The sequence below is a fragment of the Homo sapiens genome, chromosome 16 (genome assembly GCF_000001405.40).
Source record: "Homo sapiens chromosome 16, GRCh38.p14 Primary Assembly".
In the NCBI taxonomy this organism is placed as follows: domain Eukaryota; kingdom Metazoa; phylum Chordata; class Mammalia; order Primates; family Hominidae; genus Homo; species Homo sapiens.
Window position 1 is genome coordinate 28,791,865 of NC_000016.10, and position 244,617 is coordinate 29,036,481.

Genomic DNA, 244,617 nt, shown 5'->3' on the forward strand with positions numbered 1-244,617 from the left:
CCTGGGTGACAGGGCGAGACTCTGTCTCAAAAATAAATAAATAAATAAATACAAAAATTAGCCGGGTATGATGGCATGTGCCTATAATCCCAGCTACTCTGGAGGCTGAGGCAGGAGAGTCACTTGAACCCAGGAGGCTGAGGCTGCAGTGAGCTGAGATGGCGCCATTGCACTCCAGCCTGGGCAACAAGAGGGAAATTCCAACTCAAAAAGGAAAAGAAAAAAAGAAATATAAAACCTAAATTGATCTATTGTAAAGACTTTTTTTTTTTTTTTTTGAGATGGAGTCTTGCTGTGTCACCCAGGCTGGAGTGCAGTGGCGCAATCTCAGCTCATGGCAACCTCCCCCTCCCGGGTTCAAGCGATTCTCATGCCTCAGTCTCCCAAGTAGCTGGGATTACAGCTGCATGCCACCAGGCTCAGCTCATTTTTTTGTATTTTAGTAGAGATGGGGTTTCACCATGTTGGCCAGGCTGGTCTTGAACTCCTGACCTCAGGTGATCTGCCTGCCTTGGCCTCCCAATGTGCTGGGATTACAGGTGTGAACCACCACACCCGGACTATTCTTTTGTGTATGGATATCCAGTTGTCCCACTGCTATTATCGAAAAGGTTGTTCTTTCCCCCATTAAGTGGTCTTGGAACCCTTGTCAAAAATTAATCTTCCATGTAGAAGGTTTATTTCTGGGCTCTCTAATCTATTCCACTTGTGTCCGGAATTGGTGGGTTCTTGGTCTCACTGACTTCAAGAATGAAGCCGCGTACCCTCGCGGTGAGTGTTACAGCTCTTAAGGTGGCGCGTCTGGAATTTGTTCCTTCTGACGTTCGGATGTGTTTGGAGTTTCTTCTTTCTGGTGGGTTCGTGGTCTCCCTGGTTCAGGAGTGAAGCTGCAGACCTTCGCGGTGAGTGTTACAGCTCTTAAGGTGGCGCGTCTGGAGTTGTTCATTCCTCCCGGTGGGCTCATGGTCTCGCTGGCTTCAGAAGTGAAGTTGCATACCTTCGCGGTGTTACAGCTCATAAAAGCAGCGTGGAGCCAAAGAGTGAGCAGTAGCAACATTTATCGCAAAGAGCGAAAGAACAAAGCTTCCACAGCGTGTAACAAGACCCGAGCCAGTTGCCACTGTGGGCGCGGGCAGCCTGCTTTTATTCTCTTATCTGGCCCCACCCACATCCTGCTGATTGGTAGGGCTGAGTGGTCTGTTTTGACAGGGTGCTGATTGGTGCGTTTACAATCCCTGAGCTAGACACAAAGGTTCTCCACCTCCCCACCAGATTAGCTAGACACAGAGTGTCAGCACAAAGGTTCTCCAAGGCCCCACCAGATAGCTAGATACAGAGTGTCGACTGGTGCATTCACAAACCCTGAGCTAGACACAGGGTGCTGATTGGTGTGTTTACAAACCTTGAGCTAGATACAGAGTGCCCATTGGTGTATTTACAATCCCTGAGCTAGACATAAAGGTTCTCCACGTCCCCACCAGACTCAGGAGCCCAGCTGGCTTCACCCAGTGGATCCCGCACCGGGGCTGCAGGTGGAGCTACCTGCCAGTCCCGCGCTGTCTACCTGCACTCCTCAGCCCTTGGGTGGTCGATGGGACTGGGCGCCGAGGAGCGGGGGACAGTGCTCCTGGGGAGACTCCGGCCTCACAGGAGCCCATGGAGGGGGTGGGAGGCTCAGGCATGGCGGGCTGCAGGTCCGGAGCCCTGCCCGGCGGGAGGGCAGCTAAGACCCCGTGAGAAATCGAGAGCAGCGCCCGTGGGCTGGCATTGCTGGGGGACCCAGTACACCGTCCGCAGCTGCTGGCCCGGGTACTAAGCCCCTCATTGCCCGGGGCTGGCAGGGCCGGCTGGTGGCTCCTAGTGCAGGGCCCGCCAAGCCCACGCCCACTCGGACCTCCAGCTGGCCCGCAAGCGCCGCGCGCAGCCCCGCTTCCCACTCGTGCCTCTCCATCCACACCTCCCCGCAAGCTAAGGCAGCTGGCTCCGGCCTTGGCCAGCCCAGAAAGGGGCTCCCACAGAGCAGTGGTGGGCTGAAGGGCTCCTCAAATGCCGCCAAAGTGGGAGCCCAGGCAGAGGAGGCGCCAAGAGCGAACGAGGGCTGTGAGGACTACCAGCACGCTGTCACCTCTCACACTGGTCTAATATATGTGTCTATTTTTTTCTCTCTTTCTTTATTTTTGAGATGGAGTCTCACTCTGTTGCCCAGGCTGGAGTGCACTGGCATGATCTCAGTTCACTGCAACCTCTGCCTCCTAGGCTTGAGTGATCCTCCCACCTCAGCCTCCTCCTCAGTAGCTGGGACTATAGGCGCAGGCTACCACGCCTAGCTAATTGTATTTTTTGTAAAGACTGGGTTTTGCCATGTTGCCCAGGTTGATTTTGAACTCCTGGGCTCAAGCAATCCACTCACCTCAGTCTCCCAAATTGTTGAGATTACAGGCGGCCTTATATGTTTGTCTTTATGCCAGTACCACACTCTTTTCATTGTGGTAGGCTAGTATTTAAGTTTTGAAATCAGGAAATGAGAGACCTGGTTTCTTCTTTTTCTGCAGACCTTTTTTTCCGTCTTTTTTTGTGTTATTTAGGATGCCTTGTGATTCCACATAAATTTTAGGATGAGTTTTTGTATATCTGTAAAATATTAAAAATACCATTTGGATTTTGATACAAATTGCATTGAATCTGTAGATTGCTCTGGGTAGTACCGTCATCTTAACAATATTAAATCTTACATTCAGGCCGGGCGCAGTGGCTCATGCCTGTAATCTCAGCACTTTGGGAGGCTGAGGCGGGCAGATCACTTGAGGTCAGGAGTTCGAGACCAGCCCTGCCAACATGGTAAAATCCTGTCTCTACTAAAAATGCAAAAAAAAAAAAAATTAGCTGGGCGTGGTGGCACGTGCCTGTAGTTCCCGCCACTCAGGAGGCTGAGGCAGAAGAATCACTTGAACCCAGGAGGCAGAGGTTGCAGTGAGCCAAGATCGCATCACAGCACTCCAGCCTGGGTGACAGAGCAAGACTCTGTCTCAAAAAACAAACAAACAATAAATTTTACATTCTATAAACATAGGATATCTTTTTATTTATGTCTCTTTAATTTTTTGTAGTTTTCAGTTACAAATATTTTGCCTCATTGGTTACATTTCTTCCTATTTGATTCCTTTTCATGGCTTTTTTTTTTCTTGAGATAGAATTTCGCTCTTTTTGCCCAGGCTGGATTGCAGTGGTGTGATCTTGGCTCACTGCAACCTCTGCCTTCTGGGTTCAAGTGATTCTCCTGCCTCAGCCTCCCAAGTAGCTGAGATTACAGGCACCCGCCTCCACGCCCAGCTAATTTTTTGTTTTTGTTTTTGTTTTTTGAGATGTAGTTTTGCTCTTATTGCCCAGGCTGGAGTGCAATGGTGTGACCTCGGCTCACCGCAACCTCTGCCTCCCGGGTTCAAGCAATTCTCCTGCCTCAGCTTTCTGAGTAGCTGGGATTACAGGCATGTGCCACCACGGCCAGCTAATTTTATTTGTATTTTTAGTAGAGACAGAGTTTCTCTGTGTTGGTCAGGCTGGTCTCGAACATCCGACCTCAGGTGATCTGCCCGCCTTGGCCTCCCAAAGTGCTGGGATTATAGGCGTGAGCCACCGCACCCGGCCAGTTTTTTGTATTTTTAGTAGAGACTGGATTTTACCATGTTGGCCAGGCTGGTCTTGAACTCCTGACCTCAGGTGATCCACCCACCTCAGCCTCCCAAAGTGCTGGGATTACAGGTATGAGCCATTGCACCCGGCCGCATGGTAATTTAAATAGAGTTGTTTTCTTAATTTCTCTTTGGGGTTATTCATCGTTAGTGTAAAGAAATGCAACTGATTTTTGTGTGTTGACTTTGTATGCTGCAACTTTGTTGAATTCATTTATTGGCTCTAATAGTTGTGTATGTATGTAAGCTTTAGGGTTTTCCACGTATAAAATCATTTCATCTGCAAGTACAGATAATTTTACTTTTTCCTTTCCAATTCAGGTAACTTTTACTTATTTTTCTTGCTTAATTTCTCTGGCTAGAAATTCCAATACTCTGTTAAATAGAAGTGGCCAAAGTGGTGGTTCTTGTTTTGTTCCTGATCTTATGGGGAAAATTTTCAGTCTTTCATCATTGAATATGATGTTAACTCTGTTTTTCATGTATGGCCTTTACCATGTTGAGGAAAATTCTTCTAGTTCTAGTTTTATTTTATTTTTTCCAGACAGGGCCTTGTTCTCTCACCCAGGCTGGAGTGTAGTGGCCTGATAATGGCTCCCTGCAACCTCCACCTCCTGGGTTCAAGCCGTCCTCCCACCTCAGCCTCCCAAGTAGCTGGGACTACAGGCATGCACCACCATACCCAGCTTAATTTTTGTTTTTGGTAGAGACATGGTTTTGCCATGTTGCCAAGGCTGGTCTTGAACTCCTGAGCTCCAGCGATCCACCTGCCTCGGCCTCCCAAAGTACTAGGGTTACAGGCGTGAGCCACCGTGCCTGGCTGAGTGTTTTTTTTTTAAATCTTGAAAGAGTATTGGATTTTGCCGAATACTTTTTCTGCATCAACTGAGACAATTATAAGATTTTTCCCTTTATTCTATTAATGTGGTATATGACATTGATTAATTTTCATATGTTAAAACATCTTTGCATTCCAGGAATAAATCCAACTTGTTCATGGATAAAATACTTTTTTTTTTTTTCCTGAGACAGTCTTGCTCTGTCGTCCAGGCTGGAGTGCAGTGGCGCAACCTTGGCTCATTGCAACCCCCACCCCCTGGGTTCAAGCAGTTCTCCTGCCTCAGTCTCCTGAGTAGCTGGGATTTACAGGCATGCGCCACCACGCCCGGCTACTTTTTGTATTCTTAATAGAGATGGGGTTTCACCATGTTGGCCAGGCTGGTCTCAAACTCTTGACCTCATGATCCGCCCACCTTGGCATCCCAAAGTGCTGGGATTACAGGCATGAGCCACCATGCCCGGCCCCATAAAATCCTTTTAATATGCTGCTGAAATTGGTCCTCTATTTTATATATATATATATATATATATATATATATATTTTTTTTTTTTTTTTTTGAGATGAAGTCTCACTCTGTTATCAGGCTGGTGTGCAGTGGCACAATCTCAACTCACTGCAACCTCCACCTTTTGGGTTCAGGCGATTCTCCTGCCTCAGCCTCCTGAGTAGCTGAGACTACAGGCACGCACCACCACACCCAGCTAATTTTTGTACTTTTAGTAGAGATGGGGTTTCACCATGTTGGCCAGAATGGTCTCGATCTCTTGACCTTGTGATCTGCCCGCCTCAGCCTCCCAAAGTGCTGGGATTACAGGTGAGAGCCACCGTGCCCGGCCATATATATATATATATATATATTTTTTTTTTTTTTTTTTTGAAACAGAGTCTCACTTGTTAACCCAGGCTGGAGTGCAGTGGCGCAATCTTGGCTCACTGCAACCTCCACCTCCCAGATTCAAGCAATTTTGTATTTTCAGTAGAGATGGAGTTTCACCGTGTTGCCCAGGCTGGTGTCAAACTCCTGACCTCAAGTGATCCACCCGCCTCAGCCTCCCAAAGTGCTGGGGTTACATGCGTGAGCCAGTGCAGATATGTTTTGGTCCCCAGCAGGATATGTTTTGGTCCAATTTATGGAGGAGGAGGAAGGAGGAGAGTGAGGAGGAGGCGGAGAAGGAGAGAGGTCCCAAGGAGGCCTCCCATCAAGTTCCGTTCCCAAGGCAATGCTTCCCTGCTGATGCTCAGCAAGCAGTGAAAGAATGCAGCACGCCCAGCCATAAACACTAATGAAATCATGTTCTTCGCTCTGACATGGATGTAGCTGGCGGTCATTATCCTAAGCAAATTAACCCAGGAACAGAAAACCAAGGACTGCGTGTTCTCACTTATAAATGAGATCTAAACATTGAGTACACATTGCCTGGGTGCGGTGGCTCACACCTGTAATCCCAGCACTTTGGGAGGCTGAGGCAGGTGGATCATCTGAGGTCAGGAGTTCAAGATCAGCCTGGCCAATATGGCGAAACCCTGTCTCTACAAAAATACAAAAATTAGCCAGGCATGATGGCAGGTGCCTTTAATCCCAGCTACTCGAGGGGCTGAAGCAGGAGAATCATTTGAACCCGGGAGGTGGAGGTTGCAGTGAGCCAAGATTGCATGATTGCACTTCAGCCTACGCGACAGAGCGCAACTCCATCTCAAAACAAAACAAAAAAAAAACATTGAGTACACACATGGATGTAAAGATGGGAACAATAGATACTGGGACCTCCTAGAGTGGGGAGGGACAGTGGAGAGTAAGAGTTGAAAAACTGTTGGGTATTATGCTTACTTCCTGGATGACAGGATCATTCATAGCCCAAGCCTCAGCATCATGCAGTATACCCAGGTGACGAACCCACACACGCCTCCCTGAACCTAAAATAAAAGCTGGGAGACCAGGCTCGGTGGCTCAGGTCTGTAATCCGAGCACTTTGGGAGGCCGAGGTGGGAGGATGGCTTGAGCCAAGGAGTTTGAGACCAGCCTTGGCAACATAGAGAGACCCCACCTTTACAAAAAATTAGCAGGGTGTGGTGGAACTTGCTATAGCACCAGCTACTCAGGAGGCTGAGGTGGGAGGATTGCTTGAGCCTGCGGGGGTGAGACTGCAGTGACCTGTGATCGAGCTACTGCACTCCAGCCTGGGCAAAAAAGCAACACCCCATCTCAAAAAATAATAATAATATGGCCGGGCACGGTGGGTGCCTCACGCCTGTAATCTCAGCACTTTGGGAGGCCGAGGCAGGCGAATCACCTGAGGTCAGGAGTTCAAGACCAGCCTGGCCAACACGGTGAAACCCCGTCTCTACTAAAAATACAAAAATTAGCCAGGCATGGCAGCAGGCACCTGTAATCTTAGCTACTTGGGAGGCTGAGGCAGGAAAATCACTTGAACCTGGGAGGCAGAGGTTGCAGTGAGCCAAGACTGCACCACTGCACTCCAGCTTGAGCGACAGAGCAAGACTCCATCTCAAGAAAATAATAAGATAAAGGTTGAAATTATTTAAAAAAAAATGTGGCATGCCCTGCGAAACGCAGAGCAGCACAGTACGACCCTCTTCTGGGTCACAGGTGAGATTTCCTCATGCACCTGTCAGACCTCAGGTTTCTCTCATCACTTTTCCCAAGCTCCCCCGCCGCCATTTTTTTTTTTTTTTTTTTTTTTTTGAGACTGAGTCTGGCTCTGTCACCCAGGCTGGAGTGCAGTGGCGTGATCTTGGCTCACTGCAGCCTCCGTCTCCCAGGTTCAAATGGTTCTCCTGCCTCAGCCTCCCTAGTAGCTTGGATTACAGGCATGCATCACCACAACCAGCTAATTTTTTTTTTCTTTGAGATGGAGTTTTGCTCTTGTTGCCCCATTGGCGCAATCTCGGCTCACCACAACCTCTGCCTCCCAGGTTCAAGCGATTCTCCTGCCTCAGTCCCCCGAGTAGCTGGGATTACAGGCATGAGCCACCATGCCCGGCTAATTTTGTATTTTTAGTAGAGATGGGGTTTCTCCATGTTGGTCAGGCTGGTCTCTAACTCCCAACCTCAGGTGATCCGCCCGCCTTGGCCTCCCAAAGTGCTGGGATTACAGGCATGAGCCACCGCTCCTGGCTCTAATTTTTGTATTTTTAGTAGAGATGATGTTTTGCCATATTGGCCAGGCTGGTCTCGAACTCCTGACCTCAGGTGATTCTCCCACCTCTGCCTCCCAAAGTGCTGGGATTACAGGCATGAGCTACTTTGCTTGGCCTCCCTGAGCCTTTTAAAATAGAATCAAAGGCTCTATTTCTCCAACCCTCCTTGGTCCACAAGATGAGAGTTCTTGGGAATAACCACTCCCAAGCTTTTAGGTTATTCTCACCATTGCCCTCAACTTCCTTGTAACCCCAACCTCTCCTAGAATTGCCTGCATATGAGATAGAAGGTCTCAGACAAATAGATGGAAGTGTTTATTTTATTTTATTTTATTTTATTTTTATTTTTATTTTTTTGAGATGGAGTCTCACTTTGTCGCCAGGCTGGAGTGCAGTGGCGTGATCTCGGCTCACTGCAACCTCCACCTCCCAGGTTCAAGCGATTCTCCTGCCTCAGCCTTCCAAGTAGCTGGGACTACAGGCGCGTGCCACCACGCCCAGCTAATTTTTAGTAGAGACTGGTTTTCACCATGTTGGCCAGGATGGTCTCCATCTCTTGACCTCATGGTCTGCCCGTCTCAGCCTCCCAGAGTGCTGGGATTACAGGCATGAGCCACGGTGCCTGGCCAGGAAGTGTCTATTAATAATTGATAGTCCATCTGGCTGGGAGCAGTAGCTCACGCCTGTAATCCCAGCACTTTGGGAGGCCGAGGCGGGTGAATCACCTGAGGTCGGGAGTTTGAGACTAGCCTAACATGGAGAAACCCCGTCTCTACTAAAAATACAAAATTAGCCGGGCGTTGTGACACATGCTTGTTGTAATCCCAGCTGCTCGGGAGGCTGAGGCAGGAGAATCACTTGAACCCGGGAGGCGGAGGTTGTGGTGAGCCAAGATCACGCCATTGCACTCCAGCCTGGGCAACAAGAGCGAAACTCCATCTCAAAAAACAAAATAAATAAATAAAATAAAATAAAACACATTAAACTGGCTGGGCGCAGTGGCTCACTCCTGTAATCCCAGCACTTTGGGAGGCCGAAGTGAGTGGATCACCTGAGGCCAGGAGTTCAAGACCAGCCTGGCCAACATGGTGAAACCCTGTCTCTACTAAAAATACAAAAATTAGCCAGGCGTGATGGTGGGCACCTGTAATCCCAGCTACTCGGGAGGCTGAAGCAGGAGAACCACTTGAACCCAGGAGGCGGAGGTTGTGAGCTGAGATAGAGCCACTGCACTCCAGCCTGGGCAACAGAGCAAGACTCTGTCTCAAAAAAAAAAAAGGAGGCGGGGTGCGGTGGCTCACACCTGTAATCCCAGGATTTTGGGAGGCCGAGGTGTGTGGATCACAAGGTCAGGAGATCGAGACCATCCTGGCTAACACGGTGAAACCCCATCTCTACTAAAAATACAAAAAATTAGCCAGGCATGGTGGCAGGTGCCTGTAGTCCAAGGTACTCAGGAGACTGAGGCAGGAGAATGGCGTGAACCTGGGAGGTAGAGCTTGCAGTGAGCCGAGATCATGCCACTGCACTCCAGCCTGGGGGGCAGAGCGAGACTCCATCTCTATAATAATAATAATAATAATAATAATAATAATAATAATAATAAAGGAGAGGATAAAATCTGTAAGTGGTAGGCAGCCGCCAGGCTAATGAAAACAGATATTTTTTTTCATTTTTTTAAATTCTAATTTTCACTTAAAAAGTAGAATTTTGGCCAGGCGCAGTGGCTCACGCCTGTAATCCCAGCACTTTGGGAGGCCAAGGTGGGAAGATTACTTGAGGTCAGGAGTTGGAGACCAGCCTGGACAAAATGGTGAAACCCTGTCTCTACTAAAAATACAGAAATTAGCCAAGTGTGGTGGCACGCACCTGTAATCTCAGCTATTTGGGAGGCTGAGGCAGGAGAATCACCTGACCCTTCTAGGAGATGGAGGTTGCAATGAGCCGAGATCTTGGCAATGAGCCGAGATGGTGCCACTGCACTCCAGCCTGGGTGACAGAGCGAGACTGTATCTCAAAAAAAAAAAAAAAAAAAAAAGAATTTCATCATTGGTAGCACTGTCAGTTGTTTTTCTTGATGTGACCGACTCAGTTCATTTTTGAAACAATGTCTGCCAGCTACCCAAGTCTGAATAATAATAATTTGGCTGGGCGTAGTGGCTCACGCCTATAATCCCAGCACAACATGGTGAAACCCCATCTCTGCTAAAGGCACAAAAATTAGCCCAGTGTAGTGGTGTGCACCTGTAATCCCAGCTACTTGGGATGCTGAGGCATGAAAATTGTTTGAATCCAGGAGGCAGAGGTTGCAGTGAGCCAAGATTGCGCCACTGCACTCTATCCTGGGCGACGGAGTGAGACTCAGTCTCAAAATAATAATAAATTGTTCTTGGTTCTTCCATGTATAAATGGTGTTCCATGACAGGTGGTGGTTGGCTCATCCCACAACTCCATCTCTGAGAGCCTTTCCAGAGGTAACCATTGGATTTATGATTAATCTAAACACTTTATCCATTCTTCTCATTTTGACACGCAGAATATTAAGAAGAAATATATTCAACGGTTGAGATTTAATAAAATTGATCATTTTTACTGCTTCAACAAGGACATTCTGAAATGAAACTGTGGCCAGGTGTGGTGGCTCACACCTATAATCTCAACACTTTGAGAGGCCAAGGTGGGAGGATCGCTTGAGCCCAGGAGTTCGAGACAAGCCAGGGCAACATAGTGAGGACCTCATCTTTACAAAAAATAAATAAATAAATAAACATTAGCCGGGCATGGTGGTACACACCTGTAGTCCCAGCTACTTGGGAGGCTGAGGTGGGAGGGTTACTTGAGCCTGGGAGTTCGAGGCTTCAATGAGCCCAGATTGTCACTGCACTCCAGCCTAGGCGACAGAGCAAGAACCTCTCTCAAAATAATAATAGAAAGAAAGAAAGAGAAAGCAAGCAAGCAAGAAGGAAAGAGAAACAAAACTTGCCTTTCCTTTTTTTTTTTTTTTTTTTACCATGAGCACATACTGGTGCCAGTTTTCTATCTGTTGCCTCCCAGTTCCAAATCCATTTATTGCACTGCTTGCTACCAGATGTGGAACTGGCAAACATTTCTTCTTTGCCAGTAGAGGGCGCCGGAGGAACACCACAGGAGGAAGGGGCTTGTCCTGGTTCCTCCTCTGTCCCACCCCCGTGGCAGGCAGCCCTGCACCGGACACACAGTGGCATTCAACTTCCTGCCTGCCAGCCCCAGTGTGTGGTTCCCAGCCTGACAACCTTGGCACCCCAGCACCCCAGCAGGAGGGGTTTCTGCTTGTGGTCCCCTGGCCACCAGCCTCGGCCAGCTGGTTGTGGACCAGCCGTGACCTGGGGCAACCCAGCCAACCTCACCGTCCAATGGGCTGCAGCCACCTCTCTCCAGTGAGGTCTGAGACCCAGCCTTAACGAGGCTACCCCCTTCCAGGTTTGTTCTTTCTCTGGGCTCTCTCCCTCACCCTTTGGGTGTTTTTTGGTTGTTGTTGTTTGCGTGTGTGTGTGTGTGTGTGTGTGTGTGTGTGTGTGTGTTGAGACAGAGTCTCCCTCTGTCACCCAGGCTGGAGTGCACTGGCATGATCTCGGCTGACTGCAACCTCTGCCTCCCGGGTTCAAGCGATTCTCCTGCCTCAGCCTCCCAGGTAGCTGAGACTACAGTTGCGTGCCACCACACCCAGCCAATTTTTATATTTTTAGGAGAGACGGAGTTTCACTATGTTGGCCAGGCTGGTCTCGAACTCCTGACCTCTTGATCTGCCTGCCTCAGCCTCCCAAAGTGCTGGGATTACAGGCGTGAGCCACCACGCCCGGCCCCATGGGTGTTTTTTAGAGTTCTCTTTGATTCACACTTAGTCACAATCCCCTGTAAATAGTTCATTGTTCTGTTAAAACTTCCCTGTTTAAATGACTCTGTGGTTTCCGCCTTGTGAGTGGATCCCGATCGATGTAGCATTATTACAAGAGGGGTGCCTGGAGATAGATCCACAAGGATAGCATTTGGGGACTGGTTTGTCCATGCCCTTGGGTTTGAGCTTTGTCTGAGCTCCAAGGGAATGGGAACTGGACGTTGGTAATCTGTGATGTGCTGTGGCATCGAGTTAATCAGACTGTTGCCTACAGCTTGTCTTTATAAAGTACCAACTCCAGCGCATGCCCCGGGAGCCCAAGTGGCTGCTGTACTTGACTGTGATGTCAATAACGATGACTGTAAGGGCTGTGGCGTGGGACGGATTCTTCTCAGTGCACTGCGTCACTTCCAGAAAGAAAACCACAGGCTTGGCTAGGCATGGTGGCTCACGCCTATAATCCCAGCACTTTGGGAGGTGAAGGTGGGTGGATCACAAGGTCAGGAGAGCGAGACCATCCTGGCCAACACGGTGAAACCCTACCTCTACTAAAAAATTAGCTGGGCGTGGTGGTGCACACCTGTAGTCCCAGCTACTCAGGAGACTGAGGCAGGAGAATTGCTTGAACCTGGGAGGCAGAGGTTGCAGTGAGCCGAGATCGCGCCACTGCACTCCAGCCTGGTGACAGAGCGAGACTCCGTCTCAAAAAAAAAAAAAAAAAAAAAAAAAAAAAATGTTCCAAGAACTGATAAGTGATTTTAGAAAGGGAGTAGAATACAAATCAATGTACTGTTTCTAAAATGCATGTGGGCCGGGCTGGGCACGGTGGCTCACGCCTGTAATCCCAGCATTTTGGGAGGCCAAGGTGGGCAGATCACTTGAGGTCAGGGGTTCGAGACCAGCCTGGCCAATATGGTGAAACCCAGTCTCTACTAAAAAAACAAAAATTAGCTGGGCGTGGTGGCAGGCACCTGTAATCCCAGTTACTCAGGAGGCTGAGGTGGGAAAATCACTTGAACCGTGGAGGCAGAAGTTGCAGTGAGCTGAGATCATACCACTGCACTCCAGCTGGGGCAACACAGCGAGACTTCATCTTGGGGGAAAAAAGGCACTTAATAGAATGAAAAGATAAGCCATAAATTGGGAGAGAGTCTTTGCGATAATAAGAGTAACAAAAACAATAATAATATCTGGGTCAGGCGGAGTGGCTCATGCCTGTAATCCCAGCACTTTGGGAGGCTGAGGCAGGCAGGTCACTGGAGCCCAGGAGTTCAAGACCAGCCCGGCCAACATGGTGAAACTCTGCCTCTACTAAAAATACAAAAAATTAGCCAGTCCTGGTGGCAGGCGCCTGTAATTCCAGCTACTTGGGAGGCTGAGGCAGAATTGCTTGAACCAGGCGGCAGAGGTTGCAGTGAGCCGAGATCTTGTCATTGCACTCCAGCCTGGGCAACAAGAGTGAAAGTCCATCTCAAAAAAAAATAAATAGGCTGGGCGCGGTGGCTCACACCTGTAATCCCAGCACTTTGGGAGGCCGAGGTGGGCAGATCACGAGGTCATGAGATCGAGACCATCCTGGCTAACACGGTGAAACGCTGTCTCTACTAAAAATACAAAAAAATTAGCTGGGTGTGGTGGCGGGTGCCTGTAGTCCCAGCTACTCAGGAGGCTGAGGCAGGAGAATGGTGTGAACCTGGGAGGCAGAGCTTGCAGTGAGCCGAGATCACACCACTGCACTCCAGCCTGGGCAACAGAGTGAGACTCCATCTCAAAAAAAAAAAAAAAAAATTAGCCAGGTGTGGTTGCGGGCGCCTGTAGTCCCAGCTACTTGGGAGGCTGAGGCAGGAGAATGGCGTGAACCCAGGAGACGGAGCTTGCAGTGAGCCGAGATAGTGCCACTGCACTCCAGCCTGGGCAACAGAGCAAGACTCCGTCTCAAAAAAATATATATATATATAATATATATATTATATATATATATGGAGCAGAAAAAGCCTTTGTTGGACGAATTTACAAAGCTTGTGCAAATGTAAGGTGTTTAAAGCCTATGGTTGCTGGGCACGGTGGCTCACGCCTGTAATGCCAGCACTTTGGGAGGCTGAGGCGGGTAGATTGCCTGAGGTCAAGAGTTCAAGACCAGCCTGGCCAACATGATGAAACCCCATCTCTACTAAAAATACAAAATTTAGCCGGACATGGTGGCACATGCCTGTAATCCCAGCTACTCAGGAGGCTGAGGCAGGAGAATCGCTTGTACCCAGGAGGCGGAGGTTGCAGTGAGTGGAGATCGCGCCGCTGCCCTCCAGCCTGAGCGATAAGGGAGACTCCATCTCAAAAAAAAAAAAAAAAAGCCTATGGTTATTAACTGTATGATTCATCAGCAGGTACTTTGCACACATTTTTGAATCTGTCATAAGATATTGAACCAGTACTGTCAATTGTGAACTTCATTTGCTTGTGTGGATTTAACTGTCAGTTCCATAAATTTTTGTTAGAAATACAAGCTGAATATCCTGACTTGCCATGCCATACAGTAGTTTGATGTCTTGGAAGTGCTAAATTTTATGGTTTTGATTTGTTTTGTTTTTTTGAGACAGGGTCTCACTCTGTCACCCAGGTTGGAGTGCAGTGGTGTGATCTTGGCTCACTGCAACCTCTGCCTCTCATGCTCAGGTGACCCTTCCACCTAAGGTTACTTCCCTAAGAAACTGGGACTACACACATATGCCACCACGCCTGGCTAGTTTTTGCATTTTTTGCAGAGACAGGGTTTTGCCATGTTGCCCGGGCTGGTCTTGAACTCCTGGGCTCAAGTAATCTGCCTGTGTCAGCCTCCCAAAGTGCTGGGGTTATACGTATGAGCCACCACACACAGCCATATGGTTTTTAACTCCGGGCTGAGATTGAATTTTTTTTTCTTTTCTTTTCTTTTTTTGTTTGAGACTGAGTCTCACTCTGTCACCCAGGCTGGAGTGCAGTGGTGCTATCTCAGCTCACTGCAATCTCTGCCTCCCGAGTTCAAGGGATTTTCCTGCTTCAGCCTCCCAAGTAGCTGGGATTACAGGTGCCCGCCACCACACCTGGCTAATTTTTTTTTGTATTTTTAGTAAAGACGGGGTTTCACTGTGTTGGCCAGGCTGGTCTCGAACTCCTGACCTCAGGTAATCCACCTGCTTCGGCCTCCCAGATTGCGGGTATTACAGGTGTGAGCCACTGCACCCGGCCTGAAATTTTTCTAAATAAGAACCGGGCCAGGTGCAGTGGCTCACACCTGTGTTACCAGCACTTCAGGAGGCCGAGGTGGGCAGATCACTTGAGGACCATCCTCACTAACATGGTGAAACCCCGTCTCTACTAAAAATACAAAAAATTAGCCAGGCTTGGTGGCGGGCACCTGTAGTCCCAGCTACTCCGGAGGCTGAGGCAGGAGAATCGCTTGAACCTGGGGAGGTGGAGGTTGCAGTGAGCCTAGATCATGCCACTGCACTCTAGTCTGGGCGACAGAGCGAGACTCCGTCTCAACAACAACAACAACAAAGAAGAACCACACATAACCACTGCTATCAAACACTGAGAGGCTTTGTTAGCTAGCTTTTGAAGCAGTTTTGATAATATCTCTTAATAATTCAACCTAAAATTATAAGGCAAAACAGCACGTATATGTTTAACGTATGCTGCTGTAAAGTAACTTCATTGATGGTATATTGTTTGAATCACAAGCGATGTCAAGCTGCCTTATACACAGCCCATAATATCAAAGTTAAAACAAGGAGCAAGATGTCCATTCCCATATAGATTTTTAGGAGCTACATTTCCAATCTCAAACTGCAGTTCCAGTAGCATTTTTAGGACTTCAGTGAAATTGAGACACATCTCAAGTGATTAAACCATAATGTAGTGACATGCTAAAAGGCAGATAGCAAGAGAAAAATCCAATCCAAATAGATTTTTTTTTTTTTTTTTTTTGAGACACGGTCTTGCTCTGGTGCCCAGGCCAGAGTGCAGTGGCACCATCTCAGCTCACTGCAACTTCTACCTCCCAGGTTCAAATGATACTGAGCATCAAGTAGCTGGAATTACAGGCACACGCCACCAGGCCTGGCTGATTTTTTTGTATTTTCAGTAGAGAGGGGGGTTTTGCCGTGTTGCCTAGGCTGGTCTGGGACTCCTGGCCTCGAGTGATCCACCTACCTCGGCCTCCCAAAGTGCTGGGATTAAGTGAGCCACCGCACCTGGCCAGAGTCCAAATAGAATTCTATAAATGCCTTTCAAATGATGAATGTGCTCGTGACATCATATGCTTGTGGATTGCTATCTGTATTTGGCAATACCTATCTTCAGGAAAAACTATTTTTGCCAAATCTCATTACAGATTAGAATTAACAGATAAACATTTGTCATAGACTTTGATGATAGGGAACACTAACTTTGTTCTTTTTTTTTTTTTTTTTTTCTGAGATAGAGTCTCGCTCTGTCACCCAGGGTGGAGTGCAGTGGTGTGATCTCGGCTCACTGCCACCTCTGCCTCCTGAGTTCAGGCAATTCACATGCCTGAGCCTCTCCAGTAGCTGGGATTACAGGCATGCGCCACCATGTCTGGGTAATTTTTGTATTTTTAGTAGAGTCTGGGTTTTGCCATGTTGGTCAGTCTGGTCTCAAACTCCTGGCCTCAAGTGATCTGCCCGCCTCGGCCTCCCAAAGTGCTGGAATTACAGGCGTGAGCCACTGTGCCCTGCCATAATATACTACTTTTTATCTGTTGTCCTACAACACCTAAAATATTTACTATTTGGCCCTTTACAAAAAACATTTGCCAACCCCTGCTCTAGAAAATGCAAATCAGGTCAGGCATGGTGGCTCACACCTATAATCCCAGCACTTTGGGAGTCTGAGGTAGGCAGATCACCTGAGCTCAGGAGTTCGAGACCAGCCTGGCCAATGTGGTGAAACCCCGTTTCTACTAAAAATACAAAAATTACCTGGGTGTGGTAGTGGGTGCCTGTAATCCCAGCCACTTGGGAGGCTGAGGCAGGAGAATTGCTTGAACCTGGGAGGCGGAGGTTGCAGTGAGCTGAGACTGCACCATTGCACTCCAGCCTGGGTGACAAGAGCAAAACTCCATCTCAAAAAGAAAAAAAGAAAATGCAAATCAACCTATCGTGACAGAAAGCAGATCAGTGGTTTCTTGGGTATGAGGGGTCAGAGAGAGGCAGGTGGGAGAGATTACAGTCACAAGGAGACTTCTGCGTGATGCATACCTTCGCTATCATGATTGTGGTAATGACTTCACGGCTATAGATATAAAATATATGTCAAAACATCAAATTCTGGCTGGACACAGTGGCTTATGCCTGTAATCCCAGCACTTTGGGAGGCTGTGGCAGGAAGATTTGCTTGAGGCCAGGTGTTTGAGACTAGCTTGGGCAATATTGTGAGACCATGTCTCCACCAAAAAAAGGTTTTTTTGGTTTTTTTTTTTTAATTAGCTGGGCATGGTTGTGCACACTTGTAGTCCCAGCTACTCTGAAGGCTGAGGTGGGAGGATGGTTTGAGCCCAGGAGTCCGAGGCTGCAGTGAGCTATAATTGCACCAGCGCACTCCAGCCTGAGCAACAGAGCAAGACCTTGTTAAAAATAAATAAATAAATAAGCTGCGCGCAGTGGCTCACACCTGTAATCCCAGCACTTTGGGAGGCTGAGGCAGGTAGATCACCTGAGGTCAGGAGTTCGAGACCAGCCCGGCCAACATGGTGAAACCCCATCTCTACTAAAAATACAAAAATTAGCCAGGTGTGGTGGCGTGCATCTGTAATCCCAGCTACTCGGGAGGCTGAGGGAGGAGAATTGCTTGAGCCCGGGAGGCAGAGGTTGCAGTGAGCCAAGATCACACCACTGTACTTCTGCCTGGTTGACAGAGCAAGACTCCATCTCAAAAAAATAAACAAAAAACTTGCTCTAGTAGCCAAAAACCTAAGTTGAGTTGCCATAGTGAAGAGTTGTAGTCTCTCGCCTGAATTTTAGACCTAAGTCAGCATAGATCCAGAGTCACTTAATTGGAGAGAAGTTTGGTTCTCCCTGAGAGAGGAACATGCCCTGTTTACTAGAGTGTGCATCAGGGAGAAGAAAATACCCAACCTTTTGAGGATTCCTAGACATTGGCTCTGAATTAACGCCAAGTCCTGAGGATCCAAAATGCCACTGTGGCTCATCACTAAAAGTAGGGGCTTAAAGATAGATGGTCAGGTGCTAGATGGAGTCTTAGCTCAGCCCCAGCTCACAGAGGGCTCCGTTGATCTATGGTCCCACCCTGTGGTTATTTCCAAATTCCTGAGAGTATAATAGGAATAGCCATCTATGGCAACTGACAAATCTCCACACTGGCTCTCCCACCCATGGAGTGAGAGAATCATGGTGGAAAGGGCTAAGGGAAAGTCCCTGTAACTTCCACTTCCTGTCAAGACAGTTAACCAGAGGGCTGGGCGCAGTGGCTTACACCTGTAATCCCAGCACTTTGGGAGGCCAAGGCAGGCGGATCACGAGGTCAGGAGATTGAGACCATCCTGGCTAACACGGTGAAACCCCATCTCTACTACAAATACAAAAAATTAGCCAGGTGTGATGGCGGGCACCTGTAGTCCTAGCTACTCAAGAGGCTGAGGCAGGAGAATGGCGTGAACCCAGGAGGCAGAGGTTGCAGTGAGCCAAGATCATCCTACTGCACTCCAGCCTGGGCAACAGAGGGAGACTCTGTCTCAAAGAAAAAAAATTTTAAAAAGACAGTTAACCAGAAGCATTATCACATCCCTGGAGAGTCGCAGAGACTAGTGCCACCCTCAAAGACTTGCAAGGGGCCAGGTGGGGTGGCTCAGGCCTGTAATCCTAGCATTTTGGGAGGCCGAGGCGGGTGGATCACCTGACGTCAGGAGTTCGAGACCAACCTGGGCAACATGGTGAAACCCTATCTCTACTAAAAGTACAAAAATTAGCCGAGTGTGGTGGCAGGTGCCTGTAATCCTGGCTACTCAGGATGCTGAGGCAGAAGAATCGCTTGAACCTGGGAGGCAGAGGCTTCTGAGCTGAGATCATACCACTGTACTCCAGCCTAGGCAAAAGAGCGAAACTGTGTCAAAAAAAAAAGACTTGAATGGGCAGGCGTTTGGCATATGCTGGTTGGATGGATCTTAGAGAATGACTGTGGACTATGGGAAACTCATTTAGATGGTGACTCCAATTGCAGCTGCTGCCTCACATGTGGTATCTTTAGACAGCAGAAGAAATCAACATGACCCCTAGTGTGGTGCAATGATGTATTAAAGACTCAGTTAAGGCAAGATGTGGTGGCTTACACCTGTAATCCCAGCACTTTGGGAGGCCAAATCACTTGAGGTCAGGAGTTTGAGACCAGCCTGGCCAACATGTAAAACCCCATCTCCACTAAAAATACGAAAATTAGCCAGGCGTGGTGGCGCATGCCTGTAATACCAGCTACTCTGGAGGCTGAGGCAGGAGAATCACTTGAATCTGGGAGGTGAAGGTTGCAGTGAGCCGAGATCATGCCACTGCCCTCCAGCCTGGGCAACAGAGCAAGACTCTATCTCAAAAAAATAAAGACTCAGTTAAGGCACCACTTGAGAGACCACACCCCAGAAAGAATGGTTTGGGTTTTTTACCCCGCACAGAGGCTGGGATTCTTTTTTATAGCATGCACACTACTATCTTTTTTTTTTTTTTTTGAGACAGAGTCTCACTCCTGTTGCCCAGTCTAGAGCGCAATGGGGTGATCTCAGCCCACTGCAACCTCCACCTCCTTGGTTCAAGAGATACTGCTGCCTCAGCCTCCTGAGTAGCTAGGATTACAGGCATGCGCCACCACGCCTGGCTAATTTTGTATTTTAATAGAGACAGGATTTCTCCATGTTGGTCAGGCTGGTCTCGAACTCCTGATCGCGGGTGATGCGCCTGCCTTGGCCTCCCAAAGTGCTGGGATTGCAGGCGTGAGCCACCTCGCCCGGCCAACACTGCTGTCTTAATGAGAGACCATTATGTAGTGCTTTTTCTCTCATAGCCAGAATACAAGTCAGAATCAAGGAGAGATATTAGATCTCGTTCTTCTCGCTGTTTTTTTTTCTTTTCTTTTCTTTTTTGAGACAAAGTCTTGCTCTGTCGCCCAGGCTGGAGTGCAGTGGCGCGATCTCGGCTCGCTGCAAGCTCCGCCTCCCAGGTTCACGCCATTCTCCTGCCTCAGCCTCCAGAGTAGCTGGGACTACAGGCGCCCGCCACCACGCCCGGCTAATTTTTTTTGTGTTTTTAGTAGAGACGGGGTTTCACCGTGTTAGCAGGATGGTGTCCATCTCCTGACCTCATGATCCGCCCGCCTTGGCCTCCCAAAGTGCTGGGATTATAGGCGTGAGCCACTGTGCCTGGCCGTTTGTTTTTTTTTTTTTTTTTTTGAGACAAACTCTCACTCTGTCGCCCAGGCTGGAGTGTCATAGCTCACTGCAATCTCCGCCTTCCGGATTCAAGCGATTCTTGTGCCTCAGCCTCCCAAGTAGCTGACCGCCACGCCTAGCTAATTTTTTTTTTTTTTTTTTTTTTTGATGTTGTCTCGCTCTGTCGCCAGGATGGAATGCAGTGGCGCCATCTTGGCTCACTGCAGTCTGCCTCCCGGGTTCAAGCGATTCTCGTGCCTCAGCCTCCCGAGTAGCTGGGTTTACAGGCACGTACCACCACACCCAGCTAATTTTTTTTTTTGTACTTTTATGGGGTTTCACCAGGTTGGCCAGGATGGTCTTGATCTCCTGACCTCGTGATCCACCCATCTCGGCCTCCCAAAGTGCTGGGATTACAGGCGTGAGCCACTGTGCCCAGCTGACGCCTGGCTAATTTTTTTTTTTTTTGAGATGGAGTTTCACTCTTGTCCCCGGGGCTGGAGTGCAATGGCGCTATCTTGGCTCACTGCAACCTCTGCCTCCCGGGTTCAAGTGATTCTCCTGCCTCAGCCTCCTGAGTAGCTGGGATTACAGGCATGCGCCACCACGCCAGGCTAATTTTTGTATTTTTAGTACAGAGAGGATTTCACCATGTTGGTTAGGCTGGTCTTGAACCCCTGACCTCGTGATCCAACCTCCTTGGCCTCCCAAAGTGTTGGGATTACAGGCATGAGCCACCGCGTCTGGCCACCAAGCTAATTTTTGCATTTTTAGTAGAGATGGGGTTTCGCCATGTTGGTCAGGCTGGTCTCAAACTCCTGGCCTCTAGTAATCTGACTGTCTCAGCCTCCCATAGTGCTGGGATTACAGGTGTGAGCCACCACACCTGATCAAAAAATTGTTTGTTAAAGACAAAGTCTTATTCTGTCACCCAGCCTGGAGTACAGTGGTGCAATTATGGCTCACTGCAGCCTTGAACTTCTGGGCTTGAGCAATCCTCCTGCCTCAGCCTCCCAAGTAGCTAGGACTACAGGTGCGTGCCACCACACCTGGCTAATTTTTGTATTTCTTTTTGTTTGGTGGGGGCGTGGACAGGTTCTGGCCATGTTGCCCAGGCTGTTGTCAAACTCCTGCCCTCAAACCATCCTCCCACCTCGCCCAGTCTCACTATTCTACCAAATAACCCACTTGCAGATTTTTTGTTTCCTGTCTTGGTAAGTTTGAGCTCTGCTGACTTGGAAGACTTAGTCCTCAAGGGAGGAATTCTTCCATCAGGGACACAACAATGATACCATTGAATTGGAAAATGAGACTGCCACCTGGTCATGTTGGACTTTTTAGGCCACTGAACCAACCGCAGAAAATGGGGTTACTCTACTGGCTGGAGTTATTGATCCTTATGACCAGGAGGAAACTGGGTTGCTGCCACACCATGGGGGTAAGGATGGTGTGTCTGAATCCCGGGTTTCTCTGGAGTGCCTCTTACTATTTCTATGCCCAATAATACATGTTACTGAAAAACTGTGGTAACTAAAAGAAGGCAGGACAATGCGGACCCTTTAGGAATGAAGCTTTGCCTCATCCTACCAGGTAAAAAGCCCAATTATCGGAGCCCAAGGATTTTTGGATACTTACAGAAGGGAACATAGTTACCAATTATGGGCTCATGACCAATTACAGAACTGAGGATCTTGGAAGCTTGTCATATTTCCTTTTTGCTTTTTTTTTTTTTTTTTTTTGAGATGGACTCTCACTCTGTCGCCCAGGCTGGAGTTCAGTGGCTCAATCTCAGCTCACTACAACCTCTGCCTCCCGGGTTCAAGCAATTCTCCTGCCTCAGCCTCCCGAGTAGCTGGGATTACAGGCATGTGCCACCATGCTTGGCTAATTTCTGTATTTTTTAGTAGAGATGGAGTTTCACCATGTTGGCCAGGCTGGTCTCAAACTCCTGACCTCAAGTGATCCGCCCGTCTTGGCCTCCCAAAGTCCTGAGATTACAGGCGTGAGCCACCGCACCTGGCCCCTTTTTGCATAATATATTCATGTCTTTATTTGTACATGCTAGCCATCTTTTTTTTTTTATTTGGTCCATAGGCATTTTATTTGTAAATATGTGTTACATCTCTAGAAAAAGAGTCCCAGGATTTTCCTTCCTGTGTGTTTTCGTCTTGCTTCTTCATGGTCCATGATGCCAGCTGAGGTGGTCAGTACAATGAAACCAAACTGGCGGGATGGAAGCAGATCATTCTGCTATTTTTCTAGATCTTTGCACATCAAATCTGGGGCTGATCCCACGTTTAGCCTGCCTGTGAGGTTTACAGTAATTTTCCCAGCTGTGTGATCATCAGTGATTTCAAATTCGCCAATGTAACCATGCTTCATCATCACAGTTAGAAACTGGACGATGACTTTGGAGAATGGCCTAATAGGTACCTGGCATTTTGCCTCTCTTTTTGGCATTGTTGATGTTCTATTTTTTTTTTTTTTCTTTTTGAGACGGAGTCTCCCTCTTTCACCAGGCTGGAGCGCAATGGTGCGATCTCGGCTCACTGCAACCTTTGCCTCCCGGGTTCAAGCGATTCTCCTGCCCCTGCCTCCCGCGTAGCTAGGATTACAGGCGTGCGCCACCACGCCCAGCTAAGTTTTGTATTTTTAGTAGAGACAGGATTTCACCATGTTGGCCAGGATGTTCTTGATCTCTTGACCTCATGATCTGCCTGCCTCAGCCTCCCAAAGTGCTGGGATTACAAGCATGAGCCATAGCACCCAGCCTGTCAATGTTCTTGAGAGCATCAGCCGGGACAGTCATATGCGCCATTTTGGTGGCAGGGGAAGATGGAGGAAAGAGCTTTCTTTTTTTTCTCTCCTCGTTCTTATTTTTTATACAAGTTATTGGAGGTTAGCTCTACAATTCGGCCTTTAGGTAGCAGAACATTCAAGACTATGACTTAATTTGAGGAGTAATTAAAATAGCCAGCAACTGGTGCAATGATCATTATGACAGTGAGTCTCATTTTGGAGAAACAGTGAGAACTTTCCTTGTATGAAAGATAACTATCTCTTTTTTTAGTTTTTTATTTTTATTTTTTGTGGGAACGTAGTAAGTGTATATATTTACAAGGTACATGAGATATTTTGATACAGGCACACAATGCATAATAATCACATCAGGGTAAATGTGGTATCCAGCACCTCCTACGTTTATCCTTTGTGTTACAAAGAATCAAATTAAACTATTTTAGTTTAGGGTTTTTTGTTTGTTTGTTTGTTTGTTTTTTGAGACAGAGTTTCACTTTTGTCACCCAGTCTGGGGTGCAATGGCGCGATCTCGGTTCACTGCAATTTCTGCCTCTGGGTTCAAGCGATTCTCCTGCGTCAGGCTCCCAAGTAGCTGGGATTAAAGGCATGCACCACCACACCCAACTAATTTTGTATTTTTAGTAGAGATTTCTCCATGTTGGTTAGGCTGGTCTCAAACTCCCAACCTCAGGTGATGTGCCCACCTCAGCCTCCCAAAGTGCTGGGGTTACAGGCGTGAGCCACCATGATCAGCCTTTTTTTTTTTTTTTTGAGATGGAGTCTCACTCTGTCGCCCAGGCTGGAGTGCAGTGGTGAGATCCTGGCTCACGGCAACCTCTGCCTTCCAGGTTTTTTTGTTTGTTTGTTTGTTTGTTTGTTTTGAGACAGTCTTTCTCTGTTGCCCGGGCTGGAGGGCAATGGTGCAATCTCGGCTCACTGCAACCTCCACCTTGCGTGTTCAAGCGATTCTCCTGCCTCAGCCTCCTGAGTAGATGGGATTACAGTCGTGCACCACCATGCCTGGCTAATTTTTGTATTTTAAGTAGAGACGGGGGTTTCACCATGTTGGTCAGGCTGGTCTCGAACTCCTGACCTCATGATCCACCTGCCTTGGCCTCCCAAAGTGCTGGGATTACAGGCGTGAGCCACCACACCCAGCCTCTGCCTTCCAGGTTTAAGCAATTCTCCTGTCTCAGCCTCCCGAGTAGCTGGGATTACAGGCACCCACCACCACACCTGGCTGAGTTTTGTATTTTTAGTAGAGACGGGGTTTCACCATGTGGGCCAGGCTGGTCTCGAACTCCTGACCTCAAGTGATCCACCTGCCTTGGCCTCCCAAAGTGCTGGGATGACAGGCGTGAGCCACCACGCCTGGCCCTCTTTTAGTTATTTTTAAATGTACAATAAATTATTGTTGACTGTAGTCACCCTGTTGTGCTATCAAGTAATTTTTTTAATCCTTTTCTTTTTTTTTTTGACAGGGTCTCTCTGTGTTACTCAGGCTGGAGTGCAGTGGCGTGATTTCTGCTCACTGCAGCCTTGACCTCCCAGCAGGCTCAAGCAATCCTCCTGCCTCATCCTCCCGAGTAGCTGGGACTACAGGCATGTGCCACCACGCCCAGCTAAGATCTTTTTTAAAATGCTTAATCCAGAAGTCATTACAAACAAATACTAGATCTTATTTATTCTATCTAACTATATCTCTGTACCCATTAACCATTCTGCCTTCCCTGCCTCCATTACCCTTCCCAATCTCTGGTAAACATCCTTCTACTCTCTGTCTCCAGGAGTTCAACTGTTTTTCATTTTTGGCTCCCACAAATAAGTGAAAACTTTTGAAGCTTGTCTCTGTGCCCACCTTATTTCACTTAGCATCATGACCTCGAGTTCCATTCATGTTGTCACATATGACAGGATCTCATTCTTTTTTATGGCTGAATAGTACTCCATTATATATATGTACCACATTTTCTTTATCCATTCATCTGTTTGTTGGGGTTTTTTTCTGTTTTTGTTTTGAGATGGAGTCTCCACCTGTCGCACAGGCTGGAGTGCAGTGGCATGATCTCGGCTCACTGCAACCTCTGTCCACCTCCCAGGGTCAAGCGATTCTCCTGCCTCAGCCTCCCGAGTAGCTGGGATTACAGGCGCCTGCCACCAGGCCCGGCTAATTTTTGTATTTTTAGTAGAGATGGAGTTTCACCATGTTGGCCAGGCTGGTCTCGAACTCCTTACCTCAAGTGATCTGCCTGCCTCAGCCTCCCAAAGTGCTGGGATTACAGGCATGAGCCACTGCGCCTGGACAATTTTTACTTTTTTTTTTGAGACGGAGTCTTGCTCTGTCACCCAGACTGAAGTGCAGTGGCGCCGTCTTGGCTCACTGCAAGCTCCGCTTCCCGGGTTCACGCCATTCTCCTGCCTCAGCCTCCCGAATAGCTGGGACTACAGGCGCCCACCACCATTCCTGGCTAATTTTTTTGTATTTTTAGTAGCGATGGGTTTTCACCATGTTAGCCAGGATGGTCTCGATATCCTGACCTCGTGATCTGCCTGCCTCGGCCTCCCAAAGGGCTGGGATTACAGGCGTGAGCCACTGTGCCCAGCCAATTTTTACTATTTTTATATTTCCAAAAGCTTTGAACTAATTTTACTACTTATGTGCAAATTCTTTTTTTTTTTTGAGACAGAGTTTCACTCTTGTTGCCCAGGCTGGAGTGCAATGGCACGATCTCGGCTCATCGCAACCTCTGTGTCCCAGGTTCAAGCGATTCTCCTGCCTCAGCCTCCCGAGTAGCTGGGATTACAGGCATGCGCCACCATGCCCAGCTAATTTTGTATTTTTAGTAGAGATGGGGTTTATCCATGTTGCTCAGGCTGGTCTTGAACTCCTGACCTCGGGTGATCTGCCCACCTCGGCCTACCAAAGTGCTGGGATTACAGGTGTGAGCCACCATGCCTGGGCTTCAAATTCTTTATTTTGAAACAATTTCAAATGTACAGAGATGTTAAAAGGCTAGCGTTTCCAGGAAAGTCTAGAACGTCAGGATAACATTTACCCAGATTCACCAGTTGTTAATATTTTGCCACATTTGCATTTTCTCTTTCTGTGTGTATATTATACATATATATGTGTGTGTATGTGTATATATATATATATATATATGCTTTTTTTGGAAACCTTGTTTGTGTGTGAGACTCATTCTGTTGCCAGGCTGGAGTGCAGTGGCAAGATCTCGGCTCACTGCAATCTCCACCTCCCGGGTTCAAGCGATTCCCCTGCCTCAGCCTCCCGAGTAGCTGGAACTACAGGCGCGCACCACTACGCCTGGCTAATTTTTTGTATTTTAGTAGAGACAGGGTTTCACCATGTTGGCCAGGCTGGTCTCGAGCTCCTGACCTCAAATGATCCACCCACCTCAGCCTCCCAAAGTGCTGAGATTACAGGCATGAGCCACCACACCTGGCCTTTTGGAAACATTTGAGAGTAGGTTGCATCTATCACACTCTGTTGCCCCATCATACTTCTTTATATATTTACTAAGAATATACCCTGGGCTGGGCTTGGTGGCTCACGCCTGTAATCCCAGCACTTTGGGAGGCCAAGGTGGGCAGATCACTTGAGGTCAGGAGTTCAAGACCAGCCTGGCTAATGTGGTGAAACCCCGTATCTACTAAAAATACAAAAATTAGGCCGGGCGCAGTGGCTCACGCCTGTAATCCCAGCACTTTGGGAGGCCAAGGAGGGTGGATCACCTGAGGTCAGGAGTTCAAGACCAGCCTGACTAACATGGAGAAACCCCCTCTCTACTAAAAATACAAAATTAGCCAGGCGTGGTGGCACACGCCTGTAATCCCAGCTACTCGGGAGGCTGAGGCAGGAGAATCACTTGAACCCAGGAGGCGGAGGTTGCAGTGAGCTGGGATCTCACCACTGCACTGCAGCCTGGGTGACAAGAGGGAGGGAGACTCTGTCTCAAAAAACAAAAAACAAAACAAAACAAAAAAACACCCTGGCCGGACATGGTGGCTCACATCTGTGATCCCAACACTTTGGGAGGCAGAGGCAGGTGGATAGCTTGAGGCCAGCAGTTCAAGACCAGCATGGGCAACACAGCAAAACCCCATCTTTACCAAAAGAAAAAAAAACCAAGAAACAAAAAATTAGCTGGGCGTGGTGGTGCACACCTATAGTTCCAGCCACAACTACTTGGGAGACTGAGGTGGGAGGATCTCTTGAGCCTGGGAGGTGGAGGCTGCATTGAGCCAAGACCCCACTGCTGCACTCCAGCCTGGGTGACAAGAGCGAGACCCTGTCTCAACAACCACAAAAAAGAATACATCCTTCCATATCTCCAGTAGAGTCATAACACATTCAGGAAATTTATCATGGATGCAATACTTTGTAGTCTATATTCCAAATTTATCAATTTTCCCCATACTGTCTGTTTTGTTTTTATTTTGAGATAGGGTCTCGCTCTGTCGCTCAGGCTGGAGTGCAGTGGCGAGATCACGGCTCACTGCAGCCAGGACCTCCTGAGCTCAAGCAATCCTCATTTTCCCCCATCCCCCCATCACAGGTAATCAATTTGATGAGTTTCTGGTTTATACTTTGTTTTTCTTGGCAAAAACCTGCAGATACATTTATGTCTTCATATTTCCCCTTCTTCCTTATACAAAAGGTAGCACAGTATACAAAAGGTAGCACAGTCTTTTGAAGTTTGCTTTCTTTTTCTTTTCTTTTTTTTTTTTTTTTTTTTTTTATGAGATGGAGTCTGGCTCTGTCATCCAGGCTGGAGTGCAGTGGCATGATCTTGGCTCACTGCAACCTCCACCTCCCGGGTTCAAGCGATTCTTCTGCCTCAGGCTCCCGAGTAGCTGGGACTACAGGCGTGAGCCACCACACCCAGCTAATTTTTGTATTATTAGTAGAGACGGGGTTTCACCATATTGGCCAGGCTGGTCTCGAACTCCTGACCTCACGATCCAACCACCTCGGCCTCCCAAAGTGCTGGGATTACAGGCGTGAGCCACTGAGCCTGGCCATAGTGATATAATTTTTAAATTGCACACGATAAGACAACATTCCCATTGTTGGGGCAGGAGTGCTGCCCCAACCCCACCACCAGGAATGTTAGGCAACCATCAGGTGATGGTCAGGTGGTTGTTAAACTTGTCTCTAAAATAGTAATTGGTTGCAGCCAGCACCAGGGAAAGGCAGTCTCCAAATAGATGGAAAACACTTGAAACTGATGATCAGCAGCTTCTCGATAAGATCTCAGAAGTTGGGTAAATGGGCTCAAGCTTATGCACCAAGAGGCAAAATGGCGGAGTTTAATGGTACATGCCCTTCCTCCAGGAATGCTAGATCTGTAAGGGAAGAACGTCTTAAGTGAGCATGTGCACTTCAGTATACTGAACACACTGTGCTTGTGGCCCCTCCAAGTGCTGGCAGGCCACCGTGCATGTGGACAGCCCATGCCAAGGTAGGAATCAGGGGAGAAGAGATGCAAACCGTAAATCCCTGGAAGCATGCCAGCATATGAAACCCCAAGTCAAAGGTCAAACCAGGGACTTGAATCTGTCAAGTCATTCACGCCTGGCCCTCTTCCAAGTGTACTTTACTTCCTTTCATTCCTGCTCTAAAACTTTTTAATAAACGTTCACTCCTGCTCTAAAACTTGCCTCTGTCTCTCCCTCTGCCTTATGCCCCTTGGTGGAATTCTTTCTTCTGAGGAGGCAAGAATTGAGGTTGCTGTAGACCCCATGCAAATTAGCTGCCACTAGCAAGGGCAAGGCAAGCTATGGAGAAAGAAGTTTCATGGGGCTAAAACTCAGAATTTGAGTGTGGAGCAGGATGGGGTAGATGGAAGGGGGTTAGAGTGCTCAGTGCTCACAATCTGTCAATGAGGGTAGAGAGGTGGCATGGCATCAGGTGGTCCAGGTAATGCCAGGAAAAAGCTGGACTGTGTTTGTTAGGGAACCCAGGAGACATGATGACCTTTAAAACACCATTTGGGCTGGGCGTGGTGGCTCATGCCTGTAATCCCAGCACTTTCGGAGGTCGAGGCGGGTGGATCACCTGAGGTCGGGAGTTCAAGATCAGCCTGACCAACATGGAGAAACCCCGTCTCCACTAAAAATACAAAATTAGCCGGGTGTGGTGGTGCATGACTGTAATCCCAGGTACTCAAGAGGCTGAGGCAGGAGAAACGCTTGAACCCGGGAGGCGGAGGTTGTGGTGAGCCGAGATCGCGCCATTGCACTCCAGCCTGGGCAATAAGAACAAAACTCCATCTCAAAAACAAACAAAAAAACATCATTTGGATCCACTCACCTTACAGATATTTCATTGAGTGCCTGCAGTGTGCTAGAGTACTGCAGAGCAAGAAATAAGTCAAGATCCTAACCCTTAGGGAGCTGACATTAGCAGGAAGACAGAATTAAAGGAGCTGTTAGAATACAGTGGGATAAATTGCTCGGCGAGCACACAGGAGGGGAAACTAGCACATCTGAAGGCAGGAGCGAGGCAGGGCGAAGGACTATTACCCAAAAAGTAAGGCAGTGTTGTAGCTAGGTGTGCATGTGTTTGGTGCAGGGGCTGGGAAGAGTTCCAATGCTAACATTTAGAGCGAAGAGATTGAGACATTGAGAGTTTCGCTGGGATTAAGACCACATGGACTTAACAGCTCCACTCCATTCTCCACGTTGCAAAGAGTAAACCTTTAAAAATGCAAATCTGACCTCTTTTCACTTGTTTTTTTGTTTGTTTTGGGGGGAAGGAGTCTTGCTCTGTCACCCAGGCTGGAGTGCAGTGGTGCGATCTGGGCTCACGGCAACCTCCGCCTCCTTGGTTCAAGTGATTCTCCTGCCTCAGCCTCCTGAGTAGCTGGGATTACAGGCATGCACCACCACGCCTAGCTAATTTTTGCATTTTTAGTAGAGACAGGGTTTCACCATGTTGGCCAGGCTGATCTCAAACTCCTGACCTCAAACCTCCCAAAGTACTGGGATTACAGACCATGCCCAGCCTCTTTTCACTTTCTTAAATAAGCTCCCCACTGCTTTGAGGATAATGTCCGTGTCTCTTACAAGACTTGGGAGCCTTTAAAACCTGATCCCAGATTAGCTACCTCTTCCCCCCTTTAATTTTATGCTTAGGACAAGCTGAGTTTTTCTTAGTTTGTCATATCCTATTTCCCTGCCTAGAAACCCATCTCCCCCTGCCCTCTTATCAGTTTTTTTTTATAATTTAAATTTTTTTTTTTTTGTAGAGACAAAGTCTCACTTTGTTGCCTAGGCTGGTCTCAAACTCCTGGCCTTAAACGATCCTTCTGCCTCGGACTCCCAAAATGTTAGGATTACAGGTATGAGCCACTGCGCCCGGCCCTCCTGTCCCTTATCTGGGTCTCCCAAAACTGGATTAAGATTAGGTGTCACTCCCATTTGCTCTTGTAGTCCTCTGTGCTTCACCTACTAGATCTCGTCAAATTCTCTGAATTCACCACTAGCATGAACTCCTCCAGAGCAGGAAGCAGTTTAATTATCCTTGTGTCCAAAACAACTAACTGAATACTCCAATGCCCAACTCATTTTGAATGAATGAAGCTGCCTTCATTGCAGGGTCGGGTGGAGGATTTTGAACTCGGAACTTTGGCCTTCAGTCTTTGTTATTACAGTTTAAAGATTCATTCTCGGGCATGGAGGAACAATTTAGGTCAAAATCACAAAAATCTGAAATAATTTAGGACGAGGCGTAAATTTATCTGCAAAGATCAACACGCTCAAACGAATCACTAATGCTCATCAGTCTTTTACTTAAAGCAAACAAGGTGGAGGGTAGCTCCTTGCGAAACCTACCACCTGCCTAAAAGCGCAGTGGCTCGGGTGGTCCAGTCCCGGAGACTTTCTTGGCACTTAAGGCTCTGCCCACGGGCCGCCAAGTGGCGGAAGAGCCTCACGCACGACGTGCCGCCTCACACTCCCGCGGAGGCATCGCGACGCAGCGACGGCGTGGGCGGAGAGGCCGGCCCTTCCTCTGGCGCCTTCGGCTCCTCCCCCTGCGCCTCACACGCTCATTGTGAAGCGACAGCGGCCGCCGGCTTCTAAGGCGGTTTGAGACCTTAAGACCCTAAATCCTTGGCGCGCGTGAGCGCCCGCGCCGCTCCTTACCCACTCCCAGGGCTAGGGGTGCGAGGTTCACCGACTTGATTCTCTCCCACTTTCCCGCCGGGAGCTAACCGCGCCGGTGTGCGCGGCACCTCGCGCCACTGCTCGCTCCTGGCCCCCCCCCCCCCCCCCCCCCCCCGGGAGCTCCCACCCGCGCGCTCCTCCCTCTCCGCTCCCCGGCGACGCGCACGCGCGCCAGCCCGGCTCGCGCCCTCTCGCTTTCCTCCAGCCGCGAGACCCCCTCCCCTTCCGCCTCGCGGCGCTTCCTCGCGCCGCGGTCTTCTCTCTCCACCCCCGACACCGCGGGGCTCCCCCCGCCCGCCCACGGCGGGCCCCGGCTGCCCGATCCCCCTCGCTTCCCGCGCTCTCCAGCGGGGCCCCAGCCCCGGCCCCCTCTCTCCCTCCCTTCTCTCTAATTCCCCTTCCGGACGCTGCCATCATGTTGAAGCCTCAGCCGCTACAACAGCCCTCCCAGCCCCAGCAGCCGCCCCCCACGCAACAGGCCGTGGCCCGTCGGCCCCCCGGGGGCACCAGCCCTCCCAACGGCGGCCTCCCGGGGCCGCTGGCCACCTCTGCGGCTCCTCCCGGGCCTCCAGCGGCCGCCTCCCCCTGCCTGGGGCCTGTGGCCGCTGCCGGGAGCGGGCTCCGCCGGGGAGCCGAAGGCATCTTGGCGCCGCAGCCGCCGCCGCCGCAGCAACACCAGGAGAGGCCGGGGGCAGCCGCCATCGGCAGCGCCAGGTGAGAAGGGTGGGCTCCGGGCGAGGGAGCCGCGGCCACCCAGAGGCTGTGGCTCGGTTCCGGTGGGGCGGACCCCGACCCGGCACCGTCAGGGGCACCGGCTGGGTGGGGAGTCCCCGTGAAGCTGGGGGAGGGCCCCCTCAGGTCCGAACAGGTCGGACGGAAAGGGTCCCCGGGCGGCCACCGGAGCACTGAGGGGCCGCGCTCGGCTCTCGGGGCCTAGTCAGGGCTCGCAGCCCCGGCCTTCAGGGGAGGCGGGGCGCATCCCGCCGGCGCCGTCGGAACGGGGAGTTGGGGGGGGGCAAGGAGCTGATCGGGGTCCCCGGTTCCATTACCACGAAGGGTCTCGCGGTCCCCGGCTTCAGCCAATGGGGAGTCTGCTGCGGGAAGGGGTCCCCGGCCGTAGCCAATGGAGGGGGGCGCGCGGCCCACAGTTTGGCCAATGGGGAGGGAGGGACTTGGGAGCGGGTTGCTGCCTCCCCCTTCCCGGTCTGGCCAGTAGGAGGGGAGCGAGGTGGGCGGGGGGACGGAAGGAGGGATGACTGGGAGGACTGCGGGCCGGGAGCCTCTGGCGCGCGCGCCCCCTTCCCGTACGTGCGCGTGGATGCTCGGTCTCATGACCCGGGCATTCGCGCGCCCCGGGAACACCTAGGGCAGGGACTAGTTCGTGGAGGGGCTCGTCTGGTGGCAGTGCATGAGTAGTGGAGGCCCTGCTCAGTTTTTCCTGTGCGAGTGTGTGTGTGTTAATGGAATTAAGAGTGGCAGCACACGCAGGCGCAGTGGGCTCTGATCGCTGGAGGTGGGGGTTCGGAAAGTCCCGTGGGTTTTAGTGCGCAGGCGCAGACCGGGCGAGGCCTCCCGGTGGATGGCTTTTGCGGCTGCGCTGTCCCCCAGCCCCGCCAGCGGCCCCCTCTTCGCCCTCAACCGCCGGTTACATCAGCCAGCGACGAGCAGGGTTACCTGGCGATTGGTGATCCCCGCAGAGTGGGTAACGGGCTGAATGAGTCATGAGGTCGAGGGGATGGGGTGTGGAGGGGATACCCCTCCTCCCACAGTTTTGAGGCGTCAGGCTGCTGAAAATGATTGTCTTTTCTGTTTGGGAGGTAATGTACCTGAGCTAGGTAGTTCCAAAGCTGCACTCCTGGAGCTTTTGCCCTCACAGCTGGCGTGGCTTTTTGGTTAATACTGTAGCATTGATCTGTTGGTAGCCTGCAGCCCTAGCCCCTTTCTCGTTGGTTCTTAGAGCAATTGACAACCATTGTTGATTGAGATCTTTTTGCTGGCATTTGGAGGAAATGTGTTTGCTGGCTTATTAATGTCTATTTTTTTCTTCCTCTACAAGGTGACAGTTTGAAAATCTTATTTATTGGCCGGGCGCAGTGGCTCACGCCTGTAATGCCAGCACTTTAGGAGGCAAAGGTGGGAGGATCCCTTGAGCCCAAGGAGATCGATACCAGCCTGGGCAACACAGATGGGAAATCCCATCTCTACTAAAAATTAAAAAAAAAAAAAGCCAGGAGTGGTGGTTCGTACCTATAGTCTCAGCCACTCGGGAGGCTGAGGCAGGAAGATCACTTGAGCCTTGGAGGTTGAGGCTACAGTGAACTGAGATCACGCCACTGCACCCCAGCCTGGGCAACAGAGGGAGACCCTGTCTCAAAAAAAATAGAAAAATCTTACTGATTAACAATTTTGTAGTCTAAATCAGCATCATCAGGTGGTATATACTTCTAGGATTTAACATTAATTTCATAGTGGTCTAAGAGGGCTTGAACAGACTTAAGTAATTTCTTGTTTTCTTTTATAGGGGACAGAGCACAGGAAAGGGACCCCCACAGTCACCTGTGAGTGTCTTCTCCCACCCTGTTTAAGATACATAGACCTAAAAGATGCATAATGTGGGAATATAGGGCACATTAGGTCTAGATAGAGTCTAATGTACTCAGGAGGGCTGTGGGCCCGGCACACACAAGGCAGAATGAGTAGAGTGCGGCGGGCATTTAGAAAAGAAAATGAGGTGTTGACTGATTACTCCTTTAATTCTCCCTCTTATGTTAACTGACAGGTGTTTGAAGGCGTCTACAACAATTCCAGAATGCTGCATTTCCTTACAGCTGTTGTGGTAAGTTGGTACTTAACCCCCGGGTTGTTTAAGGAACGTAATGCATCTACTTTCTGGAGACACTCTTCTTATTTTTCCCACTCTGCCAGGGCTCCACTTGTGATGTAAAGGTGAAAAATGGTACCACTTATGAGGGTATCTTCAAGACGCTAAGCTCAAAGGTCAGTGTACTCAAATTTAATTATTTTTGGAGTTGCAGAGTAGGAGGAGAATGAAATAGGCTCATTGAAGGTGTCAATTGGGTGATGTCAGAGTATGCCTTTAGTTGTTTCTGTAGGCCTGTGCTGAATAGTGCTGCAGGGAAAAAAGACAAATTTGAGGGCTGGGTACTTTAATGTTAAAATATTTAAGTTTAAATTTTTGTGAGACTTTTGCTAAGTCCTGTGGCTGATGTTGAGAAAACAATGCACTTGGTTCCAAGCATGTTGAGGATGTAGTGTTGTGAAAAGTTTGGGAAGGGTAAGAGAAATCCAGTTCTATTTAAGAGAAATCCAGTTCTATTTTTGCCTTCACTTTTCTTGAAACTGACCCATGGGTGTGGGGAATGGGGTGTTTGTAGTTTGAACTAGCCGTGGATGCTGTGCACCGGAAAGCATCTGAGCCAGCAGGTGGCCCTCGTCGGGAGGACATTGTGGACACCATGGTGTTTAAGCCAAGTGATGTCATGCTTGTTCACTTCCGAAATGTTGACTTCAACTATGCTACTAAAGGTATTGTCCTAGGCTGTTACCTCAGACCTGCTCTGTGTGCATAGAGGACAGAGGGTAGTTTGTGTGCAGGTGGAACATGGTGATGTGTTTGGTTTGTTTTTTTGTTTTTGTTTGTTTGTTTTGCTTTAATGCCTTTTTTTTCCTGAGCGAAGTGGGTGGATTTTTCTTCTTAAAAATATGTCTTGATGTCTAATATATAATGCGATGAATTCCTGTCTGTGTTGTGGTTCTTCATATTTTCTTTGCTTGGTTTTTAACTTCTTTTTTCTTTGGAATCATAGTACTGATAGACTTTTTATACTCTTCTTCTCTTGCCTCCCCACCCCCTGGCCATCCTAACACACGGGCACACGTACTCTGGACTTCTTAAACTTTGTTCCTGAACTACTTACGGAGAGTGGGGTTGGGGGATATTGGAAAGAAGTCTGTGAAATATAGCCTGACTCCTGATCTTCACCTCTGCCCCCACAGACAAGTTCACCGATTCAGCCATTGCCATGAACTCGAAAGTGAATGGGGAACACAAAGAGAAGGTGCTTCAGCGCTGGGAGGGGGGTGACAGCAACAGCGACGACTATGACCTCGAGTCTGACATGGTATAGCCTCCTTCCCTGAGAACTTGGGAGCTGGACAGACAGAATGGGTTGTTGACAGTGAGGTTCATTTGAGTGGGGAGGGAAATATTTACTGTTGCCCATTGATGGTAGTCAGATAACAAATAGAAAGGTATAGAAAATAGCAAAGTAAAAATATCTATTCTTAGCTGGGTGCAGTGGCTCATGTTTGTAATCCCAGCACTTTGGGAGGCCAAGGCCGGTGGGTCACTTGAGGCAAGGATTTCGAGACCAGTCTGGGCAACATGGTGAAACCCTGTCTCAACAAGATATATAAAAGCTATCAAGGTTTGGTGGCATGTACCTGTAGTCCCAGCTACTTGGGAGGCTGAAGTGGAAGGATCACTTGAGCCCAGGGAGGTCGAGGCTACAGTGAGCTGTGATCATACCACTGCACTCCAGCCTGGGTGGACCGTGTCACACGCAACAAAACCAAAACATCAACTTACTCTCTTACTATCTATAATTAACCACTCCTAGCATTTGCATCACGTTATTTTTCAACATAACAAAAAGTATAGATTAATGTGTAGGCCCATTTCTCTTCCCAAAATCAGCTACTCTGAGGCATTTAAAATCTCATGAGGCTGAGCGCAGTGGCTCATGCCTGTAGTCCCAGCTACTTGGGAGGCCAAGGCAGGAGCTCCGATCACTTGAGCCCAGGAGTTTGAGGCTGCTGTAAGCTGAGATTGTGCCACTGGACTCCAGTCTGAGCGACAGTGAGGATGTCTCAAAAAAATAAATAAAAACCGCTCATGAATAGAGCTGAGCGTGGTGGTCCCACACCTGTAGTCCCAGCTACTCAGGAGGCTGAGGTAGGAGAATCATTTGAAGCTTTGGTGCACTATGACTCAACTTGTGAATGGCCACTGTGCTCCAGCCTGGGCATCATAGCGAGACTATCTGTTGAGAAACAAATGTCTTGTGAATGAATATATTATTGTTTTGTTATGTTTAGTTTGTACAAGAATTTGCTTTTCTTGCCTTTTCGAACTTCTCATGGTTGTACGTAGATCTAGTTCTTTGCTTCTATTGTTGTGTGCTGTTTTCAAATATACACACACACGTGTACACAGCAAATTGTATTTGTCCTTTTCCTTAATCATCTGCATTTGGTTGCCATTATTTTGCTACTAAAAATAGTACCTTGCTGGACTTTTAGAACATATATTCCCCACGCACATGTGCCAGAATTTTTCTGGGATGTCTTGGAAATAGAATTGTTAGGTCTTATGACTTTTCAGGTTTACTAGTTATTGATAATTTCTGCTGCAGTTGTTAGTAATCATTAACAGTTGCAGGCCGGGCGCGGTGGCTCACACCAGTAATCCCAGCACTTTGGGAGGCCAAGGCGGGCAGATCACCTGAGGTTGGGAGTTTGGAACTAGCCTGACCAACGTGGAGAAGCCCCATCTCTACTAAAAATACAAAATTAGCTGGGCGTGGTGGCACATGCCCGTAATCCCAGCTACTCGTGAGGTTGAGGCAGGAGAATCGCTTGAACCCAAGGAGACGGAGGTTGCGGTGAGCCAAGATCGCACCATTGCACTCCAGCCTGGGCAACAAGAGTGAAACTCTTTGTCTCCAAAAAAAAAAAAAAAATTGCAGTTATTAATTACAATTATTAGTTGATTACTTTTGCCAGCCACGTTCCAATTTTTTTTCCACTCTTGTTTTGTCGTTTATTTTTGAGACGAGCTTGCTCTGTTGCCCGGGTTTTTGTTGTAGTTGTTTGTTTTTGTTTTTGTTTTTGTTTTTTTTGGAGACAGGGTCTCACTCTGTCACTCAGGCTGGAGGCTGGAGTGCAGTGGCTCGATCTCAGCTCACTGCAACCTCTGCCTCCCAGGTTCAAGCGATTCTTCTGCCTCAGCCAGGACTGCAGGCATGCGCCACCACGGATGGCTAATTTTTTATTTTTAGTAGAGACGGGGTTTCACCATGTTGGTCAGGTTGATCTCCTGACCTCAGGTGATCCACCCACCTCCCAAAGTGCTGGGATTACAGGCATGAGCCACCACGCCCAGCTAGTCGCCCAGGCCAGAGCGCAGTGGTGCCATAATAATTCACTGCAGCCTCAAACTCCTGGGCTCAAGTGATCCTCTCTCCTCAATCTCCTGAGTAGCGAGTAGCTAGGACCCCAGGCATGCACCACCACACCCGGCTGTTTCATTATTTTTTTCTAGAGATGAGCTCTTGCTGTGTTGCCCAGTCTGGCCTTAAACTCCTGGCCTCAGGAGAGCCTCCTGCCTCAGCTTCCCAAAGTACTGGGATTACAGGTTTCAGCCACTGTGCCCAGCCAATTTGTTCACATCTTGGAGTTTTTAACCTGATGGAAGGGAAGTGACTTGTCGTTGCTTTTCCTGCTGGGTTTTAAAACCACCTTCCTCCCTCCCCAGTCCAATGGATGGGACCCCAATGAAATGTTCAAGTTCAATGAGGAGAACTACGGTGTGAAGACTACCTATGATAGCAGTCTTTCTTCTTATACGTGAGTATCTTGGTGCTCTCCAGGTGATGTGTTGGTGATATGGGGTCACTAAGTGAAGACAGGTTTCCAGGTAGAACATAGTTTTTGCTCATTTTTCTCTGGGTGTCCAGGGTCGCCATCCCTACTCCTACTCTGCCTTGTGGAATTCTTCCCTCAAAGGTTTTAAGCGTCTTAAGTGCTTCTCACATTCCCAGATAAGCCTTGGTGCTCTACCTGGGATGCAGTCGGTGCCCGTTACCCAGATGTTGAAGGGATTAAATACTTCCATGCCTGAACTGGTGATTGGACTTGTTGAAATGTTTTTCCTTTTTTCCTCTTTTGTCCCCTGGCACTGGGATGGTGGTGGTCTGTGGGTGCTGTCTCAGGGTGCCCTTAGAAAAGGACAACTCAGAAGAGTTTCGTCAGCGAGAGCTGCGTGCGGCCCAGTTGGCTCGAGAGATTGAATCAAGCCCCCAGTACCGCCTACGGATCGCCATGGAGAACGACGATGGGCGCACTGAAGAGGAGAAGCACAGTGCAGTCCAGCGGCAGGGCTCAGGGCGGGAGAGCCCCAGCTTGGCATCCAGGTGACTGTTGCAAACAGCCAGGACTACTTGGGGCTTCTGGGAATATCCTGGGGCCTGGGCCCAGAGTTGATGAGTGCTGTGGTTTAAGCCTTGTGACCATGTAAAATGTCATACACAGGTTTAGGAGGTTGAGGTAAAGCGAGATTATGTAATTTGCCTAAAGTAACAAAGCTGGAGCTTGTAGATCTAAAAAAAAAAAATTCAAAATTTATGTGCTATTTCTTTTTATAAAAGTGAAATATAACTACATTATTTGTGTCTTTTAAAAACTATCCCTGGAACTACGGTGTGATCCTACTTTTGTCATAGGTCAGGAGTTGTAGAATTGTGGAGCACTGGCCAGGTTGGTTGGCTCAGAGTTGATGTCACATGAGGTCATAAGTCCGTAGCCACAGAACGTTAAACTAGGGCAGATCTTCAAGTGGGATGGTGCTGGAGCCAGGCAGTGTGTGTATGTTTGGGGGCAGAAGGGGGAGACTTTAGAAGAAGAAATGGCTTCATCTTTCCAAAACGTGGGTTTTGTGGCTACCTGGCCTTATTTGAACTCTTTCCTCAGGGAGGGGAAGTATATCCCTCTGCCTCAACGAGTCCGGGAAGGTCCCCGGGGAGGAGTTCGATGCAGCAGCTCTCGGGGCGGTCGGCCTGGCCTTAGCTCTTTGCCACCTCGTGGCCCTCACCATCTGGACAACAGCAGCCCTGGCCCAGGTTCTGAGGCCCGTGGTATCAATGGAGGTGAGTTATGAGGTGACTTTGAGGAAGAGGGCAGGGAAGGGGATGCCAAGGAGGTGGGAGGGTAATTGGAGGGGTTTGGGTGTGTTGGAATGACGCTGCATCGGTGGGAATGTAATAGGTCGTCTGCCTCCTGACATTTTCTTCTCAAAAAAAAAAAAAAAAACCAAACAGGCCCTTCCCGCATGTCCCCAAAGGCACAACGGCCTCTGAGAGGTGCCAAGACTCTGTCTTCGCCCAGTAATAGGCCTTCTGGAGAAACTTCTGTTCCACCTCCTCCTGCAGGTAAAGCTTTAGTAGTGTTGGATGAAGAAATGGATGGAAATTTGTAAAGAGATGTAAATATGTCCATTTGTTACAGTGCTGGAATGGGAGATAATTTTAAGATAGATGTTTTGGGCATTTGGGATTTAGTCATATTGGGAAATAGTTCTTCGATTTCCCTAGTGCAGAAATCTCAACCTAGCAATCCATGGGTTGTGTCTGCTTGGCAGACATCTTTTGTTTAGATTTGAATCAGTTGCTAAGTTTTGTTTTGTTTTGTTTTTTTCTTTTTTTGAAACGGAGTCTTGCACTGTTGCCTGGGCCAGAGTACGGTGGCGCCATCTCAGCTCACTGCAGCCTCCACCCCTCAGATTCAAGCCATTCTCCTGTCTCAGCCTCCCAAGTAGCTGGGATTACAGGCACCCACCACCACGGCTGGCTAATTTTTTTGTATTTTTAGTAGAAGCGGGGTTTTATTATGTTGGCCAGGCTGATCTCGAACTCCTGACCTTGTGATCCTCCCACCTTGGTCTCCCAAAGTGCTGGGATTACAGGCGTGAGCCACCACACCCTGCCAGTTGCTAACTTTTTAAAACAGGCCGAGGTAGGCAGATTGCTTGAGCCCAGGAGTTTAAGACCAGCCTGGGCAACACGGCAAAACCCTTCTGCAAAAAATAAAAAGATTAGCTAGGCTTGATGGCGTGCACCTGTACTCCCAGCTACTTGCGAGGCTGAGGTGGGGGGAATCGCTTGAGCCCAGGAGGCTGAGGTTGCAGTGAGATGGCATCACACCATTGCACTCCAGTCTGGGGAACAGAGCGATACCCTGTCTCTAAATAAATAAATCAATAGAAGCCATAGAAAATTTTTAGTTTCTTTTGAATTACAGGAAATTCTGTCAACTGAGCTTGCCTTGCTGCGTAGCTTGAGTTGACTGGAACAGAATCCCTGCCACTCCTTTAAGCATTCCAGTTGTCGATGATGCCCATGAGGCCATTTACCTGCTTGTGTTACCTGCCTTGAGCTTCTAGACATTTAAGTTGGTGACTCTGGTTGTATAGTGTGTAAACTTTCTTGCTGTTTTGAGTAAGGCCCTTGTACTCACTGCTGTTGACCAGCAGTAACCATCCTACAGCTCCCCCTTTTCTTCCAGTGGGCCGGATGTATCCCCCGCGTTCTCCCAAGTCTGCTGCCCCTGCCCCAATCTCAGCTTCCTGTCCAGAGCCTCCCATCGGCTCGGCAGTGCCAACCTCTTCAGCCTCCATCCCTGTGACCTCATCAGTCTCAGATCCTGGAGTGGGCTCCATTTCTCCAGCTTCTCCAAAGATCTCCCTGGCCCCCACAGATGGTAAGAGCTAGGTGTTTGAGTGCTGTGAATGCATATTTAGTGTGATTTGTGGTTCTGGACAGAAGGACCTTTAGGCATTTCTCTTTACTTGAACAGTAAAAGAACTCTCTACCAAGGAACCTGGGAGAACTCTGGAGCCCCAGGAGCTGGCTCGGATAGCTGGGAAAGGTGAGGGTGGTTTTTTTTCTGCTGAGGATTAATGCTCCTTTGTCTGGGGGAGAGTATTTCAGTTAGGAAGTTTGTTGGAATTCAGAGGCAAACAATGTCTATCAGTCCTTGGATTATAATTTCACTTCTGTGATCCTCAAGAGTTTCTCTTTTTTCTTTGCTTTCTTGTCCTCTGTTCTTTTGGCACTGTGTAGCCACCTTAGAGAAAGAATGTTTTGTATTTTCTTCTTTTTGACTGTTTTCTCATAGTCCCTGGTCTTCAGAATGAACAGAAACGATTCCAACTGGAAGAACTGAGAAAGTTTGGGGCCCAGTTTAAGGTGAGAGAAGAGTGAGCTGGGATATTAGCAGGGTAAAGGGGTTGGGAGTGGTTCGTAGATGAGGCAAAGGACTAGATAGGAGTCAAAGAGATGAGATCAAAAAAGGATGAAAGAAGAAAGCCAGGACTAGGGTCTGGGTCAGACTGGACTGTGTGTGTTTCTCTCTTCCAGCTTCAGCCCAGTAGCTCCCCTGAGAACAGCCTGGATCCTTTTCCTCCCCGGATCTTAAAGGAGGAGCCCAAAGGAAAGGAGAAAGAGGTTGATGGTCTGTTGACTTCAGAGCCCATGGGGTCTCCCGTCTCCTCCAAGACAGAGTCCGTATCGGATAAGGAGGACAAACCACCCCTGGCACCATCAGGAGGCACTGAGGGGCCAGAGCAGCCCCCACCACCTTGTCCAAGCCAAACTGGCAGCCCCCCGGTGGGCCTCATCAAGGGAGAAGACAAAGATGAGGGCCCTGTTGCTGAGTGAGTGGAGCGGGGTGGGGCTCTGGGAGGATGGCAGGAGGGATGAGAGCAAGCCGTGAAGATTTACTGTACTTTCTCTCACAGACAAGTAAAGAAATCAACGTTGAACCCTAATGCTAAGGAGTTCAATCCTACAAAGCCTCTGCTGTCTGTGGTGAGCTGGGACAGGAGAATGTGGACTTTGGTTTCTGTGGGGAGACTTGGGCAGTGCTTATAGATGAATAGGGGGAGGAACACTTCACTTCCAGGACCACTTGCCTGGCAGGCAGTGTGAGGAGATGTCATAAAAATGTAAGGATGGCACCTTTGGGGCTGGCTTGGGGAAAATGGACTCAGGTCTCTAGGTTTGGGTGATCAGGGGATCAGGGATCCCAGTGAGTCTGATGAGGGGTTAACAGGCTTTTCTTTGGTTCTTGGCATTTGGCTGAGGGAGTATTGGAGTGGGGTAGTCATGAACAGAGGCCAGCTGACTTGGCTTGAGCCCCTGTATTTGGAAGGTTTGTGATCTTGGACGTCACTTACATTCTCTGCCTCACCTGTAACTTTAGAATACTCATCTCCTCATAGGGTTTAATGTGAGGCTTTATCAAGATAAGTGCAGAATATGTTTGGTATGCAGCATTTCACGAATGTTAATTATTACCACTCTAGGCATGGCCAGGAGTAGAGGGGAAAATACAAAATAAAATTGTCCTCCCTTGTTTTTGCAGAATAAATCCACCAGTACCCCAACTTCTCCGGGGCCCCGGACTCATTCAACTCCCTCCATCCCGGTGCTGACAGCAGGCCAGAGTGGGCTATACAGCCCCCAGTACATCTCCTACATACCTCAGATCCACATGGGACCAGCTGTGCAGGTATGCAGAGAGACTGGCCGGGCCCAGGGTTAGCGGGGTGGGATTTGGTTGCGCTGGTTGAGGGACCAGGTCAGGCCTGTCTGGGCATTCGTGAGCGAGTCATTCAGCCTCATCTGTGTCCTCATCCCCAGGCACCTCAGATGTATCCATATCCTGTATCCAATTCAGTGCCTGGGCAGCAGGGCAAGTACCGGGGAGCAAAAGGTGAGCAGGGCTGGGAGGGGCAGGCGGCGAGGCTGCCAAGGGCCTACTGGCAGGTGGAGCTTGAGCTCTCCTCTCCTCCTCCTCTTCCAGGCTCCCTTCCTCCGCAGCGCTCGGACCAACACCAGCCAGCCTCAGCCCCGCCGATGATGCAGGCCGCCGCGGCTGCTGGCCCGCCTCTGGTGGCTGCCACGCCCTATTCTTCCTACATCCCCTACAACCCTCAGCAGTTCCCAGGCCAGCCAGCCATGATGCAGCCCATGGCCCACTACCCCTCACAGGTGACTGCGGCCCAGGAGGGCAGTGAGGATCCAGGGCCCCTGCTAGGGATCCCATCTTCTCCAGAGACTTGGGAGCTGGCTAGGGGTGGCAGGCAGTGTTGTAGGTGGGATCGGCCCTCTGTGGTATTGGCGGTGTCAGACTTGGGCTTGAGCCCTGGCTCTGGTGGTACCTGTAACAAGGCATTGGACATCTGTATCTCTGAAGTGTAGAGAAAATAGTGTCTGCTGGGTGGGATCGTTATGAATGTTGAATCAATAGGGTGATTGTGAGGAGGCCCAAGCGGTGCTGTGCACGCAGTGACTGGCAGGAGGACACCTTCCCAGCTGGCGGCTGTGCCAACCACTCCTCTCTCTGTCCCGCCAGCCGGTGTTTGCCCCCATGCTTCAGAGCAACCCACGCATGCTGACGTCGGGCAGCCATCCCCAGGCCATCGTGTCATCCTCTACCCCTCAGTACCCTTCTGCAGAGCAGCCTACCCCCCAAGCCCTTTATGGTGAGTCCTGCGCCTGGTCCCTCTGCTCTGGGCTGTGTGCCAGCCCCCTCTGGTGTGCTCAGCACTGGTTCTCCCTCTTTCCTGCTGCAGCCACTGTTCACCAGTCCTACCCACACCATGCCACACAGCTCCATGCCCACCAGCCGCAGCCGGCTACCACGCCTACTGGAAGCCAGCCGCAGTCCCAGCATGCGGCCCCCAGTCCTGTCCAGGTGCCTGCCATGGGGGGTGCTGAGTGGTCCTGGTGCAGGAATGGGTGGCCAGAAGAAGGGATAGAGCTAGGGGTCATTTCTGAGTGGCGAGGACTGGGGGCCAGCGAGTTGCTGGCCTGTGTGGCACTCAACCTTCCCCTCCCCAGCAGCATCAGGCGGGGCAGGCCCCACACTTGGGCAGTGGACAGCCACAGCAGAATCTGTACCACCCAGGGGCCCTGACAGGCACGCCGCCCTCTCTGCCACCGGGACCTTCTGCCCAGTCCCCTCAGAGCAGCTTCCCCCAGCCAGCCGCTGTGTATGCCATCCACCACCAGCAGCTGCCCCACGGCTTCACCAACATGGCCCATGTTACCCAGGTAAGAGCCCAGCTGTCCCACTTCTGGGTCTGTTTGCCAGGGCCCGTCTGCCATGGGGACCATCCCATTGCCAAGTCCCTGGTGCCACCCTTGCCATAGTGCTCCCTAACTCTGGCTCTCAGAGTCTGTTTCAGGATTCTGTGGTCTTCCCGGCTACTTTTTTGTTTTCCACAGGCCCATGTCCAAACTGGAATCACAGCAGCCCCGCCCCCTCACCCTGGGGCTCCCCACCCGCCCCAGGTGATGCTGCTGCACCCACCCCAGAGTCATGGGGGGCCCCCCCAAGGCGCGGTGCCCCAGAGTGGGGTGCCTGCACTCTCAGCTTCCACACCCTCACCCTACCCCTACATCGGACACCCCCAAGGTGAGCAGCCTGGCCAGGCGCCTGGATTTCCAGGAGGAGCCGATGACAGGATTCGTGAGTTCTCATTAGCTGGGGGAATTTGGCATGGAAGAGCTGAGGGGCTGCAGGTGGGGCAGGATGCACGGGTTCTGGGTGGGGAGTGAGGGGTCTTGGAGGCAGGGCTGTCCCACAGGGCGCCCGCCGACCTGCACCTGTCTGTGAAGTATGTAGGGTGGGCAGAAGCCACAGTCGCCGCCGCCAGGGGCTTGCTCCTGGCTCTGTCCTTTGCTTCCCTCCGTCCTCGCTCAGTTGTGATCCAGCAGCCCCCCTCCCCACTGCCTCCCCAGCTCTCAGTGACCCCGACTGTCTCCTGACTTAGCCGAGGTAAGGTCAGTGCAGCAGACAGGGCCAGACTGGGGTGTGGGGGGCTGAGCTGGGCACATGAGTGAGGGCTCTGGCTTACTGGGAAACAGCGATTGACCTGTGCTTCTGACAGCCCCCGAGACACCTTGAGGAGGCCGCTCCTTCCCAGACACACCCCCACGCCCCCACTGGACGGCATTGGAGGAAGGGACAGCTGCTTGGGTTCTAATGCTCCTGCTCTCTTCTCTTTCCCCTCCAACCAGTTCAATCTCATCCCTCCCAGCAGCTCCCCTTCCACCCCCCGGGGAACTGAAGATTGTCCTGGCCGCGACCTGAGACCTCCATGAGTGGAGGGAAGAGTGATCTATGTCTCTTCCCCCAGCAGCTCGGACCACTCCCAGCCCCCCATCCCCCCGTTCCCCAGGGGAGCTGGGGAATTCCTGCCAAGCACCTTGAATGGGAGGGGCCTCACAGAGGGCAGGGCCAGGGTCCAGCAGGGGTGGGGGGTTCCTGCTCTGCCCCTGCCCGTCCCCACCCAGTCTTGCCCTCCCATCCTCTCATCTATTCCCCCGCTGGAGACGGAAGATCTTTTATTTTCTATTATTTATAACTTCAGACTTGGGCCCCCTGTTCTTTCTTTCCCATTAACTTGAGTGACCTGTGTGAGAGACAGACAGATGCCCCACGAGGATGGCTGGACAAGGACTTTTACTTTTTATTACATAAAAATATTAAAAAATAAATAAAAAAAATAAAATTTTAAACTAACTTAACCTGCCTGGAGTTTCCTCCTTGGAGACTAGAGTGGGGTGACAGCTGTCAGTCTTTTGTGGCATTGATAGGTGCTGCATTGTGACCTGTTCCTTCACCTCCATGTAAAAATCGTGTCCAGTGGCCAGCCATGGTGGCTCACGCCTGTAATCCCAGCACTTTGGGAGGCTGAGGTGGGCAGATCACCAGGTCAAGAGATGGAGACCATCCTGGCCAACTTGGTGAAACCCCATCTGTACTAAAAATACAAAAATTAGCCAGATGTGGTGGGACATGCCTGTAATTCCAGCTACTTGGGAGGCTGAGGCAGGAGAATCACTTGAACTCGGGTGAAACCCTGTCTCTACTAAAAATACAAAAATTAGCCTGGCGTGGTGGGACATGCCTGTAATCCCAGCTACCTGGGAGGCTGAGGCAGGAGAATCACTTAAACCCAGGAAGCGGAGGTTGCAGTGAGCTGAGATCACTCCATTGCACACCAATGGTGGCCAGTTTTTGAAATCTAGGATGATGGGGAGCCAGATCGGGATCCTGTGCCATGCATTTGAAGGTGGGTTCCAGACTTCATGTGAAGTTGTGTAGTTGATGACTGAGGTTCTGGATGACCGGATGGCTAAAAGCACGTGAGATGGGAGTCCGCTTCCCAGGATGGGACAGCAGTGGCACAGTTCCCAAGGATGCTGTCCCTGACTGGCTCTGGAACTGCTACATAGATAGCTCACCCAGCTGTCTAGTGACTATTTTCTCATCTTGAACTTGGCTTCATCTCAAGGTGTGATTCAAAGTTTCATTTCTAATATGAGTATCTCATGAATTACATACACCTCTTTATGTTGAAGGGTGAATGTTTATGGTCATTGGAATTAAAATCCTGATGGATGTGCAGCTGACTGTGGATGAGAGCTGTAAAGGTGAAGCTGTTAGTGGGAGAAGAGGGGAGAGGATTGGTTGGGAACTGGGCTTACTGGGGAGCAAGAGCAAAATTAGGCATTATGGGTGGGACAAGAAGATTGAAGCATGGGATGTGGAAATGACAGCAGGCTCCAGAGGAGGTAGTTTTTCAAGGAGGTTGAGAATTCTCTCGGAGACTTGACCTTGGTTTCCTTGCCTAAAATGGAGGTGATTTCACCTTTCCAGGATTTTAAGGAAGTGGCTGGTGCTCAGTGGTAGACGGGTGTTTCAGCTCTCACCAAAGCCAGAGAAAGCTGGCTGAGACCAGGACAGGAAGAGTGAAGGCTACAGTATTGGGGAAGAATCCCAGCATATGCAGATTTGGAACTTGGTAATAGGTGTACATGGTGGGGTGGAGAGAAGGGGTTATTAAAGAGGTTAAAAAAAAAAAAAAAAAAAAGGACTTTATGTGGTAGCCACTTGGATGCTAAAAATGGGCGGGGTTGGAGTCCCAAGAGCACTCAGCAGGTAGATGTGGGGTGGTGCAGGAGCTGCAAGGCTTCAGCTGGGCTCAGGATATTTGAAGTGTAGATGGAGAGACAGGTATCTACTATGAAATATGGCAAGTATTACTGGGTAATCTTTCAATTTTTTTTTTTTTTTTAAGAGACAGAGTCCCATTATGTTGGCCAGGCTGGTCTTGAACTCCTGGGCTCAAGCAGTTCTGCCTTGGCCTCCCAAAGTGCTGGGGATTACAGGTGTGAGCCACCACACCCAGCTGAGTAGTCATTTTGATGCTTTCTGGAAGGACTGCAGATTGTACAGCAGTCCGCCCGCATCTGGGGGGGATGTGATCTGAGATCCCCAGTGGATGCCCATAGTACCAAACCTTATGTATACTATGTTTTTTCCTATAGCTATGATGAGGTTTAGTTTCTAAATTAGGCACAATACTCTTGTGCTTCGGGGCCATCACTGAGTAAATCAGGGCTACTTGAACACAATCATTGGAGTGCTGTAACGGTCAATCTGATAACCAGCACGGCTACTAAAGTGACTAACAGGCAAAGGGATGGTTCACGTCCTGACAGGATGGATGGAGCAGGATGGCAAAAGATTTCATCATACTACTCAGAATGGTGCTCAACTTAAAATCTGAACTGTTAAATAGAAAATTCTAGGCCAGGTGCGGTGGCTCACACCTGTAATCCTAGCACTTTGGGAGGCTGAGGTGGGTGGATCATGAGGTCAAGAGATCGACACCATCCTGGCCAACATGGTGAAACCCTGCCTACTAAAAATACAAAAATTAGCTGGGCATAGTGGCGCATCCCTGTCGGCCCAGCTACTTGGGAGGCTGAGACAGGAGAATGGCTTGAGCCCGGGAGGTGGAGGTTGCAGTGAGCAGAGATCGTGCCACTGCACTCTGGCCTGGCGACAGAGCGAGACTCTGTCTCAGGAAAAAAAAAAAAAAAAAAAGAAAATTCCAGCTGGGTGCGGTGGTTCACGCCTGTAATCCCATACTTTGGGAGGCCGAGGAAGGTGGATTATTTGAGGTCGGGAGTTCGAGATCAGGTTGGCCAACATGGTGAGATGCCATCTCTACTAAAAATACAAGTTAGCCAGGTGTGGTGGTGGGTGCCTGTAATCCCAGCTACTTGAAGGCTGAGGCAGGAGAATCACTTGAACCCGGGATGCAGAGGTTGCAGTGGGCCGAGATCGTGCCACGGTACTCCAGCCTGGGTGACAGACACTGTCTCAAAAAAAAAAAAAAAAAAATTCCAGAAATAATCAGACCAGTGTTGACAGTGGATAACTGAAACCAGGGATAAGGGCAGAGACTACTGTATGTTTACCATCTTTGAGCAGAAATCTCAAAGTTGGAAGGGAACTTAGCCTTCAGCCAGCCAGAAATTCCTCTTGGCAGCCCGTCAGCCTTGCCTTGAGCACTGAGGAGAAGACAAATCTGCCCTGTCATTGGACTTCTTTTTGCAAAGTTCTTCCCTCTTCCTCTTCTCTCACCCACTTCCCTTAGTTTGCCTCTGTTCTGGAGTCAAAAATCAGGTTTTGCATTTTCTCAAAACAGCTCTTAAGTTGGGCCCAAGAGCCCTCCCTTCTGGGAGCTCATCTTAGCCATCCTGGGTGTGTATTCATTTGTCAGGATGCATTTGTGATAGGGGTGCCTGTTAACCTCTGCCGAGCCTTGCTTTGCTTGGTGTCGGCATCCTTGCCAGTCATCACTCCCAAGTTTTTGAAATTCACTCATAGTTTATTCCCTGCATATTAGAGAAGTGGCCTTTTTCTTTCTTTTTTTAAATTTATTTTTTCTTTCCTTTTTTTTTTTTTTTTTTTTGAGAAGGAGTCTCACTGTGTTGCCCAGGCTGGAGTGCATTGGCGCAATCTCGGCTCACTGCAACCTCCGCCTCCCTGGTTCAAGTGATTCTCCTGCCTCAGCCTCCCAAGTAGCTGGGATTACAGGTGCCTGCCACCACGCCCGGCTAATTTTATTTTTAGTAGAGACGGGGTTTCACCATCTTGGCCAGGCTGGTCTTGAACTCTGACCTCATGATCCACCCGCCTCGGCCTCCCGAAATGCTGGGATTACAGGCGTGAGCCACCGCGCCTGGCTATTTTTTCTTTTTTATATAGAAACAGAGTCTCCCTATGTTGCTCAGGCTGCTCTGGAACTCCTGGGCTCAAGGGATCCGCCTGCCTCGGCCTCCCAAAGTGCTGGGATTACAGGCATGAGCCACCACGACCGGCCTTTTTCTTTTCTTTTGAGACAGAGTCTCACTCTGTCGCCCAGGCTGGAGTGCAGTGGCGCAATCTCGGCTCACTGCATCCTCTGCCTCTCGGGTTCAAGTGATTCTTGTGCCTCAGCCTCCTGAGTAGCTGAGACTACAAGCGCAAGCCACCATGCCTGGCTAATTTTTTTTTTTGAGACGGAGTCTTACTCTGTTGCCCAGTCTGGAGTGCAATGGTGTGATCTTGGCTCACTGCAACCTCTGCCTCCCAGGTTCAAGCGATTCTCCTGCCTCAGCCTCCCAAGTAGCTGGAATTACAGGCGCCTGCCACTACGCCTGGCTAATTTTTGTATTTTTAGTAGAGACGGGGTTTCATCATAATGGCCAGGCTGGTCTCGAACTCCTGACCTCAGGTGATCTGCCTGCCTTGGCCTCCCAAAGTGCTGGGATTACAGGCGTGAGCCACCGTGCCTGGCCTCGGCTCAAGTATTTTTAAATCAAGTTTTCTTAGACATTACACACTTAATAAGTTGACCCTTAAGTGATTGGGGTTCAAACTGCACAGATCCACTTACATGTGAATTTTTTCAAATACAAGTTACACCGAGTCTGCCTGTCTCCCCTTTGGCCTCCTCCTAAGAAACGTGAAGACAATGAGGGCCTTTATGATGATCCACTTCCACTTGATAGTGAATATATTTTCCTTATGATTTTCTTAACACCTTCTCTAGTTTTATTGTTTTTTTGTTTTTTTTTGAGATAGAGTCTCGCTCTGTCACCCAGGCTGGAGTGCAGTGGCGCGATCTCAGCTCACCGCAACCTCCGCCTCCTGGATTCAAGCAATTCTCCTGCCTCAGCCTCCTGAGTAGCTGGAATTACAGGCATGTGCCACCACACCCGGCTAATTTTTTTGTATTTTTAGTAGAGACAGGGTTTCACCATGTTGGCCAGGCTGGTCTCGAACTCCTGACCTTGTGATCCACCCACCTCAATCTCCCAAAGTGCTGGGATTACAGGCGTGAGCCACCGCGCCCGGCCACTCTCTAGTTTTAAGAATACAGTATATAATACATATAACACACAAAGTATGTGTTTGTATGCTATCAGCGAGGCTTCTGGCCAGCAGCAGGTTACTAGTTACATTTTGGGGGAGTCAAGTTATATGTGAGGAGCCAGACACGGTAGCTTACACCTCTAATCCCAGCAGTTGGGGAGACCAAGGTTGAGCCCAGGAGTCCAAGGCTGCAGTGAGCTAGGATGGTGCCACCGCACCCAGCCTGGGTGACAGTGAGACCCTATATCTCTTTTTTTCCCTTTGTTCAGCCTCCCCATAGAGACCGTCGAAAATTGCCAATGCTGATTATATTTCAAGTCATCATGGAGTCATTGGCTATGATACTGCCACTGCACAAAGCTGGCCCCATCTCAAAAACAAGTTATATGTGGATTTGTGGCTGCATGGAGGAGGGCTGACACCCCTAACCCCTGCATTGTTCAAGGGTCAACTATAATATAAACATAACTTCACTGAGAAATCAAAAAATTTGTGACCTGCTTTATTGTGGTAGTCTGGAAGCAAACCTACAGCATCTGAGGTATGCCTGTCCAGTCCCTGTTCCCACAGAATGTGAATGGATGCTAGACATTCACTTAGTATTCCGAGGAAACAAGATGGGTTTGGCACCTGAGCTGAAGCCATGCTGGCTCCAGAGCGATAGAACATTCTTTCCCACTATCTCCCAGGAGGCTGAATAACGGCATCCTACTGTGTCTAGGCAATCACTAAGCTCACTGGACTTGATTTATCCGTTAAAACTGCTCTGGGATCTCACAAGCTCCCCATCTGTCTGGGGTTCAACACCCTTTTTGTCCTCCCCTATCCTCTCCAATTTGCACAAAGGACACAGGACACAGGCTGGCTTACTATTCAAAGTTTACTGACCTCCCCAGCCAGGCAGGCCAACCCTTCCGAGCAGGGGAAATGTCCATCTAGCTGCCCTCTGCTGGGTTGCAGCCTATGCCATGAGAGGGTACTGGAAGCAGGAGGGAGCCCTGGCTAGGGCAGGCCTTAAACGCAAGGGAAGCTGAGCAGAGATCTGCACACTCAACCCCATTTGATATTCTTCTCCTCCTCAGTCATGGCCAGCGTGTTGGTGACTAGACCGGTGCCAATAGTCCGGTTGCCATCTCGCAGGGTGAAACGCTGGCCTTTCTCTAAGATCATTGGCTGCCGCAAGATTAGGTTGAACTTCAGGTCCTCCCCGGGCATGGCAAGCTCCTAGAGTAGGAAGAGAAGGATCATGCGTGGCCTCCAGGGTGCCTTCATTCCTTAAGTCTTTTTTGGCTACCTCGGAGGTTAAGAGTCATGGGAGAATGCAGCAGGGGAATGGTTCTGCCTGGGGACAGCTTCATCCATCCCAGGCTGTCAGGCAGATGCAAACAGCATATTGAGACAGGAAAACATAAAAGAGACCAGTGATGAGTGTTCCTAAGGTATGTTCTTGAGAAAAAAATGTCTAGGAAGTTGTGGGTTATGCAGGTTTCTTGGTCACAGAACTTCTTAAGCCTTCATATATAATGAAACGCTCAAAAAGAAGAGACCTTTTCTAGGAAATCTTTCTGTGGGTACATGCTGGCAGAGCTAAACTTTTAACCTGCTTCAGCTTAGGGCACACTGGATGAGGACTCCCGCCCCTAAGTCCATGGGCCATGCCCCTTCTGTTGGCTAGCAGCGGCAAGCAGCCCCTTTCCACCTAAGGAAATAAAGCCACTCGGGTTGTCACAGTGTATCTTTGGAACTATGAGTGAAGCAAAGGTAATATAAAAAGTCCCCCCTCCACCCTACATTCCTCCCACCCACCGTACCTTCTCTGGGGGCAGGATAATCCGACAGGCCATGTCCCAAGTCAGGGAGAACATGACAGGCATGAAGTGGGACACAAAGGGCTTGTGGCGGCCACCTTCCTCCTTGCTGAGGATGTAAACCTGGAGGAGAGCAAGCAATGACGGTGAGCTGGGCTTGGCTGGAGGCTGGGGAGAGCTTGGCTCAACCCTGCCCACCGTCACCTGGAGCCCTCACCTGGGCCTCCACCTTCTGGTGGGGCTTGATGGAACCTGGCTTGACCATGACCAGGCCCCGCCGCAAGTCCTCCCGCTTCAAGCCTCGGACCAGGGCCCCGAGGTTATCTCCGGCCTCGGCCCTCTCCAGGCTCTTGTGGAACATCTCAATGCCTAGGACGGAAAGGGAAAAGGAGCAGGGAGAAGGAAGGCGAATGTGAGACAGAGGGAAGGCACAAGGGATCTGCCGGGGTAAGGCCACCCTTCAGCCAGGCCCTGCTCTCCAGACTGGCTTCCCAAACCTGTCACCACAGTGCGGATGTTCTTGCTATGTCCTAGGAGCTCACACTCGTCTCCCTTCTTTAAAATGCCACGCTCTAGTGTACCTGTCACCACGGTGCCACGGCCTGGGAGGGAATAAGACAGGATATCAGGGACCCCGAGCTAGGCTTCTGCTAGAGAGAGTGCGTGGGAACAGACAGAGTCCTCACCAGGGACGGAGTACACCGCCTCCACAGGCAGCAGGAAAGGCTTCTCCAGGTCCCGGGCGGGCACTGGGATGTAAGTGTCCACAGCATCCAGTAGCTTCTGCACAGACTTCAGGCCTAACTCAGGGTCCCGACCCTGTTGAGGGGAAGTGCCAGGACTCTGAAATCCCCATTCTACTTCCCTCGATTATCAAGAGCCACTTCCCAGACACAAAGCAGAGCTCTGGGTGCCCATCCAGCCCCACCCTCTGCAGCAGCTGCCCTGCCTGACCCCGCGTTCACCTCAAGGGCACAGAGAGCAGAGCCTACGATGACTGGGGTCTCCTCCCCTTTATAGCCAAACTCGGTGAGCAGCTCCCGGATCTCCAGTTCCACCAGTTCCACCATCTCAGAGTCCTGGACAGCGTCAGCCTTGTTCACATACACCACCACATGCTCCACCCCAATCTGTAGATGCCAGAGAGACAGGGACAATATACAGAGGGGCCCAACTCCCCACTCTTCCCTTTTGCATCCTTACCCAGGCTCTGAGTACCTGTCTGGCCAGTAATAAGTGCTCTCGGGTCTGGGGCATGGGGCCGTCATTGGCTGCTACCACCAGGATGCAGCCGTCGAGGGGTGCAGTGCCTGTGATCATATTCTGGAGAGGAGAAGGAAAGGAAACAGCCAAGTTCAACGAGCTCTTCAGTTCACATCCATATAGCCAAGTGTAGCAGTTAGAAACTCAGGCCCACCTTTCTCTACCATCTCCTCACCACCCATTCTGCGTGGCCAAGACCACAAACCTGCCATCTCATACCCAAACACTGAATATCTTAATCTCCTCCCCACAAGCCTAACATTTATCCTGACAAGAGGCAGCTTCTGGCCCTGTCTCCAGTGTCCCAGCAACCCTCACCTTAACATAATCTGCATGACCCGGGCAGTCTGTGTGGGCGTAGTGGCGGGCGGCAGTGCTATACTCCACATGAGCCGCATTGATGGTGATACCCCGAGCTCGCTCCTCCGGGGCATTGTCAATCTCCTCGTACTTCTTGAACTTAGCCCCACCTCCCTCAGCTAGAACTAAAGGAGGAAAAGAACACACCTCTCAGCTAAAGTTCCAGTGCTAGAGGCAGAGCTTAGACCACGCCCCTGAACCCTCCCACCTAAATACATAACCTCCTCCAATCTCTAACTCTTCCAGCAGAGAGAACTGTGGGTCAGAAAGAAATGTTAGAGGGCCTTAAGGGTCTGCCCTGTGACTTCTTTAGGGTACAGCCTCTGCTTGCAGAGCATTCCCCACGACTTTGTGATCCCCAAGCCATTGGTGGATCACAAAGTTCTTCCTGTTCAGGAGAAATTTGTCTCTTGCATCTCCCAATCCACCTGTCGCACAAATTCGGGCTCTTGGGGCCACAGTAAACTCCTCCAGCAGACACTCTGCTGGCCTTGCCTCCCTGGCTCCAGGTCCCATCAGTAGATAGGGCGCTGCTGGACGCCCCAACCCCACTCACTCTTCGTGATGGCTGCAGTCAGCGTGGTCTTCCCGTGGTCCACATGGCCGATGGTACCCACATTCACATGTGGCTTGTCGCGCACGTAAGTCTTCTTGGCCTCCACGGCCAGGCCGCGGCACAAGAGAGGCAATGCCGGGGCTTTCAGCAGCCGCAACAGACCCTGCAGCAGGAAGGTCCGGCCGGCGGCGAGACCTGCCGGGACCGAAGCTTGGAGTCAGGCAGGGAAGGGGTCAGACCGAACCCAGCCACCTACCACTCCCCCAAAGTGTTCCTGGGCCGCCATCGCCCTCCCTGACCACTCACCGCTGAAGTGGGGCGTCGCGCGCAGCAGGGTGGCGGCCGCCATTGTGGTCATACTCGCGCCCCGGTAACCGGGGAGCCGGGACCAGGAGCCCGAGCGCACAGAAGAAGAAGGGCGCCTGCGGCTGGAAGGCACTTCCGGCGGAAGTTAGAGCTGGGAGGGCAAGTCCGGGCCCCTCTAGCCGCCAGTGTCTATGGCCGTCTCAGCCGACGTCGGGCGCGCGGCTGAAGACGTCATGGAGGGGGCTGGTGTCTCGAGGGCGGAGTATGATGGAGAGGTTTTCCACCACTCGCGCCTCTCGGGCTGAGGGGCAACGTAGTTCTCTCTGGCGGTCGCAGGGGGCACTGAGGAGCGTCCCCTAAATCACCGGCGCCGCGAAGGCTCATGGGCGTAGTAGTTCTCAGGTCGGCGGGCTGTGGAGGTGATCAGAGTGGGAGTCAGGCGGGCTAGGCCGGACCCGGAGGGAGGGGCTCGGGCTCCGGGAGGCAGCTGCGGCTCCGACTGCTCAGGAACCTCCTCCTGGGCCCGGCAGAGAGAGACCCCGAGTCCCCCGGAGTCCGACTCGCTACGCGGGTCTTGCGAGATATCTGGCCGCCTCTGCCGCAGCTGGAGGTAGGGGACCAGGTCCTGGACGCCTTTCGGGGATGGGGTGAAGTGTGACCTCCCTCTTCGCTGAGACTTTGTTTTCTAATCTGTAAAATGGGAATAGTAGTATCCACTTCATAGGGAGAGCCTGACATCTAGCCCTGAGAGGAGATGAACTGGGTAGGAGTCAGTGTTGGGCCCTGTGAGGTCAGGCAGCTTGCGGGGACCCTGTACTGCTAGACCTCACAGGGCCAGAGCCCACAAGACAGACAGCTTCGCTGCCCACCCCTGTAGTCCCTCAGCAGCCTAAGGAGCAGTTCCGTTGGGCATCGCCCCACCCATCTAATTTTGCAGATGAGGAGCCAAGGATGAGGAGCCAGCTAGGGGAGCCTTTAAGGGGAGCCTGAGTCTCCTTTAATCTGTCGGTGTCCCCAGCACCTAACAGGGTGGAGCATGCAGTGAATGTTGAATGAATGGGTGCAAGGGTAGTCAATGTCCCTTAACTTTCACATCCATCATCTCATGGCAGCTTCCACAGGGCACTCCAAAGTGTTAATTATGGCTGCTTAACCCTGGCTAATGTTTCGGAACTCATCAGATCCTGAGACTCAGTGGACAGTGTTTGTTTCAAATAGATTCCCTAATTCCTCCCCTGGAGGTTATGATTCCGTGGGGTCTATGCACAGACTGGGAAGCTATATAACAAACACTCTTCTAAAACTGAGAAGAGGCTGGGCACGGTGGCTATAGTGCCAGCCTATAGTCCCAGCAGTTTGGGAGGCTGAGGTGGGAGGACGGTTTGAAGCCAGGAGTTCAAGACCAGCCTGGGCAGATTAGGAGACCCTATCTCTACAAAAAAAAATTTAAAATTAGCCAGGCACAGTAGCATGCAGCTATAGCCCCTCCTACTCAGGAGGCCGAGGCAGGAGGATCGCCTGAGCTCAGGAGTTCAAGGCTGTGGTGAGGTATGATCATGACACTGCACCCCACCGTGAGTGACAGAGAAAGACCCCATCTTTTTTTTTTTTTTTTTTTTTTTTTTGGAGACAGAGTCTCACTCTGTCGCCCAGGCTGGAGTGCAATGGGGCGATCTCGGCTCACTGCAACCTCCACCTCCTGGGTTGAAGCAATTCTCCCACCTCAGCCTCCTGAGTAGCTGGGACTACAGGCATGTGCCACCACGCCTGGCTAATTTTAGTATTTTTAGTACAGATGGGGTTTCACCTCGTTGGCCAGACGGCTCTCGAACTCCAGACCTCAAGTGATCCGCCCATTGTGGCCTCCCAAAGTGCTGGGACTACAGGCGTGAGCTACCACGCTCAGCCAAGAAAGACCCCATCTCTATAAAAATATTTTGGCCAGGCGTGGTGGCTCACACCTGTAATCCTAGCACTTTGGGAGGCCGGGCGGGTGGATTGCTTGAGTTCAGGAGTTCGAGAACAGCCTGGGCAACACGGTGAAACTCTGTCTCTACTAAAATACAAAAAATTAGCTGGGCGTGGCAGTGTGCACCTGTAGTACCAGCTACTCAGGAGGCTGAGGCAGGATAATTGTTTGCACCCGGGAGGCGGAGCTTGCAGTGAGCTGAGATGGTGCCACTGCACTCCACCCTGGGCGACACAGCGAGACTCCGTCTCCAAAAAAAAAAATTTTTTTTCAAATGAAAACTCAGAGGAGTTTAGGAAACTCTGAACTAGAGCTTTATGATGTTCAGGCATTCCTATTGTTTCACAATCAGCGCTCCCAGTGCTACCCTGGGTAGTAGGAACTATTATTTCCTCCATTTTGCAGGTGTGAAAACTGACGGTCAGGGTGATTAAGGAATCCACCACCACTAAACCCCAAAAAGTGTGCACACCGCACTGTCCTTTTTTTTTTTTTTTTTTTTTTGAGACAGAGTCACACTCTGTTGCCCAGCTGGAGTGCAGTGACACGATCTCGGCTCACTGCAACCTCCATCTCCCAGGTTCAAGCGATTCTCCTGCCTCAGCCTCCCGAGTAGCTGGGATTACAGGCGCCTGCCACCACGCCCAGCTAATTTTTGTATTTTTAATAGAGACGGGGTTTCACCATATTGGCCAGGCTGGTCTTGAACTCCTGACCTCAAGTGATCCACCCACCTTGGCCTCCCAAAATGCTGGGATTATAGGTGTGAGCCACCATGCCCAGCCAGACTGTACTATAATTTAACTCTCATTTTACTGCTCAGATAAAGTGAGGAACTTGCTAAGACTTCTCTCTTCCTGGCCCTCCAGTTAATCAGTTCTGCTTAGGAAAGGCTGGTATCATGTGTAGTATAAACAGATTTTGTTTTTGTTTTTTTGACAGAGCCTTGCTGGGTCTCCTAGGCTGGAGCATAGTAGGGCAGTCACAGCTCACTGCAGCTTCAGCCTCCCAAGCTCAATCTACCTCAGCCTCCCAAATAGCTGGGATTACAAGCATACACCACCACACCTGGCTAATTTTTGTATTTTTTGTAGAGATGGGGTTTCGCCATGTTGGCCAGGCTGGTCTCCCAATACCGGGGCCCAAGCCGTCTGCCCACCTTGGCCTCTCAAAATGCTGGGATTACAGGCATGAGCCACTGTGCCCAGCCTAAAAGGGTTTTCTGTTTCTACTCTGTACCTAAGTCACTGTACTCCTAGGAATTTATCCTAAGACACTATTGGCCACTAGCAAGTTATGAGTTTTTGGGGGTGGTATTTGAATTAATGGTTTATATTTTTGTGGTGCTATATTTATTTTAATGTGTATTAGCTTGAAAAAAAACTGGCATAATAATCAAGTTTTTAAAAAAACAGATCAACTTAAAAGAATATTGTTTGGTAGATAATATTATGGATGCACTGGGCACAATGGCTCACACCTATAATCCCAGCACTTTGGGAGGTCGAGGCAGGCGGATCACTTGAGGCCAGGAGTTCGAGACCAGCCTGGCCAACATGGTGAAATCCCGTCTTTACTAAAAATACAAAATTACCTGGGCATGGTGCACGCCTGTAGTCTCAGCTACTCAGGAGGCTGAAGCAGGAGAATCGCTTGAACCCAGGAGGCGGAGGTTGCAGTGAGCCGATATCACGCCATTGTACTCCAGCCTGGGTGACAGAGCGAGACTCTGTCTCAAAAATAAAATAAAAACTATTATGTGTGGTATGAATATATGGCAAATTTTTTGGAAGGTAGTGAATGAATGGCTAGAGTTTGAGAAACACGGTGTTCGGAAAAGAGCCCAGAGAAAATTTTTTCTAGAGCTGTTGACCGTAGCATCCTCTGTATTAGTGAATGGCTCAGTCAGAAGTCTTGACTTACAGATAACAGATTTTACATTGGCTGGCTTAAGCAGAGGAGGGATTTGTTAAGGGTATTAGGCAGCTTACAGAATTGTGGGGCAAACTGGAGAACTAATTCCAAGCCATAGAACTGATTTGACCTGATAAGAAAACTGCTGTTACTGTCACTACCATCAAATGCTACATGCCAGGATATCAACTCGTCTGTTATAGCTACTGCCGGGGGCACTGAAACCACTTCTGCTATTGCTTGAGACCAGGAGTTCGAGACCAGCCTGGGCAAAATAGTGAGACCTTGTCTCTACAAACATAAAAATAAAAAAATTTGCCAGATATGGCAGCACATGCTTGTATAATCCCAGTTACTGGGGAGGCTGAGACAGGAAGATCACTTGAACCCAGGAGTTTGAGGCTGCAGTGAGCAATGATAGCACCACTGCACTCCAGCCTGTGTGACAGTGCCAGACCACGTCTCTAAAACAAAAAGGGCCAGGTGTGGTGGCTCACGCCTGTAATCCCAGAACTTTGGGACGCTAAGGTGGGCGGATCATGAGGTCAGGAGATCAAGACCATCATGGCTAATATGGTGAAACCCCACCTCTACTAAAAATACAAAAAATTAGCCAGGAGTGGTGGCACGTGCCTGTAGTCCCAGCTACTTGGGAGGCTGAAACAGGAGAATCGCTTGAACCCAGGAGGCAGAGGTTGCAGTGAGCCGAGAGTGCGCCACTGCACTCCAGCCTGGGCGACAGAGTGAGCGAGACTCCATCTGAAAAAAAAAAAAAAAAAGGAAATTAAAAAGGGCCGGACGTGGTGGCTCATGCCTGTAATCCCAGCACTTTGGGAGGCCAAGGCAGGTGGGTCACGAGGTCAAGAGATTGAGACCATCCTGGCCAATATGGTGAAACCCGTCTCTACTAAAAAAATACAAAAATTAGCTGGGCATGGTGGCGCTTGCCTGTAGTCCCAGCTACTCGGGAGGCTGAGGTGGGAGACTCGCTCGAACCTGGGAGGTGGAGGTTGCAGTGTGCCGAGATTGCGCCACTGCACTCCAGCCTGCCGACAGAGCAAGACTCTGTCTCAAAAAGAAAAAAAAAAAAACCAACCTATCCAAAACAGGACTCTCCACTTCCTCTCACTCTCCTTATACATCTGAACGTGGGGCACCACTGTTCTCCCCTCCCCTCTCCCCACACCTACGCTCCTCCCCAGTTCTGATTCTCCAAATGGAATCCCCAGTGTGACCCCACGTTTTACTATGTCCTCTGTCAACACTGTGGTTCAATTGGGATCATCTCTCATCCAGGTTACCTCAGGAGCTCTCCAGTGGGTCTCCTGGCTTCTGTTCTCATTCCCAACGCCTTTCTTCTTTTTTTTTTTTTTTTCCAAGATGGAGTCTTGCTCTGTCACCCAGGCTGGAGTGCAATGGCACAATCTTGGCTTACTGTAACCTCCGCCTCCCGGGTTAAAGCGATTCTCCTCCTGCCTCACCCTCCCAAGTAGCTGGGATTCCAGGCGCCTGCCACCACGCCCAGGTAATTTTTTTGTATTTTTAGTAGAGATGGAGTTTCACCATGTTGGCCAGGCTGGTCTCGAACTCCTGACCTTGTGATCCACCCGCCTCAGCCTCCCAAAATGCTGGGATTATAGGCATGAGCCACCGCGCCTGGCCTTTTTTAAAAAAAATACATATATTGGCCAGGCATGGTGCCTCACGCCTGTAATCCCAGCACTTTGGGAGGCCGAGGCAGGTGGATCACGAGGTCAGGAGTTCGAGACCAGTCTGACCAACATGGTGAAACTCCGTCTCTATTAAAAATACAAAAAATAGTTGGGCATGGTGGTGCGCACCTGTGGTCCCAGCTACTCAGGAGGCTGAGGCAGAAGAATCGCTTGAACCCAGGAGGCGGAGGTTGCAGTGAGCCGAGATTGTGCCACTGCACTCCAACCTGGGCGACAGAGTGAGACTCTGTCTCAAAAAAAAGAAAAAAGAAATTTAAAAAAAAGAGTAAAGAAAAAGGCCACTTCTCTAATATGCAGGGAATAAACTATGAGTGAATAAACTATGAGCAAGACTCCGTATCCAAAAATATATATATTTTTATTTATATATTTACATATATATATTTACATATATATTTACATATATATATTTACATATATATATTTACATATATATATTTACATATATATATTTACATATATATATTTACATATATATATTTACATATATATATTTACATATATATTTACATATATATTTATATATATATTTATATATATTTACATATATTTATATATATACATATATATTTACATATATATTTATATATTTACATATATATTTATATATATATTTACATATATATTTATATATATACATATATATTTATATATACATACATATATTTATATATATACACATATATTTATATATATACACATATATTTATATATATACACATATTTATATATATACACATATATATTTATATATATACACATATATATTTATATATATACACATATATATTTATATATATACACATATATATTTATATATATACACATATATATTTATATATATATTTACATATATATTTATATATATACATATATATTTACATATATATTTATATATATACATATATATATTTACATATATATGTATATATATATTTATATATATATTTACATATATATTTACATATATATTTACATATATTTACATATATATTTATATATATATACATATATATATTTTTATATATATTTACATATATATTTTTATATATATTTACATATATTTTTATATATACATGTACATATATATATTTTTATATATATGTACATATATATTTTATATATGTACATATATATGTACATATATATTTTATATGTACATATATATGTACATATATATTTATATATGTACATATATATGTACATATATATTTATATATGTACATATATATGTACATATATATTTATATATATTTATACATATATATTTATATATACATTTATATATATTTATGTATACATTTATATAAATATATATAAATGTATATATAAATATATATATATTTTTTGGGTACGGAGTCTTGCTCATATATATATATAAAAATGTATATATAAATATATATATATATATGCACACACACATACATATATTGGCTGGGCACTGCAACCTGCAACCTCTGCCTGCCAGGTTGAAGCAATTCTGCCTCAGCCTCACAAGTAGCTGGGATTACAGGCGTGTGCCACCATGCCCAGCTAATTTTTTGTAGTTTTAGTGGAGACGAGGTTTCACCATTCTGGCCAGGCTGGTCTCGAACTCCTGACCTCATGATCCGCCCACTTCAGCCTCCCAAAGTGCTGAGATTACAGGCATGAGCCACTACGCCCAGCGCCCACCCACCCCACTTTTTCTTTTTTTTTTTTTTGTAGAGACGGGGTCTCCCTATGTTGCCCAGGCTAGTCTCAAATTTCTGGCTCAAGCAATCCTCCCACTTTAGCTTCCTGAAATGCTGGGATTTCAGGTGTGAACCATCACGCCCAGCCCCCAATACCTTTCACATCCATTCTCCGTGCAGCAGCCAGATCAGTCTTTAAAATGTGCCTCGAAGCTGGGTGCGGTGGCTCATGCCTGTAATCCCAGCACTTTGGGAGGCCAAGGCGGGCGGATCACAAGGTCAGGAGTTTGAGACCATCCTGGCTAACACGGTGAAACCCCATCTCTACTAAAATACAAAAAAAATTAGCCGGGCGTAGGTGGTGCACGCCTGTAGTCCCAGCTACTCGGGAGGCTGAGACAGGAGAATGGCGTAAAACCCGGGAGGTGGAGCTTGCAGTGAGCCAAGATCGCACCACTGCACTCCAGACTGGGAGACAGAGTGAGACTAGGTCTCAAAAAAAAAAAAAAAAAAAAAAAAAAAGTGCATCATCTCAGAACTTTGTGAGGCCAAGGTAGGAAGATAGCTTGAGCCCAGGAGTTTCAAGACTAGCCTGGGCAATGTAGTGAGACTCCATCTCTACAAAAAATTTGAAAAATTAGCAGGGCATGGTGGCAAGCACCTGTAGTTCCAGCTCTGTGGGAGGCTGGGGTGGGAGGATCACTTGATCACTTGAGCCCAGGAGGTCGAGGCTGCAATGAGCCGTGATCACACCACTGCATTTCAGCATGGGTGACAGAGCAAGACCCTGTCTTAACAAAAATAATAATATAAATAAAATATTGACCATAAATGAACCCTCCCTAAATGACTCCTCACTGCACTTGGAATAAAATCCAAATTCCTACTTTAAATGGGCGATTTGTATCTCAATCATGGTAGGTGAATTATATCTCAATAAAGCTGTTATTAAAAAAATAATAAGGCCAAGTATGGTGGCTCATGCCTGTATGTAATCCCAGCACTTTAGGAGGCCGAGGAGGGTGGATTGCTTGAGCCCAAGAGTTTGAGACCAGCCTGGGCAACATGGCAAGAACCCGTCTCTACAAGAAATAGAAAAATTAGCTGGGCATGGTAGTGCACCCCTGGAGTCCCAACTACTTGGAAGGCTGAGGCAGGAGGATCAATTCAGCCTGGGAGTTCAAGGTTGCATTGAGCTGTGCTCAAGCCACTGCACTTTTGCCTGGGTAACAGAACGAGACCCTGTCTCAAAATAATAACGACAATAATAATAAAATTCTCCGTGTGTCCCACAAGGCCTGCATAATCTGGCCAGCTCTTTGAACCCATGTAGTTCATTTTCCTCACTCCCCTGGCTGCACTAGCCCTTCATTTTTGTTTTTGTTTTGAGACAGAGTCTCGTTCTGTCGCCCAGGCTGGAGTGCAGTGGCACAATCTCGGCTCACTGCAACCTCCATCTCCTGGGTTCAAGCGATTCTCCTGCCTCAGCCTCCTGAGTAGCTAGGATTACAGATGACCACTACCACACCCTGCTAATTTTTGTATTTTTAGTAGACAGGGTATCACCATGTTGGCCAGGCTGGTCTCGAACTCCTGACTTCGGGTGATCTGCCCACCTTGGCCTCTGAAGGTGCTGGGTGCCTTACAAGTGTGAGACACCATGCCTTTCCCACACTGGCCCCCCACTTTCGTTTTGCAAACATTCCATGATTGTTTCTTTTTTTAATTGTTGAGACAGAATCTCACTCTATCACCCAGGCTGGAGTGCAATGGTGTGATCTCGGCTCATTGCAACCTCCACCTCCTGGGTTCAAGCAATACTCATGCCTCAGCTTCCCAAGTAGCTGGGATTACAGGCAAGTGCCACCACACCCGACTAATTTTTTATTTTTAGTAAAGACGAGGGGTTTCACCATGTTGGCCAGGCTGGCCTCAAACTCCTGGCCTCGAGTGATCTGCCCGTCTCTGCCTCCCAAATTGCTGGGAGTACAGGCATGAGCCACCGCGCCCGGCCCCCATGATTGTTTCTACCTTGATTTTCTTCATAGCATCTAAATGCCCAAAATTATCTTACTATTTTGCTTGTTTTCTTCCCATCTCACCAGCTCGTGGCACTAAGAACTTATTTATTTATTTATTTATTTTTTTTTTGAGACAGAGTCTTGTTCTGTCGCCCGGGCTGGAGTGCAGTGGAGCGATCTCCGCTCACTGCAAGCTCCGTCTCCTGGGTTCATGCCATTCTCCTGCCTCCGCCTCCGGAGTAGCTGGGACTACAGGCGCCCGCCAGCACGCCCGGCTAATTTTTTTTTTTTTTTTTTTTTTGGATTTTTAGTAGAGATGGGGTTTCACTGTGTTGGCCAGGATGGTCTCGATCTCCTGACCTCGTGATCCGCCGACCTCGTGATCCGCCTGCCTCGGCCTCCCAAAGTGCTGGGATTACAGGTGTGAGCCACCGCGCCCAGCCTTTTTTACTCTTAAGAACAATGCCGGCCAGGCGTGGTGGCTCACACTTGTAATCCCAGCACTTTGGGACACCGAGGTGGATGAATCACGAGGTCAGGAGTTAAAGACCAGCCTGGCCAACCCCATCTGTACTAAAAATACAAAAAAAAAAAAAATAGCTGTGGGGTGGTGGTGGGTGCCTGTAATCCCAGCTACTAGGGAGGCTGAGGCAGGAGAATCACTTGAATCCGGAGGTGGACATTGCAGTGAGCCCAGATCACGCCACTGCACTCCAGCCCAGGGGACCGTGCAAGACTCCATCTCAAAAAAAAAAAAAAAAACCACACACACACAAAAAAGTGCCTAATACTTAAGTGAATCAGTATTTGTTGGAGGATTTATTGAATCATTTCAATTGAGCATTTGCATTGGGCTTAGTAAGTTTCCTGAGGTTTTCAATGGAAAGCAAATTTTATATTCACATTCATTTTTATAAATAAAGATGGGTCACTGTACCTTCTTGGCCCTCAGCTTCATTATCTACAAATTGGGGGTGGAGGTTAAATCATATGATGATCTCTAAGATTTCTTGTAGCTCTAAAACTTCTAAGAGGAGGATGGGGTCTGGTGCAATGGAAATGAGTACTGGGCTAGCCAGGAACTTAGTGGCACATTAAGGACTAGGTCCCAGCGCACTGTCCTTGGTGCCACTCTATAAATCCTTCCTCAGAGGAAGCTCAAGGGCATCCTTCACTCTTCACTCTTCCCACCAGCCAACTTGGCAGGACCTCCTGGGAAGTCTCTCTGGTTAAACCCCTTGGCACCAACCCCATTACATCGCCATAGCCAGGCCAGCATCAGCCCTCTTGTGGACCACTGCACCAACTTCTGCTCTGCCTCCTGCCTCCCCAAGTCCCTGCATGCCAACCCTGAGTGTGCTTCCAAACCCAGGGCTCCCGTCATACCCATGTCACTCTGATGTGATGGGAGACATCACAACTGGAAGCACTTGGTGAATGTCATACAAAAGCTACTAAGTAAAAGGTACTTGAGGCCAGCCCCAGTGGCTCACACCTGTAATCCCATCACTTTGGGAGGCCGAGGTGGGAGGATCACTTGAGGTCAGGAGTTCGAGACCAGCCTGGCCAACGTGGTGGAACCTCATCTGTACTAAAAATACAAAAATTAGCTGGACGCGGTGATGCACACCTGTAATCCCAGCTACTTGGGAGGCTAAGGCAGGAGGATTGCTTGAACCCGGGAGATGGAGGTTGCAGTGAACCGAGATTGCATCACTGCACTCCAGTCTGGGCAACAGAGTGACTCTGTCTCAAAAAAAAAAAAAAAGATAGTTGAGAGGTGGCCTAGGTGGACCAGCCATGCATGGCTTCCCAGAGGAGGCTACACTGTCCCCCATCAGGTTCAGCAGTTCACAAGAATGGCTCATAATGGGGAGTGGGGGCGGGGGGGTGAAAGGGCAAAAAATAATATAAATGTATTTATTACCACTGAACTGTACACTTAAAAATAGTAAAGATGTAAATTATACATGTATATTTTACTTAAATAAAAACAATGACTCATAGAATGCAGGAAAGCACTACACTTGGGATTACAGCTTTACAAAGAATACAAAGCAGGGCCAGCCAATGAAGAGACACACAGGGAGAGCTGGGACAGCAGGCCACCAAGCTCCTGTGCCCTCTCCCCTGTGGAAGCAGGGCACGTCACCTCCCAGCACATCAATGCATTTGCTGACCAGAACACCCACTGAGTTTCAGTGTCCGGAGTTCTTTTTTTTTTTTTTTTGAGACGGAGTCTCGCTCTGTTGCCCAGGCTGGAGTGCAGTGGCGCAATCTCGGCTCACTGCAAGCTCCGCCTCCTGGGTTCACGCCATTCTCCTGCCTCAGACTCCCGAGTAGCTGGGACTACAGGCGCCCACCACCACACCTGGCGAATTTTTGGTATTTTTAGTAGAGAGGGGGTTTCACTGTGTTAGCCAGGATGGTCTCGATCTCCTGACCTCGTGATCCGCCCACCTCAGCCTCCCAAAGTGCTGGGATTACAGGCGTGAGCCACCGCGCCCGGCCAGAGTTCTTATTAGTACATCACTGGCCATGTGATTGGTCTTACCCTTCAGGCCCCCTCCCCTCCCTGGGGGTTGGGCTGGCTCAAAATCCCAACCCTCTAATCACAAGGTTGGTCTTTCTGGTGACCAGGCCCTATCCTGAAGCTACTGAGGGCCTGCCATGAGTCACCTCATTAGCAAAAACTCAGGTGTTGGCTGGGCACAGTGGCTCACGCCTGTAATCCCAGCATTTTGGGAGGCAGGGGTAGGTGGCTCACCTGAGGTCAGGAGTTCGAGAGCAGCCTGGCCAACGTGGTGAAACCCTGTCTCTACTAAAAATACAAAGATTAGCTGGGTGTGGTGGCCCATGCCTGCAATCCCAGCTACTTGGGAAGTTGAGGTGGGAGAATGGCGTGAACCCGGGAGGAGGTGGAGGTTGCAGTAAGCCAAGATCGCGCCACTGCACTCCAGCCTGGGAGACAGTGAGACTCTGTCTCAAACAAAAAAACTCAGGTGTTACATAAGGAACTTCTGAGTAACAGACATTTCTATGACTCAGGAAATTCCAAGTGTTTTGGAAGCTCTATGCCAGGAACCTGGGACAAAGACCAGCCAAATTCTTTTCAAAATTTTATTTATTTGGCTGGGCATAGTGGCTCACACTTGTAATCCCAGCACTCTGGGAGGCCAAGTCGGGCAGATCACTTGAGGCTGGGAGTTCGGGACCAGCTTTGCTAACATGGTGAATCCCCATCTCTGCTAAAAATACAAAAATTAGCCAGGCCTGGTGGCGCACGCCTGTAATCTCAGCTATTCGGGAGGCTGAGGCATGAGAATCACTTGAATCCAGGAGGCAGAGTTTGCAGCTGGTGAGCTGAGATCATACCACTGCACTCCAGCCTGGGTGACACAGCAAGACTGTTTCTCAAAAAAAAAAAAAAAAAATCATTTATTTGGTTTTTTTTAGAGACAGGATCTTGCTGTGCATGATCTTGGCTCACTGCAACCTCTGCCTCCCTGGTTCAAGCCGTTCTCATGCCTTAGCCTCCCGAGTAGCTGGGATTACAGGCATGGACCACCCAACCTGGCTAATTTTTTTGTATTTGTTGTAGAGATGGGGTTTCACCATGTTGCCCAGGCTGGTCTTGAACTCCCAGCCTCGGGTGATTCGCCTGCCTCAGCCTCCTAATGTGTTGGGATTACAGGTGTGAGCCACCATGCCCAGCCTATTTATTTAAGTTTTATTTTAGGTTTGGGGATACATGTGAAGGTTTATCACATAGATAGACACCTGTCATGGGGGTTTGTTATACATGTCATCACTCAGGTATTAAGCCCAGTACCCAACAGATAAATTCCTTATTAAATGACAAAAGATCACTGGGCGATGAAAGCTGAGCTCATCAGACACCCCTGTTTTATTTGCTGTAGCTATTGGGAAAGCTATACTCTTTTTCTGCCAGGGTTGTTTAAGCTGGTAGAATGAGGCTTGGCTATTTTGCTACTTACGAGATGACAACCTCCCTGAGAATGAAGACAGTCCAGGGAGCCAGGCGTGGGTCATGCCTGTGGTCTCAGCTACTGGGGAGGCTGAGGTGAGAGGACTGCCTCAGCCCAGGAGTTCGAAGCTGCAGTAAGCTATGATTGTACCACTGCACTCCAGCCCAGGTGACAGAGCAAGACCCTGTATCAGGAAAAAAAAAAAGAGAGAGAGAAAAAGAAAGAAAGTCCAGGGAAAAGCAGAACTAAAAGAGACTGAGACCAAGTTCAAATCAACATTGTTTGAGCCTCTGGCTCCAGCCATGCCTGAAGTCATCCTATCTCTGATTTTTCAATTATTTAAACCAATAGACCCCCCCCCCCCGGCTGTTTTCATGTTTAAGTTAGCTGGAATTAGGGTTTCTAGTAGTTATAGCGGAAAGCATCCCGAGTTTTACATCCCTGCTTATGAGGAAGAAGGGTTTCTCCCCTTCATATTAATGCCTTGGCTTAACCTGGGCCCTGGATAACGTCCCCACCAACCTTCTCCGCAACCTTGCTCCTTCAGCGACCATCCTCTCTACTGATTCCTTTCCCCTTAATGTTTCCAACAAAATCAGATCTTCCTCAAGATAGAAACAAACAAGCAAACCTTTCTACCTTCTCACACTTACAACCTGCCTTATCTCTGTCCTCCCCTTTTCAGCCAAACTGTGTAGAACATCTCTCCACATTTTTCCTCCCACTTCTTGAATTTTTTTTTTTTTTTTTTTTACGATGGAGTCTTGCTCTGTCACCCAGGCTGGAATGCAGTGGCACGATCTTGGCTCACTGCGACCTCCACCTCCCAGGTTCAAGCGATTCTCCTGCCTCAGCCTCCCAAGTAGCTGGGATTACAGGTGCGTGCCACCACGCCTGGCTAATTTTAGTAGAGACAGGGTTTTGCCATGTTGGCCAGGCGGGTCTCAAACTCCTGACCTCAGGTGATCCGCCTGCCTTGGCCTCCCAAAGTGCTGGAATTACAGGCGGGAGCCACCGTGCCCAGCCTCCTCCCACTTCTTTACCTTCCACTCATTCCTCAAACCACTACCATTTGGCCTCTGCTGAAACTACTCTCACCAAGTCACGCAGCAGTCTCTTAGTTATCAATGCCTTCTAGAGACCATGGCAGCACACCCTGTGATCCCCCACGGATCCCTTTATATCATTTGTGTTTGTGTTTGCCCATTTCCCCCCGACACACACACATCTTATACTCACTCCCACACTCCCTGGTCTCTGGTATGTGATTTCTGTTCCAACAGTTAGGACTCCAGATTTGTTTTTTTTTTAATTTCTTGAGATGGAGTCTCGCTCTGTTGCCCAGTCTGGAGTGCAGTGGCATGATCTTGGCTCACTGCAACCTCCACCTCCCAGGTTCAAGCGATTCTCGTGCCTCAGCCTCCCAAGCAGCTGGGATTACAGGCACGCGCCACCACACGTGGCTAATTTTTTATATTTTTGGTAGAGATGAGGTTTCGCCATGTTGGCTAGGCTGGTCTCAAACTCCTGACCTCAAGTGATCTGCCCACCATAGCCTCCCAAAGTGCTGGGATTGATAACAGTGGGATTGATTACAGGACTGAGCCACCATGCCCAGCACTTTTTTGTTTTTTGAGATGGAGTCTCGCTCTGTTGCCCAGGCTGGAGTGCCGTGGGACGATTTTGGCTCACCACAGCCTCCGCCTCCCAGATTCAAGTGATTCTCCTGCCTCAGCCTCCTGAGTAGCTGAGATTACAGGTATGTGCCACCATGTCCAGCTAATTTTTGTATTTTTAGTAGAGGTGGGGTTTCACTATGTTGGCCAGGATGGTCTTGAACTCCTGAACTCATGATGCGCCCGCCTCAGCCTCCCAGTGTTGGGATTACAGGCGTGAGCCACTGCGCCCGGCCATCTTAGAACATTTTTTTTTTTGAGACGGAGTCTCGCTCTGTCGCCCAGGCTGGAGTGCAGTGGTGCGATCTCGGCTCACTGCAAGCTCTGCCTCCCAGGTTCACGCCATTCTCCTGCCTCAGCCTCCCCAGTAGCTGGGACTACAGGCACCCGCCACCACGCCTGGCTAATTTTTTTTGTATTTTTAGCAGAGATGGGGTTTCACCGTGTTAGCCAGGATGGTCTTGATCTCCTGACCTCATGATCCGCCTGTCTCGGCCTCCCAAAGTGCTGGGATTACAGGCGTGAGCCACTGTGCCCGGCCTTGAACATTCTTAGGTGAGTCAGGATTTATCCGTCTTCCCCTCTTGGGTTATTTATTTGTCTTCGAGTTCCAGGATGGGCACTTGATCCAATCAGCTACTCAGTTCTGGAAATTTCATTGGGAATCTCAGAAAAGAGGCATGCTCCTTCTAGGAGAGTTGCTAAGCTATTAGGGTTTAAGCTTGGAGCTACAAGAAGCTATTTTGCCACTAAGAGAGGAGAGCCTGCCTGAGGGTGAAGCCAAATGCATAGGGAAGGCAGAACCAGAGATGGTGAGCCACAGGTTCCTGATATCTTCTGGCCCCTGTGTTCACCTGTCTGAATCTGTCCGCTCTGGACTTTTCGATTACTTGGGCCATAGCTTCCTTTACTGTTTAGGCCAGCTGGAGCCGGGTCAATCAGACACTGGATGGGTGGAGGATCTCACTGTGCTCATGCTTTCAACTACCCTCCGTACTTTAATTGTTCTCGATTTCTCTAACTGGCCTTGATGTCTCTTCTTAGCTCCAGACTATATGCCCACAGACGTCCCAAAAGCACGTCTGGAATTGACCTCATTATTATTATTGTTATTATTTTTGAGATGGAGTCTCGCTCTTTTGCCCAGGCTGGATTGCAGTGGCGCAGTCTTGGCTCACTGCAACTTCCGACTCTGGGGTTCAAGTGATTCTTCTGCCTCAGCCTCCTCTCAAGTAGCTGGGAGTACAGGCGCCTGCCACCAAGCCCGGCTAAAATTTTTGTATTTTTATTGCAGATGGGGTTTCACCATGTTGGTCAGGCTGGTCTCAAACTCCTGACCTCAAGTGATCCGCCCGCCTCGGCCTCCCAAAGTGCTGGGATTACAGGCGTGAGCCACTGCGTCCGGCCTTGACCTCAATTCTTTTTTTTTTTTTTTTTTTTTGATAGGGAGTCTAGCTCTGTTGCCCGCGCTGGAGTGCCGTGGCGCCATCTCGGCTCACCGCAACCTCTGCCTCCCGGGTTCAAGCTGTTCTCCTGCCTCGGTCTCCCAAGGGGCTGGGATTACAGGCGCCTGCCACCACGCCCGGCTAAATTTTTTGTATTTTTAGTACAGACGGGGTTTCACCATGTTGGTCAGGCTGGTCTCAAACTCCTGACCTCAAGCCATCCGCCCGCCTCGGCCTCCCAAAGGGCTGGGATTACAGGCGTGAGCCAGCGCTCCCGGCCCTGACCTCATTTTTTTTTTTTCTATTTTTAAAATAGGGATTCTAGTTCTGTTGCCTGGGCTGGAGTGCCGTGGCGCCATCTCGGCTCACCGCAATCTCTGCCTTCCGGATTCAAGCTATTCTCTTGCCTCTGCCTCCGGAGGGACTGGGACTACAGGCGCGCGCCACCATGCCCGGCTAATTTTTGTATTTTTAGTAGAGACGGGGTTTCACCATGTTGGCCAGGCTGGTCTCGAACTCCTGACCTCAGGTGATCCACCTGCCTCGGCCTTCCGAAGTGCTGGGATTACAGGCATGAGCCACTGCGCCCGGCCCTGACCTCATTATTTCTACCCACCCCCTCCCCCACCACTACCACCATCTTCATCTCCAGCCTCAGAGATGCAAACTCCTGGACCGCCTGCCCCTTTCCTCAGATAAACCAAGGTCGTAAGTTCAGGCTCCGCCTCCCCGCAGGGCCTCCCCAAGGTCACCCGCTTCTTTCCTCGCTCAGCTCCTTGGTGGCGTTGTCCGCGTGCCCCTCCACAGCGGGGCCGGCGCTCTAGGCTGCAGCGGGCCGTTCACACAGCCTCATCATCTCGCTGGTTTCCGGTGCTCGGCGGCTACTCTAGCCCTCAGCCGGGCCCTGGGACTCTATCCCCTAAGGCCGGTTCTCTATGGTCGACATCGCCCCTTTGTCCCGAATTTCCTCCGGGAGGACGCTCTGGTGGGATCCAAGCACTTCCCCCGCTGCGTCTGTGGTCGCTTTTAGGTGCAACTGGAGAAGGCACTGAAGCCCTACGAGATTCACACCGTCTTCGGTCTCCTGGGGTCGGCGCCGAGTGGGAGGATGGCGGAAGTAAGTATGAAGGTGCCCTTCCCTCCCGCCGCTGTTCTCTATGGTCTCTTCCTTCAGCGACGGGAAAGGGGGTCCTGACGCCTGCGCGGAACCGGGCTGGGCGCTCGTCGCGTAGTGGGTGGGGGCGCAGGGAGCGGGAGCCGCCGCCGCCGCCGCCGCCGCCGGAGCTAACCTCGGGGACCGAGATGCAGGTGGGACCGGAACCGGAACCCCCCTCTTCAAGTACCTTTTCCCTCTCCGCGACCCGGCCCTGGCGCCCGAGAGGATTCCTGGGTGGGGGTGGGCGTGGAGGGCCGGGGGCTGGAGAGGCACTCGGCCCCGGAGAGTGCAGCAGACAGGGCTGGTCCCGAGGTGGATGCGGCCCCGGAAAATGGGCGGCTGGGGGGTGTCCAGGGAGTAGGGTCGGATCGGAGTATATGGACCACCGGGCCCGGAGGGTCCGAGCCGAGAGCGGAGCCTGCACCCTCCACCTCCCGCCCTTCGGGAAATATCAGAACTGAGCCAGGAGGCAGGTGCACCGGGAAAATGTGTCTGAGTCCTGCTTGGCAGAAGAGAAACTGAGTCACCAGCTTAGGAGTCGCAGGGTCAGCGGGCCTGAAGGGGGCTGGGTCTGTCTGCGGTGCGGAGGATTGGGTGGGCCTGTGTGAGCCGAGGTGGCCGCTGGCTGGAGATTGGTTTGCACTTCTTGGCTGGGTTCCCCCGTGCTCCATGACTCCTGCATCTCCTGATTGTTTCTCGTTGGTTTGGAGTTGTCCCTGCGGTTGGAGCCATCTGAGCTTGTAGGGTCGAGGCCCAGGAGGAAGGGGAGGGTTCACCGACTTACAGCCTGGCTGTAGGTTTGAACAGGAGTCTGAGGTCGCTGAGGGTTTGGGGAGGCTTTCCTGAGCTGCTCTGGCCCCAGTCCTGGGGCTGTCACCTTCCAGTATTGCGTGGCGGGAGGAGCGCTAACAAGAGCCAAGGGTTGTAAATTCCACACCCAGCTCTGCCACTTTCTAGTTGTAAGACCTTGAGAGGGCTCCTCCTTTCTCTAATTTCTATTTTAGAAAATTGGAACAATAATATTCTTCTCCCACATGAAGATAGTAACAATGGCAGTCGTTCAGCGGATGCTTACTTTGCGTTCAGCGCTGACATACCCCATTCCATGTAATTCTCTCAACATTTCGAGGGGAGGGATCATTAGCTTTGTTTAACAGATAGAAAAACGGAGGCTCAGAGAGGACGTGGAATTTGTTCAAGATAACATCGCTCATAAGGTGGCTGGACTGGGTGCTCATAAGGTGGTTTGAGCCCTGGTCTGACTCAAGTCCATGGCCTTAACCAGAAGGCTAACCTGCCTTTAGGGCATACTCCCCAGTGGGAGAAGAGGAAGGTGAAAAATCCTAGGGCCCCAGCTCTCCCTGTGATGTTTTGTTTACGTGAGGCCAGCAAAGACTTGACCTGAGCCAACCCAGTTTCTCCTCTGGGGCCCCTGCGGCCTCTGGCCCCAGACTGAAGGGATACCAAAGAAGTGGGCTGTAGCTATTTCACATCTCCTTCACGCAGTGCGTGGGTGCTGGACTCTGGGGTCAGCTTTCAAGACAATTACTGTTTTGGTCCATCATGCATCCATCCTCATTAATGAATCGGCCCCCTCCAAAGAGTTGGACCCTAAGATGCGTGAGGCAGGCTCTCTAAGGTCTAGAATCCCAGCTCCTCTCTAGCCCCCTGCGAGCTGGGGCGGTGAGGTGCTATGGCTGAGGCTGGCCCAGCCGGGCCCTGGGGACAGGGACTATGAAGTGGGGAAAACAGTAGACTTGGAGTTCTGAAACTTTTCTGAGCTTCGGTTTCCTCATCTGTTCGAGAGGTCTTTGAAACCTCTCAGGGAAAGGTAAGATAACCAAGTGGGAGCCTCTAGAATGGCTCATGGGAAGTGTGACATGAATATTGGAGGATCCGATGTAGAGGGGGGGTGATCTGGAAAAGTTCCCTTTTTTAGGGGGAAGGTGCTCCAAAGCCCTCTACTGCTGGATCCAAAGCTAAGGAAAGTGGGGGCAAATGTGGCAGGCTCGGGGCAGGTTAGACGCTGGGGAGCCAGTTGGCTGGGGCCTGCAGGGTGCCAGGATCTGGGAGAGGGAAGGGAGGTGTTGGGCTCCCTTCCCCATTGCTCTCTGCGGAGTCTGAAGTAGGGTCGGACGTCTCTGGCTGGGGGTGGGATGCAGCCTCCGGTGCGCCCTCAGCAGTGACCCTCGTGTGTGCCTCTCTCTTCCTTTCGCAGCTGCTGCCGCCCACCCCTCGTCTTCTGGCTGCCTCCCTCTTTGTGCCCCACAGGCTCCCCCTCTCCACCTCCTGGGGCCCATCATGAATGGTGCCCCTTCCCCAGAGGACGGGGCCTCCCCCTCGTCTCCCCCGCTGCCCCCACCCCCGCCCCCTAGTTGGCGGGAGTTCTGTGAGTCCCACGCCCGGGCTGCGGCTCTGGACTTTGCCCGCCGTTTTCGCCTCTACCTGGCCTCCCACCCCCAATATGCGGGGCCCGGGGCCGAGGCTGCCTTCTCCCGCCGTTTTGCTGAGCTCTTCCTGCAGCACTTTGAAGCCGAGGTGGCCCGGGCCTCTGGCTCCCTGTCGCCACCCATCCTGGCTCCCCTGAGCCCTGGTGCGGAGATTTCGCCACATGACCTGTCCCTTGAGAGCTGCAGGGTGGGTGGGCCCCTGGCTGTGCTGGGCCCTTCTCGATCATCTGAGGACCTGGCCGGCCCCCTCCCTTCCTCAGTCTCTTCCTCCTCTACAACCTCCTCCAAGCCGAAGCTCAAGAAGCGCTTTTCCCTGCGTTCAGTGGGTCGCTCTGTCCGAGGCTCAGTCCGTGGCATCCTGCAGTGGCGGGGGACCGTTGACCCTCCCTCCTCCGCTGGGCCCCTGGAGACCTCGTCAGGCCCCCCAGTCTTAGGTGGAAACAGCAACTCCAACTCCTCTGGCGGGGCTGGGACCGTTGGTAGGGGACTGGTCAGTGATGGAACGTCCCCTGGGGAAAGATGGACTCACCGTTTTGAGAGGCTGAGACTCAGTCGGGGAGGGGGCGCCTTGAAGGATGGAGCAGGGATGGTGCAGAGGGAAGAGCTGCTGAGTTTCATGGGGGCTGAGGAGGCAGCCCCTGACCCAGCCGGAGTGGGCCGGGGAGGAGGGGTGGCTGGGCCTCCTTCAGGGGGAGGAGGGCAGCCTCAGTGGCAGAAGTGTCGCCTGCTGCTTCGAAGTGAAGGAGAAGGAGGAGGAGGAAGTCGCCTGGAGTTCTTTGTACCACCCAAGGTGAGGCCCCTTGGAGGGTGGGTGACTGAGAGCAAGTGAGAGAGTGCTCAGAGTGGTCACAGCCCTGCAGATAAGCTCTGGGGTTTACCAGCCCATGGCCCTGGTGTCGCTCACTTTTTGTTGGTAAAGCTGGCTCTTGGCTCTGTGTTAGCAGCTGCGGGCAGGACTGAGAAAGCAGTGTGACTGCCTTTTGTCTAACTTCCCGAGGATGTAGAAGGAAAGATGAATGTCTGGAGGGAGGGGAAGAGTGGTCTTTGGAAACCAAACACCCAGATCTGTTTCTTTCTCCTGACTTAGGCCTCTCGGCCCCGACTCAGCATCCCCTGCTCTTCTATCACAGACGTCCGGACAACCACAGCCCTGGAGATGCCTGACCGGGAGAACACGTTTGTGGTTAAGGTAGGAATTCAACTTCCCAGCCGCCGGCAGTGCTTGTGTTAAGGAGAAAGCCCTCAGCGCATTTAAGCAAGTGGCGTCGCCGAAAGGAGGTATATATATGTGTCCAGTGCCTTGAGAGTGTGTCCCTGGGGCTGCAGCTTTTCTGGGATAGCGGAAGACAGGGAAATGTTCTTACTCTCAAAAACAATGCCTCCACTTGAAAGAGAACTGTGGAGTTTTTGTTGTTGTGGTTGTTTTAGAGAGACAGGGTCTCCCTCTAAGTCAGGAGTGCAGCAACCTGATCATAGCTCACTGTAGCCTCGTGTAGCCTCGAACTCCTGGGCTCAAGTGATCGTCCTGCCTCAGCCCTCTAAGGAGCTGGGACTACAGGCATGTGACACCATGCCTGGCTAATTTTGTTACTTACTTACATTTGAGATAGAGCCTTGCTCTGCCGCACAGGCTGGAGTGCAGCGGCGCGATCTTGGCTCACTGCAACCTCTGCCTCCCAGGTTCAAGCGATTCTTGTGCCTCAGCCTCCTGAGTAGTTGGGATTACAGGCATGCACCACTATGCCCAGCTAATTTTTTGTATGTTTAGCAGAAATGGGTTTTGCCATGTTCGGCAGGCTGGTCTCAAACTGGCCTCAAGTGATCCACCCCACTTGGCCTCCCAAAGTGTTGGGATCACAGGCGTGAGCCACTGTGCCTGGCCTTATTTTATTTTATTATTTATTTATTTTTTTTGAGACAGAGTCTCGCTCTGTCGCCCAGGCTGGAGTGCAGTGGCGCGATCTCGACTCACTGCAAGCTCCACCTCCCGGGTTCATGCCATTTTCCTGCCTCAGCCTCCCGAGTAGCTGGGACTACTGGCGTCCGCCACCACGCCCGGATAATTTTTTTGTATTTTTAGTAGAGACGGGGTTTCACCAAGTTAGCTAGGATGGTCTCGATCTCCTGACCTCGTGATTTGCCCGCCTCAGCCTCCCAAAGTGCTGGGATTATAGGCGTGAGCCACTGCGCCTGGCCTATTTTATTTTATTTTATTTTTATTTTTTATATTTTTGAGACGGCATTTTACTCTGTCTCCCAGGCTGGAGTTGAAGTGGCATGATCTTGGCTCACTGCAACCTCCGCCTCCCGGGTTCAAGCGATTCTCCTGTCTCAGCCTCTCGAGTAGCTGGGACTACAGGCGCCTGCCACCACGCCTGGCTAATTTTTGTTTTTAGTAGAGACAGGGTTTCACCACATTGGTCATGTTGGTCTCGAACTCTTGACCTTGTGATCCACCCTCCTTGGCCTCTCAAAGTGCTGGGATTACAGGTGTGAGCCATCGTACCCGGCCTCGCCTTATTTTATTTTTCAATTTTTTTAGAGACAGGTTCTCACTATGTTGCCCAGACTGGTCCAACTCCTGGGCTCAAGTGATCCTCCAGAGGTGCTGGGATTACAGGTGTGAGCCTCTGTACCCGGCCTCCAGAGAGAATTCGAATGCATCTTGTTTGTAGACAGCCTGCATACATTGTTCTCATTAGGCATGGATTAAGCCTCCTCCCTGCCCCTGCCCCAGCTGAGGCGTCGTCTCATCTCTGTAGGTGGAAGGTCCATCCGAGTATATCATGGAGACAGTGGATGCCCAGCATGTGAAGGCCTGGGTGTCTGACATCCAAGAATGCCTGAGCCCAGGGTGAGAAGCCTGACTTCTGTCGCTAAGGGACATAGAGTGGGGTTGGGGAGCAGCCTTGCGCCTCTCACCTGGTGACTTTCCTCCCAGCACCATCTTCCCTGTCTCTGCAGACCCTGCCCTGCTACCAGTCCCCGCCCCATGACCCTCCCTCTGGCCCCTGGGACCTCATTCCTTACAAGGGAGAACACAGACAGCCTGGAGCTGTCCTGCCTGAATCACTCGGAGAGTCTACCCAGCCAGGACCTGCTGCTTGGACCCAGCGAGAGCAATGACCGCCTGTCGCAGGGTAAGGGTGGAGCCTTAGAGAGCTCGGAGCCTCGGAACCTGCCATGCGGGGCCCCTGCTGTCAGGCGCCATGCCCTCTCCAGACGCCACTGTGCCCCCATCCCTGTTTTCCAGATGCCCTACCCCAACCCCACCAAATGTTGGTCTTTGATCCCTGAACACAGCCACAGTTTGCTGTTTAGAATAATCATGACCCCACGCAGGCCCCAAGCAAACCTTAGCCAGGCTTCTGCACCCAGCCTCGCCACTTTTTCAGTCAGCGTCCTGCCAGCCACCGCTCTGGCTGGAAATAATGGTGGTTTTCTCCAAGCTTCTGGAACACTTTGTAGAAATCTTTGTTTTGTTCTTACTCTGCATCTCTGTGTCTGTCAGGGGCAATCACGTTTTCTCTTGACTCTGTACTTTTTGGTCTGACCAAACACACATACCCGACCCACACACACAAACACACAAAGATGTGTCACCCAGTCCCAACTCATATTTCTAGATTCGGCCTCCACTATAGCCTTTTCTCCTGACCCTCTGTTCTGAGTTCCAGCTGCACAGTGCCTAGCACACAGGCTGTATTCAGTGAATGAACACATGAATCATGGAATCTTAGATCTAGAGTGGACCTTGCATCTCATCAGATCTTAGTAGCTAAGACCAGGGAGAGGACACCTGAGGGTCACTGAGGAAGACAGGGGCTGCGCCACCCTGTTTCCCAAGCCATGCTGTCTGTGCACCACACGCCTGTCTTCTGAGCACTGCCTGCCTATGACATTTGTGTAGGCAGTGGCCTGCTGTTGGACAGACTTGGAGGATGGCCCTAGTGCATACCTGGCCCTGCTCTGTGTCCCGGGCCAGGATGGGGTAGCTAGGATGCCTGAGATGAGCTCCTTGTTCTCTAGAGGCTTTCAGCTGGGTTGACATCACTCCCTATAGAAAGCTTAGTGTCCCCTGAGCAGCACAAGCAGGAATCACGTTGGGAGCTCAGGAGGAAGAGAGCAGGGGAAGGTGGGAGAGACAGGGACTGCGACGCCGAGGAGAGGAGAGGACATGCCTGGGGACGTGAAGGGCAAGAGCAGAGACCTGCGGGGAGGGCCCAGGATATGGGGACAAATTGGATGGGAAATTGGGTTAAAGTGGAAGAGACATGAATACAAGGTAAGGTAAAGCTCAAGTTGGTGTGGGTTGGGGGAGTAATAGAAGGAGCATCTTTGATGCCTCTTAAGAGTTAGGGGCTTTGTCCTATAGTTCAACAAAGGACACCTTTTTTTTTTTGTTTGTGTGTTTAATTTTTTTATTTTTAAAAAATTATTGTTTGTGTTTTTGTTTTTGAGATAGGGTCTTGTTATGTCTCCCAGGCTGGAGTGCAGTGGTGCAGTCACAGCTTCCTGCAGCCTTGACCTCCCTGGCTCAAGCCATCTTCCTGCGTCAGCGGCTTAAGGTGCTGGGACCACAGGCGTGTGCCACCACCACACCTAGCTAATTTTTTATTTTTTGTAAGAGATGGGGTCTCACCATGTTGCCCAAGTTGGTCTTGAACTCCTGGGCTCAAGTCATTCTCACACCTCAGCCTCCCAAAAGGCTGGGATTACAGGCGTGAGCCACTGTGTGCAGCCAGAATTCCGTGTGTGTGTGTGTGTGTGTGTGTGTGTGTGTGTGTGTTTTGAGACAGAGGCTTGCTCTGTCGCCCAGGCTGCAGTGCAGTGAAACAATCTCGGCTCACTGCAACCTCTGCCTCCCGGGTTCAAGCAATTCTTCTGCCTCAGCCTCCCAGGTAGCTAGGATTACAGGTGTGCACCACTACGTCCAGCTAATTTTTGTATTTTTAGTAGAGATGGTGTTTCACCATGTTGCCCAGGCTGCTCTCGAACTCCTAAGCTCAAGTGATCCTCCTGCCTCAACCTCCCAAAGTGCGGGTATTACAGGTGTGAGCCACTGCGCCTGGCCCAGGACTCCTTTTGAATGTCAAAATATTTGAGGCAGCTGGGCACGGTGGCTCACGCCTGTAATCCCAGAGCTGAGGTGGGCAGATCACTTGAGTCCAGGAACTCAGGGCCAACCTGGGCTATTATATAGCGAGACCCCTTCTCTACAAAAACATGTATATATATATTTAAGGCATTCTGCTCTCCGTTTCTGCAACAGTCTTTCAGCTGTTGATTCAGAAAAAGATGGAGACACATTGGGACTTTAGAACCTCCTTGCAATAACTCTGCAGTCCCTCAGCAGCGCAGGAAGCATCAGTTAGGAGCCATTGGTAAAAGCATCAGGGGTCACTACCCACAGAGCTGTTTGGCATCTTGGCCAGCGACTGCACACAGGGTAGACTGCTGGTGAGGAGATGGGCCCAGGACAGTCCTTTAGAAGAGGAATTTCTTGGGTTCTCAGCTTTGCCCTTTTTTTTTCCAGGGGCATATGGGGGCCTCTCAGACCGCCCCTCGGCATCCATCTCCCCCAGCTCTGCCTCCATTGCCGCCTCCCATTTTGACTCGATGGAACTGCTTCCCCCAGAGTTGCCCCCCCGCATCCCCATTGAAGAGGGACCCCCAACAGGGACAGTTCATCCCCTCTCAGCCCCCTACCCTCCCTTGGACACTCCGGAAACAGCCACAGGTACCGGAGGTGTGAGTGTGCATGTCTCCAGGCCTGGGTGCCTACCTTCCTGACCACCTCTCCTGGGATCCCGAGGGAGCTGGCCCAGGGGAGTTGGGGACGCATGTGGGGAGCAGGCGCCTTGAGGGGAAGGCAAGGCTTTTTTCTCCCAGGATGGGGGAGGCTGCCCTGACACCCCGGTTTCCCTCCCTCTCTCCTTCCTGAAGGGTCCTTCCTGTTCCAGGGGGAGCCAGAGGGCGGTGAGGGGGACCAGCCCCTCTCAGGGTATCCTTGGTTCCACGGGATGCTCTCTCGGCTCAAGGCTGCACAGTTGGTGCTGACTGGCGGCACTGGCTCCCACGGTGTCTTCCTGGTGCGCCAGAGTGAGACAAGGCGGGGTGAATACGTCCTCACCTTCAACTTCCAGGGCAAGGCCAAGGTGAGCCACCCTGTGGGAAAGGCTCTGTTCTGTGCATAGTTGGCAGTGGGGTGGGGGAGCACTGCCGGGGGAGGGGGTTTGTACCTGGCAGGGCCTTTGCCTCCTACCTCACCTCCCCCATCCCGCCCTCAGCACCTGCGTTTGTCGCTGAACGAGGAGGGTCAGTGCCGGGTCCAGCACCTGTGGTTCCAGTCCATTTTCGATATGCTCGAGCACTTCCGGGTGCACCCCATCCCTTTGGAGTCGGGAGGCTCCAGTGATGTTGTCCTTGTCAGCTATGTCCCATCCTCCCAGCGACAGCAGGGTGAGCAGAGCAGGTCTGCAGGGGAGGAGGTGCCCGTGCACCCAAGAAGTGAGGTGTGTGTGCCAGAAAGATGGGGCGGGGAGGGGGGACTATCACAAGGAGAAGCTTTGCTTGGGAGAGCAGGGTAGAGGAGGCTGTTGTGCCTCGGGGTTTGGAAGGGAAAGAAATGCGCTGATAGGACACAGGAAGGCAGAAGGCTCCTGGCCGGAGCCGGGGCGGCAGCTGAGAGGTGGGCGGGCGCATCCCCATTCCATCGGATCCTCTGTTCCATTGTCTGTCTGTCTCCTGGACCCATCCTGGCCTCGTCTTTGCCCTCCGTCGCAGCCTGGCCTTGGGCCTGCCCTTCCCGGGGACACTCGGTCTGATCCCCTTCCCTCCTCCCTCAATGTCTCATGTCCCTGTCTGATCTCTCCCTTTCCCCTGCCCCACCGTCCCATCTGTCCCCACGTTGCCCCTCCCCCCAGGCCGGGAGCAGGCTGGGAGCCATGCGGGGGTGTGCGAGGGAGATGGATGCCACCCCGATGCCTCCTGCACCCTCATGCCCTTCGGAGCGAGTGACTGTGTGTAAGTGTGGTCCTCCTCTCACCACCGCCCATGATCCATCTTCCATGGATGGGGGGTTGCTCAGGAGATGGGATGTGGGGAGACAGCCACGCTCCTGGGGGGCTGAGTGAAGGGGAGGCCACGGCAGGAGCTCACCTGCCTCCACAATCAGTCTGTTTTCTTACCATTCCTATCCAGAACCGACCACCTCCCATGACCCACCCCAGCCCCCTGAACCCCCTTCATGGACAGATCCCCCACAGCCTGGGGCAGAAGAGGCGTCGAGGGCGCCAGAAGTGGCGGCAGCAGCAGCCGCAGCAGCCAAAGAGAGGCAAGAGAAAGAGAAAGCGGGCGGTGGAGGGGTCCCGGAAGAGCTGGTCCCCGTGGTTGAGCTGGTCCCCGTGGTTGAATTGGAAGAGGCCATAGCCCCAGGCTCAGAGGCCCAGGGCGCTGGGTCTGGTGGGGACGCGGGGGTGCCCCCAATGGTGCAGCTGCAGCAGTCACCACTAGGGGGTGATGGAGAGGAAGGGGGCCACCCCAGGGCCATTAACAACCAGTACTCCTTCGTGTGAGCCAACCCCACCCGCTCCACCCTTTTTAAACCCCCCAGCCCTGCTCGTGAGATTGGGCTGGGTAGGGACAGAGGAGGCCGAAATCCCTCCCCCATGCTTCCTGACCCTTGTTGGCCAAGGGCATCTTTGATGGTACAAGCAGAGGCTCGGGAGAGGCTCCCGTCACACACTACAGGTCCCCTCCCCAGGGCAGGGGATTTGGGCTCCATGAGCTCCTTGAGGGGCTCTTCTGGTCAGCCCCACCCTGGGGGCCATTTCCCCATTAACTACCCCCAGCCCGAGGCAGGGTGAGGGGGAAGGGCTGTCAGTTACATTAAGGTGGTTGTTGTTGTTGTTTTAAACAAAATGGAGAAGCATAAATAAATAAAAAGGTTTATCTCGGTTCTATCGTGATGGCTATGGCCATTGTTTGCTGTGGGGACTGGGGACAGTTGGGTTGGGAAGGCAGCCCACTCAGTGCCCACAGGCCAGAGGGCTGGCCCAGGCCAGTCCCCATCATTCTGCAGTGCTGTGCTTTCGGAGCCATCCCTGTGTCTGACAGCCTTGTTCGTGGAGCACTAAATGATGCTCTTGGGGTCTCCTGCGAGTTTTTGTCATGGGACAGTGCTGTGAATGGCAGGCATGGTGATCTCCAGCGGCCCTTCCTGAGTTATGGCTTTGTACCCTAGAGAGAGCTGGCAGTGAGAGATGGGAGGCACGGTGGCTGTGCTGGAAGAGATTGAACGTGGCAGTCACAGGGTAGCCGCAGAGGGGCCCAATGGCCCCCTTCTCAAAGCCAGGCTGGAGGGATGGCAGAGGGCACTAGCTTCTGTCCTGGCCTTGCCACTCACTGGCCTGGGCAAGGTGTAGCCACGCCGGGCCTGAGCATCCTCATCTGTGACATGTGAAGTTTCATCTTGAGTCAGAGCTGCTGACATGGTTTGCTTGGCCTGGACATGGTGTCCATTTGAGTTTCACATTAAAAATTCAGATCACAGGCCAGGTGTGGTGGCTCACGCCTGTAATCCCAGCACTTTGGGAGGCCGACGTGGGTGGATCACCTGAGGTCAGGAGTTTGAGACCAGGCTGACCAATGTGGAGAAACCCCGTCTCTACTAAAAATACAAAAAATTAGCCGGGTGTGGTGGTGCGCGCCTGTAATACCAGCTACTCAGGAGGCTAAGGTAGGAGAATTGCTTGAGCCCAGGAGGTGGAGGTTGCTGTGAGCCAAGATCGCACCATTGCACTCCAACCTGGGCAACAGAGCGAGACTCTGTCTAAAAAAAAAAAAAAAAAAAAAAAAATCACTGGCTTCTCTTAAAAATCAGAAGATCCAGTGATGTGGGTCCACTTCCACATCTGCCCCATCCCCACCAGCTCACTTTGCTCCCTGGGAGGGCCTGGCCCTGTGGGCATTTGAGTTTATAACACCACCCCCATTGTGGCACACCCCTCCACCCCGTAAAACACAGGCTCTGCTCTTGGAATCAGTCTTCCTGATCTGTGGCTGTGCCCTCCAACAGAGGGCACCCCTGGGCTTCCCAGCTCTGGGGGTAGTGGGTGCCAACAAGGAGGGGCCTGGGGCTGAAGAATCCCACCCGCTGAGCTCGGCCTTCTCCCTTCCCCACTGTCCAGCTCCGCCTTTCAGCATCCTGCCTCACTCCCCGCCCAGGCAGCAAGGAGCCCACACCCTCATGCCCCTCAGCTTCAGCCCCCACCTCCAGGAGGCCCTACCCACGCTCATGACCTTGCTATTCTGGGCCTTGTGTCCTGTAGGGAGATGGACAGGAGACAGCTGGGCTTCCAGGCCACCCAGGCGGGGGGCTAGCCGAGGGAAGCCTGCTGGCTCTCCTGCTTGCTCTAATTTCTGGGGCTCCCCAAACCTTGGCCTCAGGAGACTGGGGATAGGACCGGCCTTGAAAGTGGGGGAAGCTTTGGAGAGCCGGGTGCTGGGTTCTTAGTGAGATGGCCAGTGAAGGCTGTGGTGCCCCGAGGTAAGCAGGGCCTGATCCCCTCCTAATCTTCCAGCAGCAACTGGTGCTCTGAGGCTCCCCCTCCCCCAGCCCTGCCAGCCTTCAGGGACCTGCCTTCCAAAGATGGGCAGGGGAGGGGGACGAGGACACCCACCCACTCCTCAGACCAGCATGTCTTGGCTGTTGGGGCCTGAGAGACTTTCCCTCTAAGCCTTTCTTTACAGATGGTTAAACCGAAGTTCTGCACTCATCAGGGACTGGCCAGGGTGTCTCTGTGTCCCATGCTTTTAGCTCCAGCCCTCAGGTGTGACAGGAGGATCACTTTCCATCCCTGGGCGTGGAGACCCCTGTGGGAAGGGATCCCCGAGGGCGCCTCTGGCTCAGCCTCCCTCCATGGCAGTTCACACCCACAGCCTTCCCTAGAGCAGCCCTTCTGCAGCTCCTGGCGGGTGGCTTTCCCTCCCTGGCTTGTTTCCCCCTCTGGGAAGCCGGGGGAGGTAGAAATGAATAACCTTAAAGGCCTGTTGGCAGGAATGTGCTGCCAAGCCTGCCCCCTGCCCTCTGTCTCAGGCTCTCGACTCCCTCGAAGCTGCCCATCTCTCCGTCTGCCCCTCTCCATGTTTGGGCATTCCCACTGCTGTAAGACAGTAGCCCCTGTCACTCCTCCAGGTGCCGGTGGGGAGACGCCGGCCAGCGCCAAAAGCCTTGGCGGGTGTGAGCCTGAGTCCAGCGGAGACGGTGGGTGCTGGGCCGGGTGGAGGTGCCGGGGGCTGTGTCTCTTGGAAGAGAGGCTGCTAATGCTCTCCTGCACCCCCAATTCAGCCCACTGTCCCCCACTCCCCTCAGGTCACAGCAGGATTCTGCTTCAGGGGAGGGGTTTGTTGGAACTGTGAAAAGGAGGCAGGAAGGAGCACCTTGTCCTCAACTCACCCAGGAGGCCGCGCCTCACCCAAGTCCAGGCAGAAGGGATGCATCTGGGAGGCTGAACCCTCAAGTTCCATCCACCCCTGCTGCCATCCCCCTCCCCAAAAGTGGGGGCCTCCCTTTTCTTTGCTCTGCTGTCTCCTATTCTGTCCTCTGCTTCGGAGTTTGAGCCCCAGAATGGAAAGCAGCCTTAAGAAGCCACACTTAGGAAGTCCACATGCCTCTGCTCATTTCAGGAAACAGGCCTAGACAGAGGACGGACTTGAGCCCAGGGCACCAGGCCCCTTCCCCTCACTGACCTTTCACCCTGACTCTCATCCAGCCTTTCTGCCTGCCTGTCCTCCCCTTCCTGCACCCCTGGTACCCTCCCTCGGCTCCTCCAGCAGCTGCCCTGGTGGTAACCAAGAGACGCCCCCATCCTGGAGCAGGGGTGGGGAGGGGCAGCTCAGAGCAGCTGCTTCTCTGAGGAAGCTGACACCAAGGCCAGCATTCAGCAACAACTTGTGGCTTTGCACCCAGCGCCGGGGTCCCCGCCCACCTGGCTCCCTGCTGTCCCTCTTCCCCACTGCTGCTCGGACTTCCCTCTGACCCTGGTGGCTCTGTGTCTCTGCTCCCTTTCCCCCTAGGTCTAGACATCTGTCCTTATTTCCCCCAGACCTGTCCCCAGAAGTCCACCCTTCCCCATTCCTTTGGTCTGGAGCCCCTGCTTGGTCCAGCTTCCCCAGGCCCCGACACCTTTCTGTGGGGTCTGCCTAGCTCCTGCACGCACACAGCATGGGCCTGATCCTGTTCCCCTCGTGGACAGATGCAGCAGGGCAGAGTGCAGCGCAGACCACAGGCCTCTGGGGCTGGCCACAGAAACCCCGTTGGTTAGAGCACAGTGTGGGATGAGGTGACCCTCAGTGCACGACTTGGGGTGACCCCTGCCCCCATCCTGAGACAGTTACCCCTCCCCCTCTGCCATCAGCACATTCTGTAGCCTCTTGGGTTACTTGGCTGCCTTGGTGTCCCATTTTCTTGGGGGTGGGGTGGGGATTCCCTATCCAGGATGGGGGGGCCCTCAGGGCTCTGTTCCCAGAGGCTGAGTTAGAGCGATGGGGAAGGGGGGGGGCAGTTTTGGGGAGAGACAGGCAGTGCTGGCTTTGCTCACCAGGGCCTGGACACTAAATCCCTTGTTGATGGCTGTGGCAACCCCTCCCTAGGGTAGGGTTACCATCTTCGGCCCTGTCCCCTTGACTCTCTCCCCTCACTTCCCCTTGTCCCTCTAGGAGCCACTCACTTCCTCTAGCCCCCAAAAGATGTTCTCCCTTCATCAGTCCCCCAAAGGCTTGGGGTATCTCTGCCACTGCTTCAGCAAATGGGGTGAGGAGGAAGGAGACTGCGGCAATGGAAACAGGCTCCGGGCAGATGAGGCAGGAAGGGGGGTGTGAGGAAAGGGACAGGTGAGGCCGGGGATGGAAGAGGGCTCCGGGAAGAACTGGGGGGATGAGTTTGGAATGGGAAATTCAATGCAGCTGGGGAAGTCGAGGCAATGGGGGGGCAGGGTCAGTAGCAGATGACAGAAAGTGAAGTCTCTCCCTACCCCACTTCCCTGGGGCTGGGGCTACCTTTGCGTCCCTCATGAGTGACATCTCAGGCTGCAGCCCCACTGTTCCCCCTCTGTCAGCAGAAATATCTCTCTTTTCTGACCACCTCCTGCTGGAGTCTCAGCCAGCCAATCCCTGATCTGGTGGAGGGGGGAGCCCGGCCTCCCCCTGCTCCCTCATAAGGACCAGCTGGGGGCCGGGGGGTGGCCGGCTGCTCAAGTGGGACGGGGGTCAGAGCTTTGTGGAGGGAAGAAAAACCTGGAGGGGGCAGGAGAGTAAAAAGAAGAAACCCAGGCAGACAGGCAGTTGGACACACTGAGGAAGACCCCCCACGAGTGGGAACCCCCTGGAAGGAACACACCGGCCCCGGCCCCCAGGAAGGGAGCACAATGGAGGCCGCTCATGCTAAAACCACGGAGGAATGTTTGGCCTATTTTGGGGTGAGTGAGACCACGGGCCTCACCCCGGACCAAGTTAAGCGGAATCTGGAGAAATACGGCCTCAATGGTAAGTGTCCCTTGGAAGAGCGGCTGGTAATTAATGCCCTCCTGCACCCCCAAAACACACGCACACGCATGCACGCGTTTCTCCCTTCAGGGTTTCTTAAGGAAGAGCTGGGCCGTTGTCCAATGCTCGCAGGGGGAAGAAGATACTGAGAAAACAGAGTCCCGAGATCCAGAGTTTTGGGAGGTTTTAATGGGATGAACTTGATGAACCTCAAGGTGGCCTGATTCTCTTAGCCACAAAGTCTTGGGTGTGGGGGGCATGAGGCTGAACCCCAAATGAATCTGTCCTTTTCTTCTTTTTCCTGGGTAGAGCTCCCTGCTGAGGAAGGTAAGTTACTGGAATCCCTGAACTCTCATAAATGACCACCCCCCACCCCGCCCTGTCCCACTCCCTCCTCCCTGCCTCTTTAGATTCTTTGAGCAAATATCCCTTCCCAAAAGGCAAATCTCCCTCCCTAAAGGTTAGAGTCCTGTCCGGGGCAGAAGTCTCCCAGGCGCTTTCTCCTTGAAGCAGCCAACCCTTGAACTGCCCCCCACTTTGCCGAGTCTGTTTCTGGACTCCAGGCGAGCTTCTTAGCCCTTCTCTGGGCACCAAGCTGTCTGCCCACCACCCTAGAGCCTCCCCACTGCAGGCCGGAGTCCAGGGCGCTCCATCCCAGACCTTCACCCACTAGACCTTAACCCGGGGCCCTCCCCTTGCCTCCTCCCCCAGGGAAGACCCTGTGGGAGCTGGTGATAGAGCAGTTTGAAGACCTCCTGGTGCGGATTCTCCTCCTGGCCGCATGCATTTCCTTCGTAAGTGTGGGAGGGTCTCTGGGGGCTGGCTGGGGGTGTGAGGCTGGGATCGGGCGAATGCGGGGCTCGCAGTCACTGGATCCTCCCGTCCGAGTCCCGAGCATCCCATTGTACAGACGGGGCGGGCTGGCGCGCAGCAGCGGGTGTGATTCGCGTCCTCCTCTCTCCTCCCCTGCACCCCAGAGGCAGGTTTTATTTTAAGCTTTAAGGGTGTTCTCAGCCAAAACACCGAAGCTAAGCCACCCTCGCGGCTTCAAGAGCTTGGAGAGCTCGGGTTACCCACCCGAACTCCGGGCTCCGGGTCCCGCCGCGATGCCGGCTGCGGCGCGGGGGGCCACTGCCACTCCCGGCATGCGCCGGGCGGACGGCCGCTCCACCAATCCCCGCGCCCGTCGGCGCCCCTGCCCCGCCCTCCCCAGCCTCCTGACGCTGATTGGTCGAGGGGAGGACTCGCTCCTAGTGGCGGGAAAGCGCGGCGGTGTGATGATGACTCCAAGGAGCCCGGCGCCCGGTCAGGGAGGGCACTGGCATCCCTCATTACCCGCCCAGCCTGGCCTTAGCCCTTCCCCGCGCTCCCTAGGCACCCCCACCCCCGCAGGGCATCTCCAGGGCTCTGCCTCCTCTCCCGCCCTGGGGGCTACTCCCCATCCCGCGGTCCATCTGCATGTCGCGGGTTCTTCCGCAGCATGTGAGCCTCGCTGGGGACTCTGGAGGCAACGAAAGCCTCCCTGTGCCTTGGTCTCCGAACGCAGGCCCCGTCGCGTTAAGCACAAGCTGGCAGGGCCTCTCCTCTCCCTTCTCAGATTTGCTCCTTGACATTTGCCTGCTGCCTGGCGGTGGCAACAGCTGGGGCGGGGCGCGCGCAGGAGGCCCCGTAACCCTATCCCCGCTCCGGCTCCCTCGTGAAACCGGAGCTTCCCTGCCTTGGCCGAGGGGGAGGGCTGCGGGGGCCAGACCGCCTGCGAAGACCACAGGGTTTTTCCTCTCGGGTTTTGGCTCCCGTGGGATGGATGTGGCTGTGCGGGGGGTTGGCCTGAGCTTCGCTTCTAAGCCAGCAGCTTGGTCAGGGAAACCTGAAAGCATTCCCAGCTAATCCCCCAAGTGGTGCAAGTCTGTGCGCGCCCATCCCGCTGAGTAAGGCGGTGGCAGGACCTGCAGTGGATGGACAGACCCTCAGACGGATGTGGGGCCACAGCGCCCCGACGGTGCCCGGCCCTCCTGCTGGCTCCTGCACTCTCCTGCACAGTTCTCCCCTTTGCAGTGGTCCACTTCCTTTCTCCATCTGTTTTGGGGCCTCATTACCTGTCATTCTCCTTTCCCCTGCTCCCCAGGTGCTGGCCTGGTTTGAGGAAGGTGAAGAGACCATCACTGCCTTTGTTGAACCCTTTGTCATCCTCTTGATCCTCATTGCCAATGCCATCGTGGGGGTTTGGCAGGTTAGCGTTGACCCTTCCTTACCCCTTCATGTCCCAACAGTGAAGAAGAGGCCAACCCTCCCTCCAGTCTCCTCCTCCTCCATCACCTCCCCCATACTTGCCTCTTCCTCTGGTCCTATCCCCTGGTCTGGAATGGGATGGAGTGTGGGGAAGAGGTGGGAGACTGTGACCCACTGTCACTTCCTGGCTATGTGACCCTGAGCAAGTTCCTTCATCCCTCTGAGCCTCAGTTTCTTCATCCATAAAATGGGGCTAGCAATCCAGTGTGAAATCGACTAAGATGATGCATGTTCCTGGCACACAGTAGGAATTCAATAGACGCTAGCTTGATTTCCTTCTTCCACTGACCTGACCACCCCCTACATGTCCTGTCCTCTGCTTCCTGGTTTGTTTTGTTTTGTTTTGTTTTTAGGTCATTTCCAAAGTGAAAACCCAAATGCTACCTTGCTTTGGTTTTAAGAAATGTCAGGCTATAAGCCATTTTTTGGTGCTCACTGGTTTCTGAACACTGAGGATAGAAATAGCCACTTTCATACTTTGGGAGGCCGAGGCGGGTGGATCAGTTGAGGTCAGGAGTTCAAGAGTAGCCTGGCCAACATGGTAAAACCCCATCTCTACTAAAAATACAAAAAAATTAGCTGGGCATGGTGGCAGGTGCCTGTAATCCCAGCTACTCAGGAGGCTGAGGCAGGAGAATCACTTGAATGGGGAGGCGGAGGTTGCAGTGAGCCAAGATTGCACAATTGCACTCCAGCATGGGCAACAGAGTGAGACCCAGTCTCAAAAAAAAAAAAAAGAGAGAAATAGCACTTTCTCTTTGCCCCAGTGTTACAGGCGCAGCAGAGCCACCTGTGTCTGTGGTGCTGACAGGTCCAGGACAGCATCTGCAGGGCAGCCTCTGATTTTCTTTGATTTTTTATTTAGATTTTTCTTTTTGAGACAGGGTCTCGTTCTCTTGCCCAGGCTGGAGTGCAGTGGCGTAATCTCATCTCACTGCAATCTCTGCCTCCAGGTTCTGGTGATTCTCGTGCCTCAGCCTCCCAAGTAGCTGGGATTACAGGCGCGTGCTACTACGCCCGGCTTTTTTTTTTTTTTTTTTTTTTTTTTGTACTTTTCGTAGAGACGGACGGGGTTTCACCATGTTGTCCAGGCTGGTCTCGAACTCCTGACTTCAAGTGATCCGCCTGCCTCAGCCTCCCAGAGTGCTGGGATTACAGGCGTGAGTCACCATGCCCGGCCTGATTTTCTTTGATTCTTCTTTGTTCCCTCCCCAAAACCCTCTCACCTGTTTTCACCTGTAGGTGACAGTTTCCTCAACATACACACACCCCTGCCTGTGTGGGGTTTTGTTGCCTCCCCCGTGCCAGGAGCCACAACTCCATAACTCTGCCTCCTGTGTATAACCCTGCCTCCTCCACCCTGTCTCCTCAGGAGCGGAACGCAGAGAACGCCATCGAGGCCCTGAAGGAGTATGAGCCAGAGATGGGGAAGGTCTACCGGGCTGACCGCAAGTCAGTGCAAAGGATCAAGGCTCGGGACATCGTCCCTGGGGACATCGTGGAGGTGGCTGGTGAGTGACAGGGACGGCTGGTCCAGGATGGGAGGCCTTGGGGCTGAGGCCTAGGAGATGCCGGGGGCTGGTCAGGCTCGGATCCAGGTGTCCAGGAGGATGACGGAGTCTGCTTCTCTTTCCGACTCCTCAGAAGGTCATCCCAGGCCACTCCGGCCACATCCCCCCCTCCCCAGCGGAGTCTCAGCAGGAACAGCCAGTCCTGTCCCTGAGGCTGCAGGCAGACCCCCTGCTCCCCATCCTCTCACCCTGCACTTGCACTCGCAGGCAACAGGTGGAACCCGGTCCCTGCCAATGGCCCCGTCTCCACCCCCTCCCGGGCCTGGCTTCCCCCTCCTTCCACCCACCCCAAGCTTGGTCAGCTTTCAGTCTTGACCTCTCTGTGCCCTTGAGGCCTCTCAAAGGGGAAGGAGCGAGGGCAGAAGGGAGGAGGGAGGCCGAAGGCTCGAGCCCCCGACCATGTAAGGGAAACTCAGGCCTGGCACAGAGCACGCGACCGGGGAGGAGGGAGCTCAAGGAGGGCCCCGCCCGCGGCAAGGGACACTTAATGCCTGGCCAGGGAGGGGTGGGGGCCGGGTGGCTAAGATTACTGGGATTCTGCCCCCTTCAGCGGTTTTTATGTTTGCCCTGAGCAGGCCTTCCCGAAGCTCCAGGCCCCTGCCAGGGGGAATGGCTCTTCAGAGGCCTCCTTCCCTGTAGCAGACATCCGAATCACCACCCCAGGGAGCTTGGGCAGAGGGAGTGAGGGCAGGCTGAAGACCCCAGCGCCCCATCACAGGGCAGCCTTGCCGCCGTGACAGCATGGAGTCAGCGCCATGAATGTCTATAAATATCACGCGGGCTTGGGTGACAGGGTGTCCCGCCCGACTCTATCCCGACCTCCCTCCTCCCTCCTCGGTCCATTTCCTCTGGCACAGGAGGGATCCTTAGAAACAGAGGGAAAGGAAAGCGATTGGACCCTGTCCCCAGTACCATCCGTGGGACCAGTGCGGAATTAGGCAGCGGCCCTGGGAGATTCTTAGCCTCCTCCTAAGGTCTCTGAGTCTGGCTGGGCATCCACCTCTCCAGCCCCCCGACAAGGTGGTTTCCATGGCCTGCCAGCCCACCTGTGCGTCTCCCTGGCCTCACCTCCACCCATTCACTCTCCAGCCTGTGCTGCCCGCCCCACTCTTCCACACCTGTTTCCTGCCCAACCCCCGCTTCTCTCCTGTCCCATCCCATCCTGTCTTGTCCATGTCCCCAGCTCACTCTCCCTGGCTCCCCGCCTCCCTGCCTCCCTGAGATGCTCAGACCGGGCTGTCAGGTTCCCGATATGTGGTCCTCTCCATGACCACCCTGTGCCCCCCGCTGCCTTGAGTCCTGCCCACTCATACCTTCCGCTCACTCCTCTCCTGCCTTGCCCTCCACTGTTCCTCTTGGTTGCCCTCGATTTTCTCAATTTCCATATTTTCCCGTTTCTCCTTGCCTTCCCTGGCTGTCCACTTCATTCTCTCACCCCGACACCCCTTCTCTCTAATGCACCCTGTTTTCCCTGAGTTCTTTCCTTGCCTTTCCTCCTTGCCTTTCTCACTCCTGTCTCCCAATCTCAATTATAGCTTCTTGTCCTACAGCTGGACTGTCCCTAATTTCCCCTCCAGTCATTCAGTGGGCATTTATTGAGCATGTACTATGTGCTGAGCAGTACACCTGCCCATCCCTTCTCAGGGCTCACAGCCAGTGGGAAGAGATGTGGGAGTTCAAGACCAGCCTGAGCAACAGAGCGAGACTCCATCTCGCCGTGGACACGGGGGCAGAAGGGATGGGTGTCACGATGAGGGGTTGCCAGCTTCAGGAGCTCAAGCCAAGGGCCTGATGCAAGCCCTGGGAGCCTCCCTGAGACCTGAAGGATGGATGAGGAGAACGAGTCAGACACAGATTGGGTTTTTCTTTGGAAGGAAGAAAATTCCATTCCCAAGTGACCTCCCTCTTCCCTACTCTCTCCACAGTGGGGGACAAAGTCCCTGCAGACATCCGAATCCTCGCCATCAAATCCACCACGCTGCGGGTTGACCAGTCCATCCTGACAGGTCTGCTGGCCTGGGTGGGAAGATGCATGGGGGTGGGACGTGGGGAGGAAGAGGCAACAAGGGGGAGGTGAGTGGAAAGACAGAGAACCCTCACTGTCTGAGCAACATAAAGAGACCCTGTCTCTACAAAAAAATTTTAAAAACTAGCTGAGCATGTTGTTGAGTGCCTGTAGTCCTGACTACTCAGGATGCTGAGGCAGGAGGATCGCCTGGGTACAGGAGGTCAAGGCAGCAGTGAGCTGTGATCACACCACTGCACTCCATCCTGGGCCACCCTGTCTCTGTCAAAATAAAAACAAAAGGCTGTGCGAGGTGGCTCATGCCTGTAATCCCAGCACTTTGGGAGGCCGAGGTGGGTGGATCACCTGAGGTCAGGAGTTAGAGACCAGCCTGGCCAACATGGTGAAACCCCATCTCTACCAAAAAATACAAAAAACACAAAAATTAGCCAGGCGTGGTGGCAGGCACCTGTAGTCCCAGCTACTCAGGAGGCTGATACAGTAGAACTGCATGAACCCAGGAGGCTGAGGCTGCAGTGAGCCAAGATCATGTCACTGCACTCCAGCATGGGCAACAAGAGCAAGACCCCATCTCAAAAAAAAAAAAAAAAGACAAAACAAAACAAAACCCAGCACTGGGGCCTCCCCCTGGCTCGCTAGTAGTGGCTGTGGCAGTGGCAGCACTGCTTGACATTTTCTTTTTTTTTTGAGATGGAGTCTTGCTCTGTCACCCAGGCTGGAATGCAGTGGCGCGATTTCAGCTCACTGCAACCTCTGCCTCCTGGCTTCAAGCAATTCCCTGCTTCAGCCTCCAGAGTAGCTGGGATTACAGACGTCCACCATCACACCCGGCTAATTTTTGTATTTTTAGTAGAGACAGGGTTTTACCGTCTTGGCCAGGCTGGTCTTGAACTCCTGACCTCGTGATCCACCCACCTCAGCCTCCCAAAGTGCTGGGATTACAGGTGTGAGCCACCCACTGCACCTGACCTGCTTGACGTTTCCATTCTGTCCCAAGCCTGAAACGGGACGGGTAGTGGGAGAAGGCTGGATGTTGTTGCCTACTCTCTAGATAGCCACCAGCCCACCCCTTCCACATGGACATAGGGCCACAGACACCTCGAGAACTGTCCTGTCTCCTTCAGCCTCCTCAAAAATCCTCCAGGGAGGAGCCATGAGATTCTAGGACAAGATAGGGGGTTCAGATACACTGAAAACCATGGCTGCTAGGCTGGGCGTGGTGGCTCATACCTGTAATCCCAGTGCTTTGGGAGGCTGAGGCAGGAGAATTACTTGAGGTCAGGAGTTTCAGACCAGCCTCGGCAACACAGCGAGACCCCATCTCTATAAAAAAAAAATTTTTTTAACTAGCTGGGTGTGGTGGTGTGCACCTGTAGTCCCAGCTACTTGGGAGGCTGAGGTGGGAGGATTGCCTAAGCCCAGAAGCTTGAGGCCACAGTGAGCTATGATTACCACGGCAGTCCAGCATGGACAACAGAGCAAGACCCCATCTCTATAAAATTTTTTTAAAAATTAGCTGGGCATTGTACTGCACACCTGTAGTCCCAGTTGTTTGGGAGGCTGAGGTGGGAGGATCACTTGAACCCAAGAGTTTGAGGCTGCAATGAGCTATGATCACACCACTGCGTTCCAGCCTGGGCAACAGAGCAAGACCCTGTCTCTGTAAAACCACCATAGCTGCTTCTGTTTCCGCACTGGCAGGGAGAAGCGAAGAAGAGGCAGAAAACATTCCCCATGGTCCCAGGGGGCAAGGGCTAGGCTGGCCCAGGCTTGCTGCTGAGCCCCTGCTCTTAGGGTGAGGGAGGCATGGTCGTAAGTGTAGGTCCCCCTTCCTCCCAGAAACATGCTTGACAGTTAAAAGTGTGGCTCCAAATATGTCCACTTATTTGATTTTCACCCAAGACATTGTTTTGCAGTGTACATGTCCTTGTCCCCATTTTACAGAGGAGCACATGGAAGTTAGGTGATCAAACACAGCTTGTTAGTGGTCAAGCTGGGGCTTGGGTCGAGGTCTTTTTAAGAGCCGTGGACTTCTGGCTGGGCACGGTGGCCTGTAATCCCAGCACTTTGGGAGGCTGAGGTGGGCGGATCACTTGAGGTCAGGAGTTCGAGACCAGCCTGGCCAACATGGTGAGACCCCGTCTCTACTAAAAATACAAAAAAAAAAAAAAAATTAGCCAGGTGTGACAGCATGTGCCTGTAATCCCAGCTACTTGGGAGGCTGAGGCAGGAGTATTGCCTGAACCCGGGAGGTTGCAGTGAGCTGAGATCTTGACACTGCACTCTAGCCTGGGTGACAAGACTGCAACTCTGTCTCAAAAAAAAAAAAAAAAAAAGGAGCAATGGACTTCCTAGCTGCCTTCAGTGGCTTCTTCCAGAGTCCAGACATCCCCCAGGATGGCTACTTGGTCCTTACCAGGAGCTGTCCTGCTGAGCAGGGAGAGAGTTAGGCACGGGAAGCCTGGGAGAAGGACATGATGTCATCCGAAAACCCCTTGGCCCCTTCTCCACAGGCGAGTCTGTATCTGTCATCAAACACACGGAGCCCGTTCCTGACCCCCGAGCTGTCAACCAGGACAAGAAGAACATGCTTTTCTCGGTGAGCAATCCGGGACCAGCCATCACACACTCAGTCAAGCCAGGTGCCCGGGTTGGAGAGAAACATGGCGTGTGAGAAGAGATGGCGTGGGGAGATGCGGCATGAGGGTCACCTCTTGCCTGATTCCCTGCCTCCTCTTTCCCTTCCCAGGGCACCAACATTGCAGCCGGCAAGGCCTTGGGCATCGTGGCCACCACTGGTGTGGGCACCGAGATTGGGAAGATCCGAGACCAAATGGCTGCCACAGAACAGGACAAGACCCCCTTGCAGCAGAAGCTGGATGAGTTTGGGGAGCAGCTCTCCAAGGTCATCTCCCTCATCTGTGTGGCTGTCTGGCTTATCAACATTGGCCACTTCAACGACCCCGTCCATGGGGGCTCCTGGTTCCGCGGGGCCATCTACTACTTTAAGATTGCCGTGGCCTTGGCTGTGGCTGCCATCCCCGAAGGTATGAAAGCCTTTCTTTTCTCCTCCCATTTGCTAATCCCATCTGCAAAGACCCCTTTTCTTTTCTTTTCTTTTCTTTTTTTCTTTTTTGTTTTTTGAGATGGAGTCTTGCTCTGTCACCCAGGCTGGAGTGCAGTGGCGTGATCTCGGCTCACTGCAAGCTCCGCCTCGCGGGTTCACGCCATTCTCCTGCCTCAGCCTCCCTAGCAGCTGGGACTACAGGTGCACGCCGCCATGCCTGGCTAATTTTTTTATATTTTTAGTAGATACGGGGTTTCACCGTGTTAGCCAGGATGGTCTCGATCTCCTGACCTCCTGATCTGCCCGCCTTGGCCTCCCAAAGTGCTGGGATTACAGGCGTGAGCCACCGCACCCGGCCTTGCTCAGTGCAACCTCTGCCTCCTGGGTTCAAGTGATTCTTCTGCCTCTGCCTCCCAAGTAGCTGGGATTACAGGTGCACGCCACCATGCCTGGCTAATTTTTGTGTTTTCAGTAGAGATGGGGTTTCACCATGTTGGCCAGGCTGGTCTCGAACTCCTGGGCTCAAGCAATCCACCCGCCTCGGCCTCCCAAAGTGCTGGGGTTACAGGTGTGAGCCACCACGCCTGGCCCAAAGACCCCTTTTCCAAGTAAGGTAACATTTACAGGCTCCAGGGATTAGGATCTGGTATCTTTGCGGACCATTATTGTTTGTTTGTTTAATAGAGACAGAGTCTCACTCTTGTTGCCCAGGCTGGAGTGTGGTAGCACAATCATAACTCACTGTAATCTCGAACTCCTGGATTCAAACAATCCTCTTGTCCCAGCCTCCTGGGTAACTGGTACCACAGGCAATCACCACCACACCCAGCTAATTTTTAAATATTTTCAGAGGAGTCTCACTGTGTTTTCCAGGCTGGTCTCAAACTCCTGGCCTCAAGTGATCCTCCCGCCTCAGCCTCCCAAAGTGCTAGGATTATAGGTGTGCACCAACGTGCCCAGCTGGGGGCTACTATTTAGCCCCTTGCAGGTTCCCTCACACCCTCCCCTTGCAGGTTCCCTCACACCCTCCCTCCCTCCCCACAGGTCTTCCTGCAGTCATCACCACCTGCCTGGCCCTGGGTACCCGTCGGATGGCAAAGAAGAATGCCATTGTAAGAAGCTTGCCCTCCGTAGAGACCCTGGGCTGCACCTCTGTCATCTGTTCCGACAAGACAGGCACCCTCACCACCAACCAGATGTCTGTCTGCAAGGTCAGGAGCAGTGTGGGCAGCGCGCTCAGTCAGAAGGCTGCCTGTGGGGGTTAAATGGGCCCTCCAAAGATAGAGGTCTCCCTTCATCACTGCTGGCTTCTCATCTGGGCCTGCAAAATGCTCAAAGGGCAGTAGAACGCCATCCTGTCTGCCATGAACGGGATCAGAGAGGACCCTTGTGCCCCAGCCAGACAGCTCACTCTGACCACCATCCACGCACCAGGCACTGCCACACATCGTCTCTCATCCCTCACAATAGCCCATTCAGAGGATGGTCTCATTATCTTCATTTTTTTAATTAAAAAAAATTATTATTATTTTGAGACAGAGTCTCACTCTGTCGCCCAGGCTGGAGTGCAGTGGTGTGATCTTGGCTCACTGCAACCTCTGCCTCCCGGGTTCAAGCGATTCATCTGCCTCAGCCTCCCTAGTAGCTGGGACTACAGGTGCCTGCCACCACGCCTGGCTAATTTTTTTGCATTTGTAATAGAGACAGGGTTCGCCATGTTGGCCAGGCTGGTCTTGAACTCCTGGCCTCAAGTGATGTGCCCCTGTTCGCTTCCCAAAGTGCTGGGATGATAGGTGTGAGCCACGGCACCCAGCCTAACTTCCTTTTTTAGAGGAGGAAAAAGCCTCTGAGAGATTAAATGACTTCCCCCAAGATGCACAGTTAATAAATAACAGAGTTGAGCTTCAAACCCGAGTCTGTGTGGCCCCAGAGCTTCTGCCTGTGAAGTAGATGGCTCTCCAGAATGGTCACTCATGACAGGGCCCGGCCAGACTGCCAACACTGACCGTGAACAGCATTTCCTAAAGCAGGGCTCTTAATCTTTTCTGTGCCTCACACCCCTTTGCAGTTGAGCTCTTGTCAGGATAATATTTCAAATGTATATTAATAAAATAAAACAGGCCAGGTGCAATGGCTAACGCCTGTAATCCCAACACTTTGGGAGGCCAAGATAGGCAGATCACGAGGTCAGGAGTTCGAGATGAGCCTGGCCAACATGGTGAAACCCCATCTCTACTAAAAATACAAAAATTAGCCGGGCATGGTGGTGCGTGCCAGTAATCCCAGCTACTGGGGAGGCTGAGGCAGGAAAATTGCTTCAACCCGGGAGGCAGAGGTTGCAGTGAGCCGAGATCGCGCCACTGCACTCCAGTGTGGGCGACGGAGTAAGACTGTCTTAAATAATAAAATGAAATGAAATGAAATAAAATAAAATAAGCCAGGGGTGGTGGCTCACGTCTGTAATCTCTTCAGGAGGCCAAGGTGGAAGGATCACTTGAGCCCAGGAATTCGAGACCAGCCTAAGCAACATAGTGAGAGTCCGTCTCTACCAAAAAAAAAAAAAAAAAAAAAAAATTAGCCTGATGTGGTGGTGCACACTTGTAGTCCCAGCTACTCAGGTGGCTGAGGCAGGAGAATCACTTGAACCCAGAGATTGCTTGAGCCAGGAAGTCAAAGCTACAGTGAGCTGTGATCACACCACTGCACTCCAGCCTGCATGACAGAGCGAGACCCTGTCTCACGCACAAAAAAATAAAATAAAATAGGGCTAGGTACGGTGGCTCACGCCTGTAATCCTAGCACTTTGGGAGGCTGAGGCGGAAGGATCACTTGAGCCCAGGAGTTTTAGACTAGCCTGGGCAACACAGTGAGACCCCACCTTTTAAAAGATAAAATAGAAAGTAAAAAATAAATAAACAAAACAGGATTCTGGGTTTTTTTGTTTGTTTTTTTTTGTTTTTTGAGATGGAGTCTCACTCTGTTACCCAGGCTGGAGTGCAGTGGCCCAGTCTCGGCTCACTACAACCTTCACCTCCCAGGTTCAAGTGATTCTCCTTCCTCAGCCTCCTGAGTAGCTGGGACTACAGGCACGCACCATCACACCCAGCTAATTTTTGTATTTTTAGTACAGATGGGGTTTCGCCATGTTGACCAGGCTGGTCTCTTAACTCCTGACCTCAAGTGATCTGCCCACCTCGGCCTCCCAAAGTACTGGGATTACAGGAGTGAGCCACTGCGCCCGGCCAGGATTCTGTTTTAAAAATACATAGGAAGCTGGGCACGGTGGCTCATGCCTGTAATCTCAGCACTTTGGGAGACCGAGGTGGGTGGATCACCTGAGGTCAGGATTTCGAGAATAGCTTGTCCAACATGGAGAAACCCCGTCTCTACTAAAAATACAAAAATTAGTTGGGCGTGTTGGCAGATGCCTGTAGTCCTAGCTACTAAGGAGGCTGAGGCAGGAGAATCACTTGAACCCAGGAGGTGGAGGTTGCAGTGAGCTGAGATTGCGCCATTGCACCCCAGCCTAGGCGACAAAAGCAAAACTCCATCTCGAAAAAAAATATAAAAGACCTGACGCAGTGGCTCACGACTGTAATCCCAGCACTTTGGGAGGCCGAGGTGAGCAGATCACCTGAGGTCAGGAGTTCGAGACCAGCCTGACCAACATGGAGAAACCCTGTCTCTACTAAAATACAAAATTAGCTGGGCGTGGTGGCACATGCCTGTAGTCCCAGCTACTTGGGAGGCTGAGGCAGGAGAATTGCTTGAACCTGGAAGGCAGAGGCGGTGAGCTGAGATCGTGCCATTGCACTCCAGCCTGGGCGACAGAGCGAGACTCCGTCTCAAAAAAAAAAAAAAAAAAGTAGCCAGATGCGGTGGCTCACACCTGTAATCCTAGCACTTTGGGAGGCCAAGGCGGACGGATTACCTGAGGTCAGCTTGGCCAACATGGTGAAAACCAGTCTCTACTAAAAATACAAAAAATTAGCCAGGCGTTGTGGTGGGCACCTGTAATCCCAGCTACTTGGGAGGCTGAGGCAGGAGAATCGCTTGAACCCAGGAGGCGGAGGTTGCGGTGAGATTGCACCACTGCACTCCAGCCTGGGCGACAGAGTGAGACTTTGTCTCAAAAAATAATAATAATAAAATAAAACAAAAATAAAAAAGTAAAAAAAAAATACATAGGAAAGATACATAGGGTTACAGAGGAAACCAATGATTGTGAAATACAGTTCTATCAAAATTTTTAAAAACAACTTTGTAATTTGGCAACACACATGCTTCTTTATTAAGGCATTAATTAGGGAGTTCTCGCAGTGGGTCTAAGCACTATCATAATGTTGAAGCAGTGGTGAGCATAAATTATGCTATTTTGAGAGATCTGCAACAGTGGTAATGTGATAGGAGGAAAGTATCTGTGATTAAATTGGTGACAGTCACAGGTTTTGCTAATACTAATGTGGTCTGTTGACAACATGCATAACTGGAAGGAAATGTCAAACGTCAGCTTGAGAACAAGAAAAGCTGTCGTTTTTTTCTTGGCTATCTCAGTTCTTGGGCTCCTTGCAGGGTCTTCCACTGACCTCAGGCCAAGAACCCCTGCCCTTCACAGAGTTTTGTGGAAGACTACACCCATGAACTAGAAATTGCTGTTCTGAGAAGCAAGGGCTGTGTGGTCAGATCAGGGTGAGAAAGGCTGTAACCTTGGCTCCTGGGCGAGACCCACAACATCTGCTGCTATTTGAAAGCCTTAGAGGAGGCTGACTGTGTAAAGAAGACGGATTCTGCTTTGCCCCAGAGGTTCCCAAGTTTTTTTTCTGACCACAGAACTTTTTTGTCTTGGAACCCATCTTAACCATCTCTCTTCTCGGGAATGAAAAGCCCAGTCTCTGTTGCGTTTGCCCAGGATTCAGGGTAGGCCACTCCTCCTGGGCACTGCGTTCTCCACATCCCTCTAACGCACAGGCCACAAAGCCAGACCACAGGCTCGTGTGACTTGGCTCCTGTCATGTTTCATAAAAATGAATTAATTCTCACGCCTGTAATCCCAGCACTTTGGGAGGCCAAGGTGAGTGGATCACCTGAGGTCAGGAGTTCGGGACCAGCCTGGCCAACATGGCGAAATTCCGTCTCTACTAAAAATACAAAATTAGCTGGGCGTGGTGGCGTATGCCTGTACTCCCAGCTACTCTGGAGGCTGAGGCAGGAGAATCACTTGAACCCAGGAGGCGGAGGTTGCAGTTAGCCGAGATTGCACCAGCCTGGGCAACAAGAGTGAAACTGCATCTCCAAAAAAAAAAAAAAGAATTGCCCATATATTTGAAAGTCAAGAGGCTGGGCATGGTAGTTGCCTGTACTCCCAGCATCATGGTGGGTGCCTGTACTCCCAGCACTTTGGGAGGCCAAGGCAGGAAGATCACTTGAGCCCAGGAGTTCAAAACCAGCCTGGGCAACATAGTGAGACCCAATTTCTACCAAAAAAAAAAAAAAAGAGAGAGAGAGAGAGCAAGAGAGACAGGCATGGTGGCATGTGCCTGTGGCCCCAACTACTTGGGTAGGCTGAGGTGGGAGGATCACTTGAGCCCGGGAGGTTGAGGCTGCAATGAGCTATGATCACACCACTGTACTCCAGCCTGGGCAACAGAGCAAGAACCTATCTTAAAAAACAAAAAGAAAAAGAAAAAGTCAAGAGATTTCATAGGAAGATAACCTGAATTTCTAGCTCTTCCTGCAAAACTGGAAGATCTGGCCACATGCAGCTGGAGCTGTAGATGGTCCAGGTGCCAATAGTTGGGCTGTTTGCCACAGTCCCCACCATACCTTATTGTGTTCCATCTTATTTTATTAACTGGTCTACAGAAGCTCCAGCACAGCACAGCCTGCGGTCACTCGTTTGTGGGTTTTTTTTTGTTTTTTTTTTTTTTTTTGAGTTTGGCTCTTGTCGCCCAGGCTGGAGTGTAATGGCACGATCCTGGCTCACTGAAACCTCTGCCTCCCAGGTTCAAGCGATTCTCCTGCCTCAGCCTCCAGAGTAGCTGGGATTACAGGCGCGCACCACCACACCTGGCTAATTTTTGTATTTTTAGTAGAGACGGTTTCATCATGTTGGCCAGGATGGTCTTGCACTCCTGACAGGTGATCCGCCCACCTCAGCCTCCTAAAGTGCTGGGATTACAGGTGTGAGCCACCTCGCCCAGCCTCAGTAACTATTGTTTTAAGGCTGTTGATAGAGAATGATTGCAACAGCTTGGTGGGAAGTGGGTAGGGTATACGGGGGGGATGAGGAGGGGTGAGTAGGAGGGAAATGGTGGGAAGGTAGGTGTTGGCAGTGCAGGCCTCCCTTGATGCAGGTGCCCACCTTGGGATGGGAAGAGGTGGACATCTGTGTGCCTGCCCTTCTCCCCTGCAGATGTTTATCATTGACAAGGTGGATGGGGACATCTGCCTCCTGAATGAGTTCTCCATCACCGGCTCCACTTACGCTCCAGAGGGAGAGGTGTAAGTCACCCAGGCATCTTCTCCCCAGCTCCTCACGCCCCTTCCCACACCCCCTTTCTCCCTGGGGCCCTCCATGTGGTTTTGCTCTCCTTTCACTCTCCTCTTCCTCCCCGACCTTGTTCTCTCTCCTGATATCCGAGTTGGCTCTCCCCACTGTCCTTCCTTACCCTCTGCTGCCTGCTCTTCCTGTGCCCTCTCTGCATCTCATTCCCTGTTCTTCTCCACTGTCTCTGTCCCTTCCTCCCCTGACCCTGCTGCCAGCTTGAAGAATGATAAGCCAGTCCGGCCAGGGCAGTATGACGGGCTGGTGGAGCTGGCCACCATCTGTGCCCTCTGCAATGACTCCTCCTTGGACTTCAACGAGGTAACCTCTCCTTCCCCTTCCAGTTGGCTCAGAGTCTGGGCCTCCTCCGAAGGCCAGGAGGAAAGGGTTGGAGGAAGGGGACCCAGTACACCCAGCCCTCTGCCAGGGTGCAAGGGAGGCAGTGGTTTGCTTCCTTCTTACGCTAGGTGGAAGGAGGGTATGACAGGTAGGAGCCTGGGGCACCGACTTCCTCTTCCTCCTCTGCCCATCTCAGGCCAAAGGTGTCTATGAGAAGGTCGGCGAGGCCACCGAGACAGCACTCACCACCCTGGTGGAGAAGATGAATGTGTTCAACACGGATGTGAGAAGCCTCTCGAAGGTGGAGAGAGCCAACGCCTGCAACTCGGTGAGCCTGCGGAGCCCCTGCCACAGGGCCGTCTCCACTCTATGCTGCATAGACTAGAGGAAGGCAGAGGCCCTGGTTGGGCAGAGCCTAGTGCCTGTGCTGGGACCCCACCCAGGCAGCAGACAGCCCCTGCAGCTTCTCCACAGGCTGATGTGGGTGGGACCCATTGTCCCTGGGGCTGCCTGGCGGCCATGCCCTTGATGAATCTATGATCACTTCTGCCCGCTGTGTCCTGATTTGAAGTGGACAAAGCTGGACACGGAAACCACAAGGGACCCATCCAGGAGCAGCCCCAACTTCATCTGTTATTCCTTTGTTTCTAGAAGCACACTTGTTTTCAGCAGATGATGAGTCCTGACTTAGGATTTGGGAAATGTGGCTACTGCACCTATAGGGAAAGCCTTTCCTTGCCCAGATGAACCCGGCCACTTCTAGGACTGTCACTCCCAGTTATTGCTATTGATACTTGCTGAACGTCTCCATTAAGCACTTCTCTCTGGGGAATTATATTCCCCACATTTCTCTCTTTCTCTCTTTTTTTGTATATGCAAAATGCTCATTGCTACTTTATTTAATATAACAAAAAAGCGGGCCAGACACAGAGACTCACGCCTATAGTCCCAGCATTCTGGGAGGCTGAGGTGGGAGGATCACTTGAGCCCAGGAGTTTAAGACCGGCCTGGGCAACATAGTGAGACCCGCATCTCTACAAAAAAAAACGAAAACAAAAACAAAGAAAGAAAGAAAAAAAAAAGAAAAAAATTAGTTGGGTGTGGTGGTGCAAAACTGTACTCTAGCTACTAGGAAGGCTAAGGTGTGAGGACTGCTGGAGCCCAGGAGGTCAAGGCTGCAGCAAGCAGTGATTGCACCACTGCACTCCAGCCTGGGCAACAGAGGGAGACCCTGTCTCCAAAATAAACAAACTGAAAGCAACTTAAATACCTGTCAATAGAGGACTAATTTTTAAAATTTATAAATGATAATGCAAACATAAATTTTTATTTATTTATTTTTGAGATGGGGTCTTGGCCTGTCGCCCAGGCTGGAGTGCAATGGCTATTCATAGGTGTGATCACAGCGCACTGCAGCCTTGAACTCCTGGGCTCAAACCATCCTCCTGCCTCAGCCTTCCAAGTAGATGAAGCTACAGGCATGCACCACTTTTCCTGGCTACTGATGTTTTGTTCTTTTTATTTTTGTTTTATTTTTTGGAGAAGTATCCATGATACATTTGGTGAAAAAGGCTTTCATTCTTTTTGTTTGTTTGTTTGTTTGTTTGTTTGTCTGTCTGTTTTGAGAGTCTTGCGGTGTCACACATTCTGGAGTACAGTGGCATGATCTCAGCTCACCACAACCTCCGCCTCCTGGGTTCAAGCAATTCTCCTGCCTCAGCCTCCCTAGTAGCTGGGATTACAGATGCAAGCCACAATGCCCAGCTAACTTTCTGTATTTTTAGTAGAGACGAGTTTTTTTTTTTGAGACGGAGTCTCTCTGCTTTGCCCAGGCTGAAGTGCAGTGGGGCCATCTCGGCTCACTGCAACCTCCGCCTCCTGGGTTCAAGCAATTCTCTTGCCTCGGCCTCCTGAATAGCTGAGATTACAGGCATGTGCCACAACGCCCAACTAATTTTTGTATTTTTAGTAGAGATGGGGTTTCCCCATGTTGGTCAGGCTGGTCTTGAACTCTTGACCTCGTGATCTGCCTGCCTCGGCCTCCCAAAGTGCTGGGATTACAGGCGTGAGCCACTGCGCCTGGCCTTCATTTTTTTTTTTTTTTTTTTTGAGACAGAGTTTTGCTCTTGTTGCCCAGGCTGGAGTGCAATGGTGTGATCCTGGGTTCAAGTGATTGTCCTGCCTCAGCCTCCCGAGTAGCTAGAATTACAGGCACGTGCCACCACGCCTGGCTGATTTTGTATTTTTAGTAGAGACGGGGTTTCTCCATGTTGGTTAAGCTGGTCTACTACTAAAAAATACAAAAATTAGCTGGACATGGTGGCGTGTGCCTGTAATCCCAGCTACTTGGGGGGCTGAGGCAGGAGAATGGCTTGAACCTGGGAGGCAGAGGTGGTAGTGAGCCAAGACTGCACCACTGCCCTCCAGCCTAAGCAACAGAGCAAGACTCCATCTCAATATAAATAAATAAAAATTAATTCAAATTAAATAATATACAGAGTACCTCCAATGCTCCACAGCAATTGCTCAGTTGCACCAATTGTACAGTGCAGATCACATAACATTTCTATCATTACTAAAAGTTATAGGGCCAGGTGTGGTGGTTCATGCCTGTAATCCCAATGCTTTAGGAGGCCAAGGCAAGAGGATTGCTTGAGGCCACGAGTGAGACCAGGCTGGACAACACAGGGAGACTCTATCTCTAAAACATTTTTTTAAAATTAGCCTGGAGTGGTGGCATACACCTGTGGTCCCAGCTACTCAGCTGGCTGGGAGGCTGAGGCAGGAGGATTGCCAGAGCCAAGGCTACAGTGGGCTATGATCACGTCATTGTACTTCAGCCTAGGAGACAGCGCAAGACTCTGTCTCTAAAGAAAAAAATAAGTAAATAAAAATAAATAAACAAACAATGAAAGTTTTTTTTTCTTTTTTCTGAGACGGAGTCTCGCTTTGTCGCCCAGGCTGGAGTACAATGGTGCGATCTTGGCTCACTGCAATCTCTGCCCAGCTAATTTTTGTATTTTTAGTAGAGACAGGGTTTCACCATGTTGGCCAGGCTGGTCTCGAACTCCTGACCTCAAGTGATTCACCCGCCTCAGCCTCCTGAAGTGCTGGGATTACAGGCATGAGCCACCGCGCCTGGCCAATAATGAAAGTTCTGTGGGACAGTGCCACAATAGGCCATCCTTTTCTTCTGTGCTTTAACCTAGGACCCTGAAGCACTGTGGCAACACTAGCCTTGGGATTTTCTCCTTTTGTGCTATAGGGACCAGACTTAGTGTTAGTCTCAGCCTTAGCTTGGGGTCTGCTCTGACCTCCAGATTCTTTTTGACCATTTTAAGAGGACTGGTCTCCCCTCCCTGTCTCCTCTCCAGGTGATCCGCCAGCTAATGAAGAAGGAATTCACCCTGGAGTTCTCCCGAGACAGAAAGTCCATGTCTGTCTATTGCTCCCCAGCCAAATCTTCCCGGGCTGCTGTGGGCAACAAGATGTTTGTCAAGGTCAGAAATCGGAATGTGCCTCAGCCCCCTCTTCTTCCTACTCCTAGCCACCTGTCACTGCCCTGGAAGGAAAGTGGTGGTCTCTGAATGCTGTTCTGGTCTCCTAGGGTGCCCCTGAGGGCGTCATCGACCGCTGTAACTATGTGCGAGTTGGCACCACCCGGGTGCCACTGACGGGGCCGGTGAAGGAAAAGATCATGGCGGTGATCAAGGAGTGGGGCACTGGCCGGGACACCCTGCGCTGCTTGGCCCTGGCCACCCGGGACACCCCCCCGAAGCGAGAGGAAATGGTCCTGGATGACTCTGCCAGGTTCCTGGAGTATGAGGTAAGCAGCTGGGAGCCTCCCACTGTCGTGGAGCTGGTGAAGGGCCGGGTCCCAGCCATCCACTCACAGCTCCACCACCCGGATCATTTCCTACCTCGTCAGTCAAGTTGATGGCTCCTTAGTACAGGCCATGGAATCACAGGACAGTAGAGTTTCAGAGAACCTTGGGAGGCCGGGTGCAGTGACTCACACCTGTAATCTCAGCACTTTGGGAAGCTGAGATGGGAAAAGCGCTTGAGCCCAGGAGTTCAAGACCAGCCTGGGCAATGAAGTGAGAACCCCATCTCTATTAAAAAAAAAATTTTTTTAATTACCTGGTTAAATTCATAGGGGTCTGGGTAAAAAGTAAAATACATTTTTAAAAATGTTAAAAGAAAAGAGATGAACTGGACATGGTGACACACACCTGTAGACCCAGCTACTGGGGAGCCTGAGGTGGGAGGATCACTTGAACCTAGGAGTTGGAGGCTGCAGTGAGCCATGATCCCACCACTGCACTCCAGCCTGCATGACAAGCAAGGCCCTGTCTCTAAAAACAAAAAACAAAAACACACACACACACACACAAAAGAGAGAAAGAATGAACCTTGGGAATCATCTAGCAAATGTGATCTGTGGTTGGTAACAAGGTGAGCCACTTGAACCAGAACAGGAGCCAATGCCACTCAGCACATAGGGGAGTTCAGCTGTTGTGTTTTCTGTAGCAAGACTGTCTCGAGACAGTTGATCTGTGTTCTGGCAAAGACTCCTTACTTCTACTAGACCAGCGCCAGAATGGCACCACAGTCCCTCCTTTCATTTTGTACAGAGGATTTCTTCTAAGTTGTGGGTCACGTAGTGGCACTGCCAAAAGCAGAAAGCAGTACCTCACTTCCAGTTCACGTTCTTTCTATGAAACACACATTTTGGCTGGGCATGGTGGCTCCCATCTGTAATCCCAGCATTTTGGGAGGCCAAGGCAGGCAGATCACAAGGTCAGGAGTTTGAGACCAGCCTGGCCAATATGGTGAAACTCCATCTCTACTAAAAATACAAAAATTAGCTGGGCTTGGTGGTGGGCACCTGTAATCCCAGCTACTCTGGAGGCTGAGGCAGGAGAATCGCTTGAACCTGGGAGGCGGAGGTTGCAGTGAGCAGAGATCGTGCCACTGCACTCCAGCCTGGGCAACAGAGCGAGACTCCATCCCCTGCGCCCGCCCCCCCCCCCCCGAAAAAGACACAATTTGGGGCCACGTGTCAGGGCTCACACCTATAATGCCAGCACTTTGGGAGGCCAAGCCTGGCAGATCACTTGAGGTTAGGAGTTTGAGACCAACCTGGCCAACATGGTAAAACCAAGTCTCTACTAAAATAAAAAAATTAGCCAGGCGTGGTGGTGCGCCCTTATAATCCCAGCTACTCAGGAGGCTGAGGCGGAGAATCGCTTCAACTTGGGAGGTGGAGGTTGCAGTGAGCTGAGATCATGCCATTGCCACTGCACTCCAGCGTGGGTGACAGAGCAAGAGTCCATCTCAAAAAACAAAACAAAAACAAAAACAAAAAAAAGGAAAGACACGATTTGGGCTGGGCGTGGTAGCTTATGCCTGTAATCGCAGCACATTGGGAGGCCGAGGCTGGAGGATCTGTTGAGCCCAGGAGTTTGAGACCAGCCTGGGCAACATAGCAAGATCCTTTCTCTACTAAAAATTAAAAAAAAAAAATTAGCTGGACATGTTGGTGCATGCCTGTAGTCCCAGCTACTTGGGAGGGTGAGGTAGGAGGATCGCTTGAGCCTGGTAGATTGAGGCTGCAGTGAGCTATGATCGCACCGTTGTACCACTGCACTCCAGCCTGGGTGACAGAGCAATACCCTGTCTCAAAAAAAAAAAGATACGATCTGACCCATGATGGGCCTGGCACCATCAGCACCTGCAGGTGCTTAGATGAATGAGATGTTTCCTGCCTCTGAGCTTCCAAGGCCCCACTGAGGTCTGACACCAGGCCCTGAGGCGGCAAGCCCAGGGTTCAGGCTTCCCACCCCTCCCCACCACTTCCTGACCTTTCACCCCATCCCCACCCCCCACCAGCTTCCTCCAGGGGAGTTTTCCAGATCCCCACCTGACCTGTGGCTCTCTGCTGTATCTCCCCAGACGGACCTGACATTCGTGGGTGTAGTGGGCATGCTGGACCCTCCGCGCAAGGAGGTCACGGGCTCCATCCAGCTGTGCCGTGACGCCGGGATCCGGGTGATCATGATCACTGGGGACAACAAGGGCACAGCCATTGCCATCTGCCGGCGAATTGGCATCTTTGGGGAGAACGAGGAGGTGGCCGATCGCGCCTACACGGGCCGAGAGTTCGACGACCTGCCCCTGGCTGAACAGCGGGAAGCCTGCCGACGTGCCTGCTGCTTCGCCCGTGTGGAGCCCTCGCACAAGTCCAAGATTGTGGAGTACCTGCAGTCCTACGATGAGATCACAGCCATGGTGAGAGGGCCCAGGCAGCTGCAGCCTTAGTGTCCACGGAGATGACCAGATGACTGTGCTGGGGAGAGTGGGGCCCAGGGCCAGAGGGCCCTGGTAAGATGCAAGAAGGGTGGGGATTCAGACCCCAAGGAAGAGTCTGAAGGAGGATTTGTGGGCTGGGCCTGGCACTTTGGGAGGCTGAGGTGGGCGGATCACTTGAGCAGGAGTTCGAGACCAGCCTGGGCAACATAGCAAGACCTCATCTCTACTAAAACAAAACTTTAAAAATAAATTTAGCCTCACAGTGGCACATATTTGTGGTCCTAGCTACTTGGGAGCCTGAGGTGGATCACTTGAGCACAGTTTGAGGGTGCAGAAAGTTATGACTGCACCACTGCACTTCAGCCTGGGCAATAGAGTGAGACCCTGTCTCAAAAAAAAAAAAAAAAAAAAAAGGTGGGCGGAGGGGCTCATGCCTGTAATCCCAGAACTTAAGGAGACTGAGGCAGGCAGATCACCTGAGGTCAAGAGTTTGAGACCAGCCTGGACAACATGGCAAGACCCCATCTCTACCAAAAAATACAAAAATTGGCCGTGCGTGGTGGCACATGCCTGTAGTCCCAGTTACTCAGGAGGCTGAGACAGAAGAACTGCTTGAACCTGGGAGGCGGAGGTTGCAGTGAGCTGAGATTGCGCCACTGCATTCCAGCCTGGGCGACAGAGTGAGACTCCGTCTCAAAAAAAAAAGTGTGCCGATCTTTGTTCTAAACTGAGTTTTTGGCCAAGTGTGGTGGCACATGCCTGTAATCCCAACACTTTGGGAGGCTGAGGCAGGAGGATTGCTTGAGCCCAGGAGTTCAAGACCAGCCTGGGCAACAGAGTGAGACCTCATCCCTAAAATAAAACCTTTTTTAAAAAGGAGGGATGTGTGAAGGTGCCCTAAGCCCACCTTCTCCTCCTCCCTCAGACAGGTGATGGCGTCAATGACGCCCCTGCCCTGAAGAAGGCTGAGATTGGCATTGCCATGGGATCTGGCACTGCCGTGGCCAAGACTGCCTCTGAGATGGTGCTGGCTGACGACAACTTCTCCACCATCGTAGCTGCTGTGGAGGAGGGCCGCGCCATCTACAACAACATGAAGCAGTTCATCCGCTACCTCATTTCCTCCAACGTGGGCGAGGTGGTCTGGTGAGCAGCTGGGTGGGCGTCCAGGAGGAAGCCGGGGTTAGGGTGGGGTGGCTGCAGGTCTGGGAGGCAGGACAGAGGTGTGACCACCTCCTTCCCACAGTATCTTCCTGACCGCTGCCCTGGGGCTGCCTGAGGCCCTGATCCCGGTGCAGCTGCTATGGGTGAACTTGGTGACCGACGGGCTCCCAGCCACAGCCCTGGGCTTCAACCCACCAGACCTGGACATCATGGACCGCCCCCCCCGGAGCCCCAAGGAGCCCCTCATCAGTGGCTGGCTCTTCTTCCGCTACATGGCAATCGGGGGTGAGCTGGAGGGGTTCCTCGATCCTCCCCACCCCTTGGGACTAACCCCCTCTCTGGGACACCAGCTCCCCCATGCAGGTGCTGAGAGGGTCTTCTTCCTTGGCCAGCCTGTCCATGGCCACATGAGGCCCTCAACCCTCGATGCCCCCTATCTCCCCAGCCCTGACCCCCGACTCCCCTCTCTCCACCACAGGCTATGTGGGTGCAGCCACCGTGGGAGCAGCTGCCTGGTGGTTCCTGTACGCTGAGGATGGGCCTCATGTCAACTACAGCCAGCTGGTAGGGGGAGGCCACAAAGGAGGGGACCAGGAGGGTGTGGGGATGCAGGAGGGTACCAGGAGGGTGGCATGGAGGTGGCCCTGGACCTCAGTCTCCCGTACCTTCCCTGCAGACTCACTTCATGCAGTGCACCGAGGACAACACCCACTTTGAGGGCATAGACTGTGAGGTCTTCGAGGCCCCCGAGCCCATGACCATGGCCCTGTCCGTGCTGGTGACCATCGAGATGTGCAATGCACTGAACAGGTGGGGGCCCCCCAGCTACACCCACCACCCTCCCCTGAGGCCACTGCCCACATCCTCCACTGTGCCGCCCACCTCCTTCCTCCTCACTGTGCCTTCTCCCTCCCCTTCCCCTCTGCAGCCTGTCCGAGAACCAGTCCCTGCTGCGGATGCCACCCTGGGTGAACATCTGGCTGCTGGGCTCCATCTGCCTCTCCATGTCCCTGCACTTCCTCATCCTCTATGTTGACCCCCTGCCGGTGAGGTTTCTTCCGCCCAGGGCCGCCCACCCCAGCACTGGGGAGCCCACGGCGGGCCCATGACCACTCCCACCAGGGGCGCCGATGTGGGAGGCTGGTGGGAGTGGGCTGGGCAGTGCTGGTCTCTGGCTCCCTCCCCACCCCCTCCTGAGAGGGCGCTTGTCCCCTGCCCCAGATGATCTTCAAGCTCCGGGCCCTGGACCTCACCCAGTGGCTCATGGTCCTCAAGATCTCACTGCCAGTCATTGGGCTCGACGAAATCCTCAAGTTCGTTGCTCGGAACTACCTAGAGGGTAAGGAGTGCCCTCTCTGTCCCAAGCCCTGGCCCCACCACAGCCCCTTCCCCATGACGCCGCCCCCGCCCCGCCCCGTACTTTGCAGGTGGTAAGTTTCTCAGCCCTGGCAGGACCTGTGTCCGCCCCGTTCCCCCTGCGCCTGCAGGGGCCACATCTCCGGGGCAGCCCCACTGCCTCCTCAGCCCCCACAGCCCCTATAGCCCCCATGCCACCTCCCTGCCTTGATAACAGTGCCTCTTGTCCTCTCTGGCCATAGGATAACTGTTCCCCCTCCTCCATCTCTGAGCCCGTGTCACAGGTATCACCCCCTTCTTGCCCTCAGCCCAGCTGCTGTGCCCCTGCCACCCGCGCCCCCTCAGCCCCTTGCGCGTCGCATCCAAGGTCACTTGTGCTCGCAGCTCCACCTGGAGCCGTTGCCACTGCTGCTGCTGCGCTTCCAGTCAGGGTGGGCCGCTGGCCTCCCACTGGGCGTCAGTTTGGCTCCCAGGCCCTGGGCAGTGCCAGCCTCTGGGCCCGTCTGCTGCGCTGCGTTGCGCTGGCTGTGTGCTGGGCTGTCTTTGCTGTGGGGCTGCAGTGGGGGGGGGCGGGGTGTCTGGGGACGCAGGTGAGTAGGGGAGAAACTGGCAGGGTGGTAAGCTTCTGAGCCTCCAGGTAAGTGCGTGCCTGGGAGATGCACCTGGGAGGGACCTCGCTGCCCTCCTGCCGCCTGCCTCATCCCTTCTCTTTCCCCTTCCAGATCCAGAAGATGAAAGAAGGAAGTGAGCATCCTTTTGCTCTGTCCTCCCCACCCCGATAGTGACACATCTTCAGGCAGAGCTGTGGCACAGACCCCCGTCCTGTCCCCCACACCCGTGTCATGTGTCTGTTTATAAACATGTCCCCTTCCCTTTCCTTCCCCCTCGGCCACCCGCCTCCCTCTCAACCTTGTAAATTCCCCTTCCCAACCCCGAGGGGCTTGCAGGGACAAGGCGACCGACTGCGCTGAGCTGCTTATTTATTGAAAATAAACGACGGAAAAGTCTGGCCTTGCCTCTGTGCAAGCTTGGAGGCCTGGGTCGCCGCTGTGGACAAGCGTCTTAGTGTCATGCAGACCAGAAGGCAGCTGCCTGTCCCAGGGCCGGGGCCCACCTCACTGCCTCTGATGGGGACTCCCAGCCCCCATGGCTCCGCTGTGCCCTGGGCAGGGGACGGGCTGGGGGCAGGGGAGGGCTGGAGCCCAGGAGGCAGCACAGCAGCCAGAAAGCCGCAGGCCTGAGCCTGCACCTTTGGTTCCGGGAGGGGCTTGGGCCCCTCACCCAGGTGTGATCCCTGAGAACAGGAGGCCCAGCCACCCTGGGAGGAGGCGCTGGAGGGCGGGGCGGTGGTGGCCCCCGTCAGTCCCCTCAACCCCAGTCTCAGGGACGGTGGAAAAGCCATCCAAGACCCCAGAGCGAGGCCTCATGGTTCAGGAGTGGGGAAAGGCGTCTTTCCCAGGGTGGGGGTGGGGATATCCTGACCCCTCAGGTGTCCTTGATGTCCCTGACGTCCGTGAGTGGCGCCTCATCCATGATGCTGCGCACTTGCTCCAGGGTCTCAGCCTGGCGGATCCGCTCTAGGCGCACCTGCCGGATCGGACGAGGGGAGCAGAGTGCACTTGTGGGGAAACGCAGCCCCTACCCCACCTGCCAGCCCCCAAGGGCGGGGCCTGGTACCAGTGGACCCAGGGGCCACCTCTAGGGGGCTGATGCCACAAATGCCCTGAGCGTCCACCATGCCCTGTACTGAGGGCTTCAGGTGACTGACCAAGGCTCACATGAGAGTTTCAGGGTTTTTTGAGTAACAGCTCAGGACAGGACCATGCCAGCCCCAGGAGGAAGAAAGGACTCCCCTAACCAGGGAACTGTCCTTGCAAGACCCAGGAGAGGTCACCCGGAGTGGAGCCAGCCAGCCTGGCGGGGCTGGGACAGGCCATACCTGCAGGGCCTGGGACAGTCGCACGAAATCCCTCTGCACCTGCTCACTGGTCTCCAGCTCTGCCTGCAGCCGCAGCACCTTGGCCCTCTGTTCTGAGAGGAGGTCTGGGAGCTGGGCCTGCGGGGACAGACACCACACTGAGCTGGGCCTGGCTCAGCCTGGACCAGATGGGAGGGTGCATGGCCAGCCGTTGCCCCAGGGCTTCCTCCACCTGGCCTGAGGGAGACACAGAGGGCGGGAGGGGTGGGGGAGGGTCTTTTCCACAGCTGGGTCCCTCTCCTCCCAGTCCCCCTGCCCTCCCCCTCACCTTGCTCTGTTCCTGCTGCACCCGCTCCATCTCTGTCCTCAGGCTGCACAGGGAGGCTGGGAAGTCAGGGCAGGGGGAGACGTCAGGGCCATGCCCTCTCCCTTTCCCCACCTAGCCCAGCCAGGGTGGGCGATCCCCAAGATCACCTCCAGCACACACTCACCCTCCAGCACCTCTGTGGGAAGGAAAGAAAGAGAGGTCAAGGCCAGCCTCTCTCCCCTCCCCGCTGCTGCCCACGCCTGGGCCCCGGTGGCTCCCTGCAAGGCCGACAGGGGCCCTGGGCCCGGGGCTGGGGGCTTGTGCCCCTCCCCTCACCTGTCTCCTCCCGCTGCACCCTCAGCTGCCCCTCCAGGCTGGCCCTGGCCACTGTCTCCTCCTCCAGAGCCTCCCGCAGCGTCACGATCTCGATCCGCAGGCGCTCGGCCCCGTGCTCCTGGGCCTGCAGCCGGGCCCTCGCCTCTTGCCGCGTGCAGCACAGCAGCTGCTGCAGCTCCTGGAAGGGACGGAGGAGTCACCTGCTGGGCTGGGGCAGGAGGGCAGGAGGGCAGGGGCCACCAGCCAGACGGGGATTGTCGGGAGGAACGGGGAAGGAAGGGAGGATGGAAGCAAAGGGCTAAAGTGGGGAAGAGCCCAAAATGCCCATCATCTGGGAGGAGGACAGGTGCGCTCCGGCCCAGGAGAGGAAGCTCAGGACACACGACCATGCCCCACACCGTGGAGAGCGCTCAGGAAGAGTCCCAACCATAAAGTTCAGCAGATTACCTACAGCAAGAGCCCCTTGCCGGGCGCGGTGGCTCACACCTGCAATCTCAGTACTTTGGGAGGCTGAGGTGGGAGGATCACGTGAGGTCAGGAGTTCGAGACCAGCCTGGCCAATATGGTGAAACTCCGTTTCTACTAAAAATACAGAAAATAGCCAGGCGTGGTGGTGCACGCCTGTAGTCCCAGCTACTCCGGAGGCTGAGGCAGAAGAATCACTTGAACCTAGGAGGCAGAGGTTGCAGTGAGCCGAGATCGCGCCACTGCACTCTAGCCTGGGCGACAGAACAAGACTCCATCTCAAACAGAAACAAAAACAAAAACAAACAACAACAACAACAACAACAAATTAGCCAGCTGGTGGCCGGCGCCTGTAATCCCAGCTACTCAGGAGGCTGAGGCAGGAGAATTGCTTGACCCAAGGAGGTGGAGGTTACAGTGAATCGAGATGGTGCCACTGCACTCCAGCTGGGGCGACAGAGCGAGACTCTGTCTCAAAAAATAAAAATAAAATAAAATAAACCCTTTTGTAAAGCTCAAGAACAATGAAAGTTAAGCATCGCACTGTACATGTAATGAAAACACCGAAGACCGCAAGGGCAAAGCAGAGCCAAGGAATGGGGAGGAGGTGCCCGGAAGTGGACAGATCTCAGGGTGGGGAAGGTGCCCCATGGATCTTTTTTTTTGTTTTTTGCCTTTGTTTTTTTTTTTTTTTTGAGACAGGGTCTCACTCTGTGGCCCAGGATGGAGTGTAGTGGCATGATCACAGCTCACTGTAGCCTCAACCTCCCAGGCTCAAGCGTCCCACCTCAGACACTTGAGTTGCTGGGACTGCAGGTGGAGGCCACCACACCTGGCTAATTTTTGTATTTTTTGTAGAGACAGGGTCTCAACTATGTTGCCCAGGCTGATCTTGAACTCCTGGACTTGAGTGATCCTCCTGCCTCAGGCTCCTAAGTAGCTGGGACTATAGGCGCAAGCCACCAAGCCCAGCTAATATTTTTATTTTTATTTTTTGTAGAGACAGGGTCTTGCTTTGTTGCCCAGGCTGGTCTTGAACTCCTGGGCTCAAATGATCCTCCTGCCTCAGCCTTCTAAACTGCTGTGATTACAGGCGTGAGCCACTGTGCCCAGCCACCAAGTGATCTATTTCTAATCAATTTATTAATAAGCCATATTATTATTATTATTTTGAGATGGAGCCTTGCTCTCTCGCCAAGGCTAGAGTGCAGTGGCGCGATCTTGGCTCACTGCAACTTCTGGCTCCCAGGCCAAGTGATTCTTCTGCCTTAGCCTCCCAAGTAGCTGGGATTACAGGCACGAGCCACCACACCCAACTAATGTTCTTTTTCTTTTGAGACAGAGTTTCACTCGTTACCCAGGCTGGAGTGCAATGGCGCGATTTCGGCTCACTGCAACCTCCGCCTCCTGGGTTCAATCGATTCTCCAGCCTCAGCCTACCGAGTAGCTGGGATTACAGGTGCCCGCCACCACACCAGGCTAATTTTTGTATTTTTAGTAGAGATGGGGTTTTGCCATGTTGGGCAGGCTGGTCTCAAACTCCTGACCTCAGGTGATCCACCCACCTTGGCCTCCCAAAGTGCTGGGATTACAGGCGTGAGCCACCGCGCCTAGCCCTGACTAATTTTTTTGTATTTTTAGTAGAGACAGGGTTTTACCGTTGGCCAGGCTGGTCTCAAATTCCTGACCTCAAGTGATCCGCCCGCCTCAGCTTCTCAAAGTGCTAGGATTACAGGTGTGAGCCATCGCGCCTGGCTAATAAGCCATATTATTAAGAAAAAGTTGACAAAGGCTAGGCATAGATCCATGATGGCAGCTTGCTATAAACCAAAGATTATGATAAATTCAATCTTGTGGCTCGCGTGTCACTTAAAAATAGCAAACCAACCAAATGACTGCTTCCTTCCTGCCAAGCATTCTGTTAATTCATTTTCTTTTGATGCCAATGCTGGAAAGCATGTATGGTTCCATTTCTCAGATGAGGAAACTGAGCCTTAGAGAAGGCAAATGAGTTAGCCAAGCAAATACACAGCACCCTGGCTGGTCGTGACCAACGCTCTGCCCTGCCTGGGAAGAAGGGGCCCTCACGGTGGCTCCAGGCTCTCAGTGCCCACACTCAGCTTACTGGCACAGAGCTGGGCAGTGATTCCTCCTCGCCCTGCTCCTGCTGCGAGCCCTGGGGGGCTGAGGATGGCAGCTGCTCGGCCCGGAGCCCTTGGTTTTCCTCATTCAACCGCTTTACCTCATGGTGCAGGCACTTGTGGGTGGTGACCAGCTCCGCCTATGGACAGACAGTTAGTATAAGGCAATGAAGAGGACAGGGCGTCTCCAGTCCCTAGGAGGCCAAACCTCCTTGAACCCTCCTCCCAGACTGACAGCAAGAGAGCCCATACCCTCTCTGTTCCTAAGCAAGGAAGGAGCACTTTTTGCTACCAAGCTCTTCAGACACCTCTGTCCCTGCTAACACGCAGATTACAGGCTGCTGCCAGGGCCCAAGCCAGATATTTTACTTGGTCTATATATATATATATATATATATACACATACACACACACACACACAAATATTTAAATATATATAAATTTAAATTTTAAAAAATATATATTTTTTTGAGACAGAGTCTCCCTCTGTCACTCAGGCTGGAGTGCAATAGAGTGATCTCGGCTCACTGCAACCTCCGCCTCCCGGGTTCAAGCGATTCTCCTGCCTCAGCCTCCCAAGTAGCTGGAATTACAGGCGCCCACCATCACGCCTGGCTAATATTTGTACTTTTAGTAGAGACGGGGTTTCACCATGTTGGTCAGGTTGGTCTCAAACTCTTGACCTCAGATGATCCACCTGTCTTGGCCTCCCAAAGTGCTGGGATTACAGGTGTGAGCCACCGTGCCCGGCCCATATATATTTTTAAAACCTTAAAGTAGTTGCCAATTCTAAAAATTAAGAGACAAGCCAGGCGTGGTGCCACACACCTATAACCCTGGCTATGGGGGAGGCCAAGGTGGGAGGGTCACTTGAGGCCAGGAGTTTGAGACCAGCCTGGGCAACATAGTGAGACCCCGACTCTACAAAAAAATTTACAAATTAGCTGGGCATGGTGGTGTGAGCCTGTAGTCCCAGCTACTCAGGAGGGTGAGGCTGCAGGATTGCTTGAGCCCAGAAAGTTGAGGCTTCAGTGAGCTCTGATTGCACCACTGCACTCCAGCCTGGCCAGCCTGAGCGACAGAGCAACACACCATTTCTTAAAAAAAAAAAAACAGGAGGCCGGGCTCAGTGGCTTACGCCTGTAATCCCAGCACTTTGGGAGGCCGAGACGGGTGGATCACGAGGTCAGGAGATCGAGACCATCCTGGCTAACACGGTGAAACCCCGTCTCTACTAAAAATACAAAAAAAAATATTAACCGGGCGTGGTGGCAGGCACCTGTAGTCTCAGCTACTCGGGAGGCTGAGGCAGGAGAATGGCGTGAATCTGGGAGGCAGAGCTTGCAGTGAGCCGAGATCGTGCCACTGCACTCCAGCCTGGGTGAAAGAGCGAGACTCCGTCTCAAAAAAAAAAAAAAAAAAAAAAATAGGAGACAATACACAAATATTCATATTTTTGGTTTCTCTTGAAAAATCAGAAAATCTGGCAGCAGGGAACCTGTGTTCCTAGGTGGCCACAGTCAGCAAAGCCCAGAGGCAGGAGCCCCTTGCAGGGGCCTCTGGTTCCAGGCCGCCTACTGCCCTCCTACCCTCCTGCCCTACACCTGGCCCTGTTCAATCACGTATGTCTCCTCCCCAGTCTTTGTCAGTATCTGATTTGCTTTTTTTTTTTTTTTTTCTTTGAGACAGTTTTGCTTTCACCCAGGCTGAAGTGCAATGGCGTGATCTCGGCTCACTACAACCTCTGTCCCCTGGGTTCAAGCGATTATCCTGCCCAGCCAAGTAGCTGGGATTATAGGCGCCCACCACCATGCCCGGCTAATTTTTGTATTCTTAGTAGAGATGGGGTTTCCCTGTGTTGGCTAGGCTCGAACTCCTGACCTCAGGTGATCCAACCGCCTAGGCCTCCCAAAGTGCTAGGATTACAGGTATGAGTCACCTCGCCCAGTCAGATTTGATTTTAATCCTCATGACTCTGCAAACTAGGGCCCATTATGTCAGTTTTATAGATGGTGAGGCAGAGGCTGGGAGTCTGGGATTAGCTCAAGATCAAACAGCTCTGTGTGGCTGCAGGGGCCCTGTTCTGGCCACGGCACCAGCTGCCCCAAAACCCTCTTACCTACCTGGCACCGGTTCCAGGGTGTGGCCTGAGCAGCTGGGGACAGGACAGGTTCCTTGACTTCCCACGTGCCCCCTTCCACCACGTGCAACTGATTCCTGCTGGACTCCTCGCCCTCCTGCCCTAGGGCCCCCAGGTACTCACCATCTGCAGCTGCACCCGCTCCTGGGCCTGGCTCACGGTCCCTTGCAGGGTCCGCAGCAGCTGCTCTGAGTTCTGGACCTGGGCCAGGAGCACCTGCATCTGGGTTGGAGGGAGGGCGAAAGTGAGGGCAAGGGCATGTCAGGGGGCGGCAGGTAGCCAGAGGCCGGCTGGGGCTGCAGCAGCGGCAGGGACCCACCTGCTTGGCACAGTCCTCATTGCTCCGTCTCAGGCCCTCTTGGAGCTCGTCCCGCTCGCGACTGACGCTCTCCAGGTCCTTCTGCAGCTGTCGGCCCTGCCACAGACCCTGCCTTCAGCCTGCATCTCCCAGGAACTTGGCCCCCCTCACCACACTTCTCGTGGCCCACCTCTGCAGGGAGGTGCCCTCATCCACACAGTCCGTCAAATTACAGGCCCAGCCATCCATTCTCTTCCCTTCACTCCCCACCCATCAGCAGGCCCTGCCAGGTCCACCTCCAAAGTGGATTCCACAGGACTGGGTGGAGTGGGGTCACGCCTGTAATCCCAGCACTTTGGAAGGCCGAGGCGGGTGGATCATTTGAGGTCAGGAGTTCAAAACCAGCCTGGCCAACATGGTAAAACCCTGTCTCTACTAAAAATACAAAAAATTAGCCGGGCGTGGTGGCGGGACACCTGTAATCTCAGCTACTCGGGAAACTGAGGCAGGAGATTCACTTAAACCCAGGAAGCAGAGGTTGCAGTGAGCAGTGAGCAGAGGTTGCCGTGAGTGAGATTCCGTCTCAAAAAAGAGAAAAAAAAAAAAAAAACAGGGCCAGGCATGGTGGCTCATGCCTATAATCCCACCACTTTGGGAGGCTGAGGTGGGTGGTCAGGAGTTCAAGACCAGCCTGACCAATATGGTGAAACCTTGTCTCTACTAAAAATACAAAAAAAGTAGTTGGACGTGGTGGCGGGCCCCTGTAATCCCAGCTACTGGGGAGGCTGAGGCAGGAGAATCGCTTGAACCTGAAAGACAGAGGTTGCAGTGAGCCAAGATCAGGCCACTGCACTCCAGCCTGGGTGACAGGACAGGACTCCATCTTAAAAAAAGTGGATTCCAGCCGGGCATGGTGGCTCGCACCTGTAATCCCAGCACTTTGGGAGGCCGAGGTGGGCGGATCACGAGGTCAGGAGATCGAGACCATCCTGGCTAACATGGTGAAACCCCGTCTCTACTATAAACACAAAAAATTAGCCAGGTGTGGTGGCAGGCGCCTGTAGTCCCAGCTACTCGGAAGGCTGAGGCAGGAGTATGGCATGAACCCGGTAGGTGGAGCTAGCAGTGAGCCGAGAACCACACCACTGCACTCCAGCCTGGGTGACACAGCGAGACTCCATCTCAAAAAAAAAAAAAGTGGATTCCACATCCACCCATTTCTTCCTGTCTCTGCGGCCATCCCCTGGTCCAAGGTACCACCTTCCTGTACACCACAGTCCCAGCCTCTCAGCTTCTCCTGTGTCCCCTACCCCAACACAGCCCCAAGTAAGCTTTCTTTCTTTCTTTTTTTTTTTTTTTTTTTTGAGATGGGGTCTCACTCTGTGACCCAGGCTGGAGTGCAGTGGCGCACGATCTCAGCTCACTGCAGCATCGACCTCCTGGGCTCAAGCAATCCTCTCATCTCAACCTCTCGAAGTAGCCTGGATCATAGGCATGTGCCACTGTGCCCAGCTACTTTTTTGTGTTTTTTTGTAGGACAGGGTTTCATCATGTTGCCCAGGCTGGTCTCAAACTCCTGGGCTCCAGCATTCTGCCCGCTTCAGTGTCCCAAAGTGCTGAGATTACACGCGTGAGCCACTGCACCTGGCCCCAAGTGAGCTTTTGAAAGCCTGGAGCCGGGAGGCTTCTCCGTTGCTTAACCCTGCAGGTGCTTCCCACGTCTCCTAAGACGCACAATGCACAACAGGCCCCCGAGGTCGGACTCATGTGGCCCTGCCTTTCTTTCTGGTCTCCTCTTCTCTCCTCCCCGGTGGCCTTCCTGTTCCTCAGACACACTGTGGTCTCTCCATCCTCAGGGCCTTCGAACTCACAGTTCCTTGTGCCCCGGTTTTTTTTTCTCTTTTTTTTTGAGACACAGTTTCTCTCTGCTTCTCTTCTTGCCCGGGCTGGAGTGCAATGGCGCGATCTCGGCTTACCACAACTTCTGCCTCCTGGGTTCAAGCGATTCTCCTGCCTCAGCCTCCCAAGTAGCTGGGATTACAGGCATGCGCCACCATGCTTGTCTCCATGTTGGTCAGGCTGGTCTTGAACTCTCAACCTCAGGTGATCTGCCCATCTCGGCCTCCCAAAGTGCTGGGATTACAGGCATGAGCCACCGCGCCCGGCCTGCCCCGGTCTTTAAGAGTACTTCCTCACGCCATCTGGGTCTCAGTTCCAGCCTGAACCCGGGTCAGTCTCCCTCACTGCCAGTCTCTATCCTATAAGCCCAGTTTTGTTTTTCTCTGGGCATCTCCCTGGTGACAATGTCTTCCCCATGCATCCATGTGCATTTTTTTTTAAAGCATCTTTATTGAGTTATAATTTCTTTACCACATAATTTACCCATGTTAAATATACAATTCATTTTTTGTATCACATTATTGTTATTATTATTTTGAGACAGAGTTTCACTCTTGTTGCCCAGGATGGAGTGCAGTGGTTTGATCTTGGCTCACTGCAACCTCCGCCTCCCCAGTTCAAGCGATTCTCCTCCCTCAGCCTCCTGAGTAGCTGGGATTACGGGCATGCGCCACCACGCCCAGCTAATTTTTGTGTTTTTAGATGGGGTTTCACCATGTTGTCCAGGCTGGTCTCAAACTCCTGACCTCAGGTGATCCACCCACCTCGGCCTCCCAAAGTGCTGGGATTACAGGCATGAACCACCGCACCCGGCCTCTTTTTTTTTTTTTTTTTTTTTGAGACAGGTTCTCACTCTGTGACCCAGGCTGGAGTGGGTGGCACGATCTCGGTTCACTGCAACCTCAATCTCCTGGGCTCAAGAGATCCTCCTGCCTCAGCCTCCCAAGTAGCTGGGACTACAAGTGTATACTTGGCTTTTTTTTTTTTTTTTAACTTTTGTAAAGAGACAGGGTCTTACTATGTTGCCCAGACTGGCCTTGAACTCCTAGCCACAATCTTCCCACCCAGCTTCCGAGTGGCTGGGATGGCAGGTGTGAGCCACCGCACCTGGCCCCTATGCATGTTTACATCTGCCTGCCTTCACCAGGAGGGGGGCCTCTCTTCTCCCTGTGGAAGCTCCGGCTCTAGTTCTGGGTCTGAACACAGGTGGTGCGGGGGAAGCATCCAGCAGAGAGGGGGATGGTACACCCCGCCACCCTGCCCACAACACTCACCTCTGTCTGCAGCTGCTCCCACTGAGTGTCTGGGACGAGCTGGTAGCCAGGAGGGGGCAGGTAGATGCCCTCGGGAACCAGGGTGCCCGTAGACACCAGCGAGGCCGTCTCTTCCTGTTCAGGGCTCAGGCCCTGGCGGCTTTGGGGCAGGGAGGAGCTGCTGCCGACCCCACCGCCAAGGGAGAAGGAGGAGATGGAGGCGCTGTCATCGCAGTTGTGAGCGAAGGCCTCAGCGGCTGGACCCCCATCTCCGCTCAGCTCCTCCAGAGGCTCCAGCGGGGGCGATGGATCCCGGGACAGGGGCAGCAACTCCGTGGAGCCGTGCAGGGAAGGGGCATGCCGGGGACGTCTCTAGGGAAGGGGGCAGGGAAGAGGCTGGGGGGCCAGGGTCCTCTGGCACCCCTCCTTCCCCAGCGCCCCCTGGCCGTGCCCTCACCTGGATCTCCTGAATCAGCTCCTCGGCCCTCAGCAGCTTCGCCTTCAGCTCCTCGATCTCCTTTTCCATGGGCAGTACGATCTCCCGCAGCTTCTCCGAGTCCTCGTGGGCCTGGAGGGAGCGGGGTGTGGCAGCAATAGTTCCCCCTCCAAAGTGCTGAAGCCCCGGGTCTGTTCAGAGCTTCCTCTCCAAGCACATCAGCTCTCCTAATCCTCCCTAGAAGGTGCTGTCCACCCTCATTCCAGAGATAAGAACACAGAGGCTCTAGAAGCTTCCACGACTTGCCCCAGGACATAAGGGCAAGGATGAAGGTCACGACTTCTTCCTGTGGTCCCGTCACTCACCATGTCTTCCTTCTCCAACATCCATTTTTTTCTTTCGTCATAGAACTTTACCTTTTTTTTTTTGAGATGGAGTCTTGCTCTATCACCCAGGCTGGAGTGCAGTGGCACAATCTCGGCTCGCTGCTACCTCCGCCTCCTGGGTTCAAGCCATTCTCCTGCCTCAGCCTCCTGATTAGCTGGGACTACAGGCATGTGCACCAATGAGCTAATTTTTGTATTTTTTTGTGGAGACAGGATCTTGCTATGTTGCCCAGACTGGTTTTGAACTCCAGGCCTCAAGTGATCCTCCCACCTCAGCCTCCCAAGGTGCTGGCATTACAAGTGTGATTCCCAGCATCTGGGTTGGGATTACACCAATGGCCAGCACACTTCACATTGTTAGTTGGGCATGTGGCCTAAATCCTAAAATACCATCCACATTTCTCAGCTTCCTTGCAACTAAACAGATCATCTGGCTAAGTTCCAGCTACTGAGATGGAAACAGATAAGCCAAGGGGACCTTCCAGGACAACTCTTTATTTTATTTGTATTATTATTACATTTTTTTGAGATGGAGTCTCACTCTGTTGCCCCGACTAGAGTGGAGTGGCATAATCTCGGCTCACTGCAACCTCCGCCTCCTGGGTTCAAGCGATTCTCCTGCCTCAGCCTCATGAGTAGCTGGGATTACAGGCGCTCGCCACCACGCCCGGCTAATTTTTGTATTTTTAGTAGAGACAGGGTTTCACTATTTTGGCCAGGCTTGTCTCGAACTCCTGAAACCACCCACCTCAGCCTCCCAAAGTGCTGGGATTACAGGTGTGAGCCACCGTGCCTGGCCCAGGACAACTTTTTTTCTTTTAATAAGAAGTTTCATTCTTGTTGCCCAAGCTGGAGTGCAATGGCACTATCTCTGCTCACTGCTACCTCTGCCTCCTAGGTTCAAGCGATTCTCCTGCCTCAGCCTCCCAAGTAGCTAGAATTACAGATGCGTGCCACCACGCCCAGCTAATTTTTTTGTATTTTTAGTAGAAGGGGGTTTAACCATGTTGGCCAGGCTGGTCTCGAACTCCTGAGACCACCCATCTAGGCCTCAAATGATCTGCTCGCCTCGGCCTCCCAAAGTGCTAGGATTACAGGCATGAGCCACCGTGCCTGGCCTAGGACAACTCTTCAAAGGAAGAGGGTGTGCCTTTCTTTATTCCTCCTTCTCCTCCTTTTTGCTGGCTGGAATGTGGACATGATGGCTGGCACTCAAGCAGTCATCTTGGACCATGAGGCAATGTGCTACCTATGGCAAAACAGCAATATAGGAGAAGCCTGCTTGACAACTTGTTGAGCTGCTATACCAGTCCTGAAATGTCTACCTCTGAACTTGAAAAAAACAAATTTCTGGGCTGGGTGCAGTGGTTCATGCCTGTAATCCCAGCACTTTGGGAGGCCAAGGCGGGCAGATCACCTGAGGGCAGGAGTTTGAAACCAGCCTGGCCAACACGGCAAAACCCTGTGTGTACTAAAAATACAAAATTAGCCGGGCGTGGCAGTGGGCACCTGTAATCCCAGCTACTCAGGGAGGCTGAGTCACGAGAATCACTTGAACCCGGGAGGTGGAGGTTGCAGTGAGCCAAGATCACGTCACTGCACTCCAGCCTGGGCGACAGACTGAGACTCTTGTCTCCAAAAAAAAAAAAAAAAAAAAAAAAATTTCTGGCCAAGTGCAGTGGCTCACGCCTGTAATCTCAGCACTTTGGGAGGCCAAGGTGGGCCGATCACAAGGTCAGGAGTTCAAGACCAGACTGGCCAACGTGGTGAAACCCCATCTCTACTAAAAATACAAAAATTAGCTGGATGTGGTGGTGCGCGCCTGTAATCCCAGCTACTTGGGAGGTTGAGGAAGGAGAATTGCTTGAACCAGGACCTGGGTGCAGAGGTTGCAATGAGCTGAGATGGCACCACTGCACTCCAGCCTGGGGACGGAGCAAGACTCCATCTCAAAAAAAAAAAAAAAAAATTATGTCACATTTAAGCCACTGTTAATTTGGGTTTTCAATCACATGCAGCCAAATCTCATCCTAATCGATTTGTTCTCCCACACTCCTATCACCACCATAGAGCTGACCATATTTTCCCACCTCTTTTCAAGCTTCGGATCCTGCTGATGTTGAGCAACCAACAGCCTCTACCTATCTCCGCTTATATGTCCCACAGGCTCCTCTAACCGTAGATACCCAAAACAAACCACTCAGGGACGCTGTTCTTCCTGCCACAAACACTCAGTCAGTGAAAACGGCCCTGCTGGCCACAAGTTGTTCAAGGCAGAAATCTGCCAGTCATCCCTGTCCACATCACTCCCTACTTCTAGTTCATGCCCTTTCCACTTCTTGAATCACTTGAAATCTTCTCAAGCAAGCTGTTTAATCCTCCAAATCTCTTTTTCTTTTTTGAGACGGAATCTTGCTCTGTTGCCCAGGATGGAGTGCAGTGGTATGATCTCGGCTCACTGCAACCTCCGTCTCCTGGGTTCAAGAGACTTTCCTGCCTCAGTCTTCCGAGTAGCTGGGATTACAGGTGCCCACCACCATGCCTGGCTAATTTCTGTACTTTTTTAGTAGAGACGGGGTTTCCCCAAGTTAGCCAGGCTGGTCTCAAACTCCTGACCTCAAGTGATCTGCCCACCTCAACCTCCCAAAGGGCTAGGATTACAGGCGTGGGCCACCACGCCCAGCCCTGATGCTCCCTTCACTGTGTTGGGCAGCTTTCATTGAGCGGGGCCCTCTCCTTTACCAACCTGCGGAGGTGCTCCCTGGGGAACACTCCGGATGCACGGGACAGCCCGGATGCTGGGAAGATGTGGCTTGAAGGTCTTTGTTTCATGGGCTCCTGTCTTCATCTTTCTTTCTAACTAGGTAACTGACACCATCCCTGAGCCTGTTTCCTTATGCATGAAATAAGAATATTAATTGAAGTATCTATCTCACAGGTCTGCTATAGGATCAAATGAAGTAACAATAAAAATTTGCTTTGAAAGATGAAGCGTTTGATAATAAATATGTGCTTCCTATAATTGTTTTTTTTTTTTTTTTTTTTTTTTTTTTTGAGACGGAGTCTCGCTCTGTCGCCCAGGTGGGACTGCGGACTGCAGTGGCGCAATCTCGGCTCACTGCAAGCTCCGCTTCCCGGGTTCACGCCATTCTCCTGCCTCAGCCTCCCGAGTAGCTGGGACTACAGGCGCCCGCCACCGCGCCTGGCTAATTTTTTTTCCTATAATTGTTAATAACAGCAATAATAAAGGAGGTGACATATCATAGAGATTAAGAACACTTTCGAACCAGCCTGGGCCGGGCGCGGTGGTTCACACCTGCAATCCCAGCATTTTGGGAGGCGGAGGCGGGCCGATCACTAGAGGTCAGGAGTTCAAGACCAGCCTGGCCAACACGGTGAAACCCCGTCGCTACTAAAACTACAAAAAAATTAGCTGGGCATGGTGGCAGGTGCCTGTAATTCCAGCTATTCGGGAGGCTGAGGCAGGAGAATCACTTGAACCCAGGAGGCAGAGGTGGCAGTGAGTCGAGATTGCGCCACTGTACTCCAGCCTGGGTGACAGAGCAAGACCCTGTCTCAATAATAAATGAATAAATAAATAAAACCAGTCTGCCTAGACTTTTTTTTTTTTTAAAGAGACAGGGTCTTACTCTGTCATCCAAGCTGGAGTGCAGTGATGTGATCATAGCTTGCTGCAAGCTTGATTTCTGGCTCAAGTGATCCTCCCATGTCAGCCTCTTGAGTAGCTGGGACTACAGGTGTGCACCACCATGCCCAGTTAATTTAACAAAAAAAGTTTTTAGAGATGGGATCTTGCTATGGTGCCCAGGCTGGAGTGCAGTAGTGAGATCATAGCTCACTGCAGCTTCAAGCTCCTGGCCTCAAGCGATCCTCCTGCCTTGGCTTCCCAAAGTGCTGGGATTATAAGCATGAGTTAGTCCTCTGCTTAGATTTTAAAATCTCAACTCCACTCCCTTCTATGTGCGTAAACAGGGGAAGTACTGAATTTCCCTGAGCCTTATCGTACTCATCTGATAAATGGATCTAACAGACCTCCCTTACAGGGAATGGACTGGGGAGGCTGACTCTGTCAAGCACTAAGCACAGTGCCTAAAGCATCAGAGGCATCCTTTTTTTAAGACGAAGTCTCACTCTATTGCCCAGGTTGGAGTGCAGTGGCACGATCTTAGCTCACAGCAGCCTCTGCCTCCTGGGTTCAAGTGATCCTCCTGCCTCAACCTCCTGAGTAGCTGGGATTACAGGTGTGCGCCGCAGGCTAATTTTTATATTTTGAGTAGAGACAGGGTTTCGCCATGTTGGCCAGGCTGGTCTTGAACTCCTGACCTCAAGTGCCCCACCTGCCTTGGCCTCCCAAAGTGTTGGGATTATAGGCGTGAGCCACTGCACCAAGCCAAGAGCTAACAATATATTACCAAGAGGTAATGTACACCAGAAGTCAATATTTAATAACAGTAAGAATTTTTTTTGTTACCCTTAAGTGTAAGTTCCCTTCCCTCTACATAACTTAAGTTAATTTTGGAGCTAAGCGAACTTGGTCACCCACTAATAAGGGGCAAGCCAGGACCCTACGGAGCACAGAGCCAAGCTCTCAACAACACCTGGTAACTCTGTGCTATTCCTAGAATCACTGCTGGGTGCCCCGCACCCCATGACCAGGGAATGGGACATCCACAGTCCTCAACATTCTTCCAAATCCCAGGGCAGCAGGGAAGCCATCCCAATCCCAACCTTTTCCATCTGCTTCTCCAGGGAGTCCAGGGGGTAGGCCCGGGACAGCAGCTGCTTCAGGCGGCCCAGCTCCCGCTCCTTCTCCTCACAGTCCTGCTGCTGCTGCTGTCGCTCCTGCTTCAGGGCGGTGATCTGGGCTTCATAGCTGCTGATGGAGTCTGGTGGGGGAGAGGGAGGGTGGGAGAGAGGGAGGGTCAATGAGCCAGCCCTGCCTGTGGGCGAGCAGGGGACTCTTGATGCACTGACTCTTTCTGTGAGACAATCTACCATAGCAGTTGCCATGGCAGGCTTTGCAGAAATTGACCTGGGCAATCACTCAGCCTCTCTGTGCATCAGTGTCCTTAGGTGCAAAATGGGGACACTACTGATCATCCTTCTGGTGGCTACAGACTAAATGAGATGACATATCTAAGATAAATAGTGTACAAAAAAATAAAATAAAATAAAAAATAAAAATAGATGAGATGACACAGGCAAGGTGTCCAGCCCTTTCTCAGGCACACAGAAGATGTGACACTGTTCCTATTAATATATACCAGGAACAGTCAATATTTAAGAACGGTAAGAATTTTTTTTGGTTATTATTATTATTATTATTATTATTATTATTATTATTTTGAGACAGAGTCTCACTCTGTCACCCAGGCTGGGGTGCAGTGGTGCAATCTTGGCTCACTGCAACCTCTGCCTGCTGGGTTCAAGTGATTCTCGTGCCTCAGCGTCCTGTGTAGCTGGGATTACAGGCGCCCACCACCACCCCTGGCTAATTTTTCTATTTTTAGTAGAGACGGGGTTTTGCCATGCTGGCCAGGCTGGTCTTGAACTCCTGACCTCAAGCGATCCGCCCGCCTTGGCCTCCCAAAGTGCTGGGATTATAGGCGTGAGCCACTGCTCCCAGCCCTTTTTTTTTGTTTGTTTAATTTTACTTTAAGTTCTAGGGTACATGTGCACAACATGCAGGTTTGTTACATATGTATACATGTGCCATGTTGGTGAGCTACACCCATTAACTCGTCATTTACATTAGGTATATCTCCTAATGCTATCCCTCCCCTCTCCCCCCACCCCACCACAGGCCTCTGTTTTTTTAATTTTTGAGAAAGGGTCTCACTCTGTTGCCCAGGCTGAAGTGCAGTGTCGCAATCATGACTCACTGCAACCTCAGCCTCCTGGGCTCAAGCAATCCTCCCACCTCAGTGCCCCGAGTAGCTGGGACTACAGGCACAAACTAGCATGCCTGGCTAATTTTTGTATTTTTTGTAGAGACGGGGTCTCACCATGTTGCCCAGGCTGGTCTTGAACTCCTGAGCTCAAGCAATCCTCCCGTCTCAGCCTCCCAAAGTGCTGGGATTACAGGCATGAGCCACCACACCCGGCCCTTAATCGTAGTAATAAATATTTACGCTGGATCAGACTCTGAGCTGGGCTCTGGAAATACAGAAATTAATCAAACACAAAGCCTGCCACCGGGAGCTCACAGTCCAATGAAGAGGGCGGCTGTGGCAATAGTTAGGATGCAGTATGGGAAGAGGTACAGGAGAGGACCCTTCCTGGGCTTGGATATCCCAGAGGAAGGAGCCCTCACTCTGCCTGCCTGGCCAGGCAGGAGAGGACAGTGGTAGACAGTGAAGGAGGGAAAGATGCATGAGTTAACAGGACCAGTGTGAGCAGCGGAAGAGCAGCTGGCGTGGCTGTGGCATGGTGGAATATGTTGGAGGGACTGGAACAGTGAAGGCGCCCAAGGAGAGACACTGGAAAGGAGGCAGTGGGTGGCTCCCAGGGCCTTGAATGTGACGCCAAGAGGTTTGGAACTTATTCTACAGGTCAGCAGGAGATGGAGGTGATGTTGGATAGAACATAGATTTTTTTTTTTTTTTTTTTTTTTTTAAGGGAGTCAGGTTCGGGCGCTGTGGCTCATACCTGTAATCCCAGCACTTTGGGAGGCCGAGGTGGGCAGATCATCTAGGTCAGGAGTTCGAGACCAGCCTGGCCAACATAGTGAAACCTTGTCTCTACTGAAAACACAAAATTTAACCAGGCATGGTGGTGGGCGCCTGTAATCCCAGCTACTTGGGAGGCTGAGGCAGGAGAATTGTTTGAACCCAGGAGGCGGAGGTTGCAGTGAACCGAGATTGTGCCACCGCACTTCAGCCTGGGTGACTGAGCGGGACTCCGTCTCAAAAAACAAAAAAACAAAAAAAAGAGAGTCAGGGTCTCCCTCTGTCACCCAGGCTGGAGTGCAGTGGTGCAATCATAGTTCACTGCAGCCTTAAACTCTTGGGCTCAAGTGAACCTCCCACCTCACCCTCCCAAGTAGCAGGGACCACAGGCACTTGCCACCATACCCAGCTAAGGGTCTCACTTTGGTGCCCAGGCTGGTCTCAAACTCCTGACCTCAACTGATCCTCCCACCTGAGTAACATGGACTTGTTTGATTTTTGGTAGAACGTGGTCATTTTTTGTTTGTATAGATATTGACCTATTATTGTGCACTAACAGTAGAAGTAAAGGTTCAGCTGGGCCGGGCGTGCTGGCTCACGCCTCTAATTCCAGCACTTTGGGAGGCCGAGGTGGGCGGATCACAAGGTCAGGAGATCGAGACTATCCTGGCTAACACGGTGAAACCCCATCTCTACTAAAAATACAAAAAATGGGGCCGGGCGTGGTGGGTCACCCCTCTAATCCCAGCACTCTGGGAGGTCGAGGCAGGCAGATCACGAGGTCAGGAGATCGAGACCATCCTGGCTAACACAGTGAAACCCCGTCTCTACTAAAAATTAAAAAAAAAAATTAGTCAGGCGTGGTGGCGAGCACCTGTAGTCCCAGCTGGTTGGGAGGCTGAGGCAGGAGAATAGCATGAACCCGGGAGGTGGAGCTTGCAGTAAGCCAAGATCACACCACTGTACTCCAGCCTGGGCGACAGAGTAAGACTCCATCTCAAAAGAAAAGAAAAAAAAAATTAGCCACGTGTGGTGGCACACGCCTGTAGTCCCAGCTACTTGGGAGGCTGAGGAAGGAGAATCGCTTGAACCCGGGAGGTGGAGGTTGCAGTGAGCTGAGACTGCACCACTGAACTCCAGTCTGGGTAACAGTGAGACACTGTCTCAGAAAAAAAAAAAAATAGGTTCAGCTGTTAGGCTGCTTGGTTTCCAACCTTTGGCTGTTTTCCAGCTATATGACCTTGGGCAAGTTATTTAACCTCTCCGGGCCTCAGAGCTTCCTCTGTAAAATGGAGATGGGTAATAGTTCCTGCCTCACAGAGTTTGTTATGAAGATTAGTTACTCATAAAGCATTTAGCTCAGTGCCTGGCACATAGTGAGTGCTCAAAACATGCTACCTGGCCAGGCGCGGTGGCTCACACCTGTAATCCCAGCACTTTGGGAGGCCAAGGCAGGCAGATCGTTTGAGCTCAGGAGTTCAAGACCTGTCTGGGTAACATAGAGAGACCCTGTTTCTACAAAAAAATACTAAAAATTAGCCAGGCATGGTGGCATGCACCTGTAGTCTTGGCTACTTGGGAGGCTGAGGTAGGAGGATCTGCTTGAGCCCAGGAGGTGGAGGTTGCAGTGAGCTGAGATCACACCAGCGTGCTGTGACGCACTCCAGCTTGGGCGACAGAGTGAAACTCTTATTGACTCAAGAAAAAAAAAAAAAGCTAGCTATTGTTATTATTTAGGACACACCTGGCTTTTCTTATATAGTAGATATAACAAGTTTCCCTTAATAAATGTATGTAAACTTTTAAAATGTGGATCTATTTAAAGAACAAATATTAAGTAAACAGCACAGTAAGTTGTACAAGGATGTGTCTACATTGCACAGGCAGGTGGATCCTGAAATGTGGGAAATACAGCCCCAGAGAAGTCTCCAGCCACCAGCAGCTGTTAGAAAGGGAAATCGCATGTTGGGAAGGGAATTTTAGGAAGTTTACTCTGGAAGCCAATGTCAAGGCCACACTATAGAGGAAGATCTGTGAGAAGGTTGGGACAAAAGTCCAGGAGAGAGTTGACGAGAGCCCCACCGCAGCAGGGGCATAGCAGCGGGGGCAGCTCTGACATCTGTTTCAGAGTCTCTGGCTTCTGCTAGAGGAAGGAGAGTAGAAAACAGGATCAGCAGCTGGGGCGTCTGGGGCCAGAGGACCAAGTACAAAGAACGTGGGGCGGAGGTGGGGAAGCTGGTGCATGGCGTGGGGTGGAGGGGGGAGTGTCTGGGGAAGGCTAGAGAGCAGAGCATTAGACTCACAGAGACTGGGCCAGGGCTGATTCTATTTCCCAGAAGTCCAGACTAAAATGAGGTTGGTTTGGGGAACTGAGAAGTTTCTCGCCCATCTTCAGGGTTGATCAATCATCAGTGAGGGACAAGAAATGACATGGGACAAGGCAACAGATAGAAGCTGGGAGCTAAACTTAGCTATAACTGACAGAGCTGCTGCTATCACATGGAGGGCCTCTATGCAAATTTTAAAAGGGCGGCCCTTCCTCTGGGCCATAGGCATGCCCTGTGCCAGGCAGCCCTGCTAACCTATCCCATAGCTTATCTGTGCCCCCAATCCCTTTCTCGTCATGCACTCCCCAGTATGGGGTTGATGGGGAGTCTAGGTGAGTCCCGCGTCTCACCTTTCAGGATGGCCTGCAGCGAGGCCACCTCCTCTTGGCACTGCCGCTGCACCGCAGCCACAGCCTCGGCCTTCGTGCTCTCGCTCACCTCTGCCACAGCCTTCATGGTTTCCATTTCTGCCAGGGCGCCTGCCAGCTCAGCCCGAAGCCGGCTGAGCTCACCTGACTCGGCCTCACCATTTGCCCCTTCCTGGGACCGGGAGTCCTCCAGTGCTGTGGGGGACAGGGATCAGCCTCTCTTCCCATCTCTTACCCCAGGCCACCTACCGGCTTAGCAAGTCCTGCAACCTAGTACTGTTGCCTTCATCTGGGGCCTCCTTCACCTGGGCCCGCCCGGCTCACCTGGCCCCGCCCCTGCCCCGCCCCCTTCCCACTCGCTCTGCCGGGTGCTGCCTACACTCCATCTCTTCGCGGTGGCCAGTTTCACTCAGTCCTCTCTTCGGTCCCACCTGGCCCCGCCCTCCTAGTGGCCGCGCCCCTTCCTCACCGGGCCCCACTTCGCACCTGTCACTGGCCCTACCCCTTCAATGGCCGGGCCACGCCCCCTTTTGCCTGTGGCTGTAGGCCCCGCCCCCTTTCCCGACGGCGTGGCCCCGCCCCTTCCTCCATCATCCCTCTCCACCCCCCATCCGCAGGTGGCTGGCTCGGCCCCGCCCCCAGCATCACCGTTCCCCGCTTGCACGGACGCCCCCTCACGTACCAGCCCCCGGCCGCCGCCGCCGCTCATCGTCGTCCGCGGCCACCGGCGCAGCTGCCGCCATTGCCTCAGCGCAAACGGCGGATTCCCGCACTCCCTGGTGACGGAGCGCACCGCTTCCGGGTCCTCTCGGCTGTTTCCGGATCCGCTCGGCTGTTTCCGGATCGGCCCCGGGCTGGAGGCCCCGGACGGAGGATGGGGGGATTGCCGAGCCTCGGCCGAAGATTCCCGAGTCGGCCCCCGGCCCCGGCCCCGGCCCCGCCCCGGCTCTTCTTGGCTGGGTCGCGCGGTTCGGGAGGACGCCTGCCTTTCAAGCCCGGAAGAGGATCCTTAAGAGGTCTTGCCCGGCGTCTCTCCGTGACCTTGGAAGCCCTGCTCCAATTATGCCTCCTCCGGGACACCGGCCTGCGGAGAGCTCCCCCTCGCTCCCTCGCTGCCCCTGCCCGGAGCCAGCCTTTGATCGGCTCCGGCCGCCCTTCCGCCCGAGCCTGGCTTGCGTTACCGCGAATTGTGGCGGGGCCCTCCCTGCACCTCCGCCCTCTTGGAGCGTCCCTCGGGGCAGGGCCGGGTCGGCTTCATTTTTCTGAGCGCCTCGGAGTCCCCGCGTAGTTAGTCGGAGTCTGAAACTTGCACGTCCCCACCCCCATTTTGTTACTCAGCCAGTCACCGCTTCCTGCTGGCCCCCCTTTCCTCCTCCCAACGCCCTCAAATCCCTCCTCTCCTCTCCGCCTGTGTCTAGATCAGGCTCTTTATCTGTGACCTCCACCCGGACGGTGACAGGCAATTCAGATTTATGTCCAGAGCCTTGGTTCCCCTTCCCTCAAACCTTTTTTCCCTCTGTAAAGGACACGCCAGGAACCTGGAAGTCCTTGATTCTACGTGTCCTCCTGCAAGTCCCGTAAACTCTACTTCCAATGTGCTGACTATTCCAGAATGTGCCCCTTTTTCTCCATCTCCAGCGCTAACACTCCGTCCCAGCTCCCATCACTTCTCCTGAACTTCCGCAGTGTCGACTCCACCCTTTAATTAATTAATTCTCCGTAAAGCAGCTGGAGCGATTTTTGTAAAACAGATAATGCAGTTTGAAAATGGCCAAAGGTAGAACGCTTTTACACTGTTGGTGGGAATGTAAATTAGTTCAACCATTGTGGAAGACAGTGTGGTGATTCCTCAAAGACCTAGAACCAGAAATACCATTTGACCCAGAAATCCCATTACTGGGTATATACCTAAAGGAATATAAATCATTCTATTACAAAGATACATGCACGAGTATGTTCATTGAAGCACTATTCAAAATAGCAAAGACATGGACTCAACCCAAATGCCCATCAATGATAGACTGGATAAAGAAAATGTGGTACATATACACCATGGAATACTATACAGCCATAAAAAGGAACGAGATCATGTCCTTTGCAGGGACATGGATGAAGCTAGAAGCTATTATCCTCAGCAAATTAATGCAGCAACAGAAAGCTAAACATGCATGTTCTCACTTATAAGTGGGAGCTGAACAATGAGAACACATGGACACAGGGAGGGGACCAACACACATGGGGGCCTGTGGGGTGGGTGTTGGGAGGGGGGAGGGAGAGCATCAGCAAGAGTAGCTAATGCATCCTGGGCTTGATACCTAGGTGATGGGTTAATGGGTGCGGTAAACTACCATGGCAGATGTTTCCCTGTGTAACAAACCTGCACATCGTGCACATGTACCCCAGAACTTGAAATAAAGAAAATGGACAAAGGATATGAACGGATATTTCACTGCTGTCACAGGTGGCAATATGTGCATGAAAAGATGTTAAACATCATTAGCTATTTATTCGGGAAATACAAATTAAAACCACAATTGCTTTCATCACTACGCACTTCTTGGAATGGCTAAAATAAGAATGCTAACACCAAATGCTGGTGAGTATGTGGAGAAACTAGGTTTCTCATATTTTGTTGATGGGAATGTGAAATGGTATAGCCACTCTGCAAAAAGAGTATGGCAGTTTTGAACAAAACTAAACACGCACTTACTTTTTCATCAAGTATAAAACCAAGTGTTTTCCACCAAGCTTGGAGCTGAGGTCTCGGCTCAAATGTTACCTCCTCAGTGAGGCCTTCCCTGATCACCCTAACTAAAATAACCACCTCTGGCTGAGTGTGGTGGCTTATGCCTATAATGCTAGCACTTTAGGAGGCCAATGGCAGGAGGATCACTTGAGCCCAGGGGTTCGAGACCAGCCTGAACAACATAGTGAGACCTCATCTCTACAAAAAATTAAAAAATTAGCTGGGCATGGCCGGACACGGTGGCTCACGCCTGTAATCCCAGCACTTTGGGAGGCTGAGGAGGGCGGATCACGAGGTTAGGAGATCAAGACCATCCTGGCTAACATGGTGAAACCCTGTCTCTACTAAAAATACAAAAAATTAGCCGGGCATGGTGGCATGCGCCTATAGTCCCAGCTACTTGGGAGGCTGAGGCAGGAGAATTGCTTGAACCCGGGAGGCAGAGGTTGCAGTGAGCTGAGATCATGCCATTACACTCCAGCCTGGGCAGCAGAGCAAGACTCTGTCTCAAAAAAAAAAAAAAATTAGCTGGGCATGGTGATGTGCATCTGTAGTCCAAGCTACTCAAGAGGCTGAGGCGGGAAGATCTACTTGAGCCCTGGAGGCTGAGGCTGCAGTGAGCATGATTGTGCCACTGCACTCCAGCCTGAGGGAGAGAAAGACCCTGTCTAAAAAAAAAAAAAAAAAATTAAATCCAGACTCCCTGTGCATGCAGCAGGGTTTCTGGGGAAGGGGCTGAAATAATGACTAGAAATCAGCCTCCAGTCAGTTTGGGGAGGGCCTTCCTGACAGCTCTCAGGTTTGAGTTTATCCTGCAGGCCCTGGGAGCCACTGAAGGCCATTGAACAGGGGAAGCACATGACTAACATCAAAGAAGTTCTCTTGACATGCGGAGTGTAGATGGGAACCAAAAGATATAGGGGACAGGGAGCCCAGGAGAGAGGCTGTTGAATTGCTTCTGATTGTGAAGGAAGGATTCAGAGGGGAAAATTGATTCCATCAATATTTAGGATATAAAATGGACTGGCCTTGATGATAGAGTGCATGTGGGGGAAGAGAAAAGAAAATTTCGACCAGATGCGGTGGCTCATGCCTGTAATCCCAGCACTTTGGGAGGCTGAGTTGGGTGGATCACCTGAGGTCAGGAGTTCAAGACCAGCCTGGCCAACATGGTGAAACCTTGTCTCTACTAAAAATAGAAAAATTAGCTGGGCGTGGTGGTGCGCACCTGTAATCCCAGCTACTCAGGTGGCTGAGGCAGGAGAATCACTTGAACCTGGAAGGCAGATGTTGCAGTGAGCCGAGATCGCATTACTGTACTCCAGCCTGGGCAACAAGAGTGAAACTCTGTCTCAAAAAAAAAAAAAGAAAAGAAAATTTTCTTTCAGCTAGGTACGGTGGCTCATGCCTGTAATCCCAGCACTTTGGGAGGCTGAGGCAGGAAGATTGCCTGGGCCCAGGAGTTCAAGACCAGCCTGGGCAATATAGTGAGAAAGGAGAATAAAAGGAGCTTTCCTCGCCTCTACAAAAAAAGGGAGAGAGTTTTCTTCCTAACTTCTTTTCCTTTTTTTTTTTTTTTGAAATGCTCTTGTCTCCCAGGCTGGAGTGCAATGGCGCGATCTTCACTCACTGCAACCTCCGCCTTTCAAGTTCAAGCGATTCTCCTGCTTCAGCCTCCCAAGTAGCTGGGATTACAAGCGCGCACCACCGCACCAAGCTAATTTTTGTATTTTTAGTAGAGATGGGGTTTCACCATGTTGGCCAGGCTGGCCTTGAACTCCTGACCTCAAATGATCCGCCCCGCTCAGTCTCTCAAAGTGCTGGGATTACATGAGCTACCTTGCCTGGCCCCTAACTTCTTTTCTTTCCTTTATCCAGCAAATACCTATTGAGTGTCTACTAGATGCCTGTGCACATCTAGGGATGGTAAAGATTTCTGTTCTCAAAGAACATTCTGGTGCAGGAGGCAGATGAGAAGACTAGCAAATACACATGCATAATTTGAGATTGGGGCAAGTGCTGGGAATGAAATAGGGGCATGCGATCAAAAAAGCATGTGAGTAAAGGGAATTTGAGAAGGTTTTCTTTTTCTTTTTTCTTTTCTTTTCTTTCTTTTTTTTTTTTTTTTTTTTTTGAGACAGAGACTCTGTCATCCAGGCTGGAGTGCAAAGGTGCAATCTCGGCTCACTGCAACCTCTGCCTCCCAGGTTCAAGCAATTCTCCTGCCTCAGCCTCCCGAGTAGCTGGGATTATAGGCATGAGTTAATTTTTTTGTATTTTTAGTAGATACTGGGTTTCACCATGTTGGCCAGGCTGGTCTCATTCTCCTGACCTCAAGTAATCCACCCGCCTCAGCCTCCCAAAGTGCTGAGATTACAGGCATGAACCACTGTGCCCAGTCTTTTTTTCATATTTTTTGTAGAGATGGTGTTTCACCATGTTGCCCAGGCTAGACTTGAACTCCTGGGCTCAAGTGATCCTCCCACCTCAGCCTCCTGAGTAGCTGAGACTACAGGTATGCACCATCATGCCCAGATACATTTTTTTTGGTATTTTTAGTAAAGACGGATTTCTCCATTTTGCCCAGGCTGGTTTCGAACTCCTGGGCTCAAATGATCTGCCCACCTGGGCTTCCCAAAGTGCTGGGATTACAGGCGTGAGCCACCGCGCCCAGCCGAGATATATATATATATATATATATATATATATATATATATATATATATATAGAGAGAGAGAGAGAGAGAGAGAGAGAGAGAGAGAGAGAGAAAGAAAGAGAGCAGGCTCTTGTTGCCCAGGCTGGAGTGCAGTGGTGCCATCTTGGCTCACTGCAACCTCCATCCCCCTGATCCTCCCGCCTCAGCCTCCCAAGTAGCTGGGACCACAGGCATGTGCCACCACACCCAGCTAATTTTTTGTATTTTTGGTAGAGATGGGTTTTGCCATATTGCCCAGGCTGGTCTCCAACTCCTGAGCACAAGCAATCTGCCTGCCTTGGCCCCACAAAGTGCTGGGAGGTGTGAGTCACCTCGCCTGGCCTGAGATATATTTTTTTAAATAATAATATATAGATTTTTGAAGCACTGGGGGGCACAGGGAAGGCCTCTTTGAAGAAGTACCATTTGAACTGAGACCTAAGTGATGAAAAGAACCAGTCCAGCAAAGAACCAGAGCCCCCAGCAGAGATCCAGGAAAAAGGGCTGCAAGTGCAAGGGCCCTGAGGCAGGGAAGCACTTGGCAAGGAGAGTGGTGGAGGCACGAGGTGGAAAATGTAGGTAGGTCAGCAACACTCGGCCTACTAGGCCTTGGGTTGGAGTTTTTATTTTAGCTAGATGAAAAGCAACTGACATTTTTTGTTTTTTAAAAAATTTCTATAGAGATGGGTTCTCGCTGTGTTGCACAGGCTGGTCTCAAATTCCTGTCCTCAAAGGATCCTCTCGCCTCGGCCTCCTAAAGTATTGGGATTACAGGCATGAGCCTCTGTGCCTGGCTGTAACTGACATGTTTTAAGCAGGGGAATGACATGCTCTAGTGAAAGCCAGTCTGGGCAGCTGGGTAGCTAATGAGGGGATTAGAGAGATTTTGTTGAATGAAAGGCAGATTGAGTCCTGCTACTCGCCCCCTTCATTCCCCTTCATTCATGCCTCATTCTTCCGCCTCCCAGCCGCCTCAACTGGCCAAAGGGAAGTGGAGGCCCTGCCACCTGTAGGGAGGGTCCCCTGGGGCTTGCCCACAGCAAACAGGAAGTCACAGCCTGGTGAGATGGGCCTGGGAATCAGCCACTGAGAAAGTGGGTCTCTTGGGTCCCTGAATTCTTTTTCTGAGTCCCTGCAGCAGTGAAAAAGACACAGAGGCACATAGAGAGTGACAGAGAAAGAGAGAGACAGAGAGGAGAGGCATGGGGCAGAATAAGAACAGATTTAGGAGTTAGAACTCCTGGGTTCTTTTAAAACAATTTTTCTTTTAGAGACAGGGTCTTGTTGTGTTGCCCGGACTGGAGCACAGTGGCTATTCCCAGGCATAATCATGGTGCACTGCAGCCTTGAACTCCTGGGCTCAAGCGATCCTTCTACCTCAGCCTCCCAAGGACCTGGGACCATAGGCGTGTACCACTGTGCCTGGCTTTTGCCTGGTTTTAAACTGAGGCAGTATGACTTGAGCTCTTAGGCATTAATTGAAGCTGTATCTCATTAACTGAGGGCTTATGATGTGCTGGACACTGGGCTAATAGTGCTGAACATATTGTCATTTTTAATCTTCACAAACAATATTTGTATAGGACTGTTTTCTTTTCTTTTTTTTTTTTGAAACAGAGTCTCACTCTGGTGCCCAGGCTGGAGTGCAGTGGTGTGATCTCGGCTCACTGCAACCTCCGCCTCCTGGTTTCCAGTGATTCTCCTGCCTCAGCCTCCTAAGTAGCTGGGATTACAGGTGTGCGCCACCATGCCCGGCTAATTTTTTTTTTTTTTTTTGAGAAGGAGTCTATGTGCCCAGCATTGTTCTAGAGCACTTGCAATTAGTGGTGAACAACACGGTCTCTACTCCAAGGGGCTCACATTCTTGTGCAGAAAACAGAAATGAACAAATAAACACACAAGATCATTTCCCGTGGTAGTGAGAGCTGGGATGAAAATAAAACAGCGTGGCAGGGAGGAGGCAAGTGTTGTGAGTCTGGAGGGTTCCTGGAGAATGGGGCCTGAGGCGTGACCACCGCCTTCCTCTCTGGGGGGACTGCCTGCCGCCCCCGCAGACACCCATGGTTGAGTGCCCTCCAGGCCCCTGCCTGCCCCAGCATCCCCTGCGCGAAGCTGGGTGCCCCGGAGAGTCTGACCACCATGCCACCTCCTCGCCTCCTCTTCTTCCTCCTCTTCCTCACCCCCATGGAAGTCAGGCCCGAGGAACCTCTAGTGGTGAAGGTGGAAGGTATGTCCAAAGGGCAGAAAGGGAAGGGATTGAGGCTGGAAACTTGAGTTGTGGCTGGGTGTCCTTGGCTGAGTAACTTACCCTCTCTGAGCCTCCATTTTCTTATTTGTAAAATTCAGGAAAGGGTTGGAAGGACTCTGCCGGCTCCTCCACTCCCAGCTTTTGGAGTCCTCTGCTCTATAACCTGGTGTGAGGAGTCGGGGGGCTTGGAGGTCCCCCCCACCCATGCCCACACCTCTCTCCCTCTCTCTCCACAGAGGGAGATAACGCTGTGCTGCAGTGCCTCAAGGGGACCTCAGATGGCCCCACTCAGCAGCTGACCTGGTCTCGGGAGTCCCCGCTTAAACCCTTCTTAAAACTCAGCCTGGGGCTGCCAGGCCTGGGAATCCACATGAGGCCCCTGGCCATCTGGCTTTTCATCTTCAACGTCTCTCAACAGATGGGGGGCTTCTACCTGTGCCAGCCGGGGCCCCCCTCTGAGAAGGCCTGGCAGCCTGGCTGGACAGTCAATGTGGAGGGCAGCGGTGAGGGCCGGGCTGGGGCAGGGGCAGGAGGAGAGAAGGGAGGCCACCATGGACAGAAGAGGTCCGCGGCCACAATGGAGCTGGAGAGAGGGGCTGGAGGGATTGAGGGCGAAACTCGGAGCTAGGTGGGCAGACTCCTGGGGCTTCGTGGCTTCAGTATGAGCTGCTTCCTGTCCCTCTACCTCTCACTGTCTTCTCTCTCTCTGCGGGTCTTTGTCTCTATTTATCTCTGTCTTTGAGTCTCTATCTCTCTCCCTCTCCTGGGTGTCTCTGCATTTGGTTCTGGGTCTCTTCCCAGGGGAGCTGTTCCGGTGGAATGTTTCGGACCTAGGTGGCCTGGGCTGTGGCCTGAAGAACAGGTCCTCAGAGGGCCCCAGCTCCCCTTCCGGGAAGCTCATGAGCCCCAAGCTGTATGTGTGGGCCAAAGACCGCCCTGAGATCTGGGAGGGAGAGCCTCCGTGTCTCCCACCGAGGGACAGCCTGAACCAGAGCCTCAGCCAGGGTATGGTGATGACTGGGGAGATGCCGGGAAGCGGGGGTCCAGAGACAGAGGGGAGGGGAAACTGAAGAGGTGAAACCCTGAGGATCAGGCTTTCCTTGTCTTATCTCTCCCTGTCCCAGACCTCACCATGGCCCCTGGCTCCACACTCTGGCTGTCCTGTGGGGTACCCCCTGACTCTGTGTCCAGGGGCCCCCTCTCCTGGACCCATGTGCACCCCAAGGGGCCTAAGTCATTGCTGAGCCTAGAGCTGAAGGACGATCGCCCGGCCAGAGATATGTGGGTAATGGAGACGGGTCTGTTGTTGCCCCGGGCCACAGCTCAAGACGCTGGAAAGTATTATTGTCACCGTGGCAACCTGACCATGTCATTCCACCTGGAGATCACTGCTCGGCCAGGTAGAGTTTCTCTCAACTGGGAGGCATCTGTGTGGGGGTACTGGGAAGAAGTGGAAGCCAGTCAATCTTAGATTCCCCCAACCCGAGGGCTACTCCCAGCCTCACCCCAAACCCCAACTTCCACACAGAACACTGACTCCAAGTCTTTCTTTTTTTTGACAGAGTCTCGCTCTGTTGCCTAGGCTGGAGTGCAGTGGTGCCATCTTGTCTTGGCTCACTGCAACCTCCGCCTCCCAGGTTCAAGTGATTCCCCTGCCTCAGCCTCCTGAGTAGCTGGGATTACAGGTGCCCACCACCACGCCTGGCTAATTTTTTTTTTTTTTTTGAGACGGAGTCTTGCACTGTCACCCAGGCTGGAGTGCAGTGGCACGATCTCAGCTCACTGCAACCTCCACCTTCCAGGTTCAAGTGATTCTCCTGCCTCAGCCTCCCGAGTAGCTGGGATTAAAGCCTGGCTAATTTTTTTTGTATTTTTAGTAGAGATGGGGTTTCATTATGTTGGCCAGGCTGGTCTCAAACTCCTGACCTCGTGATCCACCCGCCTCGGCCTCCCAAAGTGCTGGGATTACAGACATGAGCCACAGGGCCGGGCCAAGCCTAATTTTGTATTTTTAGTAGAGATGGGGTTTCTCCCTGTTGGACCAGGCTGGTCTTGAACTCCTGACTTCAGGTGATCTGCCTGCCTTGGCCTCCCAAAGTACTGGGATTACAGGCATAAGCCACCGCACCTGGCCTAGACTTCAAGTCTTTCTTCCCTCGCTTCCAAGACACTACTTTTCTGGGTCTTCACCTACCATTGCTTGCGCCTGCCCACCAGCTTGGGTGGAGTCTTCCTTCCTCCCCAACTCCTCACTCTTGGAGCCCTGGGCCCTCTTCTTATCCCTGTCTGCACACTTTCCTATTTGAACTTGACTCTCAATGGCTTCTTGGGTCACCATGCCTTGGTGACTCTATTCCAGGCTCCATACTCAGCCATCTCCTGTGCCATTTGATATCCCATGGACACCTCAGGCTCAACAGATACAAAATCAAACTCAATGTCTTCCCCAAGTATAGTCTTCTTGGTGGCCCAGTGTAAGCAGAGGGCACCACCACCTGCTCCCTCGCCCAGGCTAAGAACCTGGGCATCCTTCTTTTTCCTCACCCCGTCCAACAAACTGGTCACAGTGTTCTGCCAATTCTCTCTCCATGCAATCCTATCATGCTATCCTAACTGCAATTCACAAACCCAACCCCAACTTTCACTCCAAACTTGATCCAAGCAATGTGCTGGATCCCAACTGTAACCTTGCAAACTCAACTCTGCCCTTCACTTTGACCGTGACTATCCTTAATTGCAGCAGGAAACTGATCATTATGCTCCCCTCAATCCACACATTGCCTCTGAGTACAGCCATGGTTTGTCCACGATTTGCTCAAAGACACTGCCCCATGTCCTGTGCCAGGGTCTGTGACAATCCCTGACCTCCTGGGACATGGCTCCTTAGAGAGAGGAGAGCCTTTCTCACAGCTTGGGACTTTGAGTCTGTGTCTTTTTTTTTTTCTTGAGACGGAGTTTTGCTGTGGTTGCCCAGGCTGGAGTGCAGTGATCTCGGCTCACTGAAACCTCCGCCTCCCGGGTTCAAACGATTCTCCTGCCTCAGCCTCCCAAGTAGCTGGGATTACAGGCACCCACCACCATGCCCAGCTAATTTTTTTGTATTTTTAGTAGAGATGGGGTTTCACCATGTTGGCCAGGCTGGTCTCGAACTCCTGACCTCAGGTGATCCACCCGCCTTTGCCTCCCAAAGTGCTGGGATTACAGGCGTCAACCACCGCGCCCGGCCGAGTCTGTGTCTTGCCTCTGTGCCTCAGACTTGCGGTTCCTTGAGATCTCAGGATTGGGACGTAAGATGCCAGCCTGGGGTCCTCGTCTCATAGCCCCTTCCCCCTAGTACTATGGCACTGGCTGCTGAGGACTGGTGGCTGGAAGGTCTCAGCTGTGACTTTGGCTTATCTGATCTTCTGCCTGTGTTCCCTTGTGGGCATTCTTCATCTTCAAAGAGGTGAGTCATGTCCCCAGTGGGTCTGTCCAAACCCTACTCCATCTTCCCCAGGATAAGCCGGCTCTGGCCAGTCTGACAACCATCTTTCTTTCCTCCCATCCCTCCCTTCAAGACCCCAGAATCCTGTTCTCCCCAGTCTTCCTCTAGCCTCCCTCAAACTTCCCAAGCCTCTTGCAATTTTTTTTTTTTTTTTGAGACAGGGTCTCATTCTGTCACCCCAGCTGGAGTGCAGTGGCACAATCTGAGCTCACTGTAACCTCTGCCTCCCAGGCTTAAGTGATTCTTGTGCTTCAGCCTCCCGAGTACCTGGGACTACAAGTGTATGCCACCACACCCGGCCAATTTTTTATATTTTTAGTAGAGACGAGGTTTCACCATGTTGGCCAGACTGGTCTCGAACTCTTGACCTCAAATGATCCGCCCACCTCGGCCTCCCAAAGTGCTGGGATTACAGGCACGAGCCACCGCGCCCGTCCGCCTCGCAATTTGAACTCCTGTCTCCTTTGTTGAACCAAGTGACCTCCCCAGCACCTGGCCCCACAAATCCTCACCCTGCCAAGCAGCCCCTCCTCTGATCACGCCCTTTAACTCCCACCAGCCCTGGTCCTGAGGAGGAAAAGAAAGCGAATGACTGACCCCACCAGGAGGTAATGCAACCAGTGCACCCCGCGGTAACACCCTCCACCTTCACTTTATGCCTTGCACTTACTGTTTCCTCTGCCCAGGGGTTCTTTGCTCCGTCTCTACTGTTTCAAATACTGCCCAACCTCAAAGCCCAGCTCCAAAGCTACCTCCTCTGTGAAGAACTCCTTGGAAATGATCATCTCAGACTCCTCTATTGGCTGTCCCAGCACAAGTGATCACGTTTAACTTCTGAAGGCCTGGACAGAATCTTGAGTGGGTCCGCCATTCCATTCCAAGTCGGCCCTCACCGTGCACTTCCTCTTCTCCCGCCAGATTCTTCAAAGTGACGCCTCCCCCAGGAAGCGGGCCCCAGAACCAGTACGGGAACGTGCTGTCTCTCCCCACACCCACCTCAGGCCTCGGTAAGAGGCACCGCCCCTCCAGCCTATAGCTCCGCCCCAGATCCGGGGCTCCACCCCCACTCTCCTCATCCCTCCAATCCGCTGTGCGCCAAGCCTTCTGGAGCTCGGAACTCCGCCCCCGGGGCGGGGAGTCCCGCCCAGCTATGAGCCCCGCCTCTAGAACCAGACCCCGCCTCCAGGGCTCAGAGCCACGCCCCCAGGACCCAGAGCCTGAAGTCGTAATCAAGAGCAGAACTTCGCCCCAGAACTGAAGGCCTCGGCCCTAGATTTAGATTCCGCCCCAGGGTTCAAGGCCGGGTTCCTAGACCCAGAGTCCATTCGCAGAGCCCAAAACATCCTCTTCCCGTGCCCCGCCGCGCGGACCCTTAGCCTTGACCGCCCCCATCTCTTCTGACCCCGTCTTACAATGCCCCTCTCACCAGGACGCGCCCAGCGTTGGGCCGCAGGCCTGGGGGGCACTGCCCCGTCTTATGGAAACCCGAGCAGCGACGTCCAGGCGGATGGAGCCTTGGGGTCCCGGAGCCCGCCGGGAGTGGGTGAATGACTGGGAGAGGGAAGGGTCGTTCCCCACATGGAGGGGGTTGGAGCGGTCTGTGGCCCGAATAGTGGACTGGGCCCTGGAGGAGAGGGGGCATGACTCGGTTCCCCATCCCCATCCCCAAACCCCCAGGCCCAGAAGAAGAGGAAGGGGAGGGCTATGAGGAACCTGACAGTGAGGAGGACTCCGAGTTCTATGAGAACGACTCCAACCTTGGGCAGGACCAGCTCTCCCAGGGTAAGGCTGCCCTCCCCCGTGGCCCCCCACCTCTGCGGTGGCCTGTGGACTCCCATGGACACCCCTCCTTCTCCACCAGATGGCAGCGGCTACGAGAACCCTGAGGATGAGCCCCTGGGTCCTGAGGATGAAGACTCCTTCTCCAACGGTAACTTGGGGCCTTTGTGGGACCTCAGAGACTTAGGTGTAATTGCAGCGCTGTGACACTCCTAGAAGGGGTCCCTGGAGTTCTCTCTCTTCTGCCACAGCTGAGTCTTATGAGAACGAGGATGAAGAGCTGACCCAGCCGGTCGCCAGGACAATGGGTGTGTGTGAGGATGGCAACAGTCCAGGGGGGAGGCGGAGGACACCTGGAGGCCAGGAGGAATAGTAACCTCCCTCTTCCCTTTCCAGACTTCCTGAGCCCTCATGGGTCAGCCTGGGACCCCAGCCGGGAAGCAACCTCCCTGGGTGAGAGATGCTTTCAATCAGACTGCCTTGCCCAGCTTGGGTGACCTGGCCTCAGCTCTGACACCAGATCCAACTTTGACCTGACCCTGACCCCAAACCCGAACCCAATCCTGTGACTCCTCTCACCTCAACACTGAGCCCCATCCCCCATCCTGAGCCCCATCCCCCATCCTGACCCCCAATATTTACCCCCTCCCTAACTGTGAATATCAACACCGATCCCAATGCAGTATCAGCCTGGACTTGATCTCCACCTCACCTCAGCCCCAGTGCAGACCTCAACTTGGACCCCAGCTTACTCTGCAGCTTCTTCATGACTCTGACTCCGACTCCCTCCAGTTTCTTCTTTTTCTTTTTCTTTTTTTTGAGACGGAGTCTCCCTCTGTTGCCCAGGCTGGAGTGCAGTTGCCACCTCTGCCTCCTAGGTTCAAGCGATTCTCATGCCTCAGCCTCCTGAGTAGCTGGGATTATAGACGTTTGCCACCACACCTGGCTAATTTTTGTATTTTCAGTAGAGACAGGGTTTCGCCATGTTGGCCAGACTGGTCTCCAACTCCTGGCCTCTAGTGATCTGCCCGCCTTGGCTTCCCAAAGTGCTGGGATTACAGGCATGAGCCACCACGCCCAGCCCAGTTCTGTTCTTGACCCCTTCCTTAGCCATAATCTAACCCATATCTAACCCTGACCCTACAGCTAACTGGGGCCCCAAACTCAATGCTAACCAAATCACCCCTTCCCAGCACAGCATGGGTAATGCTCCTCACCTTCCTCTGCCCCTCAGTCTTCCTCCTTACCGTAGGCTGTACTTCCCATGCCCTAGCCTCCAATTCTCCATCCCCCGCCCAAGCAGGGTCCCAGTCCTATGAGGATATGAGAGGAATCCTGTATGCAGCCCCCCAGCTCCGCTCCATTCGGGGCCAGCCTGGACCCAATCATGAGGAAGGTGGGTGCTTCTGCCGCTGTCCCCTGCTGTCCCCTGGGCTGACTTTGCCTTCCAGCCTACTTCCAGTGCCACCCATGTTCTCCTCCTCCCTGGTCCTATCCAGATGCAGACTCTTATGAGAACATGGATAATCCCGATGGGCCAGACCCAGCCTGGGGAGGAGGGGGCCGCATGGGCACCTGGAGCACCAGGTGATCCTCAGGTGGCCAGGTGAGCTGGGACTGCCCCTAGGGAAAGCGGGGAGGGAGGGAGATAGGCACGGATGGCAGTGGCTGCTGGCTTTCAGGGAGGGAGAGGGAACAGGGTTCCTAGGGCCTGGTGGGCAGGGGGAGGACTGCTGGACCCCTCCCCATCACCGTTTCTTCTGCATAGCCTGGATCTCCTCAAGTCCCCAAGATTCACACCTGACTCTGAAATCTGAAGACCTCGAGCAGATGATGCCAACCTCTGGAGCAATGTTGCTTAGGATGTGTGCATGTGTGTAAGTGTGTGTGTGTGTGTGTGTGTGTATACATGCCAGTGACACTTCCAGTCCCCTTTGTATTCCTTAAATAAACTCAATGAGCTCTTCCAATCCTATGAAGTAGTGCCATTGTGTGGGAAGGAAGGGAAGGAAAGGAAAGGAAGGAAAGGGAAGGGAAGGAAAGGAAGGGAAGGAAAGGCGTCTTGAATCCCATGGAAGAGGGAGGGCTGCCTTCTGCATACAAAGGGCCTTTTCCCGGTGCGGTGGCCCACACTTGTAATCTCAGCACTTTAGGAGGCCAAGCAGGTGGATCATTTGAGGTCAGGAGTTCGAGACCAGCCTGGTCAACCTGGTGAAACCCCGTCTCTACTAAAAATACAAAAATTAGCTGGGTGTGGTGGCGAGCCTGTAGTCCCAGCTACTTGGGAGGCTGAGGTTGGAGAATCACTTGAACCTGGGAGGCAGAGGTTGCAGTGAGTGGAGATGGTGCCATTACACTTCAGCCTGGGCGACAGAGCGAGACTTCGTCTCAACAAAAAATAAAAATAAAAATAAAACAAAGGGCCTTTCCCCTTCCATGGCCTAGCCTTCACCTACTGCCCTCTTTTGCCCGCTGCCCACAGATCCGTCACGATCAGCCCCCTCCCACCATCCAGCTACCCAATTATCATTAATTCAGCAGTTACATGCTGGGTGCCCAGTGGAGAAACAGCCCAGGAATTAGCAGTCTAGTTAGAAGATGCTATTCATTGTCACTGAGTACTTATTTATTGAGCATCTACTATACTCTTCTTTTTTTTTTTGTTTTTGAGACAGGCTCTCGCTTTGTTGCCCAGGCTGGAGTGCAGTGGTGCAATCATGGCTCACTGCAGCCTCGACCTCCCAGGCTCAAGAATTTCTCCCACCTCAACCTCCCAAGTAGCTGGGATTACAGGTGCCCGCCACCATGCCCAGCTAATTTTTTGCATTTTTAGTAGAGACGGGGTTTCACTATGTTGGCCAGGCTGGTCTCGAACGCCTGACCTCATGATCCACCCGCCTCGGCCTCCCAAAGTGCTGGGATTACAGGTGTGAGCCACCGCACCCGGCCACAGCTCATTTTTTATTTTTTGTAGAGATGAGGTCTTGAATGCCTCATGCTGCCCAGGCTGGTCTTGAATGCCTGGGCTCCAGTGATCCTACCAACCTTGGCCTCCCAAAGTGCTGAGATTACAGGCGCCCACTATCACACCCGGATAATTTTGTATTTTTAGTAGAGACAGGGTTTCCCCATGCTGGCCAGGCTGGTCTCAAACTCCTGACCTCAGGTGATCCACCTGCCTCAGCCTCCCAAAGTTCTGGGATTACAGGCGTGAGCCACAGTGCCCGACCTTACTATGTTCTAAGCACTAATATCAATGAGCAAATTTTATCGTTACAATAACTTCACAAAGATAGTAAGCACTTATTATGTGGCAGGATTGTATTCAAATATTTTATGTATATTTTATGGACATGTTATGTATGTTTGTGTATATTCATTCATTTTATCTTTACGACCCTATGAGGTAGGTATACTATTAATATTATTTTCACCATTTCTTTTCTTTCTTTCTTTTTTTTTTTTTTTTTTTTTTTTTTGAGACAGGGTCTCACTCTGTCACCCAAGCTGGAGTGGGTGGTGCCATCTTGGCTCACTGCAACCTCTGCCTCCTGGGTTCAAGCTATTCTCCTGCCTCAGCCTCCCAAGTAGCTGGGATTACAGGCCTGTGCCACCACACCTGGCTAATTTTTGTATTTTTAGTAGAGATGGAGTTTCTCCATGTTGGCCAGGCTGGTCTCTATCTCCTGGCCCCCAGTTAACAGCTCCCTGCCTCGACCTCCCACCCTGTTTTTGTTGTAGAAATTTCTTCTTTATCTCTGAGCATGTAAAACTTACTTCATCTTTTTTTTTTTTTTTTTTTTTTTTTTTTTGAGACGGAGTCTCGCTCTGTCACCCAGGATGGAGTGCAGTGGCACTGTCTCGGCTCACTGCAACCTCTCTCTTCCCTGTTCAAGCGATTCTCCTGCCTCTGCCTCCTGAGTAGCTGGGATTATAGGCATGTGTCACCACACTCGACTAATTTCTGTATATTTAGTAGAGACGGGGTTTCACTATGTTGGCCAGGCCGATGTCGAACTCCTGACCTCAGGTGATCCACCCACTTCAGCCTCCCAAAGTGCTGGGATTGCAGGCGTGAGCCACTGCGCCTGGCCTTTTTTTTTTTTTTTTTTTTTTTGACAGAGTCTTGTTCTGTCACCCAGGCTGGAGTGCAGTGGCTTGATCATAGCTCACTGCAACTCCTGGCCTCAAGCAATCTGCCTGCCTTGCCCTCCCAAGGGTGCTGGGATTACAGGCACCCAGCCCCTAAAACTTCTTTCATCTGTATTAACATTACTACGATGTGCCAGGCATCGTACCGTTCTCCAGGTGGCGACTCATTTTATCTTTACCACTGTCCTATGAGGAAAGTACACTAAAAATTATTATTATTTTACAGCTAAGGAGATTGGGGCACAGATAAATTAAATACTTCAATTGCTAACTGACTTTAGGCAACTTAACCTGACCCTCCACTGCCTCAGCTATAAAATCCCATTAAGGCGGAGGCATGCTGTAGTTACTATTACTTTTACATGGCATGTAAAAGAAGTCAAAGAAACCTTCCATGGAGGCAGGGCACAGTGGCTTATGTCTGTAATCCCAGCCCTTTTGGAGGCCAAGGCAGGTGGGATCAACTGAGGTCAGGAGTTCGAGACCAGCCTGGCCAACATGGCGAAACCCGTTTCTACTAAAAATACAAAAATTAGCCGGGCATGGTGGCAGGCGCCTGTAATTACAGCTACTCGGGAGGCTGAGGCAGGAGAATTGCTTAAATCCGGGAGGCGGAGGTTGCAGTGAGCCGAGATGGCACCACTGCACTCCAGCCTGGGCAGCAGAGCGAGACTCTGTCTCAAAACAACAACAAAAACCTTCCATGGTGACCCCATGAGCCATGAGAATGGAAGTCCCCATGGAAGATTTCTTTGATTTCACGGAAGGTGTCTTTGACTTCTTTATGTTTCTCCTGCCTGTGACAGCCTCATGGGTTCCTGGGGCCCCACTGACAACCTCTGGGGCCGGCTTGCTTTGGCTCCTGCCACAGTCTTACAGGCTGCACAAGATTCTGACCATTTTATTTATGAGTTCCTCAGAACAGGTTTCTGCACCAGAGGTTTGGGCTAACTCCAAGCCTATACTTTGGTTAGCTTTGGGGTTCTGAGTGCCTGGATGGCTTTTTCCATTCATTCTCAGGCGGCTCGCTTCTACATTGTGAGCCAGGGCCTGGGGATGGATTTTTTTTTTTTTTTTTGAGATGACGTCTTGCTCTGTTGCCCAGGCTGGAGTGCAGAGGTGCGATCTCAGCTCACTGCAATCTCCGCCTCCTGGGTTCAAGCGATTCTCCTGCCTCAGCCTCCTGAGTAGCTTGGACTGTAGGCACGTGCCACTATACCGGCTAATTTTTGTATTTTTAGTAGAGACGGGGTTTCTCCATGTTGGTCAGGCTGGTCTCGAACTCTTGGCCTTAAGTGATCCACCCACCTCAGCCTCCCAAAGCCCAAAGTGCTGGGATTAAAGCCCAGGCTGGAGTGTAATGGTGTGATCTTGGCTCACTGCAACTTCTGCCTCTTGGCTTTAAGCGATTCTCCTGCCTCAGCCTCCTGAGTAGCTTGGATTACAGGTGCCTGCCACCATGCCCGGCTAATTTTTTATATTTTTAGTAGAGACGGTGGCGGGTCGGGGGGAGTTTCTCTATGTTGGCCAGGCTGGTCTTGAACTCCTGACCTCCTGATCCACCCGCCTCGGCCTCCCAAAGTGCTGGGATTACAGGCGTGAGCCACCTTGCCCGGCCCCCATGTGGGTGTTAAAATGCCAATCGTAGGGGATTCCTGCATTCCCACAGGCTGCTTGACTTCACTGTCCCCACTGCCCCCACCACTGTGGCTTTGATTTTCCTCCTTATTCTGGAACCAAGAAGATTCTGTCTTCCCTTTGAGCTTAGCTACCTATTAAAAAAAAAAAAAGCAGCACTCCTCATTATATTTTGCTTAGTGTATGCATGCATTTGGAATACAAACCTCTAGTACTTCTTTATGCTTGCATCTTGAACACAAGTCTCTGAGACTCCAAAAAAAATCCAGATCATCTGGTGCAGCATTTGTCTGCTCCCCACCAGCTGTTCACATTGCCATAATCCCCTACCTTAAGCTTCAGCTAAAATAAGCTCTCACATGGCTGTAATCCTTGCTGTTCCCTATTACCTTTTTTCCCAGCCTGCCTCATTCATCTTGGTTTCCTGCCTGTCTGAAGCACCTGAGCCTGTGACTCCTGGTGAAAATATCCTGCTGGCCAGGCTTGGTGGCTCACACCTGTGATCCCAGCACTTTGGGAGGCCGAAGCGGGTGGATCATGAGGTCAGGAGTTCGAGATCAGCCTGGCCAACATGGTGAAACCCTGTCTCTACTAAAAATACAAAAATTAGCCAGGCATGGTGGCTTGTGCCTGTAGTCTCAGCTACTGGGGAGGCTGAGGCATGACAATTGCTCAAACCCAGGAGGCGGAGGTTGCAGTGAGCCGAGATCGCGCCATTGCACTCTAGCTTCGGTGACAGAGCAAGATTCTGTCTCAAAAAATAGAAAACAAAAAGAACACATCCTGTCTTGCTGGGATCGGATCCATGTCCAAGTCATCTCTGTGCCCCTGCTCCCCAGCTGGGGGATGAGAAGGGTCAAGGAATGAGTGGGGAAGGAGGAGGAAGAGTGAATGAAGGGCTGTGGGAAGTGCTGTGATGGGTACTTTACGCATTTGGGGTGCAGAGGAAGGAGACACCCTTGTGGGCTCTGCCACTTTGGGGAGTCTCCCAGGAAGTTGAGGTTGGGACAGAGGTGTGCTGCCTCCCACCAAGTGCCCTGGAATCAGACTAGCTGTTTTTTGTTTGTTTGTTTGTTTGTTTTGATGGAGTCTGGTTCTGTCACCCAGGTTGGAGTGCAGTGGTGCAATCTTGGCTCACTGCAACCTCCACTTCCCAGGTTCAAGCAATTCTCCTGCCTCAGCCTCTTGAGTAGCTGGGACTACAGGCACACACCACCAAGCCCAGCTGCCCAGCTAGATTTTTTTTGTTTGTTTGTATTTTTAGTAGAGACAGGGTTTCATCATGTTGGCCAGGCTGGTCTTGAACACCTGACCTCAGATGATCCGCCTGCCTCAGCCTCCTAAAGTGGTGGGTTTACAGGCATAAGCCACTGTGCCTGGCCCAGACTAGCTGGGTTTATGTGAATCCTGGCTCCACCCCTTTCCAGCTACATGGCTTAAGCTCTCTGAACTGCAATTTCCTGGTCTGTAAAATAGACCATGAAATAGTAATTCAGAAAATGAGGACATTATCAATGAGTCTTAAATGACACGTAAAGCATACAACAGTGGCTTAGCAAGGACTCAAGCATGAGCTCTTATTATTTGACATCTTATTTATTTATTTATTTATTTATTTATTTATTTTGAGACAGGGTCTCACTAGGCTAGGCTAGGCCAGGTTAGAGGGTAATGGCACAATCATAGCCCACCGTAACTTTGAACTCCTGGATTTGAGTAGTTCTCTCACCTCAGCCTCCCTAGTAGCTGGGACTATAGGCGTGCACCACCACACCCGGCTGGCTAACTTCTGTATTTTTTGGTAGAGAAGGGGTTTTGCCATGTTGCCCAGGCTAGACTTGAGCTCCTGGCCTCAAGTGATCCTCCCACCTCGGCCTCCCAAAGGGCTAGGATTACAGTCGTGAGCCACTGCGCCTGGCCAAAAAATAATTTTTTTTTTTTTTAAGAGATGAGGTCTTGGCTGGGCACGGTGGCTCACACTTGTAATCTCAGCACTTTTGGAGGCTGAGGCGGGTGGATCACTAGGTCAAGAGATTGAGACCATCCTGGCCAACATGGTGAAACCCCGCCTCTACTAGAAATACAAAAATTAGCCGGGCCTGGTGGCACACGCCTGTAGTCCCAGCTACTTGAGAGGCTGAGCAGGAGAATCGCTTGAACCCAGGAGGCGGATGTTGCAGTGAGCCGAGATCACGCCACTGCACTCCAGCCTGGCAACAGAGCGAGACTCCGTCTCAAACAAAAACAAAAACAAAAAACAGAGATGAGGTCTCGCTATGTGTGCCCAGGCTAGCCTTGAGCTCCTGGACTCAAGCAATCTTCCCATCTCAAGCATTCCTAGTAGCTGGGACTTACAGGTGCACTTTCAGCTCTTGAGCAAGGTTTGGGGAAAGGAGACTTGAAAATTTTAGACTCTCAGGGCCACCTCCTGCTTGCGGTTTGCAGTGGTTTCCCGGGAGCGCCCAAGACTGGCCTGCCGCCTGGCTACAGAGAGAGGCTGAAGGCCTCCTGGGGCTGGGAAGTCGGTGGAGTCCAGGAGCCTCCGTTTCCTGGAAAACAGCTCCACCTGCTGGCTGTTGTGCGCCTGCAGTCCTGACCTTGGCGGAGTCTGCACGGGGAAGGGAAATGCATGCTGGTCCAGCGGGGGGCGCCTGCAGGGGACATCGGTGCCGCGGTTGGGATGGAGGCGTATGGGATGAGACTAGGGCAGAGGTGGACATGCCGTTCTGCGTGGATGTATGAGGCGCGAGTTTTGTGAGCACCGTGGGTGTGAGCAGCATGTGGTATTGGGTGTGTGCGGTGTGGGTATCCTGAGCGACGTGTGGCGTGGGACGTAAGTGTGAGGCGGCAGGTGGTTATACGGTTGGAGGCAAAGTGGGAAGAGTGAAGTGTTGAAGGGGCGTGTTTGTGTTGTGTTGGGATATATGTTGTGCAGGAGTTGCCAACGCTGTGGATGTGTGGAGGGCGTGTAGTCTCTGAGGTGCACAATATTGTTGGTAGGAGGTGTTGGCGAGTGTGTTTGGGAAATATAATTAAGAAACAAAATATCTAAACCCAACAAACTTCTCCACAAAGGTAGTAGAGACAGAAAACAGTTTTATTATTATTTTTGGTTAAAAAGTTGTAAAATGGGCCTGGCGTGATGGCTCACGCCTGTAATCCCAGCACTTTGGGTGGCTGAGGCGGGCGGCTCACCTGAGGTTGGGAGTTCGAGACCAGCCTGACCAACATGGTGAAACTCCATCTCTACTAAAAGTACAAAAAATTAGCCAGGCGTGGTGGCGCATGTCTGTAATCCCAGCTACTCAGGAGGCTGAGGCAGGAGAATCGCTTGAACCCGGGAGGTGGAGGTTGCAGTGATCCAAGATTGTGCCACTGCACTCCAGCCTGGGCAACAAGAGTGGAACTCCATCTCAAAAAAAAAAAAGTTTTAAAATGTATTATTATTTTTCGTAGAGTTGGGGGTTTTACTATATTGCCTAGGCGGGTCTTAACGCTCAGCCTGAAGTGATCCTCCCACCTTGGCCTCCCAAAGTGCTGGGATTACAGACGTGAACCACTGTGCCTGGCCTTAAATTGTATGTATTTATTTATTTTTAGAGAGAGGGTCTTGCTCTGTTGCCCAGGCTCGAGTGAAGTGGTGAGATCATAGCTCACTGCAGCCTTGAACTCCTGGGCTCAATCAGCCTCCCAAGTAGCTAGGACTACAGGTGTGCATCACGACACCCACTAATTATTATTACTTTTTGTAGAGACAGGGTCTTGCTATATTGCCCAGGCTGGCCTTGAACCCTAGACCTCAAGTGATCCTCCCACCTCAGGCTCCCAGTGCTGGGATTACAGGCATAAGCCAACATGCCCGGGCTGGTTTTATTATTGAATAAGCATAATTTTTCTTTCTTTTTTGACATGGAGTTTCACTCTTGTTGCCCATGCTGGAGTGCAATGGCACAATCTCAGCTCACTGGAACCTCTGCCTCCCGGGTTCAAGTGATCCTCCTGCCTCAGGCTCCGGAGTAGTTGGGATTACAGGTGCCCACCACAATGCCTGGCTAATTTTTTGTATTTTTAGTAGAAAAATACACCACCATATTGGCCAGGCTGGTCTCGAACTCCTGACCTCAGGTGATCCAACCACCTCAGCCTCCCAAAGTACTGGGATTAGAGGCGTGAGCCACTGCACCCGGCTTGAATAAGCATTAAGTTAGAATGTGATGCACATCACTGGCAATCTGGTAAAAGATTGCAAAGGCAAAAAGAAATATCCTTCATTACAGCCAAGCAGGTGTAAACCATTATCCTGTTTTCAAGATAAAATTTCAAATTCCATATTGTTACAGGAGCTGCAGGTTCATATGCCCACTGTGCAGTCACAGCTCTGTGACTCTGAGACGGTGGGGATGCAGCAGAGAGAGTTTAATGATTGCAGGGTGCCGAGCGAGGTGATGGGAGGAGACCCTCAAATCTCTCTCCAGGGAGTTCTGGGCTGGGCTTTTAAGGGGTTTGTGGGGAGTGATGGGCTGGAATATTGGGGTCATTGATTGGTTGGGAAGGGGGATGAAATTGTCAGGGTGTAGAAGCTGCATTTTGCGGGGAGTCAGCTCCTTGTGGGGTCCTTCAGGTCAGCTGAATCAGTAGTTCCATCAAGACCTGAAGGAATATCTCAAAGGGAACACCTAATGTAATGTCCAAGCCGTGATTCAAGAGCAGTTAAGGGGAACTATAATCTTCTGACAGGGGCTGTGTGACTGTGGGGCAACAGGCACCAGATGGCTTTGGGGAAGCAGGTCAGGGAGCAGCTGCCCTGAGATCAATGCTGAGTGCACCGCAAGTTTGGTTTCTTTTCATTTCTCCCTCTCCCTTCTTCTCAAGTTTATAGGGGTGGTTGCAATACCATGTTTTCAAGATAAACAATGACTAGTCCTCACGTAAGAGGACGTGACAACACCTTTAGTCAAACATAGTTCAGCCTTTTTTTTTTTTTTTTTTTTTTGAGACGGAGTCTCGCTCTGTCGCCCAGGCTGGAGTGCAGTGGTGCAATCTCGGCTCACTGCAACCTGCGCCTCCTGGGTTCATGCCATGCTCCTGCCTCAGCCTCCCGAGTAGCTGGGACTACAGGCGCCCGCCACCACGCCCAGCTAATTTTTTGTATTTTTTAGTAGAGACAGGGTTTCACTGTGTTAGCCAGGATGGTCTCAATCTCTGGACCTTGTCATCCGCCCGCCTTGGCCTCCCAAAGTGCTGGGATTACAGGTATGGGCCATCGCGCCTGGCTTTTTTTTTTTTCTTTTGCAACAGAGTCTGGCTCTGTCTCCCAGGCTGGAGGGCAATGGCTCGATCTCGGGTCACTGCAACCTCCACCTCCTGGGTTCAACTGATCCTCCTGCCTCAGCCTCCCAAGTAGCTAGGAATACAGGCGCACACCACCATGCCCAGCTAATTTTGTTTTGTATTTTAGTAGAGATGGGGTTTCACCATGTTGGCCAGGCTGGTCTCGAACTCCTGACCTCAAGTGATCCACCCGCCTCGGCCTCCCAAAGTGCTGGGATTACAGGCGTGAGCCACCACGCCTGGCCCCAGTCTAACTTTATGATGGTAAGTGGGGTGACCACCTGTGTTATTGAATTGGCTTGTATGGTAGGGGTGAGTAGACACAAACTTTTCATATCTTTAGGACAGGAGGTAGCCTGCATCTTGGAGCAAGACTGAAGCCAAGCTTTTCCCTCCTAGGGGAAATGGGAGACAAGAGAGCTAACTGCCTTGACGACGGCATTTCGTCAGGGCTCCCAGGTCCTTGAATTCCTGAATTTGGAGACTGGCAAGTGGCTTATGTAGCCATCATGAAGATTTACATATGCCAGGCTGGGTGCTGTGGCTCACACCTGTAATCCCCGCACTTTGGGAGGCCGAGCCAGGTGGATCACTTGAGGTCAGGAGTTCAAGACCGGCCTGGGCAACATGGTGAAACCCCGTCTCTACTAAAAATACAAAAATTAGCTGGGCAAGGTGGCAGGCAACAGTAATCCCAGCTACTCGGGAAGCTGAGGCAAGAGAATCCTTTGAACCCTGAAGGTGGAGGTTGCAATGAGCTGAGATCGCACCATTGCACTCCAGCCTGGGCAACAGAGCAAAACTCCGAATCAAGAAAAAGAAAAAAATAAAATAAATAGTCGGGCGCAGTGGCTCACGCCTGTAATCCCAGCACTTTGGGAGGCCAAGGCGGGGGCGGAGGGGGGTGGATCACCTGAGGTCAGGAGTTCAAGACCAGCCTGACCAACATGGTGAGACCCCATCTCCACTAAAAATACAAAATTAGCTGGGCATGGTAGTGCACGCCTGTAATCAATCCCAGCTACTTGGAGACTGAGGCACGAGAATTGCTTGAATCTGGGAGGCAGAGGTTGCAGTGAACCGAGATCGAGCCATTGCACTCCAGCCTGGGCAATAAGAGCGAAACTCCATCTCAAAATAAATAAATAAATAAAATTAAATAAATGAATAAAATAAAATTTAAAAATAAATAAATACATAAGATTTTTTTTTGAGATGGAGTCTCACTCTGTTGCCCAGGCTGGAGTGCAGTGGTACAATCTTGGCTCAGTGCAACCTCTGCCTCCTGGGTTCCAGCGATTCTCCTGCCTCAGCCTCCCGAGTAGCTGAGATTATAGGCGCCTGCCACTACGCCTGTCTAATTTTTGTATTTTAGTAGAGACAGGGTTTTACCATGTTGGTCAGGCTGGTCTCGAACTCCTGACCTCAGGTGATCTGCCCACCTCGGCCTCCCAAAGTGCTGGATTATAGGCGTGAGCCACCACGCCCAGCCTTATTATTTCTATCTTTCTTTCTTTTTTTGAGAGAGAGTCTCGCTCTGTCGGCCAGGCTGGAGTGCAGCGGCAGGATCTGGCTCACTGTAACCTCTGCCTCCCGGGCTCAAGCAATTCTCCTGCCTCAGCCTCCTGAGTAGCTGGGATTACAGGCGCACGCCACCACGCCCGCCTAATTTTTGTATTTTTAGTAGAGACGGGGTTTCACCGTGTTGGCCAGGCTGGTCTTGAACTTCTGACCTCGTGATTCGCCTGCCTCGGCCTCCCAAAGTGCTGGGATTACAGGCGTGAGCCACCGCGCGCGGCCAGCCTTATTATTTCTTTAAAGCATTTTTGAGACAGGGTCTCGCCCTGTCACCCAGGCTGGGGTGCAGTGGTGCGATCTCCGCCTCCCGGGCTCCAGCGAAACTCCCACCTCAGCCTCCTGAGTAGTTGGGACCACAGAGGGGTGCCACCACGCCCGGGTAATTTTTGCATTCTTAGTAGAGACGCGGTTTCGCCACATTGGCCAGGCTGGTCTCAAACTCCTGAGCTCAACCAATCTGCCCGCCTCAGCCTTTCAAAGTGCCAGGATTACGGGCGTGAGGCACCGCGCCTGGTTAAATCCGCGGTTTCCACAGGGAATTCCAGGCCCGCCTTCCTTCTCCCGGAAACCTTACCGCTCGAGGACTACATTTCCCAGGATGCCCTGCGACTAACCAAGCCGGAAGACGGTTGTCTTGGTTGGGCGGGTCCGGGAGAGGCTCGTCTGTGGAGAGGTGGCCCAGCCAATGGGTGAGGCCGACTGAATCGAAAGCTACGGTGATTGTGCCGAGGTGATTGGAATCTTTGGCGCCTTGGTTTCAGAGGTGGGCGCATGATGAGCGGGTACAGAGACCAATGAAAAGGCGGGAAGGCGGATCCCGCGCGTGGGGCGCGAAGAGTTGCTGACGAGCAGGCTGTTTGTCCAATGCAAGGCGAAAGTCGCTGAAGGGGGCGGGGCGAGGCGAGAGGAGGCGGGCGTGTGTTGTGGAGGAAAGTGTGCCATGGCGGAGCCTGTGGGGAAGCGGGGCCGCTGGTCCGGAGGTAGCGGTGCCGGCCGAGGGGGTCGGGGCGGCTGGGGCGGTCGGGGCCGGCGTCCTCGGGCCCAGCGGTCTCCATCCCGGGGCACGCTGGACGTAGTGTCTGTGGACTTGGTCACCGACAGCGATGAGGAAATTCTGGAGGTCGCCACCGCTCGCGGTGCCGCGGACGAGGTTGAGGTGGAGCCCCCGGAGCCCCCGGGGCCGGTCGCGTCCCGGGATAACAGCAACAGTGACAGCGAAGGGGAGGACAGGCGGCCCGCAGGACCCCCGCGGGAGCCGGTCAGGCGGCGGCGGCGGCTGGTGCTGGATCCGGGGGAGGCGCCGCTGGTTCCGGTGTACTCGGGGAAGGTGCGCCCGGTCCCGGGGAGGGGACCGGCGGAAGGGCCAAGGGCTTGGCCTCCAGGGAGGGGCCGGCGTTCGGGGAGGGTAGGGCTATAGGGGTGTTGAGGCTGGCGTTCTGGGGCTGGTCCTCGGGCGTTAGGGTGTTGGAGGCAGGGAGAGGCAGGGCTCCGGGACTTTCTGCAGACTGGGGTGGTGAAGGAGGGTGGGATGCGTTGGAAGTTTAGGATTCCTAGGAGCTAGAGTCTTGGGGGCACAGGGAGGCTGAAGAGCTGGGATTCCTGAGATTTTGGAGAGGGACTGGGAGGACCTGGGGCCGTTGGATTTTGAGGTTGGGGTCCATGGCAAATGAAGCCAGGGAGCTGCAGTATTGGGGGTTGGGGTCCATGCGGGTTCAGAGAGGACTGGGCGGCTCCAGAGGCTGGGGTCCCCCGATGGTCGTGTGAGCAATGGGCTGAGAGTCCCTAAGAGTCAGGGGTAGAGGGGCGGCTAGTAACCTAGTTAAAAAGGGCAAGGAAGCATACATTTCAGAGTGTCTTAGGCAGATGGAGGAAAGGGTGAAGGGTACTTCCATTCTGAATCCTGGGGAAGCTGGACTTCTAGGTTGCCAGGAGAGGGCCAAGGTGTCCACGATCTTAGGGAGGATTTGGGAGCTGGGTGTCAGGGAAGAATTACCCCCAATTTTTTCTTTCGGTAGGGGAAGGACTTGGGCCTGACCCCTCTCCCTTCTTTGTCTTTGCAGGTTAAAAGCAGCCTTCGCCTTATCCCAGATGATCTATCCCTCCTGAAACTCTACCCTCCAGGGGATGAGGAAGGTAAGGGAGGGCCTCCAGGGAGAGGCACGCAGCCGCTGGCTTCTCTTAAGAGAATTCCTGGGGTTTATATTCCTGCAGTCAGTTGTCTCCTGAGGCTCAAGGGAAGAGCGTGGGAGAGGGGACTCCTGCATCCCAGCCACAGGAGCTGGATTGTTAACAAGCATAGAATGTATTAATGTATACATTTCTGGTGCCACCTGAAGAGATGCTGATTCTGTAGTCCTGGGCGGGGCAGGAGGCGGTAAGGTGTTGAGAATCTGTGACATCTTGTTACATCTGCAGCAAGTTCTTTGGGAACACTGGAGCCAGCAGGGTGTTCTCTGAATCTTATCAGGGATGCCCTGTCTTTGTCCTCCCCCACTGATGCATTTTTTGCAAACAACTCAAGGGCGGGGAATAGGAATCTAGTCTAATAAGGAAATAATCCAGTGGGCAAATGGAGACCTTGGACCAAGACTCTTGTACCATGAGGGAGTACAGTGGGGTGATTAAAAGCAAACAGGAGCCATCTGGCCTGGGTTTGAATCTCAGTTCTCTCTTTTTTTTTTTTTTTTTTAGACAGAGTTTCGCTTTTGTTGCCCAAGCTGGAGTGCAATGGCACGATCTCGGCTCGCTGCAACCTCCACCTCCTGGGTTCAAGCGATTCTCCTGCCTCAGCCTTCCCAGTAGCTGACTAATTCCCACCACGCCTGGCTAATTTTTTGTATTTTTAATAGAGATGGGGTTTCACCATGTTGGCCTGGCTGGTCTTGAACTCCTGACCTCAGGTGATCCGCCCATCTTAGCTTCCCAAATTGCTGGGATTACAGGCGTGAGCCACTGTGCCCGGCCTCAGCTCTATCTCTTAATAGCTGTGTGATCTTAGGCGAGTTTCTTTTTTCTTGTTTTGAGACAGAGTCTCACTCTGTCACCCAGGGTGGAGTGTAGTGGCGCAATCTTAGCTCACTGCAACCTCCATCTCCCAGGTTGAAGCCATTCTCCTGCCTCAGCCTCCCGAGTAGCAGGGATTACAGGCGCCCGCCACCATGTCTGGCTTTTTTGTATTTTTAGTAGAGATGGGGTTTCATCATGTTGGCCAGGCTGATCTCGAACTCCTGACCTTAGGTGATCTGTCTGCCTTGGTCACCCAAAGTGCTGGGATTACAGGCGTGAGCCACCACGCCCAGCCTGGGCAAGTTTCTTAATTTCTCAGTGCTTCAATTTCCTCATTATCAAAGTGGGGATAATAGTAGACCCCATTTTGGTGCTGATTTTGGTGAGAATTAACGAAAGGGAATATAGAGAGAGCTGCCTCTTGGCTAGATATATGCTTTAGGACAGTACCTAGGACACAGAAGTGCTACGTAAAAGGTACCTCTATCCCTGATACTCAAAACGTGGGCCCAGCCATATATGGCATCCGTTGGAAGCTTGCTAGAAATGCAGGATCGGCTGGGCACAATGGCTCAAAGTGCTGTAATCCCAGCACTTTGGGAGGCTGAGATGGGAGGATTGCTTGAGCCCAGGAGTTCGAGACCAGCCTGCGCAACATGATGAGACCCTGTTTCTACAGAAAAATAAAAAATTAACCAGGCATGGTGATGTGTACTTGTAGTCCTAGCTACTCAGGAGGCTGAGGTGGGAGAAACACCTGAGCCCAGGAAGTCGAGGCTGCAGTGAGCCATGATCATGCCACTGCACTCCAACCTGGGTGACACAGTAGGACCTGGTCTCAAAAAAAAAAAAAGAAAAACGAAATGCAGAATCATAGGCCTCTTGCAGCTGCCATAGTTAGTTAGGACAGGATTTCATGACTTCAGCATTACTGGCATTTTTTGGACTGGAAAATTCTTTGGTGTTGGAAACTGTCCTGTGCATTGTAGAAAGTTTAGCGGCATCCTGACTTCCATCCCTGGGAAGTATTATACCTCAGCCCCCTCGCCCTCCACATTTTGATAACCAATATTGTCTCTAAACATTGCTATATGTCCCCGCAGAGGCAAAATTGTCCCTGGTTCAGAGCCACTGATCTAGGGTTTCTTATCATTTTTTAATTTTCACAGTATTTATTTTTGTGGTTTGTGATGATCTTTTATTGACAGCGGGCAAATAGAAATTTCTATATTATAGAAAATAATACCTGGTTTCCTTTCATGAGAAATTTAAGTTAATTTTAAGTTAATATGAGCTATCTTTATACTAAATAGCAGTCTCATCCCCTGCCCCCTTTCCCAATATTATCATGTGGCCCTGTGTGTGCCAGGGGCTCCGTGGTCTCCTCCTTTCCTAGGACCTTCTTGAAGCCTCTGACTTGTTTCTTCTTGGCCTTCGCTGGCCTCCCTTGGATAACCCCCTTCTACCTTCTCTTCCTCTGCCCCCAGAGGCAGAGCTGGCAGATTCGAGTGGTCTCTACCATGAGGGCTCCCCATCACCAGGCTCTCCCTGGAAGACAAAGCTGAGGACTAAGGATAAAGAAGAGAAGAAAAAGACAGAGTTTCTGTGAGTGAGGCCAGGGCCCTTGGGCCCTGGGAGCAGGAAGTGAGTTGGAGGGGTAAGCGGAGGCAGGCAGGACTCTTGGGTGACTCCTGAAAGGTTAAGAAGAAGGGATAGAAGGACTGTTGAGTTTCATGTGGGGAATGAATCGCTTGGGGAAAAGAGGTGGCTTACCCCGGAGGGTGACAGTGAACCCTTCAGGATCACCCTTGGGAGTGGATTCTGAGACCCTAGTAATGTGAGCTTAAGGTATGGTTCCAATCCAGCTTCCCTGTCCTCTCTGTGCTTCTCTTTCTTCATCTATAAAACCCCGTTTTATAGCCTGGGAAACATAGAGAGACCCTGTCTCTACAAAAAATAAAAAAAAATTAGCCTGGCATGGTGGCGCATGCCTGTGATCCCAGCTGCTCGGGAGGCTGAGATGGGAAAATCGCTTGATCCCAGGAGTTAGAGGCTGCAGTGAGCCATGATCGTGCCACTATACTCCAGCCTGGGTGACAGAGTGAGACCCTGTCTCTAAAAAGCAAACAAACAGACAGACAAAAAATACCCCCAAACCTGGGGATAATAGTGGCATTTGTGTCAATGAATTGCTGAGTCAATCAAGAGTTAACACTTGGCTAGGCACAATGGCTCTTGCCTGTAATCCCAGCACTTTGGGACGCCAAGGGGAGTGAATCACTTGAGCCCAGGAGTTCAAGACCAGCCTGGGCAACACTGGACATATGGTAAGTGCTTGCCGTCTGTCGGATATTATTGGACATTTTCCTGGGAAGTGACAGTCTCAAAAATGAGGCATTTTCTTCCCTAATATTCAGGTCATGTAAATATAAAAATGATGCCTCAGGCTTTCCCTCTCCCCTACCCCTGCCTTCCAGTGAAATGGGGGTTATTGGAAGCTGCTTCCTCTTTATTTTTTAAATGTATTTTTACATTTTTAGAGATAGGGCCTCACTCCATTGCCCAGGCTGGAGTGCAGTGGCGTGATCATAGCTTACTGCAGCCTCAAATTCCTGGGTTCAAGCGACCCTCCCACCTCAGCCTCCTGAGTAGCTGGGACTACAGCTGTGTTCTACTATGCCTGGCTAATTATGTAGAAATAGGGTCTCCCCATCTTGCCCAGCCTGGTCTTGGACTCCTGGGCTCGAGCGATCCTCCTGGCTCAGCCTCCAAAAGTGCTGGGATTACAGGTGTGAGCCATTGCGTCCGACTATGCTTGATTGTCCAAGGATCTGATTTCTAGGATTTGTGGGGCCAGTCTCTCTCCATTGCCTCCGTCCTGCTGTCTCTTGCTTCTACAGGGATCTGGACAACTCTCCTCTGTCCCCACCTTCACCAAGGACCAAAAGCAGAACGCATACTCGGGCACTCAAGAAGTTAAGGTGCCAAGTGCAGGGGCTCTGGCTGGGATGGAAGAGGGCAATCCGGGAGGGTGGCTGACTCCAGTTGACCCAGAGTCCTGTCTGCACTGCAGTGAGGTGAACAAGCGCCTCCAGGATCTCCGTTCCTGTCTGAGCCCCAAGCCACCTCAGGGTCAAGAGCAACAGGGCCAAGAGGATGAAGTGGTCTTGGTGGAAGGGCCCACCCTCCCAGAGACCCCCCGACTCTTCCCACTCAAAATCCGTTGCCGGGCTGACCTGGTCAGATTGCCCCTCAGGATGGTGAGTGCCTGAGGCCCATGGGAGAAGGACCCAGGAGCTGCTTCTGGAGAGATGGTGGTGTCCAGCAGGGGTGTCCTGGCAGAAGGGACTGTCATCCTTTTCCCATCCTGCTCTCTAGAGCTGCCCATCATTCTTTTCAGTCTGTCCTGCCTTCACACTTTTTGTTTCCTCTGTCTGCATTTTCCCAACGCTCCCCTCTCTTTCTGGCAAACTTTCTACCCATTCTTCAAGGCTCCTCATAAGCATCCTGTGTCTTTTTTTTTCCTTCAAAAAGTGGTCTTACTGTGTCCAGGCTGGTTCCGAACTCCTGGGCTCAAGTGATCGTCCCTCATTGACCTCCCAAAGTGCTGGGATTCCAGGTGTGAAGCATCCTGTCTTCTAAGAAGCTTTTTTTGGTAGTCTCTCTTGCCTTCCTCCCTAGGAACCTGGGCTTCCCTCCTGGGCTTGCTCTCACTGCCCTGGACACAGCAGATGTCACTCAGTCACCCTGAACTCCACCAGCTTCCTGGCGAAGCCTGATATTTTTGTAGGGATGACCCTGTTTCAACACCAGGAATGATAACAGACATTACCATTACTGATGCACAGTGCATCAGTCAAGCAACTAAGGCAGAGGCTGCAAACTGGCAGCCCATGGCTTTTCCAACAGTGTGTCTGCTTTCTTTGTAGACTTATTTTATTTTATTTTATTATTTTTTATTATTTTTATTTTTTGAGACGGGGTCTCACTCTGTCGCCTAGGCTGGAGTGCAGTGGCACGATCTCTGCTCACTGAAACCTCCGCCTCCCAGGTTCAGGCGATTCTCCCACCTCAGCCTCCCGAGTAGCTTGGACTACAGGTGCCCGCCACCATGCCCGACTAATTTATGTATTTTTAGTGGAGGCAGGGCTTCACCATATTGGCCAGGCTGGTCTTGAACTCCTGATCTCAAGTGTTCCCCTGTCTCAGCTTCCCAAAGTGTTGGGATTACAGGCATGAGCCACCGTGCCTGGCCTATTTTATTTTTTAAACATAGAGATGGGGGCCAGGCATGGTGGCTCATTCCTGTAATCCCAGCACTTTGGGAGGCCAAGGTGAGAGGATCACTTGAGGCCAGGAGTTCGAGACCAGCCTGGGCAAAATAGTGAGACCTTGTCTCTACTAAAAATAAAAAAATTAACCAGGCATGGTGGCACATACCTGTAGTCCCAGCGACTTGGGAGGCTGATGCAAGAGGATCTTCTGAGTCCAGGAGTTGGGGGCTGCAGTCAGCTGTGATCATGCCACTGCACTGCAGCCTGGGTGAGAGAGCAAGACCTTGTCTCTTAAAAAAAAAAAAAAATGGAGATGGGATCTTGCTTTGTTGCTCAGGCTGATCTTGAACTCCTGACCTCAAGCAAACCTCCCGCCTCGGCCTCTCAAAATGCTGGGATTATAGGTGTGAGCCATCATGCCTGACCAAGTGCTTTAAAAATATACGAGTTTGTTGTCACCTTTGTGATGGGTGATTTCATACAAAGGTCCAGATTTCTGGCCGGGTGCAGTGCCTCACGCCTGTAATCCCAGCACTTTTGGGAGGTGAAGGCAGGCAGATCACCTGAGGTCAGGAGTTCGAGACCAGCCTAGCCAACATGGTGAAACCCCATCTCTACTAAAAATACAAAAATTAGCTGGGCATGGTGCCACTGCCTTCCAGCCTGGATGAAAGAGCGAGACTCTGCCTCAGATCTCACCTGAGATCAGGAGTTCAAGACCAGCCTGGCCAATATGGTGAAGCCCGCCTCTACTAAAAATAGAAAGAAAAAAAAAAGGTCCAGATTTCTGGCTTCTCTTAAAAAATAAGAAGATGTGGCCAGGTGCGGTGGCTCACACCTGTTATCCCTGTAGTTTGGGAGGCCGAGGCAGGTGGATCACCCGAATTCAAGAGTTCAAGACCAGCCTGGTAGGAGAATCACTTGAACCTGGGAGGCGGAGGTTGCAGTGAGCTGAGATTGCGCCACTACACTCCATCCTGGTTAACAAGAGCGAAACTCCGTCTCAAAAAAAAAAAAAAGAAAAATATAGGAAGATGTCATACTGGCCCACGTTCCCACACAGTGCCAATCAGCTGGAGCTGCGTAACAGCCAGCCTGTCTAGGTGGCATGTGAATTCCAGTTTGCTGCAATCCCCACCACCCCTTTCTTTGTTCTAACCCATGGCTGCTATATTTCTTTGTGTTACTCGCCTGTACCCCTTGCTGACACGATTTTATTCTATACCTTGCCAGGTAAATATGATGAAACTCACAGCTGAGGAGCTTAGCAAGTAGCTAAGGCCAGAGCTTGTGTTTGGGTGGTGTGGCTGGGGGCATGGATTTCAAGGCAGGAAGACCTCTTTTGCTTGTTGTCCCCATCCCTAGTCGGAGCCCCTGCAGAGTGTGGTGGACCACATGGCCACCCACCTTGGGGTGTCCCCAAGCAGGATCCTTTTGCTTTTTGGAGAGACAGAGCTATCACCTACTGCCACTCCCAGGACCCTAAAGCTCGGAGTGGCTGACATCATTGGTGAGAGGAAGGCAGGGAGGTGGGGCCTTGAGGCATTTGCCAGGGGAAGGGGATATGGGGAGAGGTTCAGCACGGGCCCTGCTTCCAAGCCCCCACTTAGCCCTGGCTTCCTGATTCTGCCTCCCACAGACTGTGTGGTACTAACAAGTTCTCCAGAGGCCACAGAGACGTCCCAACAGCTCCAGCTCCGGGTGCAGGGAAAGGAGAAACACCAGACACTGGAAGTCTCACTGTCTCGAGTGAGTGGGAGAGATGGCTCTCCACGCCCCTCACCCTGTCCTCTGCTGCCTCTTGTCTCTCTTGTCAGTTAATGGAGGATGGATTCCCCTAATCTTGACTTGCAGGAGACACTGCCCTCCATGTTCTTGGGTTCCCAGCCATCCTAGGTAGTGGGAAAACCCATCGTTCAACTTCCCTCCCCGCTTCTACTGGTACCCTCTGCCCTAGTCTGGGTGCTCCCTCGGTCTCCTGACTCCTTCTGATTAAAACAGAAAGGACCCTTAGACGGTAATCAATAAAACCCATCAAAATAACAATGAAGGCCACACGGCTAAGTGCTAGTCCCCGTGCTGAGGATAATTTCCTCACATTCAGGATCTTATTTAATTTCACAACAATCTGATGTGGGCCACAAAGCACTGTTGTTATCCTCATTTGGCAATAAGAAGATTGAGTTCTAGAGAGGTGGAATAAGCAACTTGGTGCAGTCATTTTTTTTTTTTTTTTTTTTTTGAGATAGAGTCTCGCCCTGTCGCCCAGGCTGAAGTCTGGCATGATCTTGGCTCACTGCAGCCTCTGCCTTCCGAGTTTCAAGTGATTCTCTTTCCTCAGCCTCCCGTGTAGCTGGGATTACAGGTGCACGTGCTGGGCTAATTTTTGCATTTTTAGTAGAGACAGGGTTTCACCATGTTGGCCAGGCTGGTCTCAAACTCCTGACCTCAAGTGAGCCACCCACCTTGGCCTCCCAAAGTGTTGGGATTACAGGTGTGAGCCACCGCGCCTGGCCTGCTGCATTCATTTCTTAAGTCTACTGTTAACGAAATACACAAATTGGGTGGCTTAAAACAATAGAAACCTATTCCTGTACACTTCTGGAGCCTAGAAGTCTGAATTGAAGGTGTTGGCAGGGCCTGGTTCCGTCTGAGAATCTGAGTGGAAACCTTCCTTACCTCTTTCTAGCTTCTGCTGGTGGCCAGAGTTCCTTGGCTTGCAGCTGTGTCACTCCAGTCTCTCCCTCTGTGATCACACGGTGTTCTCCATGTGTCTCTGTCTGTGTTCGTCTCTCTTCTTGGAAAGACATAGGTCATGTTGGGCTAGCCCCACTCTAACCAAGCACAACCTCATCTCAACTTGATTATATCTGCAAAGTCCCTACTTTAAATAAGGTTACATTCACATTTACTAGGGGTTAGGACCACAAAGTGCCTTTTCAGGGGAATACAGTTCAACCCTTAACACACTGTTCTCTAGCCCCCACCAAATTCATGGCCTTCCCATCTGCAAAATATATACATCCCATTCCAATATCCCTACAAGTCTTAACCCATCCCAGCATCAACTCTTAAGCCCAAAATCTCATTTAAATATAATCAACTCAAGAAGTCCCAATCTTATTTTCTAAATCATTAAATCAGTTTTGGATGAGACTTGGTATGGTCCATTCTGGGACAAAATTCCTCTCTCTCTCTCTCTGCGGACCCGTGAAATCTAGAAAATAAGTTATTTGCTTCTAAAATACAGTGATGGGACAGACATAGGATAGACATTCCCATTTCAAAAGTGAGAAATTGGGCCAGGTGCAGTGGCTCACACCTGTAACCCCAGCACCTGTAATCCTAGCTCCCCAGGCGGCTGAGGCAGGAGGATTGCTTGAGCCTGGGAGATCAAGGTTGTAGTGAGCCATGATTGCGCCACCTTTATTGGAAACTTTTATTCCAGTTACCAATAACACATTCCTCATTTCCTCCAGAGACCTCACCAGAAACACCTTTAATATTCATATTTCTAGCAGCCTTCTGTTCATAACAATATATGCATCCTGTTAAGATGATAGGAGATTTCTCTGCACCTCTCCTCTTTGTGAGCCTGCAGGGACATTCCCTTTAATGTCCATATTTCTACCAGCAGTCTCTTCAAGGCAGTCTAGGTTTTTCCTAACATACACCTCAAAATTCTTGCAGCTTTGGCCAGGCACAGTGCCTCACATCTGTAATCCTAACACTTTGAGAGGCCAACATGGACAGATTGCTTGAGCTCAGGAGTTCAAGACCAGCCCGGGCAACATAGTGAAACCCTGCCTCTACAAAAAATACAAAAATTAGCCCAGCATGCTGGCGCAGGCCTATAGTTCCAGCTACCCAGGAGGCTGAGGTGTGAGGATCGCTTGTGCCTAGGAGATTGAGGCTGCAGTGAGCTGAGATTGGGCCACTGCACTCCAGCCTGGGAGACAGCAAGACCCTATCTGAAAAAAAAAAAAAAAAAAAAAAAAAAAAATTATTCCAGCCCTGATCCAATTTCAAAGCCACTGTTACATTTAACCATTTATTCCAGCAGCACCCCACTTTTGTATTTTGGCTGTTGTAACAAAGTACCACAAGTTGGGTGGCTTAAAACAACATAAATTTATTCTCTCATTGTTCTGGAGGGTAGAAGTCTGAAATCAAGGTGTTAGCAGAGCAAGTGTCTCTGAAGATATGGGGGAAGAAAACAAACTCAGGATTTTTTTCTTTTCTTTTGAAAAAAACAAAAAAGAGACAGGGCCAGACGTGGTGGCTCACGCCTGTAATCCCAGCACTTTGGGAGGCTGAGGTGGGCGGATCACGAGGTCAGGAGTTCAAGACCAGTCTGATCAACATGGTGAAACCCTGTCTCTACTAAAAATACAAAAAATTAGCCGGGCATGGTGGCATGCGCCTATAGTCCCAGCTACTCAGGAGGCTGAGGCAGAAGAATCGCTTGAACCTGGGAGGCGGAGGTTGCAGTGAGCCAAGATCAAGCCACTGCACTCCAGCCTGGGCGACAGAGCTAGACTTCGTCTCAAAAAAAAAAAAAAAAAAAAAAAAGACAGGGTCTTGCTCTGTTGCCCAGGCTGGAGTGCAGTGGTGCGATCTTGGCTTACCACAGCCTCAAACTCCTGGGCTCAAGCGATCCTTCTACCTCAGCCTCCTGAGTAGTTGGGACTACAGGTGTGTGCCACTACCCTTGGCTAATTTTTTAATTTTTTTTGTGTAGACGGGGTCTCACTATGTTGCCCAGGCTGGACTCAAACTCCTGGGCTCAACTGATCCTCCCACCTCTGCCTCCCAGAGTGTTGGGATTACAGGCATGAGCCACTGCACCTCGCCCCCTCCTTGGGTTTAATTTGCTAGAGCAGCTTACAGAACTCAGGGAGACACTTACTTTCATTTACTGGTTTATTATAAAGGATGTTACAAAGGATACAGATGAAGAGATGTGTAGGGCACAGCATGGGAAAAGGGCGCAGAGCTTCCATAGCTTCCCTGGGCACCATTCTCCAGGAATCACCACATGTTCAACTATTGGGAAGTTCTCCAAACCCTGTCCTCTGGATTTTTATGGAAGCTTTGTTATATAGGCATGACTGATTAAACCATGGGCTATTGGTGGTGACTCAACCTTCACTCTCTCCCTCCTTCTTGGAGGTTGAGGGGTGGGGAAAAAGTCCCAACTGTCTTATCCTACCTTGGTCTTTCTAGTGACCAGCACCATTCCTGAAGCTCTCTAGGGGCTGCCAGCCACCAGTCAACTCATTAGCATGCAAAAAGATACTTAACTCTTTCCCAGGGATTTTAGGAATTTTATACCAGGAAACATACAAAGACCAAATATATATTTGACAACATCACGCAGTCCCTCAGGGTCTCTTCATGGAATCTGCCCTGTCTCCTCCTGGCTCCTGCTGGCGGCCCACAGTCCTTGGCATTCTTGGCTTGCAGGTGCACTCCATTCTGCCTCTGTCATCACGTGTGTTCTCCCCTCATGTCTGTTTCTGTGTCTGTTCCATAAGCATACCAGTCCCAGGCTGGGTGCGGGGGCTCACGCCTGTCATCCCAGCACTTTGGGAGGCCAAAGTGGGTGGCTTATCTGAACTCAGGAAGTTTGAGACCAGCTTGGGCAACAGAGAAACTGTCTCTACCAAAAATACAAAAACTTAGCTGGGTGTGGTGGCCTGTGCCTGTAGTTGCAGCTACTCAGGAGGCTGAGGCAGGAGAATTGCTTGAACCCAGGAGGCAGAGGTTGCAGTGAGTTGTCTACCAGTCCCACGGCATTAGCACTCGTCCCAATCCAGTACAACCTCAACTTGATTGCATCTGCAAAGGCCCCGTCTCCAAATCACATCACATTCACACTTAACAGGGGTTAAGACCACAAGGTGTCTTCTCTGGGGAACATAACCTGTAACATTTTTCTAAGGTCACATATCTAATAGGTGGGAGAGCCTGGCCTCCAGCTCGACTCATCCTCACTCTAGAATCTGGGCTCTCTTAGTCATTGGTACACACTTCTGTTTCATAGGGAAGGAGGCTGAGGCTAGGAGGACTTGCCTGACTTAGAGCCTATACCCCTAAGCCTTGGGCTCGTGGCCCCCGTCCTCTACCTGAGCAACTTGGAGCCCAGAGGGATGACAGGATTCGTCCCAGCTCCCAGAGAGGAGCCTGGCTGGGCTGGCTTCTTTGTCCTCTCTCCTTTCCCCGCATGGGGCCCTGACTTTATTGTTTCCGCCCCTGCCGCCATCCTCCCTGTCCCAAGTTCCTCGTCTATCCCTACGGGATCCCCGCCCCCTTTCATGTTCTGACGTCCATTTTCTTTTGTCTCCATCCAGGATTCCCCTCTAAAGACCCTCATGTCCCACTATGAGGAGGCCATGGGACTGTCGGGACGGAAGCTCTCCTTCTTCTTTGATGGGACAAAGCTTTCAGGCAGGGAGCTGCCAGCTGACCTGGGCATGGAATCTGGGGACCTCATTGAGGTCTGGGGCTGACACCCCACTCCCTGTTTGACGGCCCAGCCTGGACTTGGGGAGAATGACTTTCCCTTTTTTGCCCCATAAGGGCTAGCATAAGCTGAGGTAGAACTTATCTTTAAGCTGCAGCAAAATCAAGGAGTGACTTTTGTCCCCTCTCCTGTTGACCCTGGTTTAGAGCCGTTAACCACTTGGTGAGTTATGTGGGTGTTGTTGCCCTGGGTGGCCTGTGGCTCCGTCCACAAGTCATGCTGAGTTTTGCAGCCTCTGTGACTTGGAGATGTCCCTTCACCCCTCCCCTTTCACCACCATCCTCTTTTCCTCATGGAAATGTCTGCTTTATGAAACTATGCACATATTGAAAGTGAGTTGAAACAAATGAGGGTTGGGTAGGAGCTTCCAGGCCTGGGATTTACACCACGCCTAGCCCAGCAGAGGCCTTAGTCCCATTTGGGGCTTGGGAGTGACATTTGCTTGAGGCTTATACACTGGTGTGGTTGCCTGGCTTGCAGGAAATGACCAAGCTCACACATGCTGGCTGAAGCGTAAGCAGACAACTGAGGTACTCTTTTGAAGGATGAAGGTGGTGGATTCTCAGCCCTGGGGGTCTTCCTCACCTGAGGACCCTTCAGAGCCACCCTTTCTAGTTTGCATTTCCTGGTGCACACATTTAAGGCATAACAGCACATTCATCCCTTTGGTTTGGGATCTCAGGAATACAGTCCCATGCAAAGATTCTCTGGTTTTATGGCTTTTTTCCCTTTCTTTACACCATCCTCTCCCATAAGCACCCATGTCTTTGAATATGAATGTATTTGTAAAATACCACGTTTCATGTGTGAATATGTGCTTTTACTGTACATAGTGCTATTGTGCAATAGGTCTTATGCTGTTTTCACTCAATGTGTGCTAAGATCTAGCCCCATTGACTCTTCTAGAAATGCAGTATTGCTTTGACCTGCCATGTGGCACTCCACAATGTCAATTGCAGTTTACACACATTGCCTAAAGTGGGGGACACCTGGGTGCCCCTGACCCCTTGGCACCGGATACAGGCCACGATAAACATCCTTTCGTGTGTTCCCTTCTGTGCTTGTGTGGCATGTGTACCCAGGATGGGCCTATAGGTCACAGAGGTCAGTTTCTCTTTGGTTTTCCAGATTTTCTTTAGAACGGTGACTGACCCTCCTACTTGAGGCCGCCCTTTTCTCCTTATCCTTGCCAGCACTTGTATTGCCAGACTACCTAATTTTTGCCAGTCTCATGGGTAGATAGTGGTGCAGTGCTTTAACATACATTCATCTGATCAGCATTAATTTGGGGAATTTTTTCACTTAGCCTTTCTGGTTTCCCTTCCTGTGCATTGCCCATTTTCTCATGGAGTTTCTTATCTTTTTTGGTTTATTCTCAGGAGTTGCTTGTACATTCTTGGGCAATTGCAGATAATTCCAAGAATGCATATTTGGGCTGGGTATGGAGGTTCACTGGTAATCCCAGCACTTTGGGAGGCCCAGGCAGAAGGATCGCTGCAGCCCAGGAGTTCGAGACTAGCCTGGGCAACATAGCGAGACCTCGTCTCTACAAAAAAAAATTAAAAAGGGGGCTTTGGGAGGCCAAGGCGGGCAGATCATGAGGGCAGGAGATTGAGACCCTCCTGGCCAACATGGTGAAACCCCGTCTCTACTAAAATACAAAAAATTAGCTGGGCATGGTGGCGCACACCTGTAGTCCCAGCTACTCTGGAGGCTGAGGCAGGGGAATCGCTTAAACCCAGGAGGCGGAGATTGCAGTGAGCCAAGGTTCCACCACTGCACTCCAGCCTGGCGACAGAGCAAGGCTCCACTCAAAAAAAAGATTTAAAGGGGAAAAAATTGAAATTTTCTTTGTATCTAGGGGTATCCGTCACTGAACAGAAATTCTTAATTTTGGCTAGGCGTGATGGCTCAGGTCTGTAATCCCAGCACTTTCGGTGGCCGGGGTGGGTGGATCACTTGAGGCCAGGAGTTCAAGACCACCCTGACCAACTTGGTGAAATCCCATCTCTACTAAAAATACAAAAATTAGCTGGGTGCAGTGGCGCATGCTTGTAATCCCAGCTACTCAGGAGGCAGAGGCAGGAGAATCACTTGAACCCGGGAGGTGGAGGCTGCAGTGAACAGAGACAGTGCCACTGCACATCAGCCTGAGTGACAGAGAGACTTTGTCTCAAAAAAAAAAGAAAATTTTAATTTTAATGTAGACAGTATGAATTATCTTGTTCTGCAGTTGGTTGCTTTTTGATTGCTTATTTAATAGAGTTGTTAAGATATTTTACATCTTCTCCTGTTAGCTGTTCAGCTTTTCCTTTCATATTGAGAACACTACACAGTGCTGAAGTCCAGCTGGTACACACCGGGGTGACACCTTGGCTGCATCTGTTCTCAACAGTCAGACACTTCTTCTAATTGGTTGATGCTGGGCTGTACTGGTTGCTAAATATTGCACATCATTTTAAAACTATTTGAGATGCACTTTTGTACTCAGGAGGCCAAGGCAGGAGGATTGCTTGAGCCCAGGAGTTTGAGACCAGCCTGGGCAACACAGCGAGACCTTGTCTCTTAAAAAAAAAAAAAAAAAAAAATGAGAGAAATCGGCTGGGCATGGTTTCTCATGCCTGTAATCCCAGAACTTTGGGAGGCTGAGGCAGGTGGATCACCGGAGGTTAGGAATTCAAGACTGAAACCTTGTCTCTACTGAAAATACAAAAAAAAAAAAAAAAAAAAATGAGCTAGGTGTGGTGGCAGGCGCCTGTAATCCCAGTTACTTCGGGAGGCTGAGGCAGGAGAATCGCTTGAACCCAGGAGGCAGAGGTTGCAGTGAGCCAAGATCGCGCCATTGCACTCCAGCCTGGGCGACAAGAGTGGAAACTCTGTCTCAAAAAAAAAAAAAAAAATTCAGTGAAATACACCTTTATATATGAGATCCAAGTTTCACTTTTTGTGATATAATGAGCCAGTTTTCTCAGTAATGTCTACTAAAAAAAAAGCCATTAACCTTTCTCTAATATTTGCATGATTCTAATAAAAGTATGTCAACTTCTTAAAATGTTTTATTGAAATGTGGCATTCCTTTGAATTTTATGACATTAAAATAATCCACGACATGGTACAGCTCTTCACTTTTTCAGCTTTTTAAATGTCCATTAATAAGTTTGAATACGTTAAAATTATATGTTTAACCTCAACAAAATAAATGGCAATATGTTCAACTTGTGTATACTGGAGGATTTTTGTCTTTGTGGCCCTCATGTGACCCCCACTAAGATCCTTGTGACAGAGACAGGAATAAGATCCTTATTCCTTCACATCCATTCTTCCTCCTTCTGTGGTACTAGAACCCATGGTTTTTAGCGAGGCACAGAGACACTCAGAATAAAAACAGTGGCCAGGCATGGGGGCACACACCTGGAATCTACCTAGCACCCTGGGAGGCTGACGTGGGAGGATCGCTTGAACCCAGGAGGTTGAGGTTGCAGTGAGCTATGGTTGTGCCAACCCACTCCAGCCTGGGCAACAATCAAGACCCTGTCTCAAAAAAAAAAAAAAATTAAGACAGTACTTCCTGGCTTCCACTGTAGCTAGATGTAGCCAAGTGCCAATACAGGCTCCTGGGGTGTAAGTGGAATGGGGTATCACTTCCCAGAAGTGTGCATAGCGGGCAGCTTGTCCCCTCTCTTTCACTTGCCTCCTGCCTGCTTACTGGAAGTGGAGCAGCCCTACTGACTTAAGGTGACCTCTGGAACAGAAACCACATGGGCCAGGATGGTGAGGGAAGGCGCCTGGATCACAGCATCCATGTAGCACCTCATTGGCCTGGCAGTGCTGACCTCGGCTTTCACATGAAGGAGGGACTGCTGCCCCTCTTTAAATCACTTATTTTAGGGTTTCTACCACTTATAACCAAACCCAGTTCAAATTCCAGGATGTTGCTATTGCAAGCAATGTAGTGTTCCCTTTGGGGTACCTGTGTGGGATTTTTCTCGGGGGCTTCCATCTGATAGTGGAATCACTGGTCACTAATTCTTGAATACTGTTAGATTGCTAACCAAAGTGCCTGTACATTTTTACATGTCCCCTAGCAAGTGCTGGAAGGTTCCAGTTTCCTCATACCTTCCCCTGACTTAATCTGGGAAGGGTATGGGAAAGACTGCATTTCTTTATCTTTTATGATGAGATTGTTCATCCTTTCACATGTCTAAAAGAATATCTAGGGTGATCTTTCTTTTTCTTTTTCTTTTTCTTTTCTTCTTTTTTTTTTTTTATAGGGTCTTGTTCTATCACCCAGGCTGGAGTGCAGTGGTGTGATCTCGGCTCACTGCAACCTCTGCCTCCGGGGCTCAAGTGATCCTCCCACCTCAGCCTCCTGATTAGCTGGGATCACAGGTGCATGACAGCATGCCCACCTAATTTTTTTGTATCTTTTGTAGAGGTAGGATCTCACTATGTTGCCCAGGCTGATCTTGAACTGCTGAGCTCAAGCAGTCTGCCTGCCTCTGCCTCCCAAAGTGCTGGGATTATAGGTGTGAGCCATCGTTCCCAGCCTTGTTTTGTTTTCTTGAGATAGGGTCTTCTCTGTCACCCAGGCTGGAGTGTAGTGGTGCTATCATAGCTCACTGCAGCCTCGATCTTGTGGACTCAAGCAATCCTCCCGAGTCTCCTGAGTAGCTGGGACTACAGGTGAATGACAACACACCTGCTAATTGTTAAACTTTTGTGTAGAGATGGACTCTCCCTAGGTTTCCCAAGCTGGTCTGGAACTCCTGGCCTCAAGCAATTTTCCTGCCTTGGCCTCCCAAAGTGCTGGGATTACAGGTGTGAACCACTGCAGCTGGCTCTGGATAATCTTCCTCAAACTCTCCTGATTAGAGACCCTTGAAACTTTAATGCTCCTTTACTCAGTGCCACATACCAACCTTGGCTCTTTTCATAACCTTATTCATCCTCAGAGCAATCCTGTGAGGTAGGTGTTCTTATTCCCATTTTACAGAAGAAAAACAGAAGCTTAGGGCTGGGCACAGTGGCTCACGCCTGTAATCCCAGCACTTTGGGAGGCCTAAACGGATGGATCATTTGAGGTCAGAAGTTCAAGACCACCCTGGCCAACATGGTGAGACCCTATCTCTACAAAAAGAAAGAAAAAAAAACCAGGTATGGTGATGCACGCCTGTAGTCCCAGCTACTTGGGAGGCTGAGGCAGGATAATTGCTTGGACCTGGGAGGCAGAGGTTGCAGTGAGCTGAGATCGCACCACTGCACTCCAGCCTGGGCGAGAGAGTGAGACGCTGTCTCAAAAAAAAAAGACAGAAGCTTAGAAAGATGAATGAACGTGCTCTAGACCACAGGGCCTCCCATTGCACAGCCCGGTGTAGATGCAGGTGGGTCTGATGTATGGCTCAGAATTCTCAAGGAGACCAGAGACTCTCGTCAGTGTGCACACAGGTTGTCTGGGGACCTTGTTAGTGTGCAGATGCTGGATCAGCAGCTCAGGTGGGGCGTGAGATGCTGCATTTCCAGCAAGGTCCCAAGTGATGGCAATGTAGCTGATCATACTTGAAGTTGCAACATACCATTTTGCCTTTTTTTCTCTATGCCTTTACTGTCTCCCACCTCCCTACCCCTGTCACCCCCTCCAACTCAGGGTCAGTTCTTCCATAAGGCTCCTCGTAGGACTGGTCACATTGTCTTTTGTGTGTCCCACCTCTGCTTGGAGTCTGGCTTGGTACACCCATCCACGCATCCAGGTTTTGCTTCCCTATGGGACTGTAAGTTCCTTGAAAATAAACTCTTCTTAAAAATCTCTTGGCTGGGCCGCAGTGGCTCATGCCTGTAATCCCAGCACTTCAGGGGGCTGAGGTGGGAGGATCACTTGAGGCCAGGAGTTCCAGACCAGCCTGGGCAATCTAGTGAGACCCCATCTCTACAAACATAAAAAAAATTAGCCAAGTGTGTGGTGCATGCCTGTAGTCCCAGCTACTCAGGAAGGAGGCTGAGGTGGGAGGATTGCTTGAGCCCAGGAGTTCGAGACTGTAGTGAGCTGTGATTGTGCCACTGCACACCAGCCTGGGCAACAGAGCAAGACCCCATCTCAAAAAAGTCTCTTGCTTGGTGTCTGACACCTTGACACAGTAGTATCCTAACAAATGTTTGTTGAATGATTAAACTCCTGTCTCAAAGAATCCCAGCATCATCCATCTCTGCGTGAGCCAGAAAAGCTTCACTCTTGATCCCTTTTCATCCCCCACACCCACTGCATCACCCGTTCAACTTAATAGCCCCAGCTCCCTCCCAAATCAGCTCCCTCTGCCCGTCTCCATGCTGTCCTAGGCCAAGCCACCACTGCCTGCAGCCTAGGCTAGTGCCACAGCCGCTTCACGGGTGGCTGTTTCCCCTCTGGCCTCTCAAATCCATCTTCCATGCTGCAGCCAGAATGATATTTTCTTTGGTTTTTTCTTTGTTTTTTTTTTTTGAGACGGAGTCTCAGTCTGTTGTCCAGGCTGGAGTGCAGTGGCGCGATCTTGGCTCACTGCAACCTCTGCAGTGAGGTTCAAGCGATTCTCCTGCCTCAGCCTCCCAAGTAGTTAGGATTACAGGTGTTCACCACCACGCCTGGCTAATCTTTGTATTTTTAATAGAGACAGGGTTTCCCCATGTTGGCCAGGCTGGTCTCAAACTCCTGAACTCAAGTGATCCTCCTGCCAAAGTGCTGGGATTACAGGCGTGAACCACCACTCCCGGCCTATTGTAGTTTAATTAATATGCCTAAACATTGACTCATTTTAAGCATACAGTTCAGTGAATTTTTTCAAAAAATTATTTATGTAGAGACAGGGTCTTGCTCTGTCACCCAGGCTGGAGTGCAGTGGCGCAATCATAGTTCACTGCAGCCTCAAACTCCTGGCCTCAAACATCTTCCCATTTCAGCCTCCCTAAGTGCTGGAATTACAGGCATGAGCCACCATGCCTGGCCTTCAGTGAGTTTTGGTAGATGTACACGGTTGTGCAAAAGTTTCCTTCTCTTGCCCATGACCCCAGGCAACCACTAATCTGCTTTCTGTCACCTTACTTTTGCCTTCTCTGGATGTTCATATAAATGGAATAACAGTATGCAGTGTTTTGTGTCTGGCTTCTTTTACTTAACACAATGTTTCTGCGTTTGTATCAGTAGTTCTGTTACAGGACAGGGGTCCCGATCCAGACCCCAAGTGAAGGTTCTTGGATCTCGTGCAAGAAAGAATTCAGGGTGAGTCCACAGTGTGAAGTAAAAGCAAGTTTATTAAGAAAGTAAACTGGGCCGGGCACAGTGGCTCACACCTGTAATCCTAGCACTTTGGGAGGCTGAGGTGGGCGGATCACCTGAGGTCAGGAGTTCAAGACCAGCCTGGCCAACATGGCGAAACCCTATCTTTACTAAAAATACAAAAATTAGCTGGGCGAGATGGTTGGGGCCTATAATGTCAGCTACTTGGGAGGCTGAGGCAGGAGACTCACTTGAACCTGGGAGGCAGAGGTTACAGTGAGCTGAGATCATGCCATTGCACTCCAGCCTGGGCTACAGAGTGAGACTCCGTCTCAAAAAAAAAAAAAAAAAAAAGTAAACTGGTGAAAGTACAGCTACTCCATAGACAGAGTAGGACATTCCTGAAAGTAAGAAGGGGAAGGCATCCACCTTATGTACAAGACTCATATATATGGGGAGATGTGCTCTGCTACAAGGGTTTGTGATAAAGGATTTTTTTTTTTTTTTTTTTTGAGATGGAGTCTCGCTCTGTCGCCCAGGCTGGAGTGCTGTGGCACGATCTTGGCTCACTGCAACCTCCGCCTCCTGGGTCCCAATTTAAGCAATTCTCCTGCCTCAGCCTCCTGAGTAGCTGGGATTACAGGAACACGCCACTATGCCCAGCTAATTTTTGTATTTTTAGTAGAGATGGGGTTTCACCATGTTGGCCAGGCTGGCCTTGAACTCCTGACCTCGTGATCCGCCTGCCTTGACCTCCCAAAGTGCTGGGATTACAGGCATAAGCCACTGCGCCCGGCTAATTTTCTTAATTACTATATTTAGCAAGAATCAATATTGTTATCTTTAAAGCAAAATTAGGAATGCTTTGTTCTCCATATATTGGGATATCTGGACACTCCCAAGTCTGGGTCTGTTTAGTAAACATTATATTATTATTATTTGAGATGGAGTTTTGCTCTTGTTGCCCGGGTGGGAGTGCAGTGGTGCTCTCTCAACTCACTGCAGCCTCTGCCTCCCAGGTTCAAGTGATTCTTCTGCCTCAGCCTCCTGAGTAGTTGGGATTACAGGTGTGTGCTACCATGCCCGGCTAATTTTTTTTTTTTTTTTTTGAGACGGTGTCTCACACGGTTGCCCAGGCTGGAGTGCAGTGGCACAATCTCGGCTCACTGCAGCCTCTGCCCCCTGGGTTCAAGCAGTTCTCTGCCTCAACCTCCCGAGTAGCTGGGATTGCAGACGCCCACCACCACGTCTGGCTAATTTTTTGTGTGTGTTTTTAGTAGAGATGGGTTTTCACCATCTTGGCCAGGCTGGTCTTGAACTCCTGACCTTGTGATCCACCCGCCTCGCCCTCCCAAAGTGTTGGGATTACAGGCGTGAGCCACTGCGCCCGGCCTAGTAAACGTTATTGTTTCCTTAACCATAAACATGTCGAGTCTAGGAATGCCTTACTTTCTGTAATTCAGTCCAGCAAGTCCCAGCCTTATTTTCCTAACCGTCACTCAAGATGGAGTCACTCTGGTCCGAACGTCTCTGACAGTTCATTCCTTTTTCTTGTTAAGCTATTCCCGTTGTATGAATAGATTATGCCCCTGTTGATGGACATGTGGATTCTTTTCATTTTTGGGCTATTATGAATAATGCATTTATGAACATTCATATACAGGTTTTTGTTTGGACACGTTTTCATTTCTCATTGGTGGTTACCTAGGAGTGGAATTGCTGGGTCATATGGGAAGTGTATATTTAATTTTTATTTATTTAGTTTTTTTGTAGAGATGAGTCTTGCTTTGTTGCCCAGGCTGATCTTGAACTCCTGGGCTGAAGTGATCCTCCCACCTCAGCTTCCCAAAGGGCTAGGATTACAGGCATGAGCCACTGTGCCTGGCCAAAAACACAATTTTTAAAATGGACAAAAGAGCTGGGTGCAGTGGCTCACACCTGTAGTCCTAGCATTTTGGGAGGATGAGGTGGGAGGATTGCTTGAGTTCAGGAGTTCCAGACTAGCCTGGACAACATAGCGATAACTCATCTCTACAAATATAAAAATTAAAATGACACTGGGCATGGTGGCTCACCCCTGTAATCCCAGCACGGTGGGAGGCTGAGGCGGGCAGATCACTTGAGGTCAGGAGTTCAAGACCAGCCTGGCCAACCTGCTGAAAGCCCATCTCTACCAAAAATACAAAAAATTAGCCGGGTGTGGTGGCACGTGCCTGTTATCCCAGCTACTTGGGAGGCTGAGGCACAAGAATCGCTTGGACCCCGGAAGTGGAGGTTGCAGTGAGCCGAGATCCCGCCACTACACTCCAGCTCCAGCCTGGGTGACAGAGCAAGCGTCTGTCTCCAAAAAAAGAAAGAAAGAAAAAAAAAAAGAGTTCTTTACATGGATACAAGTCCTTTGGCAGATAGATGCTTTGTAAATATTTTCATTCAACCTGTGGCTTGCCTTTTCACTTCAGAGGTGCAATTTACAATGCGTATCACTCTCTAGATAAGCTCCACGAGGGAAGGGAGTAAGTCTGCCTTTCCCTGAAACCTGGTAAAATGCCAGGCACATACATGTTCAATAATATCTTGTTGAGGGAATTAAATGCCTGCAACCTGAAGTTCCTGTCCGCCAGGGGAAACCAAGCTTAAGGTTCTGAAACACGAGGCACCTAATATGGGGGGGGGGGGGGGGTTAAAGCCAATTATGGGTATTCGGACTCGAAATAGTTTCTAACAAGGCGTTTTGGGGTTGGGGGATGCTCTCCCCACGAGATTCCAGGATTTCAGTAGAGGGCCTTTAAGGGCTGGTTGAAAGATGGGTCTTGAAGCTGTATTTGCACAGAACTATACTAATTTTACTTAGAGTGCTTTATTAGATGTAGCTTGGAGATTATAGGGTGCCACTAAAGAACCACTCCCAAGTTATCCCTTTGACCCTAGTCCTGCAGCTGGGAGTCTCCTTAGGCTAGGAGCTCCTGCCTGCCCTACAAAAGCCCACCGGAGGGCGCAAGGGCTCCAATCCCGATTGGAGTGAGGAAAAATATGCTCCAGGAGCGGCGGGTGGAGACGCTTCCTTTAATAGGTATTTAAGTGTCCACGGTGAAGGCTCAGGAGTTTACAAGGCTAGCAGGGTTGGGGAATCTCAACAAAGGGCGGGGCGTTGCTCAAGCTCCATCCGTCCGTCCGTCCATCCCTCCGTCCCTCCAATCCTCCATCCATCGCGCTGCTCAAGCTCCATCCATCCATTTATCCATCCATCCATCCATCCTTTATTGAGAGTAAAAAGCCGCCAACCAGACCCTGGGAGGAAGACAGGATGGTTCCCGAGAACTAGGGCTGCTCCTTGGCTTTTAGAGGTATCTACTACTTCCAAAACCTTTTGAGACCCCATTATCCCGTTTGATGAAGATGGAGTCTGCCACGTGGGGGTTCCAGATAAGACAGCTGAGATTCGGAAGGGCAGGCGACTCCACCTAGTCACGGGGACGCTCTTTTTGACGCTCCAGGGACCGCAGGGTCTGGGAAAGTTCCTGGTTACTCCGGCGACCGGCCGGCCGTCACATGACATGTGAGCCCGGGCGGAACGCCCAAGAGGCTTCCGTAGTCGGGTGGCAGGTCACGTGTCGAAGGCTTGCCCGCGGGGACCCCTTCCACCCTGGCTCCCGCGTCACATGACCGGCTTTAAGCAACATGGCGGCTGCCGTGGTGCAGCGCCCGGGCTGAGCGACAGCAAGTGCAGCGGGCTCCTACCCCGGGTGAGGGGTGGCCTCCGCGTGGGATCGTGCCCTCTTCAGCCCGCTCCTGTCCCCGACATCACGTGTATTCCGCACGTCCCCTCCGCGCTGTGTGTCTACTGAGACGGGGAGGCGTGACAGGGCCCGGGTCCCTTCTCAGTGGTGCTCTGTGCTTCAGGGCAAGCTCCCCGTCTCCGGGCGCACTTCCCTCGCCTGTGTTCGGTCCATCCTCCTTTCTCCAGCCTCCTCCCCTCGCAGGTGGGATCGTCGGTGGGACCGGAGCGCGGGCGGGCGCGGCCCCCCGGGACCATGGCCGGGTCCGACACCGCGCCCTTCCTCAGCCAGGCGGATGACCCGGACGACGGGCCAGTGCCTGGCACCCCGGGGTTGCCAGGGTCCACGGGGAACCCGAAGTCCGAGGAGCCCGAGGTCCCGGACCAGGAGGGGCTGCAGCGCATCACCGGCCTGTCTCCCGGCCGTTCGGCTCTCATAGTGGCGGTGCTGTGCTACATCAATCTCCTGAACTACATGGACCGCTTCACCGTGGCTGGTAGGGACTCACTTCTGGGAGGAAGATAGTCTAGGAGAGGGGAGCCAGGGTCCCGAGGGTGGCGCTGCTTTGCCGGACCATCCTGAATTTTCTCCTCAGGCGTCCTTCCCGACATCGAGCAGTTCTTCAACATCGGGGACAGTAGCTCTGGGCTCATCCAGACCGGTGAGTGGGGACCACTCCTGGTCACACAGCCGCTCCTCCTTCTGTTCTGTCTCAAGTGGGGCCACGCGCTGGCCTGTCTAGGGGCTCATTAATGGAGGTTTTGTGGCCAGTTAGGGGAGGTGATGGCCCTGATGTTGCTCGGGGGTCAGCGGGACACCACATTTAAAGAGGGAGTCAGTTTAGTATAACTAAGTATAACTTCACCCAGGTGAAGACAGACCTGGGTTTAAATCTCAGCTCTTCCACTTATTGTGTGATGGTAGGCAAGGCACTCAACCTCTCTAAGCCTCATTTTCCTTGTCTATAAGATGGAACAAGTAATAACACGAATCATCTCTTAGGACTGATGTGAAGATTAACTAAAAGATTGTCTGTGAAGGGCCTAGTGCAGTGTTTGGCACATGGTAGACACCCAGTAAATAATGGCAGGAGGGTTGGGTGTGGTGACTCACGCCTGTAGTCCCAGCACTTTGGGAGGCCAAGATGAGTGGATCACTTGAAGTTAGGAGTTCAAGACCAGCCTGGTCAACATGACGAAACCCCATCTGTACTAAAAATACAAAAATTAGCCAGGCATGGTAGCGAGCGCCTGTAATCCCAGGTACTTGGGAGGCTGAGGCATGAGAGTTACTTGAACCCGGGAGGCAGAGGTTGCAGTGAGCCGAGATCGCACCACTGCACTCCAGCCTGGGTGACAGAGCGAGACTCCATCTCATAAATAAATAAATAAGTAAAGGCAGGAGAGGGTGTCTGGAATGGGGAGAGGTGTGTTTTACTTGTTCACAACTTTGGGACTTGTGGGAGAGGCAAAGCTAGAGCCAAGCCCTTTTTCTTCCTTCCATCCTTCATTCATTTCTCAACCATTTCTGAGTACTCATTGTGTGCCAGGCCTGGAGGAAGTGATGATTACACCTGTAGGACTTTGCGAAGAACTTTTATGCCCCTTGTCTTCTAATCCTTCTATCAGTCAAAAATAGGTGTTACTGTTCCTATTTTATAGAGGAAGTAGGTAGTGATATCTACAGCTTATAAAGAAACTGAGGCTTGGAGAAGAGTTAAGACTTGCCCAGGGTCACACCACCAGTTGGAGGCGGAACAGGAATTTGAAACCAGGTCTTGCAGTGTTCTTTTCTCTACTCCAGGCCAATGAGGAACTGGAGGTATTTGAGGTGAAGTCTGGAGCAATGAGAATGGGATCATAGGGCAAGGTCTTCAAACCTCTGAAGAGTTGTTGAGTTAGAGCAGCAGCTCTTTCTAGGCAGCCGGATTTATTCACTCTCTTCACATGCTTATTGAGCACCTGTTTTGCACTAGGCTGTGTGTTAAGTAAGTGAAAGAAACACAGTCATGGCCAATACAGGCAAGGACCTTGCCTTGGGAGCTGATAGTACGCTATGCATGAGGCAGCAACAGCCAGTAAAACGCTAAACTAAAGTGGGACAGTTTTCCCATAGGGATAAGTGTTATGTAACAGAAAACAGTCCAGGCGCTGTGGCTCACACCTGTAATCCCAGCACTTTGGGAGGCCGAGGCGGGTGGATCACGAGATCAGGAGATTGAGACCATCCTGGCTAACATGGTGAAACCCCATCTCTACTAAAAATACAAAAATTAGCTGGGCGTGGTGGCACGCCCCTGTAGTCCCAGCTGCTTGGGAGGCTGAGGCAGAATTGCTTGAACCTGGGAGGCGGAGGTTGCAGTGAGCTGAGATCGCGCCACAGCACTCCAACCTGACAACAGAGCGAGACTTCGTTTAAAAAAAAAAAAAAAAAAAAAGAGAAAAAAGTAAATGTGAGAGTCAGGTACTGGATGTGTGCTCACCTGGGCAGCATGCTTCACCCTTGGCCCTGGGCAAGTATCTGAGCTGGAACCTGAAGGAACTATGCTCTGTGAAGTTTCAGGGGGAGAGGAGAGAATGTCCTTGATAGAGGAGGCAGTAGGTGCCTAAACCCCTAGTGGTATTGGCCTTGACAATTGGGCCATTGGGATGCAGACAGAGGAAGGGAAAAAGGCTGGCCATGAGTGTGGAGAGGTAGGCAGGGCCTAGATTGGACAGGGGCATTGTGAGCCATGGTATGCATGGAGTTTGGAGCTTGTTTTGGCTAGGTGGAAGGAATTGACAAGTAGTGGGACCATCCATTATACAATGGGAAATCTGGAAAGGTGTTCAAGATGGAGCTGGACCATCCGCCTGACAGGAAGCTCTGATGGGCTTCAGGCTGGGATGTGGGGGTGTTGTGAATTCTGTAAGGAGAAGGCAGGCATCTCCTGTGCTTTAGTGGTTCCAGCTGGGGTGGGAGTGGGAGGTAGGGGTACCTGGGCTGAGCTGTGACTCTCTGCTTCCCCCTAGTGTTCATCTCCAGTTACATGGTGTTGGCACCTGTGTTTGGCTACCTGGGTGACAGGTACAATCGGAAGTATCTCATGTGCGGGGGCATTGCCTTCTGGTCCCTGGTGACACTGGGGTCATCCTTCATCCCCGGAGAGGTGAGGCCCCAAGCTGGCTCCTGTTTCTGCCCACACCCCCTCCCTGTCAGTCTCTGCTGCTGCTCCTTGGAGCTATGGCAGACTGGGCCTCAGGGACTCCTGCAGTTTCCCTGGTCCATGCCATTTTATACCCCTCCTTGCCTGAGTTAACCTGCCCCACCCCATCCTCCCCTTTTCTTCCAGAGCATTCTCTGTCCATTATCCCCTCTTCCCCTGACCACTGACTCCTTCTACTCCATACCTAAACACTCCAAACCCTACCTGGCCTGCCCTCTCTCCCTCCTCTCATTCCTGATCAGACTTCCTGAAGGGCCCCTAGAGCGTGGTGCCAGTGTGGGTAAAAGAGCAGCCGGGGAGATGCCATCACTCTGCCTGCACTTCCTCACGCCTGCTCACCCCTCGAGCGCTGCCACTGACTTCTGCTCCCACCACTCCACGGACCCTGCTCTTGCCAAAGTTAACAGTGGCCTCCTAGTTGCTAAACACAGCTCCAACTTCCTGGTCCTGTTCATGCTAGGAGCCTCTGGCACTGTTGACCCACTCTTCCTTCCTGAAACTCTCTCCTACCTTTGCGATGCCACACTCTTCTGGCTTTCCTCCTGCCTCCCTGGCTGTTGCTTCTTTGTTCCTTTGAAGCCTCCTCTGTCTGTTCTCACTCCACCCCAGAACTCTGTCCTCAGCCCCAGGACCTACGTACTTTCCTTGGGTGACTGTACCCGTCCTTAGCTTCAGGTGCCTTTGGTAGACACATAAACTCCCATCTAAGGTCACTTATTCATTAAAAAAAAAAAATTAAAAAACTTTCCCCTACCAGGCAAGCAGGGGTTGTCTTATTTAGACCTTTTATTGTCTAGTCCTTGCAATAGCTCTGTGAAAAGTTGTTGTTATCCTCCTTTTGCAGATGAGGAAACTGAGGCTCAGAGAGGTTAAGTTATTTTCCCCAAATCGCAGCTAGTAAGTGGTGGAGCCAGGATGCAAGCTCAGGTCTGTGTGATTCTAAAACCCAGGCATCTCCCGCCATCCCTGCTGCCTCTTGGGAGCGGGCTGGTGAGGTAGCCCGGAGGCTGGTTGCAGGCTGGGGTGCCACCTCTCCCCGGTCTCTCTCCCCAGCATTTCTGGCTGCTCCTCCTGACCCGGGGCCTGGTGGGGGTCGGGGAGGCCAGTTATTCCACCATCGCGCCCACTCTCATTGCCGACCTCTTTGTGGCCGACCAGCGGAGCCGGATGCTCAGCATCTTCTACTTTGCCATTCCGGTGGGCAGGTGAGTGGGCCTGGGGCCTGGGGGAAGGCAGAAGGGCCTGGTGTGGGGGACTGGACTGACTGGCTGTCCCCCCTTTTTCCCCTCTCTCCCTCCCACAGTGGTCTGGGCTACATTGCAGGCTCCAAAGTGAAGGATATGGCTGGAGACTGGCACTGGGCTCTGAGGGTGAGTCTGGTCTTGGCCTGGGGGTAGGTCAGCGACGTTCTCACTGATCCCTGTTTCCTACCTTTGGACCCCTTCCCACCGCCCATTTTTCTTTTAAGAGACAGGGTCTTGTTGTGTCACCCAGGCTGCAGTGCAGTGGTGCAGTCATAGCTCACTGTAGCCTGGAACGCCTGAGCTCAAGTGATCCTCCCACCTCAGCCTCCCAAGTAGCTGGGACTATAGGTGCCCGCCACCATGCCTGGCTAATTAAAAAAACTTTTTCTTTTTGTAGGCTGGGTGTGGTGGCTAACACCTGTATCCCAGCATTTTGGGAGGCTGAGGCAGGTGGATCACTTGAGGTCAGGAATTCAAGACCAGCCTGGCCAACATGGTGAAACCCTGTCTCTACTAAAAATACAAAAATTAGCTGGGCGTGGTGGTGCATGCCTGTAATCCCAGCTACTCGGGGGGCTGAGGTAGGAGAATCACTTGAACCCAGGAGGCGGAGGTTGCAGCAAGCTGAGATTGTGCCACTGCACTCTAGCCTGGGCGACAGTGCGAGACTCCTTCTCAAAAAAAAAAAAAAAAAATTTTGCCAGGCATGATGGCTCACGCCTATAATCCCAGCACTTTGGGAGGCTGAGGTGGGCGGATCACCTGAGGTCAGGAGTTCTAGGCCAGCTTGACCAACATGGTGAAACCCTGTCTCTACTAAAAATACATAATTAGCCAGGCATGGTGACGCATGCCTGTAATCTCAGCTACTCGGGAGGCTGAGGCAGGAGAATCGCTTGAACCCGGGAGGCAGAGGTTGCAGTGAGCAGAGATCGTGCCATTGCACACACAAAATTTTTTTTTTTTGTAGAGATGGGGTCTTTGTATGTTGCCCAGGTTGGTTTTGAACTCCTGGCCTCAAGCAATCCTCTTGCCTTGGCCTCCTAAAGTGCTGGGCTTACGGGTGTGAGCCATGCGCCTGGCTCCAAATACCCCTTTTTTGGGGCAGCTCTCATTCTGCTGAGCCTGCAGGAGACTGGCTGCCCTCACCTGGAAGCCATGTGCTAGACAGAATTCTTGCGTGCAGGTGACAGAAGCCCATTGTAAAACTGTAAGCCCCCTAGAGGCCGGGTGCGGTGGCTCACACCTGTAATTCCAGCACTTTGGGAGGCCAAGGTGGGTGGATCACAAGGTCAGGAGATTGAGACCACCCTGGCTAACACAGTGAAATCCCGTCTCTACTAAAAATACAAAAAAAAATTAGCTGGGCGTGGTGGCAGGTGCCTGTAGTCCCAGCTACTCAGGAGGCCGAGGCAGGAGAATGGCGTGAACCCAGTAGGCGGAGGTTGCAGTGAGCCGAGATCGCACCACTGCACTCCAGCCTGGGTGACAGAGTGAGACTCTGTCTCGAAAACAAACAAACAAACAAACAAACAAACCGTAAGCCCCCTAAAGGGGCTGTCTTGGCTTTCTTCCTGAAAGTCCCAGGTGAGCTTCAGTCAGGTAAAGCTGGATCCAGGGCTCCCACACTGCCCTTCTCTTCTGAGCTTTACTTTCCTTTGTGTTAACATCATTCTTAAGGACGTGAGAACTCCAGATGATTACCTTTCCATTTAGCAACATTGGCACCTTGGACCCTGGGGCCGTGTTTCCAGGATAGCGTCTGACTAGATGAACATGCATCACGTGCCCTCTGCGGAATCCGTCACCGAGGCTGGGGTGGTTAACAGTCCTCTTGTTGGCCAAGCCTGGGATCCTATTTAAACCAAGTGGATTGAGAGAAGTAGGGGTACTGGTTTCCCAAAAGAAAATTACCAAAGAGGAGACAAAGCTAGGCTTGCAAAAATAGGGTGGCCCCTAGTGGCAGCCCCCTTCCCCCAGATTGCAGGTTCGGCTTCTTGGAGCAGGCACTTAACTGGGTATTTTAGGTCTCAGGCTGGAGTTATCTGTACCCCACACTCTCCTCCAGCCCAGGGCTTGAGTGTGTCTCTCCCTGTGCCTATCCTGAAGCCCTCTGTCTCCCAGGTGACACCGGGTCTAGGAGTGGTGGCCGTTCTGCTGCTGTTCCTGGTAGTGCGGGAGCCGCCAAGGGGAGCCGTGGAGCGCCACTCAGATTTGCCACCCCTGAACCCCACCTCGTGGTGGGCAGATCTGAGGGCTCTGGCAAGAAAGTGAGTTTATTCCCACCCTAGACCACCATCTGAGGCCCCCTGGCGTCTGGTTTGAGGTTTAAGTGGGGATGTTCCTGTTCCTGGCCACACCCCAAGGCCAGTAATTCGGTCGATACTGTCCCCTTGTGGCAGCTGCTTGAATTACAGGCCCAGATCCTGGGAGCCAGAACCACCTCTGCACGGTGTTGTGACCTTACTAAAATAAGCCAGGAAGGGAGAAGAGAGGTCCCCTCCTGCCTCGACACCTCCGTGGGGTCTTACTCTCTCCCTCCCAACTATCTGCAGTCCTAGTTTCGTCCTGTCTTCCCTGGGCTTCACTGCTGTGGCCTTTGTCACGGGCTCCCTGGCTCTGTGGGCTCCGGCATTCCTGCTGCGTTCCCGCGTGGTCCTTGGGGAGACCCCACCCTGCCTTCCCGGAGACTCCTGCTCTTCCTCTGACAGGTGCCCAGATGGGGCTATGCTGGGGGGCCTGCGGGTGGCAGGGCTGGAGTGAAGAGCATCTGTGGCTCAGACCCAGGCAGGGAGTTTGACTCCTGACTTCACAAGCTGCCTGCTCTCCTGGAATCTCCGTTTCCTGGTCTGGGAAATAAGTGATGGGATGATGTCTGCCACTCAGGGCTGTGCCAACCATGGGGTGCTGTGTCTGTAGGGACCTTGGTTGTGAGGGTGGCTAGGATGGACAGCGTAGGGGCCTTGGCAGGCACAGGGACAAACCCCCCATTCCCTTCCCTCACCCCTAGTCTCATCTTTGGACTCATCACCTGCCTGACCGGAGTCCTGGGTGTGGGCCTGGGTGTGGAGATCAGCCGCCGGCTCCGCCACTCCAACCCCCGGGCTGATCCCCTGGTCTGTGCCACTGGCCTCCTGGGCTCTGCACCCTTCCTCTTCCTGTCCCTTGCCTGCGCCCGTGGTAGCATCGTGGCCACTTATGTGAGTAGCCAGCAGGTGTCAAGGGGGATGGCGTGGGTCCAGGGTGGAGGAGCAGTCAGCGTAATGGCCACTCGAGGTGGAATGCCTGGTTTTGAATCACAGCTCTGGCTCTTCCCAGCTGTGTGACATTGGACAAGTGACTTAACCTCTCTGTGCTCAGTTTCATCATGTGTAAAATGGGGATATTAGTAGCACCTGTCTCACTGGGGTGTGATGAGGATTAAATTAGTTAATAGATGAGCTGGGAACATGGTCAACTTTCCATGTGTTAGCCCTTACTGTCATGAACCCCCGACCCTCTCTTCCCCCAGATTTTCATCTTCATTGGAGAGACCCTCCTGTCCATGAACTGGGCCATCGTGGCCGACATTCTGCTGGTGAGTTGCTGGGCAGCTCCAGGGTCAGCGCAGAGGCTGATGAGAGCAGAGTTGGGGTCAGGAGTGTTGCCTCTACCCCTCAAAGCCCAGCCTCAACCTACCTTCTGCAATAAATAACATCTGTAGCAGACCCCCGGCCTGCCCTGCGACCTCAACCCCAGGCACACCTCTGACCCCGGCCTAGGCGGATCCTTGGTGGTCTCCTGGCCCCCTGCCTCCTGCCCCCTGGAGCCCAGAGCATCCACTGAGCTCCACCAACTCCTCCACAGTACGTGGTGATCCCTACCCGACGCTCCACCGCCGAGGCCTTCCAGATCGTGCTGTCCCACCTGCTGGGTGATGCTGGGAGCCCCTACCTCATTGGCCTGGTGAGCATTATTTCTTGGCTGGCATGGGGTGGCTGGTGTCCTGAGCCTGGGCTGGATCAGAAGGCCTGGCCCTAGTGAAGTGTCTGTGTCCTGCGTGCTGGGCACTTCTCACCTTCCATTGTCAACTGGAGGAGAAAGATTTTGTCTTTGAATATTTCTACCAGTAAGGCCAGGGACCTCACCCTGGTGGTCCAAACTCCTCCTTTCTTTTCTCTTTTCTTTTCTTCCTGAGACAAGACCTCACTCTGTTGCCCAGGCTGCAGTGTAGTGGCACGATCATGGCTCACTGCAGCCTCGACCTCCTGGGCTCAAGCGATCCTCCCACCTCAGCCTCCTGAGTAGCTGGGATGATAGGCATGAGCCACTGCATCTAGCTCAAACCTCCTTCCCTTTCCTGGGCTCCACTTGTCTTTCTCCCTGGAGCTCAGGGGCGTGCCCTCCCTGGTTCATCCATGAGGCTGACTCCCCTGGCTTTCCTGTCTCCTCTCCCTGCAGATCTCTGACCGCCTGCGCCGGAACTGGCCCCCCTCCTTCTTGTCCGAGTTCCGGGCTCTGCAGTTCTCGCTCATGCTCTGCGCGTTTGTTGGGGCACTGGGCGGCGCAGCCTTCCTGGGCACCGCCATCTTCATTGAGGCCGACCGCCGGCGGGCACAGCTGCACGTGCAGGGTCAGTTAGGAGCTGTGCCCGGCCCAGCTTCTTGATCTGCCTGTCTGTCTGTCCATCTGTCTGCCCACTCCTGTGCACCTGGCAGCTCAGTCCACAGCCCTCCCCTTGTTTGGCCTCCAGTCTGTCTGCATCCACCCCTGGGGTGGCTCTGTGGCTGCCCCATCCATTTCCCGCTGCCTGTTTGCCCTTCTCTGGCTTTGTCTGTCTGTCCATCCAGCTCACCCTGGCTCTGACCCTCCCCCCTCAGGCCTGCTGCACGAAGCAGGGTCCACAGACGACCGGATTGTGGTGCCCCAGCGGGGCCGCTCCACCCGCGTGCCCGTGGCCAGTGTGCTCATCTGAGAGGCTGCCGCTCACCTACCTGCACATCTGCCACAGCTGGCCCTGGGCCCACCCCACGAAGGGCCTGGGCCTAACCCCTTGGCCTGGCCCAGCTTCCAGAGGGACCCTGGGCCGTGTGCCAGCTCCCAGACACTACCTGGGTAGCTCAGGGGAGGAGGTGGGGGTCCAGGAGGGGGATCCCTCTCCACAGGGGCAGCCCCAAGGGCTCGGTGCTATTTGTAACGGAATAAAATTTGTAGCCAGACCCCAGGTGCCTGCTCTCGTCTTTCTCTGGGTGGCCTCTGATCTTGCACCCCGTCTTCACCCCAGGGCTCCTGAAGACTGTGGGTCATTCCTCAGGGCTCTGGGTGAGTCTCTGCCCTTCTGGGCTGGGCGACTGAGATGGGGGACTGCTCTTCTCCGAGTGAGCTGGCTGAGTGTGACCGTGAGTCACGCCCCTGCTTCCCTGGAGCCTGTCCCTTGCCTCACAGGCCTGGCTGAGGTGGGGGTGGGCACTGCCCTTTGTACCCCAGAATTCCCACTGTCAGGGCCTCCCTGCTCGCTGCCTCCCCGGGTCCTGGATATGGAGGCCACGGCTGCCAGCTGGCAGGTGGCTGTCCCCGTCTTGGGGGGGGCCAGCAGACCCTTGGTGAGTGCCTGGGGTGGCTCCCGGGCCTCCTCCTGCCCCCTCCCCACTGGCGGGTGGGGTGGGAAGGGGGCGGGTGCAGCCGGCTGAGAGCTTGATGATTTCCTGCCCTCGCCCGGCGCTCACCACAGCTTCCTGCCGCAGGCGGGCGGGAGGGCGGGCACGGAGAGGCGGGCGCCGAGGAGGGGCAGGTAGGGCTGGGACGCAGGGGTAACTGGATCCCCCGACTTCAGCCCAGGCCCTGGTCTGACCACCCTGGGAGCAGGGACTTTCCACAGTCAGCTGGACGCACACTCAGCCCAGTAAAAGAGGGGACCCATCCCGGGAGCCCCGGGGAGGGCACAGCTGCCTCCTCCCGGGCTCCCCTGCCACCTGGTGCCTACCTGCCCCCTGCTCCCTGCCGGGTCCGGTCCTCACCCCATCTTCATCTGGCCTTGACTCTGCCCTTGAGGGGCCTAGGGGTGCAGCCAGCCTGCTCCGAGCTCCCCTGCAGATGGAGGAGGCCATCCTGGTCCCCTGCGTGCTGGGGCTCCTGCTGCTGCCCATCCTGGCCATGTTGATGGCACTGTGTGTGCACTGCCACAGACTGCCAGGTGAGTGGGAAACTGGTGGGGGTACCCAGGGCCCAGGGACACCGACGGGATCCTCATCCACTCCCAGCCCCTGTGTCTGTCCTGGCTCTGTCCCTGCCTCCGTCCTGATCCCAGCGCCTCTGAGAGTCCCTGGATCCCAGCACCTTCTGCCCTAAGCACCCCCTGTTCCTGCCTCACCAGCCCTCTCTTTCCCAGGCTCCTACGACAGCACATCCTCAGATAGGTGAGTCCGCCCCAGCCGCCCTGGGTCTCCCTCCACACCCCATGGCGGGGCAGGGCTGGGGCTTCCATCCTCCATCTTCCAGCCCCATCCCCAAGCTGTGTCTCCTTTACCAGTTTGTATCCAAGGGGCATCCAGTTCAAACGGCCTCGTGAGTACAAGGAGGGTCCCCTACCTTGGGTGCCAGGGAGAGGGTCCCCTGGTGTGGGAGTGAGCGTGAACCTTCAGACTTCCCCTGCCACCTTGGGGCTGCCCACATGGCCTTGACCTGAGCTGGGAGAGGGGAGATGGCTCCCCCAGGCCTGTCCAGGGTGTGGGGCTTTCAGGGGCTTAGTCTGTTCTTTGAGGCCTTGACGATGTCCGGAGTCCTTCTTTCAACTTGGTTCTGTGTCCTCAGACACGGTTGCCCCCTGGCCACCTGCCTACCCACCTGTCACCTCCTACCCACCCCTGAGCCAGCCAGACCTGCTCCCCATCCCGTGAGTAGCTGCTCAGCCCCTGCCCCTCCAAAGCTCAGCCCCTCCCCCTCCAAACTCCACTCTCTACCCCTTCACTTTTTTGGATTGGGGGCCCCTTTCCCTTTTGCAACTGCTGTTGCCCCCTGAGCCCCACCTCAGGCATGACCCCTGACCTTTGACTCCCAGAAGATCCCCGCAGCCCCTTGGGGGCTCCCACCGGACGCCATCTTCCCGGCGGGATTCTGATGGTGGTAAGTGTGGGGAAGGGTTCAGGCGGCGGGGGCTGGGAAGAAGATAGGCCTGGCCTGAGCTGACTTAGTCTCCCTCTCACCCTCTCTTTGAAGCCAACAGTGTGGCGAGCTACGAGAACGAGGGTGCGTCTGGGATCCGAGGTGCCCAGGCTGGGTGGGGAGTCTGGGGTCCGTCCTGGACTAGGCTGACCCCTGTGTCGTTACCCCCAGAACCAGCCTGTGAGGATGCGGATGAGGATGAGGACGACTATCACAACCCAGGCTACCTGTGAGTGGCCAGGTGGGAGGTGGGAGGTGAGGGCTGAGGCTGTGCGTCCCCCCTTGCTCACCGGCCCTTTTCACTTCCTTTCAGGGTGGTGCTTCCTGACAGCACCCCGGCCACTAGCACTGCTGCCCCATCAGCTCCTGCACTCAGCACCCCTGGCATCCGAGACAGTGCCTTCTCCAGTGAGTCAGGCATTTGTTTTTATTTTTAAATTTTTTTAGGGATAGGCTGGAGTGCAGTGGTGCCATTGTAGCTCGCTGCAGCCTTGAACTCCTGGGCTCCAGTGATCCTCCCAAGTAGGCTACTCGGCCTCAGCCTCCCAAGTAGCTGAGACCACAGGCGCATGCCACCACACCTAGCTTATTTAAAAAATTTTTTTTGTAGAGATGGTCTCACTATGTTGCCCAGGCTGGCCTTAAACTCCTGGGCTCAAGTGATCCTCCCACCTCGGGCTCCCAAAGTGCTTGGGATTATAGGCGTGAGCCACCATGCCCGGCCCTGTTCTTCTGATTTTCTCAGCTTTCTCTCTCTTCTTTCCTATCTCTGTGTCCTTTCCTTTATCATCTGGGAGATTTCCTTGTCTGTATTCTTCAACCCTTCCACTGCAATTTTATTTCTCCTATCCAGAAGCTCTTTCTCGTTCTCTGGCTGTTCTTTTTTTATAGCCTCCTGTTCTTGTTTCATGGATGAAACATCTCTAAGGATGTTAATTAGAGGCTGTCTTGTGTGTCTGTGTGTGTCAGTTTTCTTCTGCTTCCTGCACTGCCCTGTTTCCTTTGAGCTGGTTTTCTCCCTTCCTCATGGTCTCATCCTGCCTGGTCACATCCTCTGGGCTTTCCTCAATGTCCGGGATTCTTTAGTTTTCTGTTGCTTTGCTCTCTCTGTATATACTTGTCCTGGGCTATCACTTCTATACCCTGGCTTTGTTTGCCATCCAGATTCCCAGTTTGCTCTCTCCTGAGCTCCAGACTGTATCCAAGTACTTCTTTTCTTTCATTCATTCATTCATTCATTCATTCAGCATTTACTATGTGCCTCTGCTGGGCTAATGCTGTGGATATAACAGTTAAGGAGGCAGACTGTCCTGATAAAATAGCTGGCTGGGCATGGTGGCTCACTCCTGTAATCCTAGCACTTTGGGAGGCCGAGGCGGGAGGATTGCTTGAGCCCAGGAGTTCAAGACCAGCCTGAGCAACATGGCGAAACCTCATCTTTAAAAAAAAAAAAAAAATTAGCCAAGCGTGGTGGCACATGCCTGTAGTCCCAGCTGCTCAGGAGGCTGAAATGGGCGGATCATCTGAACCCCGCAGGCGGAAGTTGCAGTGAGACGAGATCATGCCACTGCACTCCAGCCTGGGTGACAGAGTGAGACCTTGTGTTAAAAAAAAAAAAAAAAGATAAAATAGCTAAGATTCACCGAGGGCCTCCTGCATGCCTTGCTAAGAGTCTGACATGTGTTCACTCACTAATCTGACTGCCCTGGGGCTCCCGGGCCTGCCCGCGCCCTCCTGTGCTCCAGTTGTCCCTTTTGTGGGATACAGGGTTTATCTGTTTAACAGCACTGCTGTGTGACAGGCCCTATTTTACAGAGGAGAAAACTGAGGCACAGAGAGGTAAGGTCCCTTGGCTGAGGTTATGTGGTTGGTTAGTGCTGGAGCTGGGATTGAACCGGGGCGGTCTTCAAAAACAAACAAGAAACACATAAAAGAACCAAATAGGCCGGGCACGGTGGCTCACACCTGTAATCCCAGCACTTTGGGAGGCCAAGGTGGGGGGATCACCTGAGGTCAGGAGTTCGAGACTGACCTGGCCAACATGGCGAAACCCAGTCTCTACTAAAAATACCAAAATTAGCAGGGCGTGGTGGCGGGCACCTGTAATCCCAGCTACTCAGGAGGCTGAGGCAGGAGAATTGCTAGAACCGGGAGGCAGAGGTTGCAGTGGGCCAAGATCACCCCACTGCCCTCCAGCCCTCTAGGTGACAGAGGGAGACTCCATCTCAAAAATAAATAAATAAACAAAATAAAAGAACCAAATAACCAGGCGTGGTAGCTGATGCCTGTGATCCCAGCACTTTGGGAGGCTGAGGCAGGTGGGTCACTTGAACCCAGGAGTTCAAGACCAGCCTGGGCAGCATAGGGAGACCCTATCTCTACAAAAATTCCAAAATTTAGCCTGGCCTGGTAGGAGCTGAGGTGGGAAGATCATCTGAGCCCAGGAGGTCAAGGTTGCGGTGAGCCGAGATTGCACCACTGCACTCCAGCCTGGGTAACAGAGCGAGACCCTGTCTCAAGAAAAACAAAAACAAACAAAAAGCTCCCAAATAACATGGATGGTGACAGGCGCCATGAAGGGCTGACATGGGAGTGAGACATAGGCAGTGGCTGGCAGGGGGCAGGTGGGGATGGGGGTCGGGGGGAGGAGGTGCCTGCTGGGCCTAGTGTGTCATGTCCCCTCCACACACGCCACCAAACTCCCACTGCTCCGAGCCGCACTACATCCCTGCTCCCCAGCCTAGGGGCTGTGCTGGGGCCTGACCCTTTGTGAGCTCTCCTCAGTCCCAGTCAAGTGGACCTCCTCCCTCCCTCTCCACAGCCCTTGCCCTTGTCCAGGCCACCATCACCATCACCAACACCATCCTTGCCAGCCTGGAGTCCCCTCTCTTCATTCTGTGGGGCTAATGGGGGTGGCTGTGTGGGAAGCCTCTGGGGTCTACCGTTGGGGAGCTCTGCATGGCTGAGGTTGGGGGTTCTCTGGGAACCTGTGGCCAAGGGTCTCTGGTCACAGTGCCGAGGTGGGCCTGGCTTTTCCACAGTGGAGTCCATTGATGATTACGTGAACGTTCCGGAGAGCGGGGAGAGCGCAGAAGCGTCTCTGGGTGAGTGACCGGTGCTTGTCGGTGCCTGCCCCTGCACCCCGCTGCCCCACCATGCTCTCAGTGTGACCAGATCCCACCCTGGGGCTACCCACACCCTCTGCCCCCTCTGTCTGGGCGTCCCCTTGCTCTCTCGCCCTCCTGACCCCTTTGCGTGGCTGCCCCTCCTTCTGATCTGTCCCCACAGATGGCAGCCGGGAGTATGTGAATGTGTCCCAGGAACTGCATCCTGGAGCGGCTAAGACTGAGCCTGGTGTGTTCTGCGGGAGGGGCAGGAGCTGGGGTAGCTGCTTTGGGCTTGGGGGGATAGCTTGCAAGCTGGAGACCAACCTCCCCTCCCTTACAGCCGCCCTGAGTTCCCAGGAGGCAGAGGAAGTGGAGGAAGAGGGGGCTCCAGATTACGAGAATCTGCAGGAGCTGAACTGAGGGCCTGGTGAGAGGCCTGCCCTGTCCCCACCCTGCCCTGGGCCCACAGGCTCTACTCCTTCCCTCCAGGACCCCCTTGCCCAACCCTACCTCTGGCTTGTCCCTCTGTCTCTGGGTACCTGCTGAACCCCGTCAGCCTCCTGATCCGTATCCCTCCCTGCCCTGGTGTGTTTCAGTGGAGGCCGAGTCTGTCCTGGAACCAGGCTTGCCTGGGACGGCTGAGCTGGGCAGCTGGAAGTGGCTCTGGGGTCCTCACATGGCGTCCTGCCCTTGCTCCAGCCTGACAACAGCCTGAGAAATCCCCCCGTAACTTATTATCACTTTGGGGTTCGGCCTGTGTCCCCCGAACGCTCTGCACCTTCTGACGCAGCCTGAGAATGACCTGCCCTGGCCCCAGCCCTACTCTGTGTAATAGAATAAAGGCCTGCGTGTGTCTGTGTTGAGCGTGCGTCTGTGTGTGCCTGTGTGCGAGTCTGAGTCAGAGATTTGGAGATGTCTCTGTGTGTTTGTGTGTATCTGTGGGTCTCCATCCTCCATGGGGGCTCAGCCAGGTGCTGTGACACCCCCCTTCTGAATGAAGCCTTCTGACCTGGGCTGGCACTGCTGGGGGTGAGGACACATTGCCCCATGAGACAGTCCCAGAACACGGCAGCTGCTGGCTGTGACAATGGTTTCACCATCCTTAGACCAAGGGATGGGACCTGATGACCTGGGAGGACTCTCTTAGTTCTTACCTTTTGTGGTTCTCAATAAAACAGAACTTAAAAAATTGTCTAAGTAACTGAAAAAGTTAATATGCAGCACAGCACTTTTGAGACTTTGATGGGTAGGTGACTCACCGGCAGACTTTGCTGTGGGGTGGGTTCTGACTCAGTTCGCCTAGGACGTGGCCTGAGACTTTGCATTTCTGAGCCTCTCCTGTGTGATTCTGATGCTGCTGTTCTGTGAACCTCATCCTGAGGAGCAAGGGCGTGGTGAGCATCTATTGCCTTTACTTGTCCGGGATCCATTTCCCCTTATTTTGGGAATTTCACCTTGGCTTTCCTCTGCAATTCACTCCTTTCCCAATCTCATTCCATGTAGTTTTAGAGATTGTGTGTTTGTTTTTTCTTTTTCCTTTTTTTTTTTTTTCTTTTTTTGAGATGGGGTCTCCCTCTGTCGCCAGGCTGGAGTGCAGTGGCGTGATCTTGGCTCACTGCAACCTCCGCCTCCTGGGTTCAAACAATTCTCCTGCCTCAGCCTCCTGAGTAGCTGGGATTACAGGCCCCCACTACCACACCTGGCTAATTTTTGTATTTTTAGTAGAGATGGGTTTCACCATGTTGGCCGGGCTGGTCTCACACTCCTGACCTCAGGTGATCCCACCCTCCTCGGCCTCCCAAAGCGCTGGGATTACAGGTGTGAGCCACTGCGCCCAGCCTGTTTTTTCTTTTTTGGAAATGAGGTCTCACTCTGTCGCCCGGGCTGGAATGTGGTAGTGCAATCATGCCTCAGTGCAGCCTTGAACTCCTGGGGTCAAGTGATCCTCCCAGCTCAGCTTCCTGAGTAGCTGAGACTACAGACGCATGCCACCATGCCCGGCTAATGTTTTATTTTTTGTAGAGATGGAGGTCTCACTGCGTTGCCCAGGCTGGTCTTGAACTCCTGAGTTCAAGTGATCCTCCTGCCTTGGCCTCCCAAAGTGCTGGGATCACAAGCATGAGCCACTGTGCTCAGTGTCTCCCTGGGATTTAAGGTGAATGATCGCATCTGGCCTGGAGATTGTTGAACACGTGACCCAGACCTGGGCCAAGGTCACCATCCTTTCCCTGCCCATCACGATTGGCTCAGGTATGGGCATGTCACCCGGCCTGGGCCAGTGAGGAGCAGCCCTGGGATCCAGGTGGGAAGTGCTGGGCAGGAGAAGCTCCATCTGTTCGGGGCAGTGATTAAGCTGGACAGATGCAGGCCTGGAGCCACCACTTGGAGAGCCTGCCTAGGAATGAAGCCAACGTGGAGGAGAGAGTGGCCCAGAGAGGGACAGAGCCAGCTTCCTAACGGTGTCATTAGAATTCCTGGAACTGGGCCGGGTGTGGTGGCTTCCGCCTGTAATCTCAGCATTTGGGAGGCAGAGGCGGGTGGATCACCTGAGGTCAGGAGATCAAGACCAGCCTGGACAACATGGCGAACCTTGTCTTTACTAAAAATACAAAAATTAGCCAGGCGTGGTGGCACGCGCCTGTAATCCCAGCTACTCAGGAGGCTGAGGAAGGAGAATCGCTTGAACCTGGGAGATGGAGGTTGCAGTGAGCCGAGATCACGCCTCTGCATTCCAGCCTGAGCAACAGAGCAAGACTCTGTCTCAAAAAAAAAGACTCCTGGATCTGGACATACCTGAAGCGTTGCGTGGGCCAATAAATGGCAGTTTTTCTTCAACCAGCTTTACTTGGGGTATCTGTCACTACAGCCAAAGTTGTTTTGCGATGAAAAGTTGGTGGTGGTTCTCTGTGGACTCCAAAAGTAATAACAGTGGCTCTGTTCAAGGTCAGCCAGGTGCAGTGGTGCATGCGTGTGATAGCGACTCCTCAGGGAGCGCCCATTGCATTGCCATGCTCATTACATGCAGTCATCATGACCCCTCTATTGTCAGTTACAGTTTAGTGTCCCCATTATGCAGGAGAGGAAACACAGGCTCAGAGAGGTGAAGTGACTTGCCCAAGGGCACACAGCTGAAGAGGTACACCTGGGATTAGATCTGTGGCTGTCGGTCCCATCGGGTCACTGCTGCTCTGACTGGCAGCCTCCTCATTCTGATGATGATGATGATGATTTTCTTGAGACGGAGTTTTGCTCTTGTCGCCCAGGCTGGAGTGCAGTGACGCGATCTCGGCTCACTGCAACCTCCGTCTCCTGGGTTCAGATGATTCTCCTGCCTCAGTCTCCCAAGTAGCTGAAATTATTATTATTATTATTTTGAGACAGAGTCTCATTCTGTGGCCCAGGCTGAAATGCAGTGGCACAATCTCGGCTCACAGCAACTTCTGCCTCTCAGGCTCAAGCGATCCTTCTACCTCAGCCCAAGCAGCGGGGACTACAGGCACGCACCACCATGCCCACCTAATTGTATTTTCTGTAGAGGCGGAGTCTCACCGTGTTGCCCAGGCTGGTCTCGAACTCCTGAGCTCAAGCAATCTGCTTGTCTTGGCCTCCAAAAGTGCTCGATTCCATGTGTGAGCCGCTGTCCCCGGCCAGAAACAATCTTCTTTTTTTTTGAGATGGAGTCTTGCTTTGTCGCCCAGGCTGGAGTGCAGTGGCACGATCTCGGCTCACTGCAACCTCCGTCTCCTGGGTTCAAGTGATTCTCTTGCCTCAGCCTCCCAAGTAGCTGGGATTATAGGCGCCCGCCACCACGCCCGGCTAATCTTTGTATTTTTAGTAGAGACAGGGCTTCACCATGTTGGCCAGGCTGGTCACCCACCTCGACCTCTCAAAGTGTTGGGATTGCAGGCGTAAGCCACCATGCCCGTCCTCATTCTGATTATTGTATAAAGTGCTGACTGCCCTGAATGGGGAAGCTCAGAAGAGGCCCAGGTGGAGAAGATGGTGGGAGGGTCTGGGAAGGGGATTGGACAGTCGGGCCATCAACACGTGGAGTTAAATCCTTTTCTTTGGAAGAAATAGACATGAGCAGAGGCACCTTTGTGCCTGGGCTGATAGATGAAGAACAGTTGACCAACAAGGGCTATTAGTGTAACCAATCTAGCAACATCTGGTGAAGCTGAAGCCATGTGTCTCCCTTTACCTAACAAATTCCTGGGTATAAACCTTCACCAACTCCAGGCCAGGCTCAGTGGTTCACACCTGTAATCCCAGCACTTTGGGAGGCCGAGGTGGGCAAATCGCCTGAGGTCAGGAGTTTGGCCAACATGGTGAAACCCTGACTCTACTAAAAATACAAAAATTAGCTGGGCTTGGTGGCGGGTGCCTGTAATCCTGGCTACTCGGGAGGCTGAGGCAGGAGAATTGCTTGAACCCAGGAGGCGGAGGTTGCAGTGAGCCAAGATTGCACCACTGCACTCCAGCCTGGGTGACAGGGTGAGACTCTGTCTCAAAAAAAATTCCTGGTTATAAACCTTTGTTAACTCTAGCACATGAGTCAAAGTGGCAGGTACAAGCAGACTTCCGTCAGGGCAGCATTGTAATGACTGTAGCTGGAGACAGCTTAGACACCCACCGCTTAAGAGCAGACAGAGAAGTCCCAGTGTGGCCAGGCACGGTGGCTCACGCCTGTAATCCCAGCCCTTTGGGAGGCCGAGGTGGGTGGATCACCTGAGGTCAGGAGTTCAAGACCAGCCTGGCCAACATAGTGAAACCCAGTATCTACTAAAAATACAAAAATTAGCTGGGCATGGTGGCGAGAGCCTGTAGTCCCAGCTACTCAGAAGGCTGAGGCAGGAGAATTGCTTGAACCTGGGAGGCAGAGGTTGTAGTGAGCCAAGACTGTGCCTTTGCACTCCAGCCTGGGCGACAAGAGGGAAACTCCATCTCAAAAAAAAAAAAAAAAGAAAGAAAGAAATCGCAGTGCAGTCAGATGACAGCTGCTCAGCAGCCGATAAAATGAAGGAACTGCGGGCCAGGCACAGTGGCTCACGCCTGTAATCCCAGCACTTTGGGAGGCCGAGGAGGGCAGATCACCTGAGGTCAGGAGTTCGAGACCAGCCTGACTAACATGGCAAAACCCCGTCTCTACTAAAATTACAAAAATTAGCTGGACGTGATGGTGCACGCCTGTAATCCTAGCTACTTGGGTGACTGAGGCAGAAGAATCGCTTAAACCTGGGAGGCGAAGGTTGCAGTGAGCTGAGATTGTGCCACTGCACTCCAGCCTGGGTGATAGAGACTCTGTCTCAAAAAAAAAAAAAAAAAAGAAAAAAAAAATGAAGGAACTGCAGCCGGGCTCATCACCACTGATGGATAGCACCAACAGATTGTGGTGATGTCACACACAGCAAACAAAACACGCAAAGCAAGTCATGCATGTAAAGTTAAAAACATGTACATGAGGCAGGGCGTGGTGGCTCACGCCTGTAATCCCAGCATTTTGAGAGGCCAAGGTGAGAGGATCATTTGAGTCCAGAAGTTCAAGACCAGTCTGGGCAACATAGTGAAGCCCTATATATATATATATAGGGTTGAACCCAGGAGGCGGAGGTTGCAGTAAGCCAAGATTGTACCACTGCACTCCAGCCTGGGCAACAGGGTGAGACTCCATCTCAAAAAAAAAAAAAAAAAATTCCTGGTTATAAACCTTTACCAACTCCAGCACATGGGCCAAAGTGGCAGGTACAAGCAGACTCCGGCAGGGCAGCATTGTAATGACTGCAGCTGGAGACAGCTTAGACACCCACCACTTAAGAGCAGACAGAGAAGTTGCAGTGTGGCCGGGCACGGTGGCTCACGCCTGTAATCCCAGCACTTTGGGAGGCCGAGGCGGGTTGTATATATATGTGTGTGTGTGTATATATGTATACACACACACACACAACCATGTACATGATTACGCCACTGCAGTGCAGCCTGGGCAACAGAGACCTGTCTCAAAACAAAACAAAACAAAAAAACCAAACCTATGTACAAATGCTGTATATTGTTCAGGGATGTGCATCGATGTAAAAGTATCAAGACAGCGCCAGGCGCCGTGGCTCACGCCTGTAATCCTAGCACTTCGGGAGGCTGAGGTAGGTGGATCACTTAGGGTCGGGAGTTCGAGACCAGCCTGACCAACATGGAGAAACCCCGTCTGTACTAAAAATACAAAATTAGCCAGGCGTGGTGGTGCATGCCTGTAATCCCAGCTACTCAGGAGGCCGAGGCAGGAGAATTGCTTGAACCCGGGAGGCGGAGGTTGCAGTGAGCTGAGATGGCGCCATTGCACTCCAGCCTGGGCAACAAGAGCAAAACTCTGTCTCAAAAAAAGAAAAAAGTATCAAGACAGGCGTAGGAGTGAGGAATTCCAAATTCAGGACAGTGGTCACCCTGGGTGGAGGCGGAGGCAGGAGACTGGGGAGGAGTTCGAAGAAGGCTTCAGTGAGATGTGCAATGTCCTATTCTTTTTTTTTTTTTTTTGAGACAGAGTCTCACTCTGTCGTCCAGGCTGGAGTGCAGTGGTGCGATCTCGGCTCACTGCAACCTCTGCCTCCTGGGTTCAAACGATTCTCATGCCTCAGCCTCCTGAGTAGCTGGGATCACAGGTGTGCACCACCATGCCAGGTTAATTTTTGCATTTTTAGTAGAGATGAGGTTTTGCCATGTTGGCCATGCTGGTCTCGAACTCCTGGCCTCCAGTGATCCGCCGGCTTCAGCCTTCCAAAATGCTGGGATTACAGGCATAAACCACTGTGCCCAGTAGCATTATTATTATTATTATTTTGAGACAGGGTCTCATTCTGTGGCCCAGGCTGGAGTGCAGTGGCACAATCTTGGCTCACTGCAACCTCCACCTCTCAGGCTCAAGCGATCCTTCCACCTTGGCCCAAGTAGCGGGGACTACAGGCATGCACCACCATGCCCACTTAATTGTTTGTATTTTCTGTAGAAGCGGGGTCTCACCATATTGCCCAGACTGGTCTTGAACTCCTGAGCTCAAGCAATCCACCTGCCTTGGCCTCCAAAATTGCCAGGATTCCAGGCGTGAGCCACTGTGCCTGGCCAGACACAGTCTTCTCTCTCTCTTTTTTTTTTTTTTTGAAATGGAGTCTCGCTCTGTCGCGCAGGCTGGAGTGCAGTAGCGTGGTCTCGGCTCACTGCACCCTCTGCTTCCCGAGTTCAAGCGATTCTCCTGCCTCAGCCTCCCGAGTAGCTGGGATTACAGGTGCCCGCCACCACACCCGGCTCATTTTTGTATTTGTAGTAGAGACGGGGTTTCACCATGTTGGCCAGGCTGGTCTCAAACTCCTGACCTCGTGATTCGCCCACCTTGGCCTCCCAAAGTGCTGGGATTACAGGCGTGAGCCACCGAGCCTGGCCAAGACACAGTTTTCTTTACTGGTTTGCAGATCTGAATGATTTCATAATAACCAAGTGAGATCAAGGCCCAAGGAGGGAATGAATTGGGGTGGAAGGGTGGGGCATAAACAGCTTTAGGAAACAGTGAACAGTACGCCAGGCCTCACTAGCTGGTTTGTGCCAAGTGGATACGTCGCATATGGCATTCCAGGCCTTAGGAAGTACATACGCAAAGGCCCTGTAGTATGTTTGAGGAATTGAGAGAAGTTCCCATGTTATGGGGTTCGAGAAAGCATGGAGAGGTGAGTGTGGATGAATACGGGACTGAGCAGGCCTAAAAACTTTATCCTGTGGCCAGGTGTGGAGGACAAGGTGGGAGGATGGCTTGAGGCTACAAGTTCCAGACCAGCCTGGGCAACATAGCAAGACCCTGTCTCTTTAAAAAATAAATTAAAAAATTAGGCCAGGCACAGTGACTCACACCTGTAATCTCAGCACTTTGGGAGGCTGAGGCAGGGGGATCACCAGAGGTCAGGAGTTCAAGACCAGCCTGGCCTGTTGGCCGTCTGAAGCCACCGTGCCCAGTCACATTATTATTATTATTATTATTATTGTTATTATTTTGGGACAGGGTCTCATTCTGTGCCCCAGGCTGGAGTGCAGTGGCACAATCTCGGCTCAGTGCAACCTCCACCTCTCAGGCTCAAGCAATCCTTCCACCTCGGCCGGGCGCGGTGGCTCACGCCTGTAATCCCAGCACTTTGGGAGGCCGAGGCGGGCGGATCACGAGGTCAGGAGATCGAGACCATCCCGGCTAAAACGGTGAAACCCCGTCTCTACTAAAAATACAAAAAATTAGCCGGGCGTAGTGGCGGGCGCCTGTAGTCCCAGCTACTTGGGAGGCTGAGGCAGGAGAATGGCGTGAACCCGGGAGGCGGAGCTTGCAGTGAGCCGAGATCCCGCCACTGCACTCCAGCCTGGGCGACAGAGCGAGACTCCGTCTCAAAAAAAAAAAAAAAAAAAAAAAATCCTTCCACCTCAGCCCAAGTAGCAGGGACTACAGGCGTGCAACATCATGCCCACTTAATTGTTTGTATTTTCTGTACAAACAGTTTTCTGTGACACCCCGTCTCTACTAAAAATACAAAAAGTAACCGGGCATGGTTTCACGGGCCTGTAGTCCCAGCTACTTGGGAGGCTGAGGTAGGAGGATCGCTTGAAGGAGGCGGAGGAACCTGAGATTGCACCACTGCACTCCAGCCTGGGTGACACAGTGAGACTCAAAAAAAAAAAAATTAGTCCAGGCACTGGCTCGTGCCTGTAATCTCACCACTTTGGGAAACTGAGGCAGGAGGATCTCTTGAGCCTGAGAGTTGAAGGCTGCAGTGAGCTATGATTGTGCCATTGTACCCAAGCCTGGGTGAAAGAGTGACTCTGTCTCCAAAAAAAAAAACAAAAAACAAACTCTATCTCGAGACCCATGAGCTGCCCTGGAGGCTTTGGAGCGAGGATAACATGAGATTTGGGTCTAGTAAATATCCCTGGCTTGGTTCATGTGGAGGATGGATCGCAAGGGCGGTTAGTTAGACTACAGTCAGGGAGACTGGAATAATCCATGCTGGAATAATCTGAGTGAGACAAGGTGGTGGGCTGGCTAATGAAGGGGCAGGCGCCATGGCGAGGAGTGGTAGAATCAGAAGATGTTTGGGAGGCGGAGTCATGGGAGCATGGTGGCCTGTGCCACACGGGGAGGGCCCATGCGACTCTAGTTGTTGCCTGGGTGGAGGGGTGTGGGGGTTTCTTCGAGGTGCTAAGCAGCTTCCCAACTGTGTTTCTTGGACCCAGCCAGGGGATGTGGCTTTCATCAGCCAATGAACCAGGCGGGACAAACAGAGCAGCCACTGCAATGAGATCTCCGGGACTGGGGCTGGGATTTCTTGGCTCATTGGGGTGGTCAGTGGGGAGACTCCCTACAGATGGAAGCTGGAGAGCAGAAAGAGATCTCCCTTCCCTTTTCCTTTCCCTTTCTCCCTTTCTGCCTTTTTTCTCCCTTTCTTCTCTCTTTCTCCCTCCCTTCCTCCCTTCCTCCTTCCCTTCCTTCCTTCTTTCTTTTTTTTTTTTGAGACAGGGTCCCCCTCTGTCACCCAGGCTGGAGTGCAGTGGCAAGATCATAGCTTCCTGCAGCCTTGAACTCCTGAGCTCAAGTGATTTTCCCGCCTCAGCCTCCTGAGTAGCTGGGACTAGAGGCGAGCACCACCACACTTGGATAATTTTAAATGTTTTTAATAGAGATGGGTGCTCACTATGTTGCACAGGCTGGTCTCGAATTCTTGGGCTAGGTGATCCTCTTGCCTCAGTTTCCCAAAGTGCTGGGATTACAGGTGTGAGCCATTGTGCGCAGCCCAGATATAGATTTTTCTTTAACTCTGGTGTTATATAGAAAATGTAGCTTTAGTGATGAGAGAGAAAGCGTTTTTCTGGAATTGCTTTGGGGAGACATCTGCATGCTGGTAAAAACTATTAGGCAGTAACAGCTATCTTGATTTTTCAGGCTCCCAGAAGCAGACCTTGAGATGAGGGTCCTAGTGCGAGTGGTTTATCTGGGAGGTGGTCCCAGAAAACACTGGTAGGGGATGGGGAACTGAAACAGGAAATAGAAGGGCATCAACAAAGAGTGCATTATGAAGCCAGATATTACCGTGGGCAACTAGAGCCCAGGGCTGCAGGGAACACCGGGGGCTGGTGTGGAGTCCTCCTGCTTGGAGGAGGGAGCTGGGGTATTTATACTTCCTTTCCCAGAAGTCACTAGTTGAGGGCTGCTCCTGGGGTTGGGTGGGGGTGTTAATTCTTCAAACTTCTGGCCTGCCACTCACATGGGCATAGTGGGCTCTAGTGGCCAGGGCAAGCTCTCAGGCAAAGGAAGGCAGAGGATGGCAGCTGGGGCTCTGACATGGTGAGGAGGGCAGCTGCCAACAAGGCGGCCACAGTGACTTCAATAGCTCTGGCTCACTGTGGTGTTGAGGGCAGTTTTTCCCAAAATGCATTGTGTGGCCCAGGAGTCCCGTGAGAAGCTTCTCAAGAAAGGCTTCAGGGTCAGAAGAGTTTGAGAAAAGCAGCATTATTTATTTATTTATTTTTAAATTTTTTATACAGATGGGGTCTTGCTATGTTGCCCAGGCTGGTCTTTAATGCCTGGGCTCAAGCAATCTTCCTGCCTCAGCCTCCCAAAGTGCTGGGATTACAGGTATGAGCCACTGCACCTGGGCATAATACTCCCTTGCAGAGTCAACAGCGTTGAGGAATCCTGTGATGTATGTCTTTATTTCTCTTTGCCTAATCTGGTATTTCTGATACCAAATTTATCTGACTTCAGAATCTTTTTTTTTAAAGTTATTTTTTATTTTTTATTTTTTTGAGTTGGAGTTTCACTCTTGTTGCCCAGGCTGGAGTCAGTGGCGTGCTCTTGGCTCATGGCAACCTCCACCTCCCAGGTTCAATCGATTCTCCTGCCTCAGCCTCCCGAGTAGCTGGGACTACAGGGGTGCGCCACCACGCCTGGCTAATTTTTGTGATTTTTTTTTTTTTTTAGTAGAGACAGGGTTTCACCATATTGGCCAGGCTGGTCTCGAACTCTTGAGCTCGTGATCCGCCCGCCTCGGCCTCCCAAAGTGCTGGGATTACAGGTGAGAGCCACCTCGCCTGGCCCACCAGGAGCCATTTCTCTTTGATGAAGCAATCAAAGGTCCCTCTCGGTGCCCAGACCAATTTCAGCCAGATTTTCTGTCACTTGTGGAAAAATATTCCTAAATGATAACCATAGATACTCTTATTTCCACCACATTCCAACCACTATCAGGGCATCTTGGGCTGCTGATGTAATCCCTGGGAGCCCAGGGATTCTAATTAAAAAAAAATATTCAGGCCGGGCATGGTGGTTCATGCCTGTCATCTCAGCACTTTGGGAGGCCAAGGCGGGTGTATCATCTGAGGTCAGGAATTTGAGACCAGTCTGGCCAACATAGTGAAACCCCATCTCTACTAAAAATAAAAAAAATCAGCTGCATGTGGCGGCAGGTGCCTGTAATCCCAGCTACTCAGGAGGCTGAGGCAGGAGAATTACTTGAACCCGGGAGGCAGAGGTTGCAGTGAGCCGAGATTGCGCCATTGCACTCCAGCCTGGGCGACAAGGGCAATACACTGTCTCAAAAAAAAAAAAAAAAGAAAGAAAGAAAAGAAAAGGAAAAAAGAAAAAACAAATTCAGTCCGGGCGTGGTGGCTCACACCTGTAATCCCAGCACTTTGGGAGGCCGAGGTGGGCAGATCAGCTGAGGTCAGGAGTTCAAGACAAGCCTGGCAGACATGATAAGACCCCATCTCTACTAAAAATACAAAAATTAGCTGGGTGTGGTGGCGGACGCCTGTAATTCCAGCTACTCAGGAGGCTGAGGCAAGAGAATCCCCGAACCCGGGAGGTGGAGGTTGCAGTGAGCCGAGATCACGCCTCTGCATTCCAGCCTGGGTGACAGATTGAGGCTCTGTCTCAAAAATAAAATAAAATAAATAAAATAAAATAAAACAAAAATATACAGATATCGTCTTGCCCTGTCACCCAGGCTGGAGTGCAGTGGCATGATCGCAGCTCACTGCAGCCTTGAACTCCTGGGCTCAAGCAATCCTCCCACCCCAGCTTCCCAAATAGCTGGACTACAGGTGTGTGCCACAATGCCCAGCTAATTTTTAATTTTTTTTGTAGAGATGGGGACTCACTATGTTGCCCAGGCTGGTCTCAAACTCCTGGCCTCAATCGAGCCTCCTGTCTTGGCTTCCCAAAGTGCTGGGATTACAGGCATGAGCTACCGTGCCCAGCCTCACACTTATTGTTTCATTGAGTCTCACAACACCCTTGTCTATAAGGTGTGAGGAGCCCCATTATGTGGAAAATGAAACAGGCTCAGAGAGATTAATTTTTTTTTTTTGAGACAGAGTCTCGCTCTGTTGCCCAGGCTGGAGTGCAGTGGCATGATCTCAGCTCACTGCAACCTCCGCCTCCCGGGTTCAAGCGAGTAGCTGGGACTACAAGTGTGCTCCACCACACCCAGCTAATTTTTTTGTATTTTTAGTAGAGACAGGGTTTCACCATGTTGGCCAGGCTGGTCTCGAATTCCTGCCTCAGGTCATCCACCTGCCTTGGCCTCCCAAACTGCTGGGATTACAGGTGTGAGCTACTGTCCCCAGCCTCACACTCATTTCATTGAGTCTCCCAACATCCTTGTCTATAAGGTATGAGGAGCCCCATCATGTGGAAAATGATTCAGGCTTATAGAGGTTAAATTACTTGCTTAAGGTCACACAGCCAATTCCAAAGTTACTTATGGAAGTGTAGCCTACCTTGGTAGACGGAAGGAGGCTGTCTACTAGATAGAAGTTGGTGGAAAAGGAGAGAACGGAAGGCAAACCAAAAGAGAAATTCCAGGCAGAACAACTTCTGCTTTGCACTGGAACTTTTGCTAGAACTCTTGGGAATGAGTCTCTCTTTTTCTGCGGGGACCACTTAGCAGGGAGGACACGCCTGGAGCTGCCCGCCTGAGAGAGAAGGCCATGTGGAGTGGGCAGCATCAAGACGGGAAGAAAGCCACGGTCCTGAGAATGCAGATTTATTTAATTTGTATAAGCAGAAAACTTCCAGATCGAGTCGACAAAAGACTAATTTGAATTATAAAAACAGAATCAGGCTGGGCGCTGTGGCTCACGCCTGTAATCACAGCACTTTGGGAGGCTGAGACAGGAGGATCGCCTGAGGCCAGGAGTTTGAGACCAGCCTGGGTAACATAGTGAGACCCCATCTATACAAAAAAATACAAAAATTAGCTGGGCATGGTGGTGGGCGCCTGTAATCCCATCTACTTGGGAGGCTGAGGCATGAGAATCAGTTGACCCCGGGAGGCAGAGGTTGCAATGAGCCGAGATTGCACCACTGCACTCCAGCCTGGGTTATGGAGCGAGACTCAGTCTCAGAAAAAAAAAAAAAAAAAAAAAAACAGAGAATCACGGCCCCTCAGTCAATTTCCAGACTTGAGCCAGTTTACAGACCCAGAACCCCTTGAATGAGGGGAGGCCGTGTCCGCTTGAGGAAGGACCCCACTACACTACCGACAATTTATGCCATTTATCTTTCTCCCACCCTTCCGTAGAGAGACCTCTGAGCTCTTACCGGGATAACTGATCTTTCAGGGACTACTGGACACTGGCTCTGAGCTGATGTTGATTCCAGGGGTCCCTGAACATCACTGTGGACCTGCAGTTAAAGTAGGGGCTAATGGAGGTCAGGTAATTAATGGAGTTTTAGCTCAGGTCTGAATACAGTGGGTCCAGGGATCCCTGGACTCATCCTGTGGTCATTTTCCCAGTGCCAGAATGCATAATTTGCACAGACATTATACTTAGCATACTTGCCATACTTAGCAGCTGGCAGAATCACCACACTGGCTCTCTGACTGGTAAGGTAAGTACTATTATGGTGAGAAAGGCCAAAGGGAAGCCATTAGAGCTGCCTCTACCTAGAAAAACTGTAAATCAAAAACAATATCACATCCCTGGAGGGACTGCAGAGATTAGTGCCACCATCAAGGACTTGAAAGATGCAGGGGTGGTGATTCCCACCACATCCCCGTTCAACTCTTCCATTTGGCCTGTGCAGAAGACAGATGGATCTTGGAGAATGACAGTGGATCATCGTAAGCTTAAGCAAGTGGTCACTCCAGTTGCAGCTGCTGTACCAGATGTGGTTTCACTGCTTGAGCAAATTAACACATCTCCTGGTACCTGGTATGCCGCCATTGATTTGGCAAATGCCTTTTTCCCCATTCCTGTCCATAAGGCCCACCAGAAGCAATTTGCCTTCAGCTGGCAAGGCCAGCAATATACCTTTACTGTCATACATCAGGGGTTATCAACTCTCTGGCTTTGTGTCATAGTCTTATTTGGAGAGACCTTGATCGCTTTTCCCTTCCACATTATATCACACTGCTCCATTATATTGATGACATTACATTGATTGGATCTAGTGAGCAAGAAGTAGCAAACACACTGAATTTATTGGTGAGAATTTGTGTGCCAGGGGATGGAAAATAAATCTGACTAAAATTCACGGACCTTCTACCTCAGTAAAATGTCTAGGGGTTCAGTGGTGTGGGGCCTGTCGAGATATTCCTTCTAAGGTGAAGGATAAGTTGCTGCATTTGGCCCCTCCTACAATCAAGAAAGAGGCGCAATGCCTAGTTGGCCTATTTGGATTTTGGAGGCAACACATTCCTCATCTGGGTGCGTTACTCTGGCCCATTTATCAAGTGACTTGAAAGGCTGCCAGTTTTGAGTGAGGTCCAGAACAGGAGAAGGCTCTGCAACAGGTCCAGGTTGCTGTGCAAGCTGCTCTGCCACTTGGGCCATATGACCCAGCAGATCCAATGGTGCTTGAGGTGTCAGTGGCAGATAGGGATGCTGTTTGGATCCTTTGGCAGACCCCCATAGGTGAATCACAGCAGAGGCCTCTAGGATTTTGGAGCAAGGCCCCGCCATCTTCTGCAGATAACTACTCTCCTTTTGAGAGACAGCTCTTGGCCTGTTAAAGAGCTCTGGTGGAAACTGAATGTTTGACTATGGGTCATCAATTCACTATGCAGCCTGAACCGCCTGTCATGAACTGGGTGTTTTCTGACTCATCTAGCCATAAAATGGGTCGTGCACAGCAGCATTGTATCATCAAATGGAAGTGGGATTTACGTGATCGGGCTCAAGCAGGTCCTGAAGGCACAAGTAAGTTACATGGGGAAGTGGCTCAAATGCCCATGGTCTCCACTCTTGCCACCCTGCCTTCCCTTCCCCAGCCTGCACTGATGGCCTCATGAGTTCCCTATGATCAGTTGACAGAGGAAGAGAAGACTAGGGCCTGGTTCACAGATGGTTCTGCATGATATGCAGGCACCACTCGAAAGTGGAGAGCTGCAACACTCTAGCCCCTTTCGAGGACATCCTTGGAGGACAGCGGTGAAGGGAAATCTTCCCAGTGGGCAGAACTTTGAGCAGTGCACGTGGTTGTGCACTTTTCATGGCAGGAGAAATGGCCAGATGTGTAATTATATACTGATTCATGGGCTGTAGCCAGTGGTTTGACTGGATGGTCAGGGACTTGGAAGAAGCATGATTAGAAAGTTGGTAATAAAGAAATTTGGGGAAGAGGTATGTGGATAGACCTCTCTGAGGGGTCAAAAACTGTGAAGATATTTGTAACCCTCCTGCTCAGCAGAGGAGGATTTTAATAATCAGGTGAATAGGATGACTTGTTCTGTGGATACCACTCAGCGTCTTTCCCAAGCCACCCCTGTCATCTCCCAACGGGCGCATAAACAAAATGACCATGGTGGCAGGGATGGAGGTTACGCATGGGCTCAGCAACATGGACTTCCACTCCCCAAGACTGACCTGGCTACGGCCACTGCCCAGTGCCCAATTTGCCAGCAGCAGAGACCAACACTGAGCCCTTGATCGGCACCATTCCTTGGGGTGACCAGTCAGCTACTTGGTGGCAGGTTGATTATATTGGGGTTCTTCCATCATGGAAAAGGCAGAGGTTTGTCTTCACTGGAATAGACACTTACTCTGGATATTGGTTTGCCTGTCCTGCATGTGATGCTTCTGCTAAGACTACCATCTGTGGACTCATGGAATGCCTCATCCACCATCATGGTATTCCACACAGCATTGCCTCAGACCAAGGCACTCACTTTATGGCTAAAGAATTCCAGTGGTTAGCTCCTGCTCATGGAATTCACTGGTCTTACCATGTTCCCCATTATCCTGAAGTAGCTGGATTGATAGAACGGTGGAATGGCCTTTGAAGTCACAATTACAATGCCAACTAAGTGACAATACTTTGCAGGGCTGGGGCAAATTTCTCCAGAAGGCCACATATGCTCTGAATCAGCATCCAATACATGGTACTCTTTCTCCCATCGCCAGGATTCACCAGTCCAGGAATCCAGGGGTGGAAGTGGAAGTGGCACCACTCACCATCAACCCTAGTGATCCACGAGCAACATTTTTGCTTCCTGTTCCCACGACATTATGTTCTGCTGGCCTAGAGGTCTTAGTTCCAGAGGGAGGAACACTGCCACCAGGAGACACAACGATTCCATTAAACTGAAAGTTAAGATTGCCACCCGGACACTTCAGGCTTCTCCTACCTTTGAGTTAACATGCTAAGAAGAAGGGAGTTACAATGTTGGCTGGGGTGATTGACTGGACTATCAAGATGAAATCAGTCTACTACTCCACAATAGAGGTAAGGAAGAGTATGCATGGAATACAGGAGATCCCGTAGGGCGTCTCTTAATAGTACCATGATCTGTGATTAAATTCAGTGGGAAACTACAATAGCCCAATTCAGGCAGGACTACAAATAGTCCAGACCCTTCAGGAATGAAGGTTTGGGTCACTCCACCAGGTAAAAAAAACCGCAACCTGCTGAGGTACTTGTGAAAGACAAAGGGAATACAGAATGGGTAGTAGAAGAAGGTAGTCATCAATACCAGCTATGACCACATGACCAGTTGCAGAAACGAGGACTGTAACTGTCATGAGTATTTCCTCGTTATTTTGTTGAGAATATGTTTGTGCATGTACACACTAAGAAAATATCTTCATTTTATTTCCTTTATCATGTGACATAAGATTTATTGACCTCATATCAGCATTTATGTGCTGTTAACTTTACGTAATAGCATTTAGGTTAAGGATTGGTGTGCTTCCGGTTGTATGAAGGATAGCTGTATTATGTTAGGTGTAATTATAAACTTTGTTTTTTTGGAGACAGAGCCTCGTTCTATCCCCCAGGCTGGAGTGCAGTGGTGTGATCTCGGCTCACTGCAACCTCTGCCTTCTGGGTTCAAGCCATTCTCCTGCCTCAGCCTCCCGAGTGGCTGGGATTACAGGCACACACCACCATGCCCAGGAAATTTTTGTATTTTTAGTAGAGACGGGATTTTGCCATGTTGGCCAGGCTGGTCTAGAACTCCTGACCTCAGGTGATCTGCCCGCCTCAACCTCCCAAAGTGCTGGGATTACAGGCCTGAGCCACTGCGCCCAGCCTATTATTGTCTTTATTTGAAAATTATGTATGATTTCAGGAGATGTATATGGGTTCAAATTGACAAGGGGTGGACTTGTGATAGTTAATATTGAGTGTCACCTTGATTGGATCGAAGGATGCAAAGTATTGATCCTGGGTGTGTCTGTGAAGGTGTTGCCAAAGGAGATTAATATTTGAGTCAGTGGACTGAGAGAGACAGACCCACCCTCAATCTGGGTAGGCACCATCTAATTAGCTGCCAGTGTGGCTAGGATAAAGTAGGCAGGGCTGGGTGCATGCCTGCAATCCCAGCACTTTGGGAGGCCGAGGCGGGTGGGATCACCTGAGGTCAGGAGTTCGAGACCAGTCTGGCCAACATGGTGAAACCTGGTCTCTACTAAAAATACAAAAATCAGCCAGGTGTGGTGGTGGGTGCCTGCAATCCCAGCTACTCGGGAGGCTGAGGCAGGATAATCGCTTGAACCTGGGAGGCGGAGCCTAGATGGCATCATTGCACTCCAGCCTGGGTGACAGAGCGAGACTCTGTCTCAAAATAAATAAATAAATAAAAGCAGGCAGAAGAAGTTGGAAAGAGCAGACTTGCTGAGTCTTTTGGCCTTCATCTTTCCCCTGTGCTTCCTGCCCCCAAATATTGAACTCCAAGTTCTTCAGCTTTTGGACTCTTGGACTTACACCAGTAGTTTGCCAGGGGTTCTTGGGCCTTCAGCCACAGACTGAAGGCTGCACTGTCAGCTTCCCTAATTTTGAGGTTTTGGGGCTTGGACTGGCTTCCCAGCTCCTCAGCTTGCAGATGGCCTATTGTGGGACTTCACTTGTTATCGTGTGAGTCAATTCTCCTAATAAATTCCCCTTCAAATATTTATCTATCCTATTAGTCCTGTCTCACTAGTGAACGCTAATACAGAGGTCCTGGATCCACTTGTTCCTGAAGCTGGATCCACCCATGAACTGTTCAGCTGCAGGAGTTAATAAGCACGCCTCTTTGGCTTGGCTCAGCTTCATCTGGGTTTCTGTCATTTGCAGATGAAAGCATCCTGACTCATCTAGACAGGATGCTGTGGGAGCACCAGCCTTCATCAACAAGGCCCCATCTCCAGGCACCTACCATCTGCTGGGCAAGGTGCCATTGCTGTAGAGACACTCGGTTCTTACTGTGACCCTTGTGGGAGTTCTTCTCCTTATCACCCTTTCATAAACAAGGAGCGTGGTGGGCAGTGGCAGCCCTTCTGAGCACACCTCACTGCTGGGATTCTCCCTGGGGCTGCTGGCTCTGGGGCTGTGGGGGTGCTCCAGGGCTGGGCTTAAGCCAAGGGTTATATAAGCCTGATGGGTGGACGCTTGGAGTATCTGTGGCCCTGAGCGGGCTGGGAAGGTCCTTGGATCCCTGAGAAAGACAGGGAGGGAGGCCGGGCGTGGGTGGCTCACGCCTGTAATCTCAGCACTTTGAGAGGCTGAGGTGGGCAGAACACTTGAGGTCAAGAGTTTGAAACCAGCCTGGCCAACATGGTGAAACCCTGTCTCTACTAAGAATACAAAAATTAGCCGGGTGTGGTGGCCGGCACCAGTAATCCCAGCTACTCGGGAGGCTGAGGCAGGAGAATCACTTGAACCTGGGAGGCGGAGGTTGCAGTGAGCGCAGATCGCGCCATTGCACTCCAGCCTGGGTGACAGAGCGAGACTCCATCTCAAAAAAAAAAAAAAAAGAAAGAAAGAAAAAGACAGGGATGGGGTCTCTGGCCTGCTACCTACACACTGGGGGTCTCTGTCCCTGCCTCCCTCCCCCTCGCCCCCTCGTGTACCTGGGAGGCCCCTGTGCATGTTTCCCCATCACCCGTCTGGCTCTCAAGCTCACCAACCTACTTTCTGTTTCCGGGTACCCCCAACATCTCTCACCCCAAGCCTCCCCTCTCCCTATTCCATCTCCGCTTTTGTGTCTGCCTGGCCCTCAGTCTCTCCACTTCTGCCCCTGTCTCCCTGTGTCTTTGTCACTGTGTGTCTTGGGGTCACCGCGCCCCTTTGGCTCTGACTCTGTCTCTAGTCTGTTTATGTCTCTCCAGCGCTCTTCCTCTGTCTGTCTGTCTGTCTCTCTCTTTCTCGCTCTTTGGGAACTGCTCTGTCTCTCTCATCTGTCTCTGCGTCTCTGCCCTAGTTTTGGTCTCTGTCTTGGAGATTCTCCTTCTGGTCTCTGTGTGGCTCACTGTCTCTTGCTGCGATCTCTCTCTTCTCTGTCTCCCTCCTCCTCTCCCTGCCCCTCCCTCCCCACATCCTGAGTTGTCTTTGGGGAACCGGAAATTTGGGGGATCAGAGAGATATTGGGAGGCTCAGTGGCTGCTGCTGAGAGATAACGCGGGTGTGCGGGGGCTGGGGCTGGGGGTGGGAGCCCAGAATCCACTGCGCCCTCCTCCTGGCCCTGGGACATACAAAGGCAGTGGCATGGGGGAGGTTCTGTACCCTCTGTGGGCCTCAGATGTGAACCCACCTCCCTCACGGGCTTGGGGTGAGGGGCAAATCCAGCAGCCAGGGCAGAGGTGGGGCTTGGGCTAACAAGGGGCGGAGGGAGAGTGCCCTCCAGCAGATGTCTGAAGGTGAGGCCAGTGGGGGCTGGCAAGGGGCTGAGAGGAGGGGAGGCTCTGGCCTGGCATCAGGGGTCCTCCAAGGACTCTTGAGCCCATCCCTTCCCTTCCCAGCACCTCAGTGGTTCTAGCTGTACTGTGGTGGGCTTATTTATTTAACAGACACTTGCTCTGAGACAGTCTTTAATCTTCACAACAACCCTATGAGTTCGTACTAACTCAATTTTACAGATAGGGAGACTGAGGCACAGAAAGGTTGAGTGACCTGCCCAAGGTCACACAGCTAGGAACCCTCAAAATGACAGAACTCTGATCAAATTAGGTTGGTCATTGTCAAAGTCTGAGCTGGCTGTATGCATGCCCATTTTAAACAGAAGCAGAGGTAATTCACCTTAAATCCTGGAGAGATGCCGGGATTACAGGCAGTGGCTCAGTCCTATAGTCCCAGCACTCTCAGAGGCTGAGGAAGGAAGATTGCTTGAGGCTTGGAGTTCTAGACCATCCTGGGCAATATAGTGAGACTCTGTCTCTACAAAAAAAAAAAAAAAAGAAAAAAAATTAAGATGAAAATAACAATAGGCCGGATGTGGTAGCTCATGCCTATAATTCCAGCACTTTGGGAGGCTGAGGCAGGCGGATCTCTTGAGACCAGGAGTTTGAGACCAGCCTGGCCAACATGGTGAAACCTCATCTCTACTAAAAAATATAAAAATTAGCCATGTGTGATGGCACATACTTGTAATCCCAGCTACTGGGGAGGCTGAGGCAGGAGAATTGCTTGAACCTGGGAGGTGGAAGTTTCAGTGAGCTGAAGTCACGCCGCTGTACTCCAGCCTGGGCAACAGAGAAAGACTCCTCTCAAAAAAAAAAAAATCTTAATAAAATAAAAGTTTTAAAAATTAGCTGGGTGTAGTGACTCCAGCCTGTAGTCCCAGCTACTTGGAAAGCTGAGGCAGGAGGGTTTCTTGAGACCAGGAGTTCGAGGCTGCAGTGAGCTATGTTTACTCCACTGCACTCCAGCCTGGGCAACAGACAGAGATGCTGACTCTAAAAAATTAAATATAAAAAAATCCTGGGGGCCAGGCGCGGTGGCTCGCACCTGTAATCCCAGCACTTTGGGAGGCTGAGGTGGGCGGATCACTTGAGATCAGGAGTTTGAGACAAGCCTGGTCAACATGGTGAAACCCCATCTCTACTAAAAATACAAAAATTAGCCAGGGGTGGTGGCATGCACCGGTAGTCCCAGGTACTGGGGAGGCTGAGGCGGGAGAATCACTTGAACCTGGGAGGCGGAAGTTGCAGTGAGGCAAGATCTCACCACTGCACTCCAGCCTGGGTGATAGAGCAAGACTCTGTTTCAAAAAAAAAAAAAAAAAAAGTAGAAAACTAATAAAGTGGGAACAGACAGTTATGGATATAGTAAAAGTCACAAATGGTGAATGTAGATTCAGAAGAATGAAATTTTAGGAAACACAAAGCCCACTGGTAGCTAACTCTTTTCTGGCTCTACCATCTCTTAATCACAGCCTGGCAGCACCGTCGATCACCTGTCCGAGACCACAAGGCCTCTGGGTGGCAGCGCTGGGATCCCAGCAGCCGTGGCAGGCTCTGCAGAGGCCCCAGAGCCTGAGAGACCCTCTGCATCCTTCAGAGCTCCTGGTGGCAAGCAACGGAAACCAACTGGAGCTGTTAAATGCTGGAGATTAATGGGAGGGCCAGCCAGGCACAAGGGATCATTGGAGTGGGGAAGCCGTCCTGGAAAGCCAATGGGACGTGGGGGACAGTTGTGCATAGCAGGGACTACTGTTGCCCTGCCCAGACACCCCAGCTCTGTGTTGGGCCACTGGCTTGGCCCTAACTGTCCCTTCCTCTCTGTTCACCAGCACCTGTGATTGGCCTAGTCCAGGCTCCACATCCAGGTCCAGGCTGCCTGGAGGTTGGGGAGAGAGTTCTCCCCATAAATGAAGTGGGACACAGGTCCCTCCAGAAACCACAATTGAGGCTTCTCCAATGTAATTAAGGACCATGGTGACGGAACTCTTCTCCCAGGCCTCCTCGCCCTACCTCTGGGCCTGACTCCTGTTCCACCAGCCTTGCGTGGAGCTCCTCCCACCCACCTGCTGCGTCGGGGTGAAGGGAGTCAGATCAAATCCATGGCTTGTAAACCACTCCAAGAAGCTGATTCAGGGATTCAGCAGACATTGAATGTATCGAGGCAAATATGAGGCTTTCAGGGGTTTCTGTTGACCTAGCCTTTCTCTAGGACAAATCAGTTTGTTGTTATTATTTATTAATTGATCGACTTTTTTTAGAGATGGGGTCTTGCTCTGTTGCCCAGGCTGGAGTGCAGTGGTGTGAATGATGGCTCACTGCAGCCTCAACCTCTTGGGCTCAAGTGATCCTCCTGCCTTGGCATCCCAAAGTGCTGGATTACAGGTGTGAGCCACCACGTCTGGCCATAATTTATTATTTTTTCCATAGAAAATAATGATCCATTTGAATTTGCAAAACAAGTCTACGCTGGTAAAGGTGGCCTTTTTCCCATTCCATGTATATTGGGGCTGCTGGCAGTATTTCAACCACCCACCTCCCCCACTTGCTCCCTGAGTCAGTCATGTGGGCCTTTTTGCTTCCTCGACACCCCAAAACCACCAGGCTCTTTTCTTCCTCTGGGTTTTTGCACTTGCTGTTCCCTCTGCCTGGAACTCTGCCCCCATGGCCTCACGTGGCCTCCTCCTTCCATCATGTGGATCTGGCTGAAGTTTCCTCTGCTAGGAGGAGCCTTCACCCTCCACCCCATGTAACTGTGTGTGTTCCCATCTCAGTCCCCCTGCATCTCATTACCCCATTGAATTGACTTCCTAATGCTGATCTCTTTTTTTTTTGAGATGGAGTCTGTCTGGCCCTGTTGCCCAGGCTGGAGTGCAATGGCATGATATTGGCTCACTGCAACCTCCACCTCCTGGGTTCAAGCAATCAATCCTTCTGCCCTAGCCTCCCAAGTAGCTGGGACTACAGGCATGTGCCACCATGCCTGGCTAATTTTTGTATTTTTAGTAGAGATGGGGTTTCACCATGTTGGCCAGGCTGGTCTTGAACTCCTGTCCTCATGTGATGCACCAGCCTTGGCCTCCCAAAGTGCTGGGATTACAGGCTTGAACCACCGCACCCGGCTATAACGCTGATCTCTTTATACATTTGGTGTTTTTGTCTATCCTCCTTGGGACTGTGAGCTCCCTGTTCATCTCTGTCACTCCAGGGTCCAGCAAAGAGCTTGGCACAGAGTAGCTGTTCGACAATCATGTTGAGCAAATGAATTAAAAAAGAGCTTAAGACAAACACGTGAGGCCCTTAACAACAAGTTCCTTCCAGCCCTAACACGTGGTACGTTCCCAGCCTTAGAGAAAGCACTGTCTAAAGGAGAGACTGCAAACTGATTGCTCACCAACGTGTTTAATTTTTTTAGATGCTATGGTTAAAAAAAACCCCACCACATAAGATAACATTTACCATCTTAACCATTTGTAAGTGTACAGTTCAGTAGTGTTAAGTATATTCACATCGTTGTGCAACAGATCTCTAGAACTTTTTCATCTTGCAAAAGTGTTTTTCATCTTTGCAAAACTAAAACTCCCTACCCATTAAACAACAACTCCTGGCAACTGCCAGTCTACTTTCTGTTTCTTGTTTTTGCATGTGTGTGACTGGCTTATTTCATTAGCATAATGTCCTCCAGATTCATCCATGCCATAGCGTGCGATAGGATTTCCTTCCTTTTGAAGGTTGAATAATATTCCATTGCACGGTGCTACAATTAAAAGTCCCCTCCAAAACTCATGTTTAATTGCCATCGTGATGGTATTAAGAGGTGGAATGACTGGGCGCAGTGGCTCATGCCTGTAATCCCAACATTTGGGAGGCCAAGATGGGAGGATGGCTTGGGCCCAGAAATTTGAGACCAGCTTGAGTAACATAGAGAGACCCTGTCTCTACAAAAAATTAAAAAATTAGTCAGGTGTGGTGGCACATGCCTATGGTCCCAGCTACTTGGGAGGCTGAGGTGGGAGGATGGCTTGAGCCCAGGAGGTCAAGACTGCAGTGAGCTGACATTGAGCCACTGCCCTCCAGCCAGGGCCACAGAGCAAGACACTGTCTAAAAAAAAAAAAAAAAAAAAAAAATAGATCATGTTACCAAAGTCCCAGTTTCTTGGTGCTATGAACAAAGAATCAGAGGAGACACACAGAGCAAGAAGCCAAAGTTTACTAAGCACAGTAACACACTCTCAGAGAGGGGAGAGCAGACTGACCTCTGCAAAATGAGATCAGCACCAGTTTGGTGTATTTTGAGTCTTTCAATATGTTTTCTTTCCTGAGTTGCATAATCTTTAGCAAGTAGATGACTTTTGCCTTTTGATTGATGGGTGGGGTTGTTTAATTTATTTCTCAACCTCTGTGAGCTTGTGTGTTGCCTCCATCCCATAATTTTAAGTACATGCACGATATACAGTCCACATGTGTGAGCTTTAATGACCTGATTATCATATGGGGTCCGTGGTTTTTTTTTTTTTTTCTGAAACAGAATCTCGCTCTGTCACCCAGGCAGGAGTGCAGTGGCGCAATTTCAACTCACTGCAATCTCCACCTCCCGAGTTCAAGCAATTCTCCTGCCTCAGCCTCCCGAGTAGCTAGGATTACAGGCGTGCGCCACCACACCCAACTAATTTCTGTATTTTTAGTAGAGACGGGGTTTCACCATGTTGGCCAGGCTGGTCTTGAACTCCTGACCTCGTGATCCGCCTACCTTGGCCTCCCAAAGTGCTGGCATTACAGGTGTGAGCCATCGCTCCTGGCCCATATGGGGTCCTTTTAAGGATACCTTTTCTCTCTTGCAAATCCCTGAGGGGACAGGTTTGGTCTGGATCTTGCCAACCAAGGGCTCCTTATTTCTTGATCTCACTTTTGTTTTGGCTCAACTTCTGCTTCTTGCTCACCCACCTCTTTATTCTGCTTCTGCTCCTACTCATTCCACCCTCTATCCAACCTCCAATTCCCCCTGCTATTCTCCAGTCTCAGCTGGACTGTTAAGGTGATTAGGCCCTGAGGACTCTGCCCTCATGCATGGATTAATGTCGTTATTGCCAGAGCGGGTTGTTATAAAAGCAAGTTCAGCTCTCTCTCTTGCTGTCTCCTGCAAATGCTTTCTTGCCCTTCCGCCTTCCACCATGGGCTGACACAGCAAGAAGGCCCTTGCCAGATGCAGGCCCCCAAGCTTGGACTTCCCAGGCTCCAGAAGTGTATTTTTAACAATTTCTTTTTCTGGCCAGGGACAGTGGCTCATGCCTGTAATCCCAGCACTTTGGGAGCCTGAGGCCGGCAGATCACTTGAGGTCAGGAGTTCGAGACCAGCCTGGACAACATGGTGAAACACTGTCTCTACTCAAAACACGGTGGGCACCTGAAATCCCACCTACTTAGGAGGCTGAGGCAGGAGAATTGCTTGAACCCAGGAGGCGGAGGTTGCAGTGAGCCGAGATCACACCACTGCCCTCCAGCCTGGGTGACAGAGCAAGACTCCATCCCCTGCCCCCCAAGTGATCTGCTGGCCTCCATCTAAAAAATAATAATAATACAATTCTCTTTCTTATTAATTACCCTGTCTGTGGAGTTCTGTTATAGTGGTACAAAACAGACTAAGACATATGGATATACCATATTTTGTTTATCCCCTCATCCTTCAATGGCCAGTTGGGTTGCTTCCACCCTGGCTACTGTGAGCAATGCTGCTATGAGCATGGGAGTGCAGCTACGTCTTCAAGATCTAGCTTTTAGGCCAGGCACGGTGGCTCACGTGTGTAATCCCAGCACTTTGGGAAGCCAAGGTGGGTGGATCACCTGAGGTCAGGAGTTCAAGACCAGCCTGGCCAACATGGTGAAAATCTGTCTCTACCAAAAATACAAAAATTAGCTGGGTGTGGTGGTGTGCACCTATAATCCCAGCTACTTGGGAGGCTGAGGTAGGAGAATCGCTTGAACCTGGGAGGAGGAAGACTGAGCTCCAGCCTGCCGGCCTGGGCGACAGAGCAAGACTTTGTTAAAAAAAAAAAATTCTAGCTTTTAATTCTTTTAAATATATACCCAGAAGTGGGATTGCCAGATCACATGGTAGTTCTGTTTTTAACATTTTGGGGAACTGCCATCTTATTTTTCATAGAGGTTGCACCATTTTGCATTCCCACCAACAGAGAACAAGAGCTCCAATTTCTCTATGTCCTTCCCAACGCTTGTTATTCTCTGTTTTTTTTTTTTTTTTTTTTTTTTTTTTTTTGACGGAGTCTCACTCTGTTGTCCAGACTGGAGTGCAATGATGTGATCTCGGCTCACTGCAACCTCCGCCTCCCGGGTTCAAACAATTCTCCTGCCTCAGCCTCCCAAGTAGCTGAGATTATAGGCACATGCCATCATGCCCAGCTAATTTTTTTTTTTTTTTGGTATTTTTAGTAGAGATGGGGTTTCACCATGTTGGCCAGGCTGGTCTCGAACTCCTGACTTCAGGTGATCCTCCTGCCTTGGCCTCCCAAAGTGTTGAGATTACAGGCGTGAGTCACTGCACCCGGCCCTGTTTTTTGATCATAACCATTCTAGTGGGTATAGAGTGGTATCTCATGGGTTTGATTTGCATTTTCCTAAGGATTTGTGGTATTGAGCATCTTTTCATACATTTGTTGGCCATTTGTATATCATCTTTGGAGAAATGCCTATTCAAGTATTTTGCGCATTAAAAATTTATTTTTATTTATCTTTTTAGAGTCTAGAGTCTTGCTATGTTGCTCAGGCTGGCCTCAAACTCCTGGGCTCAAGCAATCCTTCTGCTTCTGCCTCCCTAAGTACTGGCATTATGGGCATGAGGCACCATGCCCAGCCTGCCCATTCTTTAAGTTGGGTTGTTTTGTTGTTGTTGAGTTGTAGGAGTTTTTTAAAAAAATATTTAGGGTATTAACCTGTTATCAGATATATGATTTGCAAATATTTTCTCCCATTCCATAGGTTGCTTTTCACGGGGTTGACTGTGTCCTTTGATGCACAGAAGTTCTGTTTTGTTTTGTTTTGTTTTTGAGATGGAGTTTCACTCTTGTTGCCCAGGCTGGAGTGCAATGGTGCGATCTCAGCTCACTGCAACCTCTGCCTCCCAGGTTCAAGCGATTCTCCTACCTCAGCCTCCCAAGTAGCTGGGACTACAGGCTCTCACCACCATACTCAGCTAATTTTTGTTTTATTAGTAGAGACAGGGTTTTGTCATGTTGGCCAGGCTGGTCTTGAACTCCTGACCTCAGGTGATCTACCTGCCTCAGCTTCCCAAAATGCTGGGATTACAGGCGTGAGCCACCACGCCCGGCTGATGCACAGAGGTTTTTAATTTTGATGTAGTCCTATTTTACCTTTTTTTTGATGTTATTGTTGCCTGTGCCTTTCTTTTCTTTCTTTCTTTCTTTTTTTTTTTGAGACAGAGTTTCACTCTTGTTGCCCAGGTTGGATTGCAGTGGCACGATCTTGGCTCACTGCAACCTCCACCTCCTGGGTTCAAGTGATCCTTCTGCCTCAGCCTCCTGAGTATGTGGGATTACAGGCATGTGCCACCACGCTCAGCTAATTTTTGTATTTTTAGTACAGACAGGGTTTTGCCATGTTGGCCAGGCTGGTCTTGAACTCCTCACCTCAAGTGATCTGCCCACCTCGGCTCCTAAAGTGCTGGGAATACAGGCATGAGCCACCGTGCCTGGCTGCCTGTGCCTTTCTTGGTGTCATATCTAATAAATCATTGTCAAGTTCAGTGACATGAAGCTTTTTCCCTATATTTTTTTTCTAGGCGTTTTATAGTTTTAGGCCTTATATTTAAGTCTTTAAATTTTGAATTAATTTTTGTATATGGCCAGGCATGGTGGCTCATGCCTGTAATCTCAGTACTTTGGGAGGCCAAGGCGGGCAGATCACCGAGGTCGGGAGTTCGAGACCGGCCTGACCAACATGGAGAAACCCCGTCTCTACTAAAAATACAAAATTAGCCAGGCTTGGTGGTGCGCTCCTGTAATCCCAGCTGCTCAGGAGGCTGAGGCAGGAGCATCCTGGAGCCCTGGAGGTGGAGGTTGTGGTGAGCCGAGGTCGCGCCATCGCACTCCAGCCTGGGCGACAAGAGCAAAATTCCGTCTCAAAAAAATTTTTTTGTGTGTGTGTACGGTGTATGATAAGGGTCTAACTGCATTATTTGTATGTGAATAGCCAGTTTTCCCAACACCATTTGTTGAAGATACTGCTTTTTCTGCCACTGAATGGTCTTGGCACCCTTGCCAAAGATTATTTAACCATTAATGTGAGGGTGGGCCAGGCATGGTGCCTCACGCCTGTAATCCCAGCACTTTGGGAGGCAGAGGTGAGAGGATCCTTTGAGGCCAGGAGTTTGAGACCAGCCTGGGCAATGTAGTGAAACTAGGTCTCTGCCAAAAAAAAAAAAAAAAATAGCCAGACATGGTGACACCCACATCTAGTCTCAGGTACTTGGGAGACTGAGGTGGGAGGATAGCTTGATCACAGGAGTTTGAAGTTTCAGTGAGCTACAATCATACCACTGTGTGCCAGCCTGGGCAACAGAGTGAGATCTTGTAACAAAAATAATAATAATAATAATAATAATAATAATAATAATAATAATAATAAATGTAAGGATGTATTTCCGGGCTCTCTATTCCATTAGTCTATATCTCTGTCTTTATGCCAAGTACCACATTGTTTTGATTACTGTAGCTTTGTAACACATATTGAAATCAGGAAGTAGTCTTCTTACTTCTTAAGATTTTTTAAACTTAATTTTTATTTTTTGAGACAGGGTCTCACCCTGTCACCCAGGCTAGAGTGCAGTGGTGGGTCCAGGCAATTCTCCTGCCTCAGCCTCCTGAGTACCTGGGACTACAGGTGCTCGCCACCACGCCTGGCTAATTTTTGTATTTTTAGTAGTGACGGGGTTTCACCACGTTAGCCAGGCTAGTCTCAAACTCCTGACCTCAAGTGATCCACAAGCCTTGGCCTCCCTAAGTGCTGGGGTTATAGGCATGAGCCACCTCACCTGGCCTACGATTTATTTATTTATTTATTTATTTTATTTTATTTTTATTTTTTGACACAAAGTCCCTCTCTTGTCCCCCAGGCTGGAGTGTGATGGCATGATCTCGGCTCGCTGCAACCTCTGCCTCCCAGGTTCAAGTGATTCTCCTGCCTCAGCCCCCTGAGTATCTGGGATTAAAGGCACCTGCCACCACGCCCGGCTAACTTTTGTAGTTTTCGTAGAGACAGAGTTTTACCATGTTGGCCAGGCTGTTCTAGAACTCCTGACCTCAGATGATCCACCCTCCTCAGCTTCCCAAAGTGCTGGGATTACAGGTGTGAGCCAATGTGCCCGGCCTTTTTAATTTTTTTTTTTAATTTGGTGTGATATCAGTTAGAATTAAAAAATTTTTTAATTAATATTATTTTGATTGACAAATCATAGTTGTTTACATTTATGAGATACAAGGTGATTTTTAAATTTTTTTTTTATAGAGATGAGATCTAGCTATGTTACCCAGGCTGGTCTCAAACTCCTGGCCTCAAGTTATCCACCCGGCTCCACTTCTCAAAGTGCTGGGATTACAGGCATGAGCCACTGTGCCCAGCTACACACACACACACACACACACACACACACACACACACACACACATATATATAGATATATATATTTTAATAGGCAGTACTCTGTAATCCCAGCTACTCGGTAGGCTAAGGCAGAAGGATACCTTCAGCCCAGGAGTTTGAGACCAGCCTAAAAAAAAAGAAAAGGAAAAGGCAGTATATTCCTGTGGTTCAAAATTCCAAAGGTACTAAAGATTTTAACAGAAAAATCTCTCTCCCACCTGTTCCCTAACCACCAAATTCCTGTCCAAAGTCACAGTCATTCTTATCAGTTACCCAAAGATTTTCCACACTTCTATAAGCAAATGCACGTTTAAGCAAATTTGCAGCCACTTCGTTTTTATATAAATGGTATAATTCCACGCACTGTTTGTATTTTGCTTTTTCGTGTAATGCCGTATCTTGGAGGTTTGACATCATTACCCTAAAACTTACAACCTTGTGCATTGTTTTTTTTTTGTTTGTTTGTTTGTTTGTTTTTGAGACAGAGTCTTGCTCTGTCACCCAGGCTGGAGTGCATTGGCACAATCTTGGCTCACTGCAACCTCTGCCTCCCGGGTTCAAACCATTCTCCTGCCTCAGCCTTCTGAGTAACTGGGATTACAGGTGCCTGCCACCACACCCGGCTAATTTTTGTATTTTTAGTAGAGATGGGGTTTTGCTATGTTGGCCAGGCTGGTCTCGAACTCCGTTTCACTCTGTTGCCCAGGCTGGAGTGCAGTGGCACGATCTTGGCCCACTACAACCTCCACTGCGGGCTCAGGTGATCCTCCCACCTTAGCTTCTTGAGTAGCTGGGATTACAGGCGCCTGCCACCATGCCCGGCTAATTTTTGTATCTTTTGTAGAGGCAGGAGTCTCACCATGTTTCTCAGGCTGGTCTCGAACCTCTGAGCTCAAGCCATCCTCCTGCCTCAGCCTTCCAAAGTGCTGGGATTACAGGTGTTAGACATCACACCCGGCCAGTGCATTCTTTTTCTATTGTTTGAGATGGAGTCTCACTCTGTTGCCCAGGCTGGAGTGCAGTGGCAGTGATCTTGGCTCACTGCAATCTCCACCTCTCAGGTTCAAGAGATTTTCTTGCCTCAGCCTCCCAAGTAGCTCGGATGACAGGCACGTGCCACCATGCCCAGCTAATTTTTGTATTTTTTAGTAGAGACGGGACTTCACCATATTGGACAGGTTGGTCTCGAACTCCTGACCTCGTGATCCGCCCGCCTTGGCCTCCCAAAGTGCTGGGATTACAGGCAGGACCACCGTGCCCGGCCCAGTGCATTCTTTTTTAATAGCTGCATGGTTATGCTGTTGTGTGGATGGACTTTAAATAGCTACCTCATGATGGACATTTAGATTGTTTTAATAGTTTACCCCCCAGAAGCTGCAATGAATAATCTTATGTGTAAGTCATTTAGCCCGCGTGGGAGGACTTCTGTATAATGAATCCCTTGAAGAAGAGTCGTTTGGTCAAAGTGAATATGCATGTGTGATTTTGCTAGATACTGCCAAATTCCCCTTCGGGGGAAGGGATTAGTTGACACTCCCACAAGAGGTGGCCCACAGTAGCTGTTTCCCCACACCCTTGCCAGCTCAGAGTGCTATCAAACTCCTTAATCTTTTGCCAAACTGTTAGGTAAAGATGAGTCTTTTTTTATTTAAACAGAGTCTTGCTCTGTCGCCCAGGCTGGAGTGCAGTGGCACGATCTCGGCTCGCTGCAACCTCCATCTCCTGGGTTCAAGCAATTCTCCTGCCTCAGCCTCCCAAGTAGCTGGGATTACAGGTGTGTGCCTCCACACCCAGCTAATTTTTGTATTTTTAGTAGAGATGGGGTTTTGTCCTGTTGGCCAGGCTGGTCTTGAACTCCTGACGTCAGGTGATCTGCCTGCCTCGGCCTCCCAAAGTGCTGGTATTACAGGCGTGAGCCACCACACCCAGCCAAGGTTAGAGTCTTATTATAGTCTTAATTTGCATTTCTTTTATTATGAAAAATAGCGGAGCATCTTTTCATATGTTTGCATTGTTTCTATTTACTCTTCTGTGATCTATCTGTACACGTCCATTGACATTTTTTTGAGTAGTCTTTTTCTTATTTATTTCATGAGAAGCAGCTATATTTTTCCCGTTTGTCACTGATCTTTTTAAAAAACATGTTTCTGAAGTATAACATGCTCCACACAGTGTGAAATCAGAAGCGTGCAGCTTGATGGATCTTCAAAAAGTGGAGCTTCCTGTGACACTTGGCATTTAATATCGTTTATACTCATCAAGGCTTTTGACACGAGACGTTTCTTATTACAGAGTTGAGTTTATCAATCTCTTTTTTTTTTTGAGACAGAGTTTCGCTCTGTTGCCTAGGCTGGAGTGCAGCAGTGGTGTGATCTCGGCACGCTACAACTTCTGCCTCCTGGGTTCAAGCGATTCTCCTGCCTCAGCCTCCCGAGTAGCTGGGAGTACAAGCACCCACCACCACGCCCGGCTAAATTTTGTATTTTTAGTAGAGATGGGGTTTCACTATGTTGGCCAGGCTGGTCTGGAACTCCTGACCTCAGGTGATCTGCCCACCTTGGTCTCCCAAAGTGCTGGGATTACAGGCATGAGCCACTGCGTCCGACCAAGTTGATCAATCTTTTGTTTTATGACATATTGGTTTTGTGTTAGGTTTTCCCATTCTGAGATTTAAAAAAAAATCTGACATAGTTTATTTTAGTATTGTTGCTATTTTATTGCTAATGTTTAAATCTTTTTTTTTTTTTTTTGAGACAGGATCTTGTTCTATCACCCAGGTTGGAGTGCAGTGGCACTATCATAGCTCACTGTAGCCTTGACCTCCCTGGCTCAAGTGATCCTCTCACCTCAGCCTCCCTAGTAGCTGGGACTGCAGTGACACCATGCTCAGCTAATTTAAATTATTTTTTGTAGACATAGGGTCTTGATATGTTGCCCAGGCTGGTCTCAAACTCCTGGGCGCAAGCGATCCTCCTGCCTCAGCCTCCTAAAGTGCTGTGGTTACAGGCGTGAGCCACCATGCCTGGCCTCATTTAAACCATGAACGTAATTTATCCTGGTGTAAGGTGTGAACTATGAATCTGCATTATTATTTTTTTTTCAGATGGCTAAACTTTGTCCCAAAGCCAATTTATTGCATAATCCGTATTTTCCCCACTCATCTGAAAAAGTGCCTTATCCTATGCTAAATTCTCTTGGGCTGTTTCTGGATTTGCTGGTCTATTCTGCTAACTGCTGTCTATTCATGGGGACATTTTAGTTGGTGCCACAAATTTATTGAGCAGTTCTGTGCTATGTGTTCTATATATAAGCTGCGGTAGTTAACACAATTAGAATATTGGGCTGGGCTCCGTGGCTCATGCCTGTAATCCCAGCACTTTGGGAGGCTGAGGCAGGCAGATCACTAGCGGGCAGGAGTTCAAGATCAGCCTGGCCAACATGGAGAAACCCCGTCTCTACTAAAAATACAAAACTCAGCCGGGCGTGGTGGTGGGTGCCTGTAACCCCAGCTACTCGGGAAACTGAGGCATGAGAATTGCTTGAGCCGGGATGCGGAGGTTGCAATGAGCCGAGATCGCACCACTGCACTCCAGTCTGGGTGACAGAGCAAGACTCTGTCTCAAAAAAAAAAAAAAAAATTAAAATACTGACTCAGTGGCCGTGTGAACGTTAGCAAGTGACTTCATCCCTCTGCCTCAGTTTCTTCAGCAATAAAGTAGAAATGATAATAGTGCCCACCTCATAGGCTTGTTGGAAAGATTGCGTAAAATTTTTTTTCCTGACAGTCTTGCTCACCCTATCAACCAGGCTGGAGTGCAGTGGTGCAGTCTCAGCTCACTGCAACATCTACCTCCTGGGTTCAAGCAATTCTCCTGCCTCAGCCTCCTGAGAATCTGGGACCACAGTATGCACCACCACACCTGGCTAATTTTTGTATTTTTTGCCATGGTGGTCAAGCTGGTCTCAAACTCCTAGCTTAAAGTGACTCGCCCGCCTTTGGCCTTGCAAAGTGCTGGGATTACAGGCATGAGTCACCATGCCCAGCCCTGATTCAAGAATTTAATGTACTATGCAAAGTGCCTATAGCAGTGTCTGGCATATAATATACACTAAATAAATGTTAGTCATTTATTTTTATTATTTAGGGTCCTTTTTTTTTTTTTCTTTTTGTAGAGATGGAGGTCTTGCTATGTTGCCCAGGCTGGTCTTGAACTCCTGGCCTAAAATGGTTCTAGTGCTCTGGCCTCCCAAAGTGCTGGGATTACAGGTGTGGGCCATCACACCTGGCTGTAAGGCCATTTTTAATACTTCCTTCAGCCCTGTGACTGTTGACCCAATTCTTTGGATGAGGAAATTGGGGCTTGAGGCCCTGAGATGAGTTGCCCAGGAACTTGGTGAGTGGCGGCACTGGTTCGGAGAGAGGCTTCCCTTGTTCTTGAGACCTGTGTGCATAAGCCTGGCCACTTTGAGCTGTCAGATCTCTCTGAATTCTCGTGGGGGAGATGGGGCCTTTTCTTCCTTCCTTTCTGTCACCCCAGCACCGCGGTGGCTGATCCCCGAAGAGGAAATGTCACACGAGGCCCCCCTAGTTGAGGGTGGGATGAGGCTTCACCAGGCGGCTGCAGCTCCAGCTTGCGTATTGAAAGACATCCTGGGTTCAGGCAGCCGGATCCTCAGCAGCTCAGCCTTTCCCTGCCAGGCCTACAGGGACCCCAAGTCTCTGAGAAGGCGGTGGCCTGCCTGGGGAGCCCTGGGGCCTTGGAAAGAGACCCCCACAGCCCATCCCTCACCAGCGGTGGGACCTGGGGCAAAAGCCTTCGCCCTTCTGAGGGTCAGTGTCCTCTGTGAAATGGGCAGGTTGTAACAGGGCTCAAAGAAGGTGATGGGTGCCTCGAGGGCTGGTGTGGAGATTTGCAGGGGGCTAGTGATTTAAAATGGCAAACAATGTGTTCTGTTTCCTACCATCCCCACCCCACAAAAGCAGCTGGGTATGGAGACAGAGGGCCCAAACTGCCAGTTCAAAGGCCTGTGTGCCAGGTGTGAGGCAGAGAGGACCCAGGAGGGGCCAAGCGGGAGAATGAGGTTTCTCCTGCTAGCGAGAGGGAAGATGTAGTGAGCTGGAAAGGGAACCCGAGGGAGGGTCTGGTCGTGGAGGCAGGTGGAACTTTTCCTCCCTACCCCTCCTTGAGGCCAGTCCAGGGGGAAAGAAGGTGGGGTGGGGGAAGGGGTAGATGGAAAGGAAGGAAATACAGAGGAAGGGTGCCCCCGGGGAGTTTGGGGTATTTGAGGGAGAGGCAGATTGGCATCCTCCTCCCTAACTGGAGTTGCTGGGTTGCGTCTTTACAGACAAATCCAGCTCCATGGGTTGGGCAGCCCGATTTGGCAGATAAAAATGCAGGATGCAATTGCTGGGACATACTTATACTAAAACATTATTATTATTATTATTATTACTATTATTTTAGAGATGGGGTCTTGCTCTGTTGTCCAGGCTGGAGTGAAGTGGCACGAACATGGCTCATTGCAGCCTTGACCTCCTGGGCTTTATCAATTTTCTTGCCTCAGCCCCTCAAGTAGCTGGGACTACAGATGTGCGCCACCACACCCGGTTAATTTTTAAATTTTTATAGGGACGGTGACGGAGGTCTCGCTATGTTGCCCAGGCCGGTCTTGAATACCTGGCCTCAAGGGATCATCCATCTTGGTCTCCCAAAGTGTTGGGGTTACAGGCATGAGCCACCGTGCCCAGTCACTAAAACACTATTTGTTGGTTATCTGAAATTCAAATTTAACTGAATGCCCTGTGTTTTATCTGTCTTACCTACCCAGGGGGCCTGAGGAAGACAGGGCTGGAGAGTGCTGATGAGGTATTGCATGACCTGTGTATGGTGCAGAGGTGCTCCAGGAGTTTCTGCAGGCTCTGATAGGGATACAGAAGGTAGCTGGGAGGATGTGACCTTGTAGCTGACGGCTGGTCCCAAGCAGGCGTCAAGCAGGAGGCTTGAGAAGCCTTAGCAACAACAAAAATGAAGAGGAAAGCCTCCAAGCTGCAAGAGAAACCGCAGTGCTCCTGCAGGTGGGAGGTGGGGGGAGCAACCCATCAGCCACCCAGCTTTGTCCAAACTCTCTCCCCTCCCCCAGTCACCCAGCCACATTCGCGGGCTCCCACCCTGTGGCCTGGGGGCTGAGGCTCTCCCAGGGGCAAGTGAAGCAGAAGAAAGAACACCATGGCGGTCCTCAGAGAATGGCTGGGGCTTAGAATCTTCAATGCAACTGAACAACAACAACAAAAATCACCAATTTGGACTGAATTTACCCAAATATGTCTCAATGATATTGTCAGAGGTGGTGAAGGTTGGAGTCAAGAAAATTATACTTGGGCTGGGTGCAGTAGCTCACAGCTGTAATCTCAGCACTTTGGAAGGTCAAGGCAGGAAGATCACTTAAGCCCAGGGGTTCAAGACCAGCCTGGGCAGCATAGCGAGACCCCATCTCTACAAAAAATACAGAAATTAGCCGGGTGTGGTGGTGCACACCTGTAGTCCCAGCTACTCGGGGGGCTGAGGTGGGAGGATCGCTTGAACCTAGGAGGTTGAGGAGGCTATAGTGAACTATGATAGCATCACAGAACTCCAGCCTGGGTGACAGAGGGAGACCCTATCTCAAAAAAGAAAAGAAAAGCCTTGGCATGGTGGTTCATGCCTGTAATCTCAGCACTTTGGGAGGCCAAGGCAGGCGGATCACCTGAGGTCAGGAGTTTGAGACCAGCCTGGCCAACATGGTGAAACCCTGTCTCTACTAAAAATACAAAAATTAGCTGGGTGTGGTGGCGGGCCCCTGTAGTCCCAGCTACTCAGGAGGCTGAGGCAGGAGAATCGCTTGAACCTGGGAGGTGGAGGTTGCAGTGAGCCGAGATTGTGCCACTGCACTCCAGACTGGGCAACAAGATTGAAACTCCACCTCAAAATAAATAAATAAATAAATAAATAAATAAATAAATAATAAAATAAAATATAAAATAGGGTTATGCTGTTTTCTTCCACGCCGATACCCTGTGCCCTGTCCTATTTGCTCCATGTTGAGTGCCTGGCATGGCTCCTGACACCCAGTCCCCAGACACTGGGGCATGAGCAGGGCATTGAGGAGGACCTGAACACCCAGGGCAGGCACCCAGAGAAGTGCTCCTTGTAATGCAGACTCTGAAGTCACTGGCAGCGGGAGGTGAGAGCTGCTTGAACGTGGAAAGAAGTGCTGGCACTCGAAGGGGTCACAGTCACTTTTTCCTATTTACCCAACACTTCTCCAGCATTAACTGTGGCCTGCCCTGTCTTAACTGCTTTATAAATATCACTTTATTTATCTTTTTCCTTTATTTTAAAATTTGTTTTTAAGAGACACAGTCTTACTTCGTCACCCAGGCTGGAGTGCAGTGGTGTGATCATGGCTCACTGCTGTCTTGAACTGTTGGGCTCAAGGGATCCACCTGCCTAAGCCTCCTGCGTAGCTAGGACTACAGGCATGCGCCACCGCACCTGGCTAATTTTTTTTTTTTTTTTGAGACAGAATCTCGCTCTCTTGCCCAGGCTGGAGTGCAGTGGCATGATCTCGGCTCACTGCAACCTCTGCCTCCTGGGTTCAAGTGATTCTCCTGTCTCAGCCTCCCGAGTAGCTGGGACTACAAGTGTGTGCCACCGCGCCCAGCTAATTTTCTGTATTTTTAATAGGGACGGGGTCTCACCGTGTTAGCAAGGATGGTCTCAATCTCCTGACCTCAGATCTGCCCGCCTTGGCCTCCCAAAGTGCTAGGATTACAGGCGTGAGGCACTGCGCCTGGTCCACCTGGCTAATTTTAAAAATTGTTTTGCAGAGATGGGGTCTCACTTTCTTGCCAAGGCTCGTCTTGAACTCCTGGGCTCAAGTGATCCTCCTTTCTCAGACTCCCAAAGTGCTAAAATTATAAGTGTGAGCTACTGCGCCTGGCCCTTTTATTTTCATTAAAAAATTATTATTATTATTATTATTTAGATGGAGTCTCGCTCTGTGGCCCAGGCTGGAGTGCAGTGGCATGATCTTGGCTCACTGCAACCTCCGCCTCCCGGCTTCAAGCAATTCTCCTGCCTCAGCCTCCCGAGTAGCTGAGATTACAGGCACGCTCCACTAGGCTCGGCTAATTTTTTTGTATTTTTAGTAGAGATGCAGTTTCACCATATCGGCCAGGCTGGTCTGGAACTCCTGATCTTGTGATCCGCCCACCTCAGCCTCCCAAAGTGCTGGGATTACAGGCATGAGCCACTGTGCCCAGCAAAAAATTATTTTTTAGAGACAAGTTCTTGCTATGCTGCCCAGGCTGGAGTGCAGTTGCTATTCACAGGTGCAATCCCACTACTAATCAGCACGGGAGTTTTTGTTTGTGTGTTTGTTTGTTTGAGATGGAGTCTTGCTCTGTCACCCAGGCTGGAGGGCAGTGGCACGATCATGGCTCACTGTAGCCTCAAGCTCCTAGGCTCAAGCCATCCTCCTGCTTCAGCCTCCTTAGTAGGCTGGGACCACAAGTGTGTGGCAACACGCTCGGCTCATTTTTAAAGCTTTTGTAGAGATGGGGGTCTTGCTCTGTTGCCCAGGCTGGTCTTGAACTTCTGGTTTCAAAGGATCCTCCCACCTCAGCCTCCCAAAGAGCTGGGATTATAGGCATGAGCCACTGCACTCAGCCCCAGGTCTTTCATTCAATGAATAGGATGTATATTGAGATGGTCTCTGGGGCAGGCCCTGTGGCTGGGCTCTGAGGACAAGCATGGAAATGAGATGCTGGATGGACACTAACAATTACTATCCAACGTGATCAATGGTATAAAGAGCCGAGTTTACTGAGCGTTTACTATGGGCTAGGCCATGTTATAAGCACGTTGCCCTGCTCTTTCTTCGTCCTCACAGCAACCCCCTGAGATATCACTGGCCTCATTTTGAAGATGAGGAAACAGAGGCTCAGACAAGTTCAGTCATTTGCCTATGGTCACAGCAAGCAAATGGCAAATTTGGGATTCACACCTGGGAGCTCTAAGTGTAGGTCTATAGGGGCACATCCCAGAGGGCTTCCTGGAGGAGGTGACACTGCCCCCTGGAGTAGTACAGAAAGGGTAGTTGAGAGAAGGGGAAGGTGTCCTAAGCAGAGGGAACTGCCGATAAAGTCCGGGAGGTGACCAGCCTGGCACCCTGGAGGGGTTGCAGGTAGTTGTGGGGCTGGAGCTGGTGCAGTGCCTGGTCTAGGCTCCTCGGTGGTGGGCAGAGCTGGTGCCCACCCACTCCTTCCTCAGAGGGTGGTCCCTGCTTACCATTCTCAGGGGCTCTGGCTGGGCTGGGCGGAAGGGGCAGGACAGGACTCAGGGCAGGCAGGAGTCCGAGGCTGCAGGGAAGCCATGAAGGCACCATTGCACTCCAGCCTGGGTCACACAGCAAGAACCCATCTTAAAAAAAAAAAAAAGACCCAGGGCAGGACCCCACCTTGCCTGGCCCTTGGGACAGCGTTGAGGCAGGAGCACCAGTCATGGAGGGGCAGGATTGCATGATGAGTCTGCACAGGCTGCCTGAGTTTGCCACCTGCCCTGTCCTTTGCTGGCTCTGTGACCTCGGGCAAGTCACTCTCCCTCTCTGAGTCTCAGTTGCCCCATCTACAAAACAGACAAGAGCAGCTCCTGGGCTTTTGTGAGGATCAGATTTCTTAGCAGATGCAGAGGGCTTAGTGCAGGGCCTGGAAGTAAGTATCTGTGGTGTCAGCTCTTATTAGCACTGAGACAGCGACCGTCAGCAAGTTCTCTGCTTTCCTTAGGGGGAGGGGAGCCCGTGGCAGTTGCAGGGCTAGTGTACCCCCCGGCCACCCTGCAACACCTTGGGATCAGGCCTCGGCCCTTCCCTAGGGCCCAGCCCCGCCACACACTTGGGTCTGAGCCTACTGGGGGTGTCACAGGCAGCTCCCGGCAGCCGGGGGAGGGGTGGGAACCAAGAGAAGTGGTGACTAAGACGGGAACCTGAAATGCACTCACATGGAGGCCTCCCCCAGGGAGGTGGGTTTTCACTCTGCTCTGGTGGGTGACTCATGCGGGGGCAGGCACGGAAGGTGCCAGGACACAGGGGTGACGCGCATCCCTCCCAAGAAGCTGGTGGTGCAGTGGGTTGTGGAGGGCTGGTGGTGTCTCCCAGATTCTGGGGGCGGAGGGATAGACTCTGTGACTGGGAGGCCTGGAGTCAGAAAGATCTGGGTTCCAGTTCCAGCCCTGTTAGCTTTGTGACCTTGGGCAAGCAACTTCCCTTCTCTGTGCCTCAGTTTGCCGGTCTGTAGCATCAGGTTCATCTCACATCCACATCCCAGCACTGAGTCCATCCTATTGTGCTTTATTGGCTCTTGGCCACTCCCCTCCTCAAGAACCTGCACTGGCTCCACATTACCCAACAACGAAATGCAGCCCTTCTCTGTTAGGGGTGGTGAGAAGGGCCAAGGAGGAAACACATTTATGGAATATCTGCTCTGGGGCCTTGGGCTTATTTATTTATTTTATTATATTTTTTTAGGGTGGAGTCTTGCTATGTTGCCCAGGCTGGAGTGGAATGGTGCAATCTCAGCTCACTGCAATCTCCACCCCCCAGGTTAAAGTGATTCTCCTGCCTCAGCCTCCTGAGTATCTGGGATTACAGGTGCCTGCCATCCTGCCTGGCTTATTTTTATATTTTTAGTAGAGACAGGGTTTCACCATGTTGGTCAGGCTGGTCTCAAACTCCTGACCTCAAGTGATCCACACACCTCGGCCTCCCAAGGGAGGGGATTACGGATGTGGGCCACTGCACCTGGCCCTGGGCTTATTTGAACCCCACACAAACCTATTTTACTGCTGAGAAAGCCAGCTCCCTGCAGGTGTCCAAGTCACCCAGGGCCACTCTGGGGGCAAAGCTGGGCTTCAAACCCTTGTCCGTCCCTCTCCATCCCCCAGAGTCCATCTCTCTCCTGCCCACACAGCTTCAAATCCAGTCAATAAAATGGCAGGAGTTTAAATGTGAGCATGTTTTTATTACAAAGAAGAATAAAAGAGAAAAGCAGAGAAAACTACCAATTGCTCTTCAGGGTCTCACCTCCTCGCAGGTAACATATGGTGACAATGTCTGGCTTACTCCTGAGTGCTGACACCAGAAGACAGCTGTTAAGAAGAGGTGGTGGGTGTCCCCTCCCCCTTGCCCTTTTAGCCAAGCTGAACCTTGGTGACACTATGAGTAAGTTATAAACGTACCTTAACTCGGCTCTGGGGTCTTCATTCTGTGCCTCCTAACTTACATGTATGTTACATGCCATTTTGTGTGCACAAAATTGTTTGTAGAGGCACCAACCCCTGACGGTTTCAAAGATGAGTCCAGCGGATCATCAGATAAAGTGAAACGAATAATGGGAATTCCAATGTTAGCTAAACTATTCTAGGTTATAGAAAAAGAAACTATTGGATTTTTTTTATGAAGGCAGCATGACCTTCCTAGAAAAATCTCATAAACATAGTAGGCCGGGCACGGTGGCTCATGCTTGTAATCCTAGCCTATGGAAGGCCGAGGAGGATGGATCACCCGAGGTCAGGAGTTCGAGACCAGCCTGGCCAACATGGTAAAACCCTGTCTCTACTAAAAATACAAAAATTAGCCGGGCATGGTGGCAGGTGCCTGTAATCGCAGCTACTTGCTATTCAGGAGGCTGAGGCAGGAGAATCGTTTGAACCCAGGAGGTGGAGGTTGCAGTGAGCCAAGATCACGCCATTGCACTCCAGCCTGGGTGAGAGAGTGAGACTCCCTCTCAAAAAAAAAAAAAAAGGAAAATCTCACAAACATAGTAAACCAACAAGCAAATTACAACAAGAACAAAAAAACCAAAAACAAGCCAAGAAGAGGAGGTTGAAGATTAATTATTTGGGTGTAAAAATTCTAAATAAAATGTTAATAAAATACAATTATATATCCAAAGGTAACATATCTTGAGCAGTTTACTTCAGGAATGATCAAGTACGGTAATTGATCAATATAATTGCATAGGGAAAGTACAATGTGATCACATCAATTGGTGTTGAGAAGTCAGCTGGAAAATTCAACAGCTTTTTCTAAAAAAAGAAAAACAAGGCCAGCCGCAGTGGCTCATGCCTGTAATCCCAGCACTTTGGGAGTCCAAGGCGGGTGGATCACGAGGTCAGGAGATTGAGACCTCAATCTGGCTAGCACAGTGAAACCCCGTCTCTACTAAAAATGCAAAAAATTAGCTGGGCGTGGTGGCGGGTGCCTGTAGTCACAGCTACTCGGGAGGCTGAGGCAGGAGAACGGTGTGAACCCAGGAGGTGCCTGTAATCCCAGCATTTTGGGATGATCGTTTGAGCCCAAGAGTTTGAGACCAGCCTGGGCAACATAATGAGTCTCTGTCACTACAAAAAAAAAAAAATTAGCTTGGCAGGTGGTGCATGCCTTTGGTCTCAGCTACTCGGGAGGCTGAGGTGGGAGGATCACTTGAGCCTGGGTGGTTGGGGCTGCAGCAAGCTGTGATTGTGCCACTGTACCACTCCAGCCTGGGTGACAGAGCAAGATCCTGTCTTAAAATAAAATAAAAATAAAAACATAAACTACCTAAATATCATGAAGTTTCTTTGCTAAAACTTAACAGAAAAAATCACTCTAAATACGAAAGCCATTTCCTTTAAAATCACAACAAAATGGTGTTTTGGAGGCTCTATTACATATGCCAGAACAAGAACAAAAATAAATACTACTGAAATAAAAGAGAGAATTTGTGTGTGTGTCTGTGTATGTGTGTGTGTGTTTTGAGATGGAGTCTCACTCTGTCCCCCAGGCTGGAGTGCAGTGGTGCAATTTCGTTTCATTGCAGCCTCCACCTCCTAGGTTCAAGTGATTCTCCTGCCTCAGCTTCCCAAGTAGCTAGGATTACAGGCATGCGCCACCACGGCTGGCTAATTTTTGTATTTTTAGTAGAGATGAGGTTTCACCGTGTTGGCCAGGCTGGTCTCAAACTCCTGACCTCAAGTTATCTGTCCGCCTCGGCCTCCCAAAGTGCTGCGATTACAGGCATGAGCCACTGCACCTGACTGAAAAGAGATAATTTGATATTGTAAGAATTCATTGGCTAGAAGTAGAAAAAGGAACCTATTTCATTCACATATTGCTTAGGGGATGCTTTGAAGAGGGAAGGTGCAGGGCCTCTATGAAGAAAAACATGTCAAGGACAAAGAGTTAGAGGCTAACATAAGAAAATGGGAGATTTGCCGGGCGTAGTAGCTCACACCTGTAATCCCAGCACTTTGGGAAGCTAAGGAGGGTGGATCACCTGAGGTCAGGAATTCGAGATCAGCCTGGACAACATGGTGAAATCCTGTCTCTGCTAAAAATACAAAAAGTAGCCAGACGTGGTGACGGGCTCCTGTAATCTACTAGGGAGGCTGAGGCAGGAGAATCACTTGATCCTGGGAGGTGGAGGCTGCAGTGAGCCGAGACTGCACCACTGCACTCCGGCCTGGGCATGAGAGCGAGACTCTGTCTTAAAAAAAAAAAATTCTCAGAAGAAAATTTAGGAAACTATATATATATATATAATGTGGAAATTGTGGAAAATATTTGTTATTTTTGTTTTTGAGACAGAGTCTTAGCCTGTTGCCCAGGCTGGAGTGCAGTGGTGTGATCTTGGCTTGCTGCAACCTCTACCTCCTGGGTTCAAGTGCTTCTCTGGCCTCAGCCTCCCGAGTAGCTGGGATTACAGGCATGCACCACCATGCCTGGCTAATTTTTGTATTTTTAGTAGAGACGGGGTTTTACCATGTTGGCCAGGCTGGTCTTGAACTCCTGACCTCAGGCAGTCTGCCCACCTCGGCCTCCCAGAGTGCTGGGATTACTGGTGTGAGCCACCATGCCCAGGCGGGAAATTTTTAAACCAATAAAAGAAGCCCAGAAGTCACCAAGAATCTTTTAGATGAATCTTTGTTAAAATTGGAGGAAAAAATTATGGGAAAATATTGTAAGCAAAGTTAAAGGGTGACTTGGATTTGCCAATATGGCAAATGAACAGCCTGTATCTGTGGTGCATAGACAGGCCTTGCAGACTGTCAGCAAAAAGACAAACAGTATGAAAGAAAAACGGCCAAGAGGAGGAAGCGCAGGCAATTCACAGAGGAGCAAATTTAAATAGCAAATAAATAAGCAAAAAATGTTCAGCCTCATTAGTAACCAGGGAAACACAAATTGAAGGACCAATGAGGTAGCACTTTATACCCATCAGGTAAGCAAAAATTAAAGAGCTAATGGAGTTTCAGGGGAAGCATAGTCATATATTGCTGGTGAAAATGCAAACCCCAGTGGGCATTTTAGAAATGAGTCTGAAAAGATTCAACAAAAAAAAATTTTTTGCAAGGTCTCAGAAGATACTCCATTTATTTATTTATTTATTTATTTATTTATTTATTTATTTATTTATAGAGATGGAGTCTCACCCTGCCACCCAGGCTAAAGTGCAGTGGCATGATCTTGGTTCACTGCAACCTCTGCCTCCCAGGTTCAAGCGATTCTTCTGCCTCAGCCTCCCGAGTAGCTGGGAATACAGGTGTGTGCCACCGCACCTGGCTAATTTTTGTATTTTTAATAGAGACAGGGTCTTACCATGCTGACCAGTCTGGTCTTGAACTCCTGACCTCAAGTGATCTGCCTGCCTTGGCCTCCCAAAGTGCTTCGATGACAGGTGTTTTTTTTTTTTTTTTGAAAGCAAGGTTATTAAGAAAGTAAAGAAATAAAAGAATGGCTGCTCCATAGGCAGAGCAGCCAAAAGTTACTTCTGATGCATTCTTTAACTGGGTAACTATAGGAGAATGCACTCGACCAAAACAAGAAAACAAGCCAAGTAAGAGGAACATAATGGCATCTAGGAACAGGAGATTCAACATATGGAAGAGGGGAAGGGAGGTGGGGCGGGGTGGCTCACGCCTGTAATCTCAGCACTTTGGGAGGCCAAGGTAGGCGGATCACCTGAAGTCAGGGGCTTGGGACCAGCCTGGCCCACGTGGTGTAACCCCGTCTCTACTAAAAATACAAAAATTAGCTGGGCGTGGTGGCACACACCTGTGAGCCCAGCTACTCGGGAGGCTGAGGAAGAAGAATCGCTTGAACCCGCGAGGTGGAGGTGGCAATGAGCCGAGACTGCCCCACTGCACTCTAGCCTGGATGACAGATTGAGACTCTGTCTCAAAAAAGAGAAGAAAAAAAAAAAAAGAGGGGAAGGGTCTCCTTGGGGAAAGGATGAGATGAGAAAGACCCCGCGGTGACACCGTGCAGAAGGCCTGGGCAGGAGTGCATTCATATTGGAGCATGGCAGGAGGCACCAGCAGAGATTTTTTTCCAAGAAAATGAAATTCACAAACCACTTAATCTAAGTGAACACCTTGAGAAATGATATAAACAACTGATGGAGAGATTTGGGTTGAGTTAATAAGCACATCGAATATGCTAAGCAAATGAAAAAAACGAAAATGACTAACCCATGGAAAACAAAAATTGTGCAGAAAGGAAAGGTAATAATAATTTATTATATAGCTTAGCTCTGAGTTGAGTTTACATGTCATAATAATATTTGCTAAGATTTTTGGATGGGTAGTTTAGTTTTTCATCAAATTTAGGATGCTTTCAGTCATTACGTGTTTATTATTATTATTTTTTGATAAATAATAATAGGCCCCAAACATCGTGGGGCCTGATTCTTCCTCTTTGTTCCAATGGCCCTGGGTGACTCAAGTGCCCATTCAATGACCAGGACACAGAGGTCTTAGAGAGATGCTCCATGAGGCCCCAGGTGTGAGCCTGTACCCTGCCGGAGCATGAGGCAAGGGACAGGGCATCGTCTGTGGGGATAGTGGGGGTAGTGGTCAGCCAGGCTTGGTGACTCTACTTGCTCACCAGATGATCCTACACCTGCCACCTCCGATGGATCCACTGCCTCTGTGCCTGCCTGTACTGCTGATGCTCCAGTGGATAACTCAGCATCCCAGCCTAGGCCCAATGCCACTGAAGATGGACCTGCACCCTGGGGACCCAGGAGTCCTACCACTCAGCTGTCCCCAGGAGTGCCCAGACCCTCATTCTTATCCAGGACCTAGGAGCCCTACCCCCTGGCCTTCCGTCATCAGCCGTAAATGATGATATACTGCTGTTACCATCATCACTGCCTTCAGTGACCAAGGGCCTTCCAAGGTGCCAGCTCTGGAACGAAGGATGCCCTTGGGAGGTGATGACACTCAGGTACACGGGTGCTCAACAGATTGCTTCCTCCTATCCTCAGATGGTCTTTGCATGCATGCAGCCATTGGCACTCCCATTGTACGCAAGGAAACCAGCCCAGGGTCACACAGCTGGTCAGCAGCAACACAGCTGGTCTCAAATCTAAGGTGCCTGGCCATGCCTCCATGAGGGACCGCCTGCAAGGGAGGTTGATCTTGGCTTTGGGGAGCCTTTCCTGGGCTGCACGAGTAACCTCCAATGTTCGAGGCCCCAAACTCTGCTCACATCTTCCTTTCCCTGTCTCTGCTTGGGCTATGATCACGGTGACTCTAGCAACCCTTCATGGACATTATAGTACTCTCTGCCATTCACTTTTGGTCTAATCTGACTTCAACCCCCACTTACTTGGTCTCTCCTTTTACAACCAACACAACCGAAATCCGAGGGCTTCTTTTTTTTTGAGACAGAGTCTCACTCCATTCTGTCACCCAGGCTGGAGTGCAATGGCACGATCTCGGCTCACTGCAACCTCCACCTCCCGGGTTCAAGGGATTGTCCTGCCTCAGCCTCCTGAGTAGCTGGGATTACAGGCGGGTGCCACCGTGCCTGGCTAATTTTTGTATTTTTAGTAGAGACGGGGTTTCACCATGTTGGTCAGGCTGGTCTCGAACTCCTAACCTCGTGATCCGCCGGCCTCAGCCTCCCAAAGTGCTGGGATTACAGGCGTGAGCCACCATGCCCAGCCAAATCTAGGGCTGGAACAT

General features: G+C 51.3%; 9 protein-coding genes, 3 long non-coding RNA genes, 2 other non-coding genes and 1 pseudogene across 120 annotated transcripts, besides 45 other annotated features; 8 read left to right on the forward strand and 7 right to left on the reverse strand.

Annotated features, from left to right (window-relative positions):
* Nucleotides 22,078-22,463, reverse strand: RPS15AP33 (ribosomal protein S15a pseudogene 33; annotated as a pseudogene).
* Nucleotides 27,227-32,178, reverse strand: LOC124903672 (uncharacterized). Its single transcript, XR_007065042.1, has 2 exons — nucleotides 32,030-32,178; nucleotides 27,227-28,157 (listed from the first exon to the last, which is right to left on the reverse strand). It is a non-coding gene; the product is annotated as an uncharacterized LOC124903672 (long non-coding RNA).
* Nucleotides 30,414-31,150: an enhancer, noted in NCBI's record as "H3K27ac hESC enhancer chr16:28833599-28834335 (GRCh37/hg19 assembly coordinates)". NCBI's record gives its function as "activates a minimal SCP1, AML or CMV promoter by ChIP-STARR-seq in naive H9 embryonic stem cells {active_cell/tissue: H9 hESC(naive)}" and the evidence as "EXISTENCE:reporter gene assay evidence [ECO:0000049][PMID:30033119]".
* Nucleotides 30,662-30,871: an enhancer, noted in NCBI's record as "active region_10644". NCBI's record gives its function as "activates an Ori minimal core promoter by ATAC-STARR-seq in GM12878 lymphoblastoid cells {active_cell/tissue: GM12878}" and the evidence as "EXISTENCE:reporter gene assay evidence [ECO:0000049][PMID:35858748]".
* On the forward strand, nucleotides 31,135-45,368 carry ATXN2L (ataxin 2 like). Of its 73 annotated transcripts, none has more exons than XM_011545719.3 (24): nucleotides 31,135-31,694; nucleotides 33,502-33,538; nucleotides 33,760-33,816; nucleotides 33,906-33,977; nucleotides 34,376-34,526; nucleotides 34,998-35,122; nucleotides 37,537-37,628; nucleotides 37,994-38,194; nucleotides 38,751-38,926; nucleotides 39,098-39,208; nucleotides 40,323-40,535; nucleotides 40,632-40,703; nucleotides 40,953-41,023; nucleotides 41,195-41,490; nucleotides 41,575-41,644; nucleotides 42,201-42,347; nucleotides 42,479-42,551; nucleotides 42,642-42,829; nucleotides 43,194-43,323; nucleotides 43,414-43,535; nucleotides 43,682-43,894; nucleotides 44,069-44,312; nucleotides 44,462-44,626; nucleotides 44,864-45,368. In XM_011545719.3, the coding sequence occupies exons 1-23, from the start codon at nucleotides 31,396-31,398 to the stop codon at nucleotides 44,614-44,616; spliced, it is 3,315 nt and encodes a 1,104-aa protein (XP_011544021.1). In that variant the 5' UTR covers nucleotides 31,135-31,395; the 3' UTR covers nucleotides 44,617-44,626; nucleotides 44,864-45,368. The 73 variants fall into 73 exon arrangements, with proteins under 73 accessions (XP_011544021.1, XP_054184404.1, XP_047289485.1 ...); XM_054328429.1 differs by having other exon boundaries at nucleotides 44,462-44,621; nucleotides 44,887-45,368; XM_047433529.1 differs by having other exon boundaries at nucleotides 44,069-44,258; nucleotides 44,585-44,626.
* Nucleotides 31,192-32,341: a silencer, noted in NCBI's record as "silent region_7313". NCBI's record gives its function as "represses an Ori minimal core promoter by ATAC-STARR-seq in GM12878 lymphoblastoid cells {active_cell/tissue: GM12878}" and the evidence as "EXISTENCE:reporter gene assay evidence [ECO:0000049][PMID:35858748]".
* Nucleotides 49,979-50,136: a silencer, noted in NCBI's record as "fragment chr16:28853164-28853321 (GRCh37/hg19 assembly coordinates)". NCBI's record gives its function as "represses an EF-1alpha promoter that drives an FKBP-Casp9 reporter gene in an ReSE screen in K562 erythroleukemia cells {active_cell/tissue: K562}" and the evidence as "EXISTENCE:reporter gene assay evidence [ECO:0000049][PMID:32094911]".
* TUFM (Tu translation elongation factor, mitochondrial) lies at nucleotides 50,547-54,484 on the reverse strand. Of its 2 annotated transcripts, none has more exons than NM_001365360.2 (10): nucleotides 54,354-54,484; nucleotides 54,048-54,242; nucleotides 53,450-53,616; nucleotides 53,087-53,191; nucleotides 52,834-52,998; nucleotides 52,555-52,687; nucleotides 52,450-52,470; nucleotides 52,086-52,237; nucleotides 51,872-51,991; nucleotides 50,547-51,284 (listed from the first exon to the last, which is right to left on the reverse strand). In NM_001365360.2, exons 1-10 carry the CDS (start codon nucleotides 54,403-54,405, stop codon nucleotides 51,111-51,113), a joined length of 1,284 nt encoding a protein of 427 aa, NP_001352289.1. In that variant the 5' UTR covers nucleotides 54,406-54,484; the 3' UTR covers nucleotides 50,547-51,110. The 2 variants fall into 2 exon arrangements, with proteins under 2 accessions (NP_001352289.1, NP_003312.3); NM_003321.5 differs by having other exon boundaries at nucleotides 52,366-52,470.
* Nucleotides 52,055-52,143, reverse strand: MIR4721 (microRNA 4721). Its single transcript, NR_039872.1, has one exon. It is a non-coding gene; the product is annotated as a microRNA 4721 (primary transcript).
* Nucleotides 54,346-54,835: an enhancer, noted in NCBI's record as "active region_10645". NCBI's record gives its function as "activates an Ori minimal core promoter by ATAC-STARR-seq in GM12878 lymphoblastoid cells {active_cell/tissue: GM12878}" and the evidence as "EXISTENCE:reporter gene assay evidence [ECO:0000049][PMID:35858748]".
* SH2B1 (SH2B adaptor protein 1) lies at nucleotides 54,742-82,341 on the forward strand. Of its 9 annotated transcripts, NM_001308293.2 has the most exons (11): nucleotides 54,742-54,963; nucleotides 69,754-69,883; nucleotides 71,804-71,890; nucleotides 74,148-75,169; nucleotides 75,467-75,568; nucleotides 77,142-77,233; nucleotides 77,344-77,519; nucleotides 79,916-80,119; nucleotides 80,326-80,537; nucleotides 80,670-80,841; nucleotides 81,583-82,341. In NM_001308293.2, the coding sequence occupies exons 4-11, from the start codon at nucleotides 74,231-74,233 to the stop codon at nucleotides 81,954-81,956; spliced, it is 2,271 nt and encodes a 756-aa protein (NP_001295222.1). In that variant the 5' UTR covers nucleotides 54,742-54,963; nucleotides 69,754-69,883; nucleotides 71,804-71,890; nucleotides 74,148-74,230; the 3' UTR covers nucleotides 81,957-82,341. The 9 variants fall into 9 exon arrangements, with proteins under 9 accessions (NP_001295222.1, NP_001374333.1, NP_001139284.1 ...); NM_001387404.1 differs by lacking the exon at nucleotides 69,754-69,883; NM_001145812.2 differs by lacking the exons at nucleotides 54,742-54,963; nucleotides 69,754-69,883; nucleotides 71,804-71,890 and adding exons at nucleotides 71,979-72,398; nucleotides 81,306-81,405.
* Nucleotides 58,231-58,431: a silencer, noted in NCBI's record as "peak2552 fragment used in MPRA reporter construct". NCBI's record gives its function as "represses an SCP1 promoter by STARR-seq MPRAs in K562 erythroleukemia cells {active_cell/tissue: K562}" and the evidence as "EXISTENCE:reporter gene assay evidence [ECO:0000049][PMID:32103011]".
* Nucleotides 71,054-71,123: an enhancer, noted in NCBI's record as "active region_10646". NCBI's record gives its function as "activates an Ori minimal core promoter by ATAC-STARR-seq in GM12878 lymphoblastoid cells {active_cell/tissue: GM12878}" and the evidence as "EXISTENCE:reporter gene assay evidence [ECO:0000049][PMID:35858748]".
* Nucleotides 71,404-71,698: an enhancer, noted in NCBI's record as "tiled region #4004; HepG2 Activating DNase unmatched - State 1:Tss, and K562 Activating DNase matched - State 1:Tss". NCBI's record gives its function as "activates a minimal TATA promoter and a strong SV40 promoter by Sharpr-MPRA in HepG2 cells, with weaker activation in K562 cells {active_cell/tissue: HepG2 | K562}" and the evidence as "EXISTENCE:reporter gene assay evidence [ECO:0000049][PMID:27701403]".
* Nucleotides 71,404-71,923: a biological region, named in NCBI's record as "Sharpr-MPRA regulatory region 4004".
* Nucleotides 71,416-71,921: an enhancer, noted in NCBI's record as "H3K27ac-H3K4me1 hESC enhancer chr16:28874601-28875106 (GRCh37/hg19 assembly coordinates)". NCBI's record gives its function as "activates a minimal SCP1, AML or CMV promoter by ChIP-STARR-seq in primed H9 embryonic stem cells {active_cell/tissue: H9 hESC(primed)}" and the evidence as "EXISTENCE:reporter gene assay evidence [ECO:0000049][PMID:30033119]".
* Nucleotides 71,564-71,923: an enhancer, noted in NCBI's record as "active region_10647". NCBI's record gives its function as "activates an Ori minimal core promoter by ATAC-STARR-seq in GM12878 lymphoblastoid cells {active_cell/tissue: GM12878}" and the evidence as "EXISTENCE:reporter gene assay evidence [ECO:0000049][PMID:35858748]".
* Nucleotides 72,034-72,193: a silencer, noted in NCBI's record as "silent region_7314". NCBI's record gives its function as "represses an Ori minimal core promoter by ATAC-STARR-seq in GM12878 lymphoblastoid cells {active_cell/tissue: GM12878}" and the evidence as "EXISTENCE:reporter gene assay evidence [ECO:0000049][PMID:35858748]".
* Nucleotides 82,089-82,589: an enhancer, noted in NCBI's record as "H3K4me1 hESC enhancer chr16:28885274-28885774 (GRCh37/hg19 assembly coordinates)". NCBI's record gives its function as "activates a minimal SCP1, AML or CMV promoter by ChIP-STARR-seq in primed H9 embryonic stem cells {active_cell/tissue: H9 hESC(primed)}" and the evidence as "EXISTENCE:reporter gene assay evidence [ECO:0000049][PMID:30033119]".
* Nucleotides 82,590-83,090: an enhancer, noted in NCBI's record as "H3K4me1 hESC enhancer chr16:28885775-28886275 (GRCh37/hg19 assembly coordinates)". NCBI's record gives its function as "activates a minimal SCP1, AML or CMV promoter by ChIP-STARR-seq in primed H9 embryonic stem cells {active_cell/tissue: H9 hESC(primed)}" and the evidence as "EXISTENCE:reporter gene assay evidence [ECO:0000049][PMID:30033119]".
* Nucleotides 85,595-85,664: an enhancer, noted in NCBI's record as "active region_10648". NCBI's record gives its function as "activates an Ori minimal core promoter by ATAC-STARR-seq in GM12878 lymphoblastoid cells {active_cell/tissue: GM12878}" and the evidence as "EXISTENCE:reporter gene assay evidence [ECO:0000049][PMID:35858748]".
* Nucleotides 85,675-85,764: an enhancer, noted in NCBI's record as "active region_10649". NCBI's record gives its function as "activates an Ori minimal core promoter by ATAC-STARR-seq in GM12878 lymphoblastoid cells {active_cell/tissue: GM12878}" and the evidence as "EXISTENCE:reporter gene assay evidence [ECO:0000049][PMID:35858748]".
* Nucleotides 86,624-112,602, forward strand: ATP2A1 (ATPase sarcoplasmic/endoplasmic reticulum Ca2+ transporting 1). 3 transcript variants are annotated; one of them, NM_004320.6, is made up of 23 exons: nucleotides 86,624-86,925; nucleotides 87,235-87,252; nucleotides 87,637-87,719; nucleotides 89,051-89,155; nucleotides 90,587-90,725; nucleotides 92,711-92,791; nucleotides 95,325-95,410; nucleotides 95,561-95,858; nucleotides 96,923-97,089; nucleotides 102,291-102,379; nucleotides 102,641-102,743; nucleotides 102,958-103,089; nucleotides 106,136-106,261; nucleotides 106,369-106,587; nucleotides 108,717-109,052; nucleotides 109,999-110,219; nucleotides 110,320-110,522; nucleotides 110,716-110,801; nucleotides 110,914-111,047; nucleotides 111,166-111,283; nucleotides 111,459-111,576; nucleotides 111,836-111,877; nucleotides 112,316-112,602. In NM_004320.6, exons 1-22 carry the CDS (start codon nucleotides 86,808-86,810, stop codon nucleotides 111,838-111,840), a joined length of 2,985 nt encoding a protein of 994 aa, NP_004311.1. In that variant the 5' UTR covers nucleotides 86,624-86,807; the 3' UTR covers nucleotides 111,841-111,877; nucleotides 112,316-112,602. The 3 variants fall into 3 exon arrangements, with proteins under 3 accessions (NP_004311.1, NP_775293.1, NP_001273004.1); NM_173201.5 differs by lacking the exon at nucleotides 111,836-111,877; NM_001286075.2 differs by lacking the exons at nucleotides 86,624-86,925; nucleotides 87,235-87,252; nucleotides 87,637-87,719 and adding an exon at nucleotides 88,179-88,230.
* Nucleotides 87,010-87,783: an enhancer, noted in NCBI's record as "H3K27ac-H3K4me1 hESC enhancer chr16:28890195-28890968 (GRCh37/hg19 assembly coordinates)". NCBI's record gives its function as "activates a minimal SCP1, AML or CMV promoter by ChIP-STARR-seq in naive H9 embryonic stem cells {active_cell/tissue: H9 hESC(naive)}" and the evidence as "EXISTENCE:reporter gene assay evidence [ECO:0000049][PMID:30033119]".
* On the reverse strand, nucleotides 87,093-88,057 carry ATP2A1-AS1 (ATP2A1 antisense RNA 1). 4 transcript variants are annotated; one of them, NR_046290.1, is made up of 2 exons: nucleotides 87,678-88,057; nucleotides 87,093-87,240 (listed from the first exon to the last, which is right to left on the reverse strand). It is a non-coding gene; the product is annotated as an ATP2A1 antisense RNA 1 (long non-coding RNA). The 4 variants fall into 4 exon arrangements; NR_046289.1 differs by having other exon boundaries at nucleotides 87,093-87,243; NR_046288.1 differs by having other exon boundaries at nucleotides 87,625-88,057.
* Nucleotides 87,854-87,903: a silencer, noted in NCBI's record as "silent region_7315". NCBI's record gives its function as "represses an Ori minimal core promoter by ATAC-STARR-seq in GM12878 lymphoblastoid cells {active_cell/tissue: GM12878}" and the evidence as "EXISTENCE:reporter gene assay evidence [ECO:0000049][PMID:35858748]".
* Nucleotides 87,924-88,273: a silencer, noted in NCBI's record as "silent region_7316". NCBI's record gives its function as "represses an Ori minimal core promoter by ATAC-STARR-seq in GM12878 lymphoblastoid cells {active_cell/tissue: GM12878}" and the evidence as "EXISTENCE:reporter gene assay evidence [ECO:0000049][PMID:35858748]".
* Nucleotides 91,307-92,116: an enhancer, noted in NCBI's record as "H3K27ac-H3K4me1 hESC enhancer chr16:28894492-28895301 (GRCh37/hg19 assembly coordinates)". NCBI's record gives its function as "activates a minimal SCP1, AML or CMV promoter by ChIP-STARR-seq in naive H9 embryonic stem cells {active_cell/tissue: H9 hESC(naive)}" and the evidence as "EXISTENCE:reporter gene assay evidence [ECO:0000049][PMID:30033119]".
* Nucleotides 112,557-133,374, reverse strand: RABEP2 (rabaptin, RAB GTPase binding effector protein 2). Its single transcript, NM_024816.3, has 13 exons — nucleotides 133,239-133,374; nucleotides 132,539-132,751; nucleotides 127,922-128,079; nucleotides 122,808-122,918; nucleotides 122,372-122,722; nucleotides 119,220-119,315; nucleotides 119,024-119,122; nucleotides 116,745-116,900; nucleotides 114,155-114,332; nucleotides 114,003-114,014; nucleotides 113,840-113,895; nucleotides 113,533-113,649; nucleotides 112,557-113,180 (listed from the first exon to the last, which is right to left on the reverse strand). Exons 1-13 carry the CDS (start codon nucleotides 133,297-133,299, stop codon nucleotides 113,079-113,081), a joined length of 1,710 nt encoding a protein of 569 aa, NP_079092.2. The 5' UTR covers nucleotides 133,300-133,374; the 3' UTR covers nucleotides 112,557-113,078.
* Nucleotides 113,884-114,732: an enhancer, noted in NCBI's record as "H3K4me1 hESC enhancer chr16:28917069-28917917 (GRCh37/hg19 assembly coordinates)". NCBI's record gives its function as "activates a minimal SCP1, AML or CMV promoter by ChIP-STARR-seq in naive H9 embryonic stem cells {active_cell/tissue: H9 hESC(naive)}" and the evidence as "EXISTENCE:reporter gene assay evidence [ECO:0000049][PMID:30033119]".
* Nucleotides 132,506-132,595: an enhancer, noted in NCBI's record as "active region_10650". NCBI's record gives its function as "activates an Ori minimal core promoter by ATAC-STARR-seq in GM12878 lymphoblastoid cells {active_cell/tissue: GM12878}" and the evidence as "EXISTENCE:reporter gene assay evidence [ECO:0000049][PMID:35858748]".
* Nucleotides 132,626-132,855: an enhancer, noted in NCBI's record as "active region_10651". NCBI's record gives its function as "activates an Ori minimal core promoter by ATAC-STARR-seq in GM12878 lymphoblastoid cells {active_cell/tissue: GM12878}" and the evidence as "EXISTENCE:reporter gene assay evidence [ECO:0000049][PMID:35858748]".
* Nucleotides 133,016-133,235: a silencer, noted in NCBI's record as "silent region_7317". NCBI's record gives its function as "represses an Ori minimal core promoter by ATAC-STARR-seq in GM12878 lymphoblastoid cells {active_cell/tissue: GM12878}" and the evidence as "EXISTENCE:reporter gene assay evidence [ECO:0000049][PMID:35858748]".
* Nucleotides 133,266-133,615: a silencer, noted in NCBI's record as "silent region_7318". NCBI's record gives its function as "represses an Ori minimal core promoter by ATAC-STARR-seq in GM12878 lymphoblastoid cells {active_cell/tissue: GM12878}" and the evidence as "EXISTENCE:reporter gene assay evidence [ECO:0000049][PMID:35858748]".
* Nucleotides 133,834-134,417: an enhancer, noted in NCBI's record as "H3K27ac hESC enhancer chr16:28937019-28937602 (GRCh37/hg19 assembly coordinates)". NCBI's record gives its function as "activates a minimal SCP1, AML or CMV promoter by ChIP-STARR-seq in naive H9 embryonic stem cells {active_cell/tissue: H9 hESC(naive)}" and the evidence as "EXISTENCE:reporter gene assay evidence [ECO:0000049][PMID:30033119]".
* CD19 (CD19 molecule) lies at nucleotides 140,107-147,478 on the forward strand. 6 transcript variants are annotated; one of them, NM_001178098.2, is made up of 15 exons: nucleotides 140,107-140,224; nucleotides 140,482-140,748; nucleotides 141,047-141,250; nucleotides 141,370-141,645; nucleotides 143,580-143,690; nucleotides 144,289-144,337; nucleotides 144,648-144,736; nucleotides 145,159-145,272; nucleotides 145,407-145,511; nucleotides 145,591-145,659; nucleotides 145,760-145,816; nucleotides 145,905-145,961; nucleotides 146,809-146,904; nucleotides 147,008-147,114; nucleotides 147,277-147,478. In NM_001178098.2, exons 1-14 carry the CDS (start codon nucleotides 140,137-140,139, stop codon nucleotides 147,097-147,099), a joined length of 1,674 nt encoding a protein of 557 aa, NP_001171569.1. In that variant the 5' UTR covers nucleotides 140,107-140,136; the 3' UTR covers nucleotides 147,100-147,114; nucleotides 147,277-147,478. The 6 variants fall into 6 exon arrangements, 4 of the variants coding, with proteins under 4 accessions (NP_001171569.1, NP_001761.3, NP_001372661.1 ...); NM_001770.6 differs by having other exon boundaries at nucleotides 146,812-146,904; NR_169755.1 differs by having other exon boundaries at nucleotides 140,482-141,250; nucleotides 143,566-143,690; nucleotides 146,812-146,904.
* Nucleotides 144,956-145,035: an enhancer, noted in NCBI's record as "active region_10652". NCBI's record gives its function as "activates an Ori minimal core promoter by ATAC-STARR-seq in GM12878 lymphoblastoid cells {active_cell/tissue: GM12878}" and the evidence as "EXISTENCE:reporter gene assay evidence [ECO:0000049][PMID:35858748]".
* Nucleotides 158,395-158,929: an enhancer, noted in NCBI's record as "H3K27ac-H3K4me1 hESC enhancer chr16:28961580-28962114 (GRCh37/hg19 assembly coordinates)". NCBI's record gives its function as "activates a minimal SCP1, AML or CMV promoter by ChIP-STARR-seq in primed H9 embryonic stem cells {active_cell/tissue: H9 hESC(primed)}" and the evidence as "EXISTENCE:reporter gene assay evidence [ECO:0000049][PMID:30033119]".
* Nucleotides 158,949-159,449: an enhancer, noted in NCBI's record as "H3K27ac hESC enhancer chr16:28962134-28962634 (GRCh37/hg19 assembly coordinates)". NCBI's record gives its function as "activates a minimal SCP1, AML or CMV promoter by ChIP-STARR-seq in primed H9 embryonic stem cells {active_cell/tissue: H9 hESC(primed)}" and the evidence as "EXISTENCE:reporter gene assay evidence [ECO:0000049][PMID:30033119]".
* Nucleotides 158,949-159,528: a biological region, named in NCBI's record as "H3K27ac hESC enhancer GRCh37_chr16:28962134-28962634".
* Nucleotides 159,073-175,228, forward strand: NFATC2IP (nuclear factor of activated T cells 2 interacting protein). Of its 5 annotated transcripts, NM_032815.4 has the most exons (8): nucleotides 159,073-159,534; nucleotides 160,268-160,340; nucleotides 162,701-162,818; nucleotides 164,114-164,194; nucleotides 164,287-164,473; nucleotides 166,853-166,997; nucleotides 167,127-167,236; nucleotides 171,841-175,228. In NM_032815.4, exons 1-8 carry the CDS (start codon nucleotides 159,148-159,150, stop codon nucleotides 171,997-171,999), a joined length of 1,260 nt encoding a protein of 419 aa, NP_116204.3. In that variant the 5' UTR covers nucleotides 159,073-159,147; the 3' UTR covers nucleotides 172,000-175,228. The 5 variants fall into 5 exon arrangements, 4 of the variants coding, with proteins under 4 accessions (NP_116204.3, NP_001381713.1, NP_001381714.1 ...); NM_001394784.1 differs by lacking the exon at nucleotides 164,114-164,194; NR_172207.1 differs by lacking the exons at nucleotides 164,114-164,194; nucleotides 164,287-164,473.
* Nucleotides 159,169-159,268: a silencer, noted in NCBI's record as "silent region_7319". NCBI's record gives its function as "represses an Ori minimal core promoter by ATAC-STARR-seq in GM12878 lymphoblastoid cells {active_cell/tissue: GM12878}" and the evidence as "EXISTENCE:reporter gene assay evidence [ECO:0000049][PMID:35858748]".
* Nucleotides 159,409-159,528: a silencer, noted in NCBI's record as "silent region_7320". NCBI's record gives its function as "represses an Ori minimal core promoter by ATAC-STARR-seq in GM12878 lymphoblastoid cells {active_cell/tissue: GM12878}" and the evidence as "EXISTENCE:reporter gene assay evidence [ECO:0000049][PMID:35858748]".
* Nucleotides 161,038-174,580, reverse strand: NFATC2IP-AS1 (NFATC2IP antisense RNA 1). Its single transcript, NR_186408.1, has 2 exons — nucleotides 174,552-174,580; nucleotides 161,038-163,134 (listed from the first exon to the last, which is right to left on the reverse strand). It is a non-coding gene; the product is annotated as an NFATC2IP antisense RNA 1 (long non-coding RNA).
* On the forward strand, nucleotides 166,719-166,797 carry MIR4517 (microRNA 4517). Its single transcript, NR_039742.1, has one exon. It is a non-coding gene; the product is annotated as a microRNA 4517 (primary transcript).
* Nucleotides 170,443-170,651: a silencer, noted in NCBI's record as "fragment chr16:28973628-28973836 (GRCh37/hg19 assembly coordinates)". NCBI's record gives its function as "represses an EF-1alpha promoter that drives an FKBP-Casp9 reporter gene in an ReSE screen in K562 erythroleukemia cells {active_cell/tissue: K562}" and the evidence as "EXISTENCE:reporter gene assay evidence [ECO:0000049][PMID:32094911]".
* Nucleotides 182,651-182,770: an enhancer, noted in NCBI's record as "active region_10653". NCBI's record gives its function as "activates an Ori minimal core promoter by ATAC-STARR-seq in GM12878 lymphoblastoid cells {active_cell/tissue: GM12878}" and the evidence as "EXISTENCE:reporter gene assay evidence [ECO:0000049][PMID:35858748]".
* Nucleotides 182,851-182,960: an enhancer, noted in NCBI's record as "active region_10654". NCBI's record gives its function as "activates an Ori minimal core promoter by ATAC-STARR-seq in GM12878 lymphoblastoid cells {active_cell/tissue: GM12878}" and the evidence as "EXISTENCE:reporter gene assay evidence [ECO:0000049][PMID:35858748]".
* On the forward strand, nucleotides 182,914-192,901 carry SPNS1 (SPNS lysolipid transporter 1, lysophospholipid). Of its 9 annotated transcripts, none has more exons than XM_047434739.1 (13): nucleotides 182,914-182,999; nucleotides 183,237-183,528; nucleotides 183,628-183,693; nucleotides 186,044-186,180; nucleotides 187,291-187,442; nucleotides 187,541-187,607; nucleotides 189,606-189,751; nucleotides 190,037-190,192; nucleotides 190,492-190,681; nucleotides 190,993-191,058; nucleotides 191,328-191,426; nucleotides 192,341-192,575; nucleotides 192,745-192,901. In XM_047434739.1, the coding sequence occupies exons 1-13, from the start codon at nucleotides 182,916-182,918 to the stop codon at nucleotides 192,813-192,815; spliced, it is 1,761 nt and encodes a 586-aa protein (XP_047290695.1). In that variant the 5' UTR covers nucleotides 182,914-182,915; the 3' UTR covers nucleotides 192,816-192,901. The 9 variants fall into 9 exon arrangements, with proteins under 9 accessions (XP_047290695.1, NP_001135922.1, NP_001135920.1 ...); NM_001142450.2 differs by lacking the exon at nucleotides 192,745-192,901 and adding an exon at nucleotides 191,922-192,093 and having other exon boundaries at nucleotides 182,914-183,236; nucleotides 183,324-183,528; nucleotides 192,341-192,679; NM_001142448.2 differs by lacking the exon at nucleotides 192,745-192,901 and adding an exon at nucleotides 191,922-192,093 and having other exon boundaries at nucleotides 192,341-192,679.
* Nucleotides 183,059-183,228: an enhancer, noted in NCBI's record as "experimental_43305 CRE fragment used in MPRA reporter constructs". NCBI's record gives its function as "activates a minimal promoter by MPRAs in K562 erythroleukemia cells, with activity observed for both the introgressed and non-introgressed 16:28986329 or rs117119297 variant alleles {active_cell/tissue: K562}" and the evidence as "EXISTENCE:reporter gene assay evidence [ECO:0000049][PMID:34662402]".
* Nucleotides 183,059-183,270: a biological region, named in NCBI's record as "ATAC-STARR-seq lymphoblastoid silent region 7321".
* Nucleotide 183,144: a transcriptional cis regulatory region, noted in NCBI's record as "Neanderthal adaptively introgressed variant 16:28986329 (GRCh37/hg19 assembly coordinates) or rs117119297 in the experimental_43305 CRE". NCBI's record gives its function as "modulates activity of the experimental_43305 enhancer by MPRAs in K562 erythroleukemia cells {active_cell/tissue: K562}" and the evidence as "EXISTENCE:reporter gene assay evidence [ECO:0000049][PMID:34662402]".
* Nucleotides 183,181-183,270: a silencer, noted in NCBI's record as "silent region_7321". NCBI's record gives its function as "represses an Ori minimal core promoter by ATAC-STARR-seq in GM12878 lymphoblastoid cells {active_cell/tissue: GM12878}" and the evidence as "EXISTENCE:reporter gene assay evidence [ECO:0000049][PMID:35858748]".
* Nucleotides 189,788-189,867: a silencer, noted in NCBI's record as "silent region_7322". NCBI's record gives its function as "represses an Ori minimal core promoter by ATAC-STARR-seq in GM12878 lymphoblastoid cells {active_cell/tissue: GM12878}" and the evidence as "EXISTENCE:reporter gene assay evidence [ECO:0000049][PMID:35858748]".
* On the forward strand, nucleotides 192,939-198,920 carry LAT (linker for activation of T cells). 4 transcript variants are annotated; one of them, NM_001014989.2, is made up of 13 exons: nucleotides 192,939-193,063; nucleotides 193,512-193,653; nucleotides 193,849-193,876; nucleotides 193,990-194,024; nucleotides 194,271-194,352; nucleotides 194,518-194,582; nucleotides 194,676-194,705; nucleotides 194,793-194,850; nucleotides 194,935-195,029; nucleotides 197,663-197,725; nucleotides 197,910-197,975; nucleotides 198,069-198,155; nucleotides 198,325-198,920. In NM_001014989.2, exons 1-12 carry the CDS (start codon nucleotides 192,998-193,000, stop codon nucleotides 198,146-198,148), a joined length of 810 nt encoding a protein of 269 aa, NP_001014989.2. In that variant the 5' UTR covers nucleotides 192,939-192,997; the 3' UTR covers nucleotides 198,149-198,155; nucleotides 198,325-198,920. The 4 variants fall into 4 exon arrangements, with proteins under 4 accessions (NP_001014989.2, NP_001014987.1, NP_001014988.1 ...); NM_001014987.2 differs by lacking the exon at nucleotides 192,939-193,063 and having other exon boundaries at nucleotides 193,188-193,653; NM_001014988.2 differs by lacking the exon at nucleotides 192,939-193,063 and having other exon boundaries at nucleotides 193,188-193,653; nucleotides 194,521-194,582.
* Nucleotides 192,949-193,228: a silencer, noted in NCBI's record as "silent region_7323". NCBI's record gives its function as "represses an Ori minimal core promoter by ATAC-STARR-seq in GM12878 lymphoblastoid cells {active_cell/tissue: GM12878}" and the evidence as "EXISTENCE:reporter gene assay evidence [ECO:0000049][PMID:35858748]".
* Nucleotides 193,249-193,308: a silencer, noted in NCBI's record as "silent region_7324". NCBI's record gives its function as "represses an Ori minimal core promoter by ATAC-STARR-seq in GM12878 lymphoblastoid cells {active_cell/tissue: GM12878}" and the evidence as "EXISTENCE:reporter gene assay evidence [ECO:0000049][PMID:35858748]".
* Nucleotides 202,231-202,431: a silencer, noted in NCBI's record as "peak2553 fragment used in MPRA reporter construct". NCBI's record gives its function as "represses an SCP1 promoter by STARR-seq MPRAs in K562 erythroleukemia cells {active_cell/tissue: K562}" and the evidence as "EXISTENCE:reporter gene assay evidence [ECO:0000049][PMID:32103011]".
* Nucleotides 233,160-233,661: an enhancer, noted in NCBI's record as "H3K4me1 hESC enhancer chr16:29036345-29036846 (GRCh37/hg19 assembly coordinates)". NCBI's record gives its function as "activates a minimal SCP1, AML or CMV promoter by ChIP-STARR-seq in primed H9 embryonic stem cells {active_cell/tissue: H9 hESC(primed)}" and the evidence as "EXISTENCE:reporter gene assay evidence [ECO:0000049][PMID:30033119]".
* Nucleotides 237,358-237,457: a silencer, noted in NCBI's record as "silent region_7325". NCBI's record gives its function as "represses an Ori minimal core promoter by ATAC-STARR-seq in GM12878 lymphoblastoid cells {active_cell/tissue: GM12878}" and the evidence as "EXISTENCE:reporter gene assay evidence [ECO:0000049][PMID:35858748]".

Coding starts and splice junctions, on each gene's coding strand:
- NFATC2IP (NM_032815.4), top strand. CDS start 159,148: ATGGCGGAGCCTGTGGGGAAGCGGGGCCGCTGGTCCGGAGGTAGCGGT. Junction 160,341..162,700: donor CCCTCCAGGGGATGAGGAAG/GTAAGGGAGGGC, acceptor CTCTGCCCCCAG/AGGCAGAGCTGGCAGATTCG. Junction 162,819..164,113: donor AAGAAAAAGACAGAGTTTCT/GTGAGTGAGGCC, acceptor TTGCTTCTACAG/GGATCTGGACAACTCTCCTC.
- RABEP2 (NM_024816.3), bottom strand. CDS start 133,299: ATGGCGGCAGCTGCGCCGGTGGCCGCGGACGACGATGAGCGGCGGCGG. Junction 122,919..127,921: donor TGGAGAAGCAGATGGAAAAG/GTTGGGATTGGG, acceptor CGCTCCCTCCAG/GCCCACGAGGACTCGGAGAA. Junction 113,181..113,532: donor GACTGTCCCAGGCCCTGCAG/GTATGGCCTGTC, acceptor CCGATCCGGCAG/GTGCGCCTAGAGCGGATCCG.
- SH2B1 (NM_001308293.2), top strand. CDS start 74,231: ATGAATGGTGCCCCTTCCCCAGAGGACGGGGCCTCCCCCTCGTCTCCC. Junction 75,170..75,466: donor AGTTCTTTGTACCACCCAAG/GTGAGGCCCCTT, acceptor CTCCTGACTTAG/GCCTCTCGGCCCCGACTCAG. Junction 75,569..77,141: donor AGAACACGTTTGTGGTTAAG/GTAGGAATTCAA, acceptor TCATCTCTGTAG/GTGGAAGGTCCATCCGAGTA.
- TUFM (NM_003321.5), bottom strand. CDS start 54,405: ATGACCACAATGGCGGCCGCCACCCTGCTGCGCGCGACGCCCCACTTC. Junction 52,999..53,086: donor ACTTATTACTGGCCAGACAG/GTACTCAGAGCC, acceptor TGGCATCTACAG/ATTGGGGTGGAGCATGTGGT. Junction 52,688..52,833: donor CTGCTCTCTGTGCCCTTGAG/GTGAACGCGGGG, acceptor TCCCCTCAACAG/GGTCGGGACCCTGAGTTAGG.
- ATP2A1 (NM_173201.5), top strand. CDS start 86,808: ATGGAGGCCGCTCATGCTAAAACCACGGAGGAATGTTTGGCCTATTTT. Junction 102,744..102,957: donor CCTCCTTGGACTTCAACGAG/GTAACCTCTCCT, acceptor TGCCCATCTCAG/GCCAAAGGTGTCTATGAGAA. Junction 111,577..112,315: donor TGCTCGGAACTACCTAGAGG/GTAAGGAGTGCC, acceptor TTCCCCTTCCAG/ATCCAGAAGATGAAAGAAGG.
- SPNS1 (XM_047434739.1), top strand. CDS start 182,916: ATGACCGGCTTTAAGCAACATGGCGGCTGCCGTGGTGCAGCGCCCGGG. Junction 189,752..190,036: donor CTGAGGGCTCTGGCAAGAAA/GTGAGTTTATTC, acceptor AACTATCTGCAG/TCCTAGTTTCGTCCTGTCTT. Junction 191,059..191,327: donor TCGTGGCCGACATTCTGCTG/GTGAGTTGCTGG, acceptor ACTCCTCCACAG/TACGTGGTGATCCCTACCCG.
- CD19 (NM_001178098.2), top strand. CDS start 140,137: ATGCCACCTCCTCGCCTCCTCTTCTTCCTCCTCTTCCTCACCCCCATG. Junction 140,749..141,046: donor AGTCAATGTGGAGGGCAGCG/GTGAGGGCCGGG, acceptor GTCTCTTCCCAG/GGGAGCTGTTCCGGTGGAAT. Junction 141,251..141,369: donor GAACCAGAGCCTCAGCCAGG/GTATGGTGATGA, acceptor TCCCTGTCCCAG/ACCTCACCATGGCCCCTGGC.
- LAT (NM_001014989.2), top strand. CDS start 192,998: ATGGAGGCCACGGCTGCCAGCTGGCAGGTGGCTGTCCCCGTCTTGGGG. Junction 193,654..193,848: donor GCACTGCCACAGACTGCCAG/GTGAGTGGGAAA, acceptor TCTCTTTCCCAG/GCTCCTACGACAGCACATCC. Junction 194,706..194,792: donor GGCGAGCTACGAGAACGAGG/GTGCGTCTGGGA, acceptor CGTTACCCCCAG/AACCAGCCTGTGAGGATGCG.
- ATXN2L (XM_011545719.3), top strand. CDS start 31,396: ATGTTGAAGCCTCAGCCGCTACAACAGCCCTCCCAGCCCCAGCAGCCG. Junction 35,123..37,536: donor ATGACCTCGAGTCTGACATG/GTATAGCCTCCT, acceptor CTCCCTCCCCAG/TCCAATGGATGGGACCCCAA. Junction 42,348..42,478: donor ACATGGGACCAGCTGTGCAG/GTATGCAGAGAG, acceptor CCTCATCCCCAG/GCACCTCAGATGTATCCATA.